At 49.4% G+C, this 281,828-nt stretch overlaps 9 protein-coding genes across 25 annotated transcripts; 5 read left to right on the top strand and 4 right to left on the bottom strand.

The window, feature by feature from the left end:
- The first annotated feature begins 22,072 nt into the window (after positions 1-22,072).
- Positions 22,073-34,403, top strand: ADPGK (ADP dependent glucokinase). 2 transcript variants are annotated; one of them, XM_074156129.1, is made up of 7 exons: positions 22,073-22,360; positions 25,638-25,863; positions 27,856-27,918; positions 28,588-28,708; positions 30,563-30,759; positions 31,573-31,671; positions 32,680-34,403. In XM_074156129.1, exons 1-7 carry the CDS (start codon positions 22,146-22,148, stop codon positions 33,229-33,231), a joined length of 1,473 nt encoding a protein of 490 aa, XP_074012230.1. In that variant the 5' UTR covers positions 22,073-22,145; the 3' UTR covers positions 33,232-34,403. The 2 variants fall into 2 exon arrangements, with proteins under 2 accessions (XP_074012230.1, XP_074012231.1); XM_074156130.1 differs by having other exon boundaries at positions 22,144-22,360; positions 32,683-34,403.
- Positions 34,404-39,130: 4,727 nt separating this feature from the next.
- On the bottom strand, positions 39,131-84,370 carry BBS4 (Bardet-Biedl syndrome 4). Its single transcript, XM_074156269.1, has 16 exons — positions 84,311-84,370; positions 82,031-82,082; positions 61,550-61,629; positions 57,827-57,890; positions 56,955-57,066; positions 56,262-56,334; positions 54,584-54,637; positions 52,637-52,764; positions 50,759-50,813; positions 49,181-49,249; positions 47,994-48,146; positions 47,702-47,873; positions 47,172-47,241; positions 43,782-43,923; positions 43,204-43,405; positions 39,131-41,892 (listed from the first exon to the last, which is right to left on the bottom strand). Exons 1-16 carry the CDS (start codon positions 84,332-84,334, stop codon positions 41,741-41,743), a joined length of 1,602 nt encoding a protein of 533 aa, XP_074012370.1. The 5' UTR covers positions 84,335-84,370; the 3' UTR covers positions 39,131-41,740.
- A 1,745-nt stretch (positions 84,371-86,115) lies between these two features.
- Positions 86,116-149,553, bottom strand: ARIH1 (ariadne RBR E3 ubiquitin protein ligase 1). The gene is made up of 14 exons (XM_074155453.1): positions 149,151-149,553; positions 122,824-122,891; positions 114,243-114,387; positions 109,324-109,416; positions 108,876-108,931; positions 104,811-104,877; positions 103,570-103,676; positions 102,633-102,675; positions 101,057-101,128; positions 92,433-92,563; positions 92,277-92,334; positions 90,738-90,998; positions 89,777-89,889; positions 86,116-87,126 (listed from the first exon to the last, which is right to left on the bottom strand). Exons 1-14 carry the CDS (start codon positions 149,508-149,510, stop codon positions 87,042-87,044), a joined length of 1,659 nt encoding a protein of 552 aa, XP_074011554.1. The 5' UTR covers positions 149,511-149,553; the 3' UTR covers positions 86,116-87,041.
- An 8,006-nt stretch (positions 149,554-157,559) lies between these two features.
- Positions 157,560-169,632, top strand: HEXA (hexosaminidase subunit alpha). The gene is made up of 14 exons (XM_074155906.1): positions 157,560-157,811; positions 161,337-161,435; positions 161,812-161,877; positions 162,039-162,085; positions 162,413-162,523; positions 163,343-163,444; positions 163,542-163,674; positions 164,682-164,862; positions 165,155-165,241; positions 165,598-165,670; positions 166,115-166,295; positions 166,628-166,718; positions 167,896-168,000; positions 168,492-169,632. The coding sequence occupies exons 1-14, from the start codon at positions 157,571-157,573 to the stop codon at positions 168,553-168,555; spliced, it is 1,581 nt and encodes a 526-aa protein (XP_074012007.1). The 5' UTR covers positions 157,560-157,570; the 3' UTR covers positions 168,556-169,632.
- A 3,962-nt stretch (positions 169,633-173,594) lies between these two features.
- On the top strand, positions 173,595-191,830 carry CELF6 (CUGBP Elav-like family member 6). Of its 11 annotated transcripts, XM_074155421.1 has the most exons (13): positions 173,670-173,856; positions 177,926-178,008; positions 185,661-185,742; positions 187,259-187,384; positions 187,518-187,597; positions 188,080-188,223; positions 188,616-188,760; positions 188,847-188,996; positions 189,300-189,362; positions 189,654-189,656; positions 190,211-190,291; positions 190,415-190,498; positions 191,703-191,830. In XM_074155421.1, exons 1-13 carry the CDS (start codon positions 173,712-173,714, stop codon positions 191,828-191,830), a joined length of 1,314 nt encoding a protein of 437 aa, XP_074011522.1. In that variant the 5' UTR covers positions 173,670-173,711. The 11 variants fall into 11 exon arrangements, with proteins under 11 accessions (XP_074011513.1, XP_074011522.1, XP_074011518.1 ...); XM_074155412.1 differs by lacking the exon at positions 189,654-189,656 and having other exon boundaries at positions 173,595-173,856; positions 185,661-185,709; positions 187,256-187,384; positions 190,415-190,558; XM_074155417.1 differs by lacking the exon at positions 189,654-189,656 and having other exon boundaries at positions 189,300-189,374.
- Positions 191,831-195,348: 3,518 nt separating this feature from the next.
- PARP6 (poly(ADP-ribose) polymerase family member 6) lies at positions 195,349-204,150 on the bottom strand. 2 transcript variants are annotated; one of them, XM_074155504.1, is made up of 22 exons: positions 204,085-204,150; positions 202,246-202,323; positions 202,021-202,115; positions 201,053-201,113; positions 200,832-200,922; positions 200,666-200,732; positions 200,245-200,394; positions 199,829-200,009; positions 199,381-199,434; positions 198,884-198,979; positions 198,705-198,797; positions 198,504-198,629; positions 198,335-198,400; positions 198,110-198,177; positions 197,762-197,810; positions 197,161-197,270; positions 197,007-197,079; positions 196,726-196,795; positions 196,283-196,362; positions 196,116-196,179; positions 195,879-195,963; positions 195,349-195,793 (listed from the first exon to the last, which is right to left on the bottom strand). In XM_074155504.1, exons 1-22 carry the CDS (start codon positions 204,085-204,087, stop codon positions 195,691-195,693), a joined length of 1,863 nt encoding a protein of 620 aa, XP_074011605.1. In that variant the 5' UTR covers positions 204,088-204,150; the 3' UTR covers positions 195,349-195,690. The 2 variants fall into 2 exon arrangements, 1 of the variants encoding a protein (XP_074011605.1); XR_012463477.1 differs by lacking the exon at positions 196,726-196,795 and having other exon boundaries at positions 197,161-197,273.
- Positions 204,151-206,009: 1,859 nt separating this feature from the next.
- On the top strand, positions 206,010-227,328 carry PKM (pyruvate kinase M1/2). 5 transcript variants are annotated; one of them, XM_074155827.1, is made up of 12 exons: positions 206,027-206,156; positions 211,349-211,408; positions 211,608-211,777; positions 212,164-212,255; positions 215,154-215,285; positions 215,500-215,686; positions 216,480-216,750; positions 217,398-217,548; positions 219,392-219,544; positions 223,613-223,779; positions 225,853-226,034; positions 226,560-227,328. In XM_074155827.1, exons 2-12 carry the CDS (start codon positions 211,368-211,370, stop codon positions 226,664-226,666), a joined length of 1,653 nt encoding a protein of 550 aa, XP_074011928.1. In that variant the 5' UTR covers positions 206,027-206,156; positions 211,349-211,367; the 3' UTR covers positions 226,667-227,328. The 5 variants fall into 5 exon arrangements, with proteins under 5 accessions (XP_074011930.1, XP_074011928.1, XP_074011929.1 ...); XM_074155826.1 differs by lacking the exon at positions 223,613-223,779 and adding an exon at positions 222,946-223,112 and having other exon boundaries at positions 206,094-206,156; XM_074155829.1 differs by lacking the exon at positions 211,349-211,408 and having other exon boundaries at positions 206,010-206,156.
- A 313-nt stretch (positions 227,329-227,641) lies between these two features.
- On the top strand, positions 227,642-239,337 carry GRAMD2A (GRAM domain containing 2A). The gene is made up of 11 exons (XM_074155970.1): positions 227,642-227,664; positions 231,250-231,363; positions 232,054-232,111; positions 233,501-233,573; positions 233,675-233,778; positions 234,566-234,664; positions 235,620-235,691; positions 237,186-237,248; positions 238,547-238,700; positions 239,034-239,133; positions 239,226-239,337. Exons 2-11 carry the CDS (start codon positions 231,260-231,262, stop codon positions 239,335-239,337), a joined length of 939 nt encoding a protein of 312 aa, XP_074012071.1. The 5' UTR covers positions 227,642-227,664; positions 231,250-231,259.
- Positions 239,338-245,054: 5,717 nt separating this feature from the next.
- On the bottom strand, positions 245,055-251,575 carry SENP8 (SUMO peptidase family member, NEDD8 specific). The gene is made up of 2 exons (XM_074156229.1): positions 251,520-251,575; positions 245,055-246,515 (listed from the first exon to the last, which is right to left on the bottom strand). The coding sequence occupies exon 2, from the start codon at positions 246,470-246,472 to the stop codon at positions 245,834-245,836; it is 639 nt and encodes a 212-aa protein (XP_074012330.1). The 5' UTR covers positions 246,473-246,515; positions 251,520-251,575; the 3' UTR covers positions 245,055-245,833.
- Between the last annotated feature and the right edge of the window lie 30,253 nt (positions 251,576-281,828).

The following is a 281,828-nucleotide window of genomic DNA, read 5'->3' on the forward strand; positions in this document are numbered from 1 at the left end:
GGACAGCAGTCAATTGCAAGAACAAAAGGGCTGTATTAAGAAGGCCTATTCTGGCACTTAAACCAGGCTTAAGCAATTTTGCTGCCGCCTAATCTGAGGATAATAATGAGTCAGATGTGTAACAATCTGGAAATGCCTGGCCAAGCCAGTAGAGGTGAGACACTTAACTCACCATCTAGATGTTATGCTGTTTCTGGCTGCCTGTGCACGACAAAGGCAAACTGCTTTTAGGTTGAAGATACACAAACCCTGATGGAAGCAAGATATTATGTGGCCCCGATTTATAACTGAACCATGCCAAGAAGTGCTCATCTCCCTCCCAGCCTTGCAAGCCAGTAAATGTAAACTTCTCAGAAAAGGTCCCTTGCTGACTGACAGATACTCTGTGGTGGCGTGATGGGGTGAGCAGCGTTAATATCGCTTTCTGGCACAAACCCCATTCGCAAAATTAAGTGAGCTGGTTCCAGGGGGTGTGAAGCAGAGGCTTTCTGAAAGTCGGGCTCCATGAAGTGGAGAGTTGTCAGGACAAGGTGGCCTGGTATCTCCAGACTGCCTGCTTACCTGCTCCAGCAATTCAGAGTTTTTTTACACAGCTTCATTTACAAAGAGAAATGAGTTTGCAAGGCACAGCTTTGTGCAAATTGCCACTACAAGACTTCATCAGATCACTCTGGACCCTGAGACTGCTCTTTCTGCACAGTAATAACCATTATCCCCAAGCTTTGTGTGTGTTTATGTTACCCTTCCATTTTCCCTTCAGATATGACAAGCAATTCTAAGAAAATATGTTATAAACTCTTCTGCTCTGGAGTTCTGTCACCTCTGATTGCACTCATTTGAGGCCAAGGATGTAGTTTCAAAGTAAATCAATAAACAACACTTAAAAGGGTCCTACAGACACAAGCTGGGCGCAGCGCCACTGCCCTCCTCTCTCCCTGGCTTCCTCTGCTTTGCTCCTCCAGCCTGAATCATTGTTTTAGGCAGGAACCCAACCAAATAAACCAAAAATCCAAAGAGCAAAACACTTTCCAAAGCCCCCAGTGGTGCTTTACAGCATGGGAGTAGGAGCTAGGGCCTGCCTTGCAGTTGGAAGGGCACCTCCAGAGTTCAGAAGTCCCTGTAATCGCCAAATCAGCATGACTGCTCACCACAGCGCTGATCTGAGCTGGTGTGAGGGTCTCTCACACCACATCAACACCTCATTGCCAGTCTGCTGCACCCATGGGTGGGCTGCAGTCAGGGTCTCCTGGTTGCTACAAATGGCCCTGGAAACACCTGAGGAAACATCTCAACCCTAGTGAGGGATTGGGATGGCAAATCTGGAAAGCCTGGATTCAGAAAGGGGCCATAAGCCTCCTACTCTTCCTGAAGACATTTAGGACCCCTCAGGTTTGCCATCACACATAATACATTCAAGATGAGCATGTCTCGGGTAGATTTACTTGGGAACCCCAGGGGAGGACACAATTGCCCCTACCCCTCATTTACGCTGCCTGTGGCTGCTCTGACTCCCCAATGCTCCAACAGCCATGGAGGCACAGGATCTGGTCCTTGGGATCCTTCCAAGAAGCTAACAAGGTTGTAGCTCCTCAAGCAGCTCCTCCAGAGCCCCTCAGCAGTATGGACAGCTGGCTGAACACTTCATTAAGGGACAGCCAAGAGGAGGTTGTTCATCACTGGTGCTGTCCTGCTCTCTAGGACCAATGCGGCACACAGAGTGAGGGTAAACTACTGGAGAAACCCCTGACAAAGCCTACCTGAATGCACTTTCAGAAGGACTTACAGAGCAAATTAACCGCACTGCTTGAATTATTTGGATTTGGGGTTTTTAAATTCAAAAATCTCCAAAGGCTGTGCTGACACCCTGGTGATCCTGAGGTGACAACTCAACACTGACAACTCAGCCAGAGAGGGGGGCTGCTGTCTGCACACTGAGCATAACCCCCTCACTCTCCCACCTAACAACTGTTGTTTTTTTTTAACCCAGCTGCATTTTCAATTGACATCTCCATTACCTGTTTCAGTGTGCTGATGGTGATATTGGTGTGTCTGTCTGGAGTTCCTTGGGTTGACTCAGGGCATCTGCTTGCTGTTACCAGCTCTGCTGCTTTCTCTCACTGTAAAATAAAGCAAATTATTCAGAGTGGAAGTGATCTCTTATTATGGGTGTCTTCATGGTTTGTTCTCTGTTCAGTGCCTGGGTGCTCACTTCCAAATCCAGCATTGTCTGTGCAGAGCTTGATTAGGGGAATTTACACTTGCAGAATACACATTCTATATGCTCTTCACATGCAGTTATACGGCACAGCTTTAAAAGAGTCTCCCGCACAACATACTGGCGAGGTGAAGCTCCTCCTGGAGAGATGTGGGACAAGGAGCCCCCATGTCTCCTGCACAACAAGCTTACTTAACCCCGGAGTACTGCAGGACCTTGCTCTAAGCAACATTTTCTGGTGATTCTGGGAGAGATCCTACAGCCCCTGCTTCTCTTTTTAGTGTGGTCAGTCCTCACTCCTCAGCATCCCCACGCTGGCTCCCTGAAACTGGCACATGCCTTCACAGAGCTATTACTCATTGCATGTAAGACTGGGTGCCACGTTTGATATCATATAAGAGCTTTGAGATATCACAGCCTGGAAAGAAGGTTTCTCTGAGCTGAACTGAGTGACACCACTGCCAGAGGTCAGACTCATGACATTCCTGTGCATTCAGATGCTCCCCTGCTTCACACCAGGCATCTGAACTGCACACAATGCTCTGGTGCCTCAGTCTCTCTGTGTGCAAACCTCAAACTCAAAAAGGCTACATTCTTCCCAGTTTCCATTCAAAGCAGCACCTTGTCCCCGTACCCCTCTACAGAGCAAGGGGAACGCATCACACCCTGCCCAGGATATGTGGCCCCAGTGCCACACATCCTACCAGAGCCCGTTTTCCTGCTGCCCCAGGTGCCTGCAGCACTGAGCACTTTTAGGGGTGCTCAACCATAGGGTAATTAATTAACACAAGTGATCACTTATATTATCTGCAACTTGAAAGTAACTCTTAGCAAGTGTTGGAGATGCACTCGTTCAGGGCATAGATAGCTACAGCCTCTGGGGCCTGAGACCTTTCCACACTCGCTCTCTACAGCTGTTAAGAGTCAGGTGGTGTCGTTCCTAGAAGGTGAATAAATTATTATTGCAAATTACTCTGATGAAGTGGCTTTTATTAGAAAGCCAGACACAAAGGGAGCTTGCTGATTGGCTACCAGTGATGTCATACCCAGCACAGCACTCAAATGCAGAGACACAAATTTTCTCATCTATATTTTGTGTAGAATTTTCATTTTCTACCCGCATTTTCTACCTCACCAGCAGAGCCTTTCACCCCGTGAGTATGGTAGGGGGTCTGTACTTCTCAAGTGGCTGATGAAAGCAAAGCGGCCTTTGTTCCTCTCTCGTGCAATGAACCTAAGGCTAACAGTTTTCACCCACAAAGGCACTGTGTTTTATTGCTCTATTACAAACCCCACCACTCAATTTTCTTAGGTGGGTAGCAGAGAAATAGGCATTTTTTGGCTTGCACGTACCTAAAATCATTCTAATCACAGAGATTTTGCTATTTACAAGCTGAAGCTTAAAGTGCAGATAAAGTAACAGCCTGGGTAATATTCTGATCCTCAGCAAAAGGTGAGAACGGGGTTTTGGAAACAGCCAGGCAGCAAAATCCAAACTAACTATTTATTTTTCAAGTTTCACATCTTGGTTTTTCTTCCTTGCAAAGCCACTGTGAAATTCTCAGTGAGCTCTGTCTGCTCCGAGGCAGACTCGGCGACCAGCACACCACGTACTGTCATTTCTCTTCCCTAATTGAATGGCCTATCAAACTTACAAAATTTCCCTAGCAAATGTTCCAGCTTAAATCATTTCTGGATGCGAACAGGCATGCTGGTGTGGCTCGAATACTAGAACCCTGTGCGGACAGCAAGCATGCCAGCACCGCTTGCCTCCCCGAACCGGAATGAACTCTCACATTCCAGCAGCAGGCAAAGCCTCTCCCCGCTGTGGTCAGCTCTGCACCTCCCTACGGTGGCTCCGGGCTCCAGCCCCTGCTGGATACAGACATGGGCAGAGTGGAAGGTTTGACGTACCTGCTGCTTTCTCCCTCCGTTATGTACTGCTGAAGTGTAAATTTTGCCAGGAAGGCCAAGCCTAACATTTCCAGCCCTGGCAACAAGCTCCTGCTTCTGCTGTACAAACACCGCTCTCTCCTCTAACACACGCAGCACAGATCCTGAGCCGACCTATACAGCTTGCCTATTCCCCTTTGATTATGGCTCTGAAGTAATTTGTCCTACAAGGGCAGAAAACAAAACACATCTATCATTTGGAAGATGTCCTGGAAACCCCCAGATAGTTGCACTGATGAAATTGGACACCGAGGACTGCTGGAGAGCTGAAGCATAGTTAGATTTGCTGTTCCCAGTCCTGGGGTCATGACTCTCTGCAACAGCATCAGCTCCACTTTATTCCAGGTGGCTTGAAGTTGGAAATCATTGTCTCTTATCGCCTGAAGATTTGCTGAGCTGCCTGCCCTTTGCGGATAACAGCGGCTGCCCTCAGACTCCTAGATGTTGGATCTGAGGCTTTTGAAGTCCTGAGGGTGAAGGTGCAAAGGACAGGCATCTGGGAAAGAGCGAGCCTGACTGTGAATCAGAGTTAAAAAAGAATATGAAGGCAGAAATCCTAGGAGAGGATGCTGTCTGGCTGAGACACATGGTCAGCATCAGCAAAAAGGGTACCGGCTCTCAGGTTTAAGACCTGGAACAGATTCAAATCACCCCTTTTAGATCTGACCTCCTTTCCTGTTGGAGGGAGACAGCAAAGAGGAGAGGGAGCCATGAATCTTGAACGCAGTCGCTGCTTTGCATGGCTTGGCCTGACATCCCTCTTTGCTTTTACCACTCCATGTGCAGAGTGGAAGGTTATTAAAAGCATCGGAGGAATCTCAAGTAAAACATTCTTATTGTTTTTAAGAACTTGGTTACAGCATCTCTGGAGTTCTGGCTTGGACCACCACAGACTAGAGCCAGGAAGCTCAGAACAGCCTTTGGTATTGAATTACCATTCAGAACCATATCAAATTCCAAAATTGCAACCGCTGGCCAAAAAAAGAAACCACTGTAGAACAGAATAACACCCATGCAGATGGTGCAGACATCAAAACGATCGTGCTGGGCCTAACTCTGTTTCCCTTCCTCACGCAGAGTAATACCCTCGATTTCAGCAGCATTATTTTCCCATATGAAGCAGCCAAGCTCCAGAGAAGAAAAGGGACCCACCTACTTATCGCTTGCCTTACAATGAGAGTTCCCGTATCGCTCAGCTTTTTAACTAAGTTGCGGTTTGATGTATCAGTCAACTCCTCCCTATCACTTGAGGACAGTATTAGAATCCCATCTGGATTATAATATGCAGTAAACTGATCTGGAGTGATATGAATCAAAGCCCCAAAAGTGGGATTCCATTTAATTAATTGTGGCTGACAGATGAAGGTATTGATTGTAGATTGAGAGGTTCAGGATTGGCCCGGGGGATAAATTATTGCATGGCACACTGTGTTAGGGTGATATTTTTGAATTTCTAGCAATGTGGGAGGGAAGCGGGAAGTAAGTGAATAATTGCAGCTAATTAGAACTTGTGCATGCATCCCAAATTAATTTGTTTGAATAATGAACCACCACCAACAGCCTGATCCAAAAGTGAAAGGACAACCCAGAGAGATCTAGGTTGCTCCCATAAATTCTTCATTTTGCCTAAGATGTAAGATAAAGAAAAGGGGTGAGCCGAAGCTGAAGGATGGTGGAGAGTGCAGGATAGTGGATGCTGCTCTTGCCTCAACCTTCTCCTATCCGTTCGTAACACGCTGCCTCCCGCCGGACTCCCGGCATGCTGCCCGTCACCGCCATCACAGGTGGGACATCAAATCTGCCAACGGGGAGGTACAGGGTGGCTGTAGGGGGATCAGACATGCAACTGCTGTCGCTGCAGGGATAATAAAAGGTACCTAGGCCAGCAGAGAGGGCAGATGGAGGCAAAGCTGTGGCTAGCAATCTGTGTGCGCACACCGACCAACCCACTGCTCCCTGCCCGCGGGATCCCCATAATCTCCCAAGGCAGACCTGCTGTTACAAACACTCTCATCACTAACACAGCAGGGGCAGCTAAGCAAAGAGAGTGAATGATCTAGCAGGGGGTTAATAAAAGGACTGACGCAGAACAAAAAAGCCTGTCAGTCGCCATAAGATGTGCTCTCCACCCCTTTCACTCCCCAGGAAATTAAAAATTACAGCCTGTGGTGTACACTGCTTTCTCAGAGGGAATGGATGGGGCAGTGGGATGTAGAAGGGCAGGATGGGAAGAGGAAAGTTGGGAGTCAAATGTTTGTCCCAGCTGTTGTTTCTGGTGCGATACATCAAGTGTTGTTATTCTAAAGAACTATGTTACCCGGTCTCTCTAAACCTGACGAGACCAAGCCACATTTCTGTGTGATGTTGCCAACAGCTCCTCCTGGAGAGAGGCCACTAGACCCTGCCAGGCTGGAGGGCCAGGCTGCTCTGCCTGACACCACTGAAGTCCATGCTAGCATGTTTCCATGGAAATGGGAAGAGAACAAATGCCTGTGACATGATATACCTTTTCTGATGTAGATTTGGACCATTTCTAACTCCCTTCCTACTAACAACCTTCAGGACTGGGTATTTTATGAGCACAACCACGAAGGGGAAAAAAATATCTGACTGTATGAAACAAAAGCCACCATCCTTTCTGGTGATCAGCAGCTGAACTCCAAAGCATGTTAATCCACCAAAAACACCCTTCAAGGGAAACAGAGATCTCCATGCTAAATGTAATCTGGTAATTCACAGGCTCCTTGTTTCTCACAAGTGGTTAAAGACGATCTGTTCCCTCCCCTCGTCGGGCTGTTCGTGTGAAGTTTCCAGCACCGTTTTCCCCCCTCCAAAGGAATGAGATCTCTCCGCTAGGAGGTGAATCCCGCGCTGCCTGTTATTGTCTGCTTTGCCGGGTGCATTGTCTGCAGCCGGGCTGCGCAGCGCAGGCCCGCAGCGCCCTCTCCCGCGGGCCAGACACAGACTCGGACCATTCGGCGCCGCACAGCCGCTGGGCCACCGCCAGCACCTATGGTCAGGGCACCCCACTTGCTTTCGGGTGCTGGCCTGCCCGCCAGGCTGGTGGTCCCAGCCTCCTGCTAGCTACGCCAGCGGCCAGGCATCGCCCAGGGTGCAGAGCTGGGGTTTCACAAGAATGAAGCTCGGCAGCACCCAAAATAGCCATAACTTCTACACACCTCGAGCCAAGGCCAGTGGCATCTTGGCAAGCAGAGGCAGAAATCTTTGCCTGCCTACTGCTTTCTATCAACTGCTGGGCACTTCAGATAAAGGCAAGCTCTGTTCACAGAGGCTTTGCTGGGGACCTGAGCTTGGCATCTGCCAGAGGAACATGAAGTAAATTATCCTTCTGTTGGACCCCGGTCTCTGCTTATCACCAAAGTTCTGACTGCACCTCACATGTACTGAGCAGCCAGAATAACTCACCGGTCTGTTCTTGTACCATCACCACAGAGGATTTCTCAAGCCCCTCTCACCGGGAGCATCTCAGCAGCTGGTTCCCGTCTCACCCCACCTGGGGCACTGGGCTCCAGGCATCTCCATGCCCACACTGCAGACCAACCTGCCCCTGGGACCTTATTCCTCAACCCACCGGCGCAGGAGAGTCCCACGCTTTAGGAGAAGGAATATGAGAGATCTTCTGTGAAGTCAAAGGCAAAGCAATGGCAAGTTCTGTTTCTGTAGGGAGTTTGCTTGGTTTACTTGGGATTATTATCATTTTAAAGGACAAGTTACTGCTCCTATTGCTGGGAACCAAGGATATGAATGAAGGATCTTCATGAATACAGATAAGTCGCATGGATAGAATAAATAAAAGATCACCTACAGTTGTCATTTTACCTTCCAAGTGGGTGAAAAACAGGTGTCCCAACCCCAGGAGATCCAGAGAGGGATCAGGCACCTTCATTAGACACAAAGAGGAGGCTGGGCATTAAGCACTGCCTGAGATGCCAGGCCTGACTGAGTGCTTCCATGCTGTCAGGAGAAGCGTGTTGGAGAAGTTAGCCTTCCTCCACAGGGAACACCACTCCCAGAAGCAGAGGTTTCCTGGCTGCCATGAAAACACTTGGAAAGTAGAAACACTTCTGCCCTTCCTCAGTGCAAGGGACTACAGGAGGATCCCAGCATGAGAGTCAGTCAGGTCCCAGACCCAGCTACACCAGTAGGACATTCAGCACCATACTACGGTTGCTGGAATAAAGTCAGCAAAAGAAATTACAAATGAAATAAAAGGAGATTTCAATTGACCAGAACATTTCATTTGTCCCAAAAGAAAATGAGAAGCCCAGGGCTTCCTATCAGCAAGAAAAAGCAGCACCGTGCTGTGTCCCAGCCCAGCTCTCCCCAGCACGGGCACTCGCAGCAACTGGCCAGATGTGCCTTTGGGCCCTACCCTGGCTCATGCACCATCACCTGCTGCTGGAAAATGTTTTTTGGAATACTCCTTCCCGCTACATTCATCTCAGACAACAAAAAAACCCATCACATCTCTTACATCGTGTTATATGTTCTGACAGATCTCTCCCATTGCGCTCCCAGCACAGCCAAGCCGTTCCCTGCAACACCAGCCTTGTGTTGCACACCTGAACTCAGATGGTTTGGCACCCCAGGGATTTTCTCCGGACTTGGGAAGATTGTTCCCTCTTTTTCCTACCATTGTGAAAACTCTTGTGCGTGCTGTGAGGGAGGCATAATGTGGGTCAACACAAACCCGTCTTATGATGACAGGAGGTTGGTTCACAGGGGGGTTGCAGTGGGGCTGAGCATCTGCTCCATGCTCTACAGCAGGCTGGCAGGCCTGCGCTCCTCCTGTGTGCTGCTGAGCAAGCCCCAGGAGACCACGTATTTCACTGTCCTCCAAGTCTCATTCGTCTTACGCTTGCAGTGAGTGTATGTATTCATGGTTTCAGTGAAATATATGACTCTCTACTGCTAGGCTGTATGAGCGAGAATTTATCTGCTCAACAGATTCTGCCAGCGTGATTTATCCTGAAAAAAATGGTCTAACACTGACAGGATCTCCTGGTGGTAGTTACAGGTGGTCTCTTCTGTGCTGGTGACAGGAGGTTTGGGGTTTTCTTAGCACTTTTCCCCTTTGTATTAGTTTTTCCACCACTGCTGGCTGCCATGACACTGACACAGCATCAGCTTCAGGGCATACAGACACCGAAAAGTGAGTAAATTCCCATTTTGATGCTCCAGGCTGAGGAACCAGTCACGTCCATACTGCCCAAAGGAGATATGGGCAAGGTCCACATGCCCCTGACTCATATCACTGAATGTATACACACACCCTGACATCAAGCACTGTGCCAGACTGCCATGTCTGGCTGTGACAGCCACAGAGCTTCCTCTATATTCGTCTCCTGCATCTGGGTTTAAGAGACCTGTGGTCATCCCAGCTGCTGGGCTGGTACTACCATGGCACCAGGAGGGCGATGGTGACCCCATCCTGACAGAGCTCTCCCAGCTGAACCATCACCAGTGCACCTACCCACTCACTCACTTTGATCTGGAAAGGCTACAAATCCATCTCTTCCATGGTTGCCCACAGCTCCCCTCCTGAGCAGACACTGGCTGTGATTCCATCAAAGCAGTGAATCCCAGTAACCTGAAGACACTTGTAGAGCCCCAGCTTTCAGGTACTGAATTTACAGCTTATGTCTCCTGGGTGACACTGCAGATGAAAAACAAAAAGCACATAAGTGACAAAAGGAACCTTAAAAAAGTATTTTCCACTTCAGGCAGCTGATCTAAGCCCAGATCTAGAGTCAGTCTTGTCTCAGATACACAGGTCCTTTTCCTTGCTGTGTCCTTCCGACTCTTTAACCTTCTCAAAACCACCTTATCAGAGTCTTCTGCCACGCAGTTCCCAGGTCAGTCTTTCCACGGGCCTGCGCTATCTTACTTGTTTATGTATCTGTAGGCAGTAAAGGGGATTTCTGTGGTGTCCCTGAGTCTTGACAGAGTAGCAAATATTTGCAACTGTGAATCTGTCTTGCACAGTTTGTTCTCAGATTCCTCTTAACCACACCCAAAGGGGACACACAGTTTGGTTGATGCTCTTTTTTTTTGCATTTTCTTTTACTCAAAATAAAGATCTCATTTTACTGCTGCCTTGCTGTATTTACGATCCACAAGGCTGCTCAGGGTCCCACCTACCTTGCGTCCTTTGCTTGTCATATAGATAGAAGCCGCAGCATGCCGTTTCAGCAAAATAAGCTGAAGGCATTTTGGGGGCACTAACAGTAGCATTTTACAACTGTTCTCGGGCATTTAATCTGCTTTTTCTCAGAAGACCTTCTCTCCTTGAAATACAGTTTGAAATTTTCGCATGAGATCACAATTGCTGAACATTCCTGTGCTATTTAGAGGTATCTTTGGTCTGTTGATAGTGGTGACGTGAACAGGAAAGCCACTGCTCTCCTGCCACTCCATTTACTGGCAACAGATGACACCGTCACCTCTCAGTTCATATCATTGTACTGTGCTTTGAGGAATAAGACCTGCTGTGGGCCAGGTGCATCACATTGATATAAATGCCTCTGTAACAGTTGTCTCTTTGGTAGGGCTACCTAAAGATTTGCAAATATTCGAAAGATTTGGAAGTACTCTGGAGTTTACACATCCTAACAGTCTCCGAACCAGCTTATTATCAGCAGGTCGGAAGCACGCACTTTTCCAGGGCCAAGTCCCGACCTCAGGAAGCCAGCAGGTGTCTGCCGCATTCTATTACAGCAAACTAGAATTTCATTTTAGGTTTATTCCCCCAGCTCTTGTTAGCAGACTAATGAGTTTGTGATTATGATCTGCCACAGCTTCTGTCTTGAAGACGTCTCTGCACCTGTCTGCAGAATGTCCTTGGGTACTACACCGACTCCCGCGCGTCCTGTTAACGTGGCTTGCTGCAACGCTGGTACATTGGATAAATAATCTGAATGGGAAATTCTTCCCTTGGGGTGAAGGATAATGACACTCTCCTCATTTCACAAAAGGGTCGAGGGGAACATTCCTGAAGGCTTCTGCTGATTGTCCTGGGAAACGTACCCAAACCCCTGCTCAGGGGGATTCCAGTTTAGCTCCCGTTCATAGCATGTGCCAAACAGGACATGCAGCACCAGCCAGCCCTGTCTGAAGCAGGGCAGAACTTAGTTCTGCCTCTCCCTGGTCCTCTCCTACCTGTTACACGTGAGCAGCACGAGGCTCACAACCGTTATTCACTACCATGCAAGGCAAAAGTTGCTATTTCAGTTGAAATGTTGAAGGCTGATGGGAATCTGACAGTCCATGGTTAAACTGCACTAGAGTGCCAGCTGGAAAGTGGGTGGAAATGAATCTTTTGTCAAATAGTTAGACTCCATTTTCTCCAAATTAATTAATTCACAAAGAACATATCCCTTCATGGATTTCACAGTTGAAAACAAAGCCAGTCTCGCCTCCCCCTACACTATCTGTCAGTCGTACCACAAGGAACAGAAGATCTCACTCAGTTGTTCTTCATGTGATCGTATCATGGTGGAAAAAAGAAAAGCCCCTGCCTTGGCTTTCAATTTACCTGAGGGTCTGAGCTGCCCCACATCTCTTTTTCTACAGTTACACCCAAACATCTGGTTCTGCCTTTTGTGTGGAGCTGACCTACAGGGCTATGACTCCAGCCTTCAGGGAGCAGCCAGAAGCCCCGCCACAGGCTCACTTGCCCAGCAGAAAAGGCAGAACCCAGTTCTATTTTCAGCCTGAATTTCCCTCAGTTTGTATTAAATGCCAGGTGTCTGTTAGATATCTCTGCCGCGGTGGCAACTCTCAGATCACATTTGGTTTCCCACAGACAAGATCTAAGGAGTGACGGATGGCTGGATGGGTGCCCAGCTGAAAGCTCGAGAGCTGAACAGCGAGAAGCATCTCCACACCTGTGTCTCCAGCTGAACTTGACGGAGACAGTAACATGCACCGCCACGGAAAACCCAGCTGTCCTTGGGCTCCTGCTTCTCATCTGGCAGCACGGCCTTAGTCGGACTCATCTACTTTGATAATCTCCAAGTCTGGTCATCAGGTGCTCGGTGCATAGCTGTGCCCTTTCCCAGTAGAGTGTGCTGAGCAGCTGCCCAGACCCGTCTTTCTCACCTTCGGCTGCCAGCTAAGTGCTAAATCTGTGGCAGCCTCCAAAGAGTTATCAGCTCCTTTCCCAAAAGGGAGCTCTGTTTGGGAAAGGTTTTCTCACACGCCTCCCTATTTGGCATCTCAGGACTTCACTTGAAGTAAAACCATGCTCAGTAACCTCTCCTCTCCAGCGGAGAGCATAAGACAGTCACAGCACGCCAGACTACAGACCCACACAGCCTGTTATCTCATCTCTGACAGCAGTGAGTGGTGTGATACCTGGACAAAAGAGGCCAAGCCATCATTCACCAGTCACCCTCTAGACACGGAGGACTTCACAGCCCTCTACGGCATTGCTTTAGAGCATCTCTGCTCAAGGCTGAAGCGTTTCCGTTTATTCACCTTCTCCTGGTACAGAAGCTGGTCCAGACTGACAGTCATCCTTGTTGCTCTTTCCTGGACATTTTTTATACCATATAGTTTTTGAGGTTGATGGGCAACCAAAACTGCTCTTGTAAGCCTGTGTTTGGCTAAAGCGAATGTCCTGTCAAAGGGGGTTTGGCAGCTGACTTTCTCAGGAGCAAGTCACTGAAAAGTCTGTGTTTCCACCAGAGATGAATGACCTCCTCTAGTCAGCAGATGGAGTAGTCACTCACTGTTGAGGTCTTCTTCTGCATACGTGATGTTTCAGCTAGAGGCAAAGCGGGGAAGAATGAAGTGACGTGATAATCTGTCTTGGCCACTACTGAGAAGGGAAATTGCACAGAAATAATTTCTGAAATCCAGAAAGCAACAGAGGCAGAAAAGGATTGGTTTGCTTTCTTCTATACTTTTGTAAAGATGAAAGAGGAAGAGTCTTTAGCAGTACGGAGAGGCTTTCAGTGCCTTCTCTCTTCTCTTTAGCCCATTTGCCTACTGGACCTCATCTTCCAGAGCACTACGTTGTGGGCTATCAGTGCTATGGCCAGAACAGCCATTTCTACAAGAAAGATGAGCTTTGCTCTAAGGCAGTGAGAACAACAGCCCAATCACCCAAATTAGCCTGAAGATATCACAGGAAAGCATTCAGTCCTCCAGCACTAACGAAGCATCATTTCTGAGCTCATAAAGTCAAGATGGCATAAATCATATGCAGACTTTCAAAAGGAACTCTCTGGAGCCTGATCTGGCTGGTCACCCATACAACCACAAAGCCATTTCCCTGGGAATCTCTCTGGTTTTCAGTTCAAGCTCTTTTGGTTGCTACCTCTCCTTGTCACACGTGTTTCCTAGCCTAGAGGCAATACATCCTCACAAGATTTACAAGTGCCACAAAGCTACAAAGAAAAACGGAATTTCACGCTGACAGAGCCTCAGCAATATCCATATGCTCACATCAGTAAAAACAGACCTCAAATAATAATTATCACAGGACAGATTGTGTTCTGGTTTTCTCTCATTTCTAGTGTTTTATAGTTTTATTTCCAGGGTGTAAGATATTTTCTTTGAACTCTTGTTCGAGCCCTTCCCCATACAGTCAGTTTCACCACCACCCCTGCTTCTCCACCTCCTCTTTGTTTTATAAAACATTTTCTGGGGGTTCTGCCTGTGTATCACTTTTCTCAGCCACATTTCTTCTAGAGACGGTCCTACTTACAGAATAGAATCATAGAATGGTTAGAGTTGGAAGGGACCTTAAAGATCATCGAGTTCCAATCCCCCTGCCTCTGGCTCATTGTCTTTTTATGGAAGAGGCTAAGACCTCTTCTGCCAATTAAGACGAATCTGGTTCCGTGTACAGCCACAATTACTACCACTGGCTTCAATTTTATACCAACTGCTCCACGTCTTATGCCTATGTCATTCACACATGAGGAAAATACAAGGGATAGCTTTGTCAAAGCAAGTTCTGTGGCTAAAAGCTCTGCAGCTGAAGACAGTTTTGCTGGGCACCGCTATTTATGAGTTGTGTCAGTTACTACATGACATGAGGATACACACCAACAGTTTACAATACGAACTGCGAAATACACAAATACTTTTGGCAGTTTCACTGGCAAAATCTGATGCAGGGCTTCAGTTAGCATGTTAAAATGTGCCTGGCTTACAATATTGTGTAAGGCACGTCCTATCAGTCAGCAGATCAGCCACCCGTAAGAAAGCAGAACCGTACGCCCAATTGCTACAGCCATGAGTTCCTGTTCTTTGAGTTGCAGCCTTACTGGAAGGTGCTAATGAAGGACTCAGGAGGGTGGAGCAGAGGTGGCCCTGGGGCTGTTCTGATTAATCAGTGTGGTAAGGGCCCACCCAGAGCCACACTGTAAGGCAGGACCTATGAGGATGAGCAGCATGTAGGTGATGTAACCATCACCTTACGTTGTCCCCACCCAACGCAATTCTTCCACAGTTGGGTGTGTGATTGGAAAGGCAAAATGGCAGCTGAGCCAGCAGGAGAGAACATATCCTGTGCCCAAAATCCAGACTGTGGCTATTCCAGACATGCATAGAATCATAGAATCGTTTGGTTGGAAGAGACCTTTAAGACCATTAAGTCCAACCGTTAACCCAGCACTGCCAAGTTACCACTAACCCATGTCCCTCAGCACCACATCTACCTCTCTTTTAAATACCTCCAGGGATGGTGACTCCACCACTTCCCTGGGCAGCCTCTTCCAATGGCTGATAACTCTTTTGAGTGAGTGAGGAAATTTTTCCTAATATCTATCCTAAACCTCCCCTGGCACAACTTGAGGCCGTTTCCTCTTGTCCTATCGCCTGTTCCTTGGGAGAAGAGACGGACACACCCCCCCTGGCTACACCCTCCTTTCAGGGAGTTGTAGAGAGCGAGAAGGTCTCCCCTCAGCCTCCTTTTCTCCAGGCTGAACACCCCCAGCTCCCTCAGCCGCTCCTCATAAGACTTGTTCTCCAGACCCCTCACCAGCTCCACTGCCCTTCTCTGGACACGCTCCAGCACCTCAATGTGCCTCCTGTCATGAAGGGCCCCAAACTGGACACAGCACTCAAGGTGGGGCCTCACCAGTGCCGAGTACAGGGGGACAATCACTTCCCTAGCCCTGCTGGCCACACTGTTCCTGATACAGGCCAGGATGCTGTTGGCCTTCTTGGCCACCTCGGCACACTTCTGGCTAATATTCAGCCAGCTGTTGACCAACACCCCCAGGTCCTTTCCCACCAGGCAGCTCCAGCCATTCTTCCCCAACGTTGCATGGGCTTGTTATGACCCAAGTGCAGGACCCAGCACTTGGCCTTGCTGAACCTCATCCCACTGGCCTCAGGCCATCAATCCAGCCTGTCCAGATCCCTCTGTAGAGCCTTCCTACCCTCAAGCAGATCAACGCTCCTGCCCAAATTGGTGTCATCTGCAAACTTAGTGTGGGTGCACTCGATCCCCTCTTCCAGATCACTGATGAAGATATTAAGGAGAACTAGCCCCAGTACTGAGCCCTGAGGAACATCACTTGTGACTGGCCACCAACTGGATTTAACTCCATTCACCACCACTCTTTGGGCCCGGCCATCCAGCCCGTTTTTTATCCAGCAAAGTGAACGCCCGCCCAAGCCATGAGCAGCCAGTTTCTCCAGAAGAATGCTATGGGAAACAGTGTCAAAGGCCTTCCTAAAGTCTAGGTAGACAACATCCACAGCCTTTCCCTCCTCCACTAAGCAGGTCACCTTGTCATAGACACAGGATACACACTGAATAAGAAACAGGAAAAAAAAAAGGGCTATTTTCATGAAACAATGCTAGCAAGAGTGTGTTTTTGCTGGTAAAACTGTGTAGCTCAGCCAGAGATTACGCCTTTTCCCTCCCTTGTGCTTGCAGAAATCTGACCTGAGGCTCTCCTGCCTATTGGCAAAGTACCCTCACCAGGCCCTCAAGTACAGCGCTGCGAGCAGGCAGACCTACAGGACAGCAGACACTTTGGCTTCTCTATTCTAGTCTCTCCAGGCCTGCCTAAATCTTTCTTCCTCGGTCTTCTGCCACAGCAAGACCTTCGATTACAGCCTAAAGGGCTGCAGATCTAAGGCTTCTCAGAGATATGGCTTTTAGGAGTTTTTTTGAAGGGTAACAGAAACTAGTGTTGCATTTCTGACACAGAAATAATAGGGTTGTACTATGCCAGTTTGTTAGTTTGAGGAATATGATGAGGTAGTGATGACGTTTTAGCAACACCCTTTGTATCACAGTGGTGAGGTCAGACTGGATACACACCAAACATTTCAAGGCACATTCACTGCCAATGACACTGGCCCTGCAGTTGATGTGAACGGAAATTATAACCTACATAATAAAGAATCCAAAGTATATATTATGAGACGCAATCCACATAACACTCACTGATGAGTATGAGAATTGGATAGATTTAGAGGAATAAAGAATATTTTGAGAGTTTTGCTTTCAGAGTTCCTTTCCAAAGATAAGATTGGGCATCTGTCACTCATCTTCTACATTGCCAAAGAAGTTGAGAAGACAGGAAAGCGCTTAAAGCATTGCTATGCCCATATGTATTGTTCATATAAGATATAGAACCATCCTTTCTTCTGGACAGCATAGAACACCACCTGTAATACATCTAATAACTCTCCCGTGACGTTTACAGGGCCAAACCTGACAGATAAATAGGGGTTTTGCTGTCCTGTTGTTCTGCAGCTCCCAGCACCTGACAGCATCGCAGTTGGTGCAGCTGCACTTGGAGTCTCACAGGGGCAAGAATGGAAATGCAGTCAAGGCATTTTCTTGCCAAAGTTTTCTCACTTCTTTCTTGATGGTAATTTCCTAACCCGTCTTCTTCCCACAAGGTTTTTAGTTCTCCCATCCCTGTTGATCTGAACCATATGCTCCAGAAACAAGGTTCAGGCAGCCACTGCCACGAACTCTAATTGCTCAGGGTGTTCACCAGCGCATGTGGTGGCTCACGCTTGCTCCAGTTCCTGGGTATTCTGCTGAAAGCCAGGCTGATCACCACAGGGTGTGAGCTATCAGCACTGCAAACCCCAGCAGTTTGGCTCAGATTGAAAGAAATGCTTAATTTTGGGTCTGGATGTTCCCAGCTCCAGCCCTGCTGTCTCAGATGGGATGGAAGCTGTTCCACCCCCCACTGCTGAGTTCTCAGAAAAATGGAAGATGGGGAGGCCTCCAAGGAGGCAGATTTATAATCATGAGGCAGGGTGGGAAGAAAAAGAGATTCTCTGCACAGAAACACTCACTTCTGCAACAGCAAATCTCTCTAATGTGGTGGTTCAGATTCTGCAGAACATCCAAATAACTGACAGCTTCATGCTAGGCATTTCTTCCAAACTCTAATTCTGGGTACAGACTATGCTGATACTAATTAAGCAATTTAAACTGGGACTTGCATCTTTCCTGTGCGATGCTAGTTCTGAAGCGCTGTACTACCAATGAGTGTTTTGCAACTGCCAAGACATGAAAGTGTGTTTGTTATTAACACATCACTATATAATTAGGGGACATAGCAGGGGGCTGGGTATTCACATGTTCTTTTTCCTCTGTTGCTGACAGTGCTAGATGAAAGTCTCTAGGTATCCTGTTAGGTGACAAGTGAAAATGAGTTCTGCAGCCAAAACTAAGCAATTTGGCACAATTTAGTAGAGAGATGGCATTTTCTGCTCAAAAAAGGCCCAGAATTGGAACAGCAGGAGGTGTTACAGATCAAGATGGAGATGCACTGGCCAAGCTGAGCGGGTTCCTTACGGAGCAGAGCAGCAGTGGGTGCTGAAGGCCAGGACTGAGATAAGTTGGCAGAGCTCAGATGGGGAATGTTGCCCAGTTTCTGAGAACAACACACAGTCTGTATTTTAATGAGAGTTCCTCTGCTCATCTGCATGGCTCAGCACAAACTTTCACCTACTGAATTTTCCAGGCCTTTATTAGGATCCATCCAAAAGGCCGATTTTCCACTTTTTCCTACTCCTCCCCCAGTGAAGACATGCCAGTAGTGACCAGTCACGCCCAGGTATTCTGCTGTTGGCTCTCATTAAATGTCAGAAACCTTGGCCCACGTTTCTGATGCCAAGCATCAGAAACACATGCACTAGTTTCATGTATATAAACTGATATATGGCTCCTGCTGTAAAGAGTTTCCAGTTCAGACTAAACGAGGCCTACAACCAAAGACAGGAGTCTGTGGGATTTCAGGAGAGGTTTGATAGCAGAGAAGGCATGATGACACATAGAAGAGCGAGTTGGACACACAAAACCTGAATAACTGACTTCATGAAGCCTGGGGAACAGAGAGAGAAGCAGTAATATGGTGGGAATGTGGGACAGGACAGGAGGTAACATGATTTCCAGCATCTGCAATGCAAATCCTGCCCCGAGTCCTGCCTAATGTTTATTAGGTACAGCTAAAGATTCCATCCCAGGCATTACAGATACGCATGACTGATCCCAGCAACAATAAAGGAATTCATAGTTTGAGAAAAACTCCTCCCCTTTCCCCATTGTGCACGGGCCTACCGTTTAAGCTGGCCAAAGTGGGTCAAAGGGAATGAGTTCATTTGAATATGTAAATTCAACTTAATGAGGAGTAAAGACAATTGCTTCAAGCTTGTGAGTTCAAGCTAAGAAAAACAGGTCTTCACAGCTCATTTGGGAACTAGAAGCTTTGGCTTTCACCCCTCCTTGCTATTTCCTCCTCTTGCCCATCTTCATCCCCTTCCCTCTCGCTTCCTGCCTAATAAGTGTCAGGCAAACCCCTCATTTCTCAAAATGGAGCCTGTGGTCAGAAAAGCAAACTCAGTAAGGTCATTAAAAAGCTCATGCATAAAGGTTTGTCAGCTCTGAGTGGCTGCTGAGAGCCTGTGCTACGTGTGCAACTCTCCATAGCTAATTTTCAAACAAGCAAGAAAATGTGTCTTTTGTCTGCCTCCTGCAGACAGTCTTTTTTCCTCTTTTTCTCTTTTTTTTTTTTGCTAAAGGGAACAAGTTCCGTTTCCAATAACTGAAGACTGATTAAACCCGCTGTCCCTCTACCACCACCCCCAGTTACAAGCAGCTCATACCATGAAACAGTGTCAAGATAAGGATTTCTTATACAAAGAACTTCAAATAACCAGGGAGAAGAAATGAAGGAAAACTGTTGTCATTAAATTTTGATTTAACTTTTAAGGAAAGTATTCCAGCAAAAACTCTTTAAATCAGAAGTCTTTAAATGTGTTATACCTTTGAACCAGAAATAATCAGCTTGATATTTCTGTAATCAAACAGGTATTTAAATAATACCTTTTACTCAGCCTGAGTCAGCTCTTATGAATCCAACACCCCTGTGTCCCTCTCTATTGCCTCTAACCAAAATTTGTGGGGCACTGGGTAGCTCAAGGGAAGGAAACAAGGAGCCAAATTTCAGTTCTCAGCTGAGTGTTTCACTTCTAATTTGGCCGTTTGAGGCAAATCTAGATCTGCATTGCCTCTAAAACCAATGTTGACCAAGAAATCTCTGTTTAGCTCTGTAACCGAACAGGTTCTCTGAGGAGAGCCCTTTTTTTTTTAAGCCTTTTATTTTAGTTGGTAGGAATGAAGATCACAAAACAAATCTTTCAATTACCTTTGCAGTCTCTTTCAAGTCCACTGACAAAACTGTTCATGGAGATTGAACACCAGCACTTTACAGAGACCCAAGAGCAGTGGTTCCTGCTGAGCAGCTTTGCTTTTGTTGATATGGGAACCATACCTCTGCTGGGAGTTAAAAAAGCCAACTTGAGTCTTCAGGACAGCAACGCAGAACGCTGCATTAGCATCAGCTGAGAAACTAATCACCCCAAAATGGGATCATGGCTGCTGCATTAGATAGGTTATCTGCTTGCAGCCTAACCCTCTGATGACAGAGTACTAATAAAGGGGTCCCCGAGCTGTGACAATGCTGTGGGTTGCGGCTGCCTTATGGGCACGTCTAATTATGATGTTCTGTGACAAGGCTATAAATACACACAGTCCCACAGGTGAAGACCTGATTGCAGCGAGCAGCGAGGGGCTCTGGCAGGTATTTGCTCTGTTCTCACACAGCCTAGCATTGCCTCCTTGAACTGGAGGGCTGTTACAAGGCCTATACCCCGGGGAGTTCAAGAGTATGGAAGCAAGCGAGATTTCATAATCACATATAGATCAAACATTAGTGGGAGAAGTGCCGAAGGGAAAAAAAAAAAGTAAATTTGTTTAAATGAAAAAGCCTACTGACAAACCCCAAAGACCACCTGAGCAAAGGAAAAAAGGGATTACATATTAACAGACCCACCCTGGTGGGCTGCACATAGGTCTGAGATGAAGATAACCACTCTTATACAAGACTCTTAAGCAGGTAGTTATTTGAGGAAGTACTGTTTGAAGGATTCCTTGAAGAATATGGAAGGTGTCTAGGCTCTAGTTTGCTTTTAGGACTCTGTTCTTAAAGATCATTACATTATCATAATGCTCTAGGCTCATAAAACCAGCCAGTGCCCCTGCACACCATCTGCTGCCAGGCGAGGAGGTTTTTCCTCACTCTCCTTCCCCAGCAATTCCAGCCCCTGTCGTCTGCCTGTCCTGCCCACCTTTGCACCCTCGGTCTTCTTGGGACCTCGGGAACAGAAAAAAAGTTTTAAAAGAATTTAAAAATATGGAAGTCCTTTTTGGTAAGGACTAGTAAGAAAGGCAACCTGATGGGCTGCCAAGTGACCCTTGAGGACCAGTCATGAATTCATGATAACGGCTGCTGGAGATGAGCTGTTGACTGAATACCAATTCTTGCATCCTAAAAAGAAAAATCAACAAAAAGTCTTCCACTATCCCATCTCCTTTACTGTTTGTTTTGTCAGAGTCAAAGGAGATGACAATCACTCACAACGCAGAACTGAGTAAGAAAATTATCAGCTGCCTCAGCCAACGCACTGTGGCGCACAGTTGTCAAACTCTTGCAAATTTTGTCATAAGCCTTACAGCTAATATTTCCATGGTTTCTAAAGAAGCCCAGAAAAATTCCCTTTCATTAAAAAGGGAAACCTTCCTCTTGACTTGCTACACCACCTCTGTGATGGGATGAGAGACAACAAAGGTCGCTCTCTCCCACTGCTCCCAGCACGGACTGCCTCAGGAGGAGCGTGGGCAGGGATCTGAAGTTAATTCACCCTGGAGAAGGCACGAAGGAGGCAGAGACCAGAAGCTGTGCTACAGAGGAAGACAGAATATACGTAAGGGCCAGTGATTAGCTCCAGGTCAGTGACTGGTTTGCTTGGCAGGAGCCGTTAGAGGAGCTGGGGGACAACACTGACAGGGTTGGGGCACAGAAGAGTGGAAATACACAGACCCACAAAGGCACTGGGCAACAAAGGACAGACTACAGGGGCACCATAAGGAAGAACCCAAGGGAGGGGTGAAGCAGTACCACATACAGAGGAACGATGCCCACGGATGGGCTTCAGCTTGGTGCTGGTCACACGGTGAAGGCCAGGCCCCGAGGCAGAACCAGGGCAGCTCTCACTGAAGGTTCTTGGGCCCAGGACTGTCTCCCTGCTGTGCGAGGGCCGGGCTCTGCTGGGTCGGACTGTCCCCAGGCGGCCCTGACGCCCAGCGGCGCCCCTGAGTGAACCGCTCCCCCCCGCCATTTCCCCTCACGAAGCGCCACCGCGCTCGCGCCGCCTCCGCCACCCGCCTTATTCCCGTAGCTCAGTTACGCAGGCGGCACCGCCGTACGTCCCAGAGGTACGTAGGTTGCGCTGAGGGAGAGGAGGCCGCGCCGTTCGCGTAGGGCCCGCCTCGATTCCCGAAGCGGCTTTACGACAGCTGGCGGCCGGCGGGGGCGGGGCGCTACGGAGGCGGCGTAAGGAGGCCGCCGCCGCCGGCGGCGTCCCTCCTCAGGCGTGGCGGGGGAGGAGCGGCCGCCCCGCGATGTGGCAGAGGTCGGTGTGCGTGGGCCTCCTGGCCCTGGCGCTGGGCTACCTCTGCCTGCTGGGCCCCGAGCCGTCCTACTCGCCGCTGCGGTACCTCTCTGCCTCGTTGCTGGGGGGGCTGCGCGGCGCCCGCTCCCTGGAGGAAAGGGTGGTGGCGGCCTGGCAGGCGGCCATCGTCCGTCCGGCCCGCCGCTGGGCGCGCGTCGCCGTCGGGTAGGTGCGGGGGGCGGGCTGTGTGTCCATGTATCTATATGTATATATTTATATGTATGTACGTGTGTGAGTACGTATGTATGTGTGTGCCCTTGTGGCCAAGAAGGCCAATGGCATCCTGGGGTGCATCAAGAAGAGTGTGACCAGCAGGTAGAGGGAGGTCGTCCTCCCCCTCTGCTCTGCCCTGGGGAGGCCCCATCTGGAGCACCAGGTCCAGTTCTGGGCTCCCCAGTTCAAGGAGGACAGGGAACTGCTGGAGAGGGTCCAGCAGAGGGCTACAAAGATGATTAGTGGCCTGGAGCATCTCTCTTAGGAGGAAAGGCTGAGGGACTTGGGGCTTTTTAGTCTGGAGAAGAGAAGGCTGAGGGGGGATCTGATCGACACCTATAAATACTTAAAGGGTGGGTGGCAGGAGGATGGGGCCAGTCTTTTCTCAGTGGTGCCCAGGGACAGGACAAGAGGTAATGGGCACAAACTGGAACATAAGAAGTTGCATCTAAACATGAGGAGGAACTTCTTTCCTGTGAGGGTGGCAGAGCCCTGGAAGAGGCTGCCCAGAGAGGTGGTGGAGTCTCCTTCTCTGGAGACTTCAAACCCTGCCTGGACACGTTCCTGTGCAACCTGCTCTGGGTGGACCTGTTTTGGCAGGGGGTTGGACTAGATGATCTCCAGAGGTCCCTTCCAACCCCATATCTTTCTGTGATTCTGTGTGTGAGTAGGTATGCCTGGGCCTCACCTGCCTCACCAGCGCAGCCTCCCTGAACTACTGTGATGCCTCGCGCCAGAGCTCCTGCCTGTTCGTTAAACCTTTCTGTTAATTTTCCAGGCCTGTAGTTTCCCAGACCAAGGGCATTTTCCCCAGAGAGATGATGGCGAGTGCGGGCACCTGCCTGCTGCATTGCTTAGGCAGAGGTAGCCCTCGGCCGAGGGGATTAATGGTCTGGAAAAGTCACGTCTCGGTGATTTAAGTGTGTGGCGTGGTTCAGACCTGGTTGGCAAGCCCATTTCAGGAGACCTTATCCCCGGCTTGCTTCCCCATAAAACTAATTTATACATGAGTCTGAGGGACTTGGAGCTCCTGGCCTCTCCCCAGGCAAGTGGCAACTGGAGAGCGTGGTCTGGCAACTAATAGGTGTGAGAGACGAGTTTATGAAGTGGGGAAGTGCATGAAGCCTCCACAACGGGGGAGAACTAACCGAGTCAAGGCAGAGAGGCAAAGAAGAGAGATGAGGGAGGGAAGGGAGAAGAGAAAGCAAGAGACGCTGAAGACACCTGTGCGTGCACAGGGAAATCCAACACCCTTTCTCTTTTTAAACTGGAAAGAAGGGGAAAGTTCAGGAATATCACGTTGATCTGAAATGCTGGGTCTAAGTGACTATTAGTCTTGTCATTATATATAGCGTTTGACTCACTTTCTTTTAAATGGTAAGGATATGACAGGATAACTTGACTTTGACCAGAAGATCTGGCCTTCAAGTGTTGGAAGAGGTAACGCCACCTTGATGGTTGTGTTGCTGATACAGTGTTAGCTGGAGTCTGTCTTGCTCTTGCATTATGGTTGATGCACGCTTTCTCCTATGAATATATGACAAAATAGGTTTTCCAGTGCTTCGTTTAGCTCTCTCTTTCACTACTCCTTCACGGGAAAAGCCAGGTATCTTCGGTTTGTTCCTTGCTTTCTTCTTTGGTTTAAAGTGACTGAATATATATAAAAATGATACATACATACACCAAACTCAAAGTTCAACAGCAAACAGAGTTCATTACTGGCATATCCCTTAAGAGAGCTTATTAAAAGCATGAAGTGTGTTAGTGGAGGAATGGCAGGAAACGAGAAGAAAGACAGTTGGAAGATGATTAGAGGTGTCTCACTTGAAAGAACTGTGACTTGGTTTATGGCTCCTTGCATCTGTAATGATTCATTAAAATAGAACATTGCTGACCTTTTGCCACAGTGAGTTTGGGGCTAAAATGCTGCTTGAGCTTATTGTTTCTTTGGTTTCCTTTTCTCTGCTGCATGAGGGGATTTTTCTCTCCTTAGTGTATGAAACGATGCACTCTAGGGAGGATTTCTGAGCTGGTTACCTTCTGTACTGAAAAGCCTCGGGGGTTTTGATGTCCTTTATTTTGTGTGATGCAGCCTTCATGTGTTGTGGCCCAGATCGTGTGTGAAGGGTCAGTGACAAGGAAGGACACTAAACGGCCATATGTTTCACAGAGTAAGGTGGAGATCCTGCAAAAGTTTTATAGATTGTTTGGACCTCTGTCAGGGAAGCGTGGGGCAGAGGAACAGAAACTGCACAGAAGAAGCTTTTGTAATTGCTGGTATCGTCTCAGTAAATATTTGTTATGTATCGCTGTCTCTCTGAAACCAAGGAGTAGAAACGAGGGCAAGTGTTCATAAACTTTCTTCTTGGTTCCAGCCCAGAAAGTTTCCTGTTCTCTAGTCTGCATTAGACTGTGTTTAAGTTGATGTAATTGATCGGAAATGGGGACTGGGAGATTTAGCCGTGGGCTACACTTCACGTAAAGCCTAGATCTGCTGAAACGGTTCTTATCGCTTCCTAAAAATTGCAGGATTTTTCTCGTGTTTCCACTATTTGGGAGAAGGCGGCATGCTATCACTGGAAACTTGGGATAGTCATTTTGAAATTGCAGTTTTCAAATATTTCAACTGACAAATTGCTCTCTTGACTTCTTATAAACAGAAGCAGGCTGTGTGCAGGGTGTTGGTGTGTGCGGTTTTGGTTATTGTTAGCAGTAGCTGAAACTCCAGAGGCTGATCTAGTAGACTTCAATACTTTCACTTTTGTTTTTAACAGCTCTGAATTGCATGTACTTTTTAAGCCAGAAATATTTAAAAAAAAAAAACTTATTATTTTAAGAATTTAAAATGTTATTCTTATTGTGCCTATTCGTTTTTGAGCAAGCCTAAGGCAGCACACAAAGTGCGAAATTCACCCCAACACGTGTAATGATCTTTGGACTACGCAGCTTACTCTTGTTTTAATTCCCCAGAATGTAAGAAATCCCTCTCTTCTCTGCTGTGTTGGAGCACAATAAAAGCCTGTCAAAAGGAGAATGCTTTAGGAGAGAATTTCAGGAAATTCATACACCTTTGTGGTTTTTTTTCATTTGGTTGGTTGTTTTCCCCTTTAGCACGAGGACTGCGAATAGCAAACATCACTGGCCGGGAAGTGATCTCAACAATATTGTCTTGCAAGTGCCCTAAGGTACGTGTGGTTTTCCCAGTAAGCATTTTCCTTCTCTCTTCCAGTGTCAATGCCTGCGTAGACGTGGTTCTGTCCGGTGTGAAGTTGTTAGAGGCGCTTGGTCTTGAACCTGGGGATGGAAAAAATCACGTAGTCTTGAGCTCCAGACAGGACCTGAAAGAAGCATTCACTCACTTCATGGAAAAAGGGGCAGCTGCCGAGCGCTTCTTCAGCGACGCCGAGTCTTTCCATCACATTGCGCGGACAGCCTCCGAGTACCCCGCTGCGCAGGTAGGTCTTCCACCTGAAGACAAGCTTTGAGAAGCATGTTTCTTATTTTCTGCATCCTTGGTGACTTCTGTTCTCTGCCTAGTAAGAGTGCAAATTGTTTACGAAAGAAACCTATGCTGCAGCTTGAGTGTGTTCATGACTTTCCGCAAAACTCTGCACCTGCTGCAAATAGTAGGGTTTTGAATGGTCTGTCCCTTGACTGCTTTCCCAAGACTGAAATGTCAGTCGGAGATGCCTCTGTAAGAATGCTGTTATCTGGGAGCCAGATGGGGCTGATGCTGTAAAAGGCTCCAACATCTTGTAATGAGGCAGGAAGTGAAGAAGTAGATGCAAGCGTTAGGAGTTATAAACACTGCGATCAGCTTCAGCTACTTAACGCGGGATTTAAATTCTCCCTAGAAGGAGTGGTGATGAAAAGAAAGAAGTTTTCTGAAGACTCCCTTTCCAAAAGCAAAGTTTTGTTGCTCTGATTTATACTGGGTCTTCTGAGTCTAACTTAGCTAACTGCCAAGCAAGGTATATCAGTTTCTACAAACTGCTTAATGACCCTTTTGTGCAGTTCACCAGCTGCTTTTGAAAATGAGGAAGAGCTCTAACTGTTTTCTGTTGTTCAAGACTCCTTTGTTGCCTTGTTTCTCACCGTGTTTGCTATGTTGGCCTTTCTGTAGACTGTTTTCTGTCACCTCTGAGTGCCCTGTGATACTCATGACAGTCTATATTTTTCAGTTTCAAAGTTCACATCAGAGTTGTCTTAGTTGAGAGCTTGACCTTTCTTACGTGAAGAAACTTTCACGGTTCTGCTTACTTCATGTGGGCACAGGTAGCAGGTTTAACTTTGATTTCAAAGCAGAGGAAGTATTGTTGCAGTTTTTAAGTGATTGCTTGCCAGCCTTGCTAAAAACCCACACCTTACCAACTGCCACAAAGTTGCACAGAGATAGGGGCTGTTGATGTTACTGTTTATGAATTGATTTGTGCAAGGTTGGGAGTTACCTGATGGCAAATACTTAGGTTAAGAGTAAGTCAGAGAACACTTAACTCGTTGATGTTGTAGAGAATTGTAAAACTGTTTTGCCTTCAACCCCAATAAGCTTTATTATTTCCTGTAATGCTAGTCTCTTTTCTAAAAAGCTAAAATCTCTAGCCTGTACTGATGACGAAGGGTTGGAGAGTTGGGCAGAGAGGAACCTGATGAAGTTCAACAAGGGCAAGTGTAGGGTGCTGCATCTGGGGAGGAGTAACCCCCTGCACCAGGACAGGTTGGAGGTGACCTGCTGGAGAGCAGCTCTGGGGAAAAAGACCTGAAAGTCCTGGTGGACAACAGGATGTCCATGAGCCAGCAATGTGCCCTTGTGGCCAAGAAGGCCAATGGCATCCTGGGGTGCATCAAGAAGAGTGTGACCAGCAGGTAGAGGGAGGTCATCCTCCCCCTCTGCTCTGCCCTGGGGAGGCCCCATCTGGAGCACTGGGTCCAATTCTGGGCTCCCAGTTCAAGGAGGACAGGGAACTGCTGGAGAGGGTCCAGCAGAGGGCTACAAAGATGATGAGGGACTGGAGCATCTCTCTGCTGAGGAAAGGATGAGCGGGGATCTGATCAATGCCTATAAATACTTCAAGGGTGGGTGTCAGGAGGATGGGGCCAGTCTTTTCTCAGTGGTGCCCAGTGACAAGACAAGGGGCAACGGGCACAAACTGGAACATAAGAAGTTGCATCTAAACATGAGGAAGAACTTCTTTCCTGTGAGGGTGGCAGAGCCCTGGAAGAGGCTGCCCAGAGAGGTGGTGGAGTCTCCTTCTCTGGAGACATTCAAAACCTGCTTGGACACGTTCCTGTGCAACCTGCTCTGTGTGGACCTGTTTTGGCAGGGGGTTGGACTAGATGATCTCCAGAGGTCCCTTCCAACCCCATATCTTTCTGTGATTCTGTGACAAAGCACGTATAAAGCTGTCAAAGTGAGGGAATGCCCATACCTGCCTCTGTTTGTTTTACAGCTTTATGTAGGAGGAAATGCTGCTCTCATTGGCCAGAAGCTTGCAGCACATCCAGACCTGAAGGTATGTGTTCCAAAAGTTTCATGCTTGTCTTTAATGAGGCTCAGGCTACTTCCCTGTAGATTTTGGGGATCCTGCTGTTATTTCTTAGGTTATGGTGGAACATATGCTTAGCCTACAAATTGAAAAGCATAGCTAATCATATATTTTTAATTTAATTGTTATTTTTTTAAAAAGAACTGTTGTCTAGGTGATGACTTCCAGTTTATTGCTCTCTTAGACTTTATGGCTTCTATCTTAATCTTCTCTCTAATAAATATGGACCCCTGTGTCATCCTGATCCTCTTAATTTTTGCTCTCATCTTAGTTTAGGAAAAATTGGTTCCTCTTTTGAGGTGGCTGTGTGAAGGCCACATTGTTTGAAACAGATTGGGGTGAGATCCTCTATCTTTCAGTAAGGTCGTGAGAGTGAATAGAGTTTGGTTCTAATCCTGTGATGGCTTAAGTCGAGGTGTCTGTACAGCACCTACCCAAACGCTGAAAGGAATATAGTTTCCTGTATGAGATTATTTTACATATCAGCTACTGCTGGGAAGAGATGAACAGATTTGGGACCAATGCATACATAGAACAGCTTTACACAAAATAAGATACCTGCTTAAATGCACTGAAATATTGGCAAAGGACATGCCAGGGAAACCTTGATCATTTTTTTTTTTTCTTGCTTTCTAGATCCTCCTTTGTGGCCCAGTTGGTCCTAAACTCCATGAACTACTTGATGACAATGTGGTTGTGCCACCCGAATCCATGCAGGAAAGAGATGAATTCCATCTCATCTTGGAGTATCAAGCAGGTAACTTGCCAAAGGCTGGGTGGTAGATGAGAACCCTGAACGTTACTAAGATAGTCCTGGTTTTAGAGTTAGGTTTTTTTGAATCAGTTAATTCCAGAAGGGCTGTGTAAGTTATCAGTACGGGCAGCTGTCACTGGACTAATCTGTAATTCCGTGCGCTTCAGGGAGCTGTGGTAGGTGAACAGACATTTAAAAGTCTTTTGAAACTTTTTGTCTTTGTAATACGGTTACTGTAAATACTGACTCCTGCTGCTCCTGTGCCACCCCTTTGGTTCTGTGTGCTTGTACCCTATAACCTATGGAAACCAAGTGTGTCTGCTGGGTATAATTCTAAAGCTGTATGTACACAAAAGTAGTCCGATAATGTACTAAAATGGTACAGAGGTACAAAGGTACCATTTAACCACGTGCAGATGAAATTCAGGGTAACTCTAATATAATGGCTAAGGCAAATCTGGATGTATTTTCTTAACTGTTCTCAAACTGAATCATTCCACACTAGTCCTGTCTCAAAACGTTCAGAAAGACTTGCATTGGTGTGACAGAAAAGGGAGTATTTGGCAAGGAGGGAGGCAGGAACCGCCTAATTAAGCATTTTCAGCAGCAGCACTAATGTGGAGCAGCACCCAAAGCATGCGCTCTGGTGGACTTCTGGCTGAAACAAGGGTACTGTAACTGACAAGGGCCATTACACAGTAGCACTTGTAAAATTACACTGATCCCTTAAGTAAATCTTAATTGTTCTTGCTCCTGGAAGCATCACGATTAGATGATACATTAGTACGTGTTATCTCCTCAGCATCTCTTTTCTCAGTGAGAACTGGCCTCCTGTTGCAAAGCTGGGGATCTTTGTCCTAGACAGAGCTTTGCCATAAGCCTTTTCTTAAGAGGAGGTGGCGCTGGTGGCTGTTGATGGTGTTTTAGTGGCTTTTCCACAAATGCTGATCAATATTCTCCAAACTATAACCAGTGTACAGTCTGGGAGAGCCTGGTGAAGAAGTACACAGGCTAGTTCTAAGGTGGAGATTCTGCCTATAATAGAAGATACCCCCAAAAATGCCTGTATCTCAAGAGTTTTCTGTTCAAGCTGCCCTTTGTGACCTCTGTTTATTTACTCCCTTGCATTTCTTTCTGTCCAGTTACCATAACCAGCAGGAGGCACGGCCTGCTGCCTGAGCAGGCCTGATGTGTGTGCAGATGGGGAGAGCTGGTGGAGGGCTGGCTAGTTGGACTGTGACTTGTGTCATTTATATCCCCTCTAGGCTCACTGTCGTTACCCTGTTTTCTCATGGTTCAGTGTCCCCCAGACAGAGCCCATTTAATTTGTGATCTTATCCAGGAATAAAACCATTTACACGTGGAGCACTGATGCAGCTCTATTCTGCAGATCTTTTCTGGGAGCTGTGTAGTGGGGAACAGTATGAGCCATGAGATTTTTCAGGGTGTCCCTTCACAATACAGCATGAGCCAAGCTAATAGGTAGCTGTTACCAGAAGGGAAAGGTCTCCCCTCTCTTTGCACGTCCTGCACGCTCCAAATATTTGGCTTGAGCTGGCTGTGACACATAATTGCACATTAAACTAATACAACTGATTAAAACATCACAAAGCTCGCAAAACTGAACAAGTATTGAATTATCCTTCTGATCAGACAAGCAGCTAAATAAGGCAGAGGGAGTGAATGAAGAGAAAAAGAGCAAGACTACTTTTATGGCTGGCAGTAGCTGTTAATTGGACACAGACATTGTGAAACTGTGCCTTCAGATTCCAGCAGGATATCCCAAAACAGTCTCCAGATCCATGGCTGGATTTGCTTCTCTTCTGCGTTAATGTGCTTCTGTTTGTTTCGCCTTAGGTGAAGAGTGGGGACGAGTGAGAGCACCCAATGCCAACCGCTTCATCTTCTCCCATGACCTATCAAATGGTGCCTTAAATATGCTGGAAGTGTTTGTGTCCAGCTTGGATGAATTTCAGCCAGATCTGGTGGTACTTTCAGGGCTTCACATGATGGAAGGCCAGAGCAAGGAGATGCGGCAGAGACGACTTATGGAGGTGAGGTACTTGAACACCACCTTAATTTCCGTTCCAACAAATGCTTCGTGGTGAACTTCTGGTTTCCTAGGCTTGAACTTGTAATTGGGCTATGTCTTCGCATCTCCTGCAAATCTTTTCAGTGTTGTGTGCTGAAAGAAGAATGTGAACTGTAGGAATGGCCAAAGTCTAACCCTGTAACACTCATGTTTCTTGGATACAGTGGGCTGTCCAGGGAAAAAAAAAGATATGGTCTGGTTGGAGGACGGTGACATCGTTACCGGAGCTGATCTAGTGGCTAAATTACACTTTTTCTATCCCAGATGCTAAGATGATCGGGGTTATAATCAAGACTTCCATTCCTGAAGCAGCATCTGTGTTAGATGGTCCAAGAGGCCGCCTTCTCATCTGAGTCCAAAAGAGCTCCACCACATTTTATTTTTATTTACGGATCAGTGCCTGTCTTACAGCCAAGTGCCCTTCCTCATGCAATGCACTAGTTTTGGGGTTTTTTTCCCTTTTTCTCTGTTCTAGGATCAGCTGTTCTACAGCTGCTTCAGATTTGCAAGGTTTCTGAATTAGTCCATTAGAAAAGTGCAGATTAGGGTTAGATACGGTTTTCCTGCTCTGGGATTCTGAAAACTAGTTGTTTTTATTTCTTCCCCTTAGGAGTACATTCTGGCGCTTGTGAGAGATCTCATTTGGAATTGCGTGTAAATCCATACACAAGAAGATTAAACAATGTGTATCTCTGAGTTAAAACCCCTTTGTTCCTCGTGTTTCTTGATGAATATATGTTTTAGAGTGTTTTTTTCTTTCCCTGTACCCCTGTAGGCTGTGGCCTCCATCTCCGATATCCCTACGGACATTCCCATACACCTGGAGCTGGCCAGTATGACCGATCAAGACTTTATGAGCAACATTGTGCATCAGGTAACGAAAATGAAAGGACACACTCTTTTTATCAGTTTCCTTTTCTTCAGAAGCACAAGGCACAGACTGGTAGACGAATATAGAAATGAAAACTTAAAATTAGGGCTACCCATTTGGAGATAAAATTGAGAACATGGGTTTAATGTCTGCCTCTGTGTTCTGGAAGCTGCTGTTTTCTCTGCTGAGCTCACCGGAGTCTCCTTTGTGCAGCGAAGGAGAACTGTAATGACTTGTGGCTTCGCAGAGGACAGATTTATTTTCTTTAGCTCAGAGAGAGTATTCAATTTAGATAGGTCTCTCTGGGAAGTGGCATTTAGGAAGTATCTGTAATGCTCTGGGTTGATCATCAGACTGTTTTCAGCAAGGAGTAAGGATTTTTTGCAGATTGGAGTTTATTCACCGACTGTATTCAGTAAAAATACCGTGCAACACAGGTGGGCTCTGCTCTCTGATATAAGGAATTCTTGCAGTCACGGGGGGAAGGTGACCCGGGAGAATACTCTCAGCTCCACAGATAGAAGTAACTTTGGCCAGTTTAGATTTAGCAGGCTTGCAGATTTCTAGAAAAAATAGGATTTGAATTTGAGCCGAATTTATAATTTAAAAAAAACTCTGTTTCTTTGCAGAACTTCTTTCCTGCAGATCCTGATGGTTCCTTGTTTAGCTTGACACAGCTCTAATCTTGGTGTTACGAGTGTTTCATGTGGATTTGATGTTTTGTTACTCTTTAACATCAAAGTGTGTGTCTAGAAAATTAATGGCACATAAAGAGCATGCACCCTTGGTGTGAAATGTCTTCTTGGCTGAGTAATTCTTGCAAAGCTGTTGAATTGGGGAAGCTTGTGTCTTCTGTCTGCATTTCTCCAGGAAACTGGGTGCTCCCTGCTGCTGAGGGTGCTGGCGATAAGAGCCGGTAACACAGTATTGAAAAACCAATACCCTGAGCGAGGGAGACCAAGGTCTGATTCTGTCCCCAAGGGACCAACTGTTGCCCTGTGTTTCTGTTAGCAGGTCTTTCCCCTGGTGAACTCCATTGGGCTGAACGAGCAGGAGCTGCTCTTCCTCACGCAGTCTGCCTCAGGTCCCCACGCCTCCCTCGCTTCCTGGAGCGGAGTTCCTGACGTGGGCGTAGTCAGTGACATCCTTTTCTGGATCCTGAAGGAGCACGGGAAGACCGTGGAGCGGGCCTCTGACCTCACGCGCATCCACTTCCACACCCTGGCCTATCACATCCTCGTCACGGTGGATGGCTACTGGGGCAACCAGGTCGCTGCAGTGGCTGCCGGAGCCAGAGCAGCAGGGACTCAGGCCTGCGCCACCGAAACCATCGATACCGACAAAGTCTTTCTTAAAGCTCCTCTGGAGTTTGTGACCTCCCAGATAGAGGCACCTTCCAAAATCTCTTTAAATCCGGACGAGCCGGTGGTGCATTGGCACAGAGAAGGCATCTCGTTCCATTTCACGCCCGTTTTGGTGTGTAAAGATCCTGTCCGGACCGTGGGACTTGGGGATGCTATTTCAGCAGAAGGACTGCTATACTCAGAAATACATCCTCAATAGAAGACTAAGACCCTCCTTTTTCTCCAGTGTCTGAGGAATCATCGTGTTCTTTTTAGGATTTTAGCCAGGGATGGTACAGGAACAGAACTGGGGTGTGGGGTGTTTTCTGGATATAACTGAAAAAGAGCCAAAGAATAATTCCAGGTATAAACTGTCAGATACATTCCAGTCACTTGGCAGTGACTCGAAGGTGTCACATTTAGGTGCAGATGTTTTAGTATTTAATGTGAAAACTGATTTTTCTTTGTCTTAAGCATGCGGGGAGGGAAACGACCATCAAAATCCCTGTTTGGCGGAGGTTTGCTGTCTGTAACTCTGAAGGTCTGTTAGTGCTGGGAAGCACGGCAGCCAGGAGAATTTCCCGTGCGTGGATCCCAGGGAGAGCACAGCAGTGCTCGGCCCTGTCTTGCCTCTGATAAATTAAAAATAAAAGGCTCTTGCATTATCTCCTCACGGCACATTGCTACATGGCAAGAGCAAACCTTCCCCTTGCTTGGTGTGACAATGAAATCTTTTACTGATGAAATTACCTCCCAGCCTCCGCTGCCCCGGCACTGGAGGGAGCCAGAGTCCCAAAATGTGATGCACGTTGTACCTACTCCTTAAAGGCACAGAGAAAATCTGACTCAGGCTGCACAGGTGATTTTGGGTCTGTGTTGTCTCTGTGACTGAAGCCATTCAGCTGAGCCCTGGGAGCCCAGGCTTAGTTTTTGGGCAACTAGAAGTGAAGATAATCAGGGTTTCTGTTTGGGGAGACAGCTTTATCTTCTTGTCAGGTAAACCCAAAACGTTACCTGTATTTGCTGTACACTAAATGCCAAGAGTTCCAGCCACGGGGCTCACAGCTGGAGTTCTTTGCTAACAGTGGGTGCTTCGGGCTGGCATTTCACAGAAGAGCTAGTGAGTGCTGGAGACTATTTTTTTTTTTTTTTGTGTACAAGAACAGTTGTGCAATTTTCCTTTGGTTTCCTGCCTTCTCTTCAGGAGGGGTAATAGATGAGGGAAAGGCCTTCTGGAGGTTCAAAAGCTGCAACAGCATTTTCCAGGTGAGACTGAAGCGAGAAGGGCTTTTTTAGGGTTTGATTTTGATTTTTTTTTTTTTTTTTTTTTCTCTGAGTAGGTCACTGATAGTTTCTTTGTTCTGGACAGCCTTTGAAATTAAAAAAAGTAGAACCATGTGTCCCTGTTAAATACTTCGCTTCTATTTTTTCCTCTTTGTAGTAGCACGCTGTGGATTGCGCAGCACCAGGGGGTGGGTTTTTTTTTTTTTGTCATCTCTTTCCAGCATGGTTCTTGTCTCTGTCCTCTTCCAGGAAAGTCACGTGTGTTTGCACAGCCATCATACACCTTTTTCAGTATAACTGGATGAAACGCAATCGGCACATCTGTGCGTGCCTGTGCTGCGGCAGAACCTGTAGGAGGTCCCTTCAGGTCAGGCTTTGCCTCTGAACGGAGAGGAGGAGAGTCCCTATCACTTAGGCCGGAGTGAGCCGTTCCAGTAACGCTGTCGTATTGCTGTCAGGGATATTCTCCTGTCGGAAAATGCCACGGCGAATGCTCTGTGAGGGTAAAAATTGGCAGCTGTTGTAACTTGTACTGACTTAGCACACAATGCTGTCTGTCAATGCAGATTTAACTTCTGCTTTCCCGCTGAGCGGTGTCTTCTGTGTTGGACTGGAGGAGAAATACAGTCAGTGGTGTGCTTTCCTGCAGCTTATCCCATCCTCATCCCATCTTTATGCCATCCTGATCTTCCGTTGAGTCTCAACGTTTATCTTGGTGCCAGATCTTCTTAAGACTGGAAGTATTTCTATCCAGACTTTATTATTATTATTGATAAATTATAGCGTGGGATTGGGAGTTCTGGTTTAGTCTTCCTTCAGAAAAAAAAATAAAGGAAGAGATTCTCCTTTCATCCGTTTAAAAAGTCTGAGGCCGTCAGCAGGGTTCTTTTGCAGCCTTTGATGGTAGCCTTCTGGCACACCGCCCCCAGGACCACCAAAGGCCACGCGTCCTGCCAGCTGCAGAGCTAATCCTTTGGTTACGTGAGGTCCCGCTTTCCTGACGTCGGGCCAAGCTGTGGGGATTCTGGAGCTGGAAACCAAACCAAACTAAATACACACAAGCTGTCACCAGCAACGGTCCCGCTGCTGTATCGCACTTCTCTCTTCCAAAAGCATTTGCAGGGATGTGAGGCTGGTGGGACTGGCGTTGCCTCATGGCCATTTAAAATCAGGGAACTGCACTGACAGACCTTGTCCAAGAGTAAGTTAGCTTGGATTTAGCAGGACTGTTACAGGCCTAAATTATCTCTTTTTTTTTAAACTACTTTGAATAAATAACTGCTGTAAACAAATACAAGAAAGGAGTTTATTGCTTAGAATTCACCTGGGCCTAAAAGCTAAACTCGAATTATTAACTCCTCTTTCCTCCTGCTCCTGTTCTTTCTCACCAGGTGATATTTCTTCTCCGGCCTGTTGTTGCAGCGCTGTGAGTTGCTTCTCAAATGAGCGCAGCTTGTCACGGCCGGGCGGCTGCTCCATCTATGTACCTGCTTCGATGGGGCTTAGCTCGCCTGGTCACCAGATTCACTTACCGAGGGTGATTGCTAAGCATGACCAGCTAATCAGACACGCTGTTCCTATCCCTGATTAAGTTTTGAACCCATCTATATGATAATAAACCCGCACGGTGCGGCGGGCCCCAGCAGCCTGCCTTCACTTCGTGTTTCACACGCTGTGAACATGATGCGCTCAACTTCCCTCTGCCTCCCAAACTTAATTACAGCCAGGGCGATGGAGGCTCTGGAAATCCTTTCCCTGCACGTGGGGGCTGCCTCACGCCTCCGCGCAGCGACAGCAAAGCAAAGCCGCTCGCTCTTCAGCAGACCCTGCTGAACAACGGAAACGGAAACCACTAGTGGGGTTTTTTGGTCTGTACAGGGGAAAAAACACCAGTGAAATTTCTAGTGATAGTGGGCTTTGGTGTTTGGTTGCTTTGGGTTTTTTGTAAAATACAGAAGTCCTTGTAGATTTAAACACACTTATCTAATGGATTTTAAAAATCCAGCTCTCTCTTCACCCTGAAGAAACAAAAACGTTCCTAAAGTACTAAAGCTTCAACTCCTGGCTTGAAATAATCTCTGCTTTCCCCTGATCCTCTCTATCTTTACAAATCCTGTTTGTTCTTGTGTGTTGCTCATACCCTGAAATCCAGAGTGAGGGCTGACTCAAACCTCAGCTGCCCTCGTGCTCCCCAGCAGAAGGGTTTCCACCGGACACGTTGATTCACACGTAGTTTGCTGGAGATGCAACAGCTGAGCTCGTCACAGTGACAGTGAGCCAGCAGCCTGTGCACAGTGACATTTCCCCTCTGTGCGCCAGTGCGGCCACCTCTGTTTGGGGTTCTTTTTTCTTACCCTTGATCAAAAATGAGCAGTGCTTCCAGTCTCTCCCGTGTGTGTCGCTTGCTGAAGGTCAGGTGGTGGGTTACTGAAGGTGGCACTTCAAAAGGAGATGTTCCTGCTCTGCCGAGCCCCTGGTGATGTGTGAGTACCACCGGGCCATGGCAGAGCCTGTTCCAAATCCAACTCTTCCCAGCTTAAAGGCTCTTTGTTACTTTTATTTTTTTTTCTCTCCAGGGGCATTTTGCAGCATTGCTAAGGAATTACTCGGATTTTCTTTACTTCTGTGTTTCTTGGTTATCTCCTGTCTGCTATCAGAGATCCTCTACCCCAGTTTAATACCGGTTAGCCTACGGTAGGGGTTGCTCTTCGTAGTCACCTCTAGTTTACCTCCCTACAACAATTAACAGAAACAAAAAGTAGATTTTTAAACTGTGAAATGCTACTTGTGGTTGACAGGAAAATCCGGAATTTATATTTTTCCAGCTTCAGTGGGATTATTTTGCATTAAATCAGTATTTGAAGGCAAATGTTTGTTTCAAGCCGTACTAATTGTCCTCTAGTGCAATTAATGTTTTGGTAAAAGCAGACAGTTCAGTTTTAAACCTGTGCTCACACCAAAGTGGTAGTTTAACGTTTTAAAAAAATTACATCTGTGGACTCATTGGTTAAAACCAGCCAGAACAGACACCACAGGAACTGTCTCACCTTCTCCACTGAAGCACTGATGAGGTCACTGGAGAGAGAAATGGGAATATTAAAGGTTGTCTTTGCTCTTTGTTAATCATAGAACGGTTAGAGTTGGAAGGGACCTTAACGATCATTGAGTTCCAACCCCCCTGCCCTGAGGTTTTTAAAGTTTGAGTGACGAGGGGAGGCAGAGGAAACCTACTTGCAACAAGCTGTTGTGCATAGTGTGTCCCTCGGCCCTGCCCGCTTTCTGCTCCAGCCATCCCCAGTCCGACTGAACCCTTCAGGAAAACGTTACCTTAGAGCCAGAACAATCTTTCTCGTGGCTGTTCAGAGACGCGAGGTGAAATTCGCACAGATGGAGCGGTTCCTTGTGTAATAGCTCAGGTGGATCCTCAGCACCTCCCAGGCTGAATCCTCAGGGAGTTACTGATCCCTGCTCCGGTGGGAGGGTGTTCTCTCAGCGAAGGAGACAAGCGTGGGCTGGAAATGGCACGTGTGGCTGTCACCTCGGAACGGCGTCTGTTCCCAACAGCTCGCGGGCACTTGGCAACTGAGCCCGGTGTCGGCCTTTGCTGAGAAGAGCCCGTAGCAGCTGAAGAACACAACCGCTGGCAGCCCAGGGGGAACCAGCTCAGGAAAATGCACGTGGGGGAAACAAAAAAAAAAATAATCTCCTGAAACCCTCCCCTCTGAATTTCTCAGGAAAGCTGCTCCTGGGCAAAACTGGGTTCAAACCTCACCTTTCATTAAAAAGCACTGATTTGTGTGGTTTGGTTTGAGAGGGTGGCAAAGCCTTCCTTGTAGCACAACTGTCTTCTCTAGTATCTAAGAGAGTCTTGGCAGGTGAACTACTTGGTAATAGGTGGGTTTTCTGAGTGCATTTCTCTGTAGAGATTATTATTTTAGTAAAGTTTGGTTTTCTTCATTCAGCACCGAGGCTCGGCTGCTCCTGCAAAAGAGGCTTTGCCGACTGAAACCCACTTCCCAAGGGGGGAGTCTCAATTTTTAACATCTTGGGCAAGAAGAGGATGTTGAGTAGGAGCCAAGGTCCTCCTTGCTCAGTGTTGCCTGGGAGCAGGGCAAGCGCACGCCAACACTGCCCCTATCACAAATCCAGTTGTCTCGGGGACCTGAAACCCAGCGTTGTCTGGGTTGAATACACGTTGCTGGGTGGACAGATCATTACTCTTGGCTGAAACAAGGTCTCGCTGCTCAGGTGTTGCTGTTGGAGGGTTTTCTAGGCTCTTTCCAGCGAGGAAGTCAAGCTGCGTGATTTAACCTGGTTGATGATACACATTTTTCTAAAAAGGGGAAAAAAAAGTCCTAAAGCAGATGGTTTCTACTTCCCTAGAAATTAAACTCATTATTCCTTTCCATATTAAAATTTCAGTTATGGGGGGAAAAGAGAAGATCAGAATTATGGCTGATGCCAGAAACAGGTTTTGGAACATAAGGTGCGGTTTCCAAAGTCCCTGAATGGCTTTAGTGTGGTCCTGCTGAAAAATCCCTGCCTTAATTTCAATGGAAAGACCAGTCTGGCTTCATTCTCATCATTAGACAGGACAAAAAAACCCCTCTCCTTAAAGATACTATGGATTTACTTTATGCAGATGCCATCCTCACAGCACCGAGAGGGGATGGGACAAGGAACTGCAGCTCTATTTATTATCCAACTGTAATTACACATCTAAAAACACTTCCTTAGACACGAAGCTCCCTCCTGCTGTGTTCAAATCCCAAAAGTAAGAAGCTGCTGCTTCTCTTTACAGAAGGAGAATTGGTTCATTGTCTGCATAAGCTTTTCACCAAAATATATATTTATTGATATATATATACAGTATCTCCAAATGTAGCACACCCTCTGTACCACTGTGTAACATTTCCCCCATAAACCCACCCCAACAGCCAAGGGAGTAACAGGTTGCACTGGGGGGACTGGGCAAGAGAGGGGAGACCTGTGGTTGTTCCTGGTCTCTGGTGGGCTGTAGGGTGAGGACAGCGGTGGGACGAGGGCTGTTCCCATCTGCTGAACGTAGCAAAGGACTTCTGTAGTGCTACAGTCTAAGGTCACTTTCCTTTTTCACAACAAGCGGAAGGCGGGGGAAAGGAGCTCGTAAAGTCACAACGAAGGGTCACGAGCAGATGGGGGGGAACCTTCCTGCATCCGCGATGCTGGTGCTCACCTACCTGTAACCACCCTCTTCTGCTCAGTCTTCCTTGTACTGGAAATTCCACGGCTCGAACGCCTTTGTGGTAAGACTAAAATATTTACAGCTACTATCAGATAAGTCAGATACTATCGGAAAAAAATGTCTGGAACTAAAGTTCTGGGGGTGAAGAGTCTCCCCCCCCCCCCCGCCCTCCCTCTCTCTGCGGCCTGAACCTCTCCTTCCCAGGCGCTCTGTTACGCTGCACTCACTTTCGGTGTAAAAGTTTTAATGTGAATAAAATGGCTGCACTGTGCCTGATTTACACTGCGTCTTGTCTGCTTTTTTTAAATTCCCCACAGCTCCACCAAAGATCCTCTTGTTTCCTTCAACTCCTCGCCCGAGGGAAGCCCTTCAGGGGCGCTGCCCTGAAGCTGCACCGACACAAACCCAGCAGCAGAGGACAGCGGAAAAAAAAGCCACCTTTGAGCTAAGGAGGCAGTTTGGGCAATCAAAACAGAGGAGAAGTGAGGGGTTCCTACTCTCTTAAGTGTCCTCCGGGGAGCAGGACAGCACTTCAGGTCCCGGTTACGCTCTGAAGATGCAGCAATGTCATTGTGGGCAACAGCAGCCACCCGCAACCGGAGGGTGTTCACGGATCCCGAGCCTCCGTCATGCTGCTCCTACGCTGAGGCTACAGAGAAGTTCCCGTGACTAACTGTGCTCTGATGGACTTGTTAATTGTGGAGCCAGACAACGCAACAGCGCAGAAATAAAAGCAGGAAATATATTTTAAAAAGCTGGGGAGCCTAAAATACAAATACACTGAGCCCAAACCTTCAGCTTCGTTGGGGAAGCGCTACACGTTCCGCTGGGAAAATTCAGAGGGCAAGTCCCCTGGGCAACGTGGGCTTTGTGTCCGTCTCGGTACGCAGGGGGGAAGATGAGGAAAAAACCCTCGACTTGACTTAACCCAATTACTAGTTCTTTACATAAAGTGTGATGGTCCCGCCTTTAGTTCCCAACAACAGTTGTTTTTAGGGACTGTATCAAGCTCAGGATAAATCCCAGAGGCAACAAACTGACAGCAGCAGGGAAAAGGAAGGCTGAGATTGCGCTGTTCAAGGATGGAAGCGTTTCCAAAGCTTCTCTAGTATCACAGGGGCATTAAATTCCTGGCGCTACTCACAAACGGGCTGCTTTGCCGCCTTGCAGCAAGCAGAAATGATTTCTCCCAAAATTAAACCGTAAGGAGGGCACAACGAAATCATTCAGCACGTGGCTGCGGTCACACTAAAACAATTTAAATTGAAGCTGACCGTGGCGGCTTTTCCCAAAAGGCTTGCTCTTTTGTTCCCTGCAAACTGATCTTTCCCCCCGTGCTGGGCAACACAAATTCTCCAGGAGGAGCTCCCATCCCGGGAGCACAGAGCTTCACCCAGGCTCATTTACCCTCTTTCTCAGCAAACGATGAGGAATTACAGTTTTTGCTGCTGCGACTCAACCCGCTTCCAGGATCACCAGCCCCTGAGCCCCTGCCTTGCTGTGGGCCAGCTTTGCAACCTTCTTGGCTACCCTGTAGAAGCTTGCACTTAAAACCAGGTTAGACTCAAGAAATACAAAGTGATCCCAGGATCAGAAGGTGAACGGTCCTAAAGAAGCCGGCTCAGTGGCCAACACCCGGCTTCCTCCCTTCAGCCTTGAGACAGCATTTACAAAGTCTCGCCTGTGTGACATGGGGAGCCCAAGCCCATCACTCCAGGCTGCGCTCGTCCCCAGCCCAGCCTTCTGCTCTGCGCTTGGTGCTCACCTTCACCCCTCTCCCAGCGTGCTACCGCTGACCCTGGGGGCTTCCCCAGCCACTTCAAGTTCAGCCCCTGGGAGGCTCTGACCCTCTTTGGTGTCCAGGATCCTACCTCACTATTGCCAGCTCTTCTAAACACACTGGATCCCCCAGCATCCTCTGGAGGACTTACACCCAGACACTGAAGACCACCAACCCTCTGGAGAGACGGATCTCGATCCTCCAGTCTCTTGTAGTAAGCTCAGACAACACTAACGGTAGCTACACAAAACCTCTTCTGGTCGCTGCAACGATTCCTTGGGAGAAGGCAGAGACCACGTGCTAAAATCATTAACAGAAAACAGCTGCATTTAGACTAATTGACACTGGGGTGAAGCCACTGTGGGTCAGGGGAGAGGGCAGGTCCCTTTCCCCACAAGTCCGCAGGCAGCGCTGGAGATGATCTGCACCTGCCTGTCCGTCCTAGTCTGCTGCCTGCCGGCTCTTGCGCTTTTCTTTCCTCTGTTCTTCGGCCCTTGTTGGTGCTGGGGTTTCCTCGGGGCTCGTTTCGGAGCCTGGTTCTGGCTCCAGAGGCAGTGACGGAGGCTTTGCCAGGGGAGCTGATGCTCCAGCGCCTGGGGAGAGAACACAGTTACAGTTACTGTGTGACCACACATCTTTAGTCTAGTCTTTTTGCCCTTCCGGGCAGCATGAAGATGCAGAACAACCCCAGCTATTAATTACTCTCAGATTTCTTCTGTCCTAGCATTTGCTTATGAGCACCCAACTCAGGAGTTCTCCAGCCAGAGACCTTGCAGTGCCCAAAGCTCCGCTGAAGGGACGCTCAGGTACAGGGTCTCGTTCAGTTGGGCTGCTGGGAGAGGTCAGTACAAACTCAGGAATTTGCTCACACTTGGGAAGGGAAAACATCTCCACTGAAGCTGGTTCATACTCAGGCTCCAGTCAAACCCACGGTGTTGTCCTCAATTCACAGCTTTAGCAAACTCAGGGAGTTCCAGGCAGTTCAAGTAGCCTCTTACAGAATAAAATCAAAATAGGATTCTTCCCTGCGGAAGCTGTTTCTACGCTTAGATTTAGGCTGACAACTGATGTTATGAACCAGCTCCATGCTCTGATATGGACTGATGAAGTCCTTCAGGTCTTTAGTCCTTCCAAACTCCCATATGTTTTATTTTTCAGCTTTCCTAAACCTTCCCTGCATGGAAAGTTTATTCCACACGTGAGAAATGGAAGAGGTCCTTAGGAGTGCCAAAGAAAGAGGCCTGGGTTGCTCAACCTCTCGCCTGGCTCAGTCCACAGGAAACAAGATGAAGAGTGACAGAAATTCCCCCCCAATGAGCAGTATCTCTAGCGTATTCCTCCTGGGAAGCCAAGGGGTGAGAGGAGGTCAGGCTACGAAGGGTGGCTCAGGAGATGCTCCTCCCCAGCCCCAGCGAGAAGCAGTTCATACAGATACTGGCCAAAGCCTTCCAAGGCTGATGCCATCTCCTGAGCAACCCTCAGTCCAGCAGCCAGCACTAAAAAGGTAATTAATTCAGTAATATCTGCGAGGGAGGGACCTGGCTGGGCAGCTGCAAAGCAGCCCCATCACAGTCATTTTTGTAACAGAAATGATAAGGTGCTTCAGAAAATTGTTCGTCATTTCCCTTCTCTCCAAAGGTCTGGTTTCCGAAACCGCCTCCTTCCCGGAGCAGGAGCTCAACCCCGGGCTAACAGAGTCAGGATAATGCTGTAACGCACCTCAGAGAGCATCTTCCTTCCACCCTTCCTTAACTCAGAAAACTGGGAAAGCTGTTTCCAAATATTGACATCACTACTGGGTAAGTGTGTCGATACCTTCCTGAACACGTCCTGTAACTCTGTACTCAAAGAGGGATTTCTGTTCTCCCCTCCCACAGCCCTACTTCACAGAGAAGGAGAAGTACCTGGGGGAAGCTGCATGGTTTTCCCGTACCCCACGGCCGAGGACATGGCCTGACCCAGGGCCTGGTTGGAGCCCAAAGGCTGCTGAGCGCTGGAGGACTTCCCCGCTCGCTGCTTGGATTTAGACTCTTTAGAAGGCTTAGTCCAGACCAGGCTCTCCCCGACCTGCAGAGCAGCTCCCATCTTCTGGGCAACCTCCACCATCTTTTCGAGCAACAAAAAGAGGAGATCCTTGTAAACAGGAACACTTCAGACAACAATAAAGTCAACAACACCACAAAAAAATAAAAATGAGAGCTGTGCAGAGCTGGCTACTGCCTCGGTGCTCGAGGGAAACATCTCCGCTAATTCATTCCCTTAATTAAGAGGGAATCTTGTCTTGCTGTGTATTGATTGAAGAACTGGGCTTCAAAGAGCAGAAATGAAGCAAGCAGCTCTCAGCAGGTGACTGCTCTACTCGGAAAATCCCATAAGCAGAATTTCTTCCTAATAATTGAGCTCCGAAGTCAAATTTCCCCCTCGTTTGTTGTCAGTCGTAGCATGGCTACTTAGTTCCCGCTGACAACTGTTAGGCACGTACCTCAGGGTCGAACTCAAGAGTGCTGCTCTCCTTCGCCGCATTGACCTTCTTCTCCATCTCCTGGTACTGGCAGAGGGCTCCCTTCTTGTCACCCTGGTTGTAGAGCAGGACAGCGTAGTTCAGGTTGACCAGGGGGTTGCACCTGCAGCAAACACACGGCATGCACCGTCTTCACTGTGGGAACGCTGCTCCTGACTTGACTAATGCCGGGATGTGCCCCAGCAGCAAAGCTGGAGACACATCACTGTTCGGCAGAAACAAGCCACGGGGTGCTCTGACCCCAAATCAGACGAGGGACTGCATAGCCAGAGGCCTTTGGGACCACGACGGAGTCCCATGTGCTTGGTCAGAGCCCCAGACCCTGGGCTCAGCAAAGCACCCCAGTATCAATGACAATATGAACAACTCTGCCGAGCCAGGGACTGCCTTGGGACTGTCTTTAGCTCAGTGCCTGATCTCCCAGCCCCTTTTTCCTGGGGCAGGAAGAGCAGTGACGGGGACCTTCATCACACTGAAAGCTGGTCTCCCTCTGACATATCTCAGGCCCAGTTTGTAGGAGAGCAACTTGTCGTGGGACAGGGCAGTGGAACAGACTCACGCTTATTGACTGTATTTTACAACCCAACATGCTACACAATGTGCTGTTTGCATTTCATTTTCCTCCCCTCTTCTCTCTTATTCACTCAATAAAAGCACACGTAATTGTGTGTACTGTTACGGAGGAACAGCAGGCGATACCTACAACGCAGGACTCGAAGAGAAGCCCACGTGGCAGGTAACACTGTTGCCCTGCACAGTCCTGCCTCCCTTCCTGATGCACAACAGCACAGGAAGATTTCAAAAAGACAGAATTGCTCCATATATTCTCATTTTCTGCAGTATCCATTTTCTTCACTTGGGTACATTAACCCTGAACAGCCACTTTTCATCCGGCATAGCCAGGAGCGTGAGCAAACGAAACCGGAGGGAAGGAGCGAGCTGGCTCCGTGGCTCTGGAATTGATAAGGGAAGCTGTCGGAGACCTGATTAATTGCCTGACAAGCCACATCACCAAACCGCTCTGACCATTCCTTGCCAGTCTGAATTTCACCCTTATTTTGGAGAAGCAAAATGGGTGGGTATACCCTGACAAAGAAATGAAATGCAGGAGGGTCACCGGCCCCAGCGCGGGGTCTCCTGCAGGCGCTCAGCTCCCCCACGCTGCAGGGTGGGACTGGAGGAGCAGCGGTGGCACTTGGCCGGGACAGGGGACCTGACTGTCCAGGGGCGCGTGGAAGAGCCCTGTCTGACCGGAGCTGCAGACAGGTACCACCGCGCACAGGCCTGTGAGAGGCTTGGCACAGTTCCCTCAATAAATGAGAGCAAGGGACTGGTGCCCTCTCCTGGAGCCTGGCAGGGACAACTGGAGCCAGCCAAAGGCTCCAGCACCAGGCCTGGGACTGAGACAGAGAGAGAATCCTCCTCTGGGAACGCTGCGGGAGGGAAGGCTGCTCTAACACTCGTCAGTACATAGAGAGTGTCATCTGCAGGCCATGACTATCCATCCTCGGTAAGTTATGTGACAGCGCTGCAAGAAAGAAGACTATTAGAAGAAATCTGATAGCATTTATAACCATTGGTTTTCCTTTAACTGAGGAACCACAGCACTGATCCTGCCACAGAAATAAAACCCTCCTCACTGGCTTTGCCAAAGCAAAGGAACAACTGCATGAAAAAATTAATATCAAACCCCCCATCTCTTCTGGGAGAACAAAAAAAAAAAAAGCCAAAAAAGAAAATACAAAAAACCAAACCCACACAATAAAATCAAGATCAGACAGATCTGGGAACAGCCAGGTTTAAAATTAATTGAACCTTATGAAGCTAATTCGCCTTCAAGAGCTGAGAAGCAATATGACAGCCAGAAAAATCAATAGCTAAATGACCTCAGAAAGCAAGGACGGCAATGAGCTAGAACCAGTACTGAGAAGAAACACCTTTTTTAAAGATTTTTTTCCAAGATGCTTTCCATTCCAGACCCCAGCAGGGCACCTGGGCCAAATGTCACAGCGCTGCTATAAAAGTATTTATGGCAATGGAAACAAACGCTATCTTCGTCCCAGCCAAAGAGCTCATAAGATGCCAGCAAAGGCAGCCCGTGGGGACACGCATCCAGCCGCACAATAACGGTCTAAAATATATGGCACGTCAGCTGAACAAGCCTAACAAAGTCTGGATGTTCCTCCCAGCAGGGCCTGGCAGTTGGCATTCATTTCTGCTTTGAGGAGGGTTTATTTTCCCAGTAAGACTACATAGCTGTAGCCTCCGAATGGTGCCAAATATTTAGGCAAAGTTGTAGAGCTAAATTTCTATTCCTTCTCTTTGATCGAAGCACACAAACTCCGACTAAGCAGTCGGAGCAATCCTGAAGGTCCTGTATGGCTGGAAGGCTGATCAGGAAAAGCCAGGCAAAGAGAACTGCACTACAGCATCCAACACTGGTTTTTGATACCTGATGCCCTTTTATGATGAGTTTAGGAACTCCCAGAATTCCCAAAATTAAGCCTAGGTTAGAGAGGAGCAGCATCTTCTCATGCCACCTTGTGGTAGGCACTGCAGGTGGAAAGAGTGGTTTTGGCACAGCTCAGTGGCCAGCAGACTCCTGGGCTCAGGAGTAAGCAAATATTCACAGTAAATGGGGGAGAAGAATCACCATCTAATCACCTAGTAATTAAAATCTGAAAAGCGAACGAGAAGGGTAAAGAAAAGCAGACCCAGGGAGCCAAAAGCATTCGTAAATTTGAGAAAAATGTGTTTTGCTGACAGAAAGGAACTGCACGGTTTGTTTGAACATTTCTGAAATCAAGTGCAGTGATTTTAAAGAGCTAGATCGCACACACAGACATTGTTAACTAAATGAAGGAAAAAGGGCCACAGTGCCGCCCTTTTCTATGCTTTATACTAACTTCTTGCCCACATTCTCCCAGCTAAAACCTCCCCTCCGCCCAATTCAGCACAGATTTTAGCCCAAGCCTGTCATCGCCCTGCAGAGCTCAAACTCTGGGTTACAAAATACTCTGGGACGACTGGTTTTCTTCTACTGAACCTGCTTCACCGGGGAAAAATATTCACTGGAATCCAAAGCCATCACCGCTGACTCACTAACAAAACAGCAAAAGAAAAACCAGCTTTGGGCTGGTCTGAAACAGAATTTCCCTTTCATTTTTCAGAGCTGACCTGAATTTAAAATTAAAAAAAAGAAAAAAAAAAAAAAGGGTGGTTTTAAAACAGTGACTTGCACAGCTGCAGGGATAAAACGTTTCCTTATTGCAAACCATTTAGGGTCAGAGCAGAGAGAGGTACAGAGCGCACAAAGGAAACCGGGAGAAGGAGGCCACCACGAAGACTTACTTGTCCAGCGCCACGGCTTGCTCGTAAGAACGTTTTGCATTCTCAATGTCTTCGAGGTTCGTCAGAGCAACTGCGCCAAAGCAAAAGGTACACACACAAGCTGATGCTTCACAGGGACTTCATTTTTAGGACAGTTCTGAGTGTCGTTTAATCATAAAATAAATAGGTGCCAGCAGGGTCGGCTGGACTCCTGCCAGGATTAACGCCACTAATGTCACTTCTAACAAATATTTGTCTTGTTTGATCCCGAAAATGTCCAGTGCTGGAAATGCACACCCACTCCTCAGGCAACCCAAACCCAGACTCTTACATCTAGAAAGTCTTTTCTCATGTTTAATTTGGATCTGACTGCAGTTTAACCTTCCTCTTCACCACAGAGAGAGAAGAGACTAGTCAGACTTTATACTTGTCGGTGACCTACTGGGGAACAGCTTCTTAAGGCAGTTTTTATCCAATATTTGTTTAATTCAGCTCAGAATTTCTGTCTCTAACGTTGCACCCCCTGAGCTGGACATCGCGGTGCTGCATACCTGCCAGGAGCATGTACAGCTCTCCCATCTTGGGCTGGAAGTTGATGGCAGCGCTGAGGAAGTGGAAGGCGGAGGCGTACTGCTGCATGGTGAGGTGGACTAACCCCAGATTGTACAAGATCTTCCAGTCAAAGGGAGCCAAATAGTTTGCCCGCTTCAGGCAGCTGATAGCCTTCAAAAACAGGAATAAGCGTGCTGTAAGGCAGCTCACCCAGAACAGACCTGTCTCTGCCACAAGAGGAATCTTGTTCTTGCATGAAGTATGAAAAAAGAAGGGAAACCAGATACTTACTGCTACGTATTTCTTCTTCCCGAAGAAGCACATCCCGATGTTGTTCCACAGCGGGGGGCTTTCAGGCACAGTGCTGGCTACCACCTTGTATTTGGAGAGGGCAACGTCAAAATCTCCGTGGGCCTGCATCATGCTGCCAGCCGCCAAGGTAGCCTTTGAGAGAAGACAAGTGACTAGCTGAGGAAATGCGGTTCCCCAAATATAGCAAGAAGATCAACAGGACAAAATTAATAAACTAAAGCCATCTCAAGAGCAACCATTGAACTTTTTCAGGTGTTTTCTTCTAGGGGCTGCCAAGAGGGACTCCAGAATCTCCCAACACATAGCAGAAGACAGGGTAAAGAAGGGACTCGAGTCTGGTTCTTCCTGCACCATCTCCATCATAACTGTCTCCAAAATATTGCAACCTGACAAGTGTTTATAGAGTATGTTTTGGGGTGACCTTATCAATGCTTATAAGTATCTAAAGGGTGGGGTGAGGGAGGATGGAGACGGACTCTTTTCAGTGGTTCCCAGTGAGAGGACGAGGGGCAACGGGCACAAGCTGGAACATGGGAAGTTCCATTCAAACATGAGGAAGAACTTCTTTCCGGTGAGGGTGGCAGAGCCCTGGAACAGGCTGCCCGGGGAGGTCGTGGAGTCCCCTTCTCTGGAGATCTTCAAGACCCGCCTGGATGCAGTCCTGAGTGATGTGCTCTGGGCAACCCTGCTTTAGCAGGGGAGTTGGACTAGATGATCTCTAGAGTTCTCTTCCAACTCTGACAATTCCGTGATTCCGTGATAGTAGTATTTCCTAGAGTCTGAGCCTCTGCAAAGATCTAGGCACTAACAGTTTCTTTTTACCAACAAGAACGGATAGAAATAGTTCTGGTGCGAGTTAACCAGAGAGTAAAACATACACAAGCAAGACATATGCAGAAAAGCCAACCGAGTTCACACCGAGTGGCTGATACTGCAAATTAATGGAAATATGCACGGGGGAAAAAAAAGCAAGCAATTGCAACACACTATATTTAAACCACACTAGTTCAGTCCCTTGTAATATTTCACAGTGACAAGTAAAAATTGTAAGTGTAAAGGTGTTTTCACAGTACGTGTATATCATTTGGCAAAGCTCTGATACTGGAATTAGCTTTAAGAGGTGTCTCATCATCATTCAGCTGGTTCGTTTCCACTCCTCATCATACCTTGTAGTTGCCTGGGTCGTAAGTTAGCGCATTTCCAAGGTGTTCAAAAGCCTTCTGGTAATCCCCAAGCTGGGAAAAGAAGTAAATAAGCATCAGAAATTCAGGAATAAGGGGGCTTAAGAAGAAGAGTACACACTTTTTGGGCACTAGAATTTCTAGTTCAGTTAAGACAAACATTCAGAAAAGTGAATTTTACAGTCTTCCCATTACACAAACATGTTCTTGTTTGATAATGTACAAAACAAATTTATTTTGCTGGGCTGGATTCACTGTTCTGACCAAACCACAGTTTTCCATGTAGTTTGTGCTCTGACTTTTCTACACGGGAACGAGCTCTGGGTTGATACTTCTCTGCTTCTTCCTCTCATCCAGAAAAGAGGCTACAAATCCCTACTCTGCACATCCTGCATTCCCTCACCACAACTTCCTCACTCCCCGGGGCACTCTGCTCATGGGGAAAAGTCTCCCCTTGTCTTCTAACAGGCTGCAAGCGTTAGTGGGCATGACTGTGTCCAGATATAAGCACATAATGGCTTAGAATCCCTTAAATCCTATTGTTTTCAACTGAGTTATGCCAGAATTGTACCAGTCCAAAGAGGGTAAGATTCTGGATACTGGTGTCCTTTTTTGGACATCACAAAAATGGATGAGAAGCCCATCTGTCACTCCAGCATCTGAAGCACTGATGCTTCAGAGTCCAGTGCCTTCTGTAATTAACAGCAAGCGGGAAAGCTGTAGAAGCATCTTTAGAACTCCTGAAGGTGAGTATGTATCCAAAGAGACACGACAAACTCAGCACAGAGACCCAGGGGCTAAATTTACAGGGCAAATGTTGTACTCGCACTACTTCTATCTTACAGATCCCCCTTTCCATGTCATACTCCCTTCTAAATCTACACCTATCCATTAACACATCCAGGGCTCCTATTGAATTTCCTTATCTCTAGAGCAAGGCAACTTTTCTCAAGACCTACATCTTATTCTTGAGCATCTAAACGATTAGAGAAATGCCTAAGGATCTTTCCAAATCACTCTTGGTACAAGTTTTCTAGCTCATCAGTCCTTCCAGGCAACACCACCTATTCTTCTTTGCTTGTTCACTTCTTTGGGAAGCTTACGTTTGGAATAATCAGACCGTCCTTTCCATACATTTTGCAGACCCAAGTGATAAGCATGCCTTTGTTATTTAAATCGACTCCGATTTTCTTCCATGGTGCATTAACACTAACAATTTCATGGCTGCTTTTGTAGACGAATAACTTGCTAGACTCCTGCTCCAAAAGCAAGGTAATGACTTGTCATGTTTTGTTATACTTGGAGGATTTATAACAGAATTAGGGCAGCTGCCAAACAGAATTCCTGCTTTGGCTCAGGTCCAGGAAATCAAATTGCTTTTAGCAGCAAAAGGAAAAAAAGAAGATAGAGAAAAGCAAGCTCTGTCACGTTAAATGCAGGCTTTAGAGAAACATGTGCGAGTCATAGGAAGGTGGATAGAAATTAACTCTATATAAAAAAAAAAAACGCTCAGTCATTTTTGAAGATAATTAAGTTCATGTAATAGCTAAGAGTCTTCAGTACCTGCAAGTAAAGTAACCCCAGTGTTGTAAGGAGGTCTGTGTTTTCTGGAGAAAACCTGTAATACAAAAGCCAGAGTGCTGTGTTGTTTATTAGCCCTTCCAGAACAAGGTAAAAACAACAAGGAATTATGATGCTACATTATACTGGTATCACTCCAGGAAATTAACTGTTATTATTAAATGCAAATATTAGAACAATTGCCATCATGGAGACTTCCTTTGAACAATATCACACCTAAGCTTTTAAAATGTCTTCTAGATATAAGTGAGAAGTCAACACAGCTCCATAAAATAGATCTGGATGCATAATACGATGACGTGGTTTTGCTAAGCTTCAAAGAGAGTATGCATCAGTGACCTGGAAATACAAAATGGGATTTTCCATCGTCTCCCGTAAACCACCCTGTAAATCCACCCCGAGCCTCTTGGGTCATGTAGGCCAGGCAATCCTCTGCATTCCTGATGGATCCTACACACAGTCGTTGTCAGACTTCTAATTCACCCCATAAAAAGACTACAAACCTGGTTTCACAGACCAGCTGTGGGCTGTTCACCATGGCTTTGTGCTAGGCTGCAGCTCACAGAGCAGAGAGCTCAGAGAGGCACTACCTGCTCACGTACTCCTGCCCATACGCACCCTTCCGCTGAGTGCAAAAAAGCCTGAAAAAATACATCCCAAGGGCTTTCAAGTATCGTACGCAACTCCCAGTCCTTCACTGCCAGTATGAGGTTCACACAGCAATGTTGTGAACCCTTTTAAAAGCATCCCCATTCCCAGCAGCTTTTGAAGACATTAAGTAGGATGAAAACAACAACAAAAAAGCAGAAAGAGACACTGTATTTGTGGCCTCACTCACCTTAACGGAAGTAAGTTTTCAATTCCTTGCTATCAAGACTTAAGAAATCTAATATGCACACTCACACTGGCACCTTTACACCTCAACCAGAACAAAACTGCCTGTGCCTGGTGGTGTATAAACACAGAGCAACAACAGGCTATCCTGTGGTTGGTAACAGCAGGCAAAAAGTCATAGGCAGATGAGAACAAAAAATAAATATAGAAAAAAAACAGGAGTGAGGCAGAAGGGAGGGTGGGGGGCACTGAGATAAGAAATATAAACCTGGTAAGATGCTTAGCACGGATTATTTACGTAATAAACATTCTAGATTAGTCCAAAAGTCAATCCAACCCAATATGCTGCCAGATAGCAGCCAAAAGCAGACGTGTAAGGATGTAGTTGAAAAGAACTGGTACAAAATGTAGACCCTGCAGAGGCTTCCAGCACGCTCCTGCTTTTCTTCAGTGTTTGCCTCCATTACAAAACTCCATTTTAAAAGCACTGGTAAATCCGATGCTCAGGAATGCCCGAAAACAAGATAGATCATACTGAGAAACAGTGTCGGGGTGGGAGAAACTCACTGTGCACCAACCCATCTCCAGCCTGCCTGCTCACAGCCTCTCAAACATAAATCACTGCAAGTGAAAACAGCATGTGAAACCCAGCAACTGATTTTTGACAGACGATCAGGGTTAGAGAGACACCCGGGGTTAGATCTTTTTTGGTAGATAAACCCTTGGGATTGATGAAGTCAGTTTTGGATAGGTTCGCTCCCAGGCATCTCTGTCCATTTGTTTTTCCACTTTTTTTTGGCAGACCTTCAAACAGCTACCTTCTTCCCTGACACGCTGTCAGCAGGAGGAGGACCACAGCTGAGAGCAGAGACAGCTGAAGAGCTTGAAAGCGCCAGCTTCGCACAGAGACACTATAATTACCATTAGCTTTTTAATCATGTCCTCAATTCAGATCTGGGACACCAATCAAATTTCTCCTGGCACAGGATGGGACATGGGCAGATAGAAAAAGGGATATATTCTTACTCTACAGCTTTCTTATAGACTTCAATGGCTTTATCCATCTCCCCTTCCAGTAGGTGAATTTTCCCCAGCATCATGTAAGTCAGATCATGTCTGTTGAGCTGCAGGGCATTGTTTAGCTGGTCTCGTGCCTAAACACATAACCACAGAAAATAAATAAAAATAAATAAAGTAAGCGATTACAGAGTCCTTAGTGAAGCAACAGCCCAAGAGCAATCCCCAGCAGCCAGCGAAAGGGAACAGCTAACACGCCCTGAGCTACGAGAACCCTGCTAGCAAAAACCAGCCCAGCTCATTGTTGAAACGAGTTCTGCATCAGGAGCCACGTGCTTTTAGGGACAGAGAAAGGCAACGCGGCATGCTTCAAGCCAAGAGAAGAAGCAATGACCTCCCAAGGAGGAGAAAAGCACGGGCCTGTTCCTGCATTTGAATTTGGTTTGAGGGAACCTCCAGATTTGTCAGGTTAACAGGTACATTACAGTTTATTCTTTGCTAAAATGCTTATCCCAGCAAGGAGCGTGGATTGCCAAGTAGACAAAAGGAGTGAATCGGCTCTTGTCAGGCACACACCAATCCCCTCCAACAGGAGAAATCTGGAAGCTCGGAAGCTCTTACTTCCTCAGGCCCAGCCAGCAGGACAGAAAAGTACGTTTGCTGTCTCTGAACACATGATCTATTAGAAAGAGAAATGCTGACACACTAATGGAACTCTACAATATGAGATATCTGTTACCAGTAACTACTGAAGAGACAGTCACCCCCAAGGGCTTCGTTATATTTCAGACATCCCCATGGAAGTATTGCTGCCCAGGGTGACCAGTACATCTCAGACTTATGGAAAAGCTGAGAAGTCAGCAGGTTCCAGTCTGGAAGGCATCACCGCAGACAACGAAGTCCAAGTGTGAACTCCAGAGCTTCTTGCTTTACAGCGATGCCTTGGACAGGGAAGGCAGCAGGGGCCACAGCACTCCACCAGAAAGAGCAGCAGGGAGCGGTTGGTCCAAAGTGGGAACAGAAGTTTTCTAAAATGCTGGTTTTTCCTTTACAAAGTAACCCCACAGGGTCAGAGGCAGCTCAGAGCTCACCACAAGCACGTAGGGCAGGGTTAAGGGAAGAGCTGTGTATGGCGTGCTCAGACCTGGGAACAAAACTCTATTTCGAGCTTCCAAGAAGTTCTTTATTAGCTAGAAAGCTAATAAAGAGTTAGTGCTGCCCACGCTGCAGCTATGCTCTTCTGTGACTTTTGCTCCAGGCTTGGTGGAGCTTCAGACACAGGAGCAAATAAATCCTTCCCATGGAGGAAAGAAGGTGTCTGCTGCACCTCCAGCAAACCAACCCCATAACTTCCCGATGAATCCTGCCAGACCCAAGGGGCAGCAGAGTTTTCCTTCAGAAATTCTCTGCACAAGCTGCAGCAGTTTGAGCTGTACGCTGGGGAAACGGGTTTGGGTCTTCACCATTACACTTCTCTTTCTTCAAGAAGATGGAACTGGCATGCTCTGTGGATTGCTGCTCCTCACAAAACCAGCAGTGTTTTATGGTTCTGGTTTTAAAAGGCTTGGAAACAGAAGCAGCTCTTGTTGGAGCACAGCTGGTTTTCTGTCTAGTTTGAGGCAGCTCTTTGAGGTTTCTCAAACATTCCCTTTAAAACCAGAAACAGTCTCTGAAAAATCCTAGTTCGGAAAAAGCTTCCTGGCCAGCAACAAGGCTCACCTCAGTTTCACTCTTTTCCAACCTCACTAACTTGCAGCCAACTCCACGTAATTCAACATGCAAACGAAAGCAGAGACAGCTCACAAACTTTTGCTCCCAGAAACAAAGGCTGAAGCAAAAAAAATTTTTAATACCTATCACTGCAAATGACCCCGCTTCAAACTACCAGAGAGAGTGAAATTTCTGGCAACCTCTGTTTCCCACTTGTCAGAGAGATAAGATGAGTATTTGCATTACCTTGTTGAAGTGTTTCAGGTACATGTAGCACACACCCAGGTTGTGGCTGATCTCCTGTAAAAAACACAACACAATCCCCAAAATCAAATCAGCATGAGGTCTGAGATACGTGCTGCATAATCTGCCGGTGATAACAGTCGTCACTGACCTGGATGGGAGAGACCCCCGTGCCTGCCCACACCCTTCTGGCTGTGGACATCAAGTAAACCTATAAATCCAAGTTGCTTCAGGGACCTACTGAGTTTAAGTGTGATTGTACACAAAAGACACTGGATATGCAAAACGCTGCACCCAGCTGAACAATATTTGAAGATGTGCCTAATTTTCCAAAATGGAAGCTGAGCACCAGAAGGGCTGATATCCCTCTGGCATCTTAAACAATTTTGCAACAGAGTAGGAAGATCCCTTAGGGATCTTAACCACTCTGGTGACGCTGTAGGGAAGAATCACGCCTCTAATTCATCAGAAATAGTTTAACAGATTAAGCTACTTGCCACTGTCCCCACCCTGGCACATCTTGGGAGCTGAAAAGCAAGGTCCACTAGTCCCTCGTTTCTATTCTGGTGAGCATTTCACTGTTTCATCAGTTCACAGCCTTGACCTTTAAGAGGAAACTCTCTTATTTCCCCATTAACCCTCTTAGAATGATATTTTCCTCTGCACACTCTCTCCAGCTGTAGAGAGCAGTAATGAATTGGTAACTCCTGGTTACTGAACTCGCGGAATGAGACAGCACAAGGGAAGAGTACAGGCTGGCTCCACTTCCAGTGCTGAGCCCGGTATGGGAAACAGGTAATCAAAATACCCCCTGAATTCTGCTTGCTGTGGCTGTAACTAGGGTTTTAGGCATGCCAAGCACATACTGCAGGTAGCCTGGCTAGCTAAGGGAATGCAGACTTGAAAGAAGACCCCCGGTATAAAAGGTTTCTGAGCTGTCTGGCACAGGATAAGTTGAATAATACCAAACATATCCTTGTATCACGACTGAATTTTAGATGTCCTGAGCAGCAGAAGTACGGCTGAAGTCAGTGAGTGCCTGATGTCTGAGGTAATGAGATCACATGTAGCAAGTCTATCTTCGAAACAACACTTCACTAGCAAAACACTCGCCTGCACAGCCATTTCCTCTCTCCTCTCACCCACTGTCACACGTTTCCCTTTCCAGTGCTCTTCCTTCACTTTTTGTCTTCTTATACAGAAGAGCTAATTAATTATTGCTCCTGTAGCTGTTGGCCTACGTTTTGTTTTGCCAAAATGGGTAACGCTTGGTAGGTAACCAGTAACCCTCCCAGCTAGTTGCAGAGTAATCTTTTTCAATGGTGTTTTGCATTACAAAAAGATTCCCAATTACTCAAGCGAGTTCTAATGATAACCGAGGGTTTCCAAACAGGGAGCTCCTTCCCATATTTTCCTTAATGTAATTTAGCTCTTTATACTACATACGGCTATGTTAACACTAACACTTTGCAAAGCTCAAACACATTGCTCGATCCTCTGTGCCCCCTGACAAGGTGTGGGATTTTGCAGGCAGAAGTGATGCCTTGGCTCCTGTGATCCCAACCTGCAGCTCCTGGGCAGCAGCAGCTCACCTCTGCTTGGAACAGGTTCACAGCCGTCTTCATAAAACTGTAGAAACATCTGCATATTGCAATAATCTGCAACTCACTGAAACACTTACCCAGTCCTTTTCATCGAGTTTAGCTGCTTCATTGTACACTTCAATGGCTGCCTTGTGTTTCCCCAAAAGAAACCTGTGAAAGCATTTCAATTTTTATTTTTTCTGGCTCCGAAACCCTGCTGTGCATCCACTATCACCTTTGCCAGTGAGAAATGACGCTATTTGCTGGTTCTCCAGAGACCTGCGTGAGAAGCCCTGAGAAGTTTACAGTCTCAGGGATATTAAAACCTGAGCACTGCTCCCTTTCAGGGCCAAGGACATCAATCCTGTGAGATGCTGAGGCGCTCCCTGACATTACTGGAGATGCAAGGAATGAATTCCCAGGCTCTGCAGTCTGCCTTTGTCTCAAAGGAAAAAGAGAGGTGATCTAACTGGGCATCCAGAGACAGAAAGGGGTCTGTAGGGCAATTTTACACAGCTCCAGCCAGCACCCTGAGCTCTGGAGCTAGAGATCAGTGTGTTACCTCTCTGCTCAAAGCACATAGAAAAGGAAAATACAATGGCAGCCAGGCAGATAACAGAGATTCTGCTTTTAGGGGTAGCCCACGCTTCTGGAAGCCAACTCAAGTGTTGATAAGGAGGAAGCATGTTTGGAATTAAGCAGCCCAGGATTTTGCTTGATGCCTGGGAGAAAAACAAAACATGGAAGGTCCTGGGTGGCACATCAAAGGGAAACAATAAAACACCACTCACAGCGATCGTGCCACCTGCTTGAGGTTGTCAGCGCTTCGAGGGTTCAGAATGGAACACGTCTGAAAAAGTTCAAGAGATTCTTGAATTTTCCCCTCCAAGCGAAATATCAAAGCTGCAAGACAACATATAGCAGGCAAATTAGTCCATTATCTGCAGGAAAAACGTGCCTCTCTGACAGCAGGGAAAGAAGGGGGAGCACAGATATATTAAAACAACACTTATTTGGTATTTCCCCCCTTCTGCAGCAGCCTCAGGCAGAAGCTGTGTCTGAGGGCAGAATGACAACAGGAAAAATTCCTGTTCTTTAGAACAAAGGCAGCTTTAAACCCTGGCAAATCACTTCTTAAGATGCAGTCTGGATTTCCCCCCTGCCCAACCTCCAACTTCTACAGGCTGTAGCATCTCCTTGGCCAACAAATTTCTGCTGTCCCCTACCACAGCACTTTGAATTGCAACACCAAGTTTTGGGCACATTTTTTTAGGGGACAGAGGGCAGCACAAGAAGAGGAAGATCATGCTTAAAGCAAAGAGGAAGACACTGATCACCTGAGGCAGGCAGCTCTAACAGGAAACATGCAGCTGGAATACAAGCAAACACACAACCCAAGCACGCACCCACACATTGAGGGTCAAGAGGAGGAACTGGGGGAACTCATTGATACAGAGAAAACAGAAAAGCGAATCTGCCCATCCATATGAAAATCCCAAACTTCTAAAGTAGACCTAGCAAGGAGAAAAAACCCCAACTTTTTAAATATATGACTTTTATATGTTTCTATCATCTGTTCCCCTTCTTACTGCTCACTGTATGTCAAATCAGAAGTAACTTGCTTGAGCAAAATGAAGGCTTTTGGAGGCCTCTTGTGACACACCTTGAACGTAGACTGCATATTCACACAGCCCGTGAGACTCCTGGAGCTGCTCTTTGATGACAGCCTGAAATGAGAAAGTGCAGAGAGTACACACCAAACAGACTCCCTCACCGAAAAGCTGGTTTATTATTACCCCATTCCTAAACTGCAGCATGGCACCTTTCAGAAGAATATAAACCCTTCAAATATTTTAATAAAGGCAGTCCCTGCGGAAGAAAAATGATTTCTGACTGACCAAATAGCTTCTGCAACCTTGACTTGGGGAATTTTTTTGTATGTGCTACATATAGTTGTGCCGTATCTGTGCTTATTGCAGAATGCCCTAAAATTACTTGAATTCAAACACCACGCATGTGTTGATGGACACAGTTCTACTTAAGTGATACAAAGGTAGTATCACACAGGACATGACAACTACAATGTTCGTTTAATCACAGTTTGCGCTTGGCAAAGTCAATATTAGCACAGAATTTGTGGCTAGTTACTGCAATATACTATATTTAAATGCTGGGAGAGCGGTAAATTGTCATCCTTTTAACAAAGTTAATGACAGAGATTGAGTTTCAGTTACAGAAACCACAACCCCACATACAATAAAGGCACTGGACTGCGGCTGGGACAACTACAAGAGTGCACAGAAGAGTGCAAGCTCCTCACCGTGTGTGAAGAGCACTGTGCCAGGAATACTGTAGCCCTTTTAGTATTTCTCTGTTCATTCCTATTACCAAAGATAATTAGATATTACCTGGGGAAAACGCCACAAGGCATCTCTGAAAGCATCCTCTGCTGATAAGGGTATCTACTCTAGGCCCTTTGTAGAGAAATAAATTGAATTGGAGCAACTGCAGCTGAGTCAATGAAAGCCAAATGAACAAATGACGAGTACATGAGAAAAGGAAGGGGAAAAAAAATCTGATGAAAATGTAAATTCTTGCCGACTATTTGGGGTGCGGGTGCTTGGAATATGCATGTCTGACATATTCCATAGTCAGACATGACCCGAAATTATAGAACTGGTCAAAAAGAGTGACCTTTGGGAGGATGTGGCTACGAACCAGAAGTATCATTTCTGCTCTGCGCCTCCTCCTTTACTTGGAAGCAGAAGAGACAAGGGAGGAACAAAAGATTTGTGGGGTAACGATAACCTGGTGCTCATCTGGCACTTCTGTCAAGTGTATGATCAGTACCAGCATCCCCTGCCTCCCAGACGAATATAAATGAAGGACCTGAAAACAAGGAGGAAAACTGAACCTCAAATATAGCAGGGAAAGCGGGGTGAAGGCAAGGAGGGTTATTATTGAGAAGCCTCACTCGTAAAAAGAAAACCAAAGACAGGAAAAAAAAGGAAGAACAAGTCTAGGCTGCTCTTACCCTCAGATCTGTATCTGCTAACATATCTATATTATACTCTGTACAAAGTACATTATTACAGAACACTTAACTTAGACATAACCAAGCATCTCCTGAATACAGATATTCTGTATTGCTCCATCTACATAAACCCAGTTTCTCAGAGCAAGAGAGGGCAATAGAGAGCTATCTTTTAGAGAGATCTGATTAATTCTATAAGCCCTAAAAAATCCCATGGCAAAAGGCCTTGAGCTGAGAAATATGATCTGTAATCCCAGCTTTCCCTCCCAAGTTTATTTAACTCACCGAAAGAATTTAGACATACTGGCAGGAGACCAACCAGCAAGAGCAATTTTAATTAATTAAAAGCATCTGGTAATTTTAATAATTCCTTCCTTGCACATAACAGAAGTGGAAGGTTTCTGTTGTGAAAAAACGGTTAGGGGGCAGGGCTGGAATTGATATTGCAAGCAGAAAATACAGTTTATTAGCTTGGCACGCCAAGAGCGAGAGCCGAGTGATGCTCAGCGCTGAGCAGGGTCTGTCCCTCCACTCCCCCCGAGCAGCAAAATTTATCAAAAGCTTGGCAACACCAAAACAGACACAGGACTGGCACCGTAAGGGTTAAAATCAATTTAATGCCTTCACTTTGGGCAGCTAGTGTTGGACAACAGTTTTTTCTTGGCCTTTTACATCATTGAAAAATACAGGAGCTTTTAAAATCCTGTTAAGAGAGGAGGCTTTTCAAAGCATTGAGTGGGAAGAGGATCCAGCAAGATTCAGACCAAAATTAATAGCATCACAGCTGAGTCTTAAAAGAAAACTAATGGACTTCAAGAATAACCAATCTATACTGAAATCAAGGAGTTCATAGCAATTTAAGGGAATACTGTCAATACCTCTCGTTTTTGAAGATATTATCCCCAAATAGCATATTTGGGAACGTCTGTGCTTATCACGTAGAAGGACAAGCACCCGGGGCATCCAGATTAGATGGATAACCCCATGTAACACCAGCCCCCCTAAGATCTGAATCGCCTTTTGGACATGCCTCTCACTCCTCAGTGAGGAGTTCCTGAGGTTCCCATCTTCTTTGGGACAAATCCAGGCCTCTGAGCCCACAGCCATCACATCTGGGCAAGAGGATGGAAGATCATTTAACCTGCTATGGTCTAGTGCCAAACTCTTCCAACTTCACTGCAAACCCCCTACTTTGCTGCCTTTTACTTTGACAGCTACTGCAAAGCCTGCCAAGCAAAAGAGCATTAGCTGTCTTCCCTCATTTTTTTTCCCCATATTTTGCTTGCTTCCACGACTGATGAAGACGTGGTGAAGTCAATGTTGCCATTACATAATCCATTTACTTATTTTCTTTGTTTTTCTGAGCGGTACATCTTTTCCGCACCCTGTGATTCTATATCACATCACAGCAACAGTAAAAGTACACAATCGGAGACCAAAAAAATGCAGCAGGAAAGGGAAAGAATTTTCTATTTAGATTTCTAGCCCAACTTTTGTTTATATCTATTTAAACCAAGATCTGAGAGGAAATCGCTCTGATGATGATACAACCCTCCGGCTCCATTAATTAAGAGCTAAATGAATTTCCTCCGGCCTGCCACTTTCCTAAGCACCGCCCCCCAGGAGCTCTCCCAACAGCGAGAGACAAGTCCTGACCAACCTTACTGCTGCAGAAGGAAAAATGTCTTTTCAGATCTTCTTTTGCACGTGACAGAAACAGAAAGGCAACTCTTATTCTCCTCCTCCTGCCCACTGGCACATCATCTTCAATAGCTTGTGTTCGTTTTCTCAGGAAAACACACCATTTAATAGATTTGCTATTTCCTTAGTCCACTTACCATTATAATCCTAAATCAAACAACCACTTCCAAGCCACCCACCAAACCCAGGAGAAATAAAAGAGTGCAACCTATCATGGGTAAAATGGAAGAATTGTGTCCAAGGGTAACCAACGTCTTTTTTTTTTAGATTTGGTAGTAATGATTTACTCAACTGAGGTGTTTTTCATAGCGTCTCTATAGCACCATCGGGAGACTTGCACTATGGAATTGCATTATTACCAGTTTGGAAGATGCTATTCACCACTCGGAACAAGAGAAGTTTGCAATTCTTTCCATTTTTCCACTCGCAAAGACATTCTGAGCTCACAGAGCGCTCCAGAAAACTGCACACATGAATCCTGAAGGTAGCCAACAATTTGAGAACATGAAAATTATTTTCCTTGTATTTTCTCCTGGTCCTCTTCTTCCAAAAGAAGTCAGGAAAGAGGGTGGTATGAACTGGTACGAAAACTATCGTTTCATAACATTAGTAATATATTTCCTAATGCAAAGTCTCAAAAGCAGTTCTTACCTTACACTCATCGTAGTCTCTGCGAACGTACAGCAGATAAATCAACCAGTTTTTCCTCTCTAGGATTGGTAACTCCGGTGCTACATGTAAAACATGAACAGAATACAGGGAATCGGAGTGATCAGCAGAGAAACCAGGCACAGCACAGAGATATTCTCAACCACCCCATCTGCAAGCACAACTCATTCAAGAACTGCAATTGCACCGGGCAGTGCAATTAATCATTTGACTTGAAGCCTGGAAAGTGGACATACAACCAGTGTCCAGTTTCATTTTACTTCTCAAAATGATCGATAAAACACGTTGTTCAAGACAGACACTAAATAAGACCTCTTAGCAGAAAACCACCAGCTCGAAAGACTTGAGGCATCGGCTCCTTCTGGTGCGGTTACGGGAGCAAACAGCTCCAAGCACCAGCTACACACACATTTTAATTCATTTTATAATTAATGCTGGTCTGATGAAATTGGTTCTTCCAAACATGCAAGAAGCAGCTTGGGGGAAATGAGTTGGATTCACATTTTGGAAGTAGGGCAGAAGAATAAAAGGTCTTTAAAATAAAATTTCTGGGAGTGAATGAGAAGGAAATGGGCGATACACACAAAAGGAGACTTTGGAGATGTCGCTGGTCTGAAGGTGTGAATAATTTAAAGAGGTCAAACTTAGTTCTTTGAAACGGTGAAGGGACTATGAAACATCACAGGTCTGAGATACTGTGAAGCTACTGGCAGAAACACGTATTTGATGCAGCAGAGGAGAAAGACTTGTGCTCCGGCATTTCAATCCTAAGCAGCTTGCAGCAGTAATTATGGCAAATCACGAATGGATGTTGCTTAGTGATATTCACGTTGGGTTTAAAAGTTTAACACACTGCTGTGCATTTCATTAAGGCTTGAAATGTATTGCTTGTTACTCCTTTCTACAGTTCAGACGCTGGTAGCTGAGAGGTAACCATAGCAACTGGCAAAAAAAAAGCTATCTGTTTGCAAGTCAATATTATGACAGAAGTGCAGAAGCAAAGCAAGGCAAGGGCCATGGCAGGAGCCAGGACAGCAGCGAGGACAAGACAGCACCAGGCCACCTTCTCCTGCCCCGACACGGACCTCCACCACCCATGAAGATGCAGCAACCCACAGCAGAAGGCATTATTCAAAGTGGTCCATAGCCCCCTTTGCCAGCTGGCATCACGGGTCACGCTCGGACGTGAGAAAGAAGAAACTCTGCAGCTGGAAGGACCGAATCACATCAGGAGACCATTTTATTGGTGCAAAGTGTTGTTATCTTTTAGAAATGCTGAGCTTTAATCACACGAGGACTGCACCTGCGGCTAGTAGCTAACACTTCTCTCAAGCAGACCAGGCGCTCCCCCACAATTCACAACAAGTCTAGTATCGCTGAGAGCACTTAAAAATAACTAGAATTTCTTCTGCTGATGAAAAAAAAATAAAAATTGTAAAGCCATTCTTGTTTGGTTGGTTTTCCTTTTTTTAAGTTCTAGAATAACCAGCCAGGTTTATACTAAGATGGAGCTGAGATTTAAGTGTACACACCAGCAATTTAAGGTCAAATACCTTATAAAGAAGGTTCAACTACCCTAAAAACAAATAGAAAAATCCCAGTACAAACAAAAAAGTAATCCAAACAGGCTAAGCTTACAGAAATGCACAGATCAGGGATCCAAATGATCTCTAATTCTGCTTTACTGTGCCGTATCTGGGTCTCTGTAAGTAAGGCTTTTTAATGTACATGTTCTCAGATCTGATTAATTGATTTCTGATGACTTCATGTTTTCCATTTGTCCTTCTTACAGTGAAACCATGAAGGGAAGAGTTAAGAGGCTGCCTAAAAGAACACTATTCCGTAAAGAGTCTGGAGGGCTGCCGTTTTGAGCCCATTGAGGGGTTACTTAATTCATTAACAGATTTGTAATGACTTCCCTGTGTAATTTATTATAGGTGCTTGGGTTTGACAGAACTTTCTTTTCCGAGAAACACAGCACTTGGGGATAGTAGAAATGACCAGCAGAAAGCGGCCGGACTCAGGTGCTCTTCCCGTGAGTGTCTCCTGGTGCCACTATCCGATAGGAAATACTGAACCAGACGCGCATCTTGGCACTTCATGCTCTTCCGTAATCGTGGGTTTAAAAGTAGACATTGCAAACTCTATTTAACCATAAAGGTTTTTATTGCAGTCAAAACTAAAGTACACTTTGCCATTTTGTGGCTACGAATACACCTTAAAATTACAAAAACCTGCATCATTATATACAATGAAAACTATCTTAACTAGGGATTAATCAGAAGACCCTTCAGACATACTCCACTCGGTCTCCAACCATCTGCACTGCACACCTTACTGGGAGGTTAAAAAGAAACAGAGAGTTACCATTAAAGGTCAAAATATGCAGAAAAACTACCTGGCTGGGGTACGTTGCCAGCTGAGATGGGAAAGACTTGAAATTTTGTTAGATCCCACACGGATGTTTTGGGCGAAGCTTAGAGAAGAGTACACCAGTGAGCGGATGGAAGATCAGTTGTTTAATTCCCGAAGGAAAGAGCTTTTTCACACTTTTAAGACCAGAGGGACGTTACACTCCACTCCCACGTGATGGAAACGCCTGCCAAGAACAGGGTTGGGAAGGAAGAAATGCTGAACGTCAGAGAGAGCGCTGAGCAGAGAATCGAGCTGTAAAAGAAAATGGTAAAACAGACACCGGCTGCCTTCTGGGTCTGAGACTGCAGAAACCCAGCGGAGGTACCTGAAAGAGCTGGGCTGGAGAGAAGACAAAGAAATCAAAGCACACGGCGAGACACAGAAGGAAACAGCATTCACATCTGCAGAGATAAAATACTTTTGCTTCCCCTGGAGATACGCTGAGCTCAGGAAAACTATGTGGAATTGGGAAAGCACATGGAGCTTTTACGCTTCTAAAACTCACTTGGAAATAGCAACAAGCCTGGTCAAGGAGACATTACCCTCCTTTTTTTCTATTCTTTTTCCCTAAGACAAGCAAATTGAAGAAAGGCAAACAATTCTGATGTCTTTCAAAAAAGATGTCTAGATTAACTCATAGATATAGTGGATCTTATATCTGAATACAAAGAAAACACAAAGATTCATAGAAGAAAGCTGATAGACTCCCAGAATCTATTCCAGAAAGAAAATATAAACAGTTTGACTCCTTCTCTGAAGAAATCCAACATAAACACCCTGAACCAAAGCTGGTGTGGATCCCACAGAGGACTGAGAAGAGAGGAAGGGCATAGACATTGTGAGAAAATTAGTAGATGTGACCCAGGAACATGTCTGATCCCAAAAGAAAAGGCTGGGGGTAGTAAAGAATTATTACCAGGCTCTACTCAGATGCAGAAAGAAGTAATGCAAATTACTTATACACCTCTCCAGAGCCACAACCATCTCAATCTGCATTTGTCTTCCCCTGCAAGCAGTGAGACACCTACTTCTGGTGCATTTATCTCCCTTTAGGTTTTCTCCCCCAGCCCCCTGATAAGGGCTGTCCCAGTGCAAAGGGTCCCCACATTTTTTGGAAGGGAAATACCCTGGCTATTTGGGACTCTGATTCCAGAGAAAGGGAATAAAACATTCTATGCTTTCTGAAAGGAGACGATTTAATCATTGCTGGTCCTGATATCCCTTTATTTTTTTCCAAATTTAATACTTATCCACAGAATGCCTAAAAAAAACCCCCACACAGATGATGTGTGTCACTGCATGGGCCTGAGGAGCGATGTCTGGCTGGATCCGGCCGCGGGGGCTGTGACGAGGGGCAGGAGAACAGAAAGAGGGACCGGCAGCACGCCTTGATCTTCTCAAGTACAAGGATGATCGGAAATGGCGAGGCTCCATATGGCATCTAACGGTTGGCAATCTCACACTAATTAGAGCCGGGAACACACGCTGCCGCAACTGGTCACTCAGAAGGTTTCTGCATGGGGAAAGGCCACCAAATTTGGCCTCATCAGGAGAAGCTGAGCACATTCATCAAGTCCCTCTGGCTGCCTACATTGCAATTTTCCACCTCCTTCACTATATGGAGCTTCAGAAGTTCCTCATATGTAGCCAATACAGCTCATATCAAAATGTGTGCTGCTTTGTCACCTTTCACAGAGCCCTCACAAATAACCCAGGCACGGCAGGGATGCAGGGACTACCGGTTAGAAAATAGTAGTTTATATCATTCTAGTGGTGGAAAAAAAGCCCATTATTTTCTGTAAATCAATCTGCTCAAGGGCCAGTCCAAGAAAATGAAATTATCCAAAAACTTGGTATCTAGAGCGAAAAGGGTTTATAACTTGCATAATTATCTTTTGGCCTCTCTTTTCTAGGATTACAAAAGTCTAGTCTCATTAAGCAACTGTGCCAGGGTGCCAGGCATCAAATATATGATTAAATACCTCAGCCGAGAGACATGCCTGTTTCTTTGAAGTGTTTTGATTGAATTCAAAAGGGAATCCATCCGATCCCCCACTTTCTCGGTGCCCAGTGATTGATTGCACAACCCATTTCCAGCAATGTGATTTTTCTTCCTGACAATGCTCCTTTAAGAAAGCCACTGGAGCGGAAACCTCAACAGAATCGGGGTAACATCATCAGGTTTGTATCTGCGCCGCGCTATCATCACTCTTCGCTTTAGTCATCCTCTTACAGATTTTCTCAAAGGACCAGGGAAAAAAAATGTAATCAGAGTTATTCTCTTTTGTGTAAACCTCCCTAGGAAATTATTTTCTGCTTGCATCTTCATATTGGGTAATTATAGCTTAGATATGAACTATCAAACAGTGGGTTTTAGATTTAATAAAAGGGTTTTGAAATTGCTGTAGTGTAAATAGAGGAGGGAAAAAAAAAAGCCTCAGAAGGCTCCGATCAGATTTCACAGGGGGAAACGATTGCTAAAGCATCAGCCATCCTCTTACAGAAACTGCCAGGCACAAAGAGACCACTTTTGTTGTGGGCACAGCCAGAGTAAAGTGCATTTCAACATAACTGCACAATTGGAGCCATCAGGCAGCTTTTCACCTTATTTTCTCCAGTGTGCAGACTGTCAGCTGCCTGGAGCACCCTAGCACCCTTCCCGGGAAAAGCACACATCAGCTCTGGCTCTCCGAGGTGGAGAAGGAGCTCAAGAAGCTCATTTTAGTCGTATCAGAGTGAAAAAACCAGATCAGAGCCCAGCTCTTCTTTCACCCTGGATTATGGGGAAGAGTGTGAGCCCCAGCAGCAAACTGAGCAAGAGCAGTGAGAAGAGCCTGGAGGAGAAGCAGAGAAGCAAAAGACCCGAGAAGACACAAAGAAGAACAGACCAAAATCCGTAACAACCTAAACCCCACATAACATACAGCACGAGGGTAGAAAAATCTTCAGAAAAGTAATTAAATGGAAGTATTGTATTTTTTTTATTCTGTGGTAGCCTCACGAATCATAGTCCACATCCACTGGGGTAGGTACCAGTATGTGGGGAAGATTATCCAAAAGGCCTAGTTTGGATCCTGACTCAACTGTCCCTTTTCAAATCCGAATTAAAAACTGCATGTTGTAAAACGCCGTTCAAGCACGCAGGTATTTCCAAAATTAATAAACACTGAGGCAACGCCTCAAGTCTCTATTGTAACATTTTGCTATGAAGAGAGCTGCCCCAAAGCATAAAGTGGAAAGGCGCATCTTGCTCTGAAGAAGTCGGAGTGGGAAGCTCTGCTGCGGCAGAGTCACGAGGGAGCGAGGTTATCATCTCCCATCATCGGGCAAGGCTCGCTCCAACGCACACAAACGGGACGGATCTTTGCCATTTGAGATTCATTTCCCATGTTAAAGTAATTCCGGTCATTGGCTTAACAGCAAACTCACAACAGCATAAAGAGAATTAACCTGCTACTGGAGGAGACCGTCCAAATCCGAGAGAGCCAACACACTGAAGTCTTTCAGGAGCAAATCCACCCCATCCCTCAATTCCCAACTCAGCTTCCTGGAGACATCTGCTGACGTTATTGCCAGGGTGACAATTATTCCCGATTATCCCCCCGCCTCGGGGAAGGTTTGCTGTTGGGCATAGCGGTGGTTACAGCCCAAAATGAAGCTCAGTGCTCTCACAGCCATGGTGAATAAACACTGATAGGGAGGGAAAGGCGAGGATGAAACCAGCTGTGCGTATCTCCCCTTTGCCTCGAGCTTCGCAAGCTGCCAGCACCGGGAATTATGCTCCCGTTTGTAAAATGGGTGAAAGAGAGGTAACCCGTATCTTCTAAACAAAAATAACATTGAAATAACAAGGCACAAACTCAAACAGCTACTACAAAACAACATACCACTGCCAGGGAATTGTATTTGCCAAAAATAAGGTATGAATAACAGACAGAAAGTGATTTTAAGCTCTACTATCAAGGTTTTTAGATTTAAAAATAACAGGCTGCCTTGGTATCAGAGGACCATCCTACAAACTCCTCGCTAGGCTGGTGCACGGACAAATTTAACAAGAAATCCTCTTCCTTGCTCAGACACCGGGAGGCTTTCATTGAGACTGTAGCAATATAAATACATTACAGTTTTGAAAGAAAACTAATAGAGGAACATTGCTCTTCCTACGCCCAGATCCATCCTTGGGGTTTGAAAACTGCATAAACGGCGACATAATGTATTCAAAACTCAGTAACGATGAAAAATCACCACCCAGAAGAGGTGGTTTATGTTGTATTTCACTCACCACGTGTCAGTATACACATATGTGAGAATACAGGTGTTTGTGTACACAAATACCTGTAAAATGGATATAAACAGCAGAAAAAAGGAGAGAGCCCTTTACCGTAGCCATTCCCTCTGTTTAATCCCCTTTCTCCTGTTTTTCCTTTTGCAAATTGTTGCTGAAACACCTTTAAATCAAACAATAAACCCGCGTGGTTCCTCGTTATTTACAGCCAGCTGGGGTTAATAAAACTCGTCATACACAATTCTGGGGCTGGCAAGAAAGCCATAATTCATAGCTGTGAGCTTACTATCATGTATTAATAGCTTCACCATAGGCAGAGAAAACAGTGAGGAGGCTGAACAACAGCAGCAGTTTTAAACAAAAAAGCAACATTTCTGACTCTACACCTCCCCCTGCAGGAAAATTAGCCAAAGCTATAGGGAAGAGCTGAAAATTGTATCTTCAAGCTGATTTATACACTAGAGCGAAGAAAAATAAGGGCATTTTCCATTATTAGTTTACACTGCATAAATCTTATAGAGTTGCTTGCTCAGACTTGAGTGGTTTTTCTGTTTTAAGACATATAAGGTTCTAAGTTAATCCAAATAAAAACGTTTTTATTTACAAGACAAATATATACACTGATTATTCAATAGAAATGTCTTCTAGTATGTGCTGCTCAAGTTTAACCTTAAGGTAAAGCGGGAAGATCTGTACATAAATACACACTTGTGACCACTCTGGACTCCCCAGCACCTGTGGCAGAACCAGTCTGGTTACTGGGAAATCTCCGTTACCAGTATGAGGGCTGGTGAGATACCACTCTGCATCCTGGTTCCATTTGATGAGACAGGAGGGGAATTACGTACATTAGCACAAATACATTAGCCTGATCATTATGACACAAAAAATTTGATTCGAGGCTAATATTGCTTGATTCAAGCCTAAAATTTGATTCAAGCAAATAACATTGGGGTGAAATTTAGTAACAAATGCATACTTTAAAAAGAAAATTGAAAAAGTATGACCTTCTCTATTTGCTTAATAAAAATCAAAACTGAAAGTCTGCTTCCTCTGCACGAGGCAGTGTTGACCATCAGCGCTGACTGCTGAGCAGAGACATACACTCTGAGCAGGAGAAAAACAAGGATCTGAAAGAGCTTTTGCTATTTTTGCTTTTAAACACAAGCCAACCTAGAAAAAAATCGGCTGCTTTGCACAAGAGTTCTCAAATCCCCGAGGACACAGACTCCACTCTTGGACATGTTGAAGAATCCAAGCCCTGGCATAGCACCCCAACTGTTCTCTTCTCCATTTAAATCCGTTTTTTTTCCTGCTTGATGCCTTGTGCTCAATAACCTGGAAGGCAAGAAGGAGACCGGGCTCCTTCCAGGTGTCTACTTGCCTTTATTTATATACCTAAATAAAGAAGGTAGAGTACACCATCACAGATGGCTTATAAATAGCACAGGAGGCCTGAGATATTAACTGGTGACTGTCTCCTCCCACAGCAAAGCAGGGATGGAAGCTATTTCCCCCGCAAACGGAGCGGCGCTAGCTGCAGGCATTCCCAAAATAACCTGCATAACCAGCTTCTCATTAATTCCCGTATCAGGAGCGCGGGTAGTTTTGGGATTTCCAGTCTAATCCTTCCTTTGGCTTAAATTCTTACGCTTAGTCTTTTTCTGTCGACAGCGTGAGGTATTTTACACAGAAATTGAAACTAAAATCATGATAAGACATTTGTAAGAAAAAGCTTTCCTCTTCCAAAGCTAAATAAAATTATAACAGCGAGAGGACCACAATCCAGCCCTGAGTCTTTGAAACTTCCCACTCAATAACGAGTAACACCTAGAACTGTCCTCATCTCACCCACTGCCAAAGAAGAAGATTATATTAGGAGCATATTATATTAGAAGAATAAATATAAAATACAGAAGTTGGTCTTGCAAACGGTTCAGCACTCCCTACTTCAAGACCCTATTTTTTGAATACACAAACATCTTCCAGACTTGTTGCCTCAGGGTGAAGTTTTCTAGCCTGTCCCAGGATGAATATTTGCTGTGCAGCCTTCCCTCTTCCCTGCTGCACGAATGTCTTAACAATAGTCTTTAATTACACAAGCACATCCAGAGTTGCAGGAACACACCGATATTTTCACCAGATGCCACCTCCTTCTAATGATGATGAATATAAAAGTGAATCAAGGTCAGCGAGTCAACTAAATCACAGCATCTGTTACGCAGCTTAAAACGTCATCGGCAAAGGGGACAGACCCTGGAAGGAGTGAATGAACACTCTCTGTGTTCAGTCGCTGTAAAACTGCTCATGAGGAAAGAAACCTCACTCAGATTTCTGTCACACAGCTGGAAAAATCACCTAACCAGGCTTCCTGAAGGCAGCCACTACCTGCCCACCCATCATTTGTGGCTGTACAGTTGGAAAGACGTGAGAACCGGCATCTCCCAGCCAGCGCTCGCTCCAGCGAGCAGGATGGGCACCAGCCGTGCTCTGGACATGGAAACGTTGCAGCCTATGCGCTCGGTAACTCTGAAAAAGCATCAGGAAACACAAAATTAGTACCTACTTTTGACCTGTCCTTCTTCTCACAACTCTTCTTGACAAGCAAGTATTGTCTCTCAAGAATCTTTAACGTGTGACACGCGGTTTGAGTAGGACACAGAAGAACCTGTGTGCAGCATCAGGGAATTTATTTATGGGATTTGATAGCTGAAGATAAACACAACAAGTGGCTATCCAGGGAATAATGGAGATATCTTTTATTTAAAAAGCTCTCAGCGAGCTGTCCCATCATTCCTGTGCAAGGGATAATGTTGGAGAGCTGGGCTAAAGCCAACGTCTAATTATGTCAGTAAAGACTCAAAGGCTCGAATTCAAGTTGCACAGACAATGTTAATTCTGACATTCTTGAATGGAATCCATCTCCCTTAACTTCAGTCTTTGAAAATTAAGACGTCTAAGTCACTTGCCTTGAGATGTCTTTATGGCAGAGGAATCCACATCCATAGACTCATAGATTCATAGATTGGTCCAGGCCGGAAGGGACCTCCAAAGGTCATCTAGTCCGACCTCCCCGCAGTCAGCAGGGACACCCCCAACTAGACCAGGTTGCCCAGGGCCTCGTCGAGCTTCACCTTGAATATCTCAAGGGGAGGGGCCTCAACCACCTCCCTGGGCAACCTGTTCCAGTGTTCCACCACCCTCATGGTAAAGAACTTTTTCCTAATATCCAATCTAAATCTCCCCTTCTCCAGCTTAAAACCATTGCCCCTCGTCCTGTTGCTGCAGGCCTTTGTAAACAGACCCTCCCCAGCCTTCCTGTAGGCCCCCCTCAGGTACTGGAAGGCTGCTATGAGGTCTCCCCGGAGCCTCCTTTTCTCCAAGCTGAACAATCCCAGCTCCCTCAGTCTGTCCTCATAGGAGAGGTGCTCCAGCCCCCTGATCATTTTGGTGGCCCTCCTCTGGACCCGCTCCATCAGGTCCATGTCCTTTCTATATTGAGGGCTCCAGACCTGCACACAGTACTCCAGGTGAGGTCTCACCAGAGCAAAGTGGCAGAATCACCTCTCTGGATCTGCTGGCAACACTTCTTTTGATGCAGCCCAGGATGTGATTGGCCTTTTGGGCTGCGAGAGCACATTGCCTGCTCATGTCCAGCTTCTCGTCAATCAGCACCCCCAAGTCCCTTTCCTCAGGGCTGCTTTCTAATACCTCATCCCCCAGTCTGTATTTATACTGAGGATTGTTTCTTCCCAGGTGCAGAATCCTGCACTTGCTTTTGTTGAACCTCATGAGGTTCATCTGGGCCCACCTCTCCAGCCTGTCCAGGTCCCTCTGAATGACATCCCGTCCCTCCGGTGTATCGACAACACCACACAGCTTGGTGTCATCTGCAAACTTGCTGATGGTGCTCTCAATCCCTCTGTCTATGTCTTTGATAAAAATGTTAAACAGTACTGGTCCCAGGACGGACCCTTGAGGGACACCACTAGTCACTGCTCTCCATCTGGACTTAAAGCCATTGAGTACCACCCTCTGGGTGCGACCATTCAGCCAATTCCTTATCCACCGAACCATCCACCCATCAAATCCGTATCCCTCCAATTTGGCAAGTAGAATGTTGTGAGGAACTGTGTCAAAGGCCTTACAGAAGTCCAGATAGATTACATCCATAGGTCGCCCCTTGTCTACTGACCTAGTCACTTTATCATAGAAGGCCACTAGGTTAGTCAGGCAGGACTTGCCCCTAGTAAAGCCATGTTGGCTGTCCTGAATCATCCCCCTGTCCTCCATGTGCCCAAGCATGGCATCCAGAAGGATCTGTTCCATGATCTTCCCAGGCACAGAGGTGAGGCTGACAGGTCGGTAGTTCCCAGGGTCCTCCTTTCTTCCCTTTTTAAAAATGGGTGTGATGTTTCCTTTCTTCCAGTCTGCAGGGACTTCACCTGACTGCCATGACTTTTCGAATATCATGGAAAGTGGCTTTGCAACTTCATCAGCCAGTTCCTTCAGGACTCTGGGATGGATTTCATCAGGTCCCATGGACTTGTATGTCTTTAGATTCCTTAGGTGATCACGTACCATGCCTTCAGTTATAGTGGGATGCACTTTGTCACCTGGATCCTCAACTTGTGGGCCATCAATACAAGAGCTAGGAGGAGAGGGGTTGCCAGTGAAGACTGAGGCAAAAAAATTATTGAGAACTTCTGCCTTCTCTTCCTCCATTGATACAAGTTCCCCATTGCTGCTCTTTAGGGGGGGTACATTTTCTTTAACCTTCCTTTTCTGGTTAATGTACCTGTAGAAGCCTTTCTTGTTTTTCTTTATGTCCCTTGCCAAGTCCAATTCTAGCTGTGCCTTGGCCTCCCTGACCTTATTCCTACACAGCCGGGCAACATCCCTATACTCTTCCCAGGTTGCCTGTCCCTTCTTCCATTTCCTGTGTAGCCCCATCTTACCCCTTAGTTTGACCAGCAGGTCCCGGCTCAACCATGGTGGTTTCTTGCCTTCCTTACCCAATTTCCTACATGTTGGGATTGAGATCTTTTGTGCTCTATGGAGAGCATCCTTAACGATCTGCCAGCTTTGTTCTGCTCCCTTGTCCCTAAGGGCAGTTTCCCATGGGGTCCTATTTACTAACTCCTTGAAGAGTTGGAAGTTCGCTTTCTTAAAATTTAGCGTCCTGATGGTGTTCCTCTTGGGCTTCAAACTTCTTAAGAGAGTGAACTGCACTAGAGCATGATCACTGCAGCCCAGACTGCCTTCAGCTTTGATATCCCTGATGGCCTCACTTGCATTTGTGACTAACAAGTCCAACAATGCATCTCCTCGAGTAGGGCTGGTGATTTCTTGTCTCAAGAAGTTGTCGTCTAAGCACTCTAGAAGCTTCCTGGAGTGCCTGCAGCCAGCCGTGTTGCTTTTCCAACAGATGTCAGGGTGGTTAAAGTCACCCAGCAGGATGAGAGCCTGTGATCGTGATGCCTCTTCCAGCTGGAGTAAGAAGGCATCGTCGACAGGCTCTGCCTGGTCAGGAGGCCTGTAGTAGACTCCTACCACAAGGTTCCCTTTGTTGTCCCGATCTCTAATTCCTACCCACATCCCTGGGGAGTGATTCAGGGCATTCCAAGACAGGTGACAGGGAGAGGTGGGAGGAATGGCATCAGATGGGCTTTCCACTGACTAAATACAGAGCACAGGTGATCTCCTCAGACTTATTCTATGTCACAGATACCTCCCAACCTTCCTAAATTTGTTACTCGCTATTTTTATATAGTTATTTTTAAATTCTCAACCAGAGATGCCATTTTATCTGTAAGCAGCACGCCAACAGACAAACACAAAGCTGAACGCTTTAAAATACAAAAGAAACTTGTCTAGCACCAAGGACTTTCAAAGGAACTTCGAAAAAATAAATTTACACATTTAAATGTAATCCTAAAATAATAGGTTACAATTGTACAGTTAGATACTCTAAAGCTGGGCTATCAAACTTCACCCTCCTGATCCTAATCCAGTGTAATGTATTACTTAATTACCAAATTTAGCAAAAGACACTCAGATTATACTCACTTTCTACAAGAGGTGGCACTTTTATGGCACTTTTCATTGCGCGATTAAGTTTGCAACAGGTTTAAGAAACAGATAGGGATTTTCCTCTTTGCAGAGACACTGCCAAAAGACATAAAGCTAGAACTACACCCATGAATCTTCTGATTTAAAAATCAGCACTAAAATTTTCAAGTGACACTAGTCTTGACAGATAAAACCCACCTGCTATGTGTCTGCAAAGGCTTCCCTGCTCCCCCAACCACAGATATTAATGTACACACACAAGAGGGCAGAGCTGTGCCAGCACATTCCAACTGAAATACTCCCAGTTCTTTGTGGTGCAGGGATTGCTGGGCTATTATTTGGGGAAGAAGAGGATGAAGTGAAGTACATTATAGAATTTAATTACCCAAAAATGATAATGCATTTTATTAAAACTAACAGCTGTATCAGATACTGAACAAAATACACCCAGCTCTACTACCCACTTACTGCAAAGAAATGAAAATACCAGATTCTCTTATATAAAACAATGATGTAATTACCAACTAATCCATGTAATTTAGAAACCATTTTCTTCCCACAAGGTTGTAGGTTCAAATAGGCTAAAAATCTGGCTTGTACGTGGCCAAATGGAAACAAATTGGTGCGTACAGATACCGAGAACTGCATTTGCTCCCCCACAACCACAACATTTCCACTAACATCTTTTCTTTTTGACACACTTAAAAGTATTAATTAATTTAACTCAAGGGGGTTGTTTTTTATCTGGATTTCTCAGGCAGCTTTGCTCTCACAAGTTCAAAGGCAGCTTTGAAGCCGGCTCAAAGAATGGATTTATATTGATTTAAGGAAATGTATCAGAAATTCAGAAATGATCAGCTCTGCAAATGCACAGAGTCGAGTCCTTGGTGTACTAAAAGGTTCCTGCTCCTCGGAGTGCTTGAGCCATTAAAATCCTTGCAGGATCCCTTAAAACACTTGCAAGAGCAGGAGAGATCCCCATCAGTTCATCTGTGTGAGCAGAAGCCACCCAGAGAGAGAGAGAGAGATGTGTTTTTGCAGGACAGATCATCAGAAGCCATTTATCTACTTCTGCATAATCTCCTCGTTACTTATTATCTAATGGTCCCATTTCGAGATTTTTTATCATCAGGAGCACTTCCGAACCAAAGTCAATACCAGATAAAGTGAGCTTTACTGCCTGTCAAATCATTTTTTTATTAGAACCCACCAACTACACCCTTGTCTTCCAGGACGAGCACCCACACGAAAAGGATGGCGCTACCAGTATTTGAGCTAAACACCGACATGGGATTTAGCTGGACAAGAGTAAAGCTCACTGCTTGAGACTATCTCCAAATTCAATTAAACAAAACAAACTACCCCAATAAGATGCAAGATACCATGTCATTGTCATCTATCCAAAAGGGAGGTTTTTGTGTGGTGCAAGTGTGGTAATTTTGAGCCACCAAGAAGAACACCCTCATTACCGCGGAGTGCGAGAACAGGATACAGCCCCAGCTTTAAAACACACATTTACATTACAGGCTTCCCTATTTCTATTACGGAATTTATCTTCAACAGCCATATCTAATCAAACTTTGCTATTGCTTACAAAGGGACACTGAGCACTTGCATGTTTATTGCTGATAAACCCGCTCCATCAGTGGTTTAAATCTCAGGTCAGTAATTTACTTTGTCTCCAAAACGGAGAACGTAATAAAAGCAGCAAGAATGTAATTTCTTCCCTTTCAATGACCCGCCATGGCCTTAACAAGACATTTTTGCTAGTTATGTTCATAATCATGCACGACAGAAGTGGAGCTCACCCTAAAAAAAAGCCTAGATGAAGACTCAGAAGCCTTGAAACAGCCAGACACCTGGTTTGTTTTACAGAAGTGCTGTGACGTGAAGCCTTGAGCGTGTTAAAATGCCCAACAGGCAGAGCTGACCACAGGGTACATGGAAATTTCACCCGATAAAATTTCTCCCCTTCAGTACTATCTTTAGGAACACTTAAACGGAGCAGTACATTGCAATATATGCAATTCTACGCTATTTTTCATTTAACCTCTCCAAATGTTTTGTTAACTGAAAGCCTACAGTATCCAAATACTGTCACTGAATATTAGACCAATCTTGTGGTTGATAAATGGGAAAAAACCAAAAGCGCTTTGCCAAAGGTCACAGTTAATCCAAGGCAGAATTCCTTGCTTCACACCCCAGAAAAATCATACCTACGAGGTATCCCAAAAATATCCCAATGTCCAGGACTGGGGAGAACACTTAATCCCACCTTAATCCCTTTCACAATTCACAAGGGGAAGATTTTCGCTTTGAAAATTATCTACCTGATTCTTCCTTGGGTAAAAATAGAAGTGGTTGGTAACAATTCAGAATTCTCCTTCCTCACAGTCTAATGGATTTCTAGCCCAAGTTCCTCCCCACGACTCAAGTGAAATCTATTTTATTTTGCTTCAGTGTATTTATTGTAGTGTATATATATTTTTAAGATTCTATCCTGTTATTAAAAAGCCATCACTGTATCTCAGACAATCTGAGGTCTAGTATTTGTGTAGAAATCCAAATGCACTTAAAATTGTTCCATTAGCCTCTGAACTGTTATTAGACCAACATGAACCCAGAAGTCCCTTTCTAAATATCTTTTTCCACGATAAAGGGAAATAAATTCAAGATATGTTCCATAAAAATCAACAATACAAGTTGGTAGAAGTGCTTCTCCACTACAGTACTATCAGTTACTATAAAATGGCTCGACTGGCCCATGCGGCAGAAGGAAAGTGGAAAGATGGGAGGCAGCCTATCACAATTCAAAACCGGCAAAGCATTTCAGAAAAATACCTGATTAATTTAAAATGCAGCAGGGAGATTAAAACGCCATCTCAGCAGGCTGATATTAACTCTCCATCGCTTCAAGGAACAGAGCTCCCTTTATTCTACCATCAATCGCTTGGGGACAAAATATCAACACAGGGAGAGTTATGGATCTTGATGTAGCAACAAAGGGAATTGATTTTCAGAGCAGCTTTCCCCACGGGGGGTAAAGGACAAAATAATGAATGGTTCTGGCAACCAACATGTCAGCTGCTGAATAATGGTTGTCACCAAGTGCGGCGGACAAGATACTCCGAGGGGTTTGCCTTCCGCCAGTCCCTTTAATTGAGATTGCTAGATGTAGAGGTTTCTAAGCTGGTTGCTGCGTACAATGCTGCTCCCCACCGCTGCAATCTGCTCCAGACCCTCCACACGCTTGTCAAACGCTCCTCGGCTTCCCTCTGGGCTGACCTGCCCGCAAGATGGACTCTCTTAAATCCCAGCCTTCTGGGCTTTCCCAACCTAAAAGCCACGTGACAGACCAGCCCTGACAGCAGCTCATTCAAGAGCAAATTCTGCCTCTTAACTCAAAGTTACTCTTGTTCAAGAGCTGTAAAACCAGGTTGCTAAACACTGGTTCTAGGTGTCCATGGCAGTCCTGTCCATGAGACAAAGAGCATCCACGGGAGGAAAGGAACTCGACAGCCAGGGGAAGCCGCGCGGCGCTGGGGCTGCGGGGTCCAACAGCATTCAACCTTTCCTCATCTGCATCTCAGGTCAGACTGAAACCGCTGTCTTCTGGGGTTCCTCCTGGTTAAGCAACGAAACGCACGTTTGTATTTTCTCATCCAAATGGCTTGTTGCAAATTTGAGATCACATTCTCGGAAACATATTGTTACGGTTTGAGAGAACCCATAACAATCTATTGTCGTCAGACAATTATTCTATCACCCAATGAGCCCTCCCCACCCGGAAAGGGGAATCGGGGAACACAAAGAAACACAAGGGTTGAAATATAAATAGATTTAATAGGCTAAGACTAAATAATTAAAAATAATAATAAAGAACCAGTATTAATGCTGATACTGATATAAGATATACAGGAATTATACTCAGCCAACTATATCAGTAGGAAGCTGTGCACTCCCAGCAGTGGATAGCAAGTATCAGACACTGGGAATGCAATGGCTTCAGAAGGAAGCGAAGGGCTCGGGGCTCCGGCACCGGGGCAAGGAGTTGTCTGGACCCGCCGCCATCAAGGGAGAGAGCTACGCAGCAAACTTTTCTAATTTATATTGGATGTGACATTCATGGTATGAAATAATCCTGTTGGCCAGCCTGGGTCAAATGCCCAGGCCTTGCTCCTCCTCGTCCCTGCCCCTGGCAAGGCTCGAAAACACTAAAACCTTGAATCCCACAGAGCCTGGCTGGCTATAAAGTAAATATTTTCACAAATTCAGACACTAGAGTCTTCTAAAAGTGCAATTTTCCCCAGCATTAGAAGAAAAGTTAGCCCTGTGTCTCTCAACCCAGGACACACATGTTCAATGCCTTCCTCCTACCCAGTGCACACAGAGCCCGGCTGCTACACTCTGAATCCAGGCAGTGTGACAATGGAAATCAGGACTTCAGCGATGGCTTGGTCACACTCTACTATGTTTACGTACAACAACTTTGTTTAGTTATTACAATACGTGCTCTGTTTGGGCACAAATTTTATCTGCACCAAACTGTTTGCAGGAGATCACATTATATCGTATGGTGTCCGTATTTCATAGAACTGCTCGCATTAATGTCGTTTTCAGTATCTCTCTAGAGTCCTACTTGAAAATACTACGCAAATACAAAAAGGCAAATTGCTGCAACAGAAAGTTCCCATTCAGTGTTTAAAAATGGCAGTTTAAAATAAGTTTTCGTAGCACTCTTCAGATAGAACTGATGTAGTTTTGCCTGGCTCCTTAAAGTTCCCCAGCGTTCTCCTCAGCCAAACTAAAATAGGACGAGATTTTTCATTAAGATGTTGTAGAAAAATCTTATTTTAAAAACAACCTCCAAACCTGTCACAGGAAAACGATGCAATACTTTCATGCTAATCTCCACAAAAATCATATACAACATCACTTTGGTTCTTTCCCCTCCCCTCTTACATGCCCCCAGCATCACACCCACGCACAGAGGACACTGTTACATCACTCCCCGCTACAAATCTTTTTGCTGCCCTCATTTCCTAGAGATTAAGGATCAGGCAGCTCAAATCAGCTTTTGCCCACTGCACTAAAGTTCAAATGTTAAATGGCAAAGCACAGTCAAATGCAGTCAAATGTTAAATGGCAAAGCACACAAGCTTCCAAAGAGTTTCATTTCAGAACTACCTGAGGCACGCCAGGTTTTAGAGATGCCTCGATTTACCTTAAGAGACACAAGACTATAAATGTCATAGGTTCCTATTTTTTTTTCTTCACCATAGTTAGTTTTAAGTCAAGGGTCATATCGGTATAAAAGGGAGTTCCAGAGCCACGGATAACCACATTTCATGTGCTGCTTTCTCCCCTCTGGCATGCAGCCATGCAAACACCAGCACCAAACAAAGGAGGTGGCAGGAACGTTGGCTGCTGGTGGAGACATGCCAGTTCCTTTGCATGGCCCCTGCCCACCCTCGGACTCGCAGCCTTAAAACCTGAAGAAGCGTTGGTGGCTCTTTTTAAAGAAGCATCCAGCTCTGTTTGAGGGCAGTTAACGCAAAATGCTGCTGAGTAGGAGAGAAAACTCCTCCTCGGCAGCCAGGAAGAAGCAGCCCTTTATCAAAGAGCAGGCGGGATGTGGAGAATCAGTCCCATTAAGAAAGTTGCAACTGCCACAGTTCATTCTCCCCAGCAATCAATATTAAATCGCGCACACTTAAAAGCAGGAAGGCGTTTGATGGACAGTTTAACAAGGAAGCTGACAGAGGCACGACAGCTTCTCTCCAGCACACCTCCACGGCTTGTTTGTAAGGCTGATGGCCCCATCTTTCTTTCTCAGCTATTCCGTCCACTCATGAATTATGCAGAGTTGATTTAATAGACCTCAGCCCACTAGGAAAGAGGGCTGGAGTGACAGTCCAGCTCTTGGCAATCACCATCAGCCACATTCCTCTACAGAGGTTTTATTTAGAGAACTGCAAGTTCTCTAAATGCCGTCCTATAAAAACAGACAGAAGATGCAGCCTCCCAGCCCATACAGTCAGCGCTAATATCATAGATGGGACTCGCACGATGAGGCAGAACAAGGTGGGGGTTACTGAGGGTGAGGAGATCAGAGCCATAACCTTTAAAGAAAAGGATGGAGATGAACCATCTCGCTAAGGAGTGAATCAGCACCACCACAGAAGCCATGCTAATTAGTTCAAAGTAACAGCCATCCTTGCTCTAAAAGAGTTGGCAGTCAAAATAAAAGCAAATTTTGGTTTTATTATTACTTGCAGACAGGCTTGGAGCAGTAGCAATCCCTTCCTCTCAGCTTCGGACAAGGTACAACAGAGACTCGGACTTGTGCAAGCCACCAGCTGGAGGTCTCCTGAACCATCAGCACCATCTCCAGGATGGCCATATTCTGCTCAAGTGCTGGAATTCTGCTGCCAGGAATCAGGACTACGTGATATTAGCCTCACCTCTCCAAAAGCAAAGCAAAGTGGCTTTTCCAGCTTACCAGGGCCAGTTACAGCACAGTACCTACATGTGACACAAAGAGCCTTGAGGAGAAATGAGGATGTACTACCAAGGCAGTCTCCATCACAAGGAATTTAGAAATATGGAAGATTTCCCCTCAAAGCGTACTCCAACAGGCACATCACATATTCTGTGTAGAGAAAAGACCGAAAAAGAGCTCCCCAACTGAACTTCCCTGCATTAAAAGGTAAGGGAAAAGGAGGACCAGTTCTGACTTGCACTGTAAGTATATTGGGGTTCCAGCAGCACTGCAGATTTCTCTCTTAATTATAAGCTTTATTGATGTGGGCTTTTTTAACACTTGAGAAAGGGGAAATCCACAAAAAAAAAAAAAAAAAAAAAAGCCCCAAACCTCACCTTAAGTAGGCACAAAGTCTCTAGAGTGCACAGATCCATACTGGGAACATGAGCACAGCTCAATACTGCAGAGGAGGAAACGTTCATCGCGTGCAGCAGGACAAGTCACGTCGCAGGAGTGAGGGACAAGGGGCAAAGGAGAGGCTGCAACATCAAATCATGCTGCAGGATTTAGCAAACCCTTTATAAAATACCGGGCTTTATTCAAACATTTTGAACGAGTAACTTGAGATTGTTCCTGTTCCAGTTCAGATTCAACAACTCAGACTGAGTAAATTAACTCTACTTTCAGTATGAAAAAAAACCAACCCCAACACCAAATAAACTATAGTTAAAACCAGCTGCAACCTGACTGGTTTGATCTCACTTGCACATCTCTTTTACTTCAAAACATCGAAAATGTGACATGAAAAATCAACGAGACACGAGGTTAGTTTCCCAAGATCATTTCTACAGCAAGACGTTATTCTGGAGAACCTAAAATGAACAAACCCTTCTTGTTATTTAAGAAGATAAATGAGTATCAAACTCATAGTAGCAGCCCCACAAGTGTGTACACAATAAAATCAACAGTCGCTTAGATTATATGCAAACACGATGCAGGCTGTAGGTACACTAAATCAGCCAGCAACAACACTGAGCTAGTGTTCATAGAGATTCTAGAAACAAGTACTTGTACTCAGCAGCTTACAGTCTAGAGAGCCTCGTCTTTTCCCAGTGGACATTTATTTCTTACTAGACAGCTGCACACACTATAAAAGCAATCTTAAAATCAACCTGCCCAAGAAACACAATCACATCTTCAAACCAACCTTTTTTAGGATGGGGTTTTGGAGGTTCTGTAGCTGCTGGCAATGACGAAACCTGAAAAGACAGAAAAGAAGAGTATTAAATACACCAGGCGAGGTTTCTTGAAGATCTATTCCTCAAAATAATCAGAAAGGACAACTGGAAAATCCCAAAAGAGGGCATAAAAATAGCACCATTGCTGCTGGAAAAACTCTGCCCTGCCGAGTGCCACTTTTACCTGGCCACAGCTAGACAGATTTCTAATTGCCATGAAGATTAAATAAACCCACTTATTTTACAGTACATCCCTGCTCCATAGGCTCAGTGCTATTTATTGGGATTCCAGAAAGTGATCGCTACCTTGTAAAAAACCAAAACTCAAGTATTTAAGATGCTAATTAGAGATCACATGCAGGAAATCATCAAAAACGTTTCTTATAAAACATTTATAAAGTTAATTAGAACAAAGTTGTTCCTGGGGAACAATCAGAGTCGCCAGGCCATGAGCGTAGTGACGTCCCATCACACGGCAGGAATAAAACCTCCGCCTGCAAACACTGCCCGGAGCTCAGGGGAAGCACAAACCCAATCCGCGGAAAGTAAATGCCTTTTATACTTTTTTTCTTCCTTTCTATCAAAAATCAAGCCCTCACAGAAGAGAAATGGTCACACAGAGAAGCATTGTTATTTTTGACTTCCATTTTCCCGGGGAAGACACATTCCTCACTCCTCTTCCCCAGGCGCAAGGCAGGATTTTATCGACCTATGTCGCCTCCCCCCTCTCCTTAATAAACAATTTTTTTAAACTGGAGATGCAGTCTCCCCTTGTTCCTTGTTATGTTTTGGGAACATTTTCTCGTTCTACTTTCTTTTTTTATTGGAGATGGGGAGGATCAGAGATTCTGAGCCCAGTATCTGAGCCATGGAAAAATAACCCAGATGTGTACAGGGAAAGCTTTTACCAGCTTTGCTTCTTAATAATTTCTAACATTTTATTCCCTTTTCAGATTCCTATTGTGAAAACTGAGTTAATATTTTCAAAGAATGACCCAACTCCAAGCACTCGTTCCTAAGCAGCAATAAACAGCACAAAACCCTTAATTTTTTTAATGTATTTGCAATTTTTTAAAATCTGTACATCATTCCAATTCCAGTTCTGATCACTCAGTGCTGTTAAGACTTCCCTGTAGTTTCTCGGATTTCTGCCTGCCCAGATTTGAGCTACACGGGATTAATTTCTCTTTCAGTAATTTTATTTTTTGGTGAGGCACTTCTAATGCTTGGGGAAACTCCATTTTTAGAAGACTCTGGTGTCTGAATTTCTAAAAAAATTTACTTTACAGCCAGCTCTGGTGTGTGGGTTTCAGGGTCTTGGTGTTTTCAAGCTCCCCAGGTGCGGGGATGAGGAGGAACGAGACCCGGGCACTTGACAGAAGCTGCCAACAGGGTTATTTCACACCATGAACGGCACTTTCAATAGAAATTAGAAAGTTTGATGAGTTCTCTCTCTCTCTCTCTCCCTTGCTGGCTGGGATCCTGAGAACTCCTTGCCCCGGTGCTGGAGCCCTGAGCCCTTCCCTTCCTCCCGAAGCCGCAGCGCTCGCAGGGTCCCACATTGGCTGTCCCTGGGGGAAGGGACAGCTTCCTGGGATGGGATGGGAATAGTCCTTGGGTATTTTATATTATTTTATATTGGTGTCAGGATCAATACTGGTTCTTAAGTGCTGTTAATGTTAATTATTTCATCTTATCCTATTAAATCTGTTTATATTTCAACCCTCAGGTTTCAACACCACAGGCCTGGCACAGATCCCGTGGGGATCAACCAGCACCCTCCACCACACAAAAAAACCCAGCATTTATTCCTTCTTTCTGCTCCTCGCTCCTTAATCAGATATTTATCCATGAGATGATTTGTTTTTTTGTCTTATTCAAAGACCATTTAGGTTCCTAAAGAGCACTTGGGGCTAAGAAACCCGGCTGCACCCTACAGCACGCTCAATATGGGGGAAAAAGCGAGATGTGACGGGTGTTGAGAAAAGCTCTGGCTTCACTCGATCACCCCAATAAAAGGCTGAACTTCCGCTGTGTTTTCAATACCAAGGGTGCAGAGATTAAAAATTCACTCTTAAAAGCAGCTCCCGCTGCCCCGGTCTCCCCTCGCTCCCCCGGGTCCCACCGCAGCCCCCCGCCCCGGTCTCCCCTCGCTCCCCCGGTCCCACCGCAACCCCCCCCCGGTCTCCCCTCGCTCCCCCGGTCCCACCCCAGCCTCCCCTGTCCCACCGCGGCCGGCGGTCCCTCACCGCTGCGGCCTCTGGCTCCGCCATGGCGACGAAGCGCCCCGTTGCCACGGTTACCCAGCGACACCCACCCCCGGAAGCACTTCCGGGACACACACCCCGCCCCGCCCCCGCTGTGCACGACGGGAAGGCGGCGGGAGGAGGCGGGAACCGCCTGCGCGGTGTCAGCCCCGGCGCCTTCCCCGTGAAAAAGACCAAAGTAACTGAGGAAATAATAAAATAGAAGTTTATTCGGAAGGGTTTGCCGGGTTCCCCCGCGGTGTAAGACGGAACAAGGCTGCGAATGAGGCGGCCCCGGCCCCAGCCAGGCCGGGCTCCCCTGAAGGCCTCACGCAGCTGCGGCCGCGGGAGGGAGGGATGAGGAGGGGGGTTTCTCCTTTATATTTTCCACAGAGGAGGCTGTAAAGCTGCCTGCGTTACCGGGGACAGTGTCCTCACAGCGGGGTAGTTCCTGCGGGCTGGAGGAGAGGGCATTTAATCCTTGTTATCCGAAGCTTTGCCAACAGCCATCAAGATGGGAGACACCACGGAGCAGGTTTCCTCTGGAGAGTCAGCTGGGGGAAGGCAGAGTGACAACCCAGTGCTCCTACCGGCTCAGCCCACCGAAGAGCACACGGCTTTCAAAAGCATTGGGTTGGATGGATGGGGAGGTTTTGTGAGCTGACGGGAAGCCCGAGGAGCCCCCGCCTGCATGTGGACACCAAGACACGGCAGCCCTGCTCCGTCCCACCCAGGACCACGGGGAAAGCGGTTGCGGTGCAGAAATGCTCACGTCTGATTCCCAGCCCTGCTGGGAGGGGGCTGAAATGGAAAGCAGGTAGAGAGGGACAAAACTACACCCCCGGAAGTGCCGGTATTTATGAGGGAGGGAGGGAGCTGACATGGCTCAGGTGCCAGCTGGAAAGGGCATTTCGCTTTACAGACCTGCCTGTGTTCTGCCTTTTTAAACTTGCCCCTTGGCAAATTTCTTCCCCCCTGGAGCTGGCAGATGGGTAGAGAGCTTTGAGAACACTAGCCTGGCGAAAAATAACTCAGAAGGAATTCCTATACAGGAGTAAATTTAATAAAACCACCACCAATTGTTTACTTTAACATAGCTCTTGTTACAGAAATCATAAAAATGGACTCAGCAGCTAACTCATTAGTTCTTTCCCCTTTTAATTGAAAAATACCCCACTGATTTCAACTTCTACTGCACTAGATGGAGTGTTAAGTACTTGCCAGGACAGTACGCCCAGTAATTGAGCCCAAAACAAACACAAAGACAATTCCATCATCTTTCCTTTTCAATGTTACCACTCGTTATAATGTAAGTGAAACTTAAAACAGCAAGGAACGGCCCATTTGACAGATGAAAGGGGGAGGGAGAGGAGATCCACAGCAGAAATCTTTCTGCAAGTCTTTTGAGAAGTGGTGTGAAATACCCCTCCCTTTCCTGCCTTGGAACTTAAAAAATAAAACTGGGAACAGACACACACACACACACCCCGACCCCTCCTCTGGGTTGAGAGCGCGTGTCCCACGTGTGTGGATGGGAAGAGCAAGGTTGGATTTGGGCAGGGAGCAATCCGGGGCCAAAAAAAAGAAAAAAGGCAAAAGATGCTGAACGGCAGCGTAACATCGGGCACCAACGCAGGGAGCAGCGGGTCACCCAGTGTCAGGAGCCACGCGTGAGGGGACAGTCCTACACCAGCAAGGGATACGCACACAAAACCGCGGAGGCTGGACGTAAAGGAACTGCAGGAAGAGGAAAAAACCCCCAACTTCTCCAGTAAAGCCTTCCAAAAACCAAAAAAACAAAACAAAACAAGATAGATGATAATATATTCACTACACCAGTACACGCTTCCCCCACCCCAGCCCAGGGAAAACAAAACAAAACAAAACAAAAAAACCAAACTGAAAGAAACTGCACAGCAAATAGACATAATCTTGAAGATTTTTAAAGAATAAATATTTTTTTTTGTAATTAAACATTATGCAAACACGTGCCACGCTTGCTCTTTGTCCATGCATATGCGCTATATACAACTTTGAAAAATACTGTGTTGTCCTCTTTTTGTTTTAAAAGTCATATACAAAGGTTTTTGTTTTTATTTTTTTTTTTTTCCTTGCTGTGTACCCCCCCTCCTCCCCTCCCCAAGAATCATCTTTACAACGAGCCAAATCGACATTCATCCCTGTACTCGGGGTGGCTGAGAGGAGGAGGAGGAAGAGGAGGAGGGGGGCAGGAGAGCCATCCCCTTCCTGCCCCCCCCCCAAACCCTTACCAAAGTACATCAAAATGGCTGGTTTGGACATGAAAAGCAGTGTCAAGAAACTGGTTTAAATTTCATCTGTACTACACACAGGAAAAGAAAGATAGAAAAGAAAAAGGAGTCGGCTTGGAGAATGAAGCTACGTTACAAGTTAAAGTTGGAGGGTTTTTTTGTTTTTGTTGGGTTTTTTTGTTGTTTTTTTTTTTTTTTTTTAGTGCGTCTGCACACTCTTATTGGCCGCCTAGAATACTGTTGTACAATGGTTTATCTACCTTTTTTTTTTTTAATTATTATTACAATATAATTTACTTAAATTTTTCTGTTAACAAAACAGAATCCCAGTACTACAGACCAGCGGTGTAAGAGGCGTAGTAGCGCCTTGGTGTGTGTTTTATTTGAATCGCATGAGCACTCTAAGATGGTAAAAGATTTCAAAAGTTCTTTTTTGTTTTTGTTTTTTTATGCAGGGGCCAGTTTCAGTCCTCAATGTACTCCCACAGGTCCTTCTCGTAGCCTTCATGCACGTGCTGCAACAAAACCCTTCGTCGGCTCTCGCAGTATCTGCGGCAAAGAAGGGGGAAAAGGCAGGTTAGGAACCGCGGCGAACTTGAAAGTCATGCAAAAAAATTAAGCCTGGCTTCCGAAAGAGGAGATTTCCCCAGAGAAGGGACTGCCTATTTGTAGCCCGTTAACGGCGCTAATTAAGACTTCGGTTAACTCCAGTCAGTCAACTCCAGGTCCCCAGCTGAAAAAAAACAGCATGCAAATTGAGAGTTCTCCATGCAAAAGTATCCCCAAAGCCCCTCCAGCTGAGAAACCTCCACGAGTAACTGAAAGAGGAAGAAGTGGCAGCTGCAGATTGCAGAGCCAGAGCAGGGGTTAGCAGGGACACCCGAAATGGCCTACTAGGACCACAAAATCCAGGAGCTAGCTGGCAAACCCCAGTTTTACTCCCTTCTGAAGTCCCAGTGGAGGTGGAAGTGGTCAAACTGGCTACAAAAAGGCTTACAGGTCTGGCTGGAGGGCAAGCGTTACCTCGCACGGCAATGCCGGGGTCTCAGGGGGGCACTACACCCTGCAGGCTCTTCCCACCTACGCTTATTTAAACAAATAGAGCTGCAAATCAAAACTGATCCTGGAGTTAGGTACAGTCCTACCAGGATCAATGATACTGAGGAAAAGGGATATCATAGGAACATATCAAAAAGCTGCCATGTTCGTTTCGGGTGCGTTAGCCAACTAAAAAGATAAAAGCAGAGAAACGTTTAAAGTATTCAGGTTCCAAGAGCAGATTATGAATAAGCAGCAGGCGTTTCTGGATTAAACCCCTTCCAGCGGCGATGCCAAAGCCTACATCATCGTTAGGCAGGCGAGGGACAAGCCAAGCCTCAGCAGCAGCTCCCAGGGCCCCGGGCACAGGCGTGTAGCCCATTCACAGTTTGGAACTGGAACCCAGGAGCCGACTGCCGAGTTACTGATTCCTGCTGGGAACTGTGCGGACATCAGCCAGGACGGCGGCTGAGGGGCACCAGCTTGCTCAGCAGCACCCAAACATCCCTCTGCTCACTGAAGCCAGGAGCACAGGAGGAATCCCCCCCGCCAGCAGAAGACCCCAGCAGAAACTCCTCCCCTTCACCCACAGCCCTTATGCTGTGACCATTCAGCATCTGATCGGACCCACGGATTTTTCTGAATAAAACTCTTCTGGCTCTTCCCGTCGCTATCAGCTGGTGCAACAGAAGCCGTCCTACACAAAGTCCCATTGATCTTCTGCAGCATGTGATAGCAGACACGCACCGTCTCTGCTTTTCCCAACCGCAGTTATTTTGTTGCTGGGTTTAATCCTGTTTTCTAGAAATGTCTTTGCAATCTCAGAGATGGAAAAACAGCTACGAGGTCAGTTCCTGTGATTTCCCAGAGCTCTTTAAACCCACCTGGGTAACATCCTTGGTCCCAGTCTCGCGCCAGTACACAAAGAGCACCAGGCAGGACATGATTAAGACATGACTGAACTAGTTAATTAGGGACCTGCGCGGGCTTGACAGATGCATACTTTCTTCCCAGAAACACCAAGGCGGGTTTGGGATACTGTGTTTTCGGGCAAGTCAGGCTATATTAGGTTTAAATTTCTTCTGGAGAGCTGATACCACTCCTAGAAGAGCACCCAGTTTCAAAGGACTTAAGGGAACAAGCAGCTTGAGCTGATACCAACCTAATAGTGGTCTTAAAGGGTAAATGACAAAACTGTGTCAAAAGAGAAGGTCTGATGGTCATGCCCAGTCCCAGCCACGCTGGGGCAGAGCAGGCCACAGGCCCACCACAGCCTAACGGCTACCTCCCCTCCCCAGAGTCCCTTAGTCACTACAGCTCACTCTATTTCGGCTTCTTTCCCCCCAAGTTAGGCATAACAAATTCAGTGACTTTGGCAAAATGCCTCCAAATTGCAAGCCATAATCCTGTGACTCATCCGCAGTTACAGCTTTGTATTTTTCCACTGTGCAGAAGCGATTCCTCTGGGACTGTAAAAAGCACTGGCATTTGTGTCACCTGGACCCCGACTTTTCTGGTCTCTTCCCCAGGTGGCAGGTCGTTCTCTCCCTCCTCTTTCAGACAGCTCTTCTACACTCACGTTTTGCACAAATGGGCCCAACACATAAATAAAAGAGCTGATTGCTCTCATGGCAACTCATCTAGGCCAAAGCTCTCAGCTGGGAACAGTGAAGTCCCTCACCACGTAGGTCCTCTCTTGGTCCTCGCCATTCCCACATGCTCCTTCTGTGCAGTGTATGAAAAGCCGTTGCTTTTGGTGACAATAATTTTCCACTATGGGACTGAATGTTCCAGCTACTGTTCAGCAGAGCAGACGCCAGGCAGAGCTGGGAACCTCTCCCCGCACTGTCACCTCCCCCGAGAGCAGGTCCCAGCGAGGGGCACAAAAACATGCTGCCAGCATCTGGGCCCGGCCTTCACCGCCTGTGACTTCAGGGGCTGGCAGGGGACACTGCCGCTGCTGGTCTCGGATACCCAGGGACCGGCTGATGAGCACAATGCGTGGCAGAAGGCCAAGAGCAAACAGCTTCCCAGGGACGGGAGGGGACTCTGGAGAAAACCGTAGCTTGGCAAGGACACGTGCCACCACCTGCCACACAGGATGGCGATACACGGACTTTGAGACAGAGGATTATTCAAAAAAAACCCCAAAACAACAAACCTGTACTTATCCTGTACTTTCTGCTTTATGTCTTGCAGCGAATCTTGGGATATATCTCGCTCAAGGTACCCAGAAAGCACCTCTGTAGCATTCTCTAAGTCTGCTTGGTTATTCTGCAGAGACAAAAAATAAAAACAAAAAAAGAAAGAGAAAAGAGTTTTATTGGAGAGGAAAGAAAGTCTTTTTTTTTTTTCCATCCAACTTATATCAATGCGGAAATACAAAGCAGGATTAGATATGCACCGCGTAACATTAGTGACCTGCTCTGAGCATCAGAATTGAAAAGGATGAAGCTTCCTCATTTGATCAGAAGAAAATCTGCCTGTTTTGTGTCTTCCATCGATCTGCAGCATCCTGGCAAGCCCCAAAAAATCCTTTCCTTACAAAACAATTCACATCCCATCCTGTCCCTTGTCTATTTCTGTTTTTACCAGCCTTTACTCCCGGTGCACACGCAGCAGCACCAGAGCTTTCGCCAGCACTCAGCAGCTCTGCGCGCCCTTTGCTGAGCGTGCAGCACGGAGCATCCTGCTTTGGTTCTGCACAGAGATCAGCAAAGGGCTGTTTGAAATCATAAACAGCCAGAACAGTTTTCAGCTATGAAGCAGATCAGTACTCCATGTTTAGACCTTCAAATGCAATTTTGCAGGTAGTGTCCTTGGAAAAAAGCCAACACCAGGGCAAGGCAAAATGCCAGGTTTAAGCTCTGAACTGGCAGAGGAGGCATTAATACAGAACCTCAACTCCTTTTCTTGTTCCAGAGGGGAGTAACTTGTAACTCTACTTCTTCCTCCAGCACAGAATCCTACATGATACCCGGCACGGCCTCCAACTTCTGCACGACAGAATGTTTGGACAGTCTCACTTCTGTACAACCAAGGACAACAGCTTCTCCCAGCATTAAATCCCCGCTTCACCCAACTTTATCATCTGAATTCCTGACAACCATGCTTTCTCCTACCTCAAAGATAATGGACTGATTATTCTTTTTGAGGTAGAAGGCAAAGACGTAAGTGTACATGAGTGTGGCACGACACTGGCAGAGGACATCGACTGCTTTCTTCAGGAACTGCACCTCGATCCACGACATGTTGTGCTGCTGCATCTCCTCCATTTTCTGCTTCACCTGAGCGTAGAGCTTGTGCTCAAAGCGCAGGCTCTGCATGTGGTTCATGTAGCGGTTGCAGTAGAACAGGTACCTCTGCAGGGCTGCTCTGGATCGCTGTGTTAATTCCCATTAGGGAAAAAGAAAACAAATCGTTAAAACAAAGTAGTGGCCGCAAGAGAAGTAAACCCTTCACAAGGCTCTTCCTGACCCCAAGAAGGAGCTTCCTCTCCTCTCACGTTGGCCAGACTTAGACGGCACCGCTTTACGCGGCATCGTGACCCCTGACATTGGGTGGAGAGGAAAGGCCAGGCCCACAGCAGCTCGCTGTCACCCGGGGCACTTCGCAGCTCAGCCGCGGCATCCTCGCTCCCAACCCGGGCAGTAATTAGGATCACATTGCTACAGCCCAACGAGATTTGAATCTCAGCCTCTCCATTCAAGTTACAGGACTTAAATGCTTCCAGTGTCATGACAAAGAGCGAGAAGCAGATTTTTATTTTTTATTTTTTTTGTCTAATAAGGAATTCTAATTAGACAATTACTGTGTTAAGAGGGCAACCTCAGGTTGCCTAGGTCACACTGATGATAGAGCAGGGGAAAGACGCCGTGTGCTCAGTAGTACAAGAGGACCAAGATGACTCAAAAAACAGCCATTAATCTTATTTTCTTCTCACTGACAGCTCAGCGGTAACAAAATGACAACGTGGGCATGGTAAAACTTGTACGTTGTGGATGTACAAAGGTAGCACGTATCAGCCAAAGCCACCCTTATCTGCAGGAGGAGGGGCTGCAGGAAATACTCGGATTCTTGGCTAGAATGGTGCTTTGACAGAGATGCAGGAAATGGATTTCTGTGAACTGCAGCGCCCAGCGTGCAATCCCTCCCCGTTAAAAAGGGGGTTGGCTCTATCCACATTCACAAAACAGCTTTATTTCTTCTTTACCGAGCCTTCAAGTACAGTTATGGGAACAACTGAAGTCTATTCTATTTACGTTCAAAAGGTCTGCTGTGTTTAAACACCTCGGGATTGGCACTAAGAACTTAGCAGTAAAGGGCATTTTAGGAAGGATGTGAGGATTGTTGTCTCAGACCCACAGCATTACGATGACTTCATGTGAAGAGCTGCTATAAAACAGGCAAGGCAGCGTGACAGGTAACAACTGAGTTAACATGTTCTTTAAATTGGGTTAAAGTGGCTTTGAATGTGGGTTGGTTTTTTTTTTTTCCTGGCACAAAGCAAGAGTCCAAAGCTGTGGGGGAGCTTAACTCTCTTCTGGATTTGTGCCCAAATCCAGGGAATTCTTCAGAGCTGATTTATATGTTTACAGAAAGCCTGAAAGCACCAGCACAGGGTTGGTGATCTCCCCTATCTCCAAAGGTTATGGACTCACCTCCTGTGCATCCCTTGCTGCCTTTGCATCATCCTCGTTGTAGCGATTACAGTTGTACCTGTAACGGGGACACCGATTCCACAGATTTCAGTCCAAATCGATGCCGCTTGCATCACAGCTCCCTCGCCTTCCCGCCAGGCACGCTCCTGAACTCACCAGGCAGATCCGTGGGGCTCCCAGGGGCCCAGACAGACCCAGCAGAACTCCGCTTTGCAGTTCTGGTTCCGACAGACCATGTGGTTGCAGCCCCCATCCTTCTCAATGGTGACGTGGCATTTGGGGCATTCCTGTTCCCGAGAGAGAGCGAGCGCACCGTTAATGGGGAAAGCACGGCACCTTGTGAGGTTAGAGGGGTCCCCGTGGCAATCACATGTCAAGTGATTTACTTCTTCCCTTTGATCAGCAAGATCGACTTCCTTTAAAATATTTCCAAAATTGGAGCAGCTAGACTGCAAAAACCACCATGGAATAATGCATTTTATCTATGCTGCTATCACAGTGGGACACTGGATGGGTCAATTCCATGACCTTCTCCAAAATCACAGCAGTAGTGATGGTCTATAAATGCCCTGGGGAAGGCATCTGGCTTTCCTCACCACCATCAAGCCTTTGGCCCACTTCAGCCCTCAGAAGTGAGAAGAGCCTGACGGAGAGCTGGTATCACGCTGTCATCAATGCCAGACACCTGCAGTCATATAACGCCGTTGAAAAAGTAGCTGAAAACATGCAGTAAGACTCTCATGCTTCAAAAAAAAAAAAAAAAAAAAAAAGCTTCTATTAGCTAAAAAGACTCTTTTATTCCTGGGGCATTTCCACATTTCCCATCGGGCCCCTTTTTTCCCCCCTTCATGTGACACCTGACTAAAAACTTTTCTACCAAAGCCCACATGGGGCTTCCCTTCCAGGCATGAGGCCTTTGACAAACCCGAGGATATGGAAGAGCAGCCCTGCGCAGGGAAAATCTTTAGGGAGCAGGGTTGGTTTTTTAAAACACCAATATCATTCCTGTACGTCAGCAGCATATGGCCACTTCCTAAGATGACATTCAGCTCGTGCAGAGCATAAAAGACTATTTCTGTAGTATCTCAATGATTACACAAAGCCGAGGTTGCAAGAATACATTACGCTGTCCCTACGAGCGAAGGACGCCACTCCCAACTCTGTTCTGCCACTTGTCCCTGTGCTGGGACACAAAGCAGCTGCACAAGAGTTGGGCAAAACAAAACCACCCCAAAATAAACCCAAGAAGTATTTTAACCAGGATGAGTTCCTCAATCTGGCTCACACAGCCACACCAGCATTTATTTTTTGCAAAAGCCAATTTTATCTACAAGGCAATAAACAAACATATCAAACCAAGTAATCCCACTTGGGTAAAACCAGCTGCAGCTTTTGGGTGAGAAGCGTGGAAAATCCCATCCCCAGTCAGGAGCAAGTCTTTACCACTTGCTAACCAGAGGAGACATCAAGAGCACCATCTCTTATTCCAGCATTCAGATCAACTTGTACCTCCATGCCAAGCGTCCCAACTATTGCTACGTTTTCATATGAGTTTGGTAATTGTATCATAAGAGACAAGAGAGTTTGCACACCGAGAAGATATCTCTGGAGGTGCTGGAGGTGGTCTGGAGACCAACATGGTCTCCAGATGTCCAATGTGGACCTTTCCGCTGCAAGGAGACTCAGAGAATAGCATCATAGAATTGTCCAGGTTGGGAGGGACCTTTCAGATCATCAAGTCCAACCATCAACCTCACACTGACAAAACCACCACTAACCCATGTCCCTCAGCACCACGTCTGCCCGGCTTTTAAATACCTCCAGGGATGCTGACTCCACCACTGCCCTGGGCAGCCCGTTCCAACACTTGATAACCCTTTTGGTGAAGAAATTTTTCCTAATATCCATCCTAAATCTCCCCTGGCGCAACTTGAAGCCGTTTCCTCTTGTCCTGTCCTCCCAAGGGAGGCTTGCAGTAAGGCAAAGGAAAAGAGATAAGGGGAAAGATGAGAGACTACACCTTCTTTTTGGACAACATAATTAAAAGTGTTCTCTGCTAGTTTTGCTTCCTGATAATTGCAAATTTACAGACCTGAGCGCTAATGAAAACCAAGGCTCATTACAGCACCTTGGCCTCACTTTGGGGTCATCTTGCCTCAAGCTGGGGGGGAGGGAGGGGCACTGAACAAGATGACACCCAGAGGTCCCTTCCAACCTAAATAATGTCATGACTCAGGTCTCCTCAGCAGTTGCACTCGAGTACTGCCATCATTTCTTCCTCCTCAAAGTCCTGCTTTGGTCCTGCTGCCTGATCCCGAAGGGGAAAGGTTAAGGATAGGGTACAAATGGGTGACACCCCACACAAGCAGAATGTTCTCTAAGCCAGGGCGTAGCCATTCCTCTGAAAGGAGCCTGTAGGTTGTTACAGGACTTGTTTGGAAAGCACTGCCCTCCTGTTCAGCCAAGAGCAGCAGCACTCCCATTCCATCAACAGGTCACAACCCCGGGCTTGGCCCGAGTAGGACAAAGCTCAGTTTCTAACCAAAAGACCAGGTTTGTTGTGTAAATAAAAAAAGATTCCTCAGATTTGGGGAACTATTCCAGTAGTTTGATGATTGTTTCTTTCTGCAGTCGCACCTCTCCTCCTGCCCTCGTGCTCTGTCAGTACCCTGCATGCTGGCTGGCCGCTCATGTCACAGATCACAGAATAGTGGGGGTTAGAAGGGACCTCTGGAGATCATCTAGAGCAGGCTGGACAGGAACACATCCGGGCAGGTTTGGAATGTCTCCAGAGAAGGAGACTCCACACCCTCTCTGGGCAGCCTCTTCCAGGGCTCCGGCACCCTCACAGTAAAAGAATTTTTTCCTCATGTTCAGGTGGAATTTCCCCTGTTCCAGTTGGTGCCCATTGCCCCTTGTCCTGTCCCTGGGCACCACTGAGAAGAGCCTGACCCCATCCCTCTTGCCACCTGCCCTTTAGCTATTTCTCAGCATCAATGAGATCCCCCCCTCAGTCTGCTATTCTCCAGCTGAACAGCCCTAGGGCTCTCAGCCTTTCCCCATCAGAGAGATGCTCCAGTCCCTCATCACCTTCGTAGCCTCCGCTGGACTCTCTCCAGCAGTTCCCTGTCCTGGGAGCCCAGAACTGGACCCACTGCTCCAGATGGAGCTTCCCCAGAGCAGAGCCGAGGGGGAGGATGACCTCCCTTGACCCGTGGCCATGCACTTTTTAATGACCCCCAGGTTTTTGTTTTGGCTCAGGTTTTTTTGGGCTGGTTGTTTCTCTGATGGGCTCAAGCACGAACGAAGCCCATAAGGGGATTTTTCCAGCCTGGCTTTCCTCCCCATCACCTGTATTTGTCCTACCAACAGAGCAGCTGTACTACAGAGTACACAAAGCAGAGGAGCTCTCCTGCAGGCCCTCCCCTCAGGCCCCAAGATGTCCCCTTGGATTGTCCATAGGGCGGATACTCAGCCAGGTGAGCTCCTTCCCAATTAGTCAGTCAATGCAGTTCTGGGAATTTCAGAGTCAAAACCGGTCTCTCCTTTGAGTGCAATATGCAAAGCAGTACCTATTTCCCTTATCCAGGCAGCCCTCCTCCCTCTTCCAACCCTATGCCACCACCTCAGGACCCAAATGTAGGTTAATCCCATCAATATCCCTGCTCCACTAGCTCATCAGCCAGAGCCCCCTTCGATAACACGCATGAAGAGCAGCAGTGCACCCCCATCACACCACAGCACGGCTCCCCGGTTACTCAAACACCAACAGGTGGTTTTTCAAGAGAAGATGGTGGTCAAAGCTGCACGGTTTCTTCCAAACACATCTCATCCAACAAGATGCCGACGTCAGCTTGCCGGGGTGGAAGATGCAGCTGATCCAACAAACAGCCACAGCCATTGCTCCCACTTAGGAAAAACCCCACAACTGGAAGAAGAAACAGTTCCCAGGAGACCTGCCAAGCTGGAGAGGCACAATGGAGCACCTCCAGCCCACTTGTGGAGCCATCCTCATCCATTAGGAGCACTGAAAGTCTGCTCCCCTGTCTTTGAGGAGGAGACCAAGCTCTTCAATGTCTCAATACCCCACTGTGCTTAAGGCTTCCAAGCCCTGCCATGCAAATGAGAACAAAAAGAACCTAATTACAGCCCTTTTATTTCAGGGAATGCCATCCTTCTTGAGCTTTTATGCGCCTGTCAAGCAAAGCACAAGGAAGACAGATTACACAGTAAGTTTTACAGATGCACAAAGCTGTGTGAAAGTTGAATATCACTTAAAAATAAGGAAAAAGCCAGGAGACGAACATGCAAAAGAAAAGCTGAACACCAGCGGAAAGAAAAAAAAAAAAAAGCAGCAACTACTCAAGCCACCAACGCAATGAGTGGGAGAGATTTATAGATTAAGGAGGATAGGGAGGGAAGATCTTATTGAGAATTACGGCTACGCAACAACGTAATAGCCAGCAAATCAAATTACTAAAGCGGTAGATTATTCTGCACGTTATCTGTCACGCTGCGGAGCAGAAGTGACCTCATTAATATTGTCCCACTCTAAACAATTCGGTGTTGTGCGTGCACGCTGAAACAAAAGCCCAGGGAAACCTGGCAAAGGAGAACAATCCCTTTTTTTGTTGTAAAAAGGCTGCATGTACGTAAACCCCCATAAACCTCAGCTGCTGTTCTACCAACAAGAAGCTAACTAGAAACATATTTCACAGGTGAAACAGATTGGTCTTCTCCAGGACTCAGCCTCCCAGCCACGTTCACAGTGATGCCTTCACCTATAACCCATCCTAAAAAAAATAAAAATTAATTAAAATAATTAAAAAAAAAAAAAAATATCATGATGTAGCGGGCTGCCTGCATGGCCACACGTTACAACAAATGCAGGACTTCCAGAAAGTACAGAGGGAGTGCATGTTCAGACATTAAAAAGTGACCTGAAAAGGAAGAGAACTGCCATGGGTTCGTGCCATTTTATCTCACTTAGAGGAGAAAAATGGCCAATAGCTTTTTTGAAAGAAGAAAACGGGGCTGTTTCATACATCAGAGATTCAAGCCCTGTCTAGCCCGGAAGATAATGAAATGGTGACATGCCAGGAGCCAAAAGCGGTAAGGCAGGGGGGCTCTCTTAGTATCAGATGAACAACTTTCATTAACACCAATTAAACTTCCACAAACCCCAACCAAACAGTGCTTCGGGTGAAGACGGGCACCGGCACCATCTTTGTTCTTCTGCCTTTAGTATTCTAAGATGCAGAAAGATAAATATCACTGAAACTCAGGTCTGAAACAGGTTTTCCCCTCTCCTTTCGGGCAGTCTTGATACACTTCAAGAGCCCAGAATAAATGCACAAATCCAAGTTTTTTGTATTTCTTACTCCTCCGAAGGTCCACTTAATAGAAGTACCTGATCTATGTGGTTTCTTTGTTCCCAAAGCCACACGAACCAAATAACACCTGAAACCTGCCAAGTTTAATTCAAGAAACTATTTACGAACTAAGTTTGTACAACTAACCGAAAAAGAAACAAGTGTGCAAAACCTTGGACTGTTCTTTTCTGCAAGAAGACTGAGAATTAAAGGCTTGTTAAAGAACCTGTATTGGCTTAACTCAAGTTTAAATTTAGTTGAGCCGAACTCATATGTGAAAGTATCTGAGGTAAAAGGCCATCAGCTCCAGCACACTCTCTAAGTATAGAGAATTTAGTGCTGGTCTAAGTGCAAAGAAATGAATGCAAAATTAAAAAATAAATTATATAGGAAACCACAGAACTCGCTAGTCAAATCTCCTCAGTTTTCATTTGGACCATTCTATGTAATTCATCAAAAAATGCATCCCATCACTCCAGTTTGTGAGCAGAAACCAATGCAGCTGGATTTCACTTCTCTATTCTCTGATATAACAATTGCCTAATTTTCCTTTCCCATTCTGGCTCATGGCAAGCTGGAACAAATGTATCTCACACTCTCCTGTCACAAAGGATTACCCAGATTTCAAGCCCACATTCCAGGAGCACTAGTATTTTTCTCTTATAACTTCATCTCGGTGAGACAGGAAGTCTTCTGCCCTGAATGGAGACCACCTGGGACAGGACCACAGCTCAGCATCACACTTGGAGGACTCCAGAACTTGGAGGACTTTCAAAAGCTAGAACAGCGACAGAGACCACAGTAGCAATTATATTACCTGGAGATTTTTTTCCAGTGAAAAGAGGGATTTTTTGCATTTAATGGTACCTGATCCAATCCCCTTCTCGGTTCATCAAAATGAAGAAATTCAACACAGAATCTGGGTTCTGACTTGCAGTCACTGAATAAAATAGGTGTAAAGGTACATGACATCCCTCCCCAAACACGACTTTTCTGTCTGTCTTCCTGCCAGAAATTGTACGGAGACAAGAGTAAGGTGCAACTCCAGCTGGGCAATTCCTATCCCGGTGCATCGCTACAGCCTCAGGCAACAGCAGGAAAGGATTTTACTTGGTTCCTCCCTGGCCAGCAGCAGGAGCATGTCACTGTCAGACACAGAACCTTGGGTTTCTCTGTGCCTCTCTGGCCAAGGGCCAGCACAATTCAGGCAGGAGGAGGTGGTGGCCATCAGTCCCGTGGCTCTGGGCCCATGCAGTTCTCCAGAGGCTGGGAAGCTCTAATTGCAGGCGTTCCAGCAGCCAGTTACAGCGGTGTGAAATTACCACCTTCCTCATCTCTGCTGCCCACAAGAAGCAGAGATCGTTACGAGGGGTGGGTTACGGTTCCTGCCAACTTTCCCCTCAATTGAATCACGTGTCAGTTCAGAGAGAGAAGAATTGTGATATTGTCCTTCAGTTAATTTAATTGATACGGATACCGTAAGACTCCAGGACAGTTGGTTGGCTCAAATGTCTGCTGTAATTACCCTGATGTTATTTTTCTTCCTGTTGCTGCTCTACAGCCTGGGCTCCGAAGTATCTTCTTGCTGTAGGAGCATCTCGTACGGTATTAGAGGAAGTAGCTTAGACACAGATGTTCAAGGACAACAGCTCTTCTGCTGCTGCCACCAGACTACAGGAACTAACAGATGAGCTGGGCTGATGCCACAGTGCCTTGGCCATACTCATTTCCCCGCCTCACCCTCCTCTGGATGGGTGTTTCCCCCAGAAAAATCTTCTCACTCTGGTCGTTCAACACTATTTCTGACAGTCTAAGCTACGCTTTACACACCAGCACAACCAGGAGCACGGCTCCCACCTGACAAAGCCTGGATTCTGGTAGAAAATAAATAAATACGTGACCGTCTTTAATATTTCTGTCTACGTTTACATCTGCAGGGCAAGCAAGCTGCAGCAAACCTCATCATTTAGCCTGAGAGATACGCAGCTTTCGATTTCCAGTAGCCAGCGTTAGTGGTACATTATTCATGTTTGGGTACATTAACACATATGCGCACATCATTTCAGCCTTTCTAATGGGCACAGGATCCAGTAAGGGAAAGCTCAACATTTGATGGTAACAAAACCCAGCAAGGAGAGCTCAGACCCTGGTCTTTAGCAGCTGTGGCAGGATCGGGGCAGGTAGAAGACAGGTAGCCTTATGGCCATGACCAAGATCCCACTCCTGGGGGCAGCAGCAGCTCCTCCTCTGACTCCTGAGGGCTTTGTCACAGGCAAAATAGGGCTGTGGCCATTGTGACATCCCGAATATTCGATACCCGAGGCTAAAAGCTGTGTTGCACGTGCTTACGCTCAGCCCTTTCCAAGCTATTCAGCCACTCCTCCTCAGGTTTCACAGGAGCAGTACCTGAAGATCAAGCAAACTTTGAAGAAATCTGGTTCAGTTCTAGAGCCACAACACATCTTTTTTGAACACACCCACCTCCAAAAAAGCCAAATTTGCTTTATTGAGCAACGTTCAGCTTCTGAGCAGGGATCACACAATCAGCCCACAAAATAGAAAGAAGCAGCCGAGACTGCACAATTTCAGCCCAACTTTAACTGTGCATTTCAGGCCAACGGGTGTTTCTGCTTTCACCATAACACCACATTCCAGGTCAATGAAAACCACACAGCCAGGCCCAGAGAGTCTCAAACAATACCATTAACCAGTTACACAACAGAGCTAAGAAAACAAAGCAGCAGTTTCCTCATAGCCTCCCCACCTTCTTCCACCCTCCGCAGTCCCCAGACCCAGGTCTGCTCCTGAGGCCCCGACGGCATCCGGCATGGGCTGCTTTTGTTTTCTCGCCACTATGGCAACCTTTGTCTTAATTCATCCCCAAACCGAACAAACGCTGAAGTTTCAGGCAAAGTTGGGCTTGCTGGAAGGAAGGCATTTACATAATAAAATCCGAACAGCTGTTCTGCCAGTCCCTGCCTGGAATCCTGCCCAGCGGATATGAACAACTCCTCAAGAGGCCAGCCCAGGGGATTTAAAGGCAGATGTAAATTATCACAGCCACGGGGGGTGGTAACATGTTTCACACACTTGGAGCGAGGCACTGATTTGCTCGGGGAAGCCACCAGTGCCAGACAGGAGCCCAAAGACTTAAAGTTGAGCTTCCTTTGGGTCTCCAATTAACTCTTTCTTACAAGAGCAAACTCCACTTAACCCAAAGAACCTCACTGGACGTGAGGCAGTAACACCTATTTGCTCTTCAAACAGGAGCCCTTCAGTGTACTGGGGATTTTAAGGCTTGCACTTAACTAATGACATGCAACAGAAAGAATAATCCTAGTACAAAGGAATTAGGCTGTCGTTCTTTTCATCTGATAAGTCTATATATAATATAAGAAAAACCCTCACCTTTGTGTTTGCTGCAATCCAGTTAGAAGTTTCACTGTCATCATCACACTTCTTAATCCATTTCTTTAACCACTGTTAGAAAAAGGAAGAAAGGTTACATTTAGATAGAGGAACTGTAAATGTTCCCAAGACAGCTGCATACATTAAGGTAAGGAACACACAACCACGTGGGAATATGGGAGGGTGCTGGGGCTGGAAAGCAGAGCAAACAGCAACTAATTTGGTTGCTAATTGAGTTGCAGACAATTCCTGCAGCATCATCCCTCAGCACTAACACTTCAGCAACGAGTTTGCAGTTCTGAAGTTCAACCAGCACAAATTTCACATAGGAGTCTAAATTAATAAGAATATTATAACAGTGATCTGTCAAAACTGCAGTCGGACACCCTGTGATGGCCAGCTTTGCATCAAGCCAAGCTTCTCCTTACGCTTCCAACGCCCTCTCATGTCCAGACCATCCAGCTTGCACTTTTTACCTTTTTCTTTTAAAGCCATGTTCTTGGTGAGGCTTATCAAATGAACGCAAGTAACCAAAGCAAAAGACTGCTTGCAACTCTCAGATAAACTGAACACATCTGGCCTGGAAAGACCTCCTCACCAAAGGTTTAGCATCCTCAGGTGGTTTCCCTCCCCTCTTCTCAAGGTTTTTTTTTTCGCATTTGTCACTGGGAACACAGAATGCCCTGTCCCCAAGGCATGAAACCTGGCTGTCATCGAGCTCCGCACAGGCCACAGGACTCCAAGCTTCTGACAGCTTCAGGAAAAACCAGCTCAGTTCCAGAGCTGACTGCATGGCTGCAGGTCCCAGGCCCAAATTCCTTCCTTCCATACAACAAACCACAACCCTGCTGAAGCACCGAGCACCCCCAGAAACGCCTAGTACCGGGGTGCTTCTGTAAAGTGAAGCATTCACTCCTGAAGCGCCTTTACTCCTCTTCAGAGGGTCACAGCTGTCACAGCCTCCTCCAGACAGCTCCCCATCTGGCTGAGCCACTGCTCCTTCACAACCTCCAACTCCGAGGCAGCCGGTTATGATTTCACTGATTCTTCTCACGCTACGATCTGAATTTTCACTGAATTTTTTTAGAGTTGGAAGGGACCATGGAGATCATCTAGTCCAACTCCCCTGCTGAAGCAGGATTGCCTAGAGCATGTTAGAGCATGTTACTCAAGACTGCATCCAGGCAGGTCTTGAAAATCTCCAGAGAAGGGGACTCCACAACCTCCCTGGGCAGCCTGTTCCAGGGCTCTGGCACCCTCACCGTAAAGAAGTTTCTTCTCATATTTGAGTGGAACCTCCTATGTTCCAACTTGTGCCCGTTGCCCCTCGTTCGGTCACTGGCAACCACTGAAAAGAGTCTGGCTCCCTCCTCCTTCAACCCACCCTTTAGATACTTATAAGCATTGATAAGGTCTTCCCCTCAGCCTTCTCTTCTCCAGAAAGAAGAGTTCATCTTCTCCAGTTCATCTAAACAGGTGAACTTCTGTGCTCCTTGATGTGAACAGCCCCAAAGCTGTGCTTCATTTCTACCTCTTGCACATAAATTGACTTTAAACTTTTTCAAGTCATGCTCACCTTGCATTTAACAGGATCATGCCAGTTTTCACCGCAGTTAAAGCTGCAAGTGAAAGAAAGGAGAAATAAGCAAATAAGGTAGACAACTATGTTTTTATCTAGCTAGATTAACACTGTGGAAGTTTTCTTCTGGGTTGTTCTGCTGAAAGACCAAAGCCAGTCCTACGGAAACATTATACACATCAAGAAAACCCCTGAAATCATAAAATGGTTAGAGTTGGAAGGGACCTTAAAGATCGTAGAGTCCCAACCCCCTGCCCTGGGCAGGGACACCTCCCACCAGACCAGGTTGCTCCAAGCCCCCTCCAACCTGGCCTTGAACCCCTCCAGGGATGGGGCAGCCACAGCTTCTCTGGGCAACCTGGGCCAGGCTCTCACCACCCTCACAGCAAAGAAGTTCTTCCCCACATCTCATCTCCATCTCCCCTGTTTCAATTTGGAACCATTAACCCTTGTCCTATCGCTACACTCCCTCATAAAGAGTCCCTCCCCTTCTCTCCTGTAGCCCCCTTCAGGTACTGGAAGGCCGTTATAAGGTCTCCCCGGAGCCTTCTCTTCTCCAGGCTGAACAACCCCAACTCTCTCAGTCTGTCTTCATAGGAGAGGAGCAGTTTATATCTCAGTACATTTTGGTTCTCTGCATTCCAGAACCGCACCTCATCTGAAACCACTCAGCTGAAGTCCATCTCTCAGTGAAAGCTGGATCCATTTCCATGTCAAAAGGAGGTCCAGGAGACAGAGAGCAACAACTATATAGTGATGGGCTTCGCAACGAGCTGTACCTCATCCTGGCTTATCACTGGAAGCTCACCCCCTCCCCATACTTCTCCCACCATCTAAAACACACCCCGTTACAGACTTACAGAATACGCACTAACAGAGTTTCAAAGTGGTAAGTGAAAAGCAGCAGCAACTTCTTTTACTTGATTATTCTTACCAAAACTGACGTCCACATTTGCAGCGAACGGGTTTAGCATCAGGATATTGGACTTTGACAACGTGGTGGCAATCTGGGGCAGGACACCATTTTAACAGTCGATTACACTATGAAATAAAGCGGAAAAATAGAAAACGTAATAGAAAAAGGATGCGGCACAAGGACCCTACCTGCCCTTCATCCCTTTTCATCCTTTCAACCATGACCTTCAGTCACACTCCTCCTTCCTGTCTTACCCATCCTCTGCAATAAAGTGCTCTCTCTCCTCAATCTGAGCATTTACTTTCTTTCTACAGAAAGCAAGCAGGAATACAACAGTCAGCTCCTCACTGTCAAACGAACGATGAGGAGCATAAACGCTTCTGCTGACCTTCCAGCTCACCCAGAGAAAATATCTGAAGAATACAAAGTGTCTGTCAAGTTGTTTGTAACTACCCATCTCTGTCCCACCGCTGCAACAGCCCTTCTGAAACCACTCACAAACCACGCACACCCCCTGCTTTCTAACACCCCCTGAACACCATCTCATCGCCTGTTCCTGCTGTGCGTGGGTCTGCACTGCTGGACTTCCACTCTGCAACAGGTCCTCGGTTCCGGTGTTGCATTAAAAAACAAAACCACCAAAAAAACCCACTGCATATATCACTTCAAACAAGGAGTGAAAGAGTGATCCCAGTAACAACTTACATACTGGGCTCTCCAGTGAGTCTGGACATGTACAACTGGGAAACCGGGACAGTGGAAAATCTTCCAAAGCACCTTTCTCTTATTTTGATTTTTTAAGGTTTCAAAGCTACTGGTATTTTGCTAAAAGCAATTTTGCAGCTTTACTTCACATGGCGAACGGTTTAGGCATGTTCTTGTTTACAATAATGTTTCCTGGTTTTCAATCTGAAGTATCTGGGGTAACATTCAAGAACTATAAATATTAAGGGCTCCATCAGAACCTGTATATTGAACAGCTCTGGCATTCCCTTTATCTACAGCTGCTTGCTGTATCTATAGGGCTTCTGTCCTGCAGATTATTTTTTTTTTTTTAGTATTTTCCTACATCTACAACTGTAACTAAACGGGATAGAAAATAGCCCCTGCAAAGCCTGTAACTTGTCGTCACACTTGATTAGAGACTACACAAAAAAAAAATCCTGCTCTACAGTTATAAACAAGCCTCACTTCGGTTGGGTACATGTGCGAGACAAAACCAACCTAGAAACCATTAAAAATTTAAAATAAAAACTCACCTCTACAAAACTATTGGTTATTAAATGCTGGTACTTTAATTTAACCTTGGAATCTGTGATCAAACGCCTGCAGAAAGGGAAGAAACACAGAAAAATTACTGCAGTAGTAAACTAATTTTTTTCCATACGTAGCCAGTATGTTAAGGCAGACAAATGGGTTTGATTCCTCCTTCTACACTTGCAGGTACTTTTTTGTCCTTACCTGTTCTCTCTCTATTTGTTAGATCATTTATTATTAAGAAAACTACAAATACTGTATTTAACTTCTCGTATTAGCTTCAGCATCATATGGAAAGCTCACACAGTTCAAAAGAATTGAACCTCTTGGTGAGGGGACTTTTACTTCCCTGAAGAACCCAAGAAACAGAGTAAACAATTTCATTAGTTCATTTACACTAAACGTGCATTTTGTGGCAAATGCCTTTAAAAAGCTCCAGAACAACTGTTGTGTGGTTAATAACTTGGGTAAACCTAATGTTATCCGGGTTTCCGTGGAATGCTACAGCTTCAAAGTTCATGTGCTTTTAGTCTATTTATCATAAAAACAAAGCTGATTTAAATTCAACAGCATAGAGCGTGTACACAACATCGACTTTAAATTACATCAGTCAGCTCAGAAGCAGGAGAGCAGAAGAAAACTAAGCAGAGGAATCCTTTAAAAGCACAGTGATCACTTTTCTTCTGGTCACACCAACCCAGCTGGCATTTGCAGACTGTCCAGCCTAGATACGTTCAAAATAACTTAATTACGTATATGCATCTTTCAGTTATGATTGAAATGTCTTCTGCATATATATAAATATAAAGCTGGACTAATAATGCAATTTGCGGTATTTCTGTTTTAAATTATGCTGTGGAATACAGCTTTATACGGGCCATATCACGGATAAATACTGAAATTAATAGATTATCCATTTCGGGGATGTACTCCTGCACGTTGTCACGCCAATAGTCATTTAAGAACGGCGCGTGTGAGGATGCAATGTTGCATAAAGCCCAGTCCTTGGCAGCCTGGGGAGCTCCTCACCAAACGACGCGCTGGTTCTTACATAAACACAGCACGTGGCACCCAAATTCCCAGCGCTAAAATAAAACTAATCAGCTGACAAAGCATCTTATCAGGCCGGTGGCCACAGCAAGCCTGCAATTTTGGAGTGAAACTTATTGAAGAATGAAAAAAAACCCCAATTTGAACTTATAATATGAATTACAAATCTCAGTTTCTTACTCCACACCCAAGCTTCTATGCATAATAAATGCCGCTTTAAAAATTTATTGTGTTATATGTATGTATCAGGTACTGGAAGTTAAATGCAAAGTAATTCCACAGCTAACCGGAGCGCAAGGAATACGCAATCCACTGGTTTTCGTTTACCAAACTGCCTGCCATCACCTCACATCAGCAACCTCACCTGCTCTAGCTTTGACAGCGCTTCACAGCACCACTCAGGGCAAGACCTTCAAGAAATTTGCTCTGGATTATTATTATTATTGCCTTTTGACAAACAATAAATGCAACTGGAGAAATTAAGAGATGAGAACCATTCCCAGTGCCCACAAACCATCCTTTGGGGTACATTCCTCCACGAGCCAAACTATAAAAGAAGCAACCGCATGGAAGCGGCCAGGTTAGGAAAGCAAATTGCTTACAAAGACAACCTAACCCTTGATCTCCTCTGGCAGCTCAGTTCAGAACTACACAATCTCAAAGATTCATCCAAAGACGGCAGCAATCCTTTATCAGACCGTAGGTTCTACCCTTCTGTTCCATTTTGGTAACACAAACTCCTCAAAGACACCAATAAGTGGAATTAGCAAAATGCACATCACGTGAGATGTCAAACACCCTCCCAAAGGAATTACTTCAAGACCTTACTACGTTCCCATCTGATGCAGAAGCGTTGGGATTTGCAATTATGCAAAGGAAGATTAAAAATGAGGCAACGCTCCACACACAACTCCCATAGGGGAACCCCAAATGCATCCATTCCCACCCAGTGGGTTGATTCTCAGAAGTTACTGCCACCCACGAACAGCGGCCGTTAGACACACCGGTAATAAAGTCAGCCTGCTTTGCTTATTAATGAAATCAACATCTTTGCATGTAGGTTAAAGCAATTACCAGCAGCATTAGCCAGGGTGAACAAGAGATAGACAGAGATTACCTTCAGCCACCTGGAAGGTCTTCAAAGAGCTGAAAGGGACCCTCTCTTCAACCTTTCCTATTTCCAACCTTCCAAACTCAACAGTAACAAGGAAAACGGACAATAAGATAGCTGAATCCCAGAAAGTCATCCAAATTGCTGAGTTTGGACTCGTATGGACATAAGTCAACTTGGAGATGTCCTGCCTTGTCGAGGGCAAGTACTGAGAAGGGAGCAATTGAATTATCTCTGATTTTCTGATGGAAAACTAATGTCTCTACACTTTAATCTTAGGTTCCTATAAGTTAGAAACCTATACCTGGAGACTTTGTAAAGAGGAAGACTTAAAAAGAGAATAATTAAGGTGATGGGAGTGGGCGCAGATTCCAGTTGGGATTACTCATGCCATGTCATTGCTGCAGTCGTCTACCTTTGCTTTTAAAGGAAAGCATTAGGCTTTTGCAAAAAAATGTACCTGCTTCCCTCGGACATTCCAGGTGCCCCCCGTAAGATCAGGGAAAGGTGGGTTTTTACCTCCGCAAGACATTTGTGATTTTACTTAGACAAAGAGAACTTGTTTGCTTTTCCACCTAGATGCCATTTTACTGTCATAGGCCCCAGGTCTCTCTGCCATTTCCAGGCTGGGGGAAACACAGCACATGGTGTGTGTTGAAGACTGCACAGATTGACCCCAGTGTGATGGTTTTCTGTGCTGTAAAAGCCCCAAAGTGAAACATAAGGACAGTCAGACCTACTACTAACATCAAGCAATAGCAACAGAAGCCATAGCAACAAAAGCCGGCACTGCTCTCTTCTTCCATCCTTTCCTTCCCTCTGCTTCCACCATGGCCTCCGACTATTCCAGCTACTCCACTTCACACGTGCTATTTGAACAACTTATTGGAACTGTTGCAATCAAGAAAACACTCAAGAAATTTCCTGCTGAGAGTGTGCGACACCACAAGTTGAGTTCAGACTCCAGTAAACAAAAATCTCAGTCAAGTCACTCAAGACACCGTGTGAACTTCAGCTCACTTTCCACCCGCTGAACTCTAGAAGCCACCTCTCAACAGGGCACGAGAACATTTTGGCTACTTCTACTTCTCCCCAGCCTACACTCCGTGACTAATTAATGCAGAGGGCTATGGGAAATTACCAGTCTGAAAGAAACTGATAGAAAAACCAGTAAATTAATATCAATGAGTGAGTCAGACTTCAGGAAGGAAGGAATAAGGTAACAGAATAAGCTTCTGTTTAGACGCTTTTTAGCATGAAGAATTAAAATGAACTTAATCAAGGTTCAGAATTATGAAGGATGTTACTCATGCAATAACATCATCCAATATAAAAGAGGAGGAAGCTCCTGGAATTCACTGCTCCACCATGTAATGAGCCGTCATCCTACAGCTGGAGAACTTAATAAGCAGTGACACAGGCTGACACACCAGCTTAATCAAATCTTGTGTTTGAGGGTCAACTGCTTTCTATCAGAGGGCATAAAACACACCCTACAGAGGACTTCTACCTTCTGACTCACGTATTAACTACAGCTATAGGACTTGGTGGACCAGTGGGTTGACCTAGAGAGGAAGTCCTAAATTCCTCATAAATCGAAGGAAACTAAATGCACCAGAGGGTTTGGAGAGACTGCCTGGTATTTATTCTGCTGTCACGGCCAATTCGGCCAAATTGGTCAAGTTTTTCCTCCAAGTACTGTGCCATGGGTTTTTCAGACCTAAACAAGAAGTTAAGAGACATATCAATATCAAAATAAACGGTTCAAAACCAACCCCTCTGCTGCCTTAAAGCCTTTATGCAGGTTTGTTTTTTTTTTTTTATAAGCCAGTACATTTGAATAGCACATGAGTGACAAAATGGAAAAAGAGAGGAAAGCCAAGAGGTAGCAACTCATCGTACTTACATAACTGTATTGTCATCAACTAAGATATCACAGCCATGAGCAGGGCATGAAATGGTCTGAAAAAAAAACCACAAAAAGTTCATAAAAGGAACAGGGCTTATCCTATTTTTGCATTACAAAGAACTGCAAGGCAACAGACTTCACTACAATCCACAGCAAAGACAGTACACAAGGTCTATCATCATGTCCCAGATGTGCCTCTGTGCAGAGAGCGATTCCTCCCACCCAGAGCAAGGACGGAGTAACTCCACATGGTTCCCTTCAGCTTCACCCGTGACAGGCTGCAGCCCCCAAAGCTTTGGGGCTCGGGCTGTGGGGTTTTTTGTTGTTCTTTGGGTTTTTTTTAAAACTTTAATGGGGAAGAATTCTCCTCCGTCTTTCCCCCACCTCTCCCAACACGCAGAATTTCCAGAGGTTAAGTTGTGAGGGAGGTGACTTGACATTTTACCTGTCCCATGCCTTCCTCCATTATTTTGGTAGTTAAATATTCACTCCAGCACTGCATACAGAACTTGTGTCCACACTCTAGGCCAGTAAAGTACTGCAACGACAAAGAACACAAGATATTGGATTATTTTAGCATGTGGATTCACTCGATCGTTTCACCTTTCTCAGTGCTGCGGAGTTTCTCTCACCCCCTGCACCAAACTTGAGATGCTACTATTTATTTTGCATTATCACAGCTACAGAACCTTGCCAATACAGCTTTAGTCACGCTTTGAAAGCCAGACTTTAATCCCCAGCAGTGAGGAAAGGTGTGGCCGACATTTCCATCCTGCCTGTCCGTTTAAACCCACCCTTCTTTTCAGAGTATACACAGAGCACAGTGTGGCTCTCCCCGGTTTTATTCTTGTAAACGAGGAAAACAAAGGCAACGCCACCAAACAGGTCACAGCTATAAGATGATATGGAGTCTTCTTCCCTCCTATTTTTCCACTTGGCTTGCTATCCGTATTGCGCATGCAGAAAGTTTGCCAACTTGCTTGGTAAAGTTCCCTCTGAAACCCGGACGTTCATCAGATGAAGACGCTAAGGATCCTAATTGGCAGGTGTAAATTACTCCTTACAATTCAGTAATGAGTAGCTGCCGCAGACAGCAACGAGGACAGCTTCATCTGCCTCTGCATCACCTACACCAGGTATTTCAAGATACCATCTGGGACTGAATGGTTACACAAGGGGTGGAGTAGCAAACACTGCTGAGGAAAGACTGAAATTAAGTTACTTTTCTCAGGTCATCCTGAAGTTATTTTATTCCCAGAGCCAGGAGCAAGGACAAACTGGATTTAAAACCCTTCACTCGTACCACTATGCAGGTTACTGTTTGATGGCTTGGCTTTTCAAACCATCTCATTTTCTCAGCCAGGAAGATAAAACAAGAGCTCCACCCTGAGATACCATCAACTCGCATGAAACTCCGTAAGAAACCTGGTTCTCCTCTGTGGAACAGCCCCAAACAGCAGCAGGATGCCGTTAATTAAGAAAAGGAGAAGAGCCCATTTTAAGAAAAAAAAGTTCTACCAAAATTAGAGACTCAAAAGGCTCCCACGTTGCCCATTCTGTTCATCCGACACTGGTGTATTAGCTTCCAGTTCCTGAGCCCGGTAACAAGGTGCCTGATGCTCCACAGATGGTGCTGTGGCCATTGACACTCCCTTAGAAATGAACGTTGTGATGGAAAAGCCCCAACATCTATAACTTTTAGGAAGCCAATGGCACACAGCCTGAAGGCGGCACTGATTTTTCCTAGAATTATGGCTTCTCCACACGTTCCCCATGTCCATGCTTATTTCCCATCACATCCCTTAATGAACCTTAATACTCCTGCCGCAAGCACACACAGGGAGCACTACAGAACACAGATAAGCACGCATCTTCATTTAGGACTCCTTTCAGTTACTTCAGGCAGTGGAAAGATTTGCTAAATGCCCAGATAAAAGGCAGCCACCCCGCTTCCTCCCAGGCTGCAAAGAATTCAGAGCATCTTTCAACTCATTTCTTTACTTTGAGGGAGTTCCCAATTATTTTTGGCTAAGCTGACAGCAGATGTCAAGGAGCGAGCAAAAAGGGCAACATAAGAACCACCAAGTGTAAAAGGTAACCAAGTTCCGAGACAGCAGGTTATCAGAGGGAACAGCTCTACTTTCACCCTATCCATGCTCATCACCTACTTTTCCAGCGAGGCCAAGTGCCAGCAGCAACGTCCCGCCATTCGATACCTGTCCTGGCTCTCCTGGTAGCATCAAACTCATCAAAGAAGGGATCAGCTGCCCCAAGGCGTGTGTCCCTAAGGACACCCAGATGACAGCACTGACAGACTGTCATCTGGGTGTCCTTAGAACAAACACACCGTTTGGACAAGGGCATGGTGTTCCCCAAACACCCTCATCCCAGCAATCCTGCTCTCAAACGGGACCCGAAGGGCGAGAGGCAAGAGAGGAGGTAGGAAAAGCCATGACCCTCTCGGTTCCCATCTTCACCAAGAAGGGTTTCACCTGAAATAATGACTGGGACTTGACACTGGTTCATAGAGACCAAAATATTTCCTTTAAGTTTTCAAACCATGAGGGTGCCAGGCTGCCTTGAGAGCATCAATGTCTCATTTTGCAGGTTCTTCCCAAAACCTCAAGTCACACTTCTTTGGAGATGACCGAAGAGCTATAAAGACTTCCTATTTCCCTTACACATGCTTTAAAAGGCAGACAAATACCACCTGCAATGACCCCACCAGAGGGTGACTATTTAAGACTCTTGCATTTCAGTAGTAGTTGTACAACGCAAATTCTCTAAACAGGTGCTGCTCCAAACTCCCAGCTTTCTGGAGGCTGAAACGGGCACTCAGAAAAAAATACAGCTTTTTCTGGGGGGGGGAAAAAAAACAAAACAAAAACCTGACCATTGCAAGAGGATTTAACAGTTGAGATTTTAGGTTAGGTACTGAATGGAATTTATCCTAGAATTTATAATTCACATTGACCACAGCGGCTTAAAAAACAGATTTCAAAACAGATGGCTTATGGTCACCTTAAGAGACAGAGGCACTACAGCCTTTTGAAGAAGGAATCATAAATATGATTATAAATGATAAATATGCTCCAACTTTTACGTAAGGCAAAAAACCAGAGAGGTTCCCCTCTGTTGCCTCTTGAGTGAAATCAACACTAACAATGGAGAGACACCTCTGCTCACTTCCAACATCCAGCGAAGACATTTCTCTTCTAATAACTGGGCCACTACTATTTTTAACGTGCTATTCAAACCACAAACCCAAGAAGTATTAGTGTGCTTTGTGCTGTTTTTTCCAGCAGACAGAGTGTTGCTTCCTGGGCAGCACCTGTACCCCCCAGCCAGAGGAAAGGGCTCCCAGTTGTGAGTGCTGGGCGTATTGTTCCCACCCAGCATGGCAACTACCTTAAAAAGGGGAGAGTAATATAGTAAGAACACAAAATCTAAATTTGAAGCTTCCAAGAGGACCTTTTCTGGAGATGGGCATTAAGATGCTAAAGATTTCTCCTGTTTTCATTAAAAATGTTGCATAGGCCCAAAATCAAAATTATTTCCTTACTACCTAAAGTGGAAAGTCTGCAGTGATTAAATAATCGGATTTTAGCACAAGGCAGAGGGTCAACTGCGTTCCTCAAGCTTGTTTTTCCTCTTTCAAAGTGCTCCTTAATACAAAGCAAGCACTGATTCTCCTTTGCAGATATTCTCTAATAAGGCAGGCCGCGCACACAAGGCTTAAAAGGAGATGCACAAAGTCTTGTGGTTCCTGGCTCAAGAGCAACAGTGATCTTAACGCAGAGAATCTCAGCTGCCTGAACCCAGGCTTTGTTCCACTCTGCCCTGCTCCAGAGCAAGGACAAGGCTCTCACTCGGCCCACAGCAGCAAGGGCATGTTATCCAAGGCTACTCATCAACCCCAAAGCTCAAGAATTATTTCCATTCTTGCTGAAAAGCAAGCTCATAAAAGCACCCCCAGAGCAGGCGTGGAAGCCTTACGGAAGGGCTGCTCTGCTCAGGCAGGTCAAGGCAGATGTTCCGGTGTTTTGGAGGGTCAGGAAAGCTCCACCAGGAACAGTAAGTTTCAGTAAAAGGAAAAATTCCTCATGCCTGTCAGCACCCTGCCTTTTGGCAAAGCCACAGATGGACTCTCATGTTTGAGCTTTTCCACTAATCTCCTTTTCTTCCATGATCTCCCATCATTATCTCCTGCCCCTGGAAAGTCACAACAAGTTGTTCGCCTGGAAAAGCAGAAGCCTGGACCTCCAACTAGTGTATCGGAAAGTTTAGTATTTGTGAATAGCTACAAAACAAAACAAAAAAAAAGCACCATCACCAATCTTACCATGAACCAGAAGACTCATTTAGAGCCCCAGCAAACACTTCTACCCTCATCTTCTCCGATTAAGAAGTTATTGCACAAACATGATAAAGACTCAAAGGTATCCACATGGGCTGTCTTCTCTGAACTTCATTTTACTCCTAGTTCTATTTAGTTTTATTCTAGCCTTTCTAGATTGTCTGATTTGCATCATAGAATCATAGAATTGTCTGGGTTGGAAGGGATCTTTAAGATCATCGAGTCCAACCATCAACCTAACTCTGATAAAACCCATCACTAAACCATGTCTCTAAGCACTATGTCAACCTGTCTTCTAAATACCTCCAGGGATGGTGCCTCAACCCCTTCCCTGGGCAGCCCATTCCAAGGCTTAATAACCCTTTCCATGTCAAAATTTTTCCTACTATCCAATCTGAACCTCCCCTGATCATTATTTACTACTTGTATAAGCTGCTTCCTGTCTTTCTATTTAAGTAAACCCCTTTGCCCATCATACTTTCCACACATTTCCTCTTTCGCATACCATTTATTTGCATGTCTCAATTGGTATCCCACCTTTGTAAAATAAAAAACCACTTGATCTACTGTTTGATATTTTCTGGAGAACTTTACCATGCTGTGGCCCAGACCCCAGCATCCTCAAAGGGTTTTGCAGAAAGGTTAATGATTACATTTGAAATACAATCCCATTTTGGGTTAAATAATACTGTTTAAGGTGGGTTTTTTTTAAACAAAAGTTAGCCAAACCACACAGTAAGAATTAAAGAAACACTACAGACTTCTGTGGTCCCCCACCGCGGATCAGCTGCAGCACATAAGGTTTATTGCATTAAGAAACAACCTTGAATGCAGTTTTTTCACACGTCTAGGACATGAGAAGATTCAATGAAACAAGGGAAATCTCAGTTTCATTTCAAAGGCCGTTGGAGACATCCTTACAGACTTCTGCCCAAAATGTTCAGTTTCAGGTAGCCAAGTTGGGGCATTTACTGGTCAGGCACTGCCCTTGGCTGTCCAGTACTCACCGAGTTTGAGTAGTTCAGGTAGCAGATCTGACAAGGCATATCCTGGGCCGATGACCTTGTGTTCATCTGGCGCGTTCGAGACTTTTTACTTGGATTAATTACGTGACACTCTGCGAAGAGCTTCTCCAAGTTGCCATCGAAGTACCTGCATCAGACACACAAGAGAATGAAAATTTAACTGCCTTCCCTGGAAGTAATTTTTCAAATTCTGTTTGGGAGTTAAACGTACAAAGTTGGGTTTAATACTTCCAAAAGCTCACACACCCACTACTCAGAACAAACTCTTCACTAACAAGACACAACCCAGCCCTGACCGCAGAGGTGAATATTGGGCAGTTATGTCATTTCAGAGATTTGGGCTTGAATTGAACACTCCTGAAAATTCAGGTACCTTCAATTCTTCAGCTGCATTCCAAGTAATTCATGATTCTCCCCAGTGATTTCTTTGCATTAAAGCTCCAGGGCAGGAAACTGAAGCAAGAACGTCCTACTTCAAAGGCCAGACATCAGGACACCTTCCTAAAGCACAGGTTCCATGCCCCCAAGTACAATTCCCTTTTCTGCTGAAGCCTTCCATTTTTCCCTAATATTCTAATCACTAAAGCATTAAAAAGGAGGCAGGAAGCTGCAATCAAGTCATGCACAGTGATTGAGCAGATCAGGACTTCCATCTCCAGTTTGACCAGTCTTCAATTTCACACTGAACACCTTGCCCATGTCCCAACAGAGCTACTGCAGAGCCCATCTCTTGGGCCAAAAATCCTGGTTATTCGAGTATCTTTTGCCTCCGGTCAACCTGAGGTCTTCTAACAACCTCTTAAGAAAATACAATACGCTTCTGATGGAAGGGAGGATGCAAAATTGGTTGAGGGGAGATAAATGACCACTTTATTTCCTATTCCCTTAAGGAAAAAAATACCATTTTGGTTTATAGTCTTATAGAAAGCTCAACTTGGTAAGGAGGACAAGATTTGAAAGAACCAGGAGTAGGCAGGACAGCCTCCTCCCAATACCAAGACACCACATATCTTTCTCCAGCCTGCATCAGCTGCAAAGAACTAACCAAATCTGATAATTAACTGGCTAACCCCCATGTACATCCCCCATTCAATGCCAGGAAACCAGCCATCCCCACCACCAGCAGCAAGTTCAATTCAAACAAGGTAGCACCTACTTTTTCCTAGGGGAAAAAGAAAAACAAAACATGTTTGACCATCATGCAGTCACATTTAAGATCAGCAAATTTACTCGCAGCAGACAATAGTCCCTGTAGCTAAACACAGGCAAGGCTGAAGTTAAAGAGTCTTTACAAGGCACATACTTAAACTCATCACAAACCAGACCAAAAAAAAAAAAAAATAGAGAAGAATCAAGACTTTACTGAAGTGTCTCAAAAAGTCCCAGATCCGCAGTAGCTGACAGCATGACCTAGTGACAAGACTTGACATCGAGTTAAAAAGGGTTAATTTCATACGGTTCCCATCTTTCTCGATGCAGTTCACATACTTTAGATCTTAATTTTCAAGACACTGAGTTTTGAAGGCCGTGGTACGTTCTGGCACCGCAGCACACACGAGGCTTTGCTGCTGTTTGCTCTGGGATTTAACTCAACCAACTTATTTTATTTGCCTTCAGGATTACTTATATCTAGAAAATTTTAGTGCAGTCCCGTTATAGGCAGTATTAAAGACTCATGAATAAATATTAACTCCACAAAAGGTTCCCAGCCTTCAAATTGTTCTTACACACAGCACGATGGGTGTAGGACACCCTCCTCTGTTTGAAAGGCGCAGACAAGCAGTTGGGTGTGATGTTTGCAAAGAAAATAGTTTTGAAGACAAATGCCATGATGCAACTCAAACGCTGGCATTTCGTGGTCAGCTAAATGCCTATGGAAATACCCGAGATATTTGTAATGGTGGGCTGGTTTTAAGGGTGCATATCCACATCAGGAACTTGACTTCACCACTTGGCACCAGACAGTTCTCTTTTTACCAAATTCCTGCAAAAGCTACTCCAAGTGATTACACCTCCTGCCCTACGCCAAGAAACATGGACAGAAAGTCACCAGCAACTGCTTTTCACCTAGAATTACCCATCCTCTCTGAAGAGCAGCGGGTAACTAATTCAGAACAACCATTTCCTTCCCAGGCTCTCAGTGGTTTCCCAACAACAGACTGAAAATGAGCGATCTGACATCGTGTGTTTCTTGGGACTAAAAGGCTAATGATAAGGGTAACTTAAGTAAGAAGCATAGAATGGAGTCCTTAACCAATTGAAATGTTTCCAAAGCACTAATACACTGCAAAGCATGCAGGTGCTAACCTTTTGGTACACCAGTCAAAGCTCATTTTAACTGGTTTCCATCTCAGAAGTGTCTGGTCCCTCCTACACGTACACAGGAGAAGCAAACGAGGCGGCTCAGAGGCTCAGCCAGGGCCACGCAGAGGAGGGAGAAAAGATAAATCCAAGAAAAAAGGCAATGTTTTGCCTTTTTTAACTGCCGCACTCTTACCCCTTACAGTGTTCACTCTGCTCTTTGGGATTGCCACTTGGAAACCTCACCAGTGTTGAGGAGACACAGGGTGTAAAGTATTCCTCCTTCCCCACGCTGTTTTATTTTAATGCACTTGCTTTCTTTGCTGTGCCCGCCTGGGCCGAGCCAGTCATTTCCACAATTTCCACGTGTCTCCGACTCAACATCATGCTGCCACTGGGCAATAAGAAAATAAGAACTCTAGAAACCCAGAAGAAAACCTGGATTTCCCTGAAAATACCCAGCTGCAATGTGTACCGCAGAATAAAGTCCAACACCTCTCTATGCTCCACCACTCCTTGGGCAAACACACCAAGGGCCCAGTCAAAAGGCTGTTCCAGTTCCTTCACTGGTTACGAATGACTCTAATTCCTATTACCACACCTTCTTTCCACTTGTTCAAGCATCAGCACAGCTGCAGATCTCCTTCCCTTGTTCTTCCAGCAAGGATTCAAAGGCAGCAGCCTTTGATTCAAAGGTGCTTTCCCAACACAGCAGATAAGCTTCTCGCATGACACTCCTCCACTTCCTTGTCCCATCAAACCTTCTCAACCACTGGTTTCCATTTCCACTCATCCTTCTTGAACCCATGGAGGCCAAAACAAATGCAATCCTGGTTAAGATCTCGCTACAATTTCATACAGTCTCACCTACATTTCTCCTGCAGATCCAATGCATCCCAAATGATGTCTACCTCTCTCCAGAGCTCCTTTTCCAGCTCTTTGTTGATGGGACCTCTTATGACACTTCGTACCACGTTCATTGCTAGGATCCTCCCAGCTGTCTGTTTTTTTCCCCCCTGTATGACATCTGGATCCTCCTCTGAACCAAATGCCTCCAAACAGATTTATGCCAAGATATTAGTTAACGCTAACATTCACGCCAAAAGTACCCAACAAGGGAATTGCTAACGGGTTCCATCTAGTCTGATGCTTCGTTTTTGAGCAAAGTATCTCCACACATACCACTAACAGCTGAACCCAACGTATGCTACACATTTTATATCACAGAGCTGCACGCCACCATCTCTGCTGTGAAACGTGGGAGAAAAACCCTTTCATTCCCCCCTTGCTCCCTTCACAACCCCAGGGGTTTTGATTTTTCCTCAAGCCATCCCTCCACTTCTCACTGCTTGAGTGAGGGTGGCTTCTTGGTTCTCACTTTCATCTTCGGGAGGAGTACAGTGCCTTTATCAGCCTTTTAAATCCTTTATCATCTTCTCCCTTTGCAATGCAGATATTCAGTAACTCAGCACTTGTGACATTCAAGAAACACTGTGGTGTATTCAACACTGGGCTCTCTGCTCAATACAGCTGACTTCAACAACTGGTTCAATTTGTGATGAAGAGAATGAATTTTGAAAAACTAAGTCGTTTTCTCTGCTACCGTAAAATGAACAGACACACCAGTGAATTGTTTGCAAGTTCTTCCATAATTTCCTCACTGCTTACCAACACCAAGTCCATAACAGTATCAGGTCTTTTCTGGCAGAGAGATGAAGCTGTCAGCTTCTTTATTTCCTCAAAATTTCCTCCTGCTGTTGGTAGCTGCCTAATCACAATTTTCTAGACATAATCAAACCCTGTTCCAAGGAAGTATCAAAGATAAAAAGCCTTTTTGCTGAAGAAAAAGCTTCTAGCACACACTTTGGGATATTTACTTTAGTGAAAGGGCATTTGTGAATGTCAGAGGATCAGTATTCTCGCAGTAGAAGATATCTTCATCCCCAGAAGCCTGCCATACGCAATTTTCCACGCATTCAAACTCTGCTGAACAGTGTTAAGCACTTATTTGTCCAAAGGAGAGCAGACGGCCAGGTACCCACAGAGAGGAGCCAGACCCTGAATGCAATTCAGGAAGAGGCAATCTGGGCTAGCAGCCAAACCACTGGGGCCACCCTGGCATCCGTCCTCTGCTCAGAGGCAACACAGACATGAGGCCACCAAGATAAGCACCTACAACAGACTGCGATATGTTACATGCTGAGAGTTCTCTTCTAAGAAAAAAATAATCATAGAACCATAGAATGGGTTTGGGTTGGAAGGGACCTTAAAGACCCTGGGCAGGGACACCTCCCACCAGACCAGGTTGCTCAAAGCCCCATCCATCCTGGCCTTGAGCCCCTCCAGGGATGGGGCAGCCACAGCTTCTCTGGGCAACCTGGGCCAGGCTCTCACCACCCTCACAGCAAAGAAGTTCTTCCCCACATCTCATCTCAATCTCCCCTCTTTCAGTGTCAAACCCTTCTCCCTCATCCTATGGCTCCCCTCCCCGATCAGGAGTCCCTCCCCAGCTTTCCTGGAGCCCCTTTAAGGACTGGAAGGGGCTCTAACGTCTCCCCGGAGCCTTCTCTTCTCCAGGCTGAAGACCCCCAACTCTCTCAGCCTGTCCTCACAGCAGAGGGGCTCCAGCCCTCCCAGCATCTCCGTGGCCTCCTCTGGCCCCGCTCCAACAGGTCCATGTCATTCTTGTGTGAGGAAATGACATGGGGAAGGCACATGAAGCAGGAGAGCTGCATTTTAGTCTCTTCATCTTGGGGAGGTTCATCCCCTCAGGAGGGACGGATGCTATCAGCCCTAGGAAAACTGGAAGTTAATCAAGTTATAAGCTAAAGCACTCCCTTCGCTTACTTCTGAGGTTACCTGGTCAGTCTACACCTGCTGGTCTCCTGTCTCTATTAACCAAGCTTGTGAGACAGAGGAAAACATAATATTTAACATTTTTATTCCCCAAAACACACGCAGCATACCAGAAGCCTGAACTCAAGTACTTCCTCCAGTACCCCCTTCCATCCCACAAAAAAATCCACCCCAAAACACCAATTTTGCTTTCGGACACAGTCAAATAATTATTTCTCCACCAGTGGGACAGGGCAGTTTTTCAACTGTGGCTATTACTTCATTGCAAGTGGAATAAATACCTGTAACACATCTGCCCTCTTACGCCATGCAATTATTCCATGACAAAGCTGGCACAGACGATAACAACCTGCTTATTAAAAATATACATAACAATGAAAAAAAAAAAGCCAATGAAGAGTTTTTCATGTTTTAAAACATGGAAATTTTCATCTCACGAGCTCAGACCTCACCACTTATCAAAAAAGAAGCCACTTGGTTTATCTGCTTTCCTACAGGCCAAGTTTGGTGGTTGTCGGGTCGTGCTGACTCACGCTGAACTAAGGTAAACCAGACCCTGGGCAGGTTCTGTAAATACACACCATTAAGCAACCGGGTTCAAACTCTGACTTGGTGTGAAATCAAGCACCGAAAATTGCACCCAAACATTACATCTCAGCAGGTGTTAAACCCACCCAGACTGCAGGCAATTTCCTGGGAAGTCTTCCTAATGGTTACTGGGAGTAAAAGAGGCCAAATTTATACCGGTTCCACCATTTAAAGTCTCCCAGGAAAAAAAAAATTAAAAAAAAATATATGTAGGTCTCCAACACTGTTGCAGAACGTGGATTCAATTGGTGTCAAAGAACAGTGTGTGTGAGCGCTTTTCCTTGGTGTTTGGGTTTTACCCTCCTTAAAAAAAAAAAAAAAAAAAAGCAGTTTTTAAATGTATTTTTTTCCCCTGATCAGACCATGCCTCTCTACGCCACCACGAACACTTCCCAGTGTTTTTCAGTTCATTTCTGCAGTAAGATTTGCTGGCCACACACAAAGTCAAACAAGTCTCAGAAGTGATCCCTGGTTTGGAAGACTAATCAAGCCTGAACTTGGGGTTAATCAGCTTCTCGCGATCGTCTGAACAAAACCAACATCTATTTTAGGCAAAAGATGTGACCCGTAGCTAGGTCATGGCATCATTTCCAGCTCCATCCTTATTTCAAAGGGACCGGTTTATGTTTTTCTATGTAACAGGACATCAGTACCAAAGCTGTGACCAGTCTGCACAAGCAAGGACTGCATTACTCACAGGGGCAATCCTATAGAATTAAGATAAGTATTTTAATGAATATGTACCAAGAGTAAATGTTTACCTGTGGACTTTGTAAATATTTACACATACTTAAAAAGTTTTGGTTGGAAACTGTAAAAGCCTTAACAATAATACCTCACATAGAAGTAGCTGACACCTTCCTTTGAAAAAATTCACAGCCCAATTTTATTTTTAATATTTTTTTTTTAATTGATGGCAGCCTTAATCAAGCTAAAAAAACTACTGAACAATGGATGACATTTCAGCACACTCATGTAGAGGTATCTCAAAGTGAAATGGAGGTAGCCGAGGAGAGTGAACTTCAGCCTGACCAAAAGAACCAGCACAAGAAACTCAAATACAAAGAAGTGAAGGGACACAGACAGGCTAGAGAGGGAACAAAATCAGAACACTTTAGCAGTTGTAGTCAGGGTTAAATAGCCTCCATGTGACTATATTTGTAACACAAAGCTTTCATACTCCCACCGTTAACTAAAAGAGGTCAGTCTCAGGAAAGAAAGCAAAGACTAGAAAGCTTTAAAAATATATAATCACTGCAGAAAAAAAGGAATCTAGGCCAAACAAAACATAAGAGATACCTGAGCGCCATCACTAACTGAAAGTGTTACACAGAGGGGGCTAAAAGTGCCCTAAATCCCTTATCCCCGGAGAGTGGCAATATTTAAATGCCACAACCATCTACAAGCAGACTGAGAACCTGTTGCTCTTCCCCGATGGCACCTGGTGTGAAAGAGCACCCAACAGCTCAGCCCCCCACCCACAGGCACAGGGTTTTAAGGCTACAAAGCATCCAATCTCCTCACCCTCTGATCAAAGGGAAGAGAGAAGGCCAAACAATCCCACCTGACACAGAGTCCTCCTGCCCTCACCCCCAACCCACCCCCTGGTGTCTCCCAATGGCAAAGACCGTAACAACCAGTAAGTCCCTGTACTGCCTGGTCCTGACTGATTCTCCCCCCTTCTTCAAGCGTCTACGGGTGAACTGAGTTTTCCAGCTCCCTCACACTCTTCAACAGCAACACTAGCACTAAAAAAAAAAACAAAAACCAAAAAACATCCCAAGAGCATTAGCCACTGGAGCTGGATTTGACCTTGTCCTGGTTTCAGCTGGGACATAGTTAATTTTTTTCCCAGCAGCTGTTGCGTTCAGGATTTAGTATAAGACTAATGTTGATAACACATATTGTTTTAGTTGTTGCTAAGTAATGCTTATATTAAATCAAAGACTTTTTCCGCTTCCCATGGAAGTTGAGAGGGAGCACAGACATTGACAAGCTGGCCAAAGGAATATTCCATACCACAGATGTCACCGTTCATTTTGTATATTCTTTTATCATTATTATTATTTTCTCTTCCATTACTGTTCTATTAAACTCTCTTTACCTCAACCCATGAGGGTTTTTTCATTTTTCTCTCTCTTCTCCCTCTCCCACTGGGGCTTGGGGAGCGTGGTCCGAGTTGCTGGCTGGGGTTACACAACAACAGGCCCCCACTGTACAGCAACTACAAAAAGTACCTTCACCAGCAACGTTCCCCAAGAGCTGGGAATCAAAGATGAGAAGTAACCATAAAACGCTCTGCTCTGAGGAGGAGGGAGAGGCAAAATTCAATCCATTATTTACACACATGCTAAAAAAAACACCCCTGGCAGACAAGGCAGGCAGATGCACTTTACCAGGACCTTTATCAGTCAAGAACAATTTAGTCTCAGCAAGACTAACAAATAAACACGTCAGGAGCACACATACCACAGTGACACGCAAAAGCAACTACATCCAAATCAGTTGCAAGATAACAGGAACCTGTTCCTGCTTGCTGTTTCCAGAGCCTGTGAAAATCCCATGCCTGTATGTGTTCAAACTGGGAGGTACCCCTTCCTCCAAGGGACAACTCACTTCCAAACTTCTCTGAAGTCTAACAGGCTATTATTAATAAATTTTAAAAAGGGTCACTCTTAGCTGGTAAAGTCTAAGGGGGAACATTTAGAGATCCTCCTGCCGCATAATGTGCGTTCATCCATTCTCATATTAATCTGGGAATAAGCATTTCTTGCAGGTCTGAAGCAAAACGTGGCTGCATGCGAAGACGGCTGCTTACCTCTCCATCAGCTTCTCCTTATCCCAGTTGAAATGGCTAAGCAGTATCCGAGTGATAGTCGCTGGATTCTAGAGAAAGAAAAGAAAAATCATAAATAATGGAATAACTGCTTGACCCAGTGGGTATTCTGTCATGGGAACACCACGTTTGGAGTTTGGAATAAGCAAATGGGGAAATCCATGTGTCTGATAAGGTGTACTGTCTGCACAGATGATGTTAGCTAACACAGACTGGGAAATAGTTTGATTTGACAGAGAGATTTAAAAAAGCTCTATAAAGCAAAATGAGTATATAAAATAAGAATACGGTTGAAGACTTAAGGAACAGGTTAGTTAATGTTACCATGACACACGCCCATGTGCCAAAATCTCCATGTCCAACACACTCACACATTGTAACCCCAGGATGTTCATTAAGTGCAGGAAAGGCTAATTGCCACCCATCCTATCCATTTTTGCCACAAGCTCCATGCTATTTGCAGAATAACATTACTTCCAGTTTGTCCCAGTCCCAATCACCAAAACACTGAAAACTCCCAGAAAGTAAACGGCTGCCTGTGTAAGTTGCCAACTTCCTTTGAAGTCTCCAGATGTTCTCAAAGCACCTCAAGATTCAGAAAATACAATGCAATTATGCAACTAAGGAAAGAAATACAGCCTAGAAAACTCAGAAATGGGAGCGGAAATAAAAGCTGGGTTTCACTTGTACACAAGTTTTCTTCCAGCTTAATCCATATTATCAGCCAAGGGTTTGGTCATGAGAACCACGGGGGTCCTGCTACCGCCCCAGATCTGTTTTTCAGGTGCCTAAATCCAAATTATCTCAACTCAGTTTGAGGACCATTTCCGTGCAACAGCCTCGAGAGCAGCTTTGTGTACTTTGCCATTTGACACCAAAATGGAAGTTTGCCTTAGGGCAGATTTTCAATGGAAGCTCTGAAGCTGTTGAAAAGTAGGACATAAACTAGCAATGTGATTTTTTTGAGCCCACGGGCTACAGCTACAACTTGAAGCTGCCAAAAGCCAACGCTGCCACCCAAAGCAGTGATCCCACCCCATCCGTATCACGCTGCACCTCCTATGCTCACCCACCCATGCTGGTACACCCATCTTACACTGAAAATTACTCAGAAATGGATCTTTTCCCCCTCTTTTCCTTTAAGTCGCTTTTTCACTGAATCAGTTCCCCAATCCATTTTGTCCCCTGACCACACAAACAGCTGCATTAGCACAAGGGAGAGGGCATGAGGGGACAGCATCCTTCAGCAGCGACACCAACAAAACCTTCACTGAAATAAAGCCCTAGGGTCAAAATGTAAGCACAAAGAACCAGTTTTGTCACTATAAAATGTGACATTCCTCTCCCTCTTGCAGTGTCTTCTTACTCTTCTTATTCTTAATGCCAGCACAGCTTGTTTAAGGCCAAATTAAGAATATTTTCCAGCTTAAAAAGCCCATGTGGACAAAAGCAGCTTCAGAAAGGTTAGACCAGATCCACAACCCAGTCCATGTGGAGCACCATAAACAGCTGGGACGGCAAATCTGCGACACAGTATGAGGCAGAAAATCCAGAAATCAGCACTGCCAAACACTGGGTGTTGTGAAAACACAGCCCCAGCCCCTCTTTGAACAAGGATCCCAGGCGATGGATGCAGATCCAAGCTCCTAACTGTAACAACACAAGGAGATGCGTGGCTGACAACCACATGCAATCCCATTTTCAGGCACATTTACCCACTTCCTTACATCAAAAGCTGTGATGCTGCAGCTCCAGGACAAGCCAGAGTAGCTCCCTGCTCTGGGAGAGTTATGGTGGCTGCCCCATCCCTGCAGGGGTTCAAGGCCACGTTGGACAGGGCTTTGAGCAACCTGGTCTGGTGGGAGATGTCGCTGCCACTGTGACAAGTGACAGGACAAGAGGTAACAGCCTCAAGTTGCACCAGGGGAGGTTTAGGATGGATATTAGGAAATATTTCTACACCAAAAGGGTTGTCGAACATTGGAATGGGCTGCCCAGGGAAGTGGTGGAGTCACCATCCCTGGAGGTATTTAAAAGCCGGGCAGACGTGGTGCTGAGGGACATGGGTTAGTGGTGGTTTTGTCAGTGTTAGGGTGATGGTTGGACTCGATCTGAAAGGTCCCTTCCAACCTCAATAATCCTATGATTCCATGACCCTCACCTTTTACCCTGGCAGTGGGGCCGGTAAGTGCTCTGCCAGACCAACACTGCCAAGCTGCACATGGGAACCACCTCAAACCAGCATAGCACCCCGTGAAAAGAAAAGACAAAAACTGAAGAAGCAGCTTTCTGACAGCATCAATCCCTGCTCCAGAGCCTATGCCAGCACTGCAGACAGAGGGGAGCAAGCCGTTGAACTGTGTCGAGTCAGTCCTGCCACCAAGGAGCTCTACGGGAATGGAAGGGTCTTCTTCACCAAAGGCCACTCCAGGTTGAGGGAGGAGGACTGCAGCCTCTTCCAGGGCTTTAGTTTTTGATCTTTCCAGGTTACTTGGTATTTGGGTCTCTACAACATCTCTTTTTGTACTTTCTGTACTATTTTGTACTATTAGCAGTACCTACAGGAGCTCTTAATAGCTCACTTAGGCACACACACTTCCTAGAGAAAATTCATCAAAGAGGAAAATACACTTTAGGAAATAAACTGATCTTATCTCTAGATTATCTTGGTTACAGTACCAGCTCCCCTAGTCAGTACAACTTGTATTTTTTTAAAAAATTTCCATGGTCTAGGACAAGTCTTGCCTCAAACTGGGATACCTCCTGCTAAACAGGCGGAGAGCACGTGTAGGTTTCTCCACATAGTCCTTCCAGCCCTCTCACACCTATAAAACACATGACTTCCCCCTGCCGTGCTCTAGAGTCACAGACGAGTTTCAGGCAGCAAACGCGCAACTCTTCTCAAACGTCTGGATTCGCCACTCGGAGCAGAGATTTGCTAAAAGGCTGCACAAAGAAACAGCGTTTTCTTAACTCCTCAAGCAACAGCATTATGAGAGGTTTAAATCAGCCTGAAGTCTTGTCCTGCCTTCTGCTCCAGCAGCCCCCTTAGCCGCTGCATTAAGACTTCTGGGAGTACCCATTAATCACTTAATAGGCTGAGAGACAACTGAGGTAGTAGTCTCTGCCCGAGTTTTCTTTTTGAAGACGAGGACAGCGAGGTTCCCCCTGCAGTGAAGGATGAGGCAACTGCTGGAGAGGGTCCAGCAGAGGGCTACAAAGATGATGAGGGGCCTGGAGCATCTCTCTTAGGAGGAAAGGCTGAGGGACTTGGGGCTTTTTAGGCTGGAGAAGGCTGAGGGGGGATCTGATCAATGCTTATAAATACTTAAAGGGTGGGTGTCAGGAGGATGGTCTTTTTTCAGTGGTGCCCAGTGACAGGACAAGAGGTAATGGGCACAAACTGGAACATAAGAAGTTCCATCTAAACATGAGGAGGAACTTCTTTCCTGTGAGGGTGGCAGAGCCCTGGAAGAGGCTGCCCAGAGAGGTGGTGGAGTCTCCTTCTCTGGAGACATTCAAACCCCGCCTGGACACGTTCCTGGGCAGCCTGCTCTGGGTGGACCTGCTTTGGCAGGGGATTGGACCAGATGATCTCCAGAGGTCCCTTCCAACCCCGTATCATTCTGTGATTCTGTTATGCCATATTCATAAGGAACTAGAGGGCTCTGCAGTGACTACCAAGTGCCACAAAGCAAACCTGGCAAATACTACTCACCAAAGGGCAAGTAACCATGAAGAACAAGAGGGTCTTGTTTCCTTCATGGCTTCTCCGTTTTCCCACCAAAGTGGCACTGCAGCTTTCCCAAACAAGTTTCCCCACATCAGACACCACCACCACCCAAGTATCCCAGCATCACAAAAATAAGCTGTCTTCCCTCTGCGACAACAGTGTACAAAACAGCACGTTATTGAGGATTACACTGCAGAGACCAGCGCTGTTGGCTTGGTGTATTGTAACACAAATAAAGGGGGGGGGTTTAGTGGCTTGTTGGGCTTTAGCTTCCTCTGGCTACAGCAGTATTTGTTCAACAAGTTAATTTTAAATAAAAGGAAACACCAGCAGCATGACAAGCCCCTACCAGGAATAGCTGGGCTGCTGCTTTCTCTGCTTTGCCACATCCAAAAATCGAGTATTTAAAATTTAACCCGTTGTTTGCCTGATAGAGAAGGCGAGGGTTTGCCCTTGCTTGCAGCCAGCGATACACCCTGAGCTGGCACGGCGCAGGGCGGACGGAAGACAGGGAGGGAGGCAGCACTAAGAGGCTTGGTTTGCATAATGTAAACCACAGTTAAATATAAATGCAAAAACCTCTGGCATTAAGGATTGCTCTAATTTAAGGCAAGGCACACCAACCAGGCACCAGGTAACAGCTGCTCCGCATTAATTGCTCACATGCACACACTTACCTTGCAATTATCGGGGAGCAGCAATGGAGGAGTGAATCACAGCATCTACAGCAATGAGAGGTTGGCTGCTGCAGAGCAGATTTATCGTGTAACTCGGTCGTACGGGGTTAAACCACCACCAAAATAATTTGATTTTTTTGACACTGGTTCTGTTATGGCCCCGTATCATCCCTGTCACTGCTGCAGGAGCCCTCAGCCCCCACTCTGGACATTCGCTCTGCCCGGCGCTGTGAAAATTAACAGAGTATTTAACCACCACTGGATTACGAAGCACTGGTATGTTATAGTTTCTGCTCCCAAACTGGATGATGGGCTTCTTGTTTGGCACCCCGGATTAGTGTCTACAACTCTTACACCACGAAGATTAGTTATGAACAGGCTACGACGCTGCTCAGACGGGATTTACTACTTAGGCTGGAAGCTGCAGCAGGGAGAAATGTGCTTTTACAAAGGGTATTTTCTGTTTACAAAGCCAAATTGTAATAAGGAAAGCAACCAGACAAAGACAGCGAGTGAGGGGAAGAGGGAACATGTTCAGACGCTCCGTTTTCCTCCAAACGGGGCTTGATGAAAGCTGAAAGAGCAGATCTAATTTACACCAGGCACCTATTCCATGTTACATGTTGATGTTGAGGAAGATCACCAGGAGCCCGGGGCAGCGAGCCTGGTGAGAGCCAGAGAGGAACGAAACCCAAGGAAAGCAGCCATTTTGTCCAAATTCTCGCTGTCACAACTCTCTCCCTAACAAAACATTCATAATAAAGCTCTGCCTGGAGAGAAACACAGACCCTCCTTCAGCAGCGATTGATTTTATTCTCTTTTAAGCTAACAAAGCAGCCAAGTCCCCAATGTGCTTCAAACAGATCCCACTTTCCCCATTGCTTTTCACTGAAGGTATTTATATTTATTATCATTATTTATGTTGCCACGCTCAGGCACAGCAACGTGAGAGAGGGATACAGGGATGGGAAACCCTGCAAAGGCCTGGACTTCTCCAAAGAAGCATTATTAATTGAAATAAACCCCCTTAATTTAATAGAATTTAATTGAACTGGGAGCTCGGTCACTAATATCCGAGTTAAATTCTTTTTGTCGTCAAAATAAGAATCTATGAATTGGAAGGAGGAACCTTGATGCACTTACATACATAAGTGAATTATAAATTAAAGATTATTAGGACATTAGCTTAAATCAGAATTTCCAAGCAGCATAATTTGCTGAATGACAGTTTGCAGTACTTGATCTATTCATGTTTTCATCCATCAAGAAAAGCTGCACGGTTAATTCTTGCCGTTATTACCGACAAAAGCATATTTTAGGGATCAGCTTCTCATCACACTCCCGTTTCCATTTCAGCATTCAGTGCAGATAAAGACCATTTAAGAACAACTTAAGCTCAGCTCTCCAGCAAAATCCTTTCCACCTCCTTGAGACATGGTATTGATAAATTCTTCCGGTTTGTCTCCTTCCATTTCATGGTTGGTTTGGGATTTGTTTTCTACACACGGCAGCTTTAGGGTGAAAACTGTTTAAACTCAAACTGCAGCACCTATTTCCCAATCGCAGAGGCTTTTTCAGACTCAGTCCAGCAATGAGGAGTAGGATATTGCTTCCAGTTCAGTTTTCTAGACAACTGCTTTTGCACCTGTGAATCAAAGCAGACGCTCCAGAAACATTGGCTTTGCCCAAGCCTCACGCAGCTGTAAACGGTCCAAACCTCAGCAACATCCAGAGTTATATTCCACGGGAGCATAAATGACACAAGATCTTACTTGAATTCCCCTGCAGAAGGAAACCGAGTGGTTTCAAGCTGGCCGAGAGCAAAGAGGAAGAGTTTTGCTTGGTGGTGATGTATCACACCCGCTGGTGGAAGAGCAAAGGGCCAACAAAAAGCAGCTCAGGAGAGCTTGGCTGAAACCAAGAAGCACAAACATTTGCTCCAGTCAAGTGGCATCCAGGGTCAGCATGTCACACCACCACGGTAAATATTTAATTGGACAAAACGCCAGCCTTTGCCAGTAGTAGAGCACCAAGGGGAAATTCCAGCTGCCCTCTGAGTGTGTGCGGGACCAAATGGCATCTCCAAAGCTTGTCCCCACTCCCACCACACCACAGAAGGAAGCGTTGATAAAATATTTTATGTTAGCAACCTCACCGTGAGGTGGTTTAAAAGATTCCTTGATAAATTGAAAGAGCCTTCTGGCTCGCCTCAGCTGTAGCTCTCATCACTGCCCTGGAGACCACCATCATCAGATGTGCTGCATATTTTTCTCCCCTCCTCTCCAGATGACTCCAGGCCATGGAGGTGGTGTGAAGGCAGCACACCCTGAACCTCAAGACCGATACAAGCAGACAGTACTCAATTCACCACCGAGGAGGAGCTGAAACCCCCAAGAGTCTTCAATTACTTCAAAATCCAACTGACACTCCTGTCTGAAGGACAGCAGCTCCTTCTCCACGCACGGCACAGAACCAGGCTGGCCAACACAACAGACCAGGCACTGTACAGGTGCTTCCTTCCTCAGGTAATAAAGTGAACGCTGGCCCCAAACTACAGAATCACAGAATGATATGGGGTTGGAAGAGACCTCTGGAGATCATCCAGTCCAACCCCCTGCCAAAGCAGGTCCGTCTAGAGCAGGTTGCACAGGAACGTGTCCAGGCGAGGTTTGAATGTCTCCAGAGAAGGAGACTCCACCACCCCGCTGGGCAGCCTATTCCAGTGCAATATTCTGCAATAGCACCACTTCTCTCCACTTGCACCTCTCCCAGCCCCACACAAGTAACCTCAAACACAGAGACCAAAAAGTATTTTAAATAAGCTTTTAGCCCCAACCACCTTCCAGTAAAGGCTGTCATCGTACAGTTTGCGTTGTTTTTCTAGGGCACTGAGTGACCTTTGTTTGCGAAGATCCATTCACATCTTTTCTTTCAGAAGACAATTACAGGAAATCTTAAAAGCACAAAACCTCATTTCTAGCAGCCTAATAAAATTCCCCAGGAACTGAATGTAGAAGATGAGTTCTAACTGTTGAGCATTTCCAGGACATGATCTCCTAGGGAGGGTATCTTCAAACCTGCTGGTTTTAAACACCACTGACTGAGCACTCCTAGAAGCTGCTAGAAAACTTTTGTGTAATCTAATATTGCCTGGTTTGATTACAGCCAGGACATAAGAGGGCTGCTGGGAGAAGAGGAGGACAGCAGCTAAACGGATGAGTCCACCACCACCCATCCATACTCTCCTCCTCTGCCATCCCCCGAGGCTCGGGAGAGAATCACGCCATGGCACGTTGCTGCCATTGGTCATCCCATGGTCTATGGGGCCAGTACAACACCTGTAGGTGGATCCGAGATCCTTCTCATCTTCCAAACAGCCATTACAAATAACAACACCAAAATCAGTACTATTCAATCTCTGTGCACCCTCTGAGGATCTAATCTTTGCATCCTATAGCCCCACTGAAGCCACACTAAGTGACTTCTTCAAACTACGTACCTCTGAATCACCCCAAAATTTACCCATTTCCTGCTACTGGCATTTCCAAGCAATTCCGCACAAAGCCAGGCTACGTCCCTGTGACATTGCTGGCATTTACCACTTCACTCTAACTTCCCATTAACACACAACACAGGCTTCAGCTTCGACACTGATCATCTCCTTTGCTTCCTACATCTTTCTTCATCTCATTAACTTCCCTTCACACATCAGCTCTTAATTTTGAAAATTAAGTTTTGCAGAATTACTGAGTTGGTACCGTTACACAACAGCACCAAGTGGCAGCTTGATGTTCCAATGTCAGTCCGTAGTAACCTATCTGCACTTCACTGCTTGTTTCCAGCTCTGATGAATGTACACTCTTTTAGCAGAGGAAGATAATAAAAAGTAACTTCGGAGAAAACTCTATAACTTCAGTTAATTGGTTCAAGAGACAGAAATGTAGCACTCAGCTGCTTTAACTTTCTGAAAGGCTCTGAGAAAATGTTTCAGGTTAATGATTAGGAGCCGCGACAAAGATCCATTGTCTAACAAAGCTTTTAAAATCAGAAAGAAAAAAAAAAAAAATACTAAAGCAACAACTCCGTGATGAATTAGCAAATTTAGAAATGCAAAAACTGAATTCACACTGTAATACTTCTAAAGAAAAGAAGACAGGATGGATTTGCAGTGCTGCTCAAGGATGCTGGGCTCTCAGGTGACTGCAGAAGCTCCACCACCAACTCAACACCAATTAGAAACCGCTTATGGGCTACCAGCAGGGAAGGTATTTTCCAATATTTCAGCTACACCTGCTTCCATACCAGGAGATCTATGGTTTGATGACAGGATACAGAGAAACGTTAACCCTCATTTTATACATTTAATGTGAAAAACATTTTAGCTTCTACTTCCTGTAGTTCTGGAGTATAAAGTCAAACCTTTAAAGACCAAAGGCCCACGGGTATAGAGGCTCTGTGAATTCCAGCAAGTTTTGCTGCTGTACAATCCTTGAGGACTATGGACCAAGAGGTCTCCAAACATACAGAAACCATTTCTCACTTTTAATTCTTTGAGATTAAGGAGCACTATTGTTTTACTGCCCACAAAGGCGGTATCACCCAAAGTATTTCACTCCTCCTGGTGTCTCCCACCACAAGAGATCCCGATAGATGACCAAAAGCTCAGCAAATCCATGTAAGCACCACGAGCCCCAGCTCTGGTTTCTGGAGCTGCCGCTGAGCGACTACGGCTGAGGTACAGAGAGAAGCAGAGTGGGAGCACATGGGTGCCAGAGTACGCTCCGGAATGGGTTTATTCAACCCATTGCCTCCCACTCATGAATTTGCAAAGACTTGCCTTAAAAAGAGTAGGAGAAGGTGATGGCATCATTTCCATGTAATTCTTCCAGTTTACTATTTCGGTAGCTCCTTAATGTCTCCCATTGCGGAGGAAGCAAACAGCGCAGCACTGCAGCCAGGCTGGGGATGGGGCGAGATTAAAAGCCCCAAAAGAGTTTTGGTTACTCTGAACGTAAAGGTCCCACAGGTTCTTCCAGGTAGAGTCCAGGTCCCTGGTAATCACCAACTTCCTCCTCGTGCCAAACCTACAGCCAACATCCAGTGTCTTCCAGCATTGCTTCTGGTAGAATGAAGAATCAATGAAAGAAATAAATGGCTATTTAGAAAAAGCCGTATCAGACCTCTGTGTCCCAATCACAAACAACAAGTAGTCACCTTCCCTGCTCATCCACAGGATACTCCTCGCACGAGAGGTATCCACAAAGCATCTTTCAGCCCCCTTCCCTCCGGTCATTACACACCACTGCTCTTCCAGACCCCCAGGCTCTGTTTTCCCCCTTCTGTCACACACGACCCCAACACTGTAAGAGTTCCCACCCCGCTACACTTCATTTTGACCCACGAGAGAGTCACTGCACTGTTCCTATGCATGTACCACAGATGGATCCAGCTCCGCCAAACAGGAAAACTGTTGGGTTTCCCCACACTGCAAGCATCCCCGAGCAGCAGCATTTGATACTTCTAGTCCCCCACCATCTCTCAGACGGACAGTCTCTACAAGACTAGAAAAGACACAGAATCACAGAATGCTGTGGGGTTGGAAGGGACCTCTGGAGATCACCTAGTCCAAACCCCTGCCAAAGCAGGTCCACCCAGAGCAGGCTGCCCAGGAACGTGTCCAGGCGGGGTTTGAATGTCTCCAGAGAAGGAGACTCCACCACCTCTCTGGGCAGCCTCTTCCAGGGCTCTGCCACCCTCACAGGAAAGAAAAGAAGTTCCTCCTCATGTTTAGATGGAACTTCTTATGTTCCAGTTTGTGCCCATTACCTCTTGTCCTGTCACTGGGCACCACTGAGAAAAGACTGGCCCCATCCTCCTGACACCCACCCTTTAAGTGTTTATAAGCATTGATCAGATCCCCCCTCAGTCTTCTTTTCTCCAGCCTAAAAAGACCCAAGTCCTTCAGCCTTTCCTCCTAAGAGAGATGCTCCAGGCCCCTCATCATCTTTGTAGCAGTTCCCTGTCCTTCTTGAACTGGGGAGCCCAGAACTGGACACAGTGCTCCAGATGGGGCCCCACCAAGGCAGAGTAGAGGGGCAGGATGACCTCCCTCGACCTGCTGGCCACACTCCTTGATGTACCGCAGGATGCCATTGGCCTTCTTGGCCACAAGGGCACATTGCTGGCTCATGGTCACCCTGTTGCCCACACGTTGGATTCAATTCTGATCTCAAACCAGTATGACAACTCACTAGTGTAGGTCTTGAAGAAAATATCTTACGTTGGTTCAAGAGGAATGCAAAACCATGCTTTGCTACAGAAAGAACCAATGCTGAACAAAGGCAGAGGAGTTTAGTGACTGGCCAATACCTACACCAAAATCCCTCAGCTTGGTCCAAGAGCACAGGTTGATCAGAACCAGGTAAGAAATCTCCCTCGCACAGGATTTTAGAGACACTGAGGAAGACTCCAGAAATCCAGAAGGGCTTAGCTGCGCACCAACTCTATTTTTGCCTAGGACATAAAGTAACAGCAACTTGGATTATTATTTTACTTGGAAATAGGGCAGTAAAACACGCTTTTCAGAGCTTTCTTCAAAGAAGCTGCATCCCATCGCCACCAGACCAAGGAGGAGGAGCTCGGAAAGGATTTATTTCAGCTGCAATACAAGCTCATGGAACCGCTGACCGCTCAGTGACAGGAGCACAACTGCTTGCATGGGTACAAGTGAACCAGACGGAGGAGCTGACCCGGGTTAAGGGGGGTCACTGGTTTGTTATAACCCAGATCGGGATCACCACGTGGCCAGACAGCCGAGCTGGCACAACTCAGACAAGGGGGACTTGCTTCCAAGAAATGTGTTTGTGAAATCAGCCTGCTGCGAGCCATGTGTCAGGCACACCCAAGCTGGGTCTTCCCCAGTCAACAGCCTCTCCAAATCATCTGGTCCCAAAGTCTTTAAGATATATTGGGGTAAAATTCCCAGTCAGAGGTCCCATACTTGAGCATCCCACCAGCAACTTTAGCTTTCATCTCAGAAAGTGAAATCCATAAAGGTTGTTTCTCATCAAGAAGGTGAATGCAACAGTTTGTCTTCTCTCTTCCCAAAGCTTTCTGGATTTGCAAGATCTTGAGGGATGTGGCTGCTCAGGAGTGCAGCTGAGCTCTTAAGAGGAGCAGAACCTGTTTATATCATCATTACAGTGTCCAGGGGCTATATTCAGCTGGGCTACCAAACATAAGATTTTTGATAGTAAACTGTGGGGATACTGCCAATCTCTACCAAGATGTGCCCTCAACGTAACCAAGTCATGAGGCCAGCAAGACAGAAATACACTGTTTTAGTCTTTTATTAGTCGATGTTGGAAAGAGGAGAAGTGGCATATGTCAGGTCAGCTACCCATCAAGTTAATAAAAGGAAAACAACCTAAAGCACTGCACTTGGGTTTCGGGGGAATGTTTTCTTCAGTGAGACTCAGCTTCGCAATGAACCGTGGATTTCTGGGACAGTACAGGTCTGCCGATGTGAGCTACAGAAACTGTCCTGTTTGCAGGCAGAAACAGAGGTAAAGGAGCAAGAGGAATGTTACTTTACAGCTGCTTTTTCCTTTAAATCATTTTATAGAAGTCTGAGGTGTCTGAAAAAAAAGCAGCTTTCCCTTCACTCAAATACATATCTATAAATTATGTTCACTCTTCCACCATAGTCAGCTTTGTTGTACATTGTCAGATTCTGGTCCAGAGCCAGATTTATCCATAGGGCTGTACCTGTTCCATGGGCTCATTGTGTCTGTCGGAAACTGGCACTGCTCCCCCCCCCAACCTCGCTTTTGCTGCTTTAGGAACATTCAAAGGTGTCATCGTGTCAACAGGCCCTGGCTGGGCAGTGGATGCTACCAGCAGATCAGTAGAGGTGTCAGAAGTTGTACTTCACCTCAGTAAGAAATCTGTACTGGGCAGGAGTCATACAGCCACACAGAATGGTTTGGAGAACTTGCTTTTTGATGGCACTTTTACAGAAAGTATCTCACAGCACAATACGCAACAGCGTTCTGCGTGTCCTTCTTAAAGAGGCCAAACCACCACTTCATTCCCAAAGATCTGTTATCACACCTCATTCACGAAGATCTGCTGTAACAAAACAGCATCTGACCAAAAAAAGTCTATTCCACTTAAAAAAAAAAACCAAACCACACCTGCAAAGTCCTTCCTAGGAGAGCATCCTATTTGAGAGAGTATTTTGAGATGTCAAAAGACTATTTTTTTTTCCCTTGGATAACTTGGAGAAATAACGATACCATGGCATTACTCCCAGCGTGTAGAAGAAATCAGGCAGACTCTGAAAGGATGAGAATATTTTTCTGACACCCAACATCACAACAATACTGGGAAGCACAAATTTCCAACACCTTGTCTTCTTTTTCCATAGACAGTTTCCACAGCAGGTCTGTCTGTAGGCTCAAACACGTTCCGAGAAAACTAATTGATTTTCCGGATTAAGTTTTATAATTGTCTGCAAAGGTATCTCAAATTGTCCTTTGCTTCCTCTCAAAGGTCCTTCCAGATGCTGATTAAAGACAGGCTGTCCTCTCCTTAGACAGGGTGCAAGCAGAGGATCAGACCCTAAGGATGTTCAGCATAAATGTGTCTCTCAAATGCTAGTTAAGTCTCAAATTGTTGGGCAACCTGTGTCCCACCTGCTTTTGTTACTGGGCACTAAGGGAGTGATCTGTTCTATCCCAGTATGCCCAAACACAAAGACAGCTAAGTTATTTATCACAGAAGATAGATGTAATCCAGCCAAATTGTACCTCACTAAGACAACTGCCATCACATTGATTCCTCAAAATCAGTTGTTTCCAGGATAACCCCTGACTGTGAACAGCTTTACCCTGAAGTGCTGCCAGCACAAACACCCAGCAGTTATTGCAGTGCTTGATTACACAGCCTCCTCCTCTTCTGACACCAACGGGAGCAGACAGACAGGTTACCTCCTGCAGCAGAAGCTGGAGCTCTCAGACTTGCAGGTACTTGGGGGGAAATACTCACGATGCAAAAATCTTAAAGCAACATGCCTGTGCAGCCTGTGTCCTGAACCCTGACTTCTGCTTCAAAACATTATCATTAACATTGTCCAACAAACATACAGACGGGGAGAAGAAAGTGGTACGGCACGATAACTGCTTCCACGAGCACAATGAAGTAACACCCACAAAAATCAGTAAGTTGAAGATCTACTGTGAAAACTAAACAAAAGCCTCCCCAATTACAAGCTTCTCTCGTGGCAGTGGCCAGGTTGGCTCAAACGCATTTTGATACAGGGTCACTGGTGGCACACAACAGTTAATCCCTTCAGAGATAACCTGACTGATGAGAAACACAGGCTTCACTGAGGAATTTTTAGCCAGTGGCACTTTGTAAGAGCATTAGACAACTTTCATAGAGGAAAAAAAAATCCTTTGCATTATTCCATCTTATCTGTCTCCTCCAGGCCTCAGTTTGGTGAGCATCCAAGGTATTTCTCTTCACTTCTCTGTCCCTTATTGCTTCTGCAGAGAGGGAAATTTTACCCACTCTGTCCAAGTGAAATTAAGCATCCAAGTGCCAGAGAGGGAATGGTTTGTAAAAGTGGGTGCTGCTTTGAGGACAAAATCACTAACACACTCTGTAGCACTTTAGGAAAGAATAAAACACCTCCCTTGGGCTGACTTTCTCTCCCCATCACTGCACAAAGGCCTTCAACTCGTTTACCATCGCACGTACCTGGCTAAACTCTTGGGTAGACAATTCCATGCCGTGTCAGAGCAGTCACTCATCATGCAGCCCAGATTTAACGAGCATCCCCATTTAGCAATCCAGTTCCACAACTGGATCCCAGTTCTTACTGCCACCTTCTCATTTTCCCGACAGCAGACCGTGCCCGTGGCTCATCTCCGCATCACGCAGCAGAAAGACAGGTGCCTTGCCAAATTGCAATGCAAAACAGGAAGAGCTTAACCCTTTGAAGTATTTACTGGCAAAATATGTTTTGGACACACAGGATGTCAAACAGGCAGTAAATTTCCCTCAGTGATACCTATGCCTTGGTCTACAACCCTCAATTAACGAAAAAAATACATAATTTAGCCATCTTAACACTTTCAAACTAGATAGGCTCAAGAAATCACTGCCAATACAGCAATGTCTTGGGGATGTAATCTTTGGCAAAGGCCCTGGAGCAGATGTGGTTAGAACTTATCTCGCTTCTCTGCACTGAAGCAGCTATACCTGCAAAAGCACTTTTTTTTTTTCTCCTGCTGGCAGAAGCTGCATCTGCACTAGGAAAATCTGCCAGCATCCTTTTCCCAACAAGTCTCTTCTAGCTCAGAGACCATTTTTTAATGATGACTTTGCAGTTTATTTGCCATACTCTGCTCACTTAGTCTTACTTCACTTTATAGCCAACAAAACAGAGCCCTGGCAAGATGCTATTTTATGAGGCGCGATTTCCACTACAAGAAGTAATTTTTCCTGTTAACACCCCAAAACTTTTTCCTCTGAGGGCTCCGCAGAAGTCACCTTCGAAGAAAAGATATTCTGGAGGCAGGAAGAGTTCAGCAATTCTCTTGCTCGTTCTCATTCCCATCCTTTACCAAGATATACCTAAAATTGTAACTGCAGTCTCTTAACTGCTGCATGTATTTTTAACCAACTACCTGGGCTCCCTCAAATTAAGAGAAAATACTCTATTGGGATTCAATAACAAAACACAAATTGTACAAGCAGTGAGGGAGAATAGGAAACTTCCAACTTTTTCACCATTTTCTCACTTAAGGGGTTTAAAGACTCGCCTCTACACAAACCCACGCTCAGAATTGTTTCTAAAGCAGTTGAGTTCAACCAGCAAGTCTGTGCAGCAGACCCTCCAAAGCACCTGGAGCATGTCCCTTTCCATGGGGAATAGGAAATAAACCTATTTTTGTATGGACCGTGCACTAGCTGACAAGGATATCCCTTGTTCCTTTCCTGTTTAAATATTAATCATCAGACACCAGGCTTCTGTAAGAGAAAAAACCCACCTCATCAGTCCTGCTTTATAACTGATGTGAAGGCTGGCAATATGAATAGTTACAGTAATGACTGGCAGATAATTAAGTGCACTTAGAGGCACCCATCCTCATGCAAATCACAGCACTGCCTGCAGAGAGACCCTGGTAAGTGATAACAGGACAGCGAATTCAGGGGAATTACACCAGGGTACGCAAGAATGACAGAGAGATCCCAAACATCTCCAAGCTCCCTCCCTCCAGATAGTTGCAGGATCAGCCATCCCAGGCATCCCTGAAGACGGCTCCAAGCCTGGGCACTCTGGTGCCCTCCCAGAAGCTCTCATCCCAGCTGAAAAATAAGCTTCAGATACACAAAGTTAGTTCCCAAACAGTAACCGCCAATGCGGATTAACGACACAAAGTAGGTGAGAGATTCAGAAATTGAGAAAGCCAGTCAAGAAGCAAGCATTTGACCAGGCTCTCAAGCATCATACCAGTTTCCATACAATTTCTGAACCCATTTCCAATACCTCAATACAGAATTCCCCATTGAAGACAAAGTATCTCACGTTTCTAAACCGCAAATGTCCAAGACCTGTATCACATCCTACTCAATCTTTGCTGTCATACAGAACTACGCTTGCATTTACTATCAACCCTCATTACCCAACATAAAAATAGAGCAGAGTACACTTTCAAGTGTTAATTTCAGCTCTCCTAGCCTACAAATAAGAAAGTTTCAAACACATCTTTTTAACACATAAAACAAAGTGAAGGATCATTACAAAACATGCTAATGCATATATAAAATGTGTATAAATCAAAGAATACCACCTCAATTTGCTGAGATTGCAGCTTAGAATACAGAAGTATTACTAACTACCAAAACAAAGATGTCAGATCTCCACAGTACTTCGAAAGTGTTATTTTCCTGCGTGCATACTAGATGGGCTTTTACCCCAAACACCTTCCACTTCACACAAACTCAGACTACACATGAACAGCATCTATTAGGATCACTTAGTCACAGAAACGCAGAACAAGAACCCTAATTCTTTCCTTCACTTTAAGACAAGGACTTATGGTCCGGGCTTACTAGAGCCTGTCAGAGTTCCCAGAAGAGAAATGAAGCTGCTAATAAAGCGTTGGGGTGTTCTTCTTCCTATCTTTTTAATTAAAAGTTGCTGTTCAGCCGCAAAGCTGGGTCACTTCTGAGCACCTCCTCTGGAGTCTAACCTTGCCAGGCTTCTCCTTTGGTCACCCCCCTGAGACACAGCTCTCCCACACATTCCCCTCTCTTCCCAGAAGAGGTCCTTAACTCCTCTTCTTTCCAGACCATTCCTTCCACCTCTCAATTTCTCAGATCCTTGAGCCTGACTTGGATGGAGATTATTAGGAGTTAACTTATTCTGAAGTTCTTCTTCCCACACAGGAAAGCTCATCGCAGGGGAGACTGTTTACTTATGTGAATTCTCCTGTTTTCCCCTAATCCCTCTCCGCATTTCTATCTGCCAGACAAAGGAATGCTGATTGCATTTGTATTTTATTACACAAGAACACTCTCAATCCAAAGCTATCAGCTGCAGAGGGGATCAGTTTTGGAAAAAAAAAAAAAACCAAACCACACTATCCGGAGCTCTTTCTAAAGTTAAAATACGCACCTATAATTATAGGTGTGCCCAAAACAGGCCACAAAACCATTGTGTAGATACACGTGAATGTCTTTTGCTGACAGTAGGGAGTTGAGCAATTCTACCACCATCACTTCTGGCAAATACAGCAAAGCAAGGGTCAACCAGTGGCTGACCAGCAAGAGCAGAGAGGAGGCCCCTTTAATCAGAGTTCACTGATCCCGTTCTTTATCTGGCCCTGCAAACATCTGCCCCTATTGCAGGTTACGGGTGCACATGCCTATACACCCCTGCATCTCAGAAAAGCAGTGTTTGGGGTGAGTATTACACACCCAGACACCTAAAGCTTGCGTTTTGTTTCAAGCCAAGCAGCAACAGGAGCCTACCACCAACAGCCTGTACTGCCTTCGCTCAGAAAACCAAAGAAAAACCCTAAAAGGAAGTTACCCAGAGTGAAGTACTTCACCACACAGTAACTATTTCACCAGGTTCCACACGCACACATCAAAGCGGCACGGGAAGGGTAAAATCAAGTGTGTCCTGCCGTGATTTTTATATAATGGACTTGTTCAAATACCAGCTACTTCCTCTGTGGCTCTGAAAAGGTTTTGCTAAAGTAAACAGGTGAAATGCAGCTTCCCAGCTTTGTACGCTCACAGGGCTCACTCACCACACTCCTCCAGAGGCCGACCCAGCTCTCCAACACCAGGCAGAACACGGAAACCTTCAGAACCACTTCACATTTTCAATTCTTTATCTTGGAAGAAAGTCTCTTCATGCTTTCTCTTTAGGAATAGGCAGACGTAAGTTTAAAAAAAAAAATAATCTTTGAACTAACACCCAAAGTCAGTTATTTTGCCTGTTAGCTATTTTCAGGTGCAATTACACTGACTCTTCTGGTTCTATATTTTTAGTGCACATTCTCCACTTCAAGAGGACTTCAACTGCGCCCAAGCAGAATCCTTCTGAGCAGGAACTTCTACTTATCCACTGGAAAACAGAGGGATGGTGAAATAACACACAAAACATCACTCCATCAAGCACAGAGAATTTTTCTGAAGGGTTGTAAAGGCAATAAGCAAATATCCAAGCTTTTCGTTTCCAACGTTGGGGATTAGCTCCCTCCAGCTCCCAAATTCCTCAAACCACAAAGCAATCAAAAGCTTGATCTTCTGTGAATTAACACACACCCTTCCCCACCTGTAAAGGCACGTTCAGGGTGTCCCAGAACGCGGAGGGTGCCTCAGACCGGGAAGTCAGGCAGAGAATCAAGTCAGTCATAAGAAAAACTTTTTCTCTTTCACACCTTTATGTTTCAGCCACAGGTACTTTCCCAGAAGACCTATTTTTTTGAAGCAGATGGCCAAGACAGGATCCTTGCACTGCTCGTCCCTAGAAATGAAAGGTGGCACACGGTGCTCTGGGATGTAAAAGCTTTAACTGAGGAAGATACAAAGCCAAGAATGCTTTAAAAAACACTGGAAGGGAAGAACTTCATAACACGGTCATGGAGAAGTAGCGCGTGCCACTGAAGCTGTCTGGGCTCCATGCTTGTCCAAAGGGAGGGCCACCAAAGGGGTGCATATGTCCCTCCTAAGCCAGTTCTTTCAGTTTTCTCTTTCTTCTTCACTAGGCAGTGGCAATGCCTCTCAACCAGCTGCCCCACCAGCGCTCAAACGCTACCCGAAACAGCTGGCAGGACCAGTAGCACTGCCAAAAGGCACCACAATGGCCAACATGCTTGCACAAGGACTCTTTATGAGGGAGTGTAGTGATAGGACGAGGGGGAATAGTTTTAAACTGAAAGAGGGGAAATTGAGATGAGATCTCAGGAAGAAATTCTTTGCCATAAGGGTGGTGAGACCCTGGCCCAGGTTGCCCAGAGAAGCTGTGGCTGCCCCATCCCTGGAGGGGCTCAAGGCCAGGATGGATGGGGCTTTGAGCAACCTGGTCTGGTGGGAGGTGTCCCTGCCCAGGGCAGGGGGTGGGATGGATGGGCTTTAAGGTCCCTTCCAACCAAAACCATTCCATGATTCTGTAACATGCAAAGACGCAGGCAGCTGAGCTACAAGGGGAAGAAACAAATTAATTTTGAGAAGTATTTATATGCCTTGTTAGATTCTTCCTTGTTCCAAGCGACTTTGATACTGTTGAAAGTTTGGATCTGAAAGGATTCCTGACATTTGGCGAAAGTTCTCAAGTCTCCAAAAACAGGCAAGAGACGTGACGCAGAGAGTTATGTTTGAGCATTACGTACATAGAGTGGTTCAAACACTCACCACAAAGAACTACTCTGAATACCAAAAATAATTACTCAGCACTGCTGTGTCGTGTAAACAAGGGACCTCTTTGGAAAGAGTGTCTGTAGCTATATGGACATTTCAAATTCTAAAAAGGCACTGATTTGTGAAGTGCAAAGTAAGCTACGTGTGAAACTCAACTACAGAGGAAGCCTCCCACAGCAGTTTTCAAAGCATTCATTTAAACAGTATTTCCATCACAGCTCAAGATCAAAAGCTGAGGAATCAGATACAGGCCAGACAAACTCAAAGTTTTCAACCTTCCCAAGAGCAAACACCTGGAATGGTGAAGCAGAATTTTCATTATCAAATTAAAATATGGTATTTTTTTTTCCTCCAGCTCACGTAGAATTGGTCACGTCTTGGTTGCGCTGGAGCCTCCTCCACCAATACCTTCCAGGAGCTCAGCAGAGCGCTCTCAAACGTGCAGACATCTGTATTCTGGGCCACACTCAAACGTACCATTTGGCATAACTGAGTAGCTACAAACCCTCCGCGTGTTTTACAATAAACGAGGCTACAATTTTCTTGCAGTTGAAGCTCCTGAATGACTTCATGAAATTCAGCAGCATTATATGCCTATATATACACACACAAGCCTCCACACACTCTTTACGGCTGCCAATAATCCAGCCACAAATAAGAGAAAGCATCACTTGCAATATTTTTAGATCCCTCTAACTGCAAAAGTAATAGAAGTCCAAGGGACTGGAAGCACAACCCCGAACAGGTAAGTTGCAGGGTGAACCACATGGAGAGGACTTTCAGCCTTCACAGTTACTTCCCATGGGAAGTGACAAACTTGGGGTTCTTTTCCCAGTTACCAACGATTCAAAATGTCCCTCTGCTTAGGAAAGACCAAACAGCTACACTCACAAGAAAGAAAAGGCTCCTACAAATGATTTCTGTATGAAAACCTTGACTATTAAAGCACTATTATAAACACTATTATAACACCAGCGCAGCTTGGAGTTTACCAATTGCTTCCTTGAATTGCTCTATTACCTCTGACTCCGAGCAGCAGAACCACATTGTTGTTTATCTCATTCATAGAGTAAAGAGGAAAAGAAATTATTTTCAAAACAGAAGATTGAAAACAATTCAATAGGTGCCACGGTCACTTGGGGAGGTGCTTTACAGGGAGATACTTTTAACTTAGGAGTGAACAGCATCACTTTGCACAAATTTTAAAGCCCTCCAGGTCTCAGTTTTAAACACAAGAAGCAGAGAGCGTCAGACTGAAATTCCGTGCACCGTGCTCCTAAATTTAATGTTGCTTGCCAGCCAGTGCTAAACAAGAAGCGGGAAATATTTCTGCACGGACACAGGACTGGCCTGTCCTTCTACATCATATCACAGCAACACAAAGAGCAGCAGAGGATTGGGTCTTATTTCCGATCACGAACTTTAAGTCAGGCAAGGCTAAAACTAAGGAGTCAGATCTTGAGATAAGTATAAAAGTGTAAGCCATAGTTTCATTTTTAATGATTCCTTTAACACCCAGAAACAGCTATTGTTTCACATCAAGGACCCCGAATGCTGCAGGCTCAATTACTACTTCTCTGGGGCACACCAGTTACCAACTTACAGCAGAAATAACACACCTGCTTTGCATGGCAAGTATGGTCCTGCTCAATAAATTAAACCCACAGGGAATAGCAATAACCGTATTTATTGTTTGTTTCTCACTTTCTGAAACAAATGTTTAAGAGCAGCTAAAAACAATAAAAGAGTGTTTTCAGTTTCACTTTGAAAGTTTCCCCAATACACGTCAGCCCCCACCTGCATCCGCAAGGCCCCCGGGAGAAGGCTGCCGTGTTATGATTTTTGCAAAATTATGTTGAAACAAAAGAAACCAGCATCAATTTATTTTTTTTTTCACTCATGGCCAGCCATGAGGTTTACATTTGGCCTAACAGAAATCTAAAGCACTGAGCAAACGGGTCATTTAAGTACAAAGTTTAAATTACCCTGGAGACTCAACAGATAGAACAAGACTCTCCTCCCTGGTAACACTGAAATTTGTAATAATTCTAAAAAAAAAAAAAAAGTCTATTATATTCAGAATTACATGCCTTGGCAACCAGCGAACAGATACCACGGCATTTCCAAAAGCCTTGCAGCGATTGCTTATACGAGATTTCAGGAATGTTTTGTCACAGCGAAGTTTACTCCATTCCTCAGAAATATTAAATGCATTCCTCCTATAATGAAACACCTTATAAACACCACGTGACAGAAACATGGAGTTTAACAAAGCATTTCCTTCCAGCATCATAACATTTAGGGCCCCACCAAGGATTTTATTATCAAATAAGTAGCCACACAGTAAGTTGGAGGGTGGCAAACCCGCCTCGTGCCAGCAGCGCAAGCGGACCCGAACGCAAGAAGCATCAGCCCGAAGCGCTGCCACCCACAGACTCCCACCTAATGCTCGTCAAGCAGCTTCAAGTACTCCGAGTCTTCAAGATGTCATTTCTAACATTAAATACAATTTTAAGCACGACCCCGTACGACAGCAGCAATTCCTGGTGCTCACTGGCAAGTCATTCCCATTTGGACAACGTATTTGGGACGTACTGCCCATAGCACCGAGTTACACCACAAATTCCCTAAGTTACGGCTGGGAATCAGTACGTTTTGTCCAAAGCCACTGTTTAATAAAACCCTTTTTGCCAAGCAACAATGGGTTGGTTTCCACTTGCCATAACAGAGGGCTATTTAACAGCAGGGCTGCAGCATTCCAGGGGGGTATCTGCACCGCTTCAGCTCCGCCGGCCTCTCCAAAACACTTCTCCTCAACAGATTTAACAAATGCAGCACTGTAATTTAGGGGTGGCCTGGGGTTTCGGCTTATTTTAAGGGAAAAGCTCTTACCTGGTTACCTTACTTCCAACGAAGTCATCCAGCTTTGTCATCTAAACAAGAAACCAACATTTGGTACAAATGGTCTGATGTTACACAGACATTTCAAATACTAAAATGTCTAAAATTAGAATCATAGAATGGTTAGAGTTGGAAGGGACCTTAAGGACCATCCAGTCCCACCCCCTGCCCTGGGCGGGGACACCTCCCACCAGACCAGGTTGCTCAAAGCCCCGTCCAACCTGGTCTTGAAAACACCTCCAGGGATGGGGCAGACACAGCTTCTCTGGGCAACCTGGGCCAGGTTCTCACCAAATTCTACAATTCTTACCTGTTCTACTCTGAAGAATCATATTTTAAAGGCTACAGTAAAGAGAAAAGGTATTTGTGAGCTGGATTAACTTTTATTGGATTCAGTGATGCCACCTCCCTCCAAGAGAAAAGCCCAGGCTTGAAGCTCAACATGCTCAAGACCTCCGCATCCAGGATCCTCCTCCCTGCTGCAGGGCGGGGAAAAAAAGAAAAGGCTCAACTCCCTTTTTGTGCACTTTGTTTTAAAATATCAACTACTTCAGAGTTTCATCTCAGTATTTTCAACACCTCACCATTACAAAGTCCAGAAAGAATGACAATGGTCAGTGACATCACAATGATGTCATTGGAATGCTCCAGAAAAAGGTGACCGAAAAGGGGAAGTGAAGCCAACTCAGAAATACTGAAATAGCACAAACTTGCACCACGGGGAACACATGTCAAATGATTCTCTGTGTAATTACTGTGACATAATGGAAGCCATGCTCTGATCTGAGGCAGGGTATAGAATTCCCAGCAAATCAACAGCACCAGGTTAAGGGACTTATTCATACCCCTAGTTTTGCATTCAGGGAGGAAGGGGAATTCTTGTTGCCAGATTATGAGCAAAAGTGCTGAATACTTTGCAAAAAACATTAAACACCTGAAATCCGACTTCTGCTCAGACAAGAAAGAATAAACACAAAATATCCTGAATATCAGAGTCATTCTGAAAACTCCCGAGTTCACTGCAAATTTCAGTGGTCTTAGAAGACCAAGCGATAAAAAAAAAAGTAACAGTTTGGTGCCAAGAGGCCATCTTCAAGTGCCCGTTACAGGCTACAGTGCGAATTACAGCCTCTCTAACCAGTAAATTCACCCCAAGTCAGCTACTACTTCTGCAAAGTCTTCATTAGATCAAATCCCTGTCCTGAGAAGTTCATGTTTTTCATATACAGCTTGTATTCAGAAATGACCACAGGGACAGGAGAATAAATTTAATTCAGTCCCTTTGACCACTATTACTATCGGCTAATAAACTGTTCAAACACAGCATTTTAACAGGGACAAAGGCCATTCAATACGGACAGTTATACCTGCCACAGCTCAGATATCCCCTTGCAGACACTTCATGGCTCATTGATACCTTTTCCTTTCGCTGCTGCTGCAAAGATATCAACTGAAAAAAACAAAATCCTATTGATACCTTGTTTCTGATCAGAAAACAGTAGTTTTGCTGATTAGAGGACGCAAGACCTACAGCTGAAGTTTTCGGGTATGGGGTACCTCTGCATTACATCCTCGCTTGAACAAGTTCCCAAGCACTAAGAAACATAACCACAACCATCATCCTCCAATACCGAGAACCCAACATGGACACACAGAGACCAAAGCCACCCCAGTACTCAGCTGGAACAAGTGAATCACAGCACTGCAACTGAGGATCCGCAGCAGGATCCTGAGCCAATGTGACTCCAGAAAAGGTTTACTGAACCAGAAAAGCAGCAGCAGCAATCCTGGTTGGGCGCCAGAAGCAAGGAAATAAACAGAACAGAGCCCTGGAAGATTTCACCACCAGCAACAGAAGCTGGGATGAGCAAATACTGTGGCATCAACTGAATTGGGTTAACTTACCTCTGAACAGCCTGGAAATCTAATGGCAGTAAGCTGGCATTTAAAAGCAATTCAGAGCAACTGAATGTTTTTCTACCCTCTTCTGACACATTCCAGGGCTTAAGCTGATTTTAGGTCCTCAGTTTACCCAGGACATTGTGAACAAACTGGCTTTCCGCACTCTGCTCTGTTAAACCAAGAATAACTACTGCAAACCTAACGCAAGGAACTAAAGCACGACAGGCAGCCGCAGCGGTTCCATGTAGATGGTTGCAAGGCTTCTGCAGAGCCCGATGCAGCCAAGTCCACCACAGGGTCAGATCTCCCACCACCACGCCAGAGAAAGGAGCAGAAGAGGGGGTCTCTTGACCTACCTCAACTTCTTTCCACTGGTTGTGCAACTCGGAGGTCAAGCACACAAGTGGTACAGCTCAAGGGCAGAATAAAAGGGGGGAGGAGGGGGGAACCACACAGACCAGAAACCAGGACTTTGTCTAAGAAATGAGCTCATGAAGAACATGTAGGCAAGTCCACCATTCCACCGGGTCAGGAAAATGCACGAGCAGAAACACCCGCTACTCCTCACTGGCAGGAACTTTCCCACCACTTTTACTTGTGCAAAGACAGGACAAATGGTAGAAGCTGTTCAATACAATCAGTACAGATCGTGATTTTCACGGTTTTAGTCATTAAATACAGACTCATCACTTCAATCGTTATTTCAACGAGTGAAAACTTTAAGTTACCAACTGTTTATGTGCCTACTTGCCATTTGCTTCCCTCCCTATATTAGGATCAATAACTGGTAGCAAAGAAGCATCTGTACTTAACCATAAGATCTTCTTTAACTGCAGGGTAATCAGCTAATCTAGACAAGACTCCTTTATTCAGCTTTACATATACAGCGCTATTATTAAAGTCATAAACTTTAATTTGACTCAAGAAATGCCATTTACTAATTTAGTAAGCAAATATTTTTACAGTTGTTTGCATCAAGCTCCATATAAACTACAGTGGATTTACAGCACATAAAGCAACATTTTAAAGCTGCTATTATGGCTACTGTAGAGCACTGAATAGCTGGGCAAATGCATTCACTGAACTACCTCGTATTTAAACAGATTTAGCAATGCCAGAAATACACACAAGCAGCAAAACAACTGCTTTCTGGGCACTGTATGCCCTTCAGTACTTAACATCCATAGATTTCACTACTCCTGATTGCATATTGGAAAAGGAAAAGTGTTTTCTATATACTTGCTATAACTCTGAATAACATCAAGTAAACGGGAACAAAAGAAAACCCACGCACTCTGGTCACCTGCAGAAAAAGTGAACGGCATCAGAAACTTTACGGGAAGCTGGAGCAAAACCTTGCCATAAACATTTAGAAAGGGATGTGAAATAGTTTCAGTGGCTTGATATTTTCCAAAAGCTCAAGAGCCAACAGATAAGACTTAGATACTTTCATCTGCAAGCAGTAAACGTTGTTTTGAACTCCATTTCAATTTTTAAGCAGCGTGCTTAAAAACCGGGGGTAAAAAAGTTACCGATTCGAAGCAATTGCTTGAATCCTTCCTGGTCTGTGCTGAAAAGGAACACGACGAGATTCAACCTCACGAGAAGGAGTGTTTGTATGTGGCGGGGCAGGGGGAAGGGAGGGAAGGGAGACGGCAGCAAAGCCAGAGTGGTGCCTGGCTGCCTCCCCTCGAATTCCAGAGCTCGCCATGGACCCACCGGCTTACCCGAGGAACTGTAGGGGCTCAAACACACACACCCCCACGCCCCCAGCCAGCGTGAGGACGGAGGGCGAGAAAGGCAACACACAGATTCCCTGGAAACCACACAAAGAACGAGGAGCCTTTTTAAAGCCCAGGGCCTCATTCCCGACGCTTCCACGGCAGGAAGCAAGCTCCCGGCCTGCCCCGAGCGGCCTCCCCCGGGGAAAGGGGTACCGAGGACCCCCCTTTCTTCCCCCGGGGAGGGGCGAGGGGCTCCCTCGGAGTATGCGTGTGTGAGGAGGGGGGGGGGGGTTAGGCCGCGGCAGGGCCGGGCCCGGCGCCCCTCAGGCGAGGCCCGTTGGCGGCGCGGGCCTCCACCCCCTCTCTCCGTGTCCCCGTCCCCCTCCAGGGTCCCGGTACCGGTGCAGGGGGGAGGGTGGGGTGTCTCACCTGGATGACCTCGTTGACCTCGCGGATACACTCCACCATGTGCTGCAGGATCTGCTCGGCTGTCAGCACCTCGTAGCGATAATCCTCCTCCTGCTCGGGGCCGCCGCCGCCGCCGGGGCCCGGCCCGCCGCCCAGGCCGCCTCCACCGCCGCCGCTGCCGGGGCCCAGCCCTCCCGTTTCACCGCCTAACAGCCCGTCGCGCTCCCCGCCGACGCGCAGCCCGGGCTCCACCAGCTCCACCTCGCCCAGGTCCAGGTTATCGTCGGGCTCGTCCTCCTCCTCGTCCTCTTCCGCGCCGCTGTCCTCGCTGCACTCCTCGTCCTCGTCGAACTCGTAGTTGTAACCCTCGTCCGAGTCCATGGCGAGGGCGCTGAAGAAGCGGCGGTGGCGGCGGCCCCCCCCCGCCCCGCCGGCCCCGGCCCCGCCGCGCCTCAGCCGCCGCCAACAAAGGGACGCGGCCGACCCGCTCCGTCACCGCGCGCCGCGCACGCACGGCGCGTCACGCCGCGCCGCGTGACGCACGGGGCGCCGCGCCTGCGCGGCCGCCGCCGCCATCTCCCCTTCGCCGCGCCGGGAGCCATCTTGAGTGCGCGACTCCCCTTCAGCCCGCCAGCGCCATCTTGAGTGCGGCGCGGCGCCATCTTGAGTGTGGCAGGAGGAGGAGGAGGAGGGGAAAAGGAGGGAGTTTACCGGCTTCTTCCCGCTACCGAACCACCAGGTCTGGGCGCCGTGGGGTGGCCGGGACGTGTGGTGGAGGTGGGGGCGTAGAGCCTTCCTGAGGGGTTCTATCACCCCAGCACGGAGGGAAGGCCCTCGGTGCCACCTGTGAGTAAAGAGTGGTGCAGAGCTTGTGGGGAGCGACAAAATGTGAGGGAAACGTGAAGGGAAAATAGGTTGTTCTGCCTCAGAACCAGACTATAATTGCATCGAGACCCTCCAGGCAGAAGTTCATGTGAAACCATGGGATAAACATGTTCCTGCCATCCCTGGAGGGGACCCCAGCTGTGCCAGGTGGCATCTCTGAACTCCAGTTGTGCCTTCTCATCAGTGGAGATGATACCCAGTTTTTCACAGTGGTGCCAGGCTTGATTCCCTTTCTTCTCTGTTAATTTGGCATTTTGCAGGGGGGAAGAACGCACATCACTGGATCACGGACAGACCTCCTTCCCTACCACAGATGGCTGGGGCTGAGCCCGCCATCAGTGAGCCGTGGGGCCACTGCCGTTCCCAGGTGGCCTCATCCCTCTGGGTCCCCTCACTTGGACACCGAGCTGCTGGCGAAGGGCAGGGTGGATATCAGGGTGCTGCAGCGGTTGATCACCCTTCGCCTCTGCTTTCCCTGCCATCGCAGCGGCCTGGCCAGAGCAGCTCTGCTTCCAGCATCAGCCGTGCTCGGCCTGGTATGGAGGAGGCAAGCGGGGCTTTATTGTTTGCAGCCGTTTGGGGAGCGCAAGGGACTCCGGTTGGCTTGGAAACAAGGCTGCAGCCTGGCCCAGAGGAGAGCCAGCTGATACCAAACCCTCCGCTGCTATTCACTGCAGAGCCGAGAAGCCAGCACAGCCGCGGGAGGGCTCCAGGGCCACCTTCTCCACCACCACTAATCCTCCACTTCCTCATGCCCTGGGGAATCGTTTCTTTCCGGGGTGAAGCGGGGCCATTGTTATGTGGTGACATTATTCACCCGCTCCGCCCGGATGAAGGTGCCCCTGCACCCAGAGGAGCTGGAGGAGACTCAGCCTGCTGGTATGTGGCGTAGGTGTGACAAGTTTCATCAGCTCTTTGTGTTCAGCACAGCGGGATCCTGCTTCCTGCTCCTGCTTCAATACAAATACCTTGTGAAACAGGCAGAAAATTAGAAGCCGCCTCCAAAAGTGTGTTTTCTGCTGGAGCATGGAGAGCATAACAATGGCTGCAGCGACGGGCATTTAAGCTCAGGGTGACGCAGGCAGGTGCCCTTGGGTATCCAAGCAGATTAAAGTGTCCAACATTCTGGGTAGATGCCTCTGGAAACCTCACTGGGTACCAGTCTGCATCTTCAGACACACAGGAAGCTCTGAAAATCAGTTCCGGGTGTTTCATAGCATTACAGCTGCTTCCAGGGAGCTCACTATGGTTGCTGTTGCCCGCTGTCCTCCCCAAACAGCCGTTGTGCAAAGCTGTCCCCGTCCCGCAGGCAGGGACAGCCCCCAGTCCCCGAGCTCTACTCTGCTGGGGTCAGGAGCGGCGTGGGGAGCATGGGCTGGGCAGGCAGGATACCTCACACCGAGCTACATAGTAAATAAAGCCAGTTCCCTAATTACCTGACTTATTTGGAATGGCAAAGGCCCAGGCATTAATCATCCTGCCCTACATAAATAAAAATAGCCCCAGCTTTGTTCAGCTCTGGACTTACCAGCTGGACACTTGTTTGCCAGGCTGGTCCCATCTCGAGCCCCAGGGGCTCTGTTGGTCGCCCCAGCTCCTCGCCCTATGCTTTATCCCTAGGGGTGGGGGACTGCGTGTCCCAACCCAGGGCTCTGTGCTGGCACTGTCCTGTCCAGCTGGTGACATGCCCCGCTCCTCGCCAACACAGGAGCCGGTGTGGGGGGCAGCAGATCTGCCCACCGCACCCCAAGGAGCGGGGTTTTGCTTTATGGGAGCTTTGCAGCTTCCCAGAGCCTGTGCTTGAGCTCAGAAGCGGGTCCAGCCCCCCGCTGGCGGTGACCTTCCCTTCCGGGACGGGGTTAGCAGTGTGTTGGGTACCCCGCCATCCCCCGGTGCTCCCCGGCATCCCCGCCGCCGGTACCCGAGCGCCTCCCCGCCGCCCCCTCCTGGCCCCTGCCGAGGCTGCAGGGCCCTGCCCGAGGAGCTCCAGGCACCCAGCTCCCACCACTGCCTCTCGCAGCATCGAAAAACCCAAGGGGAAGAGCCGCCCCTCACAGCACAGCCATTTATAAGCACATTTAAACCTCATACTGTTTCCCTTCCTCGTATAATCCCCATAATAAACATTTATAAACAGTGATGGGGTCTTGCCCGTGCCATCCCACAGACATGAGGATGTTGTTCTCCTCCTCCAGTCCCAGCCTTATCCTTTTCCACTACAAGACAGGGATCAGCCTTTTGCTGCTGGATACTCTTCAGCTAAAACACTAATACTTCTCAAAAATACTCTTTGGCACGAAATTTTAGCCATGCCCTTTGCAAAAGGTCCTCCCTTCTCTACGAAGTTCCCGACTCAACGGTCACGTATGGAGTCCTGGGTACCCACCGGCTCCTTGCAGATGGTTGGCAAAAGGTACCCAAGAAAAGCCTTCAGCTCATCCCGTGGGGATCTGCGCTGCCTCTGGGGATTTTAGGACTCCAGCTACCGAGGAAAGCTGAGAACTGCTCTTCTACCCACTCTGAAAAATGAGTTAGATCTCCATAGGCACCTGGCGCTTTTTCATTTTATTCATGCAAGAGCTTAATTACCCGAGTGATTCTAGTAACCGTTAACACTGAAGCTGACAAGAATAAAACATTGCACTGCAATCACCTCACTGGGTGAAGTTAAGCGCCCGCTTACGGGATTTATGGGAGCGGGGCCTCTGCGCACGAGGCGTTTGTCACAGCACAGCGGACTGATCCCAGCTCAGCCCCACAGCCGGGGACAGCAGCCACAAATACGCAGCATCTGCCCACGACGAGCCCACGACATGCCGAGATGCTGCCAAAGTGCTGTCCCAGGCTCCTGCGGGGGTTCAGGGTGCACCTCCCACCTCACCCTGCCTCCCTCCTGCCCCACCGCTCCTTGAAACAGGCAGAATCTCCAGGAAAAACCCTTCTTCTCCACCACCTGAGGCACTGGGAGATTTCTTGATGTCTCGGGTTTGCTTTTGGCTGCCCCCATAGCTGTTACCAGCCTCCACAGTGAGCGGGGGCTGAGATGCCCCTCGGATCACCGCTGTTTGTTCAGCCACCCCAAAGCTGTGCCAGCTGGAGATAATCCAGAGGAAAAAAAAAAGACTTTGCAAATAATACCAATAGCGCAAATATCACCAGGCTGAGCTCGAGTCAGGAACCCAAATCCTTCAGACTGATTAAGACATCTCACCTCAAACTTTCTGCCTTAAACTCCACTTTTAAGTTCATAATTGTTGAAATATTCCTCCTCGCTGAGACCCGTTCCTGCCTCCTCGCTCTCAATCTCCCAGGCCCCGCTCCCCTTACACGTGCTCTCCCTTCTGAAGAGGTCCCTTCTGCTCGACTCCATCTGTGCTGAGAAATTCGTTTACCACGTGCATCTGCCAAACCGTTCGATGGCAGCATCTAGCGTGATAGGCGGTGGTCAAGGTGGAGATGCAGAGACAGGAAAACGAGTCATCCTGTGCTTTCCAAAGTGCCCACGTCCCCAGCAAACTTCAGGGAAGTCACTCTGAGACGAGTGGTGTCACCGTGAAGGAGGAGAGGTGTCCTTGTCACCCCACCTCCAGTGGAGCATGCGCTCTGTCTGCATGGAGCAGCCACCAGCTGGAGCAGCAGATACACCAGCATCAACTCCTGTAGACGGCTTGTTCCCTTCTGGTGTGTGCGTGACACCGCGCTGAGCGTGACCCTCCCTGAAGCACGGAGATGAGCAACAGGAGGGTCCACACCTGCAAAGACAACCAACCTTTACTCCCTCGCAGACAACCATCACAATTAAGGCTACTTCAACAAATGCATGGCTGCAACTCTCGTGGTTGCAATGCAAATACCATATTTATTTTATCAAGGACAAAAGGAGAAGTAAACAAGCAAACGGAGAGTAAATTTGCCCAGAAAGCTTCTGAGATGTCAAAATTCAAGTCAGAGGTCTACAGGCAGTTGCAGGCTTTTCCAGAAGATGATCTGCGTTTTCCAAATCCCTCTTCCAAGCCACACCACCAGCAGGTCCCTTGACCTGGGAGCTGGCTTCATTGAGGAGAGAGCATGCTTAGACAGCATTTGCCTCAAAGAGCAAAAAGAAACCTCATGCTCTGTGAAGCTCTCCACAAACAGCCTCCTCCATTCCCCTTACACCGGCCCGTACGCTTCTCACGAGCCCAGGAATCTGTAGGCAAAACGCCCTCCTGACTAAATGCAGAAGCAACCAATGTTACACCAGATGAGGCAGCGTAATAGATGAGTTTACACCTCGAAAAAAAGCATTGTGGAACAAAGAACTGCACTGACAGCCCAAAGGACACCTTCGTACCCTCAAGGCGAACAAGCCAGAAAGACCCAAAGTGCAACACCAGCCTGATTTTATAACAATTTATGGCAGAATAATGAATTTGGATTTCTACCAGATCCATTCCTGGTAGTACGCAGGTAATCCAGCAGAGCCCTGGTGCAGCAGAGTTTTCGGCGGAGCCCCCCAGTGACTTGGCTGCCAGCTCTTGCTGTCAAAGAGATGACAAAGAGGTGGTTTGCAGGTACTTCTGCCATGGGCATCGCCCGGTGAGGCCAGCGTGATGTTTTTAGCGCCCAGATTAACCCTCTGCACGGCCATTCAAGTGCCTCTGAGCTGGAACATCCCTGCTGCGGGGCTGGCAATCTGGGTGTGGGCGAGCAGAGGTGCAGTGGGGAGGACTGAACCTTCTCTCTCCACATTTACTCCCTACTCGTTCCTTGCTGAACCAGCCTCGAAGAGACTAACCCCTCCCAGGTAGACATAGCACCCTGGAGAAACACTCCCAGACCATGAGTGTGTCTATCGAAGAGCTACCAAAGAGCATCAGCAACTTCTGGCTACTGCTGCTCTACACCTGACGCAGGACAGCACGTGAGCCGGTTTCTTTCAGCCAAGCTCCAAAGTTAAGCACATGCTTAAACAGTTTTCTTACATAAAAATGCATCCCTGAATCAGACTGTTAGTCTAGATTAATGCCGGCCAGCTACAGATGAACTTCTCTGAGTCATCCCCCGGAGACATCAGGTCCCCTAAAATAGCAACAACAACAGAATCCACAGAAAGGCTTGAATATTTCGACTGAAAGCTATGATCACAACGCTTTTACATAAGCGTGGCGCACCCACAAACTGAAATAAGGATTCGCTTCAGGCCAGGGCACTTTCGCATTTCAGTCTCGCACGCCGGGAAGCGCAGCCCTGCCTGAAGCAGCACAGCAACAAACTGTCTTGTTTTTTTGGTTTTGGGTTGTTTTTTTCTTTTTTCCTTCCCCTGCAATTCTAATACAGTGAAGCTACTTGAGGAAAAGTCCAGAGATACTGGGAATTGGCCAATGTTGTCAGAAAAGCGGTGGCAAGAGCTGGCGCTTCAGAGGTTTGCACAGTGGGATGCAACAAACCCCCCTTTCAAGATGGCAGAAGCTGCCTGTAGACCAGCAGCCCCGAGACAAGCAGAGCAAAAATGGAACACAAAGTATCACAGGGGCCATTTTCCCAGAGATCCAACGCAGGTTGGAATATAGGTATCTTCCTCCTCGTCCCTGCTTGGTGTGATGCGGACAGAGACAGAGAAGAGCCAACATCCTGGGGCAATGGCGCTGGTGTCGGAAGAATCATGAGGAAGCAGCCTGGCATGTTCCATTGTGCTGAACTGGGTCCTGCCACTTCTCCATAGGGAAAACAAGAGATAGGTGAGGATTGTCAGGAGCCTGGAAGCACCAACAGGCTTTAAATGTCCCAATCAGCCTCACCTGAGACCTCCAGCCATGACCCATTGCTCCAGGAGCTCCATTTAAGCTGAGGTCTGAGCAGCCACCTTTTTTTTTCTGAGTTGTCCTGTAGGTGCATCTGCTCCTAGGCTTTCCCAGATTGGTCTTGGACTTATCTTGGTGCCTTGCTTTTGACAGGTGACACCTAGACTGTTGACAGGCCCTGTTGCTGCCACCACCATGGCTGGCTGGGGAGCTGTGCATGTTGTTGCCTGGCCCATGTTGTGCCCACCCTAGGTCCTGGCTCATCTTCCCTTGGGCGGATGGGTGGTCTTTGCTGCTCCACAGGGTTGTGGGACAAGGATGGAGCCCTGTGTAGGTGTTCAGCTCGTGCAATACCAGCTGGCTCTCTCTGACCCCATTCCTGGTAGAACCCAGCTACCCCATCTATGCATGATCCTTCACTCCCTCCCTGCCCTCCCCCATCTGAGATCCCCCATCTGAGATCCCCCATCTATTTTCACTAATCTCATTAAATTCCCACAATCCCATTTAGACCCAAACCTAACTGCGATCCCCTCCTGCTGCTCAGCATCCCCATGACTTCTCCACCTCCATGACACCCCCCAAAGCCTTCACTGGTACCTCACAGGCTCTCTCACCCCTAGTGAGCACCTTTTTCCATACCTCTGAAACCTCCATTCCCAGCTCCACTGACCCCCCCCACCATGTCCTCCCAGCTCTTCTCCTTTCACCATCAGTCCCCAGCTTTGTGCTGGTGCTTTTGCAACCTTTGACAGTAAGTTCCTTGAGGGTTTTTCTGCAAAATGTCTTTTTTTTTTTTCCTGGCTCTCCCTGTGTTGCTCACCTGAGGGACGATCCCAGACCTTTCCATGGTTGTGTCCTGCTCACACAAAGTGGGCTTTTCATCTTGTGCGAGTGTGATGGGGCCATCTCCATCTCCCTTGTTGTGCCTTCTCCCATGGCATTTGTTTAATTTCCCGCTTGCTCTCCGTGCCTCTCAACAATCCCCATAGCTTGGAGTTTTCTGGTGGATTCACTGCTCACTTGGGAGGGCTGGGATAACAGTTTTTGGATAATTTGATGGAGTTGGTTCCCCTGTAGGAGCTGGTAGGGTTGTGCTGGCAATTAGATGGGTAAGACCTGGGCTTACGGGTCCTTATTTGACTTGGGAATTGCTGAGGAACGTGGAGCTGGGAGGGAGGAGGCGAAATGAAGGGTTCATCTAAGGTTCCCTCCAAAAGCCAGACCCTGTGTGGAAAACATCTCTGTGACACTTCATGGGGTAAAACCCCTTTTTTTTTTTTTGTAAAACCCAACCACTATTTCACCTTCCACCTGTATATTATTCCTGGAAACCTGTGCAAGGGCTGATGGACATCCACCATCATTCATAAAGCTGCATGGTACCAACAAAAGATGCCAAAAACCAAGGTGGATCCAAAGCACGCGTTCAGTCACAGTGCTGCAAAGTGGCGCGGGTGAAATATGTGCTTTAAATCATTAATCTTCCCCTCAAAGCCCGAATCGGGCTGCTGAGTCTCCTCGGCGGGCAGGTGACATGACGGCCGGGCTCGAAAATTTGCGGGGCTGGGGAAGAAACGACCCTCGACAGGGAGCTGGGAGGTTTTGTGGTTTGCAAGAGCCGTTCGCCCGGGTGAAAGTACCGCCGGCGCCTTCGGGGGCTGGGCCGCCTCAGCTGAACCGTGTGGCGGTGGCGCCCGGCCCGCCCCGGCCCCGCGGGGCCGAGCTGCCATTTCGCGGCGCCGCCCCCTCCCTCAGGCGGCGGGGCGCGACATGGCGGCGGGGCGGGCGCTGTTGGCGGCGGTGCTGCTGCTGCTGCTGGAGCCGGCGGCCGCCGTCTGGCCCCAGCCCCAGGTCCAGCGCTCCCCGCCGGGCGGCGGTCGCTGCCCGCTCTCTCCCCGCCGCTTCCAGTTCGCCTTCGCCGGCGGCTCCGCCGTGGGGCCGGGCTGCGCCGTGCTGGAGGCGGCCTTCCAGCGGTACCGGGCGCTCCTCTTCGCCGCCGCCCGCCCGACCGGTGAGGCGGGGCGGGGGCTGCCGGCTGGGCGGGGGACGAGGCGGGAAGGGCGCTTGGCCCTTTCATGTGTGGCTTTATTTCTAAACACCGCACACACACATACACAAAACCAACCCCTCGTTTATTTTTGGGGTCAAACCACGGGTTTTGTGTGGTGGCCTGCTCTTTAACCCCCTTACTGCCTCAGTGCGGCCGGGGAGGGGAGGTGGTGGCTGTGGTGCGGTGGCGTGGGGGCTTGGGTTGGGTCTGGTGGCCAGGGGCAGCGACGTGCTCGTCTCTGGAGGGTGATGCCTGTGGCACGCACGTTTTAAAATAAATCTAATCCTGTTTGGCACAGCACAGCGAGCGCTAGTTGCCTTGCATTGCCTTCAAGGAGTTAGGCTTTTGCTGTCACGAGTTTGCTCTTTCTGTCTCATTTTTTATCTCCTCCAGATCGCGTCTGGGCTCCCCAGTGCTTCCTTTTGCTTCCCTTTCACGCGACTGCAGGGAGAGCTGCCGCCAGCGCTGCAGTCGCTCCAGCTTCAGCCCTTTCTGCCAGCCTTGGCTCTTCCCAGCAGCTCTTGGTGGCCAGCGTGAAGCTTTGCCTTTAGGAAAGGCTCTTGTCGCTTCATAGCACATAGCAATGTGCCACGGGGCTCTTTCTGCCCGAGGTGAGCTGTTAAGCGTCCAGAAGCTTTCCTGGCAGGGAGGTTCTTGGATTCATCCTGAAATTGCAGGATAAGATGAGGAAAGGCAAAAGCTTTGAGAGCCCGGGCTTGATTTGGGACAGGTCGTAAAGTTTTTTTCCGCCCGGTCTTCTTCATGATAACACCGGTGTCATGTCTGGGGTGAAACAGAGGAAATTCCCTGGCTGCATTTGCTCTTGGAATGCTCGGTGCCCGCGCGGGTCTGCGGCAGCCTGGAGTGCTGTAGCCAGGGAATATGAAACATTTCATTCATCAAAGAGAGCTAGTAACTCTGCTTCCGAGTGTTTTAAATGTCAGTGTGAACTCTGTTGCTGCTGATCAAAGCTGAGAAGGGTGACAGCTATGGAAGCCACTCTGCTTTGTCTCAAGCACGTCGTGCTTTGACGAAGGCAAGTTTGAAACACTGAGAAGAACTGTTTGGCTTATTTTATTTCTTGAAATCTTGTAAGTAGCAATAGAAATAAGGTCTCATTTGGGAGCTGAGAAGACTCCTCTTTTTTCTTTTTTTGCTACTAGGAACCAAACTTAAACAGCTGATATAATTATTCACATTTTCCTGTTCCTCTCAGAGGAGAAATGTGACCGTGAAATCACTTGGAGCAATTTCTTGTGATCACGAGATCAAGCTCTGTGTGCATACTCACTGCTTTCCATACACGCTGCTTCATGATACTCAAAGTACGCTCTTAATTTTAGGGCTTTTTTCTCTCTTTGCCTTCCTCTTTTTTTTTTTTTCCACATGGATGGTTAGTAATAACAGGCAATGGAAGCCCTATATGGAAGAAAACAGTTTCTATTAATAGAGAAAATAAGAACCTGTTTTCTGTCTGTTTCAGCAAGCTGCTGTGTCAATTTAAGAAGCAAGAGAGATTATGTCCAAACCCTGCATTCATGCTGGACTTCTAGCATGAAAAGGGAGACCAGTTTAAGGCAGGAGGGACATCTGGGGGGTCTTTGGTCAAGCCCTGGCCCTAAACAGAGCCAAGCTGGGAGTGGGAGACAGCTTTGCCGTTGGGCCAAGCTTCTCTGTCCAGCTGAATTTGCAGTGTTCCCACGTGGAGAACTGAGCCCTTGCTGCAGTGTCTGACCACCCTCAGGGTGAAGAATATTTATTTCTTTCCTTGTCTCTAATTAGGATTTCCCTTGCTGCTCTTCCTTTGCTTCTTGTCATTAAGTTGGGCAGCTCCAGAACGAGTCTGGGAGAGACCCAGGATGGAGCTCAAGCCAGGACCTGCCATCCTTGATATCTTATTGCTGCTATCCTGCCGCAATCATTGTGTCAACATCGTTATCTTCCAGTCCATGACCCTAATTAACTTGACATATGCTCTTTGGAACCATGACCTTCAGCCTTCGTGGCTGATGGGTCACTGATCCCTGCTGTGCCCGTCTGCATCGCCTTCTAGGTGTGATAGCCTGCCTGCTCCTTGGCCAAGGAGGCCACGTTTGGGTTTGGTGATGTCTCGCAGGGTGGGTCTAAACATGGTGCGTGGTGGTGGGACCAACTGTCTTGAGGCTTCTCAACAGAAGGAGTGTTTCCCGTGTTCCCAGGCCTGAGGGTGGCCGTTCCTGGTGAGCTGCTGGCTTGCTAAGCGGAGGAAGCAGGTCTTGCCGTGCTGGCATGCCAGCTCGCACATCTGCGAGGTTGCCTTGGCTACCAGCTCGTCTGTAACCGAGAGGAAGGCTCGAAACTGAGGACTGTCTTTGAGCCATTTCCCTTCTCTCTGTGAAGGTTTTGCCTTTCCTTCATGGAGAAATTTTGGGGTTCTGGCTCCTGTGAGCTGTGAAGCACGAACTCTCTGCATGTCACCCGAACACTGGTGGTACTGTGGTCTCTCTGAAGTCATCTTGGTGCCTGGCTTCTGACCCAGCTCACGCAAACCCAAGCTTTTTATTTTTCGGGGACCATATCGAGCATTGGCTGCTCCTGGGAATGCGGGGGGGATGTAGGCGTGGACCTTGGCTGTGATTAGCAGGATCCCACCCCACTAACCCACCTTCCTCCTGGCCAGAGCCTGCTGTGAGTAGACCCGTGCACCTCAGCCAAGGCTGAACACCTCCCTTTGGAGCTGGGGGTGCGACTCCAGCGAGGGTTTGGAGCTGTGCATCCCTGGAGGTGCTCCTTCAGGTGGGGAGGTATCTGCTTGGGGTCTGAATGTGGCTGGGTTTATTTTTCCAGCTTCTGTGCCTGGGACCTGCTCTGCAGAAGGTGAAGTCGGTCGGGATCCTTTCTGTGCTGGGCAAGACCTTTTGGTAGCCTCTAACTCAGCCCAATTCTGCATTATGCTTGGAATCGTTCTCCACCCTTTTTCACAGGGTTTCTTTGCCCTTTCTCAGAAGCGTGGGTATGGTAGCAGAGCTCTTGGGTTCATTCTTTTTCCCCAGTGCTGGGAGAGTTTAGAAACATGAAGCTCTTCACCTCCCTTGGAGAAGATTTGAGTAGTCATGGCTGTTGCTTAGAGCAGGGGCTGGTGTCCAGGAAGCCTTGCGGGCTGCTGCTAGACCATCCTCTGATGTCTCTTCTTCCTGTGCTCCTTTAAGCTTCCACTGCAAGTGTGGAAGCCTTCCCCGATGCCTTCCTCACCATCAAACCTTCTCAGTGCTTGAGGCTGGCATCAGCTCCTGTGCTCCTGGGTTGCCTGTGTTGAAGGAAGCCCCTGCTGAACACCCCTGTGCCAGCTCTAGAGTGAAGGAGGGTGTGCCTGTTTCTGCTACGTGTTTTAAAAGTCCATGTGCTCCTGCGCCTCTATGACTAGCTGGTCTGGGAGGACGGGCGTGGACTGGGAGCAGGGAAAAGAGCCAGGATGGGGTTGATGTCCGTGGTCTGTGTCCTTTGCAGAGAATGAGCCACCCTGGGGGACACCCTGCACTCAGCTTCTCATCTTTGTTGCTACGCCGGGCTGTGATGGGTTTCCCAGCCTAGACTCCAAGGAAAACTGTGAGTATTGGGGTTGGGAGCAGGAGGGAATGATTGGAGCGAGAGCACGGCTGTTTCTGTGCCCGTCAGTTGGAAATAGCACCTTGCAGCGCTTACTCCCAATTTTGGGGAGGCAGCATCCTCACGGTGTTGTTGAGAAACCCAGGGCAGGGAGAGAACAACTTACCTGAAGATGCTGATAAAGCAGCAGGAGATTTTAATATAAAAAAGCCAAACCCAAAAGTCGGTTTTCTGGGATCCCAGGCTGTGGTCCTATATCAAAACTTCTGCCTGGTGCCGCTGCCACTCCAAAGCTGGGGCTGTCGTGGTCCGTAGCAGCGTGTGATGGAGTGTGGGCCCTAATGCCAGCACTGACCCCTCTGATGCTGTGTTTCAGATAAGCTATCTGTCTCGGAAGGCTCCTTGCTGCTCTCTGCAGATGCCGTCTGGGGAGCTCTCAGAGGTGAGGAGTGCTTTCTGCGGGGCATTCCCGCTCTCCCCGTCTCAGGCCTACGGGGAGGTCTCTCTGTGCCTTTCTCTTTCCATAGACTTATTTGTTAATTGAGCCCTGTTCCTTTGGGGAAATCTGTGCTGAGAAAGTGACTGCGTGTGGTTTTCCTGCAGGCCTGGAGACGTTCAGCCAGCTCATTGGGAGAGACGAGAATGGCACGGTGAGTCCTGGCCTCATCTCCTGGGGGCAGTGAGCTCTCTGTAATGCTCCTGCCTCCATGGGGACAGGCTGAGGATTGCTGGGATGCTGGGGATGAGGGGGGTACCAGCAGCACAACCTTCTCAAGGGCCAAGTAGGGATTCATGCATCCAGCCAGATCCCTGCCTCTGCATGGGTAAAGCATTACAGCTCTTTCTGGCCCACTTGCACACTGGGCAATGAGGCTACTCCTCCTTGTCCTGCTGGCCCTGGGGACAAAGGTGACCCTGATTGTCTCCTGTGTTGCCTGGAACCCTGCTCACTTCTTCCCTGTGTTCTCTGTGTGCAGTACTACATCAACAAGACAGAAATCGTGGACTTTCCCCGCTTCCCTCACCGGGGACTCTTGCTGGACACCTCTCGTCACTACCTGCCTCTGAGAGCCATCCTGGAAACCCTGGTAGGGTGCCTGTTCCGGGAGACAGGGTGGTTTAGTTGGGTGTCCCTTCCTTTGTGACAACCAAGGGCTCCTTGAGTGGCCTGGAGGACTTTTTGGGTTTTGCGTCTTGCTCCTTTCCAAAGATCGTAGGAGCTGTGTAACGCATAGGCCACCGCATGTGCATCTCATCGAGGAAGAGCTTGTCAAACACAAGCTTTTTGAACAAAACCAGTTTGCTTGTCCCTGGATGAAGCAGCAGGCTGGGATGGGCTGGCACCATGACCTCAATTCTTAATACACAGATGTGCATCACGGAAAAATGCTTCCATGCTGTACATCCTTCCTGGTGCCCATGGCTGTGTTTGCTCCTGGTGTATCTTGGAGCTGCCTTGTTTGGGTGATTTCTCAGCTCCCTCTGTAAAAAGGATAAGGAAGCGAACCCTTAGGTATCTTGGATCTCTGCAATCCAGATTACTCTCCGAGGCTGGGTTGTGTCTGAGGCAAGGGAAAATACCGACTTCTTCCCAGCCATGTTAGACAAACGTGGGTGGTGGTTCTGTGTTCATCTCAAGCAGAATTAAACTTCCAGGCCTCCATTGGCTCAGCTACAGGGAGAACAGGGATTTTATTGTGAGCAAAAGTACTGCTGGCCCTCTGCAGCTCTTTGTGGTGCTGTTGTGTTCGAAGAGAGGTGCCTGAACCCCTCTTGGATCCTGATGAGCCTTTGGGGACTCTGCCTTGTCCTTCTGGAGCACAGGGACCTTGTCCCCTTTCTGTGGCAAGCTGGGTGACCTTTCAGAAGGGAGAGGGTATGTTCATCTCTGTTCCTGTTCCTTCCAGGATGTCATGGCTTACAACAAGTTCAATGTGTTTCACTGGCACGTTGTGGACGACCCATCTTTTCCCTATGAGAGCTTCGCCTTCCCAGAGCTCAGCAAGCAGGTGACCCACCCTCATCACCACGTAGCACCAAGCCCAGGGCAAGTAGATCCCTCCCTGGGCTCCTGAGCAAGGTGCTGAAGTTTCCCATGTTCTTCAGGGAGCCTTCAACGCCATGACCCATGTGTACACAGCCAGCGACGTGCAGACAGTGATTGAGTATGCCCGGCTGCGTGGCATCAGGGTCATCGCAGAGTTTGACACTCCTGGGCACACACTCTCCTGGGGGCCAGGTGAGGAGCAGACCCTGCTGCTGCCGCTGCTGGGGAGTCGTGGTTGCATCAGGGGGAGGAAGGGGATCTGCAACCTGCACCCCAAAAGCCAGGTGTGGGCAGCCATGTCCCACAGTCTGGCTTTGAGGAGGAGCAAACCATCATCTGGGAGAAGTAGGACCCAATGGTCCAAGTTCTGGAACAAAATCCAAAGGGAAAACTTTTCCATCTCTTCTCGGGTGATTTTTTTGGGGGGGAACATTTGCTCTACCAAAACCAACATTCCGGGTATTGCAAGGATCTTGGGGGTACGTCTGACCAAGCTTACTCGCTCTGCTCAGCTGTGCCCCAGCCTCTGCTCCAAGGACTGCAAGTGCCTCCCCTTCCATGTCTGGAAGTGCAAGAAGCTCCAGGAAAACATTGCCTTGTCTTTCTCTCTCCTTCCACTGCCTCCGGATGCCGTGGTCCGCACTGGAGTATATCCTGTGCCTGCCCCCCTTCCCCATCTGGAGCGGGTGTGCGGAGCTGGGAGAGGGTGCTGGGGACTGCACTGGCATTACCCTTCCCCAGCAGCTCCGTGTGTAGCTTCCTATAGGAATCTCCCCAAAAAAGCAGTGGGGCCCACAATGAGAAATAGAGGAAACTGGGAAGTGTGGAAACTGTGGCATCCTGCAAGGATTTGGTGTGTCTGTGTCCCATGCCAGTGGCTGTTCCAGGGCAGGGGGAAAGGGATGTCCCGTCTGAAAGGCTTGAGCCCTACTGATGGGAGTGTGAGTTTGGGGCAGCAGTGGATGTACGTGGGGGGGGCACAAGATGAGCGCAGAACACAGAGGCCTCCCCGTCAAGTGAGGCTTCCTGAGCCAGAGATCATTTTTCTGCTGCTGTGTTTATGCCTGGTGCGCCATGTCCAGGACTTCTGCCCCCTGGCAGGCCCTGGGCTGTGCTGAGAAGGGTCTTGGAGGGGTTATACGGGGTGATATGGCCATGCTTAGCCCCTTTCTCACTCTCCTGTGTTTGTTATGACCCAGGTGCTCCAGGCCTGCTGACTCCCTGCTATTTGGGCAAGGAACCTTCTGGGACCTATGGGCCCATCAACCCCATCCTTAACAGTACCTACAAGTTTGTGACCAGTTTGTTTCAAGAGGTCAGCACTGTGTTCCCAGACTTTTTTCTTCACCTCGGTGGCGATGAGGTGGACTTCACATGCTGGTGAGCCTCACATCGGTCTGGATGGGGACTGGGGGGATGTATCTGGGACTGGAGACCCAGACCATTGCTTTTTGCTCATGATCATCTGCAGATCTTTGGTATCCTGCTCCCCCAGGCTCTGCGTGTTGGTGCCTGGGGTTTCTGTGCTCACGGTGATGCTGGTTGTGGGAAGCCACAGCTCTTGGAATGCCGGGGCCGGTCTTGGACCGATGTAGGAAGGACTTGGCCGTGTCTTGGCCTTACTCCAGAGATGGGGTTGCAGTGCTTTTATTCTCTTCTCTTTGGTACCCAGGAAATCCAATCCAAAAATCCGTGCCTTCATGAAGGAGATGGGCTTTGGTGAAGATTACAAAAAACTAGAGTCGTTCTACATCCAGAGGTAAGGATGGTTGCATCCTGGGCCTGCAGCTGCGGTATGTGACCAGCACAAATGTCTTTTGCTGTCACAGGGACACCAGATCTTTTCAGGAGCACGCCCATTCGGGCACGTCTCCCTGACGCCCAAGGGAGTAGCCTTGCAGTGTTTTATTGGGAGATTGACCAGAAAAAAGCCTGGGGCTGAGGAGAAAGAAGCCCTGTAAGGGGTCGTGCTTTCTCTCTTCTCCTTGAGAAGTACCTTCATGTCCCGCTGTGGGTGTTGGGAATATCGGTGCTGCTGCTTTGGCCATATGCTACCAGCAAAGAGAGGGCAGTGTGGTTGAGATGACCCAAAACTCAGTGCTCTTTTCACTCCAGGCTTCTGGACATCGTCTCTTCCCTTGGCAAAGGTTATATTGTGTGGCAGGAGGTGTTTGACAACGGAGTGAAGGTGAGAGCTGCCTGCGCCCGGGTGAAGAGTGCCAGCACCCCCAGCCAGTCGCACTGGTGTGCATTGGTGCCATGCTGGGCTGACGGGGGGTCCTCTGTTGCAGGACTGGGGTTGGTCTTGAGATGGTGCTGCCAGTGAGCTGCCCTCAGGGTGGCTTTGTCACACTGCTGTCAATGGGCTCTTCCCTCCAGGTTCTTGTATATGCCCCTGCAAGAGGCAGGTTTTAACCCTGCCCAGGACACTCTGCAAATGGGCTTATCCCTCCCTGTGTTGCTTCTGCAAACCAGATAGGAAATGGCTCAAAAAGTCAAGCCAACACCTGCCTCGGTTTCCCTTTGGGGGTGTTTGGAGCTGTGGATGGGTCAGGGCACTCTGCTTGCAAGGGGAGGTGAGGCTCTTGTTGCCGCACTGATTCCATGCACGAGGTTCATGTGTGCTCCTCAGGTGAGGCCAGACACCATCATCCACGTGTGGAAGGAGAACTCCACGCCATACCTGGAGGAGATGGCGAATGTCACCAAGACTGGCTACCGGGCTCTGCTCTCTGCCCCCTGGTATCTCAACCGCATCTCCTACGGGCAGGACTGGATGGCAGCCTACCAAGTGGAGCCCTTGGAGTTCGAAGGTGTGTTCCTTGTGTCCCCTTCCCCTATGGCAGCTGATTTGTCACTCGGAGGTGGCTCCAGGGCGGGCTGGCTGTCTTGCTAATCCATTTTGGCAGCTGGTGTGAAGGTGCTTCAGTGACCGTGTCCTCAGTTCTTGTGCTGTGTCCCATTCCCTTGCTGCCAGCAGAGAACAGCTCTCCTGGGGGTTTGAGGTGTGGGCTTCCAGTATGGCAAGTTATTGCCTCCGTAGCTGAGCTGTTCTCTGCTGTTACAGGCGCCTCTGTGGGCAGGGCAATAAGTCACCCCGTTATCTCACAACACCCTGTCCCCTGAATGCTGTGTCCTCTGGCAGGCAGCCCTGAGCAGAAGGAGCGGGTGATCGGCGGAGAAGCCTGCATGTGGGGGGAATACGTCGATGTCACTAACCTGACCCCCAGGCTCTGGTAAGAGAAGCTATGGGGAGGTTGGCTTTAGCCGCGTGGGGCAGGGCTCGGGCCCCTTTCCCTTGTCACTGAGCCACTTGTGCCACACGCTACGTGTCCCTGTCCCCTGGCAGCGCCTCTGTGGTGGTAACAGGCTCACCGAGGCTTAAATCACAGAATCACAGAATGATACGGGGTTGGAAGGGACCTCTGGAGATCATCCAGTCCAACCCCCCTGCCAGAGCAGGGTCACCCAGAGTACGTTGCACAGGAATGTGTCCAGGCGGGGTTTGAATGTCTCCAGAGAAGGAGACTCCACCACCTCTCTGGGCAGCCTCTTCCAGTGCTCTGCCGCCGCCATCCTCACAGGAAAGAAGTTCCTCCTCATGTTTAGATGGAACTTCTTATGTTCAAGTTTGTGCCAGTTTCCTCTTGTCCTGTCACTGGGCACCACTGAGAAAAGACTGGCCCCATCCTCTTGACAGGCATTGATCAGATCTCCCCCAGTCTTCTCCAAAAGCCCCAAGTCCCTCAGCCTTTCCTCATCAGAGAGATGCTCCAGTCCCCTCATCATCTTTGTAGTCGTCTGTTGTACCCTCTCCAGCAGTTCCCTGTCCTTCTTGAACTGGAGTGTGTTTGTAAGGTTGTAATATGCTCCTGTACAACCTGCTGCTGCAACCAGCATGTGTTTAATTATAGAATCATAGGATGGTTTGGGTTGGAAGGGATCTTAAAGCCCATCCAGTCCTACCCCCTGCCCTGGGCAGGGACACCTCCCACCACACCAGGTTGCTTAAAGCCCCATCCAACCTGGCCTTGAACCCCTCCAGGGATGGGGCATCCACAGCTTCTCTGGGCAACCTGTTCCAGTGTCTCACCACCCTCACTGGAAAGAGTTTCTCCCTAATATCTAACCTAAGTCTCACTTCTGTCAGCTTAAAACAGTTCCCCCTCGTCCTATGGCTCCACTCCCTCATGAAGAGTCCCTCCCCATCTCTCCTATAGGCCCCTTTTAGGGACTTAACGGTCTCTGATGTTGCTGGTCTCTGTCCTGTCACCCTGCTCTGCTCCTGATCCACACGTGTCTAGGAGCAGATGTTTCGATACATGACGAATGTTGGTCAGGAAGCTGTTTGGGAGCTCGGGGAGCTTTCCAGCTCCCCCCTGACCCGGCTGCCTGTGCCCTTCCCTCCTCAAGGCCGAGAGCTGGGGCCGTGGCCGAGAGACTGTGGAGCAACGCGACCGTCAGGAACCTGCAAGATGCCTACCTGCGGCTGGCCGAGTTCCGCTGCCAGCTTCTCAGGTAAGCGTCCCTCCTGGCAGCCCGACAGCGCAGATGCCACCCCCTCTGGGGTGTCCAGTCCTGGGGAGGGGCAGCCAGGGTGAAGTGGGCTTTTTTTGCTGCAAAATAACTCTTGTTCTTACGGAAAGTCCTGAGCTTTTCTCCTGCCTGTGCGTGGGCAGAGCTTGTACGGTGCTGGAAGAGAGCCCCTGCTGCCAGCGTGGGCTGATGGCTCTTGTCGAGGAGAGGGCTTTGTGCTGAGGAAGGGGGGGACCTGTCAGCCATTGCCCCCCCTGCTGCAGCACCAGCTTCCCCAGGAAACCCGCCCTTAACACCATGCTTCCACACCTGAGCAAAAAACCGAGTCTCTAAGCGCAGGATGAGAACAGTTCCCTCCTTGTGGCACCTGAAACGGGTGCCAATGGCCACCCTGTGCTCCTCAGACCCTCTGACCCGATGGTGGGCCCTGCCTGTCCCCTCTGCCTCATGCAATCTCTCCGCTCTCTCTCCAGGCGTGGTGTCCGGGCGCAGCCTCTCTACGTAGGATACTGCGAAAGTGAATTTGATGGGTTTTGAAGGGAGAGTCCCCACTGCCCTCAGCCACTGTGTACACGGGAGGAACGATCCCGCCTTCTCAAAAGCTGCTGGTGTGGCCAAGGGGCCCCTTTTCCACCCCCAGCTTCTGCTCTCGCTTTGTTGCAATGAACTTTTTTTTTTCGCTTAGTGTGCAGTCTTTGCCTCTTTTTCTATTTTTAATTCTTTAAATCTATAAATAAATGACCCCAAAGAGGAAAAAGGTGCTTTTTCATGCTCAGCTGGGGCTTGGGAGACCGTGCAAGGGCTTTTGTTGGCAGGAGAACGGGTAGGGCTTGCTCCAGAGATGCTCGTGGAGGAGCTGTGTCTCACCCTGGTGGCTCCGGAGCTTGCTGGGCGCTGCTCAGGCTGTGTTTAGTCTCTGCTGCTGTCACACTCCGCCCCTGCAGGGAGAAGGTGCTGAGAAGTTGGGGACACCCCCACTTTTCTCCTTGACGTTCCACTGTCTGCACCTGGACAAGGCCCTACTGCGTGGTGACCTTGGTTCTGCTTCTGTGGCCTTCCACGCGCCAGCGGTCAGGCTTGTGCTGCTCCTGTCCTTCTCTGTCTCCTCTCTCTGCCTGCATCCAGGCAGGAGGCTTCTCTGCAAGCCACCATCCTCCTCCTCTGGCCTCTCCTGAGGAGAAGGCACTTCAAGGAGACCTCAAACCCACGGAGCTGAGCCATTGCCTGGATGTCACAGAGTCAGTGCTCAGCTCTTCCATCGGCTGTTGCCTCTGCTCAGGATTTGGACAACTGCTCCATCCTCCTCAGGGTGGGAAGCTCAGCTCCAGGTCTGCATCCGAGAGGTTTGGATAGTATTTTCCTTGGAGAAGAGATGGGTGGTGCTGCTGTCGCATGGAGCTAGGGCAGTTGGGGTGCTTGTCCTTCGATGGTTGGGGTTGCCCTGCTGGAAACCATGTTCAGCTCAGGAATCTCTCCGGGAGAAATCCTGGCCCATGAGACTGTTGTTCACGTGTCTTGGTCTTCAATGAGCAAGAGCTGCTGTTGTGGCTGGAAACCCTTTACTATTGAACTTTAAATTAAAAATACTGAATTAACTTTCAATTGAAGATACTCAGAAGTTGTCAAGTCTTGCATTTCTTCACCCTCCTGCAAAGGGACACCCAAATGCTGCTCCTCCAAAGCGCTGTGTCTTAAAGGGGAGGGGAGAAAGATTGTGAAGCCCAACCACCCCCGAGTGAGGAAGTTGAGCCAGATTTGGGGCAAAGAGGGATGTATTTTTCCCCTTGCTGAGGGTGGGAGGGGAAGGGCTTCCTCCCTGTGTCCTGGGAGAAGATGCTCCTCTGCTTCTTCCATGTCTGCGGGGGAAACTTGTGCCCCTTTTCTCCGTTGTTTTTGGCTGTGTAATTAGTGCTCCTTCCCCTCTACCAGACCTGGTACCAGCAAATGCTGATCAGAAGCTTCTCATCCCCACGAGGACATCTCCTCCAACCCGAGTCCCCACTGATGCCACCCAGTGCCCCCGTGGCATCTTTTGGGGTTGGCTTTGGGAAGTGTTGCTCTACAGCACAAACACCTCGGGTACTTGTGGAACAGAAGCTTCTAGTCCAGGCTGGTGGCCTCTGGTGCTTTGGACCTGGGCGTCTGCTCCATCTCAACCTGGCCACCTCTGCCTGGCTCTTCCTGCAGCCACACTGGGGGGAGGACACCTGAGAGGCCATTGTTCGCTGCAAGGATGCGGCGTGTTGGGCTCCGAGGGGGTGGCAGGCACAGAGGAAGGGGGTCAGTATCTCCTGTGTGAAAGTTGGGGGTTTCCCCTTGTTTTGTTTTTCCTCACACAGTGTAAATGGGTACCTTCACCAGGGGCTTCTGTCACGGCAGGGAGCTGCTGGTGGGGCTGGGGCCAAGGGGGAGCCTGGCCCTGGGAAGGGTTCTCTGTTCCCAGGAAGGATGCTCTGTTCCCAGGAAGGATGCTCTGTTCCCAGGGATGATGCTCTGCTCCTGGGAAGGGTGCTCTGCTCCCAGGGACAATGCTGTGCTCCCTGGAAGGATGCTCTACTCCCAGGGACAATGCTGTGTTCCCCGGAAGGATGCTCTACTCCCAGGGACAATGCTTTGCTCCTGGGAAGGGTGCTCTGCTCCCAGGGGCAATGCTGTGCTCCCCGGAAGGATGCTCTGCTCCCGGGAAGGGTGCTCTGCTCCCAGGGACAATGCTGTGCTCCCCGGAAGGATGCTCTACTCCCAGGGACGATGCTCTGCTCCCGGGAAGGGTGCTCTGCTCCCAGGGACAATGCTGTGCTCCCCGGAAGGATGCTCTGCTCCCCGGCGCTGCCCTGTGCCTGCCGAGGGGCTCTTCACCACCACACCCCAGCTCCCTGCCCTCACCCTGCCCGTCCCCGGGCTCCCTGTCACCCCTGGCTGGGTGCGGGACCCTGCAGGGCCAGCAGAGCTGCACTGGGGGGGGCCCCAACCCAGCTGCTGCCATGAAACCCTGGTTATGATCCAGGTTAACCACCACCCCGCGGCCCCATTTCCCAGGGGGAAATTTCCCATTTCCCTGCACCAGCATCTCCCCCAAAAACACCACCCCGGCGGCAGCTTGGCAGGGTCTGCGCCATCGGAAAGCCTGGGATCCCTTTCGGGGGGAGGGGGGGAGCACCCCGTTTTCCCCCACCGCCACCCGGCCCGTTCCTTCCAGAACATCTATTTTGGGCGCGTAAAACTTGCCAGGGAGCAGCGGAGAAGAGGCAGCGTGTGAATCACAACGGGTTTAAAAATAAACCCAGGCGGCGGCGAGGAGCGGCCACGGGGGCCCCGGGCTTCGGCAGGAGGAGCCCTCGCAGCGCCCAAGCCCACCCCTGGGTGCTGGCCCGGGCCAGGGGGTCTATCGCGACACGCACATGTATGTTGGCATGTGCCGGTGTGCACAGGCACATGCTTGCAGCCAGGGGCACATGCTTGCATGCATGGGGGGCTTGTGAACACCTGCACGCATGCACGTGCTTGCACATGCGTGCACAGAGGCGCTTGTGAACACGTGCGCTTATGCACATGCTTGCACACATGTGCATATATGTGCTTGTGAACACATGCATTCATGCGCATGCTTGCACACACATGCACATGGGAGGTTGCAAACGTGCACTCATGGACATTCTTGCACATGTGCATATGGATGCTTGTGAACACATGCATGCATTCATCCACATGCATGCACATGTATGTATATGGGTGCTTGTGAACATGTTCATACACATGCTTGCACATGCATGCATATGGGTGCTTGTGAAGACATACATTCATGCACATGCTTGCACACATGTGCATATATGTGCTTGTAACACGTGCGCTCATGCACATGCTTGCACATGCATGCACATGGGAGCTTGCAAACGTGCACTCATGGACATTCTTGCACACATGTGCATATGGATGCTTGTGAACACATGCGCGCATTCATCCACATGCATGCACATGTGTGTATATGGGAGCTAGTGAACACATGCTCATGCACATGCTTGCACACACATGCATATGGGAGCTTGCAAACGTGCGCTCATGCACATTCTTGCACATGTGCACATGGGTGCTTGTGAACACGTGCACTCGTGCACATGCTTGCACACATGTGCATAGGGGTGCTTGTGAAACATGCTGCTCATGGACATGCTTGCACACGTGTGCATGTATGTACTTGTAAACACATGCGCTCAAACACATGCTTGCACACGCATGCATATGGATGCTTGCAAACACATACATACACTCATGCACATGCTTGCACACACGTGCACACCTGCACATACCTGCAAATGGACCCACGCACATGCACCACACACTGTTGCACAGACTTGTAATGCAGATGTGAAGCTGTTTGTGCCTGTGCAGGCTCTTGCACATGCTTGCACACGCGTGTGCACTCTTGCAACCCTATGCTTATGCTTCCAGCAGATACACACACTCTCATGAACTCGCACGCACACAATTGCACACACTTGCAGTTACATGCGTGTGCTTGCTTGGACTTGCACACACTCGCACACGCTTGCACACGTGCGGCGGCTCACGGGGAAAGCCGGGCACCCCCAGCCCGGCTGCAGCTCTGGGAGTAATTAATGAAGGGCCGCAGCAGGTATTAACGCAGCCGGCTGTAATTACAGCTTTCTGGGGGCGCGGGAGGGGCCGCTGGGGTCTGGCGAGGTGCAAAATGCAACAAAGTGCCCAACTTGTCCCTTTTGAGCCGTTTCCCATGGATTTAAACCCGCTTCCAGGGTGGGGCCAAGCAGGGCGTTAACTCTGGAACCTACTGAGGGCGGCAGCAGTGGCTGCAGGTGGCTGCCCGGCCCTGCCTCGGGGTGACAGGGGGTGACATAGGGTGAAGAAGGGTGGCAGGGGATGACGGAGGGGGTGACATGGGGTGAGGAGGGGTGGCGGGGGGTGACGGGGGGGTGACATGGGGTGGCATTGGGTGACGGGGGGGTGACATGGGGTGACGGGGAGTGACGGGGGGGTGACGTGGGGTGAGGAGGGGTGGCGGGGGGTGACGGGGGGGTGACATGGGATGACGGGGGGGTGACGGGGGGGTGACATGGGGTGACATTGGGTGACGGGGGGGTGACATGGGGTGACGGGGAGTGACGGGGGGGTGACGTGGGGTGAGGAGGGGTGGCGGGGGGTGACGGGGGGGTGACATGGGGTGAGGAGGGGTGGCGCGGGATGGCGGCGGGCGGGCGATGGGGATGAATGGGCGCGGGGCCAGCCCGGCAGGGGGCAGTAGTGGGCGGAGCCTCCTCCCGCCTCCCCCCCCCCGATTGGCCGCCGCTCCCTCATTATGCTAATACCTTGCGGCTGACGTCACCCGCGCGCGGGCGTTGGGGGGGGGGATAGAGTGTGTGTGTGTGTGTGTGTGTGTGTGTGTGTGTGTGTGTGCCGGGAGAGGCCCCCGGGCCGAGCCGAGCGGTTCCGAGCGGTTCCGATCGGTTCCGATCGGTTCCGAGCGGCGCCGAGCGGGGCGGGGCGGGGCGGGGCGGCGGGCGCCTCCCGCAGCGGCGGCGGCGGCGGCGGCGGCGGAGCGGGCCATGGCCGCGGCGGGCAGCGGCGTGGCGGCGGCGGCGGCGGCGGAGGCGGGGGCGGCGTTCAGCACCGCGAACAGCGGCCGGGTGAACGGGCTGAGCCGCCCGCCCGGCGCCATCGCCATGAAGGATCACGACGCCATCAAGCTCTTCGTGGGGCAGATCCCGCGCAACCTGGAGGAGAGCGACCTCAAGCCGCTCTTCGAGGAGTTCGGCCGCATCTACGAGCTCACCGTCCTCAAGGATCGCTTCACCGGCATGCACAAAGGTACGGGGGGGGCTCCGCGCCTGGCGGCGGGGCGACCTGAGGTGGGGCACCCAGGTATGGGCCACCTCTGAGGTGAGGCACCCTGAGGCGGGACGGCCCGAGGTGGGACGGCCTGAGGTGCGGGTACCCCTGAGGTGGGGGATACCCTGAGGTGAGACACACTGAGGTGTGGGTACCCCTCAGGTGGGTCACCCTGAGGTGGGGCACCCTGAGGTGCGGGTACCCCTGAGGTGGGGCGCCCTGAGATGGGGTGCCCTGAGGTGTGGGTACCCCTGAGGTGGGGGATACCCTGAGGTGAGACACCCTGAGGTGCGGGTACCCCAGAGGTGGGGCGCCCTGAGGTGGGAAACCCTGGAGTGAGGGACACCCTGAGGTGAAGCAGCCAGATATGGGGAACCCCTGAGATGGGGCATCTTCAGGTGGAGGTACCCCTCAAGTAGGACAACCTGAGGTGGAGATAACCAGGTATGGGGCACCTCTGAGGTGGGACACTCTGAGGTGAGGTACCCTCGAGGTAGGGGTACCTCTCAGGTGGGACACCCTGAGGTGGAACACCCATGGTCTGGAAGTACCCCTGAGGTGGAGCACCCTGGTATGTGGCACCTCTGATGAGGGGGCACTCCTGAGGTGAAGGCACTCCTGAGGTGGGGCACCCAGGTATGGGACACCTCTGAGGTGAGGTACCCCTGATCTGGAGATACCCATGAGGTTGGGGGATCCCTGAGGTGGGGATACCCCTGAGGTGAAGGTACCCCTGAGCTGGGGGCACCCTTCAGGTGGGGCACCCTGAGACTGAGGAACCCCTGAGGTGGGGTACTCTTGAAGTGGAGGTACCCCACGATCAGGCACCTCAGTATAGGGCACCCCTGAGGTGAAGATGCCCCTGAAGTGGGGACACCCCATTATGGGACACCCTGGTATGGGTCACACTGGTACGGGGCACCCCTGATGTGGGGGCACCCTGGTATGGGGCATCCTGGTATGGAGCACCCCTGAAGTGGGGTACAGTTGAGGTGGGCTACACCTAAGGTGGGGCACACCTAAGAATGGGGTACCCCTGAGGTGGAGGCACTGGTCAAAGGTGGACATACCCCTGGGATGGAGACACCCACCTGGGGTTGGGACCTGCTGTCTGACTGGGGAGCACCCCACCAGCATTCCAGGCACCTGCTTGGGTTGGGGGCACCTCTCTGGCATCGGGGCACCCACATGAGTTTCGGGCACCCCTGGACTTGAAGAACCCCTAGAATGGAGGCACCCACCTGGGATACAGGAACCCACTGTGGATGGGGGACACCTACCTGCCTGCACCGTGTCCCGGGCCTCCGTGACCTGGCAGGACCAGGCTCACTGCTGGCCTGGCTGGCATCCCGGCACGGGGTGCAGAGCACCCGGCACCCCAAGCAGCAGTGCCCCGAGGGGCTCCACGCCTGCACCACCGAGGTCTTCACGGCACCCCCCGCCTGTGATCTGGGGGTCCGTGGCACTGGAGCGGGGTCAGGACACGCCGGGTGTCATCCAGACAGGATGTCACGCTCTTCCGCATGCTGTCATCCAGCCCTGTGCTGCGGGAATCACCCTCTTCGCCAGGACTTTCTGGGAAGCCGAAACTTGGCGCTTGCAGACGCTGCCGCCTCGGTGCCCTTTGGCCATGGGGCAGCTGCCCGGACTCCATCGTTCTTGGCACCGTGGCCTCTGAAATGCCTCCGAAGGTGCTTACATGCCTCAAAAAAATGGGATTCACACCTTGCCAGGCTCCCTTGGAGCTTCCTCCCGCACGGGCTTCAACTGCTGCGGCCCAGACACGTGATTTAATTGCAGACGCTCCTGTAATTTGGACAACATCCTTCCTCCCGGCGAGCCTCCGGAGCGGGATTGCTACTGCTCCGGCCCTTCAGACTTCTCCCGAACACCCAGGCACCATCCACATCGTCGCCTTCAGGGGGAAAGGGAAAAAAAAAACAGGGAGAGAAAAAGAGCGGAGAGGAGGAAGCCGACTTGATTGCGGATGGTAAACACTGGAAATGGCAGCGGGACTGACGCGAGCCGCTGCGCTGACCTCCCCTTCCCGCCCGCAGCGGGGCTGGTGTTTAACTGGGAGGGATCTCTCCTTGCTCTCTGTGAGGGCAGATGTCCCCAACACCCCGAGGAGGGCGAGGGACCCCTTCTCTCGGTGTCCCCCCGCCCTGCTGCCATGCTCCCTCCCTTCCCAGGCACGCTGATTGTACTTATTAAGAGTTATTAATACTTAATCAGCTGGCGGATTTAATTGTGCCAATATTAAAAATGCATCAATGTCAATTTTATTCATTAAATATTTACTTTGTTGAAGGGAAACTGTTTTGCTGCTGTTTTAATATCACTTTCAGACGCTTTTGGATGTGACCCTAGCAAATCAGGGGGGAGCCCTCGGGGAGGGAGCAGCGCAGCGGGAGCACGGGGACCCAGAGGGGACAGGGGGGGAGAGGACCTGGACCCCATCTCCACGACTCGCTCGTCGCCGCCAGCTCCGAGAGAGCGAGCGAGCGGCTTGGCAGCGTGAGTCAGCGTGGGAAAACCTCGCCCCAGGCGTATTCCCGATTCCCGAAGCGCCGTGATGTCGGATGAGCCAGAGTGCCTTCGCCACACAAGTCTCATCCCGAAGAGGAGGATGCTCAGGGCCGGGAGAAGCGGTGGCAGCGAGCCAGGATGCGCGGCCTCGATGCCTGGAGATCCGCTTCCTGGAGGGCTTCACCTGCGGCATTCCCCAGAGCTGGGCGCCCGAGCGCTGCTGCCCGGGCGCTGCCAGACTCCCTGCCCACTCTTGCCTTCCTCCCTCCTTCATCCCGTGGCTCCAGCTCTTTTGAGTCAAGATCTCCCAATCGGTTTTGGAGCTGAGCTCCGGCCCCACTGGTGGCGGTACCCACCTAGGTGCTGGGGTGCTGGGTGCCAGGGTGCCAGGGTGGTGGGTGCTAAGGTACCAGTGTGCTGGATGCCAGGGTGCCAGGATGCTGGTTACCACGGTGCCAGGGTTCTGGTTGCCAGGGTACCAGGATGCCAGGGTACCAGGGTGCTGGATGCCAGAGTACCAGTGTGCTGGATGCCAGCATGCCAGAATGCTGGGTGCCAGGATGCCTGGGTGCCAGATGTCAGAGTGCCAGGATGCCAGGGTTCTGGGTGCCAATGTACCAAGGTACCAGTGTGCTGGATGCCAGGGTGTCAAGGTGCTGGATGCGAGGGTGCCATGTGCCAGGGTACCAAGATGTCAGAGTTCCAGGATACCAGGGTGGTGGGTGCCAAAGTACCAGGGTGCTGGATGCCAGGATTCCAGGGTACCAGGGTGCCAGGGTGCTGGTGTGCTGAATGTCAGGGTGCCAGGGTGCTGGATGATGGGATGCTGGGCTGCTGGGTAGCAGTGTGCTGGATGCCAGGGTGCTTGGCTGCCAGGGTGCCAGGGTGCTGGATGCCAGGATTCCAGGGTACCAGGGTGCCAGGGTGCTGGTGTGCTGGATATCAGTGCCAGGGTGCCAGGGTGCTGGATGATGGGGTGCTGGATGCTACAGTGCCAAGGTACCAGGATGCCAGGGTGCCCGGGTGCTGGATGTCAGGCTGCCAGGGTACCAGGATGCCAGGATGCTAGTGTGCTAGATGCCAGGGTGCCAGAATGCTGGGTGCCTGGGTGCCAGATGTCAGAGTGCCAGGGTGCCAGTGTTCTGGATGCCAAGGTGCCTGCGTGCCATGGTGCTGGATGTCAGAATGCCAGCACGCTGGGGTGCTGGATGTCAAGGTACCAGGATGCCAGGGTACCAGGGTGCCAGAGTGCTGGATGGCAAGGTGCCTGGGTGCCGTGGTGCTGCATGTCAGAGTGCCAGGGCGCTGGGGTGCTGGATGCCAAGGTACCAGGGTGTCGAGTGCCAGGGCGCTGGGGTGCTGGATGCTATGGTGCCAGGGTGCCAGGGTGCTGGGGTGCTGGCTGCCAGGGTGCTGAGGTGTCCCAGCTCCCCATCAGCCAGAGTGCGGGCTCCCTGCCTGCCCGGGGCTTTGGGGTGGCGCCGGGCCGGTCACTGACCCTGTCTCCCCATCTCCACAGGCTGTGCCTTTCTCACCTACTGCGCCCGCGACTCGGCCCTGAAGGCTCAGAGCGCCCTGCACGAGCAGAAGACGCTGCCGGGGGTAAGTGACACCAGGGTGGGGGGGGTGTGTATGGGGGGGGGGTGAGCTGGGGTGGGGGACGGTGACACCTGCCCGGGGCGCGGGCACAGGAGTCGCTCCAGTGGCCGCAAACCGAGGCATTGATTTTCCTGCTGCCCGCGTGCGGTTGTGCTTTCTGTGGGCTCCGACCTCCCGAGCTTAACAAAGTGAAAATAAATATTTAATTATTCGCCTAAATAAAAATCAATAGGGCCGCTGGTTGGCTGGGGAGAGCGCCGGGGCCCGTGAATATCAATCCCTGCCTCCGGTGTGTGGAGCTGACGGAGGGGAGACGAGGGTTCGCGGGGACGTGGCTTCCTGAGCCGCGTTGTAGCGGGTGGTGCTGTCCATCAGTAGGCTTAAGAGTTAACAGCCCACTTGGGCAGCCTGGAGGAGCAGGTGCGGGGTCGGGTCCTGCCTGTGTCTCCTTCCCATCATGCGCGCCCCTGTGTGTACACACGCTTGTGTGAGGTGTATGGCTGCTGTGGCTGCTCGCTTCTCACCCTGCACCCTCGCAGGGGGCGAGCACAGGCGTGTGCGTGTGAGCCATGCTCACACTCCTGCGTCTGTGCACATCCCCTGTGCCTGTGCACACCCCTTTCTGCTTGTGCTTGCACCCCTGTGCCTGTGCGCACCCCTCTCTGTGCTCGCACCCCTGTGCTCGTGCACACCCCTCTGTGCTTGTGCACACCCGTGTGTGCTCATACTCACACCCCTGTGTCTGTGCACAACCCTCCATGCTTGTGCACGCCCCTCTGTGCTTGTATACACATGTGTATCTGTGCATACCCCTCTGTGCTTGTGCACACCCAGTATAGCTGTGCACACCCCTGTGCTCACAGCCCCTATAGCTGTGCTCACTCCTGTAGCTGTACTCACACCCTATAGCTCTGCTCACACCCCTGTAGCTGTACTCACACCCTATAGCTCTGCTCACACCCCTATAGCTGTACTCACACCTGATAGCTCTGCTCACACCCCTGTAGCTGTACTCACACCCTATAGCTCTGCTCACACCCCTGTAGCTGTACTCATGCCCTATAGCTCTGCTCATGCCCCTGTAGCTGTACTCACAGCTGATAGCTGTGCTCACCCCTGTAGCTGTACTCACACCCTATAGCTGTACTCACAGCCCCTATAGCTGTGCTCACATGCCTACAGCAGTACTCACACCCCTACAGCTGTGCTCATCCCTGTCACTGCACACCTATAGAAGTGTGCTCACACCCCTGTAGCTGTACTCATGCCCTATAGCTCTGCTCATGCCCCTGTAGCTGTACTCACAGCTGATAGCTGTGCTCACCCCTGTAGCTGTACTCACACCCTATAGCTGTACTCACAGCCCCTATAGCTGTGCTCACATGCCTACAGCAGTACTCACACCCCTACAGCTGTGCTCATCCCTGTCACTGCACACCTATAGAAGTGTGCTCACACCCTATAGCTGTGCACACCCCCTGTAGCTGTACTCACACCCCTATAGCTGTACTCACACCCTATAGCTGTGCACACCCCCTGTAGCTGTACTCACACCCCTATAGCTGTACTCACACCCGTTAGCTCTGCTCACACCCCTGTAGCTGTACTCACGCCCTATAGCTCTGCTCATGCCCCTGTAGCTGTGCTCACCCCTGTAGCTGTACTCACACCCCTATAGCTGTACTCACAGCCCCTATAGCTGTGCTCACACGCCTACAGCAGTACTCACACCCCTACAGCTGTGCTCATCCCTGTCACTGCACACCTATAGAGGTGTGCTCACACCCAATAGCTGCGCACACCCCCTACAGCTGTATTCACACCCCTATAGCTGTGCTCACACCCCTATAGCTGTGCTCATCCCTGTCAGTGTACACCTCTATAGGTGTGCTCACACCCTATAGCTGTGCTCATCCCTATAGCTGTACTCACCCCCCCTGTAGCTGTACGCACACCCCTATAGCTGTTCACACCCCTATAGCTGTGCACCCCTATAGATGCTCTCACCCCCGCGCCCCCGTGTCCCCTCCCCCGGCCAGGCCCCGCCCCCGGCGCGGCGCCGGGGGGGGCGTGTCCAGGCGGTGGTGAAGGGGGCGTGCCCCCCCTGTAGCCCCGCCCCTTCGGCTCGGCCCGGCCCGGCTCGGCCCGGCTCGGTGGGGCTGCGGCCGCCACGCCCCCGGCCCCGCCTCCCGCGCGCCGCTGCGCGAGCCCGGCCGAGCCTAGCCGAACCGGGCCGAGCCGAACCGAGAGGAGCCGAACGGAGCCGAGTCCAGCCGAGCGGAGCCGAACCGGGCCGGGCCGGGCCGGGCCATGCAGCTGCCGCAGGTGCCGGCGCCCGGGCCGCGGCCGCCCGTGCTGTGGGTGCCCGCCGGGTCCAAGATCCTCTGCATCGAGGTAGGGCCCCGCCTTTGTCTGCCGCCCGCTCGGCACGGCACGGCACGGCACGGCACGGCAGCCGCGGCGTGCGCCGGGGCATCCGCACCCGCGGGGCGGGGGTGCTGGGGCGGGGGGCTTGCACCCGGGGAGGGGGGGGGCTCTACCGGGGGGGGGGGGCTTGCACGCAGGGATGGAGGGTGTTGGCGTGATGGTGGGGGAGCGTATCTGCTGCCGGGGATGCGGAGGGTGTTGGTGTGATGATGGGGAGGGTGTACCGGCACCCAGCGGTGGGGGGTGTGAGTGTGGGTGTTGGTGGGGGGGGTGTGTATTTGCTGCCGGGGATGGGGGGGTGTTGACGGGGAGGGTGTTGGTGTGATGATGGGGAGGTTGTATTTGCACCCAGGGGTGGGGGTATGAGTGTGGGTGTTGGGGGCGGGGGGTTGTATTTGCTGCCGGGGATGGGGGGGGGCTGTTGGTGTGATGATGGGGAGAGTGTACCGGCACCCAGGGATGGGGGGTGTGGGTGTTGGGGGAGAGGGGGTGTATTTGCTGCCGGGGATGGGGGGGTGTTGGTGTGATGGTGGGGAGGTTGTATTTGCACCCAGGGGTGGGGGGTGTGAGTGTGGGTGTTGGTGGGGGGTGTGTGTATTTGCTGCCGGGGATGCGGGGGTGTTGACAGGGAGAGTGTTGGTGTGATGATAGGGAGGTTGTGTTTGCACCCAGGGATGGGGGTATGAGTGTGGGTGTTGGGGGAGGGGGGGTGTATTTGCTGCCGGGGATGGGGGGGGGTTGGTGTGATGATGGGGAGGGTGTACCGGCACCCAGGGATGGGGGTATGAGTGTGGATGTTGAAGGGGGGGTGTGTATCTGCACCCATGGATGGGGTGTGTGAATGTGGATGTGGGTGAGGGGGCTGTATCTGCTGCCGGGGATGAGGGAGTGTTGATGGGGAGGGTGTATTTGCACACAGGGATGAAGGGGTGTTGGTGAGGAGGGTGTATTTGCACATAGGGATGGGGTGTGTGAATGCCTGTATTGGTGAATGGGGTGTATCTGCACCCAGGGATGGGGTGGGTGAGTGTGGGTGTTGGTGAGGAGGGTGTGTCTGCCCCCAGGGATGGGATACCTGTGTTGGCAGTGTGGTTGATGGTGATGGGGGTGTATTTGCATGCAGAGATGGGGGTTGTGAGTGTGTGGGTGTTGGTGAGGAGGCTGTATCTGCATCCAGGGATGGGGAAGGGTGTTGGCAGGGGGGTGTTGGTGAGGAGGGTGTATCTGCACATAGGGATGCTGTGTGGGGGTGTTGGTGAGGAGGGTGTATCTGCGAGCACCCAGGAGTGGGGTGTGCGTGTATGTGGGGTGTTGGTGAGCAGGGTGTATTTGTGAGCGGCGATGGAGTGTGTGCATGCCCGTGTTGGTGAAGAGGGTGTATCTGCACCCAGGGATGGGTTTGTGTGTTTGTGCGTTGGCTGGAGTATTTTTCCACCTTGGGTTTGTGTGTGGGTGGTGGTGGTGTGTGTGTGTGGTGGTGGTGTGTGTGTGTGGCTCCAGGTGTGCAAAGGGATTCGCTCGGGGGGGTGTTGTGTGTGTTGGCAGGGGTATAGTTTTGCCCCCAGGGTGTGCATAAGTGGATGTTGGTGGGGAGGGTGTATTTGCACCCATGGATGCTGTGTGTCTGTGTACGTAGGCGCTAAGGGTGTGCTTGCGCCCAGCGATTGTGCATGTGGGCCTGGGGGATGGGTGTATGTGGGCCTGGGGGGTGGCAGCGGTGGGTGGATGCGCCCGGGGTGGTGGTGGGTGTGTAAGTGCGAGTGTGTGTGTGCGCACACCAGGTGTGAGCAGGGAGCAGACAGTGCATGCGTGTGTGTGTACGGGTGTTGTGTGGGCTTCTGCAGTGTGGGTGCCTGGTGGGGGGGTGCTGTCTGGGTGTGCGTAGGGCTGGGGTGTGCGTGGGTGGTGGTGGTGACAGGGTGTGGATGTTGCTGGGGGGAGCTGTGGCTGTCCAGGGGTGGAGACCAGCACTGGGCGTCCATCTGTCCACAAGGGGCTGCTGGGGGTCCCACAGTGGGGAAACTGAGGCAAGGGGCTTTGTGTCCCACGTCACGGTGATGCCGGCTGTGCACCCATGTGTGTGCCTGCTGTTGTGCAGGATCCACAGCTGCGGGGAGGGTGTTGTGTGGGTGTGTGGCTCTGGGTGGGCATGTGCTCACGAGGACTCCATGTGTGCAGGTGTAGGGGTGTCGTGTGTAGGTGTGCACAGGGCTGGGGGAGGTGCGCAGCTGCACATGGGTGTGCAGTCGTGCTAGGACAGATGTATGGCTGTGCGTGGGTGCAAGCATGTGGCTGTGTAGGTGTACGGTTGTGCGGGGGGGGTGTGCTGAGGCGAGTGTGCAGCTGTGAGTGTGCATGGAGCATGCTGTGTGTGGATCTGAGGTTGTGCATAGGGGTGTGCGGGAGCGCGGCTGTAGAGGATGTGTGGCTGTGCGTGGGGGTGTGCTAGGATGGTCATATGCCTGTGCAGTGGTGTGATTGTCCCCAGGCCGGCTGTGTCCCCTTGCTGTGAGTTTGCCCCCAAGGCTCTGGCAGGGTGTTGCCGTGACGGGTGGCTGCCTGTACCCAAATGCCTGTTACCCTGTACGTGGTGTTGGCTGCCTGGGGCACCCCCATGGGTGATGTGAACACCAGGCTACCGCAGGCGCCTGCTGCTCCGGTGTCACCCAGTGCCTCCATCTCGGCTTTCAGATATGTGGTGTCCTGCTGGATTCTCCCGCTGTTGGGTGCGAGGAGGAGGAGGGTGACACCGAGGAAGGAGCGAGGACCAGAGGTGACCGTCCTATGGGGCAGGTCCCCTGGCAGTGATTCACCCTGGGCTGGCTCTCCTGGTGCCCAGGCTGCTGGGAGGCACCGAATTTGGGTGGGAGACGTTGCCTGAGTGGTCAGGAGGTGGTTTAGCAACCAGCGGTGACCCCCTCAGGCTGTACATAGGGGTGTTTTGGCCACGAGATGCCATAGCTGGGGCTCTGTGGGTGACGGTGACGGTGACTGGTGGGTGCTGGGGCACCCCAGACAGGGTCTTCTGTGACCCTGGGTGCGTCAGCATATCCTTGGGGTGTGCGAGGATGGGGAGGAGATGGCTGGGAGTTGGGGGATGGATGGGTGGGTGTGTGGGTGTTATGGGGGTGGAAAGGTGGGTAGTAGGGAGATGGGGGGTGGATGGTGAGGTGTAACAGTGCTACAGGGATTGATGGGTGTTGGGTTATGGATGAGTGCTATGGGATGGGCAGGTGTTATGGGGATGGGCGTTGGTGGATGGATGGATGAATTGATGGGTGTATCTTGGGGGGAGTTGGGTGTACGTGTGGTTGCATGGGTGTCAGGGATGGGTGTTGGGTGGATGGATGGATGGGTGTTGGGGATATGGATGGGTGCTGTGGGATGGATGGGTGTATCTTGGGGGGAGTTGGGTGTACGCGTGGTTGCGTGGGTGTGAGGGATGGGTGAATGGATGGATGGGTGTTGGTTGGTGGATGGATGGGTGTCAGGAGGAGAGGGAGGTGGCTGAGTGGTTGGTTGGGTGTCGGGGCATGGATGGGGGGCTGTTGGGCAGCAGTGAGTGACTGTGTGGGCACAGGAGCATGGTGGGGGCTGGATAACCAGGCACAGGGGTAGGTCTGGGTACCCACACCGTCCGCCTGCGCCACAGGAGCTGGTGCAGGGGGACACCCAGCATCCCAGGGTGGGCATGGGGTGATGCCAGGGGGGGCAAAACCCACTTTTGGGGGTATCCACAGGCCGGGGCGGTTTCTCCCCAGCGCGGTGCAGCAGCCCTGGGGTAGGTTAGCTGGTCCCCGAGGCCTGACATTTATAAACATCAGCTGCTCCCGGAGAATCAATACAGTTTAATAACCGGCGAGCGGAGACGGGAGACACATCAAAATGACACTCTGCGGCTCCGTAAATGTTATTCTAAATCATACTCGCCGGGTTTATTACATTAAGCATACAGCAGCGGGCATGGGAAATTTATTCCATCAAAGGCCGTCGCGCTGGTAAATGGGACTGGCGAGTTGATGGAGGGGGGCAGCCCTCCCCCTCCCCCCCCTCAAAAAATGGGGTCCCCTCCTCCTGGACATGGCAGGGATATGGGGGATGAGGGGGATGTTGATCCCATGGATCTCTGTGCTGTTGCAGCCTGCGGGGTTTGGGGTGAGCCGGGTCCACCCTGGGATGGGGTGGGTGTTTGGGGGACCGGTGATGCGATGGGTGACATGAGGGCAGCCGGGTGGCTCTGTGTCCCTTGGTGCCACCCCGCGGCTCCTGGGGGCTGGGTCCCCTCCCTGGAGCATCCTCAGCTCTGCGCTGACATTTCTCCCCGTGTTTCCCTGGAGATGAGGCGGTTGCTGTGGAAACCTCCCTCCTCTTCTTCCTTATCCATCCTCTTCCTCACCCTGGGGCGGGGGGGGGGGGTGGGGAGGGAGCTGGTGCTGCCCCCACCCAGCCCCTAAATTTGAGGACCCCTTCCAGGGGTGCTCAAAGGGATGCCTGGGGTGGGAGTACACCCCCGTGGGGGTGCGATGGCAGCAGGCGTGTGCACAACTGTCCCTATGCGCGCACACCCGCCCCGTCATGCGTGACATCCTGCCGTTGCCGTGACGACCCCATCGAGCACATGGCTCAGGCTCTGCAGCATCGCGGGGGAAGCACGCTTGTTGCCATGGAAATGGCCGTAATTGTAGCGTTTTTTGGCTAAAAGAGGGGGGAAAAAGGAGGGAGGGAGAGGAGGAGAAATGGCTCCGTGGGGCAGTGCGCCAGGGGCGTGTGCGCTGTCCCGGCGTGTCCTGCTGCACACGCGTGTCACCCTCCCGGGTACCCATGGTGGCGGCGCGCAAGAGGAGGCCGAAATTGGGTGAGAATGGGGAAAATGAGAGCGGTGGCGGTGCCACTGGAGGGGCTGGGGCCGGCTGGGTGCTGCTAGCTGCCTCTGCAGTCCTTTGCAGTCGAGGAAAGTGGGCAAGCGGCCAAAGGCTGGCACCGGTGACCCAGCGGGCGCCTGCGGCACTGGGTATCTGTCCCCGGGGCCAGAGCATCGCCCCCCGCCCGCAGCACCCCCGCTTCAGTGTAGCCACTAGCCCCGGCTCTGTTCTTGCAGGTCCTTCCCCTGCTCCTTGCCCTGGTCCCCCGTGCCAGGCTGGGCCCAAATCCTGCTGTTACCCATGGAAAGGGTCTTGGGGGAGCCACGGCACCAGCCCTGACTGCCCGCTTCCGCTTGTGTCTTGCAGATGAACCGCCCCATCCAGGTGAAGCCGGCCGACAGCGAGGGCCGAGGAGGTAGGTCCCCCCTTCCCCAGCTGCCCCATGAGGGCAGGGGGGCACAGGACCACCTGGGGGGGGTGACAGGGGACATGGTGGCATCATGGGGGCTGCTGTGGGGAGGTTTGTTTGCAGAGAAACCTGCGGAAGGAGCTGCCTTTTCTGGTGGCATCCAAACCAGAGCACAGAGCCAACACAATCTGGGCTCTCCCTGCCCAGGAGGAGGGGGGACGTCCTGAAGTCATGCCAGGAACATCCTGATGTCATACCATGAACGTCCTGGTGTTGTGCATGGACATCCTGACATCATATTGTGACCATCCTGATGTCATGCTGGGCAGAGCGCCAGCCAGCCGCTCTCTCGTCAGTCCCTTCGTCTATCAGACTGCCTCATTACGCGCCCGGAGCTGCCTGCGGGGACCCTGGCAGAGTCAGGGCGCAGGAGTCGGCCACACGTGGCCTGAGCCCCTCTCAAACAGAAACTTCTGACACCCACCCCTCCACCCCCCCGAAAAAATTCTCCCTGGATGTTTTCAGGATGTTTTCAGTTGATGATTTGGGCAAAATTGCAGGAATGGGATCAAAACCCCGCAGTGTTCCCACAAGCAAGCGCTGGGCACGGAGGCGCAGTCGGATGCTCATGTTAGGGCTGGAGTCGTGTCCCCCCCATTCAAAACAGGTTATTAAACACCATACGAGCTGGTCCCGGCACATCCTGGAGGGACCCGGCAAATAAATTACCCACTTACCAAGCCTAATTGGTGAAGGATTAAAAATCGATGGGCAAGCTCAGGCACCCGACTCCCGCCCCCTCGCCCAGGAGGCGATGCTCGGCCACTGAACCCGCTCCCCCCGGCCACCTGCGCCAGGAGACGGTTTATGTTTAACTAGACAACACACGAACCCTATTCCCTTAACTAATTTCCCCGGTACCTTAACGGGCAGAGCATTAATCGTCTCCTGCCATTATTTATTTATTTCCCCGGCAACGCTCTTGACAGGGTACCTTATTTTCTTTGTCAAATGCCATTAGCGCACGGCGGGAGCACGTGGCCGGGCAAGACAGATGCTGGTAATAATAATGAAATTCTCATTATTTACTCTCCCTTCTCTCGTGTTTGGGTTATTTATGTCCCCTGGGCATGGCCGGAGGCTGCGGGTTATTCTGCGACTGAATCATACGAAGGCAATCGCTGCTGTTTTGCGGGCTCCTGGGCTCTCTTTGTTTCCCAGCTGCATCCCGCATCGGTGCTGGGAGAGCCAGCTCCTCCATCCCTGGGAAAAGCTCCAGCTCCAGTCCTTGAAGTGGGATCCAGCTCTTCCAGCTTCACCCTTAGGCAATTTCCCTGTAGAAGTTTTCCCAGTCCGAGCATTTTGTGGGATGGAGGGGATAAACCCTGTGTTGATAAACCCTGTCTCTTTGCTGCTGGATCGGCGTCACTCCCTCCCCAGGCCCTGGTGTCACCCGGCTCTTTCCCCTCCATGCGCTGTTTGCCAACTGGGGGTGAGGAGATGGGATGGTGAGTGGCATCCCCTTCTCCGACGGGCTTGGTTTTCTTTTTAGAAGACAGGAAGCTCTTTGTGGGCATGCTGGGGAAGCAGCAGAGCGAGGATGACGTCCGGCGCCTCTTCGAACCCTTTGGCCAGATCGAGGAGTGCACCATCCTCCGAGGGCCCGATGGAGCCAGCAAAGGTGGGCTTTGGGGAGCCGGGTGAGCCCCCCATGGGCCGCTGGGACCCATGGAGGATGGGAGCTGCTGGCCAGGCAGCGCTGGCTCCTGCAGCAGCCAAATCCAAGCCCTCCCTTGTCCCCTTTCTGCCCTTAGGTTGTGCCTTTGTGAAATACGGCAGCCATGCCGAGGCGCAGGCTGCCATCAACAGCCTCCACGGCAGCCAAACCATGCCGGTAAGTGCCGGGCTCTCACCCTGCCCCGTTCAGCCCCACGCTGCCTGCGTAATCCAGTCACCGGCTAATTTGATCCTCTGTCTAATTGGATCAAAATCCTACAGACCCGGCAATTTGTTGGCTGGATCGCTGCGAGGTTCATACCTGCCTGGGTGCTGAGCCCCCAGGGGTGGGCGCATGGGGCTAATTCCCTCCCCGCTGGAGAAAGGGGCTATTTAATTAACACCGAAGGTCAAAATTGTGAACGAGGAAGGGGGTGGGGAAGGAAACAGAGGTCAGGGAGCCGCCAGCGGGGAGAAAAGCCGGCTATAATTAAACCTCACATCGATCGCTGGTTGCTGCTGCCAAACCAGGCAGTATCTCCGGGGCTGAGGACGCTGCGGCCACTGCGAGCCAGCGGCTCCCTCCCCGGAGCAAGGAGATGTTTTGGGGGGCACGGCTGGGACCCCACTGTCAGCCCTGTCTTCCCCTCTCCGTCCCAGGGCGCCTCGTCCAGCCTGGTGGTGAAGTTTGCGGACACGGATAAGGAGAGGACCCTGCGGCGGATGCATCAGATGGCGGGGCAGCTGGGCATCTTCAACCCTATGACCATCCAGTTCGGTGCCTACGGGGCCTACACGCAAGCGGTAGGAGCTGGCACCAGCTGGGACCTAGGGGGGCGTTTTGGGGAGCCCTGAGGTTGAAGGGGGCCTGGTTTTGCCTGTGAAAGCTTGTCTGGGATTGTACCAGCGCCAGTGGGTGTGGACACCCGTCAGGGTTGCTGTATCCCCGTTTTGGGGCACGACAGAGGGTTTCACTCCCTCCAAGTGAGGGTGGCATGGCTGTAGGGCACAGCGGTCCCTTTTTTAACATCACCAAGACCTCCTCCTGTCCCCGGGTCTGGCAGCGGGTGGCATTTATCCCTCCAAGCCCCCGTGCATGGGTGCAAAGGGGGGATGCTAATTTATCCTCGCCTCTTCCCCCCTTCTTTCTGCCTCTTGCTCGCTTTCCCCTTTTTCCCCCCTTTTCTTTCCTTAAGATCATGCAGCAGCAAGCAGCCCTGATGGCGGCCGCGCAGGGGACCTGCCTGAACCCCATGGCTGCCATCGCTGCCGCCCAGATGCAGCAAATGGCGGCCTTCAACGTCAGCGGGCTGGTGGCTGCCCCCCTCACCCCCTCTTCAGGTACGACCTCCTCTCCTTTTGCCCCCCCCATCCTGCTTGACATCCTCGGGGCAGGGGCTGCCGGTGCTGATGCCTCCTTCCCGCAGGTACAAGCACCCCCCCTGGCATCAGCACGGCGCCTGTGCCCAGCATCGCCACCCCCATCGGGGTGAACGGCTTCAGCCCGCTGCCGCCCCAGACCAACGGGCAGCCCGCCTCCGAGACCATCTACACCAACGGCATCCACCCCTACCCAGGTAGTAACCCTCCTGGGGGGGCCTCCCCCACCTCCCCCTCGGGCTGAGGACACGTGCTGGGCTCACATGGCAGGATCCGGGGGGGGCTCCCCACACCGGGGACACGCCAATGGACCAGTTCCCCACCAAAACCCCTCCTCCCGTGGCATCGCCAGCTTTGCGAGTGTGACGATGCTCTGGGCTCCTGCAGAGAGGCCCCTCCACGGTGGTGCTTGGCCGAGAGCCCCCTCCCACGGGAGCTGCTCCCCCTGGGGTTTCTCCTGCTTATTCTCTCTTCCTTTTCCCTTCTTTTTCTCTTCCCAGCTCAAAGCCCCACGGTGGCAGATCCCCTCCAGCAAGCCTACGCGGGCATGCAGCACTATGCAGGTCTCAAACTTCGCTTTGCACTTCTCTCCCTGCTCTTTCCTCCTTATTTTTTGTGGGGTGGAAATATCACCTTGGGGTTGAACCACAGGATTGAGAGCAGCGTGCTTGGGCACAGATTAATGTGGTGAGTGCGGGGGGCCAGAGGAGCTCCAGGGTGACGCTGATACAGAGCACCGTCCCCTCGTCCCCACCGACACGGATGTGCTCCCCGCACAGCCCTCCATGCAAATTTTGGGTGGAGGAAAGTGAGTTTTAATGCCCCCTGGGCTGAGATCACTCCATGGGGAAGAGCTGGTGGCCATACCCAGGAGAGGGGATGAGGTTCGAGGGGTGATGGAGAGCTGGCTCCATGCTGGATCCTGCCAACATGCCAGCCCGCTGGTAGAGATGGCCGTGGAGGCACCAAAACATCAAAAATCCTCAGATGTTCATTGCGTGGCTGAATCCGATGGCCGGGGAGATGGGACACCAGGAGAAGGGAGTCAAAGCATCCTATGGAAGTACGTTGAGCCTGGCAGTCATTTCATTAGGGGTGCTAACAGTGATTTTGAACAGAAAATCAAGTTTTAGACCCCAAATTGTTGGTGTTTTCAACCAAACGTGCCGGCTTTCCTCAACCTTGAGACTGTATTCCTGCTGCCACCAGCATCCCTCCTCGGAGAGCCATTTCTGCATCCCAGGGGTGCCAGGAGACCAGGGGTGGGAATGGCAGAGCCAGCAGCCCCAGGGCAGGAGAAGCACCTCCGCCGAGGGTGGAGTGGGGGACATGCCTGTCCCCAGCCCTTCCCAGGGCTGTGGCGGGAGCAGGGTGGGTGTCGGGGTCTCAGCTCCACGTTCCTCTCCTCCAGCAGCGTATCCCACTGCCTACGCGCCCATCAGCCAAGCCTTTCCCCAGCAAGCACCCATCATCCCGCAGCAGCAGCGAGAAGGTGAGGGGTGGTGGGGGAACACCCTGCCGCAGGGCCGGCAGCTCCTTGCTTCCTCCCCCCCCAACCTCGGGGTGACCCCCCGCCTTGCGGCTGATGTGTGGCTGTCCTTTGTGTGTCACCCAGGTCCCGAAGGCTGTAACCTGTTTATTTATCACCTGCCCCAGGAGTTCGGGGATGCAGAGCTCACGCAGATGTTCTTGCCTTTTGGCAATGTCATCTCTGCCAAAGTCTTTGTGGACCGTGCCACCAACCAGAGTAAATGCTTTGGTAAGTCCTGGTGTGTGGCTCTCCCAGATGTCCCAGTTCAGGGTTGGGCTTTCCCAGATGCCCCAGTTCAGGGTCGGGCTGTCCCCAGTGTCCCCAGCTCAGGGGTTCTGGTTCTCCCTGACATCCCCAGCTCAAGGGTCCAGCTCTCCCCAGCGTCCCCAGTTCAAGGGTCCAGCTCTCCCTGATGTCCCAGTTCATGGGTCCAGATGTCCCAGCTTGGGGTTCTGTCTCTCCCCAACATCCCCAGCTCAAGGGTCCAGCTCTCCTTGGAGTCCCAGTTCAGGGGTCTGGCTTTGCCAGCACCGATGGGTGACTGAAGCCACACGGCTGTCTGTCCCAGAGCCAAAGGGCAGTTTTTTGTCCCACACTGTGCCAGGATAGAAGGACATACCCTGCTGCTGTCGCCTCTTACGCTGTCCCCCATGTCGTCAGCTCAGTGCGCATCCCCGCGTGCCTGCCAGGGAGGGCTGGTCACCACTTGCTACTTCCGCGTCTGCTCACATGGCTGAGTGCCACCACTGCCACCAGCGCACTCTGGCCTGCAGACCTGTCACCGCAATGTCCCTGTAGCCTGTATCACCTTGGTGGCCCCACAAATCCTGTCACCCTGGTGTCTCCAGACCCCATCGCCCTGGTATCTCCACAGACATGCTCACCTTGATGTTCCCATAGACCCTGTCACCTTGGTGTCCCCGTGGACCCTGTCACCCCAGTGACTCTGGAGGTTCCATCACCTCGGTGTCTTTGCAGATGCTATCACCCAAGTGTTCCATGAGACCACAAACCCCATCACTTTGGTGTCCCTGCAGTCCCCGTCACTTTCATAGACCCTTTTACCCGAGGGACCCCACAAATCCCATCACCTCAGTGTCCCTGCAGACCACTCCAGTGTCCCTGTGGACCTTCTTATGCTGGTGTCCCCACAGACTCTGTCCCTGCAGACCTTGGTGTCCCCAAAGATGCCATCAGTCCATCACTGGGGCTGCACTGTTACCCTGTGATCCACCTCTCCCAGCCCTGCAACGTGGGGCTCCACCTGAGGCTTCCCGTGGGAACATCCCGTGGGATTTCCACACCTCAGTTGAAGTAAGGTGGCAACCTGTGATGTTTACGCTGACAAACTCCTCTGTCACCTCATCCTCAGGTTTCGTCAGTTTTGACAATCCGACGAGCGCTCAGGCAGCCATTCAGGCCATGAACGGCTTCCAGATCGGCATGAAGAGGCTAAAAGTCCAGCTAAAGCGGCCGAAAGATGCCAACAGACCCTACTGACCCCTGCTCATCCTGGCCCTGCGGAGAGGTACAGGGGGATGGGGGTGGGGGGAGGGGCCCTGGCCCTGCCGCACCCCCTGCCATGCCCCAGGGCACCTGGTGGTGGGGCTCGGCTCACCTGAAGTGTGGCAGGTGCCATGGTTTCTCCAAAAATGTCCTCGAGTGTGTGCGGGGAGCTCTGTGCCTGGGAGTGTCTACGTGTGTGTGTGTGTGTTTCAAACTGGGATCTGGGTCCCTCTCCCCATCCTTCCCTCCATCTGTCTTCCCGTCCCTCTTTCCATCCCTCCCTCCATTCCTCTCCCTGTCCTTCCCTCCATTCCTCTCCCTGTCTCTCTCCCTGTCCCTCTCTCCATCCTTCCCTCCATCCCTCTTTCCATTGTTCCCTCTATCATCTCCCTATCCCTCTCTCTGTCCTTCCCTACATCTGTCTTCCCATCCCTCTTTCCATCCTTCCCTCCATTCCTCTCCCTGTCTCTCTCCCTGTCCCTCTCTCCATCCTTCCCTCCATCCCTCTTTCCATTGTTCCCTCTATCATCTCCCTATCCCTCTCTCCATCCTTCCTTACATCTGTCTTCCCATCTCTCTTTCCATCCTTCCTTCCACCCCTCTCCCTGTCCCTCCCTCCGTCTCTCTCCCTGTCCCTCTGTCCGTCCTTTCTTTGATCCCTCTTTCCATTCTTCCCTCTGTCTCTCTTTCCATCCTTCCCTCCGTCCTTCCCTCCACCCCTCTTCCCACCCCTCTTCCCATCCTTCTCCCTGTCCCTCTCTTGATCCTTCCCTCCATCCCTCCATCCCAGGACTTGGGCTAACAGCCCCTTCTCTGTTTTGCAGGTTGGGTGTCCCGTGGTGTCTGACGACTTTCCCCTTCCCCAAGTGCAGTATCCAAACCCGTAACTCTCTTTCTTTGCAACACATCCCGGAGGAGGAGGAGGAGGAGGAGGAGGAGGAGGAAGCGGAGGAGGTGATGGAGAAAACAGCGAAGAAGAGAGCCATTCTGGTCGTAGCTTTTCTTTTCTTTTTTGGTATTCTTCCCAAACCGGTCTTGTTTGTTGCTTAACGGGAATGAGAAGAGCGAAGAAGACAAGGAAGGAGGAGAGGGATGCGGCACTGGGGCTGAGATTTGCCGCCGGCTGTGTGCCGGGACTCACGGAATCCCTTGCTGGGAGAGAGGACGACAGCCCCGGGCAGCTGGGATACGATCTACCTTTGTTGTTTTTTGTTTTTTTAAAGCACTCATTTGCTGCTACCGATTTCCCAGGAGAAACGAGGAAAAAGAGGCTCCAAACGGATTCTTACAAACCAAAGCCGGTGGGACGGGACCAGCCTCAGGCGCTTCACCTGGAGGATGCTTGTTTGGAGAAAGGAAAATGGCGAGATTTTCTTTCTTCCCCCACATCGGGGATAAAAAAAAAAAAAAAAAAAAAAAAAAAAGGATCAAAGGATGTTGGACTTATAGAAGATATATATAAATAAGTATATATATATATATATCCCATGGAGCAGGGCAGCGGGACACGCGCCTCCCCCTGCTCGTCACTGGCACAGGGACATAGGATTACTTGTTTCAGAGTCATATCATTCCTTAGAGTTTAGGGACCAAAGGACTATTGCTTTTTTTAAATATATCTATAAATAAATTAATTTAAAAAAAAAAAAAAAACAACAAAAACAAAACACACAAAAAAACAAAAAACGGGAAAGAAGATTAAAAAAAAAAAAAAACCAAACAAAAAAAACCACCACAAACAAAAAACAAACCAGAAATTAAGAAGGTTGAGAAAAACCTCGGGCGTTACGAGCTGCGAGCGTTTCCTAGAGGGCTCGTTTTGGGGGGCCGATTCGCGGGGCTCAAGGGCTCAGTTTCGGGGGGAGCCGATTCGTGGCTGGAGACCGGGGGGATGCAAAGACGGGGGGGTGTTTTTTTTGGGGGGGGGTGCTGTGGTGGCTCCCCCAGCCCCGCAGCCAAGAGGGGAGCCGGCGGCAGGGGAGTCAGGGTGGTCGAAAGAGCCCCCTCGGTCGCCTCCGGGAGAGGGCGAAGCGATGCGGTTCTTTGCGTTTTCGGTGGGTTTTTTGGGGATTTTTTTCTTTTTTTTTTTTTTTTCAGCCAAATAAAATAAAAATTTAAAAAAAAAAAAAAGAGAAAGAAAAAAAATGTGAGGTTTGGGCAGAAATGAAGCGAAGCGAAATAAACTTATTTTGTCAAAATCGTCACCTTTGTTGGTTCTTTGGAGCAATCGCTGCCGCCTCCCTCTCCCCACCCCCCTCCCCAAATTCCCCCGAGAAGATGACACCGGGGACCCATTTTTGACCAGCTCAACTCCGGCGGGGATGAAGCATCCCTCAGGAATTTGGTGAAGCTGGAGGGAGGAGCCTGGGCCTCTCTTTTTATTTTGCTTTTTTCCAGGAATTACCATTTCTGGGAGGAATTCACCCCGGCTGTGGAGGGGGCCGGGGCAGGAGCCGGCCCCTGCGCTTTGGCCATTCCTTCCGAGTGATGGAGGAGCTTCCGGAGGACGTTGGTGTGTCCCATGGGATGTCGCTCGGTGGCCACGACTGTGGTGATCGTGGGAAAGTGGCTTGATTTATTTTAATATTTAAGGGTGGGGGGAAAAAAAACCAACCCCAAACCCACAAATTTAACCAAAAACTGGGGTGGCCGGCAGGGTGGGTGGCGTGGGGACAGCTGCTTGCCTGGCGTCCCCCATGCTGCCGGGGCTTGGGTGGCCTTTGGGGATATGGAGCAGCCGCTGGAGAGAGGTCAGGGATCCCTCCGTCACACCCCCCCCGCCAAGGGCAGGGGACACGGCAGAGTGACACACACCAGGAGTGTGTCCACCGGTGTGATGAGCCCGTCGGGTCTCAGCCTGTGACTGCACCTAAACCGGGATATTTGTTTTCAGTTGATACTCAGGTTTTTTTTATAAACCCTGGTTAAAACCAGCGCCCACGTCTCCAGCAGGGCAGTGAAGGGCTGGTTTGGGAGATTTATGTATTTTTATTATTTTCAGTCCCTCGGACGCTTGAACCCGTGGTGAGGGACCCCCGTGTCCCCGCGGGACTGACTGACGTCCTCGAGCGGCTTCAGGCTGTTGCTGCAGGATCTCCTGCCTCTTAAGGGCCGATATTTTACTGCCGTGGCCTTGTGCCACCGTGACCGACCTCGGTGCCCAGCCAGCCCCCCCGCCACCTCCAGGGGTCCCCACGCTGAGCCTCCGGGGCTGCTCCGGTGTCCCCTGTGTGGTCCCATCCCCGAGGCATGACCCCAGTGCTGTGGTGGGTGGGATTCCCTCCCCGCAGCCCCAGCCCTCGCCCAAAACCCCAGCAATTCCCCATAACCTCTTTCCCACGGCCTCCTCCCTTCCCCACACCCCGTCCCATTCCCCCGGTCCCATCCCCTCCCCACCCCCCCAGGTTGTTTAAATACTTTACACCGACACAAAGTCCTTTTTCTCCTTTTTTTTTTTTTTGGTGTTTTTTGGGTTTGTTTTCTTGATTTTTGTTTTTGTTTTTTGTTTTTTTGCTTCGGTTTCTCATCATCGATAAAAACACCGTCGCTGCCAACGCCAGGAGGGGCAGCCACCAGCCACACCAGCCCTCCTCCCCCCCTCGCAGCTCCTCCTCCACACTGCCACAGGGTCGGGGACACTGGGGGGACAGGACGGGGAGGGGACAAGGGACCACTAAACCTGCCCGGTGCTCGCTGGATGCTTGACACCTATGTACATGGTGGAGCCGCCGGTGTCGGCCCCCGTCTCTGCCCTGCCCGGGAGGCTGGAAACCCACTCGTCCTTCCCCAGCCTCACCCGGGGTCTTCGCTCGGCTCCCGGGAGGGGTTCCCGGGGGGGGGGTCCCCGCCGCCGCTCAGTTTGTGTACACCTGAGTCCCGATCACACGCATGATCTCCTTCTGGATTTTGGGGTCCTGAGTATTGATATTGGCGTCTCCCACTTGGCCATCTTCGTACCTGGGAGGGGAGAAGGAGGGGGTTAAGGGGGCATCCTGGGGGGGTCCCGTGGGTGCCGGGGAGGTGGGCGCAGGCTGGGACTCACACAAAGAAGAAGCGGGTGCAGACGTGGTCCGAGACAGGGCAGACCCAGATGTTGCCGTGTTTCTGCAGGTCCTTGGAGGTGATGACTGCCGAGGGGAGGGGCTGTCAGATGGGGGTCCCCGCTGGGCACAGCCCTTGGTGGGGGGACCCTCCCACCCTCCCCCACCCACCCACTGAGCCAGGGACGTGGGTGCTGCCCGGCCACCCCTCTCCGTCCCCCCCCGACGTGTCCCCGCACCTTCGCAAAGCGCGATGCAGTTCAGGTTGCGGCTCTGGAGGAAGCGGGACTGGATGGAGCGGGTCTGTGGGGAGAGCAACCAGCGTTACTGCTCGGCTGTCCCCTGCGCCTGGGGGCACCACCTCCCCATCCCTGTCCCCCCCCCGCGGTGTCCCCCGGCCCATCACCTGGGGGATGGTGTTCATCCGGTTGTACCTCTGCACCAGCTCATCCTTTGAAGGCATCCGGTGCTGCCCTTTCCCCATCCCTGCGGAGAAGCGAGGCAGCATCTGTCACCCCCATCCACCTCCCCCGGGGTGACACGGGGACAGCATGCCACAGAGAGGGACAGCCGCTCCGGGTGTTCCCGCCCTGCCGCCAAAACCTGGGAAACTCCCAAAAGTGGGCACAGCAGCTCTCAGAGCTGAGAAAATGTTGGGGTTTTAATTCCCCGGCGCTTGGGGAAGCCCCAGCCTCGCTGGGATGAGGATGACGAGGGTGGGAAGGATAAGGGATGCAGCCCACTCCTGCGTGGCTCCTCTGGCTGGCACCAGGCCGAGTATCCCCGGGCCCATGCAGGGAGTGGGGAGGGGAGCGCGGGCGGGAGCGGGCAGCGCAGGCAGCCTCTTACCTGAGTATCCAAAGGAAATACTGGAGATGGGGCTCAGATAGATGCCCTTGCCATAGGCTGCTCCATGCAGCTTGCAGGGAAACACCAGGGTGAGCCACGCGGGGTCATCCCGACAGCTCGGGCACGGTGGCGGAGGCAGCTCGGCCTCTGCAGGCAGCACATCTCCAGCTGCCTGCCCCCCCTCCCTGCCTGCCTGCCCCCGCTCCCTGCCTGCCCCCCCTCCCTGCCTGCCCCCGCTCCCTGCCTGCCCCGGGGCCGGCTCGGACGCCGGGGAGCGTTACCTGCAGTTTGGTGTAGGAAGCGTTGACCAGCCCGTTGCGGAGGATGGAGTGCCAGTTCTCAATGTGAGAGCCGCTGGAAAAAAGCCAGCCCCACGTCAGCCCCCCCCCACGGCATCTTTCGGGGGTTCCCACCCACCACCCCCCAGCAACTCACTGGAAAGCAAAGGTGCTGCCGTAGAGTTTCTTGGCGGTGCGGAACCGGGCTTCCTTGGCCGGGGGGCTGCTGAGCAGGAGGAACTGGTGGGAGGTGTGCATGAACTTCAGCTGCTACCAGGGGAAAGGGAAGAGCAAAGGTGGCGCCGGCGGGGAGAGAGGACAGACAGACAGACAGACAGAGATCATGCACGGCAGCCTGGCCCTGTGCCCGTCCCAGCCCTGCTTTGGCCATCCCCAGCTTGCCAGGAGGAACGGTGGCAACCCCTATCTGTTGTACCCCATCCCACATCAAATATCCTCCATCCTATATCCCATATCCTACCTCCCACATCTCACAGGCTGCAGACCCCATCCCAAAGGCTGCATCCTACATCCCAGACCCTTACATCTCTCATCCCGCATCCTCCATCCCACAGCCTGCACCCCATACCCTATGTCCTGCATCCCATACCCTACATCCCACCTTCCATATCCTACATTGCACCTCCTATATCCTACATCCTGCATCCCATACCCTCCATCCCACATCCCATATCCCACATCCCGCATTCCATCCCCTCCATGCCAGACCCCACCTGGAGCCCAGCCAAGCCCCTTACCCTGCTGAGAGGCAGCTTGACGATGTGGGATCTGTTGCTGGAGATTATCCTTGGGAAGAGGAAGAGGAAAAGGAAGAGGAGGAGGAAGGTCAGACAGGATTGGTCCCACAATCCCCTGGGAATGGGGCCAAGCCAGGAGCTGGGCCAGAACCCGCCCGGAGATCAGTGGATGTTCGCGACCCCCCAGGAGAAAGGGGCTGTGAGGGACCAAGAAGCTCGTGCCGGGAGTGCCTGGCTGCCCCCGACCCCATCCCCTGTCCCGGGGCACAGGGGGCAGCGGGAAGGGACACAGGGCAGTGGAGAGGGCTGGAGGGCAGCAGGACGGGGCCGCAGCACCCTCAGCCTTACCATTGCAGGAGGGGATGGGCCAGGGGGTCCAGCTTGTCCATCTGCTTCTTGATCTCCAGGTAGGACCCCTGGCAGAAGGAAGAGGGGGTGCAGGTGGGTCCCCCAGCACCCACCCAACCGCAGGAGAATGGAGATTGGCACCAAAATGCCACCCCCGGTGAAGAATCCCACACCTGGGGGGGCCTCACATGGGGCCATGGGTGCTGTGGTGCTACGCCAGTGTACCTGGGTCATCTCCCGGATGGACATCACGCTGTCCAGGGCTTTCTGCAGCCGCTCATAGTTCTTCTTCTGCATGTGAGGAAGGAGAGGGGTGACCATGGAGGGGTTCTCAGAGTTACCCCAAGCCCCATTGACCCCTGGTATGGGGCAGCATTGTCCCCCTGGGGCTTACCTTGGGGTTGAAGGCAAGCGTTTTGGGGTCGTTGGGGTCCACCACGGAAGGGTAAGGCTCAAAGATGATGCTCTTGCGGGGAGACTCCAGGGCAGCGCGGCACATGGCCACCAGCAGGTCCACCACCTTGGGGACAGAGCGTGGTTTGAAGGGATAGCACCCCGAGGTGACAGCGTGGTCACCCACCGCGCACACCCCTACCTCAGCACCCGTGGCAACCTCCTCTGCCGCACCAGACATGACGCCCAAGGTGTAGAAGGAGAAGACACAGAGCTCCCGGGTGCACACCGCCGGCTGCAGAGGGGATAGGAGCCGTGAGGAAGGTTGGGGACAGTGACCCCAGGTGACAGTCCATGCCCTTCTGCACCCTGTCCCCGCACCTTAAGCATGGAGCCGTTCTGAAAGACATGCTGCTCGTCACACACCACGCAGTATTCGTTGAGTGTCGGGATACGCTGCTCCGCGTATTTCATGATCTGAGTGAGATGGTAGGAGTCAGCCCCTGCGGCAGCCACGGCACTCGAGGGGATGCTCTGGGCAGCGCAATAGGGCTGAGAGGGATGTGGGGCAGTGGGGAGGATGGTCCGGGCAGTGGGATGGGGATAAGGGGGATGTGGGGCAGTGGGGAGGACGGTCCAGGCAGTGGGATGGGGATGAGGGGGATGTGGGGCAGTGGGGAGGACGGTCCGGGCAGCGGGATGGGGATAAGGGGGATGTGGGGCAGTGGGATGGGGATGCTCCAGGCAGTGGGATGGGGATAAGTGGGATGTGGGGCAGTGGGGAGGATGTTGCTGGCAGTGGGACGGGGCTGAGGGGCATGTGGGGCGGTGGGGCTGAGCGGGATGTGGGGCAGTTGGGGGGGATGAGGGACAGTCACCTGGACGAGGAAGCCGTACTCCAGCGTAGGGACATTCTTGCAGTGGCCGCCGACCTGCGACGGAGCCGGAGCAGAGCCAGCTGCGTTATCCCCTTTCCCCCACGCACCCCCACCTCCGCGTGGCGCAACAGCCCCAAACACCCACCCCTGCCACGGCGGGACCCCCAACATGCCAACACCCTCCCAGGGACGCAGACGCACTGGGGACGCGGCACCAAGAGGGGGGGCAAAACCCTGCAGGACCCCACGGCCCAGCTTGCCCACCCAAGAGTGCTGGGGACAAGGTGCAGAGGACAAAGCCCTGCAGGGGGCTCCCCCCCAACCCTGAGGAGGTCCCACCACCCCGAGGAGGTCCCACCAGCCCACAACAAGCGACCGGACCCCGCGGCAGCCCCTGGGAATCCAGGAAGGGAGAGGAAAGCAAACCCCGAGGCGGGGAGGCACCCACCAGGATGTTGAAGGGGGCGACACCTGCCTGGGTGCTGGGGGGGGGGTAGCCGAAAACCTCCACCTTGGGGTTCTTCACCGTGCAGGAGACGGAGCGGTTCATCAGGCGGTTGACGCGAGCCTCGGGGATGCCCAGTTTGCCCTTCAGCACCGAGTCTTGGATGACAGGGAAGCTGGGAGACCTGCGGGCACAGAGTCTCGCTGAGGTCCCCCGTTTGTCACCATCCCCTACTCCTCCGTCACCCGGCGCCGAATTCACCCTTCGGCTGGTTTTTTGGAGCAACTTTCATCTCCTCGGGCTCTGGTTGGGAGCAGCAGCGTCCGAGGGGCGAGTGGGGAAACTGAGGCACAGTACCAGGTCCCCAGCCACCCAGGGGACAGAGGGCTGGTCCCTTGGGGACACCATCAGGGTCTTACTTGGGGATGGGGGAGAAGATGCTGAGGCCAGCACGGAACTTCTTGATGGTGCCGCTCGTCTTGAACCAACTGTGCCGCTTCTCCTGCTGGGTCTTCAGGAAATCGTTGCTGAGATGTTTCCATTGCTGGGACGTGAACATGCCCAGGATCCTGGCAGAGAGGTGGCATGGGTGGCTGAGCGGGGTGCCAGCACCCATGGGTGCTATGGTACCCACTGAGCCCAGCACTCGGGTGGTCCACACCACCCAGCTCCTCCTCTTCCCCACCCAAAACCGATGGTGAGACTATCACGGGGCTGTGTGGCAGGTAAAAGGTGGTGGCATGGGGACATGTGGCACCTGACCAGTTTGGGGGCAAAATGGTGACCCCACGGCCCACCTCAACCACCACCCTTGGGTGCCTGTTGTGTTTTGGCTCTTACTTCTTCAGCTGCAGACCCAGCCCGAAGCCCTCCTTGTTGGACGGCTGGAAAACCTCGATGGACGGTTCTGCAGAGAGAGAGAGAGAGGAGGACAAGCCGACGGTGTCACTGCCGTCCCCCTTCCAAGGGCACGTGGGGACACCATGTCCTGCCTGTCCCCACTCACCGGGGCCATCGAGGTACTGGGAGAGGGAGAAGCGCAGGCGGAGGACGATGGGTTCCGTCCGCAGCACCTTCCAGGCCGTCGCCACCTCCTCCTGCCGAGGGAGAGCCATGATTTGGCACAGCGACAGGGACCCCAAGGTGGGGAGGGAAATTTGGGGGCCCCTGGGCGAGCGTCCCCACCCTCCCTGTGCCAACGCTGCCAGGGGCACCCCAGGGACTCACATCGAGGAAGCTGATGTTCACGTGGAGGTCAATGTCCACATCGTCGATGGTCCCGTACTCCCTGCGAAGACACGGGGTGCCATGGGGGGGACGGGTTGAGGCTGGCACGGTGCAGGAACCGCTGCCCAGTGCCCACCGCTGCCCAGTGCCCACCGTGCTGGGGTGGGCAGGCTCATGAGGCGGTGACGGGCACGGGTGGCTCCCTGGGTATCATGTATGTGCACCCCTGAGACTGGGATGGCACGGGGAGAGAGCCCAGATTATGATGCACTGGGGATGGCACACCTGGGAGCCCCAGGGTTGCCACAGTCGGGTGCCCTGGCAGTGGCACAGCAGGGTACCCAGGGATGGCACAGCTGGGTGGCCTGAGGATGGCACAGCTGGGAGCCCCAGAGATGGCATGGCCAGGTTCCCCAGGGATGGCATGGCTGGATGCCTAGAGATGCCACAGCCAGGTGGCCCAAGGATGGCACAGCTGGGTGCCCTCCAGTGGCCCAGCCAGGTGGCCCAGGGGTGGTACAGATGGATTTCCAGGGATGCCACAGCCAGGTGCCCCAAGATGGCAGGGCCAAGTGCCTGGGAATACCATGGCCAGGTGCCTGTGGATGCCAGAGGTGGGTGCCCATGGCCGGATGCCTGGGGATGGCACAGCTGAGTGTCCAAGGATGCCATAGCTGGGTGTCTGGTGATGCCACAGCCAGGTGCCACGGGGAGGGCACAGCTGAATGCCCAGGAATGCCATGGCAGGGTGGCCCAGTGATGCCACAGCCGGGTGCTGCTGTGGGTACAGCACAGCTGGGTGCCCAGGGATGGCACAGCTGGATGTCTGGGGATGGCACAGCCGGGTGCCCAGGGATGCCATGGCCAGCTGCCCTGGGAACGCCATGGCCAACTGCTCAGGGATGACACATCTGGGTGCCCCGGGGGCAGCACGACCGGGTGTGGGATGGTGTGTGGAGTGCACCCACCTGACGGCCACGGCATTCTCGCTGTAGATCTCCTTCACGGCTTCGATGTCAGCGTCCAGCTGCGGGTGACGGTACAGGTCGGCGGCGCAGGTCCCCTGCGGAACAGCACCCCGTGGCACCGTCACACACCCACAGCCCCGCACTCAGGGCGCAGGCTGGGGGGCCCCGAGCCCTCCCCCCACTCCCTCCATGGGACCCATGGGTCCCGGCACTCCCAGTGCTTACCTGGACGCCATAGAGGAACTCCTCAGACTCATTGTCCCCGTCGGAGTCATCGTCCGTCCAGTACTGGCCCTTGAGATCCTGGGGGGGCAGAGGTTTGGGGGGCAGTGGATTAGAGGGGGGCAGAAGGCGGGGGGGGGCAGTGCAAATGGGGAAGAGGGAATGGGGGAGAGAGTTGGGGGGAGCATGTTATGGGGGGGGGGGGACTGCAGGGAGAGGGTTGGAGGGAGCAGATTAACGGGGGAGTGAATTATTTGGGGGGAGCAGGTTGTGGGGAGTGGGTTGGGGGGAACGATTTGTGGGGAACAGTTGGAGGGGCAATGAGACGGGGGAGAAGGTTGGGGGGCAGTGGGTGAGGGGGGGTTGGGGGAGCAAGATGGGGGCAGCAGGTTTGGAGGGATTGGGGAAGCAGGGTGGGGGGCAGTGGAAGGGGGAGCAGCGGGGTAACAGAGCAGGTTGGGGGGGAGCAGGTTGAGGGGAATGAGATGGGGGCAGCATTTTGGGGGGCAGCGGGATGGGGAGAATGGGATGGGGACAGTGGAATACGGACAGCAGGAAGGGGGGCAGTGGGATGAGGACAGCAGGATGGAGGAGCAGGATGGGGACAGCGGGATGGAGGAACAGGATGGAGGAGCCGGATGGGGACAGTGGGACAGGGACAGTGGGAAAAGGGACAGTGGGATGGTGGGAGCAGGATGGAGGAGCAGGATGGAGGGAGCAGGATGTGGACAGTGGGATAGGGACAGCGGGAAGGGGGGCAGTGGGATGGGGACAGCGGGATGGTGGGAGCAGGATGGGGACAGCGGGATAGGGACACCAGGAAGGGGGGCAGTGGGATGGGGACAGCGGGATGGTGAGAGCAGGATGGGGACAGCAGGATGAGGACAGCAGGATGAAGGGAGCAGGATGGGGACAGTGGGATAGGGACAGCGGGAAGGGGGACAGTGGGATGGGGACAGTGGGATGGTGGGAGCAGGATGGAGGAGCAGGATGGAGGGAGCAGGATGGGGACAGTGGGATAGGGACAGCGGGAAGGGGGGCAGTGGGATGGGGACAGCGGGATGGTGGGAGCAGGATGGGGAGAGCGGGATGAGGACAGCAGGATGGAGGGAGCAGGATGGGGACAGCGGGATGGGGACAGCGGGAAGGGGGGCAGTGGGATAGGGACAGCGGGATGGTGGGAGCAGGATGGAGACAGCGGGATGAGGACAGCGGGAAGGGGGACAGTGGGATGGGGATAGCGGGATGGTGGGAGCAGGATGGGGACAGCGGGATAGGGATAGCGGGAAGGGGGGCAGTGGGATGGGGACAGCAGGATGGAGGAGCACGATGGGGACAGTGGGATGGAGGAACAGAATGGAGGAGCCGGATGGGGACAGTGGGATAGGGACAGCTGGAAGGGGGGCAGTGGGATGGGGACAGTGGGATAGGGACAGCAGGATGGAGGAGCAGGATGGAGGGAGCGGGACGGGGACAGTGGGATGGGGACAGCGGGACGGAGGAACAGGATGGGGACAGAGGGATGGGGACAGAGGGATGGGGACAGCCAGTGGGGGCCGCACAGGAGCCGCCGTGTGGCCTCGGCCGATCGCGGCGCGGGGGGCGGGGGGGACAAGGGGACGGACGACCACTCCCGTCAGCCCCTCGCCAGGGGACACGGGGACAGCGGGGGACACCGGAGACCGCCGGGGCCCGTCCCCCCGCTCCCCGCCGCCTCCCGCCCAGGCCCGTCCCCGCCGTCCGCCCCGTCCCGCCGCCCCCGGGGCCGGTCCCCGCGCCGGGCGGTGTCGGGGGGGTGTCCCCGACCCCCCGCGCCCTCCCGGCCGCCGTGTCCCCCCTCACCATCTCAGCGGCGCCGGGCCGGGCCTGCCGCCGCCTCCATGCTGCCGGGCGGGCGGGCGGCCATCGCGCCGTGACGTCAGGCCCCGCCGCGCGCCCCGGGCGCCGCCGTCACCCGGCAACGCCGACGCTGACGTCACCCGTGGGGACCCCCCGCTCCGCGACCCCCTCGGGTGGGCACCGGGGACCTGGCATCGGGCGGCTGTGGCGGGACCCGGGGGGCTGGCAGGGTCCCAAGGGTCCGCGGTGTCCCCAGCACAGGGTCACCATGGGGTGGCCGTGGTGGGTCCCCACATGGTTGGCACGGTGTCCCCATGGCCCAGGACATGGTCACCAGTGTCCCCAGCACAGGGTCACCATGGTCCCAGTGTGGACCATCCATCCAGTGTCCCCAGAAAAGGTCCCCATGGTCCTAGGACAGGGTCACCAGTGTCCCCAGCACAGGGTCACCATGATCCCAGTGCGGAGCATCCATCCAGTGTTCCCAGAAAAGGTCCCCATGGTCCTAGGACAGAGTCCCCAGTGCCTCCAGCACGGGGTCCCCAATGTCCCCAGCCCAGAGTCTCCAACATCTCCAGCCTGGTGTCCCCATAGTCTCAGCATGGTGTCCCCAGTGTCCCCAGCATGGTGTCCCCATAGGCTCAGTGCAGAGTGTCCACATTGGGTCCCCAGTGTCCCCATCACAGGGTCCCCAGCCCCCAGTCCCCAGTGTCCCCAGCCCAGGGTCGCCACCATCTCCAGCCTGGTGCCCTCATGGTCTCAGCATGGTGTCACCAGCACAGTGTCACCATGGGCCCAGTGTAGAGCATTCATGTTGCATCTCCAGTGTCCCCAGCACTGGGTCCCCATCACAGGGCCTCCAATGTCCCCATCATAGGGTCCTCAGTGTCCCCAGAAAGGTCTCCATGGTCCTAGGACAGGGTCCACAACGCCTCCAGCATGGGGTCCCAAGTGTCCCCATCCCATGGTCACCATGGATCCCCATTACAGGGTCCACACAGTCCCCATCACAGAGTTCCACATACAGAGTCCTCATGGCCTTGGCACAGGGTGGCCATTTTGGGTCCCCACACAGCTGGCACGGTGTCCCCATGATCCCAGCATGGGGTCCCCAATGTCCCCATCACAGGATTCCCAGTGTCCCCAGCCCAGGGTCCCAAACATCTCCAGCTTGGTGTCCCCATAGATTCAGCACAATGTCCCCGTGGTCCCACTGCAGTGTCCACATGTGGTCTCCAGTGTCCCCGTGACAGGGTCATCATGGTCCTAGTGCAGAGCAGCTGTGATGGGTCCCCAATGTCCCTGGAAAAGACCATGGTCCTAGGACAGAGTCCCCAGCATGGGGTCCCCAGTGTCCCCAAGCCAGGGTCCCCAACATCTCCAGCCTGGTGCCCCCATGGTCCCAGCATGGTGTCCCCAGCACAGTGTCCCCAGCCTTGAGTCCCCAGTGGCCCCAGCCCAGGTTCCCCAGCATCTCCAGCCTGGTGTCCCCATGGTCTCAGCATGGTGTCCCCATGCTCCCAGTGCAGAGCATCGAGTTGTGTCCCCAGTCCCGGGTCAGCAGGCCGGGAGGAGGCTGAGGACCCTCCCACACCACCCCAATGGCCCAGCACCGCTGCTTGCCCCGGACAGACGGGCCCCGAGGGCCCCACCAGCGCGCCGAGGCTGTTGGGGGGATGATGTGAGAAAGGGCGACGAGACACGGCGCCTTTAATAGCGGCGGGGCGGGGCGCGGTCCCTTTAAGGCGGTGGCCACTCTCCGCCCGCGTGCGGGGCGGGTGCGCTGCTGCCTCATTGGCTGGTCGGGCGCCTGCGTATGTGTCGCAGCTCTTCTCCTTCCCTTTCTTCCTCCGCGCCTTGAGCGTCCGCCGCAGAAAGGAGTCCCGGCGCCTCCAGCGAGGCGGGGCGGGGCGGGGCTGGGCGAGGCGGAGGGATCCGCGGTGCGAGGGGGGCGGTGCTGCGACACGGGACGGGATCACCTTGGCGGGACGGGCGGGGCGGCGCGCAGAGGAGCGGCGGCTCTCGGAGAGGACGGGGGGCGGTAGCAGCAGCTGCAGTAGTAGTAGCAGCAGCAGGTAACGGCGGCCTGAGGGCCAGCGGGCGGCTGTGGGGGGAGAGCGAGCCGCTGTATCCGCCGCCATCCCCCTCCCCCCCCACCCGCTTCAACCGCCATCCTTCCCCTCAGCCGTCGCCGGGCGCGGGCTTCCCTCAGGCAGCGGTTGAGGGGCGCGGTGCACCCTGGGAAGGTGGGGGTGCGGATGGGGGGCCACCTCCGTGGGACGGGGATTTGGGGAGGGGGTTGTCTGTCGGTGAGACCGGGTACCGGAAAAGGGGCGCGGTACAGCGGTTGCGCCATCCCGGAGCCGGCTGGGAGGGTGAGTCAGATGGAGAGGCCTCGCCGATGCGTGTGTCCCCCCCGCCCGCCCCTCGCCGTGCCGGCCCTCATGGTGCCTCAGTGGGCTGGTGATGCTGCAGCCTCTTTACCCATCCCCCGGCAGAGGAGGCCCCTTCGCAATTAATCTCCTGCCCTAATTACGCCGGTCCCGACACGCCCGATTGAATGGGACGGTCCCTCGAACTGTGAAAAACGTGTTTAAGCCCTCTCTGCTGGGCATGAATAGGGCTTTTGTCGGTGGACAATGGCAGCCTCCCCACTGTCTCCTCAGATTAGTTAGGAGTAGACGGCAACCTCTAGAAACCGGCTTTGTTCCGATAAGGTGGGTAGTTATCGGTGGGGCCCAGGTTAAAGCAGAAATCAGTGTTTCGCGGGGGTTTTTGTGATGTTAATGGCTTGACTTTCTGGCCGCCGCTTATTTCCCGGGAAGGGCTGCTGCTCATCCTGACTTGCCTTAGCCCAAAAATTGGGTGGCAAAAAGGTTTCTTTGATTACTCGGACATCTCCAGGGAAACTTCAGGCTTCGTTGTGCAACCAGCAGTGCTTAATTAAAAAAAAAAAAAAAAATGCAGTCCCAGACGTATAATTTTCTGCTGCACATCCCATTGATAAAGCAGAGTTTAGGCTAATTTAGGGGAGTTAAGAGTTTGATGGCCTAATGGATCTTACTGATGCCGGGTTTTGCTGATGCCAGCTCTTTTCCAAGCTATCACCAGGTTGAGGAAGGCCTCCTCTGCCGAGTAGGAAGCTCTGCTCCCGGCCACGTGTGTGCACCGGGGACTCTTGCTTGCCAAACCCTGCTGAGAAACTTTTACTTCCACTAGATAACGAGCTCGCAGAGGTTGCGGTGCTGCATTGTGACCCCGCTGCTCGAGCAGCTTGCGTTTTTCTTCGCCACCTGCTTCTTTACCCACCCCAAATCGTAAATTTTACGAAAAAAACCCCTTAATTTCTTGGCCTTGGCTGGGGTGATCCAATGCCAGGGCTAATTCCCTTTCCACGTGCTGAGCTGATAATTTAATTTGATGAAGGTTTCCCAGGCTGCTGGACCACGTGCTCGCCCTTTATCTGCCGAAGATGGTGCCGCTGCAGCGGGTGGTGATGGATGGCACGTACCCGATGGGGCTGCAGTACCTTGTGGCTGCCGCCCGCCGCTGGGCGCGCAGCAAATCCCCGGCCTGGAGATGGGGCTGCAGCTGTGAGGGATCTATACCTCCACCCAGAGTTATGCTTAAATCTAAATAATAATAAAAAAAACCCCAACCCAAATGTTCTTTTATAACCCAAAAAGAAGACTTTTTACAGCTCCCTTGAAGGCCAAGGGGTGGTTTCTGCGGGTGTGGGGCCAGGCTGAGAGGCTCCTTGTCCTCTGTTGGAGCAACACACTGCAAGGTTAAGGCGGTAGGTGTGCCTGCACTGCAAATACCCTCCAGATAAGGCTTTCTCGTCGCCAAATACCTGATGCTCATCACCTCTACTCAGTTGATTATTTTTTTTTTTTTTTGTTAAGCCTCCTGTGTGCCCCTGCCCTCCAGGGAGGACAGGCTCAGCTAAGGCAAGGCTAATCCATCTGCAGGCAGGGGTGTTACCCGGTGCCTGACCTTCCCGGCCCCCATAACTCCTTTGCTGCAAACCCGTTGTGGAGTGGTGGGTTTCTCCTCCTGCATCTTGCTGCCGGGGGAGAGTGTAAGCCAGTTGGGAGCAGGTGGTGGCTTCTGGGTGCCGTCCAGCCCTGCAGAAAGGAGGTGGCATTTTGGGGTGGCCATCTTGTACTTATGTAACGGCATGATGCCACCTCCTGCAGCAGCCACCCATGGGGGAACGCGTTGTCCTCCCTCTCTGCAAGAGGAGTTGACAGGCTGCATTAACAGCCTGCTTTGCTGCAGAGCTGCATTTTTTTGTTGTTGTTGTTGAGCCCCCTTGGCTTCTGGAACGAACAAAACTGATGTTTTTCTAGGCTTTTGTTGGGAATCTGAAGGCCTGCCTGGTTTCATAACCCTGCCCTTCTGAAATATAAGTGCTAACTGAAACCATTTCTGCCTCCGGCCAGGGACACTGGGCATGAGCAGCCTTGTTCTGCAGTGTGATGAGGTTGTGTAAGCCAGGCTGACCCATACAGAGGTAATAAAACCTGAGCTGCTGTGAGCCTGCAACTTTTACAGGCAGTAAAACATCTTTGGTGTGGCAGTGGTTAATGCCGGTCCTGTCTGGGGATAGTCCCTTCCAGGCCCTGTCGCTGCAGTTTCCACTTCCCTTTGTTGCTGATAACAGCAGAGGCTTGGCCCGCGGTGGGAATTGCTGGGGTGGGGATTGCCTCTTTCACCTTCCTGGAGGGCAGATCCGGAGGTGCCGTGGATTTAAGGTTTCTCAGCCGACCGCAGGATGAGCTGGCTGGACTTAGTCACCTCGCTACTACATAACCAGTTGTCCTGACCTCAGACGGCTCTTTCTAGAATCTTCAAGAGCTGGGGAGTTACCAGGTATCTTCAGATGCCCTGCCTGAAGCACAGGCAGCCCAAGTAATAAACTTGGGTATTTACTCGTTATGCCCTGAGGAAGGAATTTGGATTTATTCAGTGCTGGAAACATTCAGGCTTTGTCAGGGATCACTTACTCCCCTCCCTTGCTCAGCCCAGACTGAGTGCTCAGTGTCTCTGGGTGTCCTTGAAGTCCTTGCTCCTCTGATTTTTAAAAAAGCAAGCCTGAGGTAGCGGGAAATGCCAGGCATTCCTGTTATATTTATAAGACTGGTCCTTCCAGTAGAATTCAGTCTGTGCTGTGTAAATAGGTGGTAGGGGGAGGCAGGAGGAAGTAAAAAAAAAAAAAAAGTGAAGCTGTTGGTGGCAGGGCACGGTGCTGTGGGCAGATGGGTATTTGGGATACTTTTTGGCTGCTGCGTTTCTGCTCTCGCCCCTGGACAAGGTCATGGTGACTTGTTAATTTTTCTGAGCTCACTGAACTGCTGGAAAATCTTACGAAGGGGATTCTGACAGGGAACTTAACTCTTCTTTCCCTTTATATATTTAGAAAGACTTTAGGGGGTTTAAAATTATATTTGCAAAGGACTTGAGTGGGTGGAGGATTTCCATGAGATAGGGAGAGCTCACCTGCCTGTTTTTAAAAACTTCCAAGTCGCGCTCTGGGTGCATTTTTTGCCTCGGGATCCCGTTGTTTCATATCCCTCTCATTCCCAGAAGCTGTGCAGACCCACTTGCCTTTCTTTGTGTGGAGGTGCTTTCCCAGCAAAGGTTTATTTTTTTTGGCATCTAGAGAAGGCGCCGCTGCTCCGCAAGTGTCAGAGGATGCAGCAGCAAGTGTTAGAGGGCTAAAACACAGTGTTTCAGGGCTGACCAGTGAGTTTTCCTATAATAATGGGACTTTGTCGGGCTTTTTATGTGGGCAGACCTTCTTGTACCAACTCCGGTGAATCAGCAGCTTCTGGCAGGGCTGAGGGAAAGGAGGCTTTGCCAGGACAAATTATGTTTTTTTTTTTTTTTTCTGCTGGCCTGACTCCTTTACGCCGCATGGGGAGCCAGGCGGTGGTGAGTCAGGGCTGCCTGCAAGAGGATCCGCACGATCTGCACGTACGTGGGGATGGTCTGCAGAGCAGAAGTGGCCAAGGGGAGGAGCGTCGGGGTGAACAGAGCCTCTGCGGCACCGGGCAGGCACATGGCAAGCTGGCAGGGGATCTTCCTTGCCTATATCTTAGAGGCATGGCTTCATACTGATCAGCCTCTGTAGCTTGCACAAAGCTTTTGGGTTTATTAGTTCCTCTGTATCAAAGCTGAATGCATTGAGCCAGCTGGTGTGTGCAGCTAACACCATTTTGTGATTTATTGGGGTTTTTTTTTTTGTCTGCTTGGGGCAGGCAGAACAACCCCCATGCTCTATCCCTGCCTCTAGCTGAGCAGCAGCCCCTGTTTCTATAAATGCCGTGCTAAAGGCATTGCTCATAGGTGAGATGCAGAAGGAGCAGCCTGCTCCCTGCCTGCCCAGGGCATGAAGTTTGAACTCAAATCCGCTATTTGAAGTTTGACTAGTGATCTGCCCGTGCTGGTAGCCACCTTATATCACTCTTTTACTGGAAGCTTTTTGAACGTTGGCAATCTAGCCTGGGCAGGGCGAAGAGGACAAACGGCTTTTAGTTGCAACTGCTACTTGAAAATGAAATTATTGCCGTGAGGCCCGAGATGTGCAATTACAAATGCCCAGGGGCACCAGTGCTGCTGGGAAATGAGTGTCCTCCCGTCCCAGCAGGCTGTTAAGCTTCAGTTCAGCTTCCTCTTGGGATTGCAGGCTGTTGCTGCCGTTGTGGGGATGATCTAGTCCTGTAGAGGCAGGCAGCCTGAGTTCCGAGAGGTGTTTTTATCCAAACTTTTTTAAATAAAAAAACCCGGTTTTAAACCTTGTAGTGGTTTTCTGCTGCTCTGTGTGAGGTGGAATGCAGGGCACAGGGGAGACTCGTGCAACTTCTGCTTGTAGAGGGACCTTGAGTATGTTAAATAAATCTTCAGTCTCTGCCAAGGTGTTGCATATATTCTCTGCCAAGGTGTTGTGTTTAATCAACTGGCATATTATTCTCTGGCATATATTCTCTGCCAAGGTGTTGTGTTTAATCAACTCAAGCCTACTTGCTCGTCCAGGCTTACAGGATGAGTTTTAAGCTTAGGTGGACTTTGCTGTGATTAGGCGTTTCTCGGCAGCAGATTGCCCGTGTCAGAGTGTATCTGCAGTCACGCTAGTGCCAAGCTGCCCCGGTTGCGGGGGGAAACGTAGCGGAGGCCCTTAGCAGAAATGACTGGAGAGCTGGGAGGGAGGAGGCAGGATCTCTGCCTGTGCACTCAAGTGCTTGAATTTTGTTGCGTTGTGTAGCTCCAAGGGAAGACTGGCAATGAAGAGAAGCTATGAAGGGAACATCTGCATAGATGGCAGGTGAGCTCTGGGTGGTGTACGTGGGGGATGACGTGTCTTGCCTGTATCTTAAGACTCTCAAGTAGGAACATAAAGATAGTCTGACCCACTAGCAGCTTTCTTGTTACCTCCATATTCATCACGTGGGTGTGTTGGTGTCTCTGCTTGATGAGCAAGTCTGCGTGATTCCTAAACCTGGCACCGCTTTCGTCTCTTCCAGACACAGGATTTCAGCAACGATGTCGAAGCACCACGATGCAGGGACCGCTTTCATCCAGACCCAGCAGCTGCACGCTGCCATGGCGGACACCTTCCTGGAGCACATGTGCCGCTTGGACATTGACTCGGAGCCAACCATTGCGAGAAACACTGGCATCATCTGCACCATTGGTAGGCAATGGCTAGATAGGAGAGAATCACAGCTGTGAAGCCCTGCGTTGGTGAAACTTATTAGGGAAATTGTGGGAAGGCTTCAGCTTTCATCCCTTGCCAGGGCTGCCCTTGTGTGTTGAAAGAACATGGCTTTCCCACGTCTGCCTAACCTGTGTTACTGCTAGGAGTGAATTCAGTAGCTGGGGAAATGGGAACTGGTCAGGTTCTGCCGTGCTCCTCAAGGCAAGTTAAAACAATCTCTGCTGCTGTAGAGATGAGCTGCTTCAGCGCTGAGCAAGCCTGTATCCATTATGCCTTTTGTCCCCCACATAAAACAGCCTGATATGTGTGGGTTATCTCATTATTTTTACAAAGTTTGAATATTAACTGTTTCCTCCTCCTAGGCCCAGCCTCCCGCTCGGTGGAGAAGCTGAAGGAAATGATTAAATCTGGAATGAATGTTGCCCGCCTCAACTTCTCTCATGGCACCCACGAGGTAAGGGTGGGATCTGAGCTGATAAGGCCCCACCGGGCTGCATGTGTCTGCTGACCCTCTCCCTCATGGAGGAGGGAGATCCAGTTTAGTCCAGACTGGCCTTGGTGTGGGAAGGCGAAACTTAGCTCTGCTTTTGGGGAAGGCAATGCTGGTTGTACATATTGAGCCTGTGTAATTGCTGATAACATTCAAGTGTGCTCTCTGAGCCCTTTGGAAAGCAGTTCTGATCGGTTCCACACCCTTCTCTGTACCAGGGAGCCAGGTAACTGATACTTGGCACTTGTGTGCCAACTCTTCTTGCTGTGATATACTTTGGTTCTGCTGTTCACTGCACAAAGCTGCTGCTTCTCAGTTAATAGCAGAAGCCAAAAACATTTATTCCTGTTTTGCCGTGCACCTCTGCAGGAGAACAAACTATCAGTTGTCCCATCTCACTGCTTGTTTTGTTGCTGGGGGTTCTGCAAACAGGCGATCAATGAATAACCTTGTCTCAGAAGAGAACTGTTAGTGATTTGAAGTAATTACTGTGCATAATTGAAAAAATTGGACTCCTGGGTTTGCTTGGGTAACCACCTGCTCCAGTTGGGCTCCTGGCAGTCAGGAGATTAGTACCACGCTACTGGGGAGGTGGTGCTTAAAGGAATAAGGTCAAAAGAAATCAACACTGTTGCTGGCAGACAAGCTTTTACTGATATAAATAGATGAGATCCTCAGCGGTAGTGGAGGAGCTGAGGATCCCATTCCAGGTTGCCTAGAATGCCACCCTGAGCCTTCCTGCTGAGTGGTTTTTTTTTGGTTTTTTTTTTTTACCTTGGCTGCCCTCCAGCTTTCAAAATGTCAGATGGTAGCTGGTAGCAGCTGTAGGTGGCTTTACTTACTGAACCGTGAACCTTGCAGTGCGTAACAGCTTGGCCTCTCACCCTCATGGCCTTTAAAGGCCACAGGGCACTGTCAGAATCGGAAGGTCTGATGGTTAACTGCAGAGAACCGTCAGACCTTGACTAAATACTCAGGGATGGCGTTGGTGCAGGGGCTGCAGGTGGCAAAATCCACCTGAAAAAAGGGTAGTGTGGAATAACTGCATCTTAGCAGCCAAGTGCTGCTGCTTGGTGGCTCAGCAGGGTGCTAGTGGCCAGGCTGAAACTGGGAATTTTCACATCATTACTGCCCAGCAGAGCTGCTGCTGTGGTTTGCCTACTTGTTAGCTGAGGTCGAGGACAGGGACTGTGGCTTTCTGTCTTGGGTAACGTCTAATTGCACATTTCATACAGATGAGGTTGGATTACAGCAGAGGCTGGTCTCGCTGTCATCTGCTGTTGAGTTTGGCTGTCAGCCATAGCCAGTCCCCTCCTGCTTCCTCCAAAATACTCCCAATTTTTAATGAAGCCCCAAGGAGTTTTCATTTGTAAGCACTTTGGTTCTTGCATCCACCCTAAAGCATTCAACAAGGCTTCAACTTAACAGAGGTGCTCTGGCACCTGGCTGCAGCACTTTTATGTAGAAAGAAAATGGCTTTTACTTCCAGCTCTGCCTGCATTCCCGTTCTGTATACGTAACTCTTCAGCAAATCAGACTCCCTAGAAGCCGGTTAGTCATCAGTATCAAACTAAAAAGGATATAAATCCCAGGTGACTGGGACCAGATAAACATAATAACACTGTTCAGGCAAGTTTCCTGTACTACGCCCATTCAAGCTCTGGGTTTTCTCAGTCCCAGCTTGCACGCTTGATCAGTAAATCAAATTTTTCCTGCTCTAAAGAGTTATCAGTTGTGGTGAACCTCTGGCCGAGGGCACACACACAAACTTTAGCACAGGTTTTCCTGGCCCCACCTTCCTGGCGCTGGATTATGGTCCCCGTGATGCCGCAGTTGGCGTGTGGGGCTCGTGTCGAGGCGGGTGGGTGGTGTGGGGTGAACCGGTTGTTTCCATGTGAGTCAGGTCAAACGCTGCCCATCCGGGGCACGGAGTGGGGAAAGGGTATTTCTTATCTGTAAAAGTCTGTCAAGTGTTACACAATGTGCAATCAAAGTTATCTCTTAATGTTGTTTAAGCAAGTAAAGTAAACTGATCTGCTGGTCACCTGAAGCTCATTTGAGGTAGTTGGGATGGGAGATTCCCTCCAGAACTCTGTCCTGAAACTGGCAGCATTCGTAAAATGCTCTTGCACACGTGAAAGTTTGGAAGCTAGGTATGTTGTGCTGGAGTCTCAAACTTCCCTCTGTGATTTCTTTGGCTCTTGAAATAAATGTAAATATTTAGATGGATAATGTGCTCTTAGAAAATTCTTTAGGGGAAATTTAAGCCAAAGAGCTATAAAAAGCTTGCCTGTCTGCACTTGGCTGTGGGACTGATAAGAGGGGTTAGGCTGGAAATCTGTGGGTCAGTTGGCTGTATGGAGAACAGCATCTTCCTGTGCTCTGCTGGGAGGAGAACATCCATGAGTGGCAGTCACTTAGCTGTGACATTCTTCTGGGAGTCAGGAGTCTTTCCATGCCACGCTGAACAGGCAGATGTTCAGCAAAGCTTTCAGAAACAGTCTTCCTAAAGGCCTGCTGGTTGGTGGACCATCTTCAAAGGGCATGCGTGTGTCCTGATGCAAAATCACTTTGGCTGAGTGCGTGGGCTGTCTCCTGCAGTTGTCTTTCTGGGCTTAGAACTGGGGGCACCAAAGGCATAGCCAGATCACTGCTGGGCTCTGCTTTTGTGCAGGGAAGGCTCTTGTATCCTCGCACTCTGCTCTTCTGGAAGCTCAGTCTGAGTTAAAGTCTCAAGTTAGAGCTGAAATTGAGCGTGATGTGGGAACAGAGCTGTCAGGCAGCGTTTGGGAGCACAGTGGTCTTTTTTATAAGCTATGGAGTAGAAACGGACTGAATGTTTTCATCTCTCTTCCTTGCCAGTATCACGAGGGCACAATCAAGAACGTGCGAGAAGCTACAGAGAGCTTCGCCTCTGATCCCATCACCTACCGACCTGTGGCTATTGCACTGGATACCAAGGGACCTGAAATTAGAACTGGACTCATTAAGGGAGTAAGTTGCTCTTTTGTTTTTTTTACCTCCCACTTCTTTCACTGCATGAGACTAGATACTGTGTTATGCCTGTGGCCTTTTCCAAACAAAAAATGTCTCTAGGAAATGAGGTTACAAACCAACTACCAAAAGCTTTGGCAAACTGCTGCAGGTTGGGAAGTGGTTGTGTGCTGGTTTTTACCGGTTTTGCTGAAGCGCATGTTTTGACACGCAGAGTGGCACAGCAGAGGTGGAGCTGAAGAAGGGGGCAGCGCTCAAAGTGACCCTGGACGATGCCTTCATGGAGAACTGTGATGAGAATGTGCTTTGGGTGGACTACAAGAATCTCACCAAGGTTGTAGAAGTTGGCAGCAAAATCTATGTGGATGACGGTCTGATTTCCTTGCTGGTTAAGGAGAAAGGTGTGTAACAACCATTCCGGCTATGATTATTTGTTTTTTCCTCAGAACATAATTGAGCTTTCCCTTCAGTAACTATGATACACAGCTGCAAGTTAAAACAAAGAGAGGAGGATGTGGTTTTTAATGCAGTAGTGAGTCTTTGAGCAAAACTTTCTCTGCTTCAAGTGTAGCAAGTTTCCAAAAACTACCTTCAGCTGGATTTCACTAGACTGTTATTTAAAACACCTCTTCAAAGGTGAATGCATACCAGTGCTTGTGATCAGAGCCTGTTCAGTCAGACAAACTCATACTTTTCATGTAGGATTTAACTAGTTTTACAGTTTACACCCTGAGTTTTGTGGTTAGAGACAGAACTAGCTTTGACTGGTAATGTAGGGGCAGGGTTAGTCCCACAATACTTCCTTTATAGTGCGGCCTAAACCGCTCTAGCCTCAAGGTATCGCCTCTAATCCCAGAGTATCTAGGGAAACAGAGGTGAGGGCTCAGTTTGGTATGACAGGGCTCCTGTGTACACCCTGGAAGCTTTTTTGGGGGAGGCAGTCCCAGCCTCCTGTGCAGAACAAATGACATCTTGTCCAAGGACAGCGTAGATCTGGTTTTAAGCTGGTCTGTTATGCTCCCATGGGTAAATTGCAAGCTTGTGTCTTGCATAAATCCACTAGAGATAGCAGCGATGCGCTTTTATCGTGTGCGGTTGCTGTGGGCGCTGCTGTTCTCAGGCTGGGAGCAGTGTGGGAGCTGGCAGCGGGGACATTTCTGGTAAATGCTGACCGTGGGAACACATCTGTTTCAGGCAAGGACTATGTCATGACGGAGATTGAGAACGGTGGCATGCTGGGCAGCAAGAAGGGAGTCAACCTGCCCGGCGCTGCAGTTGACCTGCCTGCAGTCTCTGAAAAGGACATTCAGGACCTAAAATTCGGTGTGGAGCAGAACGTGGATATGGTGTTTGCTTCCTTCATCCGCAAAGCTGCTGATGTCCATGCTGTCAGGAAGGTGCTAGGGGAAAAGGGAAAGAACATCAAGATCATCAGTAAGATCGAGAACCATGAGGGTGTGCGCAGGTGAGCTTTGTGAAGGTGACACTTCAAGTTTGTCACCCTGTATCAAGGGAAAAACACAGCCCCTTTGTGTTGTAGCCAGGATTCCTGGTCTCTGGCTTGCCAGTGGTGGCAGAGTTACTGGTCCGAGTAACAGGGTGGTAGTGCAAGCTGTCAGCGCCATGTGCATGGGACGTGATGTAGCTGCGCTATGAGCAGTGGGTTCTGTAACTGCCACATGCTCTGTGGCACACAACTCTCCTTGAATACCTGAAAAAAATCTGCAATAATCTTCGTAGCCAGTGTGAGTTCAAACTTGTCAAACTGGCCGTTGTGGATGCAGATTGGTGAGCTAATGCAGGGGAATTGCCATGTCTGTGACAAACCATCAGATGGAAATATCACAGATCAACTCACGCTCCTCTCAAACTGTCTTTGTATTGCTTTAGAAAGCTTTAGGCAGCACTTTCTATGCTATGACCCAGTCTCGTGTTTCTTCCTCCTACTTTGGCATTGGAGGAGACCAGAATGGCACATGGAAAGGCCATGTGCTGACAGTGTTGCTGTGCATTGCGCTCTAGAGCGATGCTCCCTTTCAGAGCGGGAGGACAGAACAGACGGGAAGGTCTTGTGGAACAAATGGGGTAACAAACCTCTTATCTTCCTGTCAGGTTTGATGAGATCATGGAGGCCAGTGATGGCATTATGGTGGCCCGTGGTGACCTGGGAATCGAGATCCCTGCTGAAAAAGTCTTCCTTGCCCAGAAGATGATGATTGGGCGTTGCAACAGGGCTGGCAAACCCATCATCTGTGCCACTCAGGTACTCCAAACTCAACGCTGGCTCGTAACTGCCGCAGTCTGGCAGGGCATGAGCTGTCATAGCTTGATGGCCTTCGCTAAAGAGCGAGATACCAAGAGCAAAGAGGGTTTGCTCATAGCTGAATAGCTCATCATGAGGCACTTTAAAGATGTGTTTGGGGCCTTCCCCAGTAAGGTTACAGGACTTCTTGTGTGGCTGCTGAAGGCTTTACACCTCAAAACCTCATGTGTGAGCCTTTTGGGCTGACTAAAATTCTGGGGGGAAACACATGGCTTATGCTCTGCCTTGGCAGCTTGTAGTAGCCCATTTGTGTCTAACAGAAGATGGGCTAAGGTTCCCTGGTATCTCTCAAGATGCACCACACTGCAGCACCAGAAGGAACTGAGTAAAAGATCCATCTCCTTATTGTTCTGGGAGCTGCTGGTGAGGGAGGGAGAGCTGATGCTTAGCTTTGCTGGTTCCAGTAGGGATTATGTGCAGACAGTCCTCAGGCACTGGGAGGACTGGTTTCCTGGCTGTGCTTGCTCTGTGCACAGGCTGTGGAAGCGAAAACTTTCTCTATACAGACATGGTTCTACATTTACAGTGACGTGTGCTCCTTCCTCTTCCTGGATTGTGACTAAACCGCTGCCTCAGGCGGTGTTTGATGAGGAAATGAGTAATGTTTGCCCAATGGTGAACTGCAGTGGGGAGGAAGTTGAGCACCTGGGGAAGATAAGAGCTGGCCAGGCTTTGGTGTGTGGAGCTCTACCAGCTTCTAGGAGAAATGGGTAGGAAGAGCTAACTTAATGGAAAACTGCCCTATTTTCTGCTCTCTTCAGAGCAGGTGCTTAGGAGTGTTGTTGTTAGCTGTTTACTTGCCTGCACATTATATAAAGAACTTGAAATCGTCTCTTGGATGAAGATGAATTTAGTTGGTGCAGACCTTGCTGTCTGCCTGTTTCTAGATGAAAAAACCAACCCCCTAGATGCTAATGTGGGAACATGTGGCTGGATTTGAGCTTTCTATCTAGTGCAGTACTCTGCTCTAAAGAGCTCGGAGTTTACTGGGCCAAAACCTGTGCTGAAAAGTTAAATTGGAATGTGTGTGAGCCAACACAGGCGAGACACAGGAACAACCACAAAACCATGGATGAAAGGCAAAGAACAAATTCAGTCTGAATACCTCGTGGGTCGGGGGATCTCTGAAACAGCACTTGAGCAGAGATACACAAGTGGGGGATGCAGGTGCTGCAGAGCGAGAGAGTCCTTGTTAGCAAGGGAGTGAGAGCTCAGACTTGCTGTTCTCGCCTGTATTCCAAGGGTTCCAACAGCCAGAGTGTTTTGATCTTTTCCAGCAGCAGGGCAGGAATCTCAGGGGTGTTCGATAAGGTGCTGCCCCCGAGTTCGTCCCAGGCCTACGTTATCTGAGTGCGGATGTTGTACTTGTCAAGCACATAATACTAAACAACAATTAGTGTGATATGTGTGTTTTCCAGCACCCTACGTGTGGGTCACTTGAGTGTGTTTACAATCCTCCTCCCCGATCGCCTGTTCTTTTCTCACAGAAAGTCAGAGTACTGTGTCTGTGATGTTGTCTGGGTTAAATCTTCATGGGAAAGGAGTAAAGGTAGAAGATACAAAATGAAATGGCTTGGTTTTATCACTGGTAGATGGGTTTAATTTAAAGCTGGTTAGGGACCAAGCCCCTCTCTGTACTCTACCCGTGGGAGAAGGCTTCTCGCAGAGTCTTAGAGCAGAAGACAGGATGCAGCCTCATCTATAATGTACATTGAAGTGCAGTAGTGAAAAAACAGCTGGTTCCTTCTGCAGTGTCTTTATTTCTTTGGTCTTGTTCTTCCAGATGCTGGAGAGCATGATCAAGAAACCTCGCCCGACCCGCGCCGAGGGCAGTGACGTGGCTAACGCCGTCCTGGACGGAGCAGACTGCATCATGCTCTCCGGAGAGACCGCCAAGGGGGACTACCCGCTGGAGGCTGTCCGCATGCAGCACGCTGTGAGTCCTGCCTCCCCTCTGGGGCCCCGCATCTTCAGCGGAGCCAGATGAACATCTAATTGTCTCTGGTGCTAGGTGGCAGCACCCAGCAGCCCAAAGCAGTCATTTCTATGTTCACGTTGTGGGTGTTTCTTTACCTAGTGTGGTCCTGAGGGCCTGAAACCTCACTCTGTGTGCTCCAAACTACGGTTGGGCGGAGCTGAGAGCTGCTCTGCAGTGCTCTGAAGTCTAAAACTTCAGATTTCTCATTCATTTCTGTTTATGCTAGTATAAAGGGGTTTTTGCTGTTACCTTGGTATGAGTTTCTCCAAATGCCCTGTTTGTTTTGGCATATTAAATGCCTTAAACTTTTCCATGGTGAAGGAGCTGCTTAAGCAGTTTACCTCTAGATAACGAAAGGTATGGGCTGACTCCTAGGAGGAGTGTGGGGGAGGCTTGCGAGTCTGATTTACAGCGCGGATGCATTCAGCACCTGGTGTGCTTGGTGTTGGGGGTGTTTGTTGCACGAGTACTGACAGCACTTTATTTTTACATGCCTGAACTGCCAGAAACCTCTGCTCTGCTTCGAGTTCACCCAGCTCGTGTTTCAGCTGATAAGAAGCCTGATGTCGAGGAGCTATGAGTGTTGCTTCTCCCCCAGTTAACAGTGCTGTGAATCACAGCAGTGATAACTCTCACCAGTTTAATTTGCGATGCAGGTTATGTAGATTAATCAGCTCAGCTAGTGTTTTTTTTGCAGTGTGTTACGTAAATAACTTTTACCTTTATCTGGTCAATATGGAGTGGTGGTTTTTTGCATGTGACAAATGCAAAATCTGACTTGATGATTGTTAAGGCAGTGAGTGCTGGTTTACAGGCTGAATGCTAATGGTCCACCTAAAAGGTTCTTCCTCAGGTTTCACCCCCTAAATCACAAGGGTCGACTTCCTACCAAGAGCTGGAAACTTGCTGCAGCAAATCTTACCCCTGGGTTTATATTCTGGCATTAATTCTTAGACTTAGGCAGCATGTATTTTGTACCTGCAGCCTGAGCTCAGGATCCCTCTTCCTGCATACCTGGGAGTAGTGGTGCTCACTCTGCCAGGCCCCCGAAGAAATACTCAAGATTTTAACCCTCTGTGCAGAAGAACAAATACAGATTCACTTAATCTAATGTAAACATGGTACAGGCAGCAAGGTGCCAGCTCTGTGGTGGTAGGAGCATGTATGTCCCTCTGCAGTCAGGATCTTTCATCTGAGCTAACTCACCTGGTGTTAGTTGAGAGAAGCCCTGCCCAGCAATAGTGCCCTGAATAACCACAGTCTGGAAATCTGCAGCATGGCCAGAGCTGATGAATGTTTCCATATGAAGTGGTCATACTGGGAGAGAGCATTTTGCCTCTGGTAAAGAGCGGCTCCTGTATGCATTCCCCAGCCTGAAATTGGTATTGATTTGCGTTTATATATAAGTTTATCCAGTCCTGCTACAGGAATATTCTAAGTAAAGCTCCTCCGTAGTGAGGTGCAGACAGCAAATGTGGGCTGTGATGCTGAGAATGATCAGGGTCTGTGCTGTGTAATGTCCTTGAACCTCGGAGAGACTTGATCTGTCTGTGCCTGATCTGTCCCAGTGGCGGTTTGGCTTAGCGATCCCTTTCCAGCCAGCCTTGTAGAAACAAGCGTGCTCTCCAGTAGTTGACATCTCTGTGACAAAAATGCCACGTCGCAAGCTTCCAAATATTGGGCAGGCCGTTTCCTGCTTGCGGGAGTGGGCTTCCTTCCAATTCCAGTCCATGACCCACAGTTTCCTTCGAATGCTGCCCTGGCCATGCTGTATAATGGGACTGAGGTTCAAATACCTGCTCCAGTTTCCTTTCTTTCCACCTCCACCCTGCTATCTCCTCCCACCTACCAACGGGAAACCCTCTGGCTGTTTCTCAGAGTAAAGCCAGCTGTGACATGGGGTGAGAATTGCTGTGCCCTTCTGTGGCTGCTGTCAGAGCAGACACCCCTATGCACAGGTTCTCCTACACCTGGGGAATACGGGCTTCCTTCTAAAGTGGGGTTCACCCTGCGCTTTGCACAGAGCTGCCTGCATTTGGACCGGGAGCTGAAGATAAACTGCCTGGCTGCCAGCTCTTGCGTTTGGAGTAAGTGTTTTGAGGCAAACGCTTCCATTTTATCTCAGGGCAAGCATAAAGCCAGGAGTAATAAAAGGACCAGAGTTGGCGCTGGACTGCTCTTCCGGCCTGTCACATATGTCCTGTTATTTTTAGACAAAGATACTTAACTACTTTGGCTTAAAGTGATATCTGTGGAAGAGGGATAATTCCTAGCATCACATAAAATAATTCATTAATGCTGGAGTAGCAAAATTCTTATCTGGAAGGTGTCTAACTCCTAAGCTTTCACTATAAGAGCACTTCAGTCTCCGCTTAAGCATCCACTTGTTGCGCTTTGTGGAGCAGCTGCTCACTTTCTGGAGTAACTGGATGAAGTTATCCTTGAAAATATGATCAACCTTTTGCATGCTTTTCTGGTCTCTGCAAGCCTTCTTTATGGGGTAGTCAAGGGCTAACGCACTCTTCTGAGATGAGAATTGTCTTTAAGTGTGAGTGATTCCCAGCCTTCTGGGATGAATAGATCATTGAACTGGCTGTAAATGCTCAGCCTGAACAGAAAGCCCTCAGTCGTGCCTCTGCACCTCTCATCTGGCGCTGTACAAACACCTCAACACACATCTGCTGACAACCCTGTAAGGAAGACTTGTTCCTATTTATTTTTTCCTGTTACTGAAAGGGAAGTTAGTTCAGAACTTGGAGGTGAAACTTTGTTGGCTCTCAGGTTAAACTAAGTGTAATGAAGCTGAGAGAGACAGTCTCCCGGCTTCAGGGGTGATGTTGAAAGTGCATTGTTTGCATGTTGGCTCCATGAAGACTGTTCCAGCAGGGCTGTGTTGGGGAGTACGAAGGGGGGGACATGGAGCGACAGAAATTTCTTCTTGAGGAATTGCAGCAGGACCATCAGCAAGGTCCACTGCAGGCTGGTAGATTGCATCAGTCTCGCAAGGAACTAATGAGCAGCCACAACAAATTGTGACCCAACTCTGAGCTGGCTTGCTCTGGTCCCTGTAAAAAGGAATCTACGTTTGCGGGCTCTGAAAGGACTCCAAAATACAGTGAGAATGTCACCTCCGAAATGCTGCCCAGGGACCAGGGCCTGCTGGTGGCACATTAGACTGGGCTACATTCAGTAAACTCACAACCTGAGAGCCAAAGAGTTTCACAACCTGACCTTTAATATCCTCTTGCATGCATTACTATGACAATGAAGCAAATTAACGTGTTCTCATGTGACTCTGGTATATCTTCCCTTCTTTTCTTACCTCTTTTCTCCTCCTTCCCTCTTCCTGGGGCCTGCAGATTGCTCGGGAGGCTGAGGCCGCAATGTTTCACCGTCAGCTCTTCGAAGAGATTTTACGCCTCAATGTTAACAACAGGGACCCTGCCGATGCCATGGCAGCAGGCGCGGTGGAGGCCTCTTTTAAGTGCTTAGCTCCAGCCCTGATAGTTCTGACCGAGTCCGGCAGGTAGGGCTCAGAGAGGGGGCTCGATGCCCATCGTTTCCATGAGTGAAAACACGCTCCGTTCTCTCTAACACTGCAAATCTTTAGCAAGCGGCTCGCTGCTGTGGTGTCAGCCTGGCATAACCGCTGCGGTCCCAGTCGAGCTCCTCCCCGTGGCAGGGAGGGACTGCAGGGAGGCAGGAGCAGAGCGAGAGTGCCTGGCAGTCGGCATGAGTGTCACCTGAGTGGGGGCTTGGCAGGGCAAGGTGACTCAGGAGGTGCCACCAATTTGGAAATAAAACCCCTCAAGAATGGAGTGGTTGCTCTCTAAGGTGTGCTCAGTGTTGTGGCCATCACTCCAGCACATTGAATGAAATCTGGGGTTGCTAATTGGTAACTAACTCTTTAATGTCAAAAGCTGAGGGTATTTGTGTGACACCTCGATAGAGTACCTCGCCTTCCCCTGTGCCACCCCGAGCGACTGACGTGAGTGTTGTCTTCCCGAACGCGTGTTGCTCTTATAGATTGCCCGGGAGGCCGAAGCCGCCATCTTTCACAGGCAGTTGTTTGAGGAACTGCGGCGTCTGACTTCCCTGAACTGTGACCCCACTGAGGCCGCCGCTGTTGGCGCTGTGGAAGCGTCCTTCAAGTGCTGCAGCGGGGCCATTATTGTCCTCACCAAGTCTGGAAGGTAGGAGGTGACAGGTTCCCTCAGGTCAAACCCACTTCCTGACAGGGTGGGGGAAGGAGCCCAGCAAAAAGATGGCTTTGAAAGTCTGTAACAGTGAAGCCTGGGTTTTGGCAGTGACGGAGAGCCCAGGCGGCCTGCCTGCAGTGCTGGTTCCTCAGGAGATAGGCAGACATCTCAAACATCTGCACATGCGTAGCCTCCAAGTTCCTCTGCTGGTGTGGCATCAGCTCTCCCAGCCCCGCCTCCCCTTGCTGCTCCGAGTGGCACTGCCAGCAGTGCTGGCTGGAAGAGTCGAGGGAAAATAAGTCTTGCAGCTTCGATTCCAACTTCTTGGCAAGAAATCCTCGGTTTAACAGTAAGGCAGAAGCTCAGTGGATGCAGAATAGAATTTTTTATTTTTTTTTTTTAAATGGAGGATTTGTCCCTTTCATAGTAGCATCCAAACTGCAGGTCCCTTGCTGAACCTTTGGGGCGTCAGCCCTGCTTGCCAAAGCCCAAGGGGCAAAGAGGGATGCCTTAGCCTGGAATTGTTAGGCAGGGAAACTGGAAGTGTTGGAAATTTCCTCTTCCAGCCTCCCTCATGCCTGCCTGTGAGTAATCTCACTGGAGAGGCAGGCGCTGGCAGGCACCCAGCAGCTCTCCACGAGCTTGGTGCCTTGGCTGCAGGTGGGAGACAGCAACGCAGACGCGCTGGAACTCCATAGTTTGGGATTTCTGTCCAGCAACCATGACAACTGCCAAGCAGAAACTCGCTCTTCCAGTTGCAGAGAGGAAGCTGAAACCTTTGCTGATCAACTTTTCCATCTAGAGGAACTGGGCTGCCCACCCTCAAAGCACGTCTGGCCATAAGTCTCAGACTGCTTTCTGGAAGGAAAAAAAAAATCTGAATTTCTTGCACTGGATTCGGACCACAAAAATAGCGCAGCAGCAGAGATGCCATTATACGCGCTGGGCACGGTCTACCTGAAGATCAGGACCATCGGTGAATCCTCCACCCAAATTTACAGCTCAAAGTGATTCGGAGCAGCCACTTTCTGCTGAGACGAGGAGTGACTCTTAAGCACTGAGCTTCTGGATACCCTTGTGCTTCTAATGTTTCTTTGCAAAAGGTTCCAGCCTTTCACTTGACCTTTTTAAAAGAGATTTGAACTCTGATATTTGAATATTTTTAGCTGTAGATTCTGTTACGGCCTTTGGAGTACCTGGATCTCCCAGAGCAGCTCCCGGGAGGCTGCTTGGACAGTGTGGGAGGATTGTCTGAGAGCTGGCACGTGTGTCTGGGTGCTTCGAGCAAACCGCTACTGCCGCTTTGAGCAGTATCGCTGAGCTTAGCTCCTCTCAACAAGGCTGCAAAAGCTAGTGGAGATACTGGCACGCTCGTGGAGCTCTAAATGCCATGGCCGTGCCGTTTCCATCTCCATTTATTCGCAGGTGCCCTCTGTAAGCAGTGCCCCGGGGAAAAGGGAAGCCCTGGTCCCCACTCAGTGCCCAACTTCCTGGTATAAATTTTGGCCTGGGTTGTGTTTGCTTCCTGTTGGGCGCCAGAGCAGAGCTCAGTGTGGAGGAACCGGCCTATTTGCTGCCTTCGGTGGGTGAACGTGGCCAGGAGGCAAATGGCTTCCTCCTTGGCAAACTTTGTGTAGCCCTTTCCATCCCATAAATCCGGGAGCTCCTCCAAACAGAGGGAACTGGCAGGGATCCCCATTGAGATGCCGAGGGCTGCTTGCAGAGGTCAGCATCCATGGCACCTCGCCACCTCAGCATAGCAACAGGGACAAATAAAGGCTTGTTTTCGGCACCAAAACACGCAGATGGCACTTCCTAAACTGGGAGGCAAGGGGATTTTCATGGTGAGACTGGAGTAGGGACCATCACTGAGGGACAGCCTTTGGTGATGGCCCAATGGGGAATTAAGCAGAATGTGGAGCTCCTGGGTGAGCTTGGCTCCTGTGGTCACCCTCTGTGTTCCTCCAGGGGTTTCGTGGAGCCCTTCAGGGTGACGAACCTTGGTGTCACTTCTGCTCCCTGTAGCTGTGCGTGTGGTGCTTCACCTCCATCCTTGTTCCCTTCTAGGTCAGCACACCTGGTGTCCCGGTACCGCCCACGGGCTCCCATCATCGCTGTGACCCGTAATGACCAGACGGCTCGCCAGGCCCACCTCTACCGGGGCATCTTCCCCGTCCTCTGCAAGGAACCGGCCCACGATGCCTGGGCGGAGGATGTGGACCTTCGTGTGAACCTGGGCATGAATGTCGGTGAGTGACGCTGCTCTGGTGGGACATGGTGGTCCCTGAGTACCTCAGGTGGTGCTTTTGGGGTCACCCATGGGGACGCAGGGAGGGGAGCTGGCTGCCCGTGTGGTAACGGTGTCCGGTTGGGAAATGAGGGATGGCAGTTGTGTAAGCACAACCACATCCGATGGGGAAATGGGAGAGTGGGTTTGTCATGGTGGCCTTAAAGTAGGTTCCAGCAGAAAACCAGGTTGGTTTTAACATAAGTGCTTGAACCGGGATGGTCATTGCTCCTGAGGGATGGGAGAAGCTGGGAGTGGGGTGACTTTAAACCCCCATCCTGTTGGATTTCAAGCTCCGTGTGGCAGCAGAGGCCAAGGGTCCAAGATGGGTGGGTAGCAGGGGACGGGGTCTTGATACCAACCCGCTGCTGTGGGACAGGTCCATCATCCCCTGCACCTCAGTGATGTGGAGAGCAGGTGCCAAGCCCTGTCCCCTGCTATGATGGCAAGGGTACCCCAGTTCTGACACATCTCTCTTCTCTCCCAGGCAAAGCGCGTGGGTTCTTCAAGAGTGGGGACCTTGTGATCGTGTTGACGGGCTGGCGCCCCGGCTCCGGCTACACCAACACCATGCGCGTGGTACCCGTTCCCTGAAGGGCCGACGCCAACCAGCGACCACCTTCCTTCCCCCCCCTCCCCTCGCTCCCCTTGCCTTAGACCAGCCATGGCTTGCGATGTTCTCCTTGTCCCTAGCGTGGATGTAGGTTGCTAAACACCACCCAGTGCAGCAGCAGCAGGGGGAAGAGACCTTAAATCACTAAAAAGAAAACCAATACTTGAAAGTGTTTAGTTTTTTTTTTTTAAAAAAAAAAAACAAAAACAAAAAACCTCTCCCTGTAGTCGAGTCCTGTCCCCGATGTACGTCGGAGTCAGTGTAGGAGGTTCCTCGTAGCCTGTAGTGACTGTCCTCAGGGTGTGACGTGTCCTGTTGTGGGGTGACGGGGAAGGGGAGAGGCGATGTGTGGTTGTCCCCTGTCACCCTCCTCACTCCAGGGAAGCTGCTACTCCCCCACGCCTCCCCACAGGCCAAATCCAAGGTGGCTCCAGACCCTCTAGGCTGGTTGTGTGCCCAGGGGTGGGGGTAGAAGATGCTCCACCACCATCGTGCTCTGAGCTTCCCCTGCTCCCCTCGCAGCCCCCTCCCTTCTGTTAGTTGTGTGTGTCCCTGTTGCCTTCCCCCCCCGCCCCCCACTCCCACGGGCCCCTGGGGTGGCAGAGCACAACTCTCCATCAATAAAGAGAAGCTGAAGCACCTGATGGACTGCCCTGATCCTTGGCGGGGGTGGGTGGCGTGGGGTCCTGGGCCTGCCTCGGGGGGGGTGGGGAGGTCGCGGCCCCTTTAAGAGGCGGTTCCTCTTTCTAGGCCCCATCCCTCCGCCCTGACTCCGCCCCTTCCCCCCAGTGGGCGGGGCCCGGCGGCGGCCAGGGTAGGGAGGGGAGCGGAGGACGGCGGCGGGCGGCAGCCACCAATGGAGGCGAGCGGCGGGGGTGGGGCGTTCCGGCGGGCGGCCAATGGGCGGGCGCCGTGCTGCCGCGAGGAGGGCGGGCGCGCGGGGCACGCCGGCGCCGGGCAGCGCGGGGCCGCCGCGCAGGTAAGGGGGGGGAGGCGGCCGCGGGGGGAGCGCGGAGCGGGGGAGGGGTCTCTCGGCGGGCTTTGCAGGTCCCGGGGGGCGCGTGGGAGCCGCGGGGCGCGCACCCGCTGTCGGCGGGGAGCCCGGTACCGGCCCCCGGCCTGCCCCCGGCGGCGCCGCCGCCGCGCTCTGAGGGGAGCGCGGAAACACCGCGGCTGTGTCTGCCCCCGCCCCCCCCCTCACGCTGAGGGGATGGACCCGCCGGGGGGGGTGGTGTCCCGCCGCCGCCCGGACCTGGAGCCGCCGCCCTGCTCCGGGGCAGGCCCGAGTGGCCGCGGGGGCTGCTCCGGGCGCTCCCCCCCTCCGCGGCCCTCGGCCGTGGGTCGGTGCTCGGGGGAGGGGCCGGCGCCCAGCGCGGCGGGGGGAGCGGGGCCGGGCGCTGCCCGTAGCGCGGGGTTCTTGGAGCGGTGCCCGGTACAAACCGGTATCGCGGGTGCCTGGAGCCACCCCGGGACCAGCCGGCACCGAGGCCTCGGCGCTCACCCCGGCCGCGACCCGGGGCCAGGCGGGTACCGGGAGGGGGGTGGGGTACCGGGGGACGCGCAGCGGGCTCGGCCTGTTCCTCCTCTCCTTGACCTCCCGCCTCTCTCCTGACAGCGCCGCTGGGGACCCGCCGTCCCCCTCCAGCATCCCCGGCGGTGGCTCCGCTCCAGCAGCCGGCACACGGGACCCAAGTGACCTTGAGAGCCGGGAACAAGGGCAGCTCCGCCGGATCCCGCCCGGGCTCGCTCGGGCCGAGGCAGCCCGGCCGCAATTGCCTCCCTCCGCCTCTCATCCTCTCCTATTTATTTATTTATTATTGGTTTTTTTTGTTTCTCGGGAGGCGAAACCCCTGGCTTGCTCTCTCCCGCCTCCACCGCACGCTTCCTTCCCCCTCGCTTGCGCCGGCTGCGGGGAAAACGAATCCAGCGAAAAATCCCAAGGCCGCCGGAGGGACTTGCACCGGAGCGTTTCCCGGGCCGGATCCCAGCGCTGTGTAAGGGGAGGGAGATGCCGATCCGCGGGGAGGGAGAAGCACCGGGCTTTGCCTTCACCTGGGAGGCGAGCCGGGGTCTGGGGGAGCCCGTCTGGGCAGGCAGGGGGTTGTCAGCCCCCCGTAGGGCGGGCGGGGGGGCAGTATGTCGCCAGCAGTGTTTTCCCTTTCCCGGGAACTCCCGCGCTCACCCACTCTGCCTCCTCTTGGGAGCTCCGGCTATTCTTGCTTGTAGTTTGGGACACTTGGGTAGGTGATTTTCCAGCAGGAGCAGTTTCCTGCTACAAAAATTCCTCAAGCAGTGATGGTGTGAGCCACGAGAAGGTGTTTTCCACCTTGTGCCGGCGCTGGAAGCATTCCCAGGCTCCCAAATCCCAGATCCCCATCCCTGCCACATCTGGGAGCCAGGATGGAGCAAGACCTGGAGAGGGGAGAGGGGGCAGCAGCTGCAATGTCTCTGCTGGGGCTGAGGATGCTCCTCGCAGCCTCTGGGGCCGGCCGGTGCCAGCGCTGTGTCCGGGAGCTCTCTAATCCGGGACTTGTCCCTGGCAGTGACTGTAGGAGGGAGAGAAAACTGGGACAGGACGATTCGGCGCTTCCAAGTGCTCTCCACCTTCTGGCTCTTCTCATTTTAGGGGATTTCTGTGTGTTTGGTGACCTCAGGGGGGTTTCTCGGCACCCTTGCTTCCAGCAGGGGGTACCTCTCCCTGCCCCCCGCCCAGTGCCCCTTGGTGTCAGCCCCAGTTAGGGATAAATCCGCTCCCCCGGATTAAGTGGTGCAACCGCTCAGGGATTTAAGGAATGACGTGGGGGAAGCTGGAGCAGGCTGAGCTCTGGAGAGGGAGGCTCTGGGGTGGGTCAGAGGCCCTTTTCCAGCATGGAGGGAAGGGGGCGTAAGGCTCTGGTGCCTCCATGACACAAATTTCTGCTTCCGGGCGGCGTGGCATCACCTGGCAGAGGGTGTTTGCGGCATGGGGCTGTCTGTCCTGAAGGCATGGGGTTTCCAAGGAATCAGGCAGGGAAAAAGCCTTTTGGTGCGATGCCAAGGGTTGTTATTTTGGTGCTTCTTGTCAGTTGAGTCTCTTTTCCCTTCCAGACACATCCTTTGACCTGAGCTCCTAAAACAAACCCCACAACCTCGGTGTGTTGGTCCTGTCCTGCGATGCTCGGGCTGGGGGGCTGTGTGGGCACCTCATTTACTTTGCAAAACACTGGCTGCGGGGCTCCGGGAGCTGGTTCTCAGCGCGGTCTTAACCAGTGACTTGTGTTTGGGTTTTCCTGCAGCTCCGTGTACATGCTGCGTCCCGAGGGAGCGCCCCCCGGGCTGGGATTTAGCCCAGCTCCATCGCATGGGGACCCTGGAGGCCGCAGGGACACGGGGGGTCAGGCACCTTCAACTCTCAGGCCATTTGGGCACGACTGTTGGGGTGCAGCACCCTCATCCTGACTCTCCCCGAGTCCGTGGGGATTATTTAAATGAATTTCCCTTCGGACAAACCCTTCGGAGCGGGACTAGGGTGTGTATAGGGAAGCATGGGGCAGCGAAAGAGCCCCTCTTTTTATTTAGGAAGCACTTTGGGATGGTTTCTCTGCCTGGGCTCTGCTGCACCGCCATGGCATTGTTCCTGCGGGCACCGGGATGTGCTCCAGCTCTGTCCTCGTCCTGCCCGCTGGCGCTCATCCTGCCCGCTGCCATCCTGCCTGTCCCCCACCTGCTCTGGCATCACCCCCTGCCCGTTGAGCCGAGCTCTTTTCCCTTGAATAATTTCCTCTCCGGAGGTCCGGTGGCTGCTTGCCGGCTGTGCCGCGCTGCTGGAGCCTGTATCATCACATCTCTGTGCGGCTCTGAGCTGCCGGTGAGCCTCGGCGTGCACCCAGTAATCACGGATCACGGCTCCGGCATCGATCCCCTGGGATCGTGCTCTGCTTTGGCTCTCGGTGCCACGGCAATCTCTGGTTGCGGTTTGCCGAGGGCAGAAGCGTCACCTTTCTGACCCGCCGGGTGATAACCTTCCCTGCACAGCGCTGGGAGTGTGTTTACTTTACCTGTCACGGCCGATAAGCGCCTTTGATAAAACCCATAATAGTAAATAATGGGCTGTAACGAGAGGGGAGCAATTAAAGGAGGGAGGTGGTGCCTTTGGCACGGGCTCTGCCCTCGGAAGGTGGTGTTTTGCCCACCCTGGGGAGCAGACCCTGGCCCTCGCTGGGCAAAATCTCTGTCCCCCCAGGGAGTTTTGTAGACCTGTGATTTTTCTCATCCCAATTTTCTCATCCATCTCTCAGGGAGGAGACACTCTGCTTTGGAGGGTGTTATCCGAGGCAGCGTGGAGGGAGCTGCTGCTCTTTGGCCACTCGGTTGCCAGCGCTGGGGAGTTCCTGGCAAGAAATGCCCTTTTTATTTTCTCTCCGCGTGACTTGAGAAATCGCAGAAACATTCTTGCTGTCCTTGAGCAGCAGAGATACCAACACCTCTGTGCGGAGGGGGGTTTAAGGGAATGGATTTGCAGCTCCAAAAGGCATCCCTTTCCTCTGTCCCTTCCCCTCCGGGGCTCACGGGCTTCTCCTTGCAGCGCCAAACTGATGCATGAAAAAGCAGCTCCCCTGAAGATCCCTGAGCCCATGCACGGCCATGAGAAACTGGAGGCATCCCACAAGGAGAAGAGTTTGGATTCCCTCGACGGCAGGTGAGGGGGAGCATCCCGGGCTCTACAGTTGAGTATTTGCTCTTTTTTTCCTGCTGTTGGGACCTCCTGCAGCACCCCCTCTGCCTCCGAGCCCCTGGATGCAGCCCACCAGCTTGGGGTGGGCACAGGGGGGGTTTCACCCTCAAATATGGGGTCTATAAAAGCAGGGAGGAGAGAGGGGTTTAGGGAAGGGGTCTGGTATTCCCACTGCTGAGGTTGTTGGGAGGATTTCATGCTGGTTTCTCCCTTCTCCTGCCCATGGGATGGATGGGAATGGATGTGGATGGATGGCCCCATGCACGGCCAAAGCCGTGTCCGTCCTCCTGCCCCGGCACATTCCCAAATTCCCATTTGTGCTTTCCTTGGGGAAAACTTGAGCCCGGCTGAAGCTGCCCATCGCCAGCTCCAACCCGATTCCAGGCTGCGGCCAGGAGCAGTTCTGGGCTCCTTGCCCCAGTGCCGGGGTGGGTTTTGGGTACGAGCACCCCAGTGCTGCTGCTTTCCCTGGCTCAGCATCGCTGATGCTACAATAAATCACCGAGACATCCGAAACGTGGTTTCCCGTGGTCTCTTTTCACTTCTCTGCATCTTGCTGCGTCTCTTCTTGCAGCACATGTGTTTTCAGGAGCGGATGGGAGACCTGGGACTCTTCTCTTACCTAATTATTATAATTACTATTTTTCCTTCCAGCCTCCACCTGAATGAAGCCCTGAAGGATGAAGACATCAAAAAATGCCACCGGGAAGTGGTAAGTCTTTGGCTTCGTGAGCGAATGGGCTGGTTTGTTGTAGCCTGACCCTGGCTGTTGGCCATCAAGGAGCCCGTCCGGGGTCTCAAACGTGGGCTGCGGGAGCCGGAGGTGAAGCCGCGGTGGCTCCTGGTTCAGGGCAGAGGCTCCTGCTCGCAGTTTCAGGGGAGCTGATGGTGGTTTCATGTGGCCAGTGATCTGCCCTGCAAAGGCTTTCAGGGTTTTCTATCCAGAGCAAAGGAAAAAGTGGAAATCCTGACTTCCAGCAGCTCCATTTCCATCTGTTTGAACCTCTTTTGTTGTTAAAATTGTGCCCTAAGTAGGGCTTTACAGTCTGTCTACAAACAAGAGCGGAGGGAGGAGGCGTTTTTCCTTTTTCCATGAAAAAAATGGAAGAGAAAAATATTTTGCCAATTATTCAGAGGCACCTCGGAGAGTTACGGGGTTGGTAATGGGTTTGTGTTGGGGCCAGGGGGTGTTTCGTGGTGGTGGCTTGGAGGTGATGCCACAGTGACCCCCCCATGTCCCTCTGTGTCCCCCTGAAATGCTCCCACCGGCACCCCCACTGTCCCAGCGTCTCTCCGACCCCAGGTGATGCAGAGCCTTGATCCTCTTACGGCCCAGCTCATCCGGTGACAAGGTGCACGTAGCAAAGGTGACCTTGTCTCCGCGGGCAGGAGGGCTCTGCCTGCGGTGCTGCCTCCAACCCAGCCTCGCTGGATCTCTCCGCGTCCTGGCGAAGCGTTTCGTCCCTTGGATTTCAGGGGACAGCCGTGTCCCCAGGCAGCACCCCGAGGTCGGGGGCGCTGCCTCCTCTGGCACAGGGGACACAAATCCGCCTGCGCCACCTTCCAGGGCTAATGGAGTGGATTTAATGCAAAGCGTTGGACTGCTTTAACTTCTATACAGAATTATTTCAGGGCGAAACCTGCCGAGCCTCCCGCCGCGGCTGCCGGCAGGCTTTGAAGAGGCACCAGGAATAAAAATAGCTGGATGGCGCGGCGCGATGGGCGCAAAGCAAGTGTTGTCACTGTGCCCCGAATAAGGGAAGAGCTCGAGGAGGAGGAGAGAAACCATTGGGCAAAATAAACTGCCTGCGGATGAGCCCGGGGGAAAACAAGCTCCTCGCGGAGGCTCAGCCTCCTTAGATAAACTCCAGATATTAAGGGAAATGTTTACCTGGGAGGATGGCACAGCGTTTGCTGGGTGCTGGATCATCCAACCCTCCTCTAGCCCTTCGGCTCCGCCGTCCCCAGCCCGGTGGGACCCCCCTGCGTCGGTCACGGGTGCGGGGAGATTATTGTTATTTGCAGGAGGGTGAGGGTTTTTTTTTTTCGGGTCTCCTTATCAGCAAGGTCAGCGGATAACTCTGCTCTGCTTCATTTTCAGGCCGCTAGCAAGTACAACTCCCAGTACCACAAGCTGTTCAAGGACATCCCGACGGAGGAGAGCGTGCTGAAAGGTTGGGGGCATGGCAAGGGACGGGCACGGCGAGGGACGGGCACGAGGGGGTGGCGGGAGGCGGCACACCCTCTGCCTTGCCCCCCTCTCTCTGCCCTGCAGTTTGCTCCTGCGCTCTCCAGAGAGACATCCTGATCCAGGGAAGGCTTTACATCTCCCCCAACTGGCTCTGCTTCTACGCAAACCTTTTCGGGAAGGACATCAAGGTAAGGTGGGGGGGCTGGGTTACCCCGGTCCCATAGGGCTCATAGCCTAGGCTACGCCACAGCCCACTTATCCCCCCCTGCCTCCTGCGCCCAAAATCACTGTCAAAATCCTCCGATAGGAAGGGGAGCATGGCTGTGCCTCCCCGTCCATCACCTACGGCATCTGCCCTGGGGAAACCAAATATTGGTTTGGTTTAAAATTCCCTGATGCAAAACCTCCTACAAGCCGCAACGGCGTTTGAAGGAAGATCAAAGGGGTTTTTTGGGGGGGGGAGGAGGTGAGATTTGAATCTCTCTTGGCTTTTCTTCTTGATTTCCAATCTGATGTTTCCCTGTTAGTCTTGTGGCTGACAGGGATCTCGGGGAGGGACGACTTTCCTTTAAAACTGGGCTGAAGAGCTGAATTATTTATATCAGCTGCTTTAAACAAATACCTGATGGAAGAAGTTATTCTGCCGTAAATTATGTCCTGCTTTATTTTTAACCCTCCCTGGGCTTCCAGGGAGACTCTTGTCATGGGCCTTAGGGAGACTCACTGGATGATGCTTTCCCTGTTTCCTTGCTGTTTTGATTGAGTAGAAACCACCTGGAAGCTGAGATTAACGCTGGGGGGATGCTGTGAGCTTTAATAACAACCAAGTTCTCTCTGGGAAATGCCAAATTCCCGCGTCGCTGCTCTGCTTGGGGCATAATTGCAATGTGTATTAAACGTCCACCTTGGAAAAGGAACTCCCTGAGCTTGGGCTGTGCCCGTCCCTGCCCATCCCTGTGTCTTTTTGCCCTCCAGGTTGTGATCCCCGTGGTCTCTGTTCAGCTGATAAAAAAGCACAAGACGGCTCGGCTGCTGCCTAACGGCTTGGCCATCACAACCACCGCCAGCAGGAAGGTAACGCCGGCACGTCGAGCAGCGGTGCCCGGCTTTGCTGCAGCCGGGGGGATGCCCTAGTCCCAGGGAGCTGCCATTTGAGAGGCGGGGAATGAAGCCGTTCCCATCCCTGGCTGGAAAAAAGCGCAGGCCAGTTGGGAAGCGAGCATGGCTCTCTGTGCTGGCGGCCGGCCAGGGCAAACACCGCCACTTTGCTTTTGTTTCTGAATTCCACTTTGTTTCTGGGCAGGGAAAAGCCCAAGTGAAATTCGGCCGAGCCTGACAAATCCCTGCCAGGCTCCAATAAAACCTTTAAACTCCTTTAAACGCAAGCAGGGGAAGGGTTTGGGCCGACGTTCAACCCGGGCTGGTGGAAAACTTGGCGAAGGAGATGAATTTCCAGCTTTTAAATGACATTGGGTGTTGTCGGCTGCGGTGAGCTGACGTAGTCCTGCTCCGCGCCTCCGAGTCCTCGCCTACCCCATCGCCTGCCAGGGAGGAGGTTATTCCTGTGGGATTTTGGGCGGAGGTTATTCCTGCAGGATTTCAGCAGGGGGTGGCACGAGGCAGGATTTGGGCATTCAAAGTGATTTGGGTGTGAGGCCACTCTGCGCGTGGCGGGGGCTCTGCATGGGGCAAGGTGAGTTCTGCCCCTGGTCCCCTTCTGCCCATCCCTGGGGATGTTCTCTGTGAGTCCCAGCCTCGTTTGCTGCCGGATCCCTCTGGGCTGAGCAAGGGAGGCCCCGTGGGGACAGCAGCCCAGTGAAACTGGCCCCAAAAAAATCAGGTCCGGGTTTTAGCAGGCTGCAAAAATAACAGCAGGGAAACTCTGCAGGGAGGTGCCTGCGGGAGGGATGCAGCTGCCGAAGCCGGGGAGACTCAAGGGCAGGACGTCTCTGCCTGTCCCTTGCCTGTGGGGAACTGGACGTGGGATGGGGGCGAATCTGTCCCAGCAGCTTCTCTCTTTCTCTTGCAGTACATCTTCGTGTCCCTCATCTCCCGCGACAGCGTCTACGACGTCCTGAGGAGAGTCTGCACACACCTGCAGGTACCCTCTGCTCCGCGTCCGACAGCGTACTGGTAGCCACGGGCTCCCTTTGGGCTGTGTCTCGGGGAGCAAAAGCTCTTTGCCCTTGGCATGAAAGCTTTGGATTGCTCCCGAAGCCCTCCCTGCTGCTCTGCCGCCTCTTCTCGGCATCCTTGCTCTGCAGGAGGGGATGGGAAGAGGGGCAGGAGCCTGCTGAGAACGGCAGCACTTCATGACACTGCTGCATCCCCTCTGCCCAATGTGGGGGGCCACCCCGCTGTCCCCGTTTCAAATGATGGTGGCTGTTTCTTGACATGCTCCGGAGCGTCCTGGCAGGGCAGAGTCTGTCCCTGGGTGTCGCGTAGGTGTCCTGTCCCTGTCGGCTGCTGGTGGCCTTTTCTGGGTCACGGATGACGGAGGCAGAGCCTGGAGTTTCTGCTCTCTCCCAGGGTGTGTGTATGAATTATTTATAATTTGGTAGTAATACTTGTTCTGCCACTCCGCTCACACACTGCCTTTTCCCCGCATCTGAAGTTTTAAGGGGAGGAAAAATGATACAAATTAAAAGAAAAATGGAATTAAAAAGCCTGAGGGGGAAAGAAGTCCATTAGCCCTGGAGCCGGAGAGGAGGGTTGCGGGGACCTCCTCTTCTCCCTGCCTTTGAAGCACGTGGGAAGCGGTGCCAGAGCCCTTCCTGGCCCCAGAGGGTGTGTCCCGGCTCTGCCGGGGCGGCAGTTTGGGTGACTCCCCCCCGTTGCCAAACTGGGCAAATTATTCTTTGAAATGTGCTGGGCTCTGCTCAGGTATTCCCTGAGGTTTTTTCCCCCCCCAATGGTTTATCCCCTCCGCCGGGAGCCAAGACTGGGGCAGGAGCCCTGGCAGGAGCCCTTGGCTCAGCCGTGGTCCCGTAGGGTTTCCGGCAGCGGGAAGCAGCGATGGGGTGCCCCATCCTCTGCCAGATGCTTTTCTTTAGCCACAAAATCCCCACACTTGGAAATTTTAAACAGCTGCTCTTCATAGATTCACCAGAAACATCAAAATTCAATTTTCTGGCTCAGATTGAAGTAGGGAAAGGTGGCACCATAACGCTGGGGGACTTGGGGGGGTTCAGCCTGGAGAAGAGAAGGCTCCGGGGAGACCTTGGAGCCCCTTCCAGCCCCTAAAGGGGCTCCAGGAAAGCTGGGGAGGGACTCTTGATCAGGGAGGGGAGCCATGGGAGGAGGGGGAAGGGTTTGACACTGACAGAGGGGAGATGGAGATGAGATCTGGGGAAGAACTTATTTGCTGTGAGGTTGGTGAGACCCTGGCCCAGGTTGCCCAGAGAAGCTGTGGCTGCCCCATCCCTGGAGGGGTTCAAGGCCAGGTTGGACAGGGCTTTGAGCAACCTGGTGTGGTGGGAGGTGTCCCTGCCCAGGGCAGGGGGTGGGACTGGATGGTCTTTAAGGTCCCTTCCAACCCAAACCATTCCATGATTCTCTAATGATTCTCATGATTCCATTTTTTTCTCCCCTCCAGGTTTCCAGTAAGAAGAGCTTGAGTTTGAAGGAGCTGACAGAGGAGCCTGATGCCGTGTCACTGGTGAGGGTCAGGGCAGCTCTGGCGGAGGGAAGGTCCCCCACAAACTCCCCCTGTGGGCAGGAGAGCGGCCGCCCAGCCACCTCAGTGGGTTTAATGCCTTCCCGGCACGCTGAGGGTCACCCGGCAGCCGCTTGCAGGGTGCAGAGTTGGTTCTCTCCCCTCGCTGCCAAGAAAGCTCTCCAGAGCTCTTCCTCTGGGATCCTCACACCCTGACTTGGCAGAAACGGATGGGTCAAGAGGACAATTTTGACAGCCCGCAGCTGAGCGCAAGCTGATGGCCTGGCCAGTTGGTCTCAGGGGTCCATTTACAGATGGATTTGGAACGATGTGGAGAACACTGCCGCTCTGCTCCCACCAGCTGATGCTGTTCACATGGATAATGGCTGGAAACGTGGCTGAATTATCCAAAAACATGTGGGATGGCTGGGAGGCCAGAGAGGGAGAAGGCCAGAGAGGGAGAAGGATGCAGCCCCTTGGTGTGACCCTTGGGGCTGCATCCTGCTGTCTGGCAGCATGGCAGGGCTTGGCTCTGCCTGCAGTGGCTGCCAACCCGGCCAGCAGTGTCCTCTCCATGAAGCATGGGTGGCCCCTCCCTGTCTCTGCTTGGTGACAAAGCCGTTGGTGCTGCGGCCATGCTGGATTGTATGGGGACGCTGAGGATGTCCTTGATGAGCTGGTGGCCCTGTGCATCAGGTTGGGTGCAGGAGGTGACAATCAGGGTGGCCCTTGTGGGCCACTGGCCCTGCATGTTGGACCAGGAGGTGACAAATGGGATGTCCTCTGTGGGCTGGTGGCATCCCAAAGGTTGAAGGTGCTTTTCAAGGGGTGAATCGGGAGCGGTCCAGGCTGGCAGCATCTCCTGGTGCTTCCGAGGGACCTTCCCTTCAGCAGCTTCAGCCCTGGGAACTCTCTGGTGGGGGGACCCCACTCCGTGCTGGCTGCCACCCCTCTGTGTGCCATTCCGGGCCATGATGCTGAGCCCCGGGGCGGGCGAGGGGCTCTTGGGAGGGTGATGGGTGACTGCTCTGAGCTTCAAACCAAGGAGTGTAGGAGGCAACAATCGGTATTTGGGGCAGGCTTGGGGAGCAAGGGCAGGTCCTTCCTATGGTGGTAGGAACCTGCGTCCCCACAGGGCCATCGTGGATGACCAGCTCCCCCTTAGGATGGTGTTTTGAATGTGCTGGTTCTTGATGGAGATGCCACAAGGTTCCAGTCCGAATCTGGCCCCACCGTGTCCTTGTCACTGCTGGTTTCGTGGGAGGAATGGTGGCATGGTTCACCCGGGGCTGTTCCCACAGGAGGTGATCGTCCCTGAGGGCAAGTGGAGGAAAGTGTCACCCGCTTCGCTGTCACTGTCGCTGCCGGACACCGACTACCAGTGCATCCACCGGACCTCCGTCAGCAGCCTGAGCACCAAGGAGAGCTTCACCTCTGAGGAGCCCCTGGTTTCAGGTGGGAGCTATGTCAGACCCAGGGACGCGGGTTTGTGCCCTGCTCCGCACACGGTGCTGAGTGTAAACCTCCATAAATATGTGTTCATCCATCCTCCCCCCTCGTGGAAGGGATTTCTGCCTTGCAGACAAGCAGGGTTGAGGCTGGGAGTTGGTAATGGGGTCCTGGGGATGGGATCTCCTGGCTGAGGGGTCTGAGCCCTTGGCCTGCAACTGGAACACCGTGCTGGCAGCATTAGCCCGTGGGGGGGAATATCTGAAGCTCCCGGTTGCCGGAGGAGTGTGAGCATCTGCCCAGCATGGCTGGGCCGCTGACTCTTGGCTTGTGTTTCAGAAAGTGCAATAAACACTGAGGAGGAGCTGGAGGTGGAGCAGAGCTGCGTGGCGGAGCTGAGACCCTCTGATTACCAACTCCTGAAGATCTTCATTGTGCTGTAAGTGCGTCGAGGGAGGGTGGGGGCTACGCTGGGAATGTCCGTCTCAACCACCGGCTGCTGAGTGCTTGTCCTTGTTCCTCTGCTCCCAGCATCTGCCTCCTGGTCGTGTCCTCCTCGTACCTGGCGTTCCGCATCTTCCGTCTGGAGCAGCAGCTCTGCTCTCTGAACCGGGACTACCTCTCCCGCGGGCACAGGAGGTGAGCGACTCTTGGGGACACTTTGGGGCAGGTGGATCACACTGCACGCAGTGGAGGACCCTAGGGAATGTGGTTCAAAGAGCAATGGCTCCCCTCCATGACGTGTCCCAGGGATGCTTTGTCCCTTATCCTGTCCCTGCTTTTGGGATGACCCAAAAAGCACCATCCCCATGCAGTAGATGAGTGACTGGGGAAACCTCTACTGTCCCTGAGACTTTCAGCCCTTGGGATGAGGTTTCCTTGTGGGTTTGGGGCTGGTTCCCTGGTGGGAGTAAGCACCAGGGCATCTTGGTGGAGCTGGGCTGTGCCCTAGGGCTAAAGCAACCACAGGCATCAGCAAAGGATGGACAGGAGTGGGTTCCCTTGGGTTGGGGACATCGGGGGCATCTGCCTCCTCATGCCCATGGGGTCTGGGCTCTGGGCTGGGGGCCAGTGTCTCCACGGCTGCTTACCCCGCTCTCTGCTTGCAGGTGACCGTTACCCCCAGCGCTGGCTGAGGATGGACACTGAGACCGTGCCACCCTGCGTACAGATCCTGGTGCCGTGTCCTCCCAGCTGCGGCCCTTTCACGTGGCCTGGCTTTCCCTCGGCCGATAAAATGGGACCAAGCATCTTCTCTCCTCCTACCGGCACCCGCTCCTGGCAGGACCACCCGGCCGGCTCACGGCCACCGGTGCCAACTCCTCGTCCCACTGGAAACCTGTTTTCTCTCCAGGACACTGCTGCATCATAACACCAGACAATGGCTCGGGGCTGCCGAGCGGTTGGATCTCCCTGTAGGACTTGCTGCTAAAATGGGCACCGTTTTTTATTCGGGAGTTGGGTTTTTCTTGTTAAAAGGTGACCTAAGGCTCACGGGGAACCCCAAAAAAGTGTGGATGAGTTGCTGCTGCTGCTCTGGGTGAAGCCCAGGCAGCAGCTCTGGGCTGAACCTGCCTGTTCGTCCCCCTCTCGGTACCCAGAGATGGGGAGAAAGAGGCCACCAGCCCTGTGGGGCATCATCTATCCCGACACCCATGGCTAGGGGTACAAACCGGGGTCCCCCCAGCCCCATTGGGCTCCTTGGGGGCCCCCCAGCTCTTCTCTCCTGGAGCACCGGGACATCTCGGGGGGTGTGTGTCTGTGCGTCCCCCTGCAAAGCACTTTAGGGTCCCCTGGACCGGGCGTCCTCACTGGGGACCGCACCTGGGAAGGGTGCTGGACCAGGGCATCGTTAGCCCCGCTCGCCTCGTTAAGACATCCCGAGAGGATCCCGCGGCTGGCACGGGAGAACGTCCCGGATTGCAACGTGTCTGTGTTATCCTCGTCACCACGCGGAGCCAAACACCGCAGGATTTATCCCGCAGCCTCCTCCGGGACCGCACTGGGACGGCAGGTGATACCTGTGTGATTTATTTTGGGTTTTCTTTCCAATTTTTTGGGAACTACAAGTGCTGATGGGGCCAAATCCCTGAGCCCTGGGGAAGAGCTCGCTGCTCACTCTGGGCTTGGAATGGCTTTTAAATGAAAATAAAACCAGGATTTTTCTAGTATGTCCCTGTCTGCTGCCAGCGTCCTTGTGCCGATGCCAGGCTGGGGTACCCCAGAATCTGGGCTGTCCCGGTGCCCCTTCACTGGCCGCGTCCCCAGAACGTGGATTACGTGGGGTCAGGCCTGTCCTTGTGTGGGCTTGGGGACGGGTGGCATTGTCTTGTCCTCCCTTTGGGACAGCGCTGGTGGACCTGAGGCTGTGTGACCCCCGATGTCACAACCTGTCTGATGGGCTGGAGGGATGCTGCTGGGATGCTGGTGGGGCCTCAGCATGGCTTTTCCACATCAGGTCATCCTGCGTGTCACCCTGGCCATGCCGGGGTGGGGGGGCAGCAGGCTGGGGGTGGTGCAGGGGAACCGAGGGGGGGTTTGGGGGGACACCGAGGGCCAGGATGCTCCGGGTGTAGGCAACGGGGAGGTTTTCTCACTAGATGGCAGCAGAGGCTGCGGGATGTGAAGCTCCAGCTGGTGTCAAGGCCACCCTGGGGACAGGGTGCTGAGGTGCAGCCACAGCCTGCTGGGGGGCCGGGGCCTTCCTCCACCTCCTCATCCTCCTCCCTGAGCATCTGCGACACAGATTGCCCCCACCAGCCTGGCCCACGCAGCAAAATGCGTGAAAATGGCCCAACTTGAAGTCCACAATGGGGACTAGCGTGGTGTCACCCCACAACGGTGTCACTGCCGTTGCTGGATTTTTTAAAAAGGGAAGAAAGGAGGACCCTGGGAACTACCGACCTGTCAGCCTCACCTCTGTGCCTGGGAAGATCATGGAGCAGATCCTTCTGGATGCCATGCTTGGGCACATGGAGGACAGGGGGATGATTCAGGACAGCCAACATGGCTTTACTAGGGGCAAGTCCTGCCTGACTAACCTAGTGGCCTTCTATGATGAAGTGACTAGGTCAGTAGACAAGGGGCGACCTATGGATGTGATCTATCTGGACTTCTGTAAGGCCTTTGACACAGTTCCTCACAACATTCTACTTGCCAAATTGGGGGGATACGGATTTGATGGGGGGATACGGATTTGATGGGTGGACGGTTCGGTGGATAAGGAATTGGCTGAATGGTCGCACCCAGAGGGTGGTACTCAATGGCTTTAAGTCCAGATGGAGAGCAGTGACTAGTGGTGTCCCTCAAGGGTCTGTCCTGGGACCAGTACTGTTTAACATTTTTATCAAAGACATAGACAGAGGGATCGAGAGCACCATCAGCAAGTTTGCAGATGACACCAAGCTGTGTGGTGTTGTCGATACACCGGAGGGACAGGATGTCATTCAGAGGGACCTGGACAGGCTGGAGAGGTGGGCCCAGATGAACCTCATGAGGTTCAATAAAAGCAAGTGCAGGATTCTGCACCTGGGAAGAAACAATCCTCAGTATAAATACAGACTGGGGGATGAGGTATTAGAAAGCAGCCCTGAGGAAAGGGACTTGGAGGTGCTGATGGACGAGAAGCTGGACATGAGCAGGCAATGTGCTCTCGCAGCCCAAAAGGCCAATCACATCCTGGGCTGCATCAAAAGAAGTGTTGCCAGCAGATCCAGAGAGGTGATTCTGCCACTTTACTCTGCTCTGGTGAGACCTCACCTGGAGTACTGTGTGCAGGTCTGGAGCCCTCAATATAGAAAGGACATGGACCTGATGGAGCGGGTCCAGAGGAGGGCCACCAAAATGATCAGGGGGCTGGAGCACCTCTCCTATGAGGACAGACTGAGGGAGCTGGGGTTGTTTAGCTTGGAGAAAAGGAGACTCCGGGGAGACCTCATAGCGGCCTTCCAGTACCTGAGGGGGGCCTACAGGAAGGCTGGGGAGGGTCTGTTTACAAAGGCCTGCAGCAACAGGACGAGGGGCAATGGTTTTAAGCTGGAGAAGGGGAGATTTAGATTGGATATTAGGAAAAAGTTCTTTACCATGAGGGTGGTGGAACACCGGCAGAGGTTGCCCAGGGAGGTGGTTGAGGCCCCTCCCCTTGAGATATTCAAGGTGAAGCTCGACGAGGCCCTGGGCAACCTGGTCTAGTTGGGGGTGTCCCTGCTGACTGCGGGGAGGTCGGACTAGATGACCTTTGGAGGTCCCTTCCGGCCTGGACCAATCTATGAATCTATGAATCTATGAACCTTGTCACCCCGTTTTTTTGGGAGATTTAGCACCCTGCGGTGGCAGGGAAAGGGTGGCTGCGGTTCAGCCGTGTTTCTGACCAAAGGATCGAAGCTGCTGCTTCAAAGCCCTGGTGTTGACGGGGCCTGGGGAGCCTTTGATTCCGTGGGTGACCCAGCAGAGGAAAGGGGCCATCCCGCTGCCACCCCATCCCCGCTGGGGACTGGCCCAGCTCGTTCTGCTGGCGCAGCTGCTGGAATGGGTTTGGAGGGTTTGGGGTTGGTTTTTTGTTTTTTTTTTTTTCTTTTAAAAAAACAAGTTGGTGCTGAACAGGTTCAACCTCAGACTTTGGGGCTTATGGTCCTAAAAATGAAGTTTAGAGGTTTAGGATTGGGGGTGTTTTCTGGGTGCTCCACAGCACCCAATACAAAGCAGGTGCGTGGGGTCCCTTGTCCCCGTGCCGAGCCCGGGTCAGGCACGTGACAGTGGTGATGGCCACCTCAGCTCCTCTTGGGACTCTTTGGTTAAAGCCAGGGGTGGGACAGCCCGTGGGGTCTGGAGGAGCCCAGGGGCAAGCCCCCAGTGTGGTTTGGAGGGATCCCTGTGGCCGGGGGCCGGTTACAAGGCTCCAGTTTTGTTTTCCAGCCGGTGTTTGCCTCCCTGGTCGGTGCGTGTTTGCTCTCCCAGCGACGCCCTGCTTGAGCTTATTTGCTTTTCTTTGTGTAAAGAAATGCCACGTAAAAGCCTCAGGTGCAGGAAACATCCCCGGGTGCTCACCTTGCTGGCTCTGGCAGCCCTGTCCCGTCCCTCGGGAGCCCCTGGCTGAGCACAGCCCCCACCATCCAGTCCCCCTGATGCTTCCCCACCATCCTGCCTTCCCACCTACCCTCTGCCCACGCTCCTCTCCAGCCCAAATCGACCCCTAAAAAATAGGATTAGGAGATTAAATCGGCCCATCTGGCCTCTCCGCAATGGCACCAGGCGCTGGCGGGGCTGTCCCCAGGCTCACTGGCTCTCCAAGACCAATTTCTGGTTGGTTTCACCCATTGCAGGGTGCAGGGAGCCGAGGCTCTGTTTGCGAGTCACAACCCTCGTGGCCTCGACACCATCACACAAGAAGCTGTGGGGCAGCAGGACCCACCGTTCATTAGCAGGTACCTACACAGGAGATGGGATGATGCTGACAAGGGCAGGCTTTGGTTGAGTTTTATTCCGGGCCCGGCAGAAAGGCAGCCTCCCACGGTGGCAGTGACGTTGCTCTGGTGAAGCCCCACGTGAATGATTCCCTTTTGGCAAGTGGCTCAATGGCATTTTGGCTCCGTCCAAGAGGTGGAAAGGGTTTTCCAGGGAGGGCTGGTGCTCAGGGGGATGCCCTGGCCCAATGGCTGCTCTCCCGTCTGGGCAACCTGGGAAGGAGCCTGATCCTCGTTTTGCCCCTTCACTGTCTGTGGGTGTTTTGGGAGAGCCTGGGCTGTGCCTACTTACCTTCAGCAATGAGGGAAGACCTTCCTACAGTTCATCACCCCTGGTGCTGTGCTGGTGAACACACTGGTGGGACTGGGGTGGCAAGGGGATGGGTGAAGAGCTCTGGGTTCAAAATAATCCTTCCCCCTTTGCCGAGGGTTGTATTTAACCTGGATTTCCCTGATCCCTGGGGTGGGGTTGCTCTGCCAGACGCCACCCGAGCAGCCTGCGCTTTGCCGCTCACGAGGTCAGAGATTATCCTGCGACCGCGTCTCGGTTTAATTTTTATTTTCCCCGCTGCTAAGCCTGTCTTTTCACGAGAGGATCTGCTCTGAGATCCCAGCCATCACCCAGCGTTTCCATTAGAAGCGTATTAAGGAATTCTCGGGCTTCAAGGAGACCGCACTTATCTTTGGCTTCTCTACCTCAAACTCTCTCCTTTTGTTCTTCCTGGTGTGTTTTTTATCTCGAGTAACAGAACTGGTTTTGTGCTAGAGGAAGCAGCGACCGCCTCATAGGCTCTGAGCACAGCAAACGCTAACAAGGGCTTGGGGAGCACTGACGAACCCTCCCCGAATAGAGACGACCTAAAATCATAAGAAAAAAAAACAAAAACCAAACCAACTTCAAAGAGTGAGTGTCACTTTTCATCTCAATTAAGTTTCCTTTCCTAGGATTGGGTTTCTCGGCTTCCTATTAATCTTCCAGCAGTTGAGAGCCAGGTTTTAATTTGTAATAAGAGCAAGGAGGGGTGGGGGACAAAAAAAAAAAAAAAGCTATCGCCCTTCAGCCTAGGAGCACCTATCTGAAGAAAACTGATTTTCTTTTTGCCCCGTTCTTTAATTAAGTGTAGCATTTCCTTTGGAGTCTCGTCTTTTGACATCAACGCACGTTTTTCAGGGGTAAAAAAATCCTTGCTGCTAAATTCTAGACCACTCAAACGCCACTAGCGGGAGGCACAAATTAGAAATAGCCACGATAAAAGCGTTTGGGGGCTCATTTTTAAAGGGCATTTGCTAAACCTGGGTTGGAACAGCAATACCCGTGGCCAATTAAAGCCAACTAATGAGGGTGTGTTGCCTGCTGGGCAAAGGCGGAGAAGTCTCTTTAGCAACCCATTTTGCCACAGCAATTAGTGTAAAAATTCACCACGGAGAGGAGGATTTCTTTGAAAGCAAAGTGACTTTTCTCATTAGAAGTTCAAAGGCCAGTGACTTCCAGAAGGGACTAAGGCTTTTCCAAGGAGGGAACAGGAGGTTTGGGGTGGGGTGGGGGTGTAGCCATGCTGGAGGGGTTACATTCTTCTTCTTTGGGACAATCCTGTGCATGGGCATCTCCCTTAGGCACTGGGGGTGCTGCCTCACAGACGGGGAAGGCAGTGGTTTTGGGGGGGAGCTGCACCTCCATCACTTCTGTGCCAGTTTCGTGATGAGAGCTTTCCACTCCGATCTTTTCTGTGTGATGTAGGAAGGGGTGAGGAGCTGCAGCAAAGGCTCCGGCCGGTCCCTGAAGTATCCCTGACACAGAGCCTCAGCATTGCAGATCACGTACATCCCGCAGTCGTAGCTGTTCTGCTGGGCCGGCGCCTTCTCCTCCACGAAGGTTGCTTTGCCCCCTCTCTTGCCCAAGAAGGCCTCCAGCTTCCCCGCCACTTGCTTGGCGTGGACAAAGTTGCATTTACTGTGGGAATCATAATGGGCAAAGCACTTTCTGTCCCTGAAATAAACCAGTAAGCTCCAGTGGGTGCCCCCAGCCACCTGGTTGGAGTTATCATTGATAGGCAGGAACACCAGCTTCTTGTGGAGAAGGTCCAGCGGCTGAAGGAATATGGCTATTTCTTCCTGGCTAAGGGCACATTTAATGAATTGAGCCACTTCAGGGCTGATAAAACAAACCTGATCGCTAAATTCTTGGAACTGGTGGTTGGCGAAGTACTCGAAGGCAAACCCAATGATGTGATCGTTAAGCCAGTTTGGGGGCTCCAGCAAGGCAACGTCTGACTGCCTGAGCAAACTGTCCATGTAACTGAGAACAACAGGGTCCATCCTGCGCAGGTGGGGGCTGCAGCACTCCAGGAGACTTCAAAAGCTGAAACAGAGAAAGGGAAGATGGAATTAAAGAATTAGATCACACCTGGGACAAGACACAGCACAACAAACACCTCGAGTTCCTGCTCAGGAAGCAGTGAGCAAAAGCCCAGGTTTCTCAGACGGGCGTTTGAAGGACTGGCGTTTGAAGCATCTGGCAGACGAGCAGACACATGCAGCTCCTCATCTGCAGTGTGTGATGGGATAAGCCGAGCTCTTCTGCTGCTCTAGGAGCAGTGTGTGGCTCCCATTAGATAAATGTTTCATCGTTATGATCTTAACCTCAAAGCAAAGCGATTTCAAAGCAGTTCCTGCTCAGGAACTGCAGGCACGCCTTCAGTGCTGCGCTTCGCAGAGAAACCATATGTGACCTGGGAGAAGTCGGTTGGTGTTTTGGTGTGCCAATATCTACCTGCGCAGTGATGATCACTGTAACTCTTTGCATCACTGGTATGCCTTAAATAAAAGTGTTTTCCAGGCCGTGTGACAGGCATACGGTCCCTTTCCCCTAGCAGAGAGTGCCACAGCTCGGTGCCAGACACATGACCTGTTCCAGGAAAACCTGCTGGCCCGCCAGCACAGGAGGCAAGGCGGCAATGAGGAAGGAGAAACAAAGCAAACCAAGATCACAAACAAACCAGTTCCCTACCGTGGGAATCTTTAGGACAACTCTACCTCGCCGGTAGAGATTTCAAGAACTCAAGTACCACCAAAGCTGGATGGCCCATCTATCATTTTTTAGGTCAGGTTTTAACTGGCCAAAATTTTGCTCCCAAAAGGAGAAAGTATTCATGGGTACGCTGAGGGGTGAAGATCCCTCCAGACTTCCACTGGTGAAAGTCACCTGCGACCAGAAGTGACTAGTCACACCGACCCACTCTTCCCAATCTCTTACTCTTCTTCCCTCTTAATCTGTGCCTTCTTTCCACAAATAGAGGCTGCTTATCCTTAAAAAGGCGTCTGGAAATTCAAGTAGACTGTAGCACCAAGTACTCCCCACCCACGTGTTTGAGGATGTACTCAAGGGACTTCAACAGGTCTTCCAGGCAAGACATTTCCTGACTCCTTTCCGTTTATCAGGTTATCTGAATACCCACTAATTCTGGGCTTTCTACCAGTCATATAATTCCTTTTCAGTTTACTGCCTTCACGTCCTGGTGGGAATTAAAGTATGTTTTAAGAAAGAGTTTGCACAGCACACTAGGAGGTGCTCCTCAATAGCCAACACAAAATACTTGCTGGCATCAGACTTAGGATTTAGGACGAGAGAAACTATGGATTTAAACCCCCTTTATCTGCCCCTCTTTTCCTTTTGCTCTCGCCCCCCCAGCTTCTCAGCTGCTGCAACGCACCAACAGCCCCCAACACTTCTCTCCTTGCCAGGACGGGGCTAGAAATGCTGCAGCTCAGGCCAGTGGGGACGTGGAGCTGGTTTGGCCTCACCACCCTTTCCTCATCTCTGCCAAATGCAGCATGAAAACATCTTAGGATTTCTTAAAGCACCGTGTGAAAACAAGTGACGATAAGATCACTTTAGTATGATTCACTATAAATCTAAATATAATCTAAAATAGGACACTAATTATCCATTATGATAGGGGGAAATAATAAAAAAAAACCACCCATGTGTTGTGTTGTTTACGTGTTAGGAAGAAGTAGATTTGTGCTTCTTATTGTGACATGGATCACGAAGAAAGTCTTTCCCGGCCAGGTATGCATAAATTAAGAGACATTTCTCTCTAAAAAATCTTGGCAAGGCCACGATGTGACTTGTAAATAAGCGAGTGGCTGAAGCATGCTGGATGCGTAATACCTCAGAAGGAAGGGCTGAGGTAGACTATCTGGGCCTTGAAAATGCTAATAACTATTTGTGTATCGCTGATGGGTCTGAGACATGCCGAGCAGCAAGAGTCACCGGAAAGGAAGGGGAGCAGTCGTTATTTATACCGAGCCAAACACAATGGTATTTGGACACGCTTCCTACGTTAATGAACTCAAACTATTTCCAAGTCTGCGAAGCAAATCCTTTGCAAGAGCCTGCAGTAGAAAAACAAAACAAAAAAAAAATCCAAACTAAGTCCCAGCAGCTCTGTAGCATGCCTGAATATCGTCTCAGTTAAAGAGCTGAATGTCCTGCGAGCCCAAAAGCAACTGGTTTGGGGGATTTACGGGGTCGCTGCTGAAATGCGCCCATACAATGCATTTGCATGTGCCCATACAATGCCCCAAATTTTCATTTATTGCATGCTTTTTCTGCTCCATCTTCTCCTAGAGATGTATAGAATACAGCAAATAGCTTTCCACTCACGTCCAAATGGGATTACAGGCTAGGGAAGGAAGCGTGCGTTCCGTATTCTGTTCATTTTCCACTCTGCAGAAACATCATTTGGGGTTTTGTTGGGTTTTTTTTTTTTTTTTTCAGTGAAGAAAAAAAAAAAAAAAAAGACATTTGGCAGCTTCCTACAGCCGGGAAGGGAGAATGGTTATAGCAAATGCTTAATTGCCACTAGCTACTACTTTTAATTTCATTGCCATCTGGTATTTGTGAAACTGCTTGTGAGTTCTGCAGGATGACTCATAGCGCGTGGCACCCAGCTTAAAGGAAAACCCTTCGAAGGCTCGGCTGCCTTTCAGAGCCACTTAAGGTAAGCGATGGACCAAAAAAAAGCCATCAGAGAGGTGGTTTTGTTCGGAGGAACCTCCCCGTTAAAGCTAAAGATGAATCCACAGAGAAGCCGAGATGTGGATCTGAGCACCTTTGAGGGGAAGGGGTGTTGAAATCCAGTCGCAGCTCACAAATAGCTCTGCTCAGACACAGCCAGGATTTGCTTCCCGAAGGCTCAGGCACACACCCTGGTCAGAAGTTCTCATAAAAATAGGAAGAAAGAGCGACGCAGGCCTGGAACATTTGTTGTAGGTTGCCAACGAGAGTCTTGCTCGTTCATTTTATTTGCATATTAGTAGTTGGAATTTGTGCAAACTCTCTGTAATCCTCAGCTTCTGGGAGGGACATTCATCCGCCCCGTTCTGAGTGCTAAGATGAGAACAGCGGGGAGAGAAAAAAGGAGCTTTTCAATAAAAATGTCATCAAGCCAACCAAGATGAAACCGCCTATTTCGTTTGCAGGTTTGAAAACAGCGCTGTCTTGCATCAATATGGCAAGAAGTCAAGTTTCTCTCATCTCTAAGTTATAATAATTTAACAAAGAAGTTGCCCTCATTAATGCAAATTTGATCCATAAACTGATGGGACTCCTTCGTGTCCAGGATGCGAGGCAAGGCCTGAGTTTTGTAATACTTGATGGAAAAAAAACCCCAAACCTATCATTTTCACAACATTAAAGACAACTACCTTTTGCATGTAATTGTTGCCTTGCGCTCTGAAGGCAGCCAGGGAATGAAACTCCCTAGTAATTGAGTGTAAATAGGCAGCAATGGAGCAAAGAGGGCATGAATTAAGGATGATTCAGGTTCCTAAAGTCTATTTTAATAAATTAAAGGTGCTAAGAATGTCCAGACTGAATATTTTAAGGTGCTACATCACTAAACTCTTGTATCAAATTTAAAGAATATGGAGGTAAATCCAGAAAGCCACCTGAAAGACAAATTAATCAGACTTTAGTGGGAAAGAGTAGGAGGGAAAGAGAAGCTTTCTGCAGCTTGGGCTGAAACCTTTGGAACGATCAAGAGTAAAAGGCCCCACGATTTAACCGCCAGACCATTCCCTTTTACTGGAAATACAGTTTTTAGACACTGTGTCAGCGCTCTTAATAGTGGTCGTTGTTAATGGCAGCAAGATCAGACAAGGAACATCAACTTCTATTTATCAGCGTGAGCTGGGCTACCAGCACCTGAGTCTCTGTATTATCTCTCTCCTAACAGAGCCAGGGAAGAAACTCAAGCAGAATTAAACAACTAAGCCAGAGAAGAAGTGTAGTCGTCTACTCCTTTTGTTAATATAAGCAACCTTTCTGTAGCCTGTAGATTATAATTCCTGTATTACAGAACCTCAGTACCTTCAATAGGCCCTGAACGCCAGACTCGGAAGACAACATTCACCATTTCTGCACGCACAGACAATGCCCAAAGCTTTCTGTTTCCTCCAAATTCCCCAAACCAGACACGCGCAGCTGCTCCAACGCAACCAAACTCCAGAACCCTGCTTTGTTTCGCAGCATCTCACAGGGCAGAGGAGCATCTCACAAAAAAGCCAGAGGAACTACACCAAGCGCTACTAAATCAAACGCGTTTTGCTCCCCAGGATGGGATCAACCAGAGCACTAGGTTTAACAGGAAAAAATCCACCCCCTGTGACCTGAGCTCCCAGGGACAGGAGATTCCACGGAGGCTCTCCCAGAAGTAACAGTGGAAACCTCTCAGCTCACCTCACCGAAACAATGTTTAACCGGTTGATGGATCGCATTCGCCCACTTTGAGAAAGAGTTTATCCAAGAGAGTAGTGGGAAGTGCTGGGAAGGAACATCATCTGCCTGAAAGACCTAGAGGTGGCAGGAATCAGGTCAGGAGAAGGAATTCAGCCAGAGGAATGGGTCGGGGCTGCCATTGCTCTGTGGCCAAAGGATCGATGTGCTGGACCCCGAGCTTCTCCCGGTGCTGGTCGGGACCAGAGCTGCCCCCCGGGAAGGGCTCGCTCGTCCCGTTGCAGTTTCTAAGGAAATAAGTGAGAATTAAGCGGAGAGGAGCAGGTCCACCCGGGCCGGGCCGGCCCGGGGTCGGGGTCAAGGCCTGGCGGGCACCGGCTGACACCGCCGCTCCCTGCGAGCCCTCCCCCCCGCCTAGGCCAAGCGGTGCCGGTAACGCGTCTCTACGTTTAACGATTTTCACCATTTTCAGCTCAAAACGCGCGCTGAAACCTCGGGACCCGCTTGAGGCCGGCAGGGACCCCCCCCCCACGGCTGCGGCCTAGCAGGGCAACCACCGCCCGGGCCCCACCGACCACGCTGTTGCCATAGCAACGCCCGCCGGGCCCTCTCGCCGCCGCTCACCTGCCGCCTCATCGCCCGCTCGCCCTCCGCGCCGCGCGGTTGCTGCGCGCTGCCGTAAAGCCACCGGCGCCGCGTCGTAACGACCAGGCTGTGCGCAGGCGCAAAAGGAGGAAAGGGGCGGGGGCAGCGCAGCTGGAGGAGCGGGGCGGGGCGATGGGCGGGGCGACTGAGGGGGCGTGGCGACAGTAGGGGCGGGGCCATGGGCGCGCCCGCCTCCCCCGCCCCTCCCGGCGGCGGCGCGCGTGTGAGGGCGGCGCGCGCGGGCAGTCGGGCAGCGCCCGGGCGGCGGCGGGAGCGCGAGTACCCGTTCCTCGCCCCCCCGGTTCTTCCCCCCTCCCCTTCCCCCTTCTCCCTATCCCCGTCCCCCGGGAACTCTCCTCCCCGAGTGGAGCAGGGATGTGCCGCGCTCCGACACCCAGGTGAGCGGTGGCGGAGCGGGGGCCTCCGGTGGGGTGGGGGGTGTGTGTGGGGGTGTGTGAGGGGGGAGCGCGCGCGGGGTTGGGGCGGGCGCGTGCCCCCTCAGCGTGAGGCGGGAGCGGAGCGTCGCCCCGGTGCCGCCTTTGTTCGGCGGAGGAGGGCGAGCCCCTCCCGGTGGCGTCGGGGGGGGGGTGTCGTCCGTCTGTCTGTCTGTGCGTCCGTTCCCGCAGCGGGTCAAGATGGCGAGATTCGCCCCCACGCGTGACCAGTGTCGTGTCCCCCCCCCCCCTTCCCCGACACGGGGTGCGAGGTGTGGGGCGGCTCCGCGGCGGGCGGGGACTGCCCCACGCGTGGGAGCGCCCGGTGGGGCTGCCGGTTCTCAGTCCTCCGGTGCCGCTTACACCCGTTTCGGGGTGGGTCGGACAGGCGAGACCTGAGAAAAACCCAACCCGGGGGGGCGGTGTGGGCAGCTTTTACCTCCCCTTCGTGTTTCCAGTGACACCAGTGGGTTGGTGGCATCCCCGCAGCCCTCCTCCGCGGATGGGGAGACGGCCCCCACGCCGTGACTGTGGGCATTGCGGTGGGACCGGGTGGCCGTCGGCTGTGGCGAGCCCGTTACCGGAGCATCGTCAGCCATTCCCACCCCGTCTTAATGAGGTATTTCTGGTTTTTAAGGCGGTGTTACAACCCGGGCAGCTCGCTCCCCCGCCACACCGGACCTTTCTGGGAGCGCTGCTCCTCCAAAAGGTTAAAACATTCGATATTTCTTTCTGGAATTTTCCTAAATCTGGCCAAAACGGCCTTTTGCTTTATCCGCTTTAAAAAAAAAAAAAAAACAACCCTACGAGGTGACTCGCGGTAGGACCTGCCGTAAGTTCAGAGCTGGGCGTTTTGCCGCCCTTCTGCTTATAGATCGTCATCTTCTTCCTCCTCCATTTACGTTTTCATATCCTGAAATCAAGCTGAGATTAATAAAGTCGGGAGCGTGAGCTCAGCAGAAATCATGGCTTTCACATCCCTCGCCGCAGCACGCGTTACCCTGCCCATCAGCGTATAAAAAAAAATAATCACGTAGCGGCAAAAGGAAGGAGGAGAGCACTGCTATGGGGAGAGAAAACGGCACAGTGTTTTGCTAAATCCATAACGAAGCGCTTTAACACATCGCTTCGTAAATGGGTTATTAGCTGGGGAAATGGGTTTCTGGCCAGCTTGAGCCTTTTCCCGGCTCTTTTCCCGAGGGAGTGCTAGGAAGTTACAGGGGAACGTTGTTGTCTTCTGGTGTCTCCTGAGGAGAGGCGTGTGGACGCGGTGGTGATGGGCTGTGAATGCTTAAGCGCAACCTTCCCGAGCTGAGCTTAGCCACAGGCACCAGCAAGCTCTGGCTGGGCTCAGAGAGGCTGCGTTATCACCCACAAGCATCTTCTCTTCAGCCCATCGTCCTGCAGTCACGCGATAATTACAATTTCCCCTATACCTTTGAGTAAACTTACCCATTTCAGTGGCTTTTCTTGGTTTTTGAACTGTTTTTAATTAAAAAAGAGAGGATTTTCTTCGCATTTTTCCTTTATGAAGGCTTTCCCAGCCTTCACATTCATTCATGGCTGTGATTTTTTTTTCATCCCCAAGACCATTTCGGAAGCTGCTGGTCCGGCTGCTGATGGTAGGGAAGGTAATTCAGCAGCCCTGGCACACGAGTAATAAGCTTTTGTTTCCTGGGCTATCAATGATGATGCAACTTTTTATATTGATTTATTTATTTATTTTATTTGAATCAGTGGATAGGTTTTAGAGAGGTTTCCTTCTTTATTGAAAGGCCTCTGGTCCATCAGCGGTGCCTCTGAAACATCTGCAAAAAGGACTGTTTGAATACCCCGATTCTCTTTTTTTTTTTTTTTTTTTTTTTTCTAAAGCAGTATTAGGCTGTAGGCTCAGCTTTGCAGTGTGTGCCTCAGAGTTGTTTCTCCTGTGCATCTGCAGTTCCAGTTACGATTTATAAAGTTCACGTTTTTACCTTTTTTTGGTTTTGGGTGGGGAAGCTGCATTTTAAGTTTGAAAGGTATCAAATGGCTGATGTGACATCTGCTGTTGCGGTACCTTTTAACAAACACTGGCGCTTAGGTACACCACCTAAAACTCGGACTGGCAAACCTTTGGGACTTTTTGATAGGGAAATCTAACCCTCTAAATGTTTTATGCCTAAATTAGTTTTATCTGGGACGTTCATGGTGATTTTAGCGAGTGTTCATAATGTTTGCAAGAAAACCTCTGAGAATGTGAAGCATGTAAGGTCAGGCGGGAAATGTGAAACCCTGAGGTTACCTGTGCAACCTTAATTTAGCTCGTTTTGAGGCAGGGCTGTACTAGAAATCCTAATCCCCTGTGTGCGCCGCTTGATTTCTGGAAGGATGGTGTCCAGCTCCGAATGGAAGAACGGATCGCTCCTCCTTATCACCCGCAAGTCAACAGGGGGAGTACTGGGAGCACAGGGATGGTGCTGGTCCCTCCACTGGTTTTGCAGCTGGGCACCACCAGGTAGTTAGTGAAGGAGACCCGGGTCCACTATTACAGCCTTGGGACTGAGCGCGCCACATAGTCCTGAAGCCTTAAATACCTCGAGTCTAGCAAAATTGCGAGCCAATGTGATCAGAGAGTTTCTAAAGCCACTTGGGGTGGTTGGTTTTGGTGGGTCATTTTCTGGCAAATTCTAGTTCTCGCTCCATACCATGGAGCTTTTGGATGTAATTCCTTTAAAAATACATGAGGGAGGAGACAAGGTCGTTGAGCCTCTTGAAGCATCTTAGCTGGTCAAACTCGATTTCAGAAATTCCTGTGTCCCCATGGTTTATAAATAAAATGGGGTTGCGGTCCCACTTGCACGCAGAATACTTGAGGAGTCTGAAGGCGGGCCTGGGAAGACCTGCCGTCTGTGGGGAAGGAGCCCCGTCATTTTTAAAGGGATTGTTTTGCCTGTTGTGTCATCTTGAGATTGAAGGGGTGTTTGTTGTCTACTTTATGAAGCTCCCAGCCTGGTCGTGGAGCCTGGCTCGCCAGGATGGGCTATAGAAGATGGGGTGGGTTGTTTTTTTTTTTTGTATTGAGCTTAAAAAGAGCATCTTCTTTTCTCAGACTTGGGTCCCGCATGCCTACATTTGCTTCACTTCCTCTTGAGTGAATGGGATTTCTCCCTTCTCTAAAAAGTAAACATAAGCATAAATATTTAAAGGATCATGGCTTGAGTTTGCAAATTCAAGACTTTCTCTAGCATTTCTTCAGACAAAAGCAGTATCGTTGGAGCTTTTGGTTGTGTTTGTTCCCTGCTCTGGGGAGAAGCTTGTTAATGGTTTGGGCTTCCTGCTGCAAAAATATTACACTGTGTTTTTGGGTTAGATGGCTGGGATTATCAGAAAGCTTAGGCATGGGTTTCTTATGGAATTACAAGGATGAAATGCTGCTGATGGGATGTTTGTAGATCATGAGAACTGAGATTATTTTTCTGGCCCTTTTATTTTTTCTTTTACACGGGCCAAATTTTTCCATAGGCTTTGGGTATACGTGTGGAGGCACAGGTGTTCAGGATTGAGACTACATAAACCAAACACGTGAAACTCTTGCCAGATAATGGATAATAACAGGAAAAAAAGGAAATGGAATAGTCTTTGTTTTCTCTATGTGACTTTTTAATATTAAGTCTTGCTACCGTGTTTGGTAGGTGAAATGCCATGGTGTGATGTACCTCTCACTCCTGTGATTCCACTGATGTCTTAATTCTTGTATCTTATGAACTGAACATTTAAAAGCAAATTCAACGAACTGTATGCCCTCAGAAAATACCAAAATTCAGAAGGAAAGCACATTGAACAGTGATTTTTTTAGAATTGAACTCATTTTTCTGTCTGTTTTTAAAATATTATCAAGAGTTATGGCTCTGCTTGTCATCATGGTAGAGTTGTGTTTTTTTTTTTCCTCTGGGAAGGAATGTTGTAACAGGTGCCTATGGAAAAGTCTTACAGGTGAAGTGAGAGCTGTTTGTCTTTGCCACAAATGCTTTTTATTTTAACAACCCACCCATGATTTTAATGCTACCCAGTTGTGTATTGCTGCTTCTAGTTTGGTTTTTTTTTTTTTTCCATTGTTTTCCTCCGATAGAGAACTGTAGGATCTCTTAGGTCAGAAGGGACCTGAGGAGGTCACTTGGTCCTAAGTCCTGCTCTGAGCACATTGGCTGTGGGGTCAGACCAGATTCCTCGTGGCTTTAGATGTCTCACATCTGTCTTCTTCCACTCGAGGTTTGCAGATGGCAAGAAGAGAAGGGAAGGGGAGCGGTTTGGGCTGTGTTGGGGGGAAAGCATCCAAGGAGAACAAGGTTATATGTGATTTGTGGCAGCCCTTGTTCATGGAGCACAGCCTTCCACTTGCAAGTGTATTAAACTGCCGCTCTATTCTGCGTTTCCATGATTTTGTTAAGCTGATCTAGTAGCAGTCTTCTCTTGGAAGAGGCTCTGACCTGGCTGAAGTTAATCTTGGGAGGGAAACGGGGATAGTCCTCACCGGTGTTGGTTTGCTGATAATCAGCCCACAGCTGGCTAGTGGCTGGCCCTGCAGTGTTTTGGTGGAAACTCCTTGGAGGTGAAATCGTTGCGTGCCATTTTTTCTAGGCAAAATGAAATAACAAATACATACCCGTAGATTTAAGGATTATTGTTATTCTTCCAATTCCTTTCTGCTGTTAAAATCTTGCATTGCGGTTTCTCTTCAGGCATGGGTGGGCATCCCTTTGGAGGGGGATGAGGCTTCTCTTGTGTAGAGTTCTCGTACGTCTTTGGCTGTCCACACTGTGCCACGGCATGGCTTGGCACCGGCTCTGTGAAACGAAGCCATGGGTTGCTGTTTCGGGCTCTGTTGGTGTTTCTTCTTAGCTTCTTTTAGGGTTTTGCTAAGAGCATCATGAAGAGATGGAGCTAGGTCTCCTGCAAATCCCATGGTCCATCGAGGGAGGTGAGTCTTAAGAGCGGAAAGCTCTTTACAGCTACACGCCTGACTTAAAACAATTAGTGGGGTGTAGCTCTGCCATGGTCTTCCTTCATCCCTCTGTTGGGTTCTGGTGTGCCTTTAAAGTGTCTCCTTCAGGTACCAGCGAAGTTTTCTGAAATCCCTGTGGGTGTCGAAGGTCCCTAAGAGAAGGCTGGCTGTAGATGTATATTGGTGTAAAGTTGCCTGTGATGAGGGGAGGACTGGATCAGGCCCTTTCAATGCTTGCGTCTGCAATGGTTCAAACTGGGTGCTCAGCTTCTCGTAGAGAAATCATCTTGGTTTCCACCCTACATCTTGTAGTAGTTCCTGCAGATGTCTCTGAGGACCAGTGGGAGGTAGAGCAGTGGTCTGCCCCGCTTGGATATTGCGTGCAGTAGCAGAGGAAAAATGTGTTTTAAAATAAACAAGTAGTAATGCACAGAAATACTGCAGTCAGTGTGTAATGGGTTGCTCTCTTTTTACTTCTTGGTAGTTAAGTATCTATTTAGGAAGCAACCGAGCATACTGAGCATGTGAATACTGATTTTTCTCCTGCTCTTGTTTTGGTTACCACATTTACTAATGTAAAAATAGCGAAAATATGTGGGTTTCTATATCAGATTTGAATATTACTTGTTGAGCTCTCCACCTTGAATCACTTCTGGTATCCCGCGAAATGACCTTGAATCAGTGGTAGAGTTACTTCTCCTTCAGATGCCTTTTATCCATCAAACATGGATAATCTTGACAGCCTCTGTGCAGTTTTTTAATCAAAATTCTTACAGCTATCTTCTATTACTTGTAAAGCGTAACCTTTAAAAAGTTATATGATCCTAGATGTCATGGTCGAGCATTAATGGAAGTGGAGTGTCTAGTCCATATAGATATATGTCTGAAAAACCTGAGTTTTAAAACCAACCTGGACTATGAATGTTTTCGATAGACTGCCAAGAATTCTTTTATTGTATTCGGCATCTACATGGTTGGGTTTGAGGGATGAACTTAAAACAAGTTAACTGAAAATATTTACTTGAGAAGACTTCCGTAAGTCTACTGTCTTTTCATACTTTACATAAATACGCAGACCGAAATAAAATTCTCAAAAACATTGACATTTTTACTTTTGCAGTACTTGTCTAAGAACTGTTAGGTTGGTTTATGCTTGTTGGGTGCATAGGACAACCTCCCCCGGGAGGAATTAGTAAATGATTTAATTGTTAAGGAATGTGGTCCCAAAATAAATAAATAATTGAATGCAGTATGTCATTAGAAACGTAGCACTCGATTAAAATGATGCCAACCAGCTTTTTAAGATTTCAGAATAAGTGTATTTTTTTTGAAGAGGGAGGTGATGTTGGTAAACAACCCTTCTGGGGGTTTCTTTGAGAAATGTGAGGGCAGGAGAGCTCGTCACTGCTCCTTAATTCACTGGTTGCTTAGTAAATTGGGATAATTATGTGGGTTTTGTTGCTGCTGGTGGTGGTAAGGATGGCTGAACAGCTCCTGCTCGAAGAAGGGACTTGGACAGACCTTGTTTAAAAGCAGAGCCACTGTTTTTTCTGCCTCTTTTCATCAGAAAATAAAGATACAGCCCTGCAGCGGGAAAGGCTCGCTGGAGAGAGATGCAGTGGTCAGGCAACTCGGTCTGGATTTGGGCCACCTCATTTGCAAACCTCTTGATGAGCAACAAGGGCACGTGCTATACATTTCTCCTTCCCGGGAAGACCATTGCATGAATAATGTGTACAGGCAGGCGCTTGCGTCTCATGTCAGAAGAGCAGGCTCATTGGCTGCGGCCGTTGCCTCGCATTATCTTATCCAGAGGCGCTTCACCGTGCCTGGAAGGTAAGCGAGGAGATAGGAGGACAATGCAGAGCAGAGGTCAGGTTTGAGGTGCCTGAAGCAGATAATGAGTAATCTTAAGAGTATCTCTAAACTATGAACAGAATGAACTAACCTGAAGCAGGTATGATTTTTATAAACAAAACCCCCTTTTTTCTGCTCACTGTGTAACCTTGTTCAAGTCTAGTGATTGCCAAATGCATCTTGACTTATCCAAGCACAGGACCTGTTTCAAAGCATAATTATGCTTCTTCAAACACATCTCTGACTTCACTGTGATCTGCAGTGATTTGATTAAGGAATTTATTAGTATTAATAAATAACAACAGTTATATTTCTTCTTGTAAGACTGAAATGGTACATCTAAGAAATACATTGCCAAGGAAGGTGACTGAGCAGCAGTTGCCCATCGCTTGCCCCACCACATTTCCCACCACTCTTCAGAAAAGGCATGGACTCATGTGCATTGTTTCGGATTCAAATAATTTTTAATTACAGAAGGGGAGCTGCGGATCTGCCTTAAAACAAATAATTTCAGAGTTCTCTTCTACTACATGTTCTGTTTTTATTCCTTTCTCCCCATTCTTGTGATTTAAATACTACACAGGTGTTTCTATTTGGCTGTGGTGAGCAATACAATAAATACAAGGGGGGGCAAAATTAAAAATACATATGTATATAAAAAAAATAATAAAGCACCTCCAGCAAATGGGGTAAGGATAATGAAGTAGAGAAAAAAAGTGAGCACCAAAGTCCATGTCTGTGGTATTGAGAGTTCATCCTCGCACCTAAAAGTCTTTGCTGGAAAGAAATAAGATCTGTAAACTGAAAAAAAAAAGGGAAAAAAAAAAAACCCTGCCTGAATATTTTCCTGTATTTTGTTCTTGTTGAAGGAAGGTGTGAATCTTGCCTGCAGCGTTTGCTGGCTGGGTTTTCAGCAACATTAGGGGTTTCCTCCTCTGGTTTACTTCTCCACGGTGCAGCTGTCCTGCTCCAATGCTGCTTTCATTTTTGTTTTGTCCGGGAAGATGTGAAACTTGAGGAGTAAAAAGCTGAATGAGAGAAGTTTTATGCAGACGCTGTCATCTAGCGAATGGCCCTGCTGTGAGATCTCCAGTGCTAAATGCGACCCATTTTCAATTGCATACAAAACTAATTTAAAGCCTTGGGTTTAAAAGTAGCTCAGTGTTGATTTTCGTGATTCAGGCTCTGTGGTAGGGAGATTACAATCTTCTCTCTTGCGTTGTGTTTACTTTTAGTAAAAATGAAATCCTGAGTGAATATGTCTTCTTTCAAGAAAAAAAAAAAATTAAAACCTGCAGTCATAGATTTAAAATCTTTAAGTGCAGTTTTTCTATGTTATTTATAAGTTATTTTTACTTGAGCATGGACTATGCACTGAGAACAGGTTTTTTGGTGTTGTGGTTTGTTTTTTTGTGTTTTTTTTTTTTTTTTTGTTTTTTGTTTTTTTTTTGTTTGTTTGTTTTGTTTTTTTTTTTTTTAGGACTGGATCAGCTTTCTTTTCTGCTGTTTATGTTTTCAGGGAGCATTAATCTACATACTTTTCTTTCAGGTATGCTCTTCAGGGGGTGGAGAGGACAAGTATTCAAAAAACTTGAACAATTTTCCTTAGGTGAAGGATCATTACAGGTTCAGATGCTGCCAGTATTAGCAAGACTGCCACCAGCTGCCATTTAATTTTCTAAACGTATAAATGTCAAAATTCCTGATCATTAGGGAAGTATGCGTATTTGTGTGCTTCGGGGAGCTACAGCTCTGAAATGCCAGGATAATTTTTAGTGAATGGATACTGATAGATTTGAAGAGGAGAACTTCAGTCTTAGCTAATTAAGCATCAAAAAATGCAAACGTTTTGGTTTCTGAGCTCCACGCAACCTTGCACACACACAAAAAAGCTTTGTGGGGTACAAAAATAATTGTTAAGCTGCAAAGTCAAGTGTGAAAGTTGAGCAGAAAATAGCGAGTTAGGGACTTGGTGCACACCAGTATCGTGCTTCGTAGCCCTTGGGGTGCTGCTTCTGGTCGGTACCTTCTGGAACAACCTCTTGAGATCGATGCTCTGGGACCTTAGAGATGGGAGAAGTGAGATAGAAGTAAACAAAGCTCAAAACTAACTAAAACAATCCCCGTGGTTTAGTTTTGGATCATTGCATTAGGCTGTATTATCCTCCTTATGTGAAGACCAAGACAGAAGATGCCGTGGTGGCACGGAGGGCGTGGGTCAGGCCAGGTTAGACCCGCAGGCTTTGACATCGCTGTGTGGTTTTGCTGGTGTCGCTGAGGACTTGTTACTTCATTCTGCACTTTCCAGTGCTCAGCAACTCTGTAAAGTTGGACCTAAACTGGTTTTGGGGTGTTGGGTGGTTGGTTTTTTTTATTTTTTTTTTTTATTTTTTTTTTCCCCCCAAGTAGCTAAAAATAACCGCAGCTCTGGTCACCTGGTAGGAATCGTCGCCTATCGTAGAGGCAAGTAGGGAAGTAAACTTTCTTTGGTGGCATTTGCTTGCTGATAAGAGTATTTTTTTTTTATGTGTTTCCTTTCCTCGTTCTCCACATGCCTTCTAATTTCTCAAGAAACAAGGTGTGGGTCCTTCTGGTGCCTTAGCGCAGGACTGGATTATTCTCTGCATTTCACGTACGCCTAGATAGGCAGCAGTGCAAGTCCCACGCAGGTGAATTTAGCGTGGACAGCTGTGCAACTGTGTATTATTTTGAGGAAAACAAGTATTTTTTGCTCATGTTACAAAGTATGCCCAAGGAATTGGTGTTGCAGGTGAAATTTCCTTTTGGGTTAGCTGCATCATTCACTAAAATGTCCCTGATAATGGTAAAGATGCTTTTCTTTCGCTTTTCCTTCTCTTTTCCTTCTCTTTTCCTTCTCTTTTCCTTCTCTTTTCCTTCTCTTTTCCTTCTCTTTTCCTTCTCTTTTCCTTCTCTTTTCCTTCTCTTTTCCTTCTCTTTTCCTTCTCTTTTCCTTCTCTTTTCCTTCTCTTTTCCTTCTCTTTTCCTTCTCTTTTCCTTCTCTTTTCCTTCTCTTTTCCTTCTCTCTTCCTTCTCTCTTCCTTCTCTCTTCCTTCTCTCTTCCTTCTCTCTTCCTTCTCTCTTCCTTCTCTCTTCCTTCTCTCTTCCTTCTCTCTTCCTTCTCTCTTCCTTCTCTCTTCCTTCTCTCTTCCTTCTCTCTTCCTTCTCTCTTCCTTCTCTCTTCCTTCTCTCTTCCTTCTCTCTTCCTTCTCTCTTCCTTCTCTCTTCCTTCTCTCTTCCTTCTCTCTTCCTTCTCTCTTCCTTCTCTCTTCCTTCTCTCTTCCTTCTCTCTTCCTTCTCTCTTCTCCTTCTCTCTTCTCCTTCTCTCTTCTCCTTCTCTCTTCTCCTTCTCTCTTCTCCTTCTCTCTTCTCCTTCTCTCTTCTCCTTCTCTCTTCTCCTTCTCTCTTCTCCTTCTCTCTTCTCCTTCTCTCTTCTCCTTCTCTCTTCTCCTTCTCTCTTCTCCTTCTCTCTTCTCCTTCTCTCTTCTCCTTCTCTCTTTTCCTTCTCTCTTTTCCTTCTCTTTTCCTGTCCTGAAGCAGTTAATGTTGCAGCATATGTTGATTTTTGGGCAAAAACAATACGGAGGCAGTCACTGTGGTCTGCAGGGTGTGGCTCAGAAAGGTCTTGTTTCTGATTCCCTTTGCTAAGGCTGAGCTGGGAAGGGCTAATTATAGAGGCAAACTGGGGAAGGAAGAGAACGGGGTCAATTAGAGCATCCAGCACAGTTTCCTTTAAATTAGTGGTTGGACTGGATAGATTAAAAAAAAACCCAAAACAATAAAGAGGCATGGAGTGAGATTTCAAATGCTCTGGTGCAGAGCAAGGTCGGTAGCTACAGCAGATGTTTTGCAGTTTCACTTTGATTTAAGTAAAGAACATGTTGAATTAGTAGTTTTATTGCCAGAATTGCCAAATTGAACTGAAAAGACAGAGGAGAGATTACTGTTGGGTTTCCTCTTCAATATGTTTTTTGAATAGTAAAAGGTTGTGATAGTGAATGAAGCAAAGAAATGGCTTGCCCCCCTCTCGCCCCACCAGCCATTGAGTAGAATGGATTTTCTGTGGAAAAGGAATTGTGCAATAATTTCAAGTCTTTTGCACTCAAGATGTTATATTTTAATAAAAAGACTACTTTGACCCCTACATCTTATGTAAATATAAAATGGGTAGATTTTGGATGTGTTTTATCCCTGGTTGGAGAGCACACTGGGGCTAAATTTTTTTTTTTTCTTGAGCTGTCGTATGGGCTTAAAAGTTGGGTTTTTTTCCTGGATTTATGTATGAACTAACTCAGATTAGAGGACGCAGTATTTAAAGAGGTGATGCAGAAGCAGTACAAGCTCTTGGCTCATAGCCCCGCAGGTGTGGAAAGCAATAAATCTCTATGCCAACTGGAATTCATGCAAGTCAGTTAAAAAAAAACCCAAAACTTTTATGGTGCTCTTACAAGATGATCCTTTCAGTCCCTTAACACCCCCTTATCTCAGTTTTTCTCCTTTTAGGAAAAAAGCCTCGGTTGGCAGACCCTCCCTGTTTCTGCTGTGTATTTTTGCTTCTCCTTTGCCCACCCGCCCGGCAGCATGCAATTACCAAGAAGCGCTGTGCAGAAATGGGAGATGGCAGTGCGGGAAGAAAAATCCCAAATTTCTTCTGTGCTATTCAAGCCAGATCGGCAAGTTCCTTCTGCCGGTGGCGTGACTCATCGCAGGCTTCCTTGCTGGAGGCCACTTCTGGCAGGGCATCAGAGAGGAGCAGCCCATGCTTTCAAACCAGAGCTGAACCAGGACCTTCCTTGAGCAAAGGCTGTTTTTCTGGTCTTGGGATCTGTCATTGTGCAGAAGATGGTGAGATGCACCCAGATCTCAAGGGAATTTGTGATAAACCCGCTTAATTCATCCTGAGGGTGAGAAAAGGTTTCTTCTTGCTGCTTTGAGCAAGATACGTGCTTGTCCAGAGGGTCTTGCCCAACTGGGGATCAGTGATACAATCAGCAGGACAGTTTTTTCACTTTTTAGTTTCTTTTGTTGAGCCGATATGTAGTGTTTTAGTGTGTCAGTTAGGAAATTCTTAGGCTAGGAAGGGAATTTTTAGGTTTTTTTTTCCTGAGTGTATAGGTAGAAGTGTGCCTCGCTCAGGGCTGTGATGCCAGCAGAGACTCCTGCCATCCTCTCCTCTGTTCTCCTGGTAAATCTAACAATATAATTGCTTTCCCGTCATTTTTGGTTAAATCAAGTTAGCTTTAAACCTTTGAAAGGGTAATTTTTTTCATAAGCTTATTTGTCCGGAGCAAGGAGTGTGAACAGTTCCACCAGGAGAAGTTTGGGATGGTGTTGCCAGCAGGGAAAGACACAGCTGGATTTAGGAGAGGACATTGATCTGCAGGATGTGTCACCAGTGACTTGATGCAAGAACTTCCTCATTGTGAGCTCTACTCTTGTTTTTAGGGATTTTTTTTTTTTCAACTGAAACACACTGTCAATGTTTTGTAGGTTTCTAATGTTATTTTATAAATGATTTAAGTATTATATAGTATTTCTAGGCTTATTCTACTTGTTTATTGTATTGCCTATGTACCCTAGTTACAGCCTCAGGTTTCTTGCAGATGTTGCGAACAACTGCATCATTTGAGATGGATCCGTAGGGTCTACCAAAAAATAAAGGTTAATGCAGGGTCTTGGCACACCTCCAGCCTTGGCTGTGGGATATTTCTGTTCTGTGGGTGTCATGTAAGGGAGAGAAAAGCTTGAGAGAATATGAAAATGATCTATAAATATTTAGAGTCTGCCTCTTTCAAACGTGTGACTGGAGAGTCTTGGAAAATCATGAAAGTGGTGTTTTGGTTTGGTTTTGGTTTTTTTTTTGTTTGTTGGTTTGTTTTTTCCTTAATGGGTTGGTAATGGAGATTGACATCCTGAGCTGGCAGAGGAGTCAACCTCTTGATAGTGATCTTAAGTTATACATGAGGGAAGAGCCTTAGAGGTACAGATGAAAAAATGCAAAGTTAATTCAGTAAGGGTGTATTAGAATGCAAGAGAAGCGCAAGGCAGTTGTATAAAAATAATAATTTTTGCTGCGATATCCTGGCAGGTTGGGGCAGGGAAAAGTTGCCTTTTCTCTGATCAGAGGGAAGCTGAGACAACTGCCCCAGAAAGGAGTTTTACCTTTTTTTTTTTTTTTTTTTTTTTTCTGTTGGATTTAGCCCCCTCACATTTTATTTAGCCAGTGACGTTTTAAATACCATATCACTCTGGCTCCTCTGTTGCTGTCACATCACATACACGTTTCTTTCCTTTGCCCACTTCTTGGTTATTCCATGTGCGTGACAGAGGCCGCAGCACAGAGCTGTTACGGTTTTTGTATCACCTCCCTATTCTGCATCTCTGTCGTGCAGTCCCTGGAGTTTTGGGGGGCTGCTATTATGAGTATATTTAAACAACTTTTAACAACGTTTCTTACTTTTTTCAGCTGGTGTTGATGTGCCGGTCTGTGCATTCCCTCCTCTCTTTGTGTTGCACAACATTTTGTGACAATTTAGGACATTTTAAAACCAAAGTTCCTACTTTTTTTTTTTTTTTTTTTTTTGGCAAAGTCATCAAAGCTTCACATTTTTGTTTTGGATTGTTTCGCGCAGAGTGCCGAGTGGATTTTTCACGTGTCTCTGGTCTGTCAGCACAACTGTTGAGCGAGTGAAATTTCACTGCATTGCTGAGTTCTTTTTTTTGCTATTCAGTTTTTGGATTAGCCCTTTTGGTGAGAGCACTGGATTGCAAGGTATTGCAGTTTGCCAGGTGCTCACTATGTCATCCAACTAAGTTGCCTCTATTTCAAGTTAAGATTTTTAGATGGTCACTTTTAGGTAGTTACATGTGAAAACTGTACCCGAGTGTGGAAAGTGGCTTTCTGTTTTGAAGAAGGTAGTTCTTTGCTAGATCCGTCTTAATGATTTGAACATTCTCATTTAATTTTGCACAGGTTTAGATTTTTGATTGTGCTCAGTGCTGCGAACAATTTTTTATTTTTTTTTCCCCCTCCTACAGTATGCTCAGAAGCCTAGTCAAGATGTTATACCCAGCTTTAATTTTCTCCGTTTCCTATGATTTTCGGTTAACCCTCTTTTCAGGAAATTAGTGGCTTCCTGCAGACTATTTGTAGTTGCTGTTGGCCGAGAGTAGCAAGGTGGTGTCTATGCAATAAAATATGACAAAGCTTTTGGGAAGATGAGTTTGGAGGTACTGGGGTGTTTGGGGGTTTTTTTTGTTTGCTGAAGGCATTGTTGAGGTGAAAACCCACAGCTGCGGCACTTGAATTAATCTTATTTACTGGTGTTTGAAGAATATCTGATGCTATTGTCTGTTCCTTCACACGTGAAATCTAATCTCTGTTTGAATTAGCCTTTGTAATAAGGCTACCGCTTGGTAAGTGAGTAGACAAATATTAGGACGTTGCCATCAAGGGCTTTATCCTTTACCGAGATAAAGCGGTTGAGTTTGAACATAGGTTATTTATGCACAGAAAACAAGCTTATCTGTGTTCCTGAATTACCCCTATTGCAGAGAGCAGCCACTCCTGCCCCGAACAAAGCAGCATTTAGCTAGATGGTTTCTTCCCTATCACAGAAATAAAATATTCTCCCATTTTTCCACGTGGATGGTATTTCTGGTGCTGCCTACGGCGTGCATGCAGAAAATGCTTAAAGAATCTGGTGTCCGTGGGCAGCTCCCGCGTCAGCCCAGGGCTTCCAGTGCCGCGGCTGAAATATGTGCAGCCTGTTCCCTCGGCGCCTACACGGTCCGGCGACCTGGCGAGGACGAGGATGATGACGATGACGGGGGCCAGAAACGGATTGTTGCCGTTGCAAATAAAACCACTCATGCGTCCCACTCCGAAGTGGAGAGATCCCGGAGGTCAAGCATCTCCTGCCATAGAACGTACTGAGGGAGTCGAGCTGCACTGAGCCTCAAAGCTTGAGCCTCAAAGCTTGAGCAAGATACGGTACTGGAAGGTGGCTTGTGGCATGGGGCTGGTGGCTGTTATTTATTTACTTCTGTTCAGGCGTGGAAAGCGTAGGCATAAGGGAAGATAAAAATAATGCTAAATGAGGTATTAACTTCATGTTAAACGAATCTTTATGACTTTCCAGGGCACTGGTGGTTGTGACATGGATTTTTTGGCTTTTTTGGGGGGAAAGTGGGAAGAGAAAAGTACTTCCAGAGGTGATCCTGCAGCTGATGAGAAAGGTAGCACTAGGGTAGAGACAGCAGGTGTTGCAGACAGAGGAGGATTTTTTTCCTGTCCTTATGCCGAATTCTTGTCACAGCTTTATGTTGCAGGGAAATCCTTTGCAAAACAACACCAGGACACCCCTTGGAGAGCACCTCCTTGTTAACTCTTGCAAAGCAGAGCAAGCCAGCCCATGAAATGGGCGTGCTCAAGATGAATCTCAAAAACTTTTCAAGTTCTCCCAATGTTATGGGAGATAAAGTAAACTATTCTCACTTTGTAATATTTCCATGTAAACTCATGAGCTAACCTTCCCCACTTTATATTTCTCCTGATTCATATTTTAAATGCCCTAATGCCACCATTTGGTGGCTTCAATATTAATTTGATTTCATCGTTTTTGCATTGGCGTGTAATGGTGCTTCGGTTTGCTCTGGTTGTGGTGCAGAGCGAAGGGACCTGCAAAATCTTGGGGAGATAAGAGGGTACCGAAAGAGATGGGAGTGTAATATAGCAGACTTTGCAGTTTGACAAAATCGGTAACCAGATCAGCGTGTTGGAGTCAAGTTGCATGATATACATAGTAGTCATCAATTTATGTAATTTCAGTGGAGGTAATTAAAAATTCAATTTGAATGGATCATAAAATACCCATATATTAATTTTGAAAGCTTCTGCGTGTCTGTGTCTTGCTTGGTTTTCTTCTCATTCGTGCTGCTGTGGACATTGGCCAGCAGAACTCATGGGGCTAAAACTTCCTAACATTTTCTGGTTGGTGTTGGTCTAGTAATCTGCCTGTGTCATACATCTTAAAACTGAACTGGTGACCAGAGTCATGGCATGGAGAAGACGCACAACCTGAGGCTTTCTTTCCTTTGGAAATTTCCCCAAATCTCTATATCCGTTGCTTTGTAGGCCTCTCAGCCTAAAAGGGTTTCTGGTGGTTGGTGTGATGGGCCTCCACTTGACTCATTTGGAGGGAGTCAACCCCTTTCCTACCTATCTGATCCAAAGTCAGAGTCCCACTGTGGATGTGTTCAGCCAGAGTTTTGGGCAGTTGCTTGTACTGTTGGCACATGAAATATAAAAAAACCACTTGCCATCAATAGAAATGTTCTTGGTTGACTAGTTGGCTGTCTCCATGGTAAGCCCACCTCGAGTTTGGCTTTCCTCATTTCCAGTCACAGAAAGCAATGGCCAGATGATCCCAGGAAAAGAGCGTAGCAGAGGATGTTACCTCCTCTGCAGGAACGTGCTGTTCTCCTTGATTTACTTGGCTTGATCCAGTGTTTCTTATCTGCTTCAGTGAAAAACCAGCTGGTTTAACTTTCCCTAGCGTAGATGGATGCTCTTTCACCCCAAACCTGTCAAACTAGTAAGGGCCAGCCTGAAATGAGATGTCATCCATTGCATGCCCACATGCAGGGCTGTGGCAAGGGCCTGCTGGGATCCAGATTATTTCTTTATAAAAAAAATAAATTATAAGTGTGTTTTCCATGGCTGCTTGTTGAAGAAGCCTTTTTGATTTATGTTCTTGCATCTTTTGCATCTGAGATGAAAATCAGCATGGTTAAATGATGAGGTTCAGGGTGATATAAGCCAAACAGATGCACATCAGAAAATGAAACTTCAATCTTGGGTTTACTTAGCTCATTTCCTGGTGTCACTACATGGTCCAAATGATGAATGTGCTTTAGTTGTGCGATCCTACACTGAATATATTTTTAAACATTTTTTTCACGCTTCCTTCTGTTGATCTCATCACATAGCCAAGTTAATAGATTTGAGGCAGTTTTGATTTCCATACCATATGTTCTCTAAGGCATTTTGGAAGGATAATTACGCTTATATATATTACTTTACCATATGATGCCAATCTGTTTTTCAGGTAAGAGGTAGGCATACATCTTCTCAGAGAAGCTCTGAGGTGACTGGTGTTTTCTGAAGGTACCATCTCCTGTTGTCTTTTAGAGGAGCCAGGAAGGATGACATTTTGGACATGAGGACAAGGAGATCATGCAGTCACTCTGAAAGTGTTTATTAGACTTATTTAGCCCCCCAGCCCACTAGTGGGATGCTTCCTTGAAAAGCAACTTCTAAACCATTATTTCTATAACAATAATTATTGGGGAAGGTAGGGGTTCATGCTGTAGCTGTAAGTATTGCAGTGAAGTTAAAGGATCAAGGCAAAGCCGGATCTTTCCTGCTTAAATAAATCTCTATCGCTTACTGTAAATCCAAACTATAAAACTGAATTATGTACTCAGAGAAAGCCCAACCTCTTCTAGGAAGGATATGATTTTTTTTTTTTTCCTATCTAGCAATTCATGATGGGTGCCTGAAGAATAAACTCTGCTGCAATTACAAGCTGCTGCTTGAGGCTTCACTAATTTACCTAAATCACTGGAGCAATGTGTTGAAGTTGACAAATTTAACAGCATCTGGATGGGACTAAGTATGTTGAAACTTTCTTTAAACAAATATAGTAGTTTGTTTAAGGTGGTTTGTTTTAGAAGTGAACAGGTTGTCCTTAGACTAAAGATGTGACTGAAGTTTGGAGGAAAAGATATTCAGTTGGATTATTTGGTAGTTTAGGCTAGGAAATTTCCTCTTCCTTGAGCACAGTTCCTTAGGGTTTGTTTTTTTTTAATTAAAACTTGATTTTCCTATGATGAACGGAGCCTGATTAGAATTCAAACCAGAATGCCAGTATGACTTCTTAGAGAAGTTGGTATTTGCTCAGTTAAGCTTTTAACTTGACAAAATAGTGCGGAGAGAATGCTTATTTTCCCATAGCAGACTTGTTTTTACTACTTTGGTAGAAATTAATGTCCTTTAATATAAATGCTGAACTTTTGGTCTTAGTAGAGAAGAAATCTTGACATGTTATGAAAATATGGCTGCTAATAATTGGTGTCAGAAAACAAATAGAGCAATTAAAAAGAGATTGGTATGTAATCACTGGGAGCGACTTTATTCTATCAAACCCATTGCCGTATTTTAGGTGATTGAAGCTGAAACCTCTTCCCATCTGTGTCTGGGATCTAAGTGCTACAGGATAAAGGCGGTAAGGGAGGTTTCCAAGGAGCAATGTGAACAGGTTAGATGATAAAATTGGGGAATCCCTTTAGCAGTAGTTGTCTGGAAGATGAAGATGCAGGAGGTACCTTCCTCAGCAAAACCAGAGAGCCTGGGGTAACTTCTGGTGGGGGGGAATCCCAAGCCAGCAGGTTATGACCTATGAGGATGAATAACATGGTCTTGTGTTTCACTCTTCATTAAAAAAAAAAAATAAAATCTCCAAACCTCTGTTTGAGAGCTTTCTGTTGTTGCCTTTTTTTATACGTTTCTCTCATTCTTTTAAAAATTGTCTTTCAAACCTGATCGTTCTTTAAAGGTTAGGGTTAAGGATGCTTGTTGAAGTCAAATTGCTGATGAGTTTCACTGTAGACTTGATTGGAAAGGCTCAAGGGAAGTGGAAAATCCATGAGGCTCAAGAGCAAAGTCAATGAGGACAACCAAGAATACACCAAATGGGTTTCCTGTGTGTCTGTCAGACCACAAATACTAACAACTTAAAAAACATGGATGCCCTTAGACGTCAGCAAAACTTTAGTTTTCTTTCTGCCTGCAGCCAAAGTATAGATAAAGATAATAATCCTAAGCTGGTTAAAATGCATTTTTCTGTAGAAAGTGCCTTTTGGGCTGAGGATAGAAAGAGAGGATAGGATAGGAAATAAGCTTTCTATCCTGAAAAACCAGCTAAATCTTGATATTCTGGCCCAAATTGTGGCCTGTGATTCCCGTACATGTGATATACATGGACTTGGTATATCAGGGACAGCATTTTAGAGGGGAGGGACCCACATGAAAATGGGGCTGTTATGAACAGAAAGAACAACTTTTCGTAGCATCTTATCTCTCAAAAAAAAAATATAGTACAGCCAGTGTAAATGTCAGTGACTGTAAAGAAATAAACAGATCTATTTCGATCCTCTCTGAACAATGCATGTTGATTAGCAATAACTTGGCGTTCATCCAATCAACTAAGATGAGTCCTAAAAAGCTCTCTGTACCAGATCAACATGTCCCATAATTTCCTTTCTAGTACATTTTTAATTTTTTCCTTAGTGTATTTTTACATTTGCAAGAGTAACGCACCCATACCTTCTTCTGAACGTGTTCGTGCCGGCAGCTGATCTTGAGAGCTCTTAGTGCATCAGAGACATGCTGTGTCTTCGTGTGCCTGATGAGAGCTGAGAGGTGGCATCTGCTCCAGGCCGGACCCGTTGTCACTGCAGGGCCATGGTAGAGAGGATGGCTCGTTGTGTGTCATGGCCCCAGGCAGGTGCCTGTCCTAACCTTTCTAATTCTGCCTGTGAAATGGAGTGCAAATAATTGCAAAAACTCAATAGGTTAAATTTTCTGATTTTTTTTTTTTTTAATTATTCTTTTATTGCTGGATTCGCTTCTTTGTCCTCCCCCCCCTCCCTATTTCATAATGACCTTACTTTGCCTCCAGCGAGAAAATTGAACTAATTTTGTTGACTTGTCTTTTTAAATACTTGTTATTGGATTTACCCGACCTCTTTTTCTGATGTGGAGAGTTGTGCTGGCCTTGTGCCAGCTGAATAATTCGTAGTGATCCGAACATGTTGGGTTCAAATCGTTTATGGTCCCCCTCGCCTAAATTCTGCTTTAAATAAAACAGTTTTCCTGAAACTTCTAGGTATGTTCATTTAGTTGGGCAGATGAGCATTTTGAAATAAATCCTTTGAGTATGAAAAAGATAGAGAAGATGCAGGCACAAGACTGAAAATATTTCAGCTGAAATATTTGCAGTGTTGCTGGATATGAATAAAAAAATTCATAACTTGAGGAAAGTAAAAGGTGTAATTTTTTTAGGTAGGATCTTGGAAGGTGTTTTTGCATTGAGGTCTGGTGACTTTAAAATATGATGTGAGATTACAAACCTCTCCCTGAAGTGGCAAGAATATGGTTCCTCTTTTATAACTGATGTTTGATTCTTGTAAATCAGGTTCTAGTATTAGGGAAAACGCTGTGGATTTTCTGGGTGATGATGATCTTGTGGAAAGCCGTTTAGATCTGGATATCGTGGAGGGCCTGTAGTTCCCATCTCAGTTGTCCTTCATGTAAGTAAAAGGTAGAAATGAAACCAGGGGTGTTATCTGAGCCTGTTCAACTACAATCAGCATTGCATTTCACTTTCTTCAGATAACACGTGGCTGACCTTGGCTGTGTCCTGTCCCCGTCCAAGGGCAGGGACGCCAGGCTGGGGGTGTGTTCTCTCTTAAATATGGGTCCTGCTCTGTGTCCGCTCCGGACTGTGAGACTGGGGGGGCTATGCTAGGAAGGAGAGATGCCCAGTGGGCCTTGCTTGCTTTTGGGTGGACTCATGGTCTTAGTAAAGCCTACTGATGGTCTAAAGACCTACTCATGGTCTACTAAAGCCTACTGCTCGTGTTTCTCATCCCTGATGTTCAATATACCTGATATAACATTAAGAGTTGGGGCAACATTTTGGAAATGGTGGTCCGCTTGTGGAAATAATTTGTTTGTAGGGGTGGGATCAAATGAAAGGTCCTCCTACAGGTGAATATTATGAGGACATTGCTTGCTGTAACAAACCTTTCTCCTAGGACATTTGGAAATAGAAAACAAGGCCTAGATATAATTTCAAACTTATGAAGTTGGAAGTTGATTGCTCTCTAATTTAAAAGTAATAAGTAAGAAAAAAAAGGATTATGTTTATAATTTCTTCACTGCAGATTTGTTAAATGCAGAATTGTCTTTTGCTGTTACTGATGGCATCTTTATACTAGCAAAGAAAATATCTAAAATATACCGCTAATATTCTTTAGAAAGAAAAAGGCTTAAAACCATATGCACTGCAGGTTTTGGAGGGATTGTCTGTATTTCATCTCCTGTGTCAGGTGGAATTGATGGTTTTCTGTACTGAGATACAGAGATCACTGTATGCTTTGAGGGGAAGAGGCGCCTCTGCTTCCCCTTGCATGTGGAAAAGGAAAATTGGAAGAGGCAGATCGGCACGTGCTGGAAAGTAAAAGGTGAGAGGGCCTGATGACTTTCTCTGGGAATAACCCTGTGACTGCTGATAATAGTCCTTGGATAATTAGAAGAATCACCTTAGAAATGTTCAAACCCGAAATACCATAGGGGAGGCTTTAGATTTATAACAGCTTTCAAATAAAATGAATGTACGAGGTGGAAGAGAGATTTTTCTCGTATTGCATTTGGCACCCCATTTCAGGATAAGTGCGATTATCCGCTGACTGCAATTAGGGCAGACGCCGTCATCGGAGCTGCTTTGTGAGCTGCCCTGCGGTAAATGCACCAACAGATGTCGAAGAAGCAGTTTTGCAGACCCGGCTTAAAAGAGCTTCTCTTTCTCCCCATGATGTTTCTACTTGGGATGTGGAATTATCTTTGAGATGTTTAATGCTTTGCTGCTGCAGTCTCTGTCATCTAATTTCTTAAACCATCTGAGGATGCTTGACCTCTCTCGGTGCAGACTGCCTGAGCTGTGTGCTCGAGGACCATTTGTTTTTCATTTGTTTTAATCTTTCCTTTTTGAGAATAGGACCAGGTCGGAATTTATCTTCTGTAGTGGTGCTCTATCCTAATGAAAAATCATGCCTGCCAGTGGAAAAAGTGGGAAGCTCACCCCCCACTTCTTAGTCTGGATGGAGAAGTGCCCTTCTAAAGACAAGGGAGGACACATGGGAGTACAAGACACTCTGAACAGACGAGAAAAAGCAAATTCATTGTGCTAGTTTGAATTGAATATGCTCGGTTTTAATTTGTGCCCACTGAAGCATTGAAATCATTCCACTGCCAGTCGTTCTGAATACTTCTATTTTTGCTGCTTGATCTCCAAAGAAACCAGATCTCCAGCCTCCAGAGGAGATGTGGTTTTTTTCAGAGAATATAATGAGATTCAGGCTGTTACCTCGATAGGCTTAATTCTTACCTTATTGGACTAATATAGTGATTTAAAAAAATATATAAAAATTTCCAGAATGTGCTTTTGAATTTTACAGCTGTGTTCTTTTTCTACCTTATTTTGTGATGAGCTCTAGGGTAAGGCCGGGTAAGGTGGAAGCTGTTACCTGTGTGCAAGAATGAAATTGTCATCCGAGCTGCTATGTTGTTCTAGCTTTTGCCCACAGCTGGGAAGATTCAAATGAAGTGCAAAGTCCACATATGTCTTTGTCCCCCGGTGCCATCTTAATCCTTGTTTTTCTGTGCTGCTTGTCCTGCTTCGTGTTGGGTGGCTGTATGGAGTTACCTGCTTTACAGGTTTGGAAATCAGGGTGATTTCTTCCTAATCCTTATCGGCGATGTACAGTTAGCAAAAGGTGTATGAACCGCTAACTTCAAATAACCCAGAGGGTATCAGAGGCACCCTAAAATACATGTTTATTACGGCAATGTGCTGTGTCACAGTATCTGCTGTAGATCCTCGATCGTTTACTGCTTGTTTCATTTTAAAAAGGTGAATTACGGCATCCCCGATGGATGCATCGATTCCCTGCTACCAGTCACTGGACATCACTGAATTTTTGCAGACTTTGGTCAGCATTTCTGCTTCATCAAGAAGAGCAGTAACTCAATAACCTTCAGGAAGAAGCTGACTGTAGCTCCACCAGGGCTTATAGTTCCTGTAGGCCCATCAAAAGGTCCAGTCCCCCCTTGGTCAATGTTTGTCTTTTATACATATTGTGTTTGGATGCTGACGCTGATCTCTCACTATAGCCCTGTGCCTCGAAAAACAAACACCATGCACACGTAGAGATTTTTCCTTTTGCTGCTATTTTTTTTAAATAAAGTGGTCTTTTCTATGGTATTCCAATACTTGTTTTAACCGAGCAAATAAAAAGTGGGTCTTGGTAGCAGTACCCCCCATCTTGCAGAGGACAGCAACCTGGCTAGTTAATTAATTAAGTGTCATTTTTCAAAATGCAACTTGACTTCCTCCTGTATTTTTGCTCCTAGATGAGCAGTGGAGGTAGAAACTTTCTCCACGTTGCCATTCTGTGACTCGTTTGTTAAAAAAATCTCTGATTCCCCAAAATAACCTCATCCATGGGCCGTCCAGTTCTTGCCTTCCCTGTTAAGGATGTTGAGAGTGATGAGAGGATAGCATTTAGTTTTCTTAGTCCTTCACGTGAAATCCACAGTTTATTTCAGGTATACCATGAACAATTACAGTAGCTGTTAATTGCAGCTCTGTGTCTTCATAAGAGCTGCAGCTACAGAACTGAGAAACAAAAATTTGGGAAAAAATAAGATTTGCATAGGAAGCTTTGCCCCTCTTAGCCCTCAGTGGACAAAAAGACAAGCTGCAGTGCAGAGATTTGTGAAAAAAGCATTAACTGTGCTAACAGTAGTGGAATACAGAATATGTAATACTGGTGGCATTTCAAACAAGCTGTCCCTTCAGTTTTAGAATATCAATTATGAATTAGTGAAATATCAGCCTTGAAATACTTGGATGACATGCATTATTAAATATTTGGGGAGCTCCCCCCCCCCCCCCCCCCCTTTTTTTTTAAATTCTCTTTCAATATTAGTGTTTTCAAGAACTACAAAGCTTGTGTTTTCAGGTAGCTGACAATAACTATTTTTAGTGAAACTGTCATCTATAATTCAAGGGATTTTTCAGTACTTCTTGGATTGTAGGAAGGCTTTTGTTTTTGGTTTCATGTCCTGATGTATTCAGAACACTTTTTTCAAGTTTAAAAGCCACTCTTGTGTTGTGGCACTTACCTGACAGCTAAATTTTACTATTGAATATATTCTTTTGTGGTTAGTTTAAATGCAACATCCTATTTGTGCCCTTGCTTGTAAATTATCATAGTCTATGGGATGAATATTTTTTATAAATATGGCCTTTAGAGGAAAAACTTTTTTTTCTTTCATAAACTAAGTTTCTAAAAGTCTTGTTTAAAATGTGAGTCGTTCTGTTTGGTGCTTGTTTTTTTTTTCTTCGTAAGGTAACTAAGCAGATCTGGCAGTACAGTTTTAATACTATTTTCTCTCTGCTGGCATGCCTCTGAATGCTTTAAGATCTGTTCTTTGTGCCAGCTGGGCTATAGAGTGTGTAGGTTTCTACCAGCTGTGCTTTGACTTGCAGTCAGTGGATAACAGGATCGCGTACCTGGCACCTGCGTGGACCAGGGAGCAGAAGGAGGCTTTCAGGTCACTGCTACAAGCTTTTGTGTAGTTCTGCTCTGAAAAGAAACACTAATTTTGTAGGGTTAAGTGTCTAAAGAGTGAAAGCTACCTATATGATCTGACTATACAGATCAAATTTCTAAAATATCTAGGTTAAGTGATACACTAAGCTGTTCTGGCTGCCGAACTTTGAGAGGAGACAGGTAACGCAGGGCATCATTTCCTACTTAATACGAACCTAAATCTGCTGCTGCTTTTTTTTTTTTTTTTTTTTTTCTGACGAGGCTGCAGTTTTTGCTGCTGAGGCCTGACTTTCATTTATTGCAGCAAAGATGATTCTCTTTGGGGAAATGATTTCATCTGCAGATGGAAAACGGGAAGGAGGTGCAAGCAGAAGTGACAAACCGGAGGACAAAACTTGCACGTGTTTTGCAGTTAATTGAGGGTCGCCTTCATTTAAGGCAGATTTTAAAAGAACGAGGATGGGCTTGTGTGGAAGCCTTGACAAGTTGTGTTTTGGAATTAAGACTTAAAGCAGAAGAACCCCTGGCTGGCAGAAGCCAGCAGCTGCAGGGGTAGGTGCTCATGGTACTGTAACAATATGGACTTCTAAAATTATTCCTATTCAGGTGCTTGAATAAAGCTGAATTGTAGTGTCGCTTAAAGAATACGAAACAGAGCAGAAAAATTGGAATATTAGCTATTTAAATTCTCGTTCATTAAAAGGTATGCTTTACCTAAAATGTTAAAAAAGGATATTTGGCTTCTGATCAGCCAGAGTTGCTTTTTATCGTTCATTTTCATCTTGAGAATTGTATGTCTTATCAGAGGAAAGTTGGAAATGTCTTTTTAGCAGAAGAGAAAGCTCAGGTTTTTGTGATGATGGGTCGCTGGAAGCAGGCAGGTAATTTTTGTGGAATGTAATAAAATTGCGTTGGGACCCTGGAAAATTTTACTGGAAGTAGATTGATTGCTGAAGAGTTTTCTGTGAGAAGGCTTTGAAATCTTCCCTTTCTTGCCATCGATTTCCATCGATAATCCTCCATAAAACGAGGAAAGAGAGAACATCAGTAATGACATTACTGTGACTTCTTCTAGCACTATTGCACTTGAATTTGACTTTGTACCTAAGCTGTATTAATTTCTTCCGGATAACTTCAAAGCTCTTAAGACTATAGGAAAAACATCTGAAATTATCAAAATATTATTTGACCCAGTATTAACTGAATGTCACCACATTATTTTATGTGAATTGTCACTAATTGTTTTAGGGAAATACAGCGCAGGTGTTGCCACTTCCAAAGTGGTTTAATGTTTATTTTGATGCGTGCATGGGCTCTACAATAAGCAAGGCCAAAAAGTGTTGGTTTGTCTTGGGTTGTACTGGAAGTGGGTTGAGTTTCCCAAGGAAGGAGATCTCCAACTGAGGATCTGCAGAATGACATGGTTCTCTAACCCAACAAGATCCTTTTAAAAGGATCGATGTATACCAATATATCAGTATGTAAATATATATCAGTATTCAAAATACTCTTACATGACAAAGAAATTGCAATATGAGAAATTATTTATTGATGATAGCATATAAAAATGTAATTTTTTTAATGAGCTGCCATTTATTTCCCTTATCTTTGAAAAATTTCTAGTGCAGTGATATGGTGGCATTTAGGTGCTAATACAGTGTATTTGTGTAATACTTACTGCTTCTGGAAAGGCGAGTATCTTCTTGCTCAGCTATTATTTCAAGTGTGATGCTTGTTGAAGCTGTAAGTGGTACTGGAGTGCTGCACTGCATCCTTCATCTTTTTCGGCATGGCAGTAGACGGGTTTCTCCTACTGCCGGTGCCTGCAGGGCTGGATTAGAGGGGAAGGAGGCCTTTATTTCCCCAGCTTTTGTTCTCTGAAGCTCTTGAGCTCTTCTAGGATAGAAGTGTCTTGTCCTCAATGTCTGTGTAATTCCTAGGCTCTGAAAAAGGTATTTTCTGCATCTGTTTTGGGGCTGGTGAGAGGCTTCTCAGTGTGAACTCCTGTAGTCCTTGGCAGTGTCTCGCTGCTCTAACACTTCATATGCTTCATTTTTAACAGGTTCAAACCCACTTTTATTGTAAACAGAGTATTTTTTTTTTTCCGGGCTCTATAAGTGAAAGTTTTGGCTACAAACAAAAATATAAATAGCTAGGTATGTACTTAATGAGATAATAGGAAGATCTTGTGTCCATTTATGGTTTGTACAGCCATCTCACTGCTAGCTGGCTCTTCTCTGCACTGGTATTAATGTGGTATTTGACAGTGATCTATGCTTTCAGGATGTCAACTCCAGATTTGCTTTCAGTTGGATTTCCAGTGAACCGCTCTGTGTACACCTGTGAGGAGCAAATCCAACCAGCAAAGCTGGAAAATCAGATATTTTGGCCGTTTGTGTGAACAGGATTGCTGTATTGGTGAGGGATGCTCTGTGAGACAGCGACGGTCAAGCCCAGAGTTAATCTGGTAAAACTTGAAGGTGCTGTAAAGGTAATTTGCCACTTCTGTAAATGACAGATTTATCTTGGTATTTGGAAGAGGGTTGTCATGCCTCTGGCTGGTGACTAGTAGTCATTATAAAGAAGCAAAAGAACCTATAATAACGATTCTTTCCCCTGAAAGTCTCCAAACGCTTGAGATGCACAAATCATTCCCTTAAGTTTCTGGCTTTTCTAGTCCTTGCCATTCAGTTTACAGTTCTGGTTAGCCACGCAGGGAATACGAGAACAGCAAGTTTAAGTTAAATGAGTGCCATCCTGCAGCCTGAGAGAGGATTCAGCAGTTTCCTTTGATATTTTTATTTTTATTTTTATTTTTATTTTTATTTTTATTTTTATTTTTATTTTTATTTTTATTTTTATTTTTATTTTTTATATTATTATTCTTTTTTTAGTTTCTGGCAATAAAAGCCAAGAGCAGCTATAGGCCAAGATGCCCGACATGGGCTTCATTATGGTCCTCGTTTGTCAGAACAAAGCTTTTAATGATGCTGCGTTATGCTAAGTACCCAGCATTTTTTGCATCTTTGCTTACTGAGATGCAGTTTCATCCACGAAACGCCGGGACACAGAGAGAATTAACTTCCAAGTGCCAGCTGTTCAGTGTGTACCATGAAAAAAGCTGATTATTTGGATATTTTAACACCACTGCCACTCTTTGTGTATGGCACAGGTTTTAGGGGAACGGTTGCGCTTCCAGAAATCAAGATGCAGTGACTCAAATCGGGAGCTCAAGAAAGAGGAACGGTCCAGGGCAAGATTTTGTTTGCACCATTTTTTTCGGGGTCTCCCAACATCATGCAGAAATGCTGTGGCGGAAACAAAGATGGAAATCACTTCTCCTATTCATTTTTCTCAATCACAAGACCTCACCAAACCTTCCTGAAGTCCCTTTATTTTAAATTTTTTTGCCCTTGTGGCCCTTTGCCTATGGTGGCATCTCCAGCTGGCAAGGCCGGAATCCCGCAGACAATAGTTTTGTTCGCTGTATAGCCCTAATTAATTCCTCGGACGCTGATTCTGCACAGAAGGGGCTTTGACCTTAAGGGGAAGAGTAAGTGATCATGTTATTATTCATGACCTAATTCAGTTCCTTGTTCATCAGAACAGTTTGCAACAGCTTCTAGGAGTAATTCGTTTTGCAACAGTTTTTCCTGTAATGATTTTTTAGAAGGTTTTTTTGTTTTGTTTTGTTTTTTGCTTCCCACTTTCATTTTGTCTCAGATAAAAGGTCTGGTAGAAGCTGACAGTTGTCCACATGAGATGCATCAGCAGGACGGTGATGGATGGGTAGCAGCATCCTCACCCGTCTTCCAACTGCTAGAAGGAGAGGAACCATTGGGTGGTTGTCAGACCACAAGGGAATATCAAAACCTTTAGACATGGGGTTATTGCAGGCTGTGGAAGAGATTGTCATCTACTGAGGTGCTTTATGTGTCCGTGGGCTTCTTAAATAGCAAGAAATGTCAGATTAAAGTATCATAAACAGAGGCCATCTCCAAAAGAAAAGGAGAAAGTCCTTCAGTGCAGAGCAAGAAACTTCCAGGTGGCAAACTGAAATGCAAGTCTCGTCATTTAGTGTAGAAGTGAATAAACAAGCAGCTGATAGAGTTGCTTAAAGTGCTGAATAAAAATGAAAAATACAGGAGAAAAGAGCCAGATAGAACTTTTCTCGGTTTCTCGTCATGTCTGAGCTTAGGAAGAGCTTAATAACCTATTTTAGGTAACACTTAATGTGGGCAACTACACGTCTTTGGGAATAATTTACACAGTTTGAGCTGCATATTCACAACTTTTATATTCTGGGAATTACAGATGTAGTTGAAGATGTCCCTGCTTATTGCAGGAGGGTTGGACTAGATGACTTTTAAAGGTTTCTTCCAACCCAAACCACTCTATGATCACTGTAACGCTTAAAAATCTCACTCTTCCTGCATTAGAGGTTTCATTCTTTTGGCCAAAACTCATTTTATAGGGATTTTGCATGCAGTTTTACTGCTCTTGGCACCTCCTGCCCTCCCTGCACCAATACTTGGGTCCATAAATCTGTGGTTTAGGTAGCACTACCTCAGCCACTTGCACCACGAGGTTCTTTGAGATGGACCAACATAGATGATTGTGATGATAATGACATTTCTCTCCCATCAGCAAAGAGGAAGAGAAAAGCATGGTGCACGCAGGAGAGAAAGATGATAAAAAGGAGAGGGTTAAGCATTATCCCAGGCACAATTACAGGTTGGGCAGAGAATGGCTGGAGAGCAGCCCTGAGGAGAAGGACTTGGAGGTGTTGGTGGGTGAGAAGCTCAACATGAGCTGGCAGTGCATGCTGGCAGCCCAGAAAGCCAACCGCATCCTGGACTGCATCAAGAGAAGTGTGGTCAGCAGGAGGTGATTCTACCCCTCTACTCTGCTCTCGTGAGACCCCACCTGGAGTACTGTGTCCAGCTTTGGAGTCCTCAGCAGAGGAAGGGCATGGACCTGTTGGAACGGGTCCAGCGGAGGGCCACAAAAATGATCAGAGGGATGGAGCACCTCCCCTATGAAGACAGGCTGAGAGAGCCGGGGTGGTTCGGCCTAGAGAAGAGAAGGCTCCGGGGAGACCTTATAACGGCCTTCTAGTACCTGAAGGGGGCTCCAGGAGAGATGGGGAGGGACTCTTTGTCAGGGAGTGTAGCGATAGGACAAGGGGTAGTGGTTTTAAATTGAAAGAAGGGAGATAATAGATTAGATACTAGAAAGAAATTTTTTTGCTGTGAGGGTGGTGAAGCACTGGAACAGGTTGCCCATTGAAGTTGTGGATGCCTCATTCCTGGAAGTGTTCAATACCAGGTTGGAGGGGGCTTTGAGCAACCTGGTCTGGTGGGAGGTGTCCCTGCCCAGGGCAGGGGGGTTGGAACTTGATGATCTTTAAGGTCCCTTCCAACTCTAACCATTCTATGATTCCATGATTCTATAGATGATAAAATGAACTGACGTGTAAAACTGTGCAATAATAACTGAGGTGTTGAGCATCTACATGGGCTTTTCTGCCTGTCT

The sequence above is a fragment of the Numenius arquata genome, chromosome 11, assembly GCF_964106895.1.
Source record: "Numenius arquata chromosome 11, bNumArq3.hap1.1, whole genome shotgun sequence".
In the NCBI taxonomy this organism is placed as follows: Eukaryota; Metazoa; Chordata; class Aves; order Charadriiformes; family Scolopacidae; genus Numenius; species Numenius arquata.

Bases quoted from the DNA above. Each gene is read 5' to 3' on its own strand.
- ADPGK (XM_074156129.1), top strand. From the start codon at position 22,146: ATGTGGCAGAGGTCGGTGTGCGTGGGCCTCCTGGCCCTGGCGCTGGGC. The intron at 25,864-27,855 runs GTAGGTCTTCCA...TTTGTTTTACAG, and splicing joins CCGAGTACCCCGCTGCGCAG to CTTTATGTAGGAGGAAATGC. The intron at 30,760-31,572 runs GTGAGGTACTTG...GTACCCCTGTAG, and splicing joins GGCAGAGACGACTTATGGAG to GCTGTGGCCTCCATCTCCGA.
- BBS4 (XM_074156269.1), bottom strand. From the start codon at position 84,334: ATGGCGGAGCCAGAGGCCGCAGCG. The intron at 56,335-56,954 runs GTGAGTGGTGTT...ATGCTTTCACAG, and splicing joins AAGCAGGTGGCACGATCGCT to GTTTCTTTTGGGGAAACACA. The intron at 47,242-47,701 runs GTATGCAGCACC...GCTTTGGCGCAG, and splicing joins GCTGTACATGCTCCTGGCAG to TTGCTCTGACGAACCTCGAA.
- ARIH1 (XM_074155453.1), bottom strand. From the start codon at position 149,510: ATGGACTCGGACGAGGGTTACAACTACGAGTTCGACGAGGACGAGGAG. The intron at 103,677-104,810 runs GTGAGTTTTTAT...TTTATTTCATAG, and splicing joins TAACCAATAGTTTTGTAGAG to TGTAATCGACTGTTAAAATG. The intron at 89,890-90,737 runs GTAGGAGAAAGC...TTGTCTCTGCAG, and splicing joins ATCAGTCCATTATCTTTGAG to AATAACCAAGCAGACTTAGA.
- HEXA (XM_074155906.1), top strand. From the start codon at position 157,571: ATGGCGGCGGGGCGGGCGCTGTTGGCGGCGGTGCTGCTGCTGCTGCTG. The intron at 166,296-166,627 runs GTGTGTTCCTTG...GTCCTCTGGCAG, and splicing joins GGAGCCCTTGGAGTTCGAAG to GCAGCCCTGAGCAGAAGGAG. The intron at 168,001-168,491 runs GTAAGCGTCCCT...CTCTCTCTCCAG, and splicing joins TTCCGCTGCCAGCTTCTCAG to GCGTGGTGTCCGGGCGCAGC.
- CELF6 (XM_074155412.1), top strand. From the start codon at position 173,595: ATGGCCGCGGCGGGCAGCGGCGTGGCGGCGGCGGCGGCGGCGGAGGCG. The intron at 173,857-177,925 runs GTACGGGGGGGG...CCATCTCCACAG, and splicing joins CTTCACCGGCATGCACAAAG to GCTGTGCCTTTCTCACCTAC. The intron at 185,710-187,255 runs GTAGGTCCCCCC...TTTTCTTTTTAG, and splicing joins CGACAGCGAGGGCCGAGGAG to AAGACAGGAAGCTCTTTGTG.
- PARP6 (XM_074155504.1), bottom strand. The intron at 198,798-198,883 runs GTGCGGGGACAG...TCCCCTCTGCAG, and splicing joins AGAACGGCTCCATGCTTAAG to CCGGCGGTGTGCACCCGGGA. The intron at 197,271-197,761 runs GTAAGGGGCTTG...CCCTGGTAGCAG, and splicing joins TCAAGCTGCCTCTCAGCAGG to CTGAAGTTCATGCACACCTC.
- PKM (XM_074155827.1), top strand. From the start codon at position 211,368: ATGAAGAGAAGCTATGAAGGGAACATCTGCATAGATGGCAG. The intron at 215,286-215,499 runs GTAAGTTGCTCT...TTTGACACGCAG, and splicing joins GAACTGGACTCATTAAGGGA to AGTGGCACAGCAGAGGTGGA. The intron at 215,687-216,479 runs GTGTGTAACAAC...CATCTGTTTCAG, and splicing joins CTTGCTGGTTAAGGAGAAAG to GCAAGGACTATGTCATGACG.
- GRAMD2A (XM_074155970.1), top strand. From the start codon at position 231,260: ATGCATGAAAAAGCAGCTCCCCTGAAGATCCCTGAGCCCATGCACGGC. The intron at 231,364-232,053 runs GTGAGGGGGAGC...TTTTCCTTCCAG, and splicing joins TTGGATTCCCTCGACGGCAG to CCTCCACCTGAATGAAGCCC. The intron at 239,134-239,225 runs GTAAGTGCGTCG...CTCTGCTCCCAG, and splicing joins CTGAAGATCTTCATTGTGCT to CATCTGCCTCCTGGTCGTGT.
- SENP8 (XM_074156229.1), bottom strand. From the start codon at position 246,472: ATGGACCCTGTTGTTCTCAGTTACATGGACAGTTTGCTCAGGCAGTCA.